The sequence below is a fragment of the Melanostigma gelatinosum genome, assembly GCF_949748355.1.
Source record: "Melanostigma gelatinosum genome assembly, chromosome: 10".
In the NCBI taxonomy this organism is placed as follows: Eukaryota; Metazoa; Chordata; class Actinopteri; order Perciformes; family Zoarcidae; genus Melanostigma; species Melanostigma gelatinosum.
Window position 1 is genome coordinate 13200461 of NC_136643.1, and position 258680 is coordinate 13459140.

The 258680-nt window shown below is 43.4% G+C and overlaps 5 protein-coding genes across 5 annotated transcripts; 2 read left to right on the forward strand and 3 right to left on the reverse strand.

The window, feature by feature from the left end:
* Positions 1-1765: 1765 nt before the first annotated feature.
* irs2b (insulin receptor substrate 2b) lies at positions 1766-14589 on the forward strand. Its single transcript, XM_079276956.1, has 2 exons — positions 1766-5241; positions 12155-14589. The coding sequence occupies exons 1-2, from the start codon at positions 1896-1898 to the stop codon at positions 12157-12159; spliced, it is 3351 nt and encodes a 1116-aa protein (XP_079133082.1). The 5' UTR covers positions 1766-1895; the 3' UTR covers positions 12160-14589.
* Positions 14590-47670: 33081 nt separating this feature from the next.
* myo16 (myosin XVI) lies at positions 47671-116120 on the reverse strand (the record flags this gene model as incomplete). The annotated part of the gene is made up of 35 exons (XM_079277471.1): positions 47671-47841; positions 55684-55763; positions 56245-56400; positions 58544-59800; positions 59900-60282; positions 62876-63149; positions 63247-63343; positions 64041-64143; positions 68461-68666; positions 70597-70677; positions 71085-71281; positions 72262-72337; positions 73073-73273; positions 73860-74012; positions 77046-77118; positions 77794-77935; positions 78270-78341; positions 79057-79174; positions 80725-80842; positions 81261-81408; positions 82063-82180; positions 83472-83577; positions 85117-85244; positions 86699-86764; positions 90414-90524; positions 91065-91215; positions 91363-91513; positions 93593-93668; positions 95729-95854; positions 96010-96134; positions 98192-98300; positions 103784-103930; positions 104663-104733; positions 112221-112490; positions 116093-116120. The coding sequence occupies 35 exons, from the start codon at positions 116118-116120 to the stop codon at positions 47671-47673; spliced, it is 5889 nt and encodes a 1962-aa protein (XP_079133597.1).
* An 18630-nt stretch (positions 116121-134750) lies between these two features.
* Positions 134751-137525, reverse strand: tnfsf13b (TNF superfamily member 13b). The gene is made up of 6 exons (XM_079277743.1): positions 137132-137525; positions 136911-137022; positions 136276-136332; positions 136044-136168; positions 135607-135757; positions 134751-135290 (listed from the first exon to the last, which is right to left on the reverse strand). The coding sequence occupies exons 1-6, from the start codon at positions 137351-137353 to the stop codon at positions 135178-135180; spliced, it is 780 nt and encodes a 259-aa protein (XP_079133869.1). The 5' UTR covers positions 137354-137525; the 3' UTR covers positions 134751-135177.
* Positions 137526-140824: 3299 nt separating this feature from the next.
* abhd13 (abhydrolase domain containing 13) lies at positions 140825-143399 on the reverse strand. Its single transcript, XM_079277361.1, has 2 exons — positions 143255-143399; positions 140825-141927 (listed from the first exon to the last, which is right to left on the reverse strand). Exon 2 carries the CDS (start codon positions 141891-141893, stop codon positions 140838-140840), a length of 1056 nt encoding a protein of 351 aa, XP_079133487.1. The 5' UTR covers positions 141894-141927; positions 143255-143399; the 3' UTR covers positions 140825-140837.
* Positions 143400-159613: 16214 nt separating this feature from the next.
* On the forward strand, positions 159614-230502 carry nalf1b (NALCN channel auxiliary factor 1b; the record flags this gene model as incomplete). The annotated part of the gene is made up of 3 exons (XM_079276526.1): positions 159614-160345; positions 227224-227395; positions 230201-230502. 3 exons carry the CDS (start codon positions 159614-159616, stop codon positions 230500-230502), a joined length of 1206 nt encoding a protein of 401 aa, XP_079132652.1.
* Between the last annotated feature and the right edge of the window lie 28178 nt (positions 230503-258680).

Genomic DNA, 258680 nt, shown 5'->3' on the forward strand with positions numbered 1-258680 from the left:
TAGGCAGAGGTATTGTAGATATTGACAAGAGGTCGTTGGCTGATTTGATTCTTTTCTCATGCTGGCAGAAGTCAAATCATCGCTTCAGGTGGCATAATTGACCTGCACGGGCCACGGTAATCGACCTTGCTGCTGAGAACAGGGTGGTGTGATGCTGAGCCAGCACTGTGGGATCTGAAGGGAAATGGGGATATAAAGTGGGGTGTGTGTGTGTGTGTGTGAGTTGGGGGTAGTTTTCAACATGTTATCATCGTGGGACATGCAACGATTAACAAGTGGCAGAGCAGTGATATGACTGATTATTGACAGATAATGTGCTTGGCAGTGGAGGTTAATCCCCAATTAATTACGATTCATGATTCAGTTTGATTTCAATGGCAGCCTCTACATTTACTGTCTACATGTCAGGACACACTGCTGCTGTGAAAATCCATCAACTTAACAACAACTGGAGAGAAGAGAAGAAGAACTATCACAAATATGCATGCCGAGAGTATGGGTAGAAAAGGCACATCATTTGAGAGGAAATGTTATCGATTTAAAACTTAATCATTTAAATATTTGAAAATTGTTTGCTTCATCCTGCTCATATTTAAGCGGACAGATTTTTTTTTTTAAATACTTAGAAAAAGCAAAATGGCAGGACTTCATGCCTTCAGTATTACTGCTAAAACAGCCGGTTTTCCCACCGTTAGGAAAGGAAGAGGCGACCTCATTTCCTCAGGAAGTAGAAGGCTGCCAGTTACTCTCATCACCGCTGCACCACGGTACCCAGCTGGCTCCAGCATTTCATCATTACGCACGTTGACGCAATCAAGATCAGGAGAATTATTTTGCATCATCATGGCTTTTTTTTTTTTTGACTGCATATTTGAGTCATTCCTCTGTTTCACTGACAGGTGGAGGTCTATTTATTGTAGATTGAGCGTTAACCTAGTGTAACCGTAAATATTTTGAGCACATGCTGTCATGCTGAATTATAGGTGTCGCACCGTCATCGGAAACGGACGGTAGCAGAGTTTCTTTCGAGCTCCAGGCAAACATGATTGAAGCAGTGGGTGACTGCAATAAATCACACTGCATTAGATCAGCTCTTCCCCGATTATTGTCCGTTTAACTGATGATATTCTCTACATAAATGTTAAATATGGTCCAAAGGTTGTGAAAAACATCGCTAGGAATACGAATAAACTACATGGGAATCAAATGTCTTGTCTTTTATTTTGGTGTCCAAATAAAAGACACGCTATTTGACACAGTAAGTTCAAAAGCACAATAAAAACTCAAAGTTTGAAAATAAAAGTATTCATTATTCGCTCATTTGCTCTGCGCATATACTCACATATGCAGGTTACTATTTATTCGAATGTGTTTTGTAATCCACCTCAAATCGGTGACGCGAAATAAAAGTACATTTCGTTTGGTATATTTAGATGAACACAAATCACAGCAGTCAAATGTTGGATCACAGGACCAGAGCTGCTATAAATAAAGTCCTGGCTGACTACGCTCACATGAGTCGGAAGAGGGCAGAGTGATAGTAGGAGGGCTTTCTCCGCCTCTCTCACGCCAGCATTCACCCTGTTTCCACCAATAAGCCCAATGAGCCGAGTGCGCACCGCCCACTGTCGATGTGTGTATTTTTTTTCCTCCTCCTTTCCGTTCTTCTTTTTCTTTTTTCTTTTTACAACAGGACTGGATGTGTAGAACGTCACATGTTGTTCCCCCTCCTCAGTCCGGACACGAGCAGACATGTGTTATTTATTGCTCAGCGGTGGGAGAAGACGAACGCTCGCACAACAGGCTCTGGAAAGAGAGGATTAAAAATAAAGCGCGTTTCTTCAGCAACTCGAGGAGAAGGAAGCATTGTGTCTGATATAGCGAAGGACACGAGAATGGCGAGTCCGCCAAACACGGGAGACCCGACGTCTTTGCCTAGTAATACGAACGCGAACAACAACATCAAGAAGTGCGGATATCTAAAGAAGCATAAACACGGACACAAGCGCTATTTCGTTTTAAAAGAGCCGAGCGAAGGTTCACCTGCCCGGCTGGAGTACTACGAGAGCGAGAAGAAATGGAAAAACAAATCGGCCGCGAAGAGGGTTATTCCTCTGGACTGCTGTCTCAACATCAACAAGAGAGCGGACGCAAAACACAAATATCTTATTGCTCTTTATACCAAGGACGAGTATTTTGCCGTGGCGGCAGAAAACGAGCAGGAGCAGCAGGGCTGGTACCGGGTACTGACGGATTTAATGGCAGAGGGGAAAGTATACGACGGCTCAGCGTCCAACTCCGCGTCCTCGCTGGTTGGCTTCGACGAGGAGAGCTACGGTGTAATAACGCCGGTTACCGCCGCCTACAAGGAGATATGGCAAGTGAATCTGAAATCCAAAGGCTTGGGACAAAGCAGACATTTGATCGGAGTGTACCGGCTCTGTCTCTCCAGCCGGACTATCAGCTTTGTCAAGCTGAACTCGGAGGTTGCCTCCGTCATTTTACAGCTGATGAATATCCGGAGGTGCGGCCATTCTGACAGCTTTTTCTTCATTGAGGTTGGCCGATCTGCAGCCACGGGGCCGGGGGAGTTTTGGATGCAGGCGGACGACTCTGTGGTGGCGCAAAATATCCACGAAACTATCTTGGAGGCGATGAAAGCCATGAAGGAGCTGTCTGAATTCCGTCCGCGCAGCAAAAGCCAGTCCTCTGGTACAAACCCCATATCTGTCCCCACACGGAGGCACCTGAACAATCTGCCCCCCAGCCAGACCGGGCTCCCCCGGCGGTCGCGCACTGACAGCATGGCCATGACCTCTCCTGTGAGCAAATTTTCCTCCTGTCGAATACGCACGGCCAGCGAGGGCGATGGCACCATGGCACGCCCCATGTCAGTGACTGGCAGCCCCCTAAGCCCAGGGGTCCACAGGACCCTCCTGACCAGATCTCACACCATTTCAATGCGCCCTTGTCGGACATTTGAATCTTCTTCCCTCCAGCACAGTAAGTCCATGTCTATGCCCCTGTCTCCGACCCCACCCCTAGCCACCCCTAGCCTGGGGAATCTGTCCTCCTACCCAGACACCAGTGCTCCTCGCCCCTCCAGCTGCAGTGCCTCCTTCTCAGGCTCCCCCAGTGATGCAGGCTTCATATCATGTGAGGAGTATGGCTCTAGCCCTGCAGACGCGCGGGACCCGAGATTGCTGCTCACCCTACGCAGCAACACACCCGAGTCTCTCAAAGCTGACACCCCCCCCTCCCGGGACGGCAGTGAGCTTGATGGCTACATGTTGATGGAGCGGCAGAATGGTTACCGCCGCTTAGCGGAGCTGGACAAGGCTTACCGAAAGCGAACGTACTCCCTCACTACCCCCCGCCAGCAGAGAGGTCCCCCCAAAGTATCTTCAGCCTCCCTGGATGAGTATACTCTTATGAGGGCCACTTACAATAGCGGGAGCCAGTCTTCTCGGAGGTGTCACACTGCCTCCCCTAAAGGCGTGCATCCTGAGGATTTCAGGGATGTTCAGATCAGCGTTAGCGGTCACCAAGGAGACAGTGGCTATATGCCCATGATGCCGGGTGTGACACCACAGACATCATGGTCCAAGCATGCCCTCTATATGCCCATGAGCCCCATGTGTGTTTCCGCACCAAAGCAGATCATCAACCCCCGTTCACACTCTTCAGCGGGGCTGGCCCCACACACGGACTCCCCTGGGAGTGTTTCTCTGGAGGACAGCGGCTACATGCGGATGTGGTGCGGAACCAAGATGTCGGTGGAGAGCACTGATGGAAAGCTCACCAACGGAGAGTACCTGAACATGTCTCCTGTTGACTCGCTGGTGTCTCCCACACCCTCAGACTACATCCTCAGTCCTCCAGGCGGAGATCCCCACCCCCAGCAACATCACAAACAGCCTTATTCTTACAGCTCTCTACCACGCTCACTAAAAGGCCAGTTGCAGCGCAATGGGTCCACAGACAAAGACCAGTATGTGGTGATGTGTTTACAAAGACAGCGGATAGAAGAGGAGTCCAACTACTGTCCTGTCACTCCAGGAGACTCTGTAGCCAGCAGCTCTCCGGGGGCACCAAGCACCCATTCATCTGCCCTATCTCCTCTCAGAGTGGCTCGGGTAGACGGAGGTCTGGGACACCGGAATCGGGTGTGTCGGCCCACCCGCCTGGCTCTGGAATCCCTCAGAACACTACCATGTATGAGCGAACACCCGCTTCCCTCAGAGCCACGCAGCCCTGGAGAGTACATAAAGATAGACTTCAGTTGTGCTACTCACAACCTGCTGGCGTCCACAGTGTCAGCGAGCTCCGAGTCTTCTGTGAGTTCAACGTGTGCAGAGAAGGGATCGCTTCCGCTCGCAGACTATGCTAATATTGACATCAGCTCCCCGGGTCACCTTGGCCCACACCAACCCAGGGGTTCCCCCACTGCAGGGTGCCTAAGCCAAACGCCTGAAGTCTTGACTTGCCCTAGTCTGGTGAATGCCCAAGAAGAAGAGAAAAAAAGCACAGAGAGACAAGCAGAGAAGAGGGGGATGGTAGAGGAATATCCTCTCCAACAGCAGGTGAGCCTGGTGTGTCAGCCTGCTCCAGTCAAGGACGACTACACTGAGATGACTTTCAGTCCACCTGCTCCTCTACCTGCTCTCTGCACCACTGATGATGTTCCCCTCCCCACCAGCCCCACTGCCTGTGTCCAGAGACTCAGCCTCGAGAGCAGCATTGTGAATGGGGTGCCCCCTGTGCAAGTGGACTCATTTCTCCTGGGGGGTCCTTTGTTATCTCTCCCCCTTGTGGATCCACACAGAGGGGCCAAAGTGATCCGGGCTGACCCTCAGGGGCGGCGGCGGCACAGCTCTGAGACCTTCTCCTCCACCACCACTGTCACACCAGTGTGCCCATCCTTTGCTCATGACACCAAACGGCACAGCTCTGCCTCTGTGGAGAACGTATCCCACACTGTTTGCAGCTCCGAGGGTTCTGACGAGGACTACGGCAGCAACAGCCCCATGTGCAGGGAGATGTCAGCTGGTTATCAAAATGGACTGAACTACATTGCCTTAAACTTGATGGAGGGAAACCTTGGCGGATGCAGGTTAGGGGGCTGCGATGGACTCCTGAGGTTCAAGACGACAGCCTGTGGCTGCAAGGGGGGCATGAATGGGTTCAACACCAGCCCCTACGCCAGCATGGGATTCAAGGAGACTGCCACTGCTGTGAAAGGTGAGTGTTTCCATATGTGCCAAACAAATTCATTCATTTAGCAGGCTTTCATTCATGAAGGGAGTGGTATCAGGGCTTAGGAGTAGGATAGAGAACCGCCTCAGGGCTTCTCTTCTCTGCAGAGATAGGCTGCCCGTTGCTAAGCAGCACTTCTGAGCTAATTTTCATTCAAAGTTGATAACAATGGTTCTTTTTTTTTGAAGAACATGCAGAGAAAAAACAGCTTTATATGCGTGTCTGCAGTTTAGTCCACGTGTTTAACACTGACTATGGATTGAACCCACTGACGACATACATACATTATTTGAACCGTACCCTTTTATATTAGACTTATTGTCACGCGGCTTACTGCTGTTCAAATCAGAGGGAAACTGGCCACAATTATATTTTGTAGTGTATAAGCTAATGAAATGACAGTTATGCCTGTTTTACATGTGTCAGAACAGCATAATTGGGTGTGAACGGCCACGGCAGCAGAGTGAAATAAAGTCGTTTTGAGCATTGCTGTTGGGTGGAGGCTGCGATGTTTAGACGGGGTTAGTCACCTACTCGTCACACCCAGGACACATTGACAAATCTCAAGGCTGGTCGACACTGTTTGCATGGTCTTTGATCCGTGTCAAACTGCATAGATATTAGAGATATTGGAGCAGAAAGCACCGGAGAACAAGGATGTGTCCTTCCAAATAAACGCTGATCTCCATTCCGGATTGGCTTTGGAATTGAATGGATTTTTATTTTGAAAGCTGTGGCCGGACTTGTTCTACTTTTATCCCGGCTCGCTTGATGCTGCTGTTGTGTGTTTTGTGTGAATGGTCTGCTCTGGTCTCCCCTCAGTGACGCAGTTTTATTCCACGTCAGTATTTCAAAAAACAACTTGTCTGATCCAGTGACGCATGCAGCACGACACATGATGCGCACATGAAAGTAGCTAAAACAGGCAGAGAATAGGCCACGTCTTTATTTTCCATTTCATAACCGTCGATTGCATCTTTTATAAGAAGACAAATGGAATCCTTGTGATGATGTGTCTTTGTGTGAAGGAGCAGTTACCGTCAAAACATTGCCATTTCCCATTATTTTGGTCACTGTTGCGTCAGTGGCTTTTCATGCATCTCTAGATGGTGGGGGTGATTTTCCGGGACATGTCAGACGTTGCTGTTCTTCGAACAGAAAATACACTGTGTCGGGATCACGGTGAGTCAGAAAGCCAGTGTTCCTGATGGTGAAATACAAGAGTTTAATTGGTGTTTGTGGTTTCACAACCACCTTTGTCTCTGTCTCTGTCGGCTCTCATGCCCTGAGTGCAGTCAGCGTGGGGCTTGGTGCAAGTCATCGTGTTCCCCAGAAAAACAAGTGAGTCAGTTGTTTATCAATTGTCAGGTACTGGGTTTCAGGACTGGAATGTGGGCAGTGTGCAAAGGTTGCTGGGAGAGGTGAATGCTCCCTTGTTTTTCTAACCTGGTGGGATGGACTCAGAGAGAGAGAGGGGGGGGGGGGGTTTAGAGGATTCTTTTTTTTTTTTTTTCTTTCTACTGTGAGCAACTTCACAAACACCCTGAAGAAAACGTTTTACACACAAAGGGGGCACTCACTAATGCTTCGTACAAACACATTTGACTTGTACTTGGCACACACACACGCATTTGTGAACCCTCACACTCATTGAGGTCCAGTTACCGGGCTGAAATATTGAATTTGTGTACCACAATGGAGACGTGTCTCCGAGGTTAACAAGAGCAGGGGAGGAGGAGAGAGGGAGCTGAGGAACAATGGTGAAAGATGCATGACTTGTGTTGTTTTTCATGTACAACAAAGTAGACAATTGAGCTGTCTGGAGGGGGAGAGAGTGAGGGGGGAGGGGTAAGAAGGAAAGGAAGAAAAGAAACGCAGAAAGAGATAAAGATCATTCCGGTGAGAGTTGGCCTTTGCTACTGTATTTCGGTTACATAAGCCCTTCCTCGCAAACAAATATCCTTGTACAGAATAGTGAATGACTCTGCTCTCTGATCGGGGATGTGACCAGTGTGGCATGTCATTGATACTCTCATCAAAACACAAATACACTTCTGTTGCTCGTGTGTGTGTGTGAGAGGAAAAAGAGGGCATGACTGTTTAGTACAAGATGGCAGGCTTTACCACATCCTCTTCTTCTCACTGACTGAACCATAGTTCCATGTAGTGCATCAGTTTGAAACGGGAACATTCGGAAGTCAAATCCCCTGTCCTTATTTGACATCTGACATTTTTGGGGAGAGACGGAGAAGAAAGGGAGACATCGCTCCATCCTGCCCGTCTGTTTGTGGAGGGTTTTTTTATGGCTCACCGAGGAGTAGTTGAGTCCGTTAGTTGAGAGGTTACACTGTTGTTGTTTGGGTTTTGGCCCTGACATGGTGGTCCGGGAGGGGGGGGGGGGGTGATGTGGCAGAGGAGGGGGGGCTGTTTAGCTTTCAGTGCACGCCTTCTGGCCCTGTCCACAATGTCAGTTACTTGACCTTTGAACTAGCGCTGTGCGTGTGAGAGACTCTGAGCGGGGGGGAGGATATTGTCATCGGGGCTTGTCCAGAAATCCACACACCGCCATCTCTGTGGCAAAAGCCAAACAGGGAGGCGTGTGTGCTATTTCTTTTTTTACGACTTCTTACTCCCATTCTCTGGCTGTCCTCATCGCACCGCTCCTTTTAGAGTAAATCTCTCAAGCCACTTCTCTCTTCTCCATTAAAGCCTCTTTATCATCATATCGCCTTCTTTTCCCACCCCGGTCCTCGTCTATCGAATGTATCTCTCTCTCAGGCTAAACGGTGCAGACAGGGGATGAGACTGACTCATACTCTTCATGCCTTTCATTTGTGGGCCCAGACTGCCTCTCCACCACCACCACCACCACCCAAACACACACTCATTCCCACTTTGTCTGTGTGTCTTCCTCTCCTGTGTGTGTGCACATATACGCAGCCATCAGCAGATGGCGGAGGGCCGGTGGGTGTAGGTGGGGTGGGGGGGGGGGGGGTCAGGGGGTTTTGCACCTGCCCTGCCAAGTAGTGCTCACTGGTTATCAGGCCCTTCAGAGGAGAGTGACAATACGCGAATGACTGGCCACCATCTGCCACAACAACAACAGGGAGAAGGTGGGGGTGTGGCAAGGCAGTTTCAAACCCCCCCCCCCCCCCCACACCCACACAGACACACCTTCTCCTTCTCACTTGTGTTTTTCCTGTTGTTAACTGACCTCAGTGGACATTGGCTTTTCACACAAGAGGCCATTAACTGTGCATTAAACAATTAGCAAATCATATCTGATCAGAGACACCAACGAGGCTCTCACTCCTCTTGCTGCTTGGTTTATCTCGCACTGCCAACAACAATAACACACAATTAACAGCCAACTGGTTGGAAGGATTGATTGGAAGTGTGAAGAGCTCATTGCTCCGATTGATGGAAAATCAGCAGCTTATTTTGATGACCGATTTATCGTTTTTCAAACAAAAATTCCAAACTTTCTCTGGTTCCAGCTTCACTAGTTTGAGGATATAGACTAAATCATTTGTCAAATGATGAATGGTAAATGAAAATAATAGCTATGGTTGCAGCCGTCGAAATGTCTTTTGTTGTGAATCAGGAGCTGTGAAACAATAAAACCTTTTTTTTTTAATGCAAGAGGGAACCGAAGAAACATGTTTGATCTTTGACAGAAAAGCTCCATATATACAGTATGTAGTGTAGAAAGTACTCTTCTCTAGTCAAATAATCGGGTTAGGTTTTATTTGTGCAGCCCATTAGCCTGCTGAGAACAATTACCTTGATGATTTGATTACATTTTCAGGAACATTCAGTCTTTGTCCTCACCTGATTTGTACACTCCTCCCTTACAGACACACAAACACACACACACACACACACACACACACACACACACACACACACACGCACACACAGCGCTCCTGGCTGTCTGATACATACCTCTTTGAGTAAAGTAGGGCGGGATGTTCCAGTCCTCGATAGGAAAAAAAAAAAAAGAGTCAACCATCCATATCCTCAATTTAGCTTTGAGTTCACAATGATTACATTCACTTCAGGATTAGACATTGTTGAGTGGCTTGTTTTGTCACTCAACATGTCACATGTCGTATAGTACTTGCACACAACAGGTCCACTGGCTTCAGGCCGATTGAGGTTTTTCATTCATGAATAGTCCAGCACATCATAAACTCTTTTCTATCTCTCTGGACCCTGATACTGTATTAATCCTTCTCCATAGAGGTGTATAATATAGTTAAGCATAGGATTAGCTCTCAACTGGGAGGATTTGCTGCTTTTCTTGGTCATGATGATCGTATATATTAAAAATCTTAGGGTTTTACCCTGTTGGTTAGACTAAACAATCACAATTATCTGACTTTTTACACACCAAATGCTTTTGGAATTAATCAGGAAAAAATGAAAATAACCAGTTGTCGGTTGCAACCTTTTGTTGTTTGTCATTTTATTCTGAGGGGAAAGCCCACGCTATCAGTGCAAACATGTTTAAAAATGAGATAAGATTGAAAGGATTATCTGGAATATGGATGAGTCGGCAGGATAGCCGAGTCAACAGTGGTTGTTGTTTTTGTTTTGCTGGTTCAGACAGAGGTGTGGGAGGTCAGAGGTGAAGAGTTAGTCAGTGTTGGGTCGTAGGAGCGCTGCTATAGATCAGGGAGGAGCCAGCAGGAATGTAAACAGAGCACATCTGAGCCTGCTGATCTGGAGGAGGAAACCTGCTCGCAACATCACTTTTGTTGCTGGCAGGAGCTCATTCTCTACCCGACGGCTGATGATCCTCCTCCTTTGTTGCTGCGCAGAAATACAGTTGGAGAAGTTTCCCCATAAGCTCATTCACTTACAAGGCGGAACTACTCGAGCAGGTGATAATGCATCAGCAGACATGGGGACGTGTTTACTCTGCCTCTGAAGCACCAGAGAGGCTGCGAATACATGCCTGTGTGTGCGCCCTAGTCCTCAATGGAGCATGGCTAAATTTAGCCTGAGATCTAAATAAATAATGAACAGAGCTTCAATGTGTGTGTGTGTGTGTGTGTGTGTGTGTTGGGACAGGGGGCCACAGACGTGGATTGCTGGGGGGAGGAGGGGGGGGGGGGGGCCGAGGGGTGTGTGCTCCAAAAAGAGGAGGGAGGGAGGAGGGGTGTGTGCATGTGCTCCAAAAAGAGGAGGGGGTAGGAGGCATTGGGTTCATTTCCCTGCTGGACCACTGCTCCCTTCTATAAACCCCCCCCCCCCCCCCAAATCTGTCTGCCCGCCCACTCTTTTCTCCGATCAGCATGTGTTTGAACAGCAGTGTGTGCGGTGAGTGCCCATACGGCACATTGTCTTGTTGCACTATTGCTTGTTCATACAATAATAATAATCATGTTTATATGTGCACCTGGTTGCTAGTCTAAGCCGTTGGTGATTCAGTTCTCCTTCCCGGCACGTTGCAGTCATTCTCACCCAAGTGTCTTCCTCTGCAGGCCAATGCCTGGCCCAGCCCCTCCAGAGACAGACACACACACACACACACAGATTGTTATGGACCGGCGGCCCCATGATCTCACTGCATTCCCAGTCCTCTCTGTCAGGTTGATTCTGTTACTGTGGTTTTTCCACCTCTAACAACCTCCAGTGTTTCTATTTTCTTCTGTCTCAATGCGAGACAGAGCTAAGCCAGCACAGGTGGCCTCAGGAGGAAAATCAACTGTTTTATCTTTCAAGTTAACGCTGTGGTTCCATATTTTTGCTTATCAGACATCCCTGAGGATCTGTGGAAATGCACCAGCCTATTTCCCCCCCCCCCCCCCCACACACACTGTGATGTTTTGGACATCAGTAAGTGTTGGGTCAAGTGTCCATAAAGCCCAAGTATTGACATCAGCCTCTGATTTTCCTTTACAGCATGTATGTATAGGCCAAAGACAGAGAACAGATGTGTGTGTGTGTGTGTGTGTGTGTGTGTGTGTGTTTATGGAGGGAGTAGTTGAGGAGGGCTCTGAATGAAAGGTTTGTTTTAGAGAATGACCATCACATCCAGCTTTGTGAAAACAGCTCTTGTTCGTGGCTGGGGAAGATGGAGAGGAGACGGCGAATGAGGGAAGAAATTCAGCCGAGTAGAGAGGCTTTGTGTGTGTGTGTGTGTGTGTGTGTGTGTGTGTGTGTGTGTGTGTGTGTGTGTGTGTGTGTGTGTGTGTGTGTGTGTGTGCGTCAGCCAAGGCTTCCGCTCTCATTTGATAGCTCTGCATGCAAATGAAACCTCACAAACAAGTACACCGGGGCAAGGGTCGGCACAACTTTCCACTGGGAGAAATGTGACACTCTGAAGACCCAGAGTTTATAGTGTGTGAAAACACACAGCTGGGCTGTGTGTGGGAGTGAGCCTGGCATTCTTTTGTTGATTTGACTTCAGTAGGTATGCAATCAACAATACCTGTGTGTGTGTGTGTGTGTTGCTGTGTGGGAGTGTTGTTGCTGTATCTTTTGCTGTCATTGGAGACTGCCCTGTGTCAGCTGCACGGTGCTAAATGCCACTCTGTTTTTCCCTTGCCGTGAAAGCACCTGCCACTTCAGTGTCTACCAGCTGAGGAATACACACACACACACACACACACACACACACACACACACACACACACACACACAAAGGCAAGCCGCTTGAAGAGCACTTTTTCCTTACTTGGTAACAGAGTGGGGGTATCCATTTGAAGTCCCCCCCACCCTCCTTCTCTACCGCTCCATAATAAATCACATCTACTGTATGTACACACACTTAAATCAAGTTTCTGAAGGTATTATTGACCAACAAATCTCATTCAGTTAGATTAAACTTCATGTCTGTAAATAACATGACAAGAAACTCATTGGTGTTTTTTCTTTCTTCTTCTTTCAGAATGAAGGCTCCTCCCTCTTCTTCCTGTGAACGTAGGATTTCACTGCAGCCGAGTGATGAGGTCGCCCCAGCGACAGCTGGACCACGCGCTGCAGTCGATGTCCTTTGACCTTTTTGCCGCCTTCGATGGTCACGGGGACGGCCATCGCCACGGCAACACGGACACTTGACCCTTGCCCCAAATCTTCCCTCCGCTTTTCTCGGCACCAAAACATTCAGCTGCTAATGCTGGTGTTGTACTAGATTACTTAACAAATAACAAGAACTTAAACTGACTATTAACTCTAACCATAGACGGGTTACTATTTATCTCTGTGCATAGGCCTGCAAAATTGTCCTGCAGTATAATGTTATTTTACTTCTTACTATTGTTATTATTACCATTCATATACTTTCAGCTGGTCTTTTGGCTTCAGCCGGTTGTCGCCAGATCCTCTCACCTGAAAACCTGTGAACCAAACCTGGAGAGCAAAGTGTGCACACACATACACGCAAAAAACCTTTTCATGCATACAGATTACATATATTTATTTATTTATTTGTCATGTAGGTATGCATTTAATGACGCGTGTGTGTGTGAATTTGTATACGGATTGTACTGCAAAAAGAACTGACATTTATGAACATATTTAAAAATCCAAGTTAACATTTTGCTAAAAACAACAACAACAACAAAAAAAGACCTACCTCATCAAAACCCAGGTTGGTACCAATTCACACAATAGAAATATATGTGAAATATTTATTTTCAGAGGTGAATGTTTTTTTTAAGTTTTTTTTTTTTTAAATCACCAATCCAAAGCCTTACTCAAGCCATCAGCCCCAATCTGATGGACCTTTTAAGTTTGGACCTATAAACACGCATTATATCAAAGATTGAACCGATCATCTTATAGAATGTTCATCAAAGCCGAAATGAGAGACGGCCTCTCTGAGATTAAGTTCTTTCCTCTCCCCATCTTACATTTATGACAGGATGATGTATTAAAGATCCAGAGTAATATATTTATTAATATGCCTGAAATGGAGGATTCACACGCTAACAGAATACCCAGAGGACTTCAAAGGAACACCTGACATTGCATTGCGTAACCCATGCATGCAGGTGTCGCACATCCAAACATCGCAGCATGAACCAGGTCCAACTGGACCTGACCACCAGATCTGTGGCCTGTCTGAGCCCAAGTCTCGGCACCTTTATACACTTTACCTACTCAGCCACGGTTCACCTGTGATATCCCGCACACCCACACACCCTGCAGGAAGTTATGACCTGTCAGGAAAAGGGACGGAGGACATGAATGTTTGAAGTTGTTTATACAAAGTAACTTGACTCAGCTCAGAATCTTAAGTTTTCTCACCTGATGCCTCTTTGCGGAGAGCTGTCGCACCACATTGGTCGGCTGGCAGGTGCAGGCAGCGCCGGGCAAATGTATGACGCAGTCAGACCGGCTGTTTAACGAGCCGCTCGATAGCTTGAAACCACTTTGAGCTGAGAGCGAGCCAGGCGGGACACGCCAGAGCTAATGCATGGTCTTGCACTTACAAACTTTCCAGATTGTAACACCAAGACACATTGAATGTAGTACATGCTGTGTTCCGGGCTTGAGAGCATACAACCCGACAAACACCCCAGCAACCGCAACAGCATCAACGAAACATGAATCGAAACTATGACGCAGATACAAGCCTCTCTTTATTGATCTGAATTCACTGGTACTTACCCGTTGCCTATAGACTGTAAATAGTGAAAGACAAATGACATTTTAGCAAACGCTGAAAAACCTTTGAGAGATGTTAAGTTAAATAACTTATGTTGTTTGTACTGTACATATTACGTGTTTGAGTGAACTTTCTGATACAACAAAAGCACTAATTAAGTTATAGGCTAACCAGTATGGCTTGGCTTAGATTTTTTTAAAAGCTGTCACGGGATAGTCTTGTTAAATGGATGGATGCCACTATGAGGACATTTTCCAATGCTGTAATTCTGACAAAAAAAGGATTTTAAGAGAAGTCATCAATACTTCACAAAATTAAGTCTTGTTACAACACAAATGGCATATATGCAATATTTACACTTTTGAAAATTAGTTTACAAGACGTACCAAATGTATAAATACTGTTAATAATGTTTGTTAATCCTTAAAATCTGATTTGTTTTTTTGCTGTTTGTGCATTTTTTCTCTCTCTCCAAATTTGAAATGAAAACTTCTTGTTTTTTGCTAATCAAGCCTCTTGGTGTTTTGAGCAGTGTTTTGCATTTGGATAATGTTTCAAGTTTTTATTCAGCATCTAAAGGTTACGATATGGGCTTCTCTTGCTGTGTCTTTCATTGTGAATGTTGCATATTGTGATGCTACTAAGAGATGATCATTTAAACTTAGTTCATTGCTTTAGATTGTGTTGATTCTTTATAGACACATGCAATAAATAATGATGTTATTTAAGAAAGCCACTCGCCTCTGTGTTTCCGTCCTCCGCTCCCTCTCTCCTCCGCATCACATCACAAACCAGCCCGAGCTTTTCATCTTTCATTTCAATAGGCACTCGCCGAGCAGATGTTTCAATTCAGTTTCCTGCCTCTTTCATTAAGAAATCCTTCATTCGGAAAGAGAGGACATATCTAGATTCACTTTCATTTCCCATGTCCCTCCTTGTTTTTAAAGCCCTGCTCCCTATTGAGCAAGAGTGCTTTAAGAATTGGGTGTGCTTTGTGCTTTGCTCCCAGTCCCCACCCCCAGCAATAGTAATTAGACCAGCGTGTTGAAACAGCCCCTGGAACTGGGAGGGAATACATAATATTGTGATAGGATTATGATTTGTGCACCCTGAGCCATATGCTGTCAGATTATTCATTCTCACAGCCCTGGTAATTAAAACGGTAATTAATGCTAAGAAATTGTTGTAATTGTCTACTATGGCTCGTGGTCTATGTTTGGATGGGGGGAGGGGCTGGCTTTTAGGATGCATGTGCTGGGTGAGGGACATGACTTGTTTCTACTTAAATCTTAAGTACGTGAGCAGCACAGATGGAGAGCAGTGAACGGTTAAAATGGAGGTTGTAGACAAATGTGCAGGTTGACTGCCAGAGGAAGGGCAGAATGGTAGCCTAAAGGTGGGCCCCTTCAATGAGACAGATTTGTCTCTGCAGCATTATGTAGAATCCAGGAGGCTAATGAGAGAGCAGAATTAGAGAGAGCAAAGTATGACATATTCTCTGGAAACCAAATCTCATCCATCACTGGTCTCTTCATTGCTCCTGTTCTCCGTCTTGCTGCTTAAGTTTAATTAAAGACTCATTAAATTGTAAAGAAGGGATCAAGAGTAAGCTGCAGGCCATTAGTCTCTCTGTCTGTCACCTCTATCCTTTACTGCTCACTGTCAAAGACCGGTCAGGAGGAAGGGCCAATGATAATACTTGCGTTACTATGTTGAAAGAGTGAAACAGAAGGTAACGCCTGATCATAGCCTCTATGCACCATGCAAATCGCTGTTACAGTGAGATAATGCAAACTCAATGAGCTAGCTTGCCCGTGAATATCGTATATCAAATATGTGCCAGCTAGTGTTTGAATGTGTGTGTGAGTGATTATATGTGCACGTGACAAAGTGTGTGTGTGTGTGTGTGTGTCTGGATAGGAAGGTCGGTCATGCAACAGTAGATAGGTCCATATGAGCAGTAAAGTAGCCAGTTGCCCCAGGGAGTCATCTGCCTTATGGACAGAGACCTGCAGCAGCACCACAGGAAATGGTATGTTTCCGGAAAGCTGTCTGGGACACGCCACTAATGTGTGTGTGTGTGTGTGTGTGTGTGTGTGCTTTTGAAAGGGTTTGTGCATGTCCCCTACAACAACAATAATCAGTCTTCAATTGGTTTGTGCAACATCTTTTCTAGAGTGCACTCGAGAGAGCGAGGTTACTTTGAACACAAACATATAACAGGCTGTAAACAAAACTGTAAAAAACTGTAAAAAAAACATTATCATTGTAATCTCCATGAAGGGAGACATTACACCCCTACATACTGCTTGATAACTGCAATGTTACAGGTTCATTGCATGCCACACTGCAAGATAAACTCTTGGTTGCAACCTAATGGTACAATAGATATTTAGATATTGTGAAACATGTCCGATGTTGTGACAAATGCTAAGAGTATTGCATTGCTACAATTTAAATTAGAAATAAGAAAATAAATAATTCAAGCAATGGGACGTCCTGAAAATGTGTTAATTATTTTCCAACTCTGTTTCAGTTGCCAAAGCTCTAAATTTAAACAAAAGTTTTAACCACATTTGCCTCATGATTGTTTGGTTGGACGGCCTAAACAAATCAAATGTTTAGAGGCGTTTGCCTTGGTAGCACGTCAGGTGGTGTTGACGATCTTCATGGATGTTCCCATCACGTTTCTCCAACAGAACCCTGTTGAAAGATACTTTGTTCATACTTATTTACCTAGCCTTTAAAAGTCATTCTTGACGACAACGTTGACGTGACAACATTAGTGTTCTTGTTCTGCTGGAACTGGAACTGGCACAGAAATCCACACAGGTGACGCCACAGAAAGTCCCTAAAGCAGAATGCTCTTCATCTGATCACAGGCCAAATATTTGGTTTTCCTCAGGCTTGCGGAAGCCTGTCTGCTGATGTGGTCAGGTGCCTCGCAGACTCATCTGTATTCAGGTTCCCGGCTATTTCCCCAGAAATGGAAGCTGGAGCTGGAACACGCTTGTGTCAACCTTATAGTGTTGCATAATGTAGTAGAACAAGTTCAGTAAACAAGAGTTAACTTCCTCTTTCCAGTGAATTGTGAGAATGCAGAAACAGTTTTTAGACATCTTACACCAGGGGTCTCAAACTCCCGGCTCGCGGGCCAAATCCGGCCCGCGACGTCATTTTATGTGGCCCGCGAATCCGCAAGCAACAAAATATATATATATATATATTTATTTTTTTTATAAAGTTAGACTTGATTATAAAAATATCCCCATAGTCGAAATTATGAGATAGAAAGTCGAAGTTATGAGATAGAAAGTCATAACTATGATAGGAAGTCGAAGTTATGAGATAGAAAGTCATAACTATGATAGGAAGTCATAATTCTGAGATAGAAAGTCAAAATGATGAGATACTTAAACACACAGGCACAGAAGCAGCTCTTTGGCTGGTTACTCGACACTTGACATGGAAATGTATTGTGAGTACATAGAAGACTACTTTAAACGTTGCTTTAAAAACACATGAAATACTTCATGATTGTGCAAATGCACCCTTGAAAGGATTTTAAGCTTTGAACAAAGTTATTGTAATAACTTGTGTTTGATATTTGTCTTTGATATTTTCAATAATAGTTTGATCTTTGATCCCTAAATTAAAAGGATTTAAGTTGTAACAACAGAAATGTGCTTAAATATATTTTTACATTTATATAACTACATGTACAATATTTTTACACTTGAATAAACAATAATCAAATGCAGAGACAGTTATTTACCAATATGTTAGGAGTAGTTACATTTACACAGTCTTACATTTACAACCGGCCCTTTGAGGCGACCGCGATGCTGATGTGGCCCCGGAGTGAAAATGAGTTTGAGACCCCTGTCTTACACACACATGAACGTACAGTCACACTAAGCAACACACCTTTTGCATACTGTTGTAAACCTCTGTCAATGTCCAAATAAATATATTGTACATACGTGAGCAAAGCCTGACAAACTAACTGAGAGAACAAAGTCTGTATTAAAAGAAGAAAATGCCTCAATATTTATTTGTTGATAAGATAGACAGGATGGAATGGTGGGGTTCAGGCTGACAATGTTCCACAACATCATGCTTAATTCGTGTTTTACATTTGATTCAAAGTTAAAAGCAGTAAGGGCAGCTCTTCCAGGCTTTTAGGATTTCAAACTCTTCTGTTTTCTACAAGAACCCTGAAACTATGATCCTTGAAAAAAAACGAGTCAGTATGAAAGTCCCACTTGGGTCTTTTACAGGAAAGTGTGGGAGTGCCTGTTGCTCACTTGCATGAATCAGTGTGTGTTTGCGTGAGTTGGTGGATGCATGTGTGTTTGGTCAGCCTGTTCAGCAGACATTCCCAGCTGTTTTCCAGGTACAGTGTTCTCACGCTTCTTGTGCATCTCCTGTTTCTCACGCTGGCTGCTTTGACTATAATCCCTTCCAACACGTGAACACACACACACACACACACACACACACACACACACACACACACACACACACACACACACACACAAACACTGCCCCACCTCTTTACCTGGCCACCAGGTAAACAGAAACCCACCTCACACACTCTCTCACACACCCCTTCCTGTTTCTGAGAGACAGCCACAACAAAGACAAGGACAAGGGAAAATAAGCACACTCCCAAACAAACACAAGAGGCAATGGGACAAGTACGAGGTGAAGAGGGAGGAAGAGGCAGGTAAGAGAGATGGAAAAACAAAGACAGAGGGAACGTGGGAGGTGGAGATGAGATGTGGGAATGTGCGGGAAACCGACACGATGAGCTCATGCTCTCTTTTGGCCCTGCCCACCGTTACGTGACTCACACTTAGCAGGTGCGTCTGCTTGTGTGTTTACAGCTGCGGGTCAACTTAGGGTGTGTCCTCATTACACTGCTGGGGGAACATGTTCCCTCAAGCACAGGGAGAGCTATTCATCACGCCAGTGCTTCAACGGCTTTGCTTCTTTATTACCCCGCTGCTTGGCCGACAGTCAAAGAGACTATGCGCAACAGAAAAAGAGGATTTTAAAATCAAACTTTCTGAAACTTAAATTGAGAAAAAACAGTAGCTCTACAGAGTGTATGATGTAAGGATTACACGTTTGGAAACTCTTGAGTATGCAGTCCCTTGAAAGTCCCTGAGAGGGAGGTTTTTCAGGAGTGGGCCCCTGGTACAGGTCTTCTGCTCCCCTCCCTGTTTTTTCCTAAAAGTGATGGATGTGGTTGTTGGAGACGGCACACGGCCTGCAGACGGCCACCAGCTCCTTACAAGGAAACACCATCTGCTTTTTTCATTCTTTCATTCAAACCTTTATTTCAGACTCTGGGATGAATTGAGGGAGACTCTCGTTTTCAATTATGCTGAGCATGAACAAAGACATTAAACATTCAGTCAGCAAACGATCAATAAGTCAACCCGTGAAAGTAGAAATACAATCACACACATCCCAACAAACACAACAAACAATATCAGTTGAAACAGACTGATGACAGACTGATAGCTGTTATTAATAAAAACCATTTGGCTGCTGAGTGTCAATGAGCTGCATGTGTGTATTTCATTTGGTGATCATGTGTGTTCTGCATTCAAGGAAAAGAGGGTTCTGATCTGGAGCATCTAATAAATAAAAAGAATCTGTCAAACTCAGTAAAACTCATGGTTAGTTTGTACCAATGTGTCAGTGTCTGTGTAAATGAGTGCATACACTAATGTCTGGAAGACTATGAGCACCAGCATCTGACTTGATGAATGTGTGGGTGTATGTCAAATATCCAAAAGGCAAAATCAGGGAACAAAATGTTTTCATTCAATGTCTTTATTGACAAGAAAATAACCCACAAGTCCTCAGGACATGTCTTTGGGATTCTCACCATTTTGTTTTCATTCTGTGATGAGACATGGGGACACCACGCATGCCTGTTCATGAGCATTGGCTTCCAGTTGAAATCAAGGTGAAGCTGGGAATTGTGCCTCCACTGCCTCCACTCGCTAACAATTCAGCATTAATCATTGGATACCTACAGCCAATTGTGATAGAGGATGTGATGATGAGTGATTTAAGTGACAATTCACATTTTAAAAAGGCATGTAGTGTTTAGGAATGAAACCTGCTGCTGTAATTGTTGCCGTTAAGTTGAACCCGTGTCTTTATAAATAACTAAAATGAGACTTTGCTGTGACAGTGGCCACTGTGACCACAAGTGGCAATTACAAGATGATGGCACATTGGATTTCCTTCATTTCGCCAGGATTCTCTTGAGTCTTGCTGTAAAGACACTGGGTAACATGACAGGGAGTTTAATTGTCATTTCAACAGATGACCACAAATGTTTCAGTTCCTCTCTCTATCTCCATTTTTCTTAATCTCCGATAATGTTCCAATAGCTCAGGGCTCATGTCTTATCTTGCCACTCTCGTATGACGCACAGCGCCGAGCAAGGACATGCCGGTTCGACACTACACTGACACAATGTCTTAGAATCGCTAATCTCAGAATGACTCCGTGCACTTTTCAAATGTTTCTATTTTTGAGAGCGATGGGTAGGAAGAGAGATAGAAGGTGAATGAGAGCCGAAGGAGGATGCCATCATTTTTTACAACACCTCTGGTCACAAAATACATACCGGTATTCAGCCTGTGCATTGACCCCTGCATGAGGTGAGAGAGCGAGTCCCCCACGAAAACACACAAGCGAGTGATAAACAGGATAGGTGGATGGCAGCAGAAAGCGGCGCTTGTGAAGATTGGGAGGAGAAGTGAGGGGGGATGGGCGCCTCATTTGGGAATTCCCACATTATTGTCTGAACGATGGAGGCGGGTAGTGGTGAAGGGAAGATAAATAAACAATCAGGGAAACACAGGGTTGAAGAACACAACGCTCCTTCATTTCCAAGGCAAAGTAAGATAAAACAGGGCAGAGAAAAACATTCATAACATTGAGGCATGGATTGATTTCCCCACCCGCCTATTCATTTCATTGACAACAGCAACAAAAATGGGATTGGAGATACAAAAGATGTTGTTGTTTGGCTTCTCCTGTATCAGTGTAACGAAAGCTGTTTTCCATCATTGAGATCACACAGCAGGTTTACTGAGCGCTCCAAAGACATTGACACTGTCTGGAAGTGGGCCATCAGTTTCCTTCAATCACGCTAATGTGGAGGGCTGTGAGGCTGACAGCCATCTATAGCCCAGTGATACCCCTCCCCCCAAACACACGGCCTCCCCCAGAGTCCCCCAGGTGGTCTCAGTCAACAGATTGAATGGAGCATCACTCAATGATGGATCAAAAGAAAGACTGTCCACCCATCGCTCATCTTCTCTCCCCCCCCCCGTCCTACCAGCTAACCTCTCCCTGCTCCTATTCTCTTACCCTCTCGTTGATCCACCTTGTCTCGTTCAGCTCCCTTCTCATTCATCTTGGGTGTTCCTGCCCTGCTCTGAGCACCAGACAAGCCGAGGGGCTTTAAGACCTCATCCCTCACTCGCCTTTACCTGCTGGGACAAATAGGTCCCTGAGCGCCGTGGTTACAGCCACTTCTTTATTTTTGGCTAATTTGTCTTTGCTCTCTCATGTAGTCACTCTCACGCTCAGATAACATCAAACTCAGTTCCCATATTCTGTACAAATGCATGAATGGGCTCCATTATTACGTTTTTGTTTTTTTTTGTCCTCTACACTTGTTTAATTTATATGGACCATACAATCTATGTCACATGGTAAGTAATGATTCAGTAAAGTTCAAATGATTTCAAACACAAAACCTATTTGCTGTTTACACACGGAACACACAATTTGAAATCACAATCTTGGAAAACACATTATTGTGGAATGACAAACGGAACTAAATTCGTCTGAGGTATCTTCGTCGCAGTGCGGCACCAGGCAGAATGCTCAATAAAGTCAGCATAAGTTCCTGTCTGCAGTCACATGCCCCTCTCAGTGCAACACCAGGGCTGTAACTGGGTTCAAAGAACATCACTTTACTCAGCTTTATGTCACCTCATGACCCCTGATGTTGCTCCATGAGGCTGATGATATTTTACATTTCTCTGATTCATTTAAAGACAAAAACGAACAATCTGTTTGACTCCCCTGGCCGGTCTCTGGAACTCTGTGGCCCCAATCCCATCATCTACAAAACGGACGAAATAACTAACTGCCTGCATACGTTCTACATGAGATAGAATAACCCAAGTCAGTATTTGTGCTAAAAAAACAAAACATAATGAAGAGGTGAACAAAACAAACAAGACAACCATTTTCACAGAGCTGTGGATTTCTTGACTCTGCGATGGCGTTTTCAGGCTGTGACTTCTGCTCATGACAAAGAGGCGGAGACAAAAACAGAATTTAAAAAATCACTAAATTGATAAATCAATGTTTCACAACAGATCAGCCATCCAACAACCTCTTTCTCACCACTTTTTCCGATTTGCTGAATCGGCAGCTAAAGAGGCCAGACAAGAGCCGACAGGACTGGACACCCCTCGTCTCACACCCAAGGAGTTGACTGGGAGGACTAGAACATGTCAGTATGCTTCAACCAAAGTGTTTGTCGTCTGACGCTCCCTCCCTCCAGACCTATCTCACTCCGGAATAGATCAATTCTGGCAGTTTTTCCGAAACTGACAAGCCAACGTTCACCCCCATTCCACACAGCGATTGACCAGGTGTGCAGAGGTAAGAAAGTGAGGAGGGTTTAAACTTCCTCCTCTTTATTACCTCTTTTCACACGTTTTTTTTTTGTATGTACAAGCCTTGAAGCAAAAACTGTCTGGAGGAGTCTCTCTGAAGTAGAAGAGCAGCAGAACTGTACACGACAAAAAGAGAGAGTAGACTGTCAGCGGCACAGTTTAGACTAGCAGGCCAATAACAGGCAAGTGTTATGCAAGTGTTGGCCTGAGCACAGAGCATCATAACAGCTGTAATGAAAACCAGAGACAGAGAGTAGGCCAGTAAAAAGCTCCCATCACAACTCCAACCACACCAGGGACAATCCCCCCCCCCCCCCCCGGTTTACACTTAACAGTAACAAGCTGTTTTTCTGCAACTACTTGTGGCCTGAGCCCCTTTCCTTTCTCTTTATATTTTCCCCAGTTCTTCACTTTAAATCCCTGCTACACTCTGCTCTCTCTCTCTCTCTCTCTCTCTCTCTCTCTCTCTCTCTCTCTCTCTCTCTCTCTCTCTCTCTCTCTCTCTCTCTCCCGTCTTTCTCTCTTCTTTTTCCTTGTGCATGAAAGCATGATAGGTTTTTCTCCCTCCGAGCGCTAGCAGAGCAACAACACATTCCTGTCCGCATTCCAGCCTCAGGAAAAACAGTCCGGAACATAATAAAAGGCCAAGCACGTCATTTGTTTTTAAATCCACTTGCTCGCTGGAACAAAGCTGTGCTGAGGGCACGACTGGGCAAATGTGTTTGTGCATAAGAGAAAGAGACAGTGAGAGGGGTTGTGTTTGTGTTTACATGAATCTGTGTGCATGTGTGCTTTTCTGTTTTTCTCTGCGGTAATGACAGCGTGACGAGCTTACCACGCCGCCACCAACAATAAACCGCACGGGCCTCCGCCCAAGCACACGACCTGAAATACATGTGTTGAGAAAAGCAAAGGCGGACACATTCACTGATCACATACACTGATCAGCTCACATCTCCAGTCGTTCAGCCTGTCAGCACACAAATATGTACTGTACATCCATTTTTCTCTTCTAGCTGTTGTTATTGGCATTTTGTCCAACTTGTCTCATTTCTCTTGTGCAACTCCGGGTCACAGGAAAATCCCCAGATCCACGTGACCTCGTTTGGGCTACCTGCACTCTCGGGTATCTGCTGTTCAAACACACGCACTGGACACACAAAGACGGAGAGACACGCGCACATATTTGGCTGTACGCACAATAATTATCATCGGACAGCTGATAAGAGGAGTGCTGGAGTCTCTCTGACAGAGGTGGCGGGTTGAAGGTCAGGCCAGTTTTAATGGAGTGTTTTGGCCATGGTGTACCCTTGGTCAGAGAGCCTCTTGACCTCCACATCCTGCCTGGAGCAATATCACTTTTGTTCCCCATCCTCTAAGCCAGCCATCACTCTCCAAGAATGACTGTGACTGATTGCGGTGCAAAAGCCTCCCAGTTGATATTTTCCATTATTCATTCCTATTTTTGTCTTTTAATCCCCCCCCAGTCCCCAGTATCAGTGGTAAGTGATACTGGGAGCTTCCGACCAGCCAATCCATAGTGATGCTGACCTCATCCTGTCCTCTCTGTCTGTCGCTCCCCCCGCCGCCGGTCCCATCAGCTCCTCAGGAAGCTAATAATCTCCTTCCTGTGTTAGACACAGAGCGTGGTGACCAGCGGAGCCCGTGTGTGTACGTACACTAGGCTGCAAAAACAAAACAAAACAAACAAACATGTTTTATTACTTGACTGCGCCTTATTTTTCCATCTTCACCTTATCATATCACCCTTGACTCGCTTCAGAAAACAGTCTCTCCAGCTAGTCTGACGTACCTTCTCACAGAACATTCTGTTCCTATGAACACCAGTTTAGTGTGGGGGACGGCATATGCATGGTTTTATATTGTCTCGACAGGAAATGACTTGGCCTTCATCAAAAAAAGAAAGAATGTACCTATATTTTAAAAGATTCTCCAGTAGGAACGTCGACTGACTTGCGTTGTCGGTTGACATTAAGCACAATAAAGAACAACACCAGCCTCATCTTTAATATCATCTGAAAGCAGTCGCGATACACATGAAAAGGTAACAGCACAAGTAGAGCCACTATCTTTGTCCAAACTGTGAGTGATCTCACACAGCAAACATCAAACAGACCAAAGTTTAACAAGCCAGCAATAAACCAGCAGTTCTTACAGCCCACTTTCATGTGACCCAATATCACAGTCCCACTCGGTTCGGACTTAAGGGACCAATAACTTGTGTCATTAATGACCACTGTTTCTCCTGCCTCTTGACCTGGACATCCCTCGTAAAAGAGGAAGAAAGACAGTGAGCCCGACCCATTTCCCCGTCTTTATCCACTGTGCAAGCCAACGACTCTACCAACCATCTTCTTTTGAAGCTTTACCACACAAACACACACACACACACACAGAAATTAGTTTACGGTCGGCTTCATGTTGCTAGGCAGCTTCATCGCTTCATTCTTATTGACAATGCCGTTTTCCTTGGTAAGAAATACTGCTATGAGTGACAAGGAGAACACAAAGCGTTGTGCAAAGGCAGAATCATTCTGTCTTGCTTTTCTTCTGTTTCAGTCTGCCGCTTTCACTCGCTCCTCAGTCTGTCTCACCCTGCTTCGTCTTTCCCCTGTAGTGGTCTCGGTGTTGTAATCCACACCTGGACAGGCGCCAAGCATGTCTGCAGACACCTGCGTCAGACTGACTGAGAACTGAGAAAAACAAGAGTCAGAAGAACAGAGCCCACCCCTTCATCCCCCTTCTCCCTCCCTCTCTCTCTGTGCCTTCTCCTGTGTTTGTCTGTGTCCCTCTACCCCACTAACCCTCCACCTTCTACTCTACGTGAGTTTGAATGGGTCATGTGACTTCCTTCCTGTTGTTTTGACCCTGGGGTAAACACAATCCTAAAATCTCAGTGTCTTTGGCTCCCCCCACTCTCTCACACACAACCACCCAGAACAGGGGAGAGAGGGAGAGTGGTGGGCCTCTGCTGAATGTGATTGAACTTTAGAGGAACTCAATGACCACGCTCTACTCCTCTTTATGGTGCGCTCCGGCTGACCTTTTTGTCTGTAGAGGACGGCAGACGGTGGGGGGTTGGGTGTTGGTCTCTTGTTATGGCTGACTCAAATAAAGAACAGACTTTTTCAGGTCCAAACACCGACTACTACTAGCATCTGTCTGCCACAGCAGGGATGCCACATTCTTCCCCGGCCGACAGCAGTTTATGATTGAATGTTCTGCCTGTTACTCTGTGTTTCATACGGGTCATCGTGTCACCATCAGTTGTCCAGGGCAACATTTTTTGGCTTTCAAATAAGCAGAAGGTGTTCAGGTCCATACAAACAACCCAATCCAACGTCACCGGAACATAAAGCGAGACCCAGGATCCCTCTGGATTTGAACATTATCAAAGGCCCTGCTATCTCACAGTTTCCCCACAGCAGCGGGCTTCTGTTCCTTCACGACACTTTGCCGATTCAGAACGGCCGTCAGGGGGCTCACAGTGGACTCGGTGCGTTGTCATGGTTACAGATACGGCTGTGTGTTATCACTCTCTTCAGCTATGGAGAGCACATGACTGTGAATTGTAGTACAATTGGTTTGTGTGATTATGGGTACTCATGCATGTGTGTGTACGCAGTGGCAGCGTCACAGGCTGCGTGAACAGAATTCTTGAAGAGGAAAAATAAAGGACATTCATGCGATGAGAACTACTCTCACTGAACGCATCACTGAGTTCATGGGCACCGCGACAAAGTACCCAGTGTGTAATAGAGTTATCTCTTTACTGATGAGCAGAAACTTTCCTGGCTATGATGAACTGCTATTTGCATGAGGAACACTCTGTCTTGTTTAATCTTTCTGTGTGTGTGTGTGTGTGTGTGTGTGTGTGTGTGTGTGTGTGTGTGTGTGTGTGTGTGTGTGTGTGTGTGTGTGTGTGTGTGTGTGTGTGTGTGTGTGTGTGTGTGTGTGTGTGTGCATGGCAAATGCTTCACTCCGTGTTCTTCAGCTGACTGAGAGAAGGGGGTGTTCTCCACACTGCTTCGACAGCCCGGGGGAACGCAGGGTGCTAAGCAGTCCAAATTGAACCCGCCTTCGGCTGTGTAATGTTCTGTTCCCAACACGGGAACGATGAGCCCCCTGGCGCACTGGCGAAGGGACGTTTGAGTGCTTCTCAACACCTTCTTCAAGCAGAGCAAGGTGACCTGCTATTGTCATGTCAGCCATTTGTGAAATCGGAGAGGATGACTTTCTCCTTGTGAATGCTGAGCGTGTGTGTGTGTGTTACCACTCATGTGAACGACACATACGGACAGAGTTAGAGAAAAAACAGATGGATGAGCCTTTTTCAGAAATGTGTGAGTCTGCTGGAGTTAGCTATCTGTAAAAAAGAATGGCTTATGGGCTTTCATATAGTGAATATTCTGCAATAGCTTTATGCAAACATGACAGGACATTGAGAGCTAAGAATAATGTTTGCTGTTGTCATACCAGCTTCCCAGCTAGCTTACTGAATAGGTAATAGTCCATCATAAGGCCACATAAAATATTTTGTTGATGATAAAATACAAACCGTGAAACCAGATAATCCACATCTGGTGAATACCTTCACAGTTGGTCAACAGCTGAATGGAAAACCCAGCGATCAAGACATCTGAGGAGCTGATTCAAGAGAAACAACCAAAAACAGACCGGACCAGACCGATTATGTACAATTGTCAGCATATTTGAGTAATGAAGTGTGTGTCTCAGAGTTGCTATAAACAGGGAGTACTGCATGCAAACAGAGCAAATATTTTAATGCTTTTAGGAATGTGGCTATGGGCCCAGAAACTATAGCCACAACGTTTCAACAGCGAATGGGAGTTCAGCCTATTATTGCCACACTGGCTATGCAGTCGAATGTGGAGGAGCTGCTGTATGAAGGTGGGGCTCCTCTTGGGTGAGAGCAAGCTTCTGTGTCACTGCGACCACACTTCAACGGGGGTCAGTCAGGAGCCGGCAAACCCTAACCTCCACACCACACTCTCTCTCTTCCTACTCACCTCCAAGCTTCTGGGGCAGGACGTGATATGTTTGCTCATTTTATGACCTCTGAGACTTCTCAATTCTGACTGACAGGTAAACTGGACAATATAACTGTACACCTCTGACGCAGGTGTTTGTTTGCTGTTGTAATGAATGCATAAACTATAGTCAGGGGAAAAAAGAAAAACAAAGAAAATGCAGCGATGTGGAGAATATCGGGTAAGTGTGTGTTTGAGAAAGAGAGCTTACCTCGCTTATTGGACAGAGATTACAAAAATACAAAATGGATTATAGCTTGGTCCTCAAACACACCGTAGACCACAAAATGATATCTCATCAACTTATAAAAAAGCTGGAAGGAAAACGCCAACAATGGAGAAAAATGGCAGATTGTACTCTGCAAGTCATTGGTCATTGTGCAGACACGAGTCAAATAAATGTGGGTACACTGACACTGACACAGGAGACTCTGTTTGTTTTCTGTTTCCAACCGACACGCAACATTGGTTGCCTTCAACCATGATAACTGTTTCATAACAAGGATGTTTTTGTGTAAGTTCAATATTGTTGCACAGTTTAAGTTCCCGAATGTACCATTATTTCTATACTTCCTTGTTCCTAGTAAACACTTCCCCAATAACATAACGGTGCTACCCTTCCCACTGAACACTTGACTCACATGGCAAACACGGCAAAGCACAAACATAGACAAGTCACGGTGGACCTCGATTGAACCCTGAATTATGAATTCACATCATTCATATTTGATATTCTGTCTTGTGTAGTGTGGAGCAGAAGTTGTCAAAATGTCTGGCTTGCAATATCCAGGAAAAAAGAGACAATAATGCTAATTTCCATCACACAATGACCAACTGTGATCTGCAACAATTATTTCATTGTCTCTTTCTAAACCATTTCACACACAAGCCTCAAAGCTGCAAATATTAAATATTTCGAAATTTACAGGAAGAAAAACTCTCAAATGTTTTAAAACGATTGAGCATTTACTGAAATGTGTTTTTCACATTTGTATTACTCTCCCAACGCCCCATCTGGTATCCCTACCGAATAAGTCACAACTTCCATGTGGAAGGCCAGTGCTGTAAAGTGCAACAGTTTAATTCAAGCACACTCATACATGCTCTGCACCGTTGGATCTCTTCCATCTTTGTGTTTTGTTTTGTAATCATTTTTATATGTAGATAATGCAGCAAATCCAAGTATTTAAACCAATACCATGAAGAGCAGGCATCACAATGAGACAGAAATTAGATGGCAGAGGATTTGATATAGCTTGAGTGTGCGTGTGTGTGTGTGTGTGTGTGTGTGTGTGTGTGTGTGTCTCTGCATGTGTCCCCTGCCCGTTTGTAACAGAAGAGCCTCGTGTTATGCGGGCTGTATACTAATACAAAGATCTAGTGGGGATATGCTGATTAGGATCAGACCACTCTGATAAGACGAGGAGATGAGAACCATCAACTGAGAGGACTTGAAGTGGAATGCAGCCAGTACTCATGCACACCACACACGGCAGTGAATGGAAGACTGATGACTACGTGGACAAAAATGACTTTTTAGCACGCCTGCTATGCTGTGTATTGTACGCAAAAATTGTGCCAATAAGTGTCGAGGGAGTTGAGAATGTGTAAAGGTGGTAAGCCATTAATGCGACTGTGTTCTCAGTCTTGTGAACACATCAAGATTCACATCTGCGTGTATAAAAGTATGTGCTGGTGGCCTTGCAGTTTAAGATGTATCTTCAACATCCCCAATTCAAATCCTGAGACGTTTGCTGCATGTCAACACCTTGTCTGTCTCTAATTACAATAATGTATTTGTAACAAATAAAAACAAACATCTGTCTCACTGCTAAAGTAGTTCTATCAAAGCTGTTAATTGCCTCTAAACAGTTCCACCTATTAATAACATTACATTAATAATATCCCTGATTTGAACAATGTCGCCCAAAATGTTCCGTATTTAGACTATATATTCAAATCGTGCACATGCACACACATATATATAGCGTCTCCCACTTCCATACACAACCAACAATACTGATTAGTGCATGTGTGGGTGTGTACACGTGTGTCTTTGTGTGCTTGTCAGGTCTTAACCCTTCATTTTCTTGACACACAATAAAGGCAGATGGACTGTGGAAGACTCGTAGGTAAATTAGGTTGGACCATGCGTCTCATTGTTACACCTCCTCTTTCACCCATATAGAGGAGCCAACCCATGCTAATTAAATGACTTATACCTCTTAAGTGGGGCAATTATGAGATTTAATTGGTTGGCGAGTGGTTGATTAGATAGTTAACCAATGCTTGATTAACAAAGTGCTACAGCACTATGCGGTGATGATTGTCATTCACTCTTGGAGGAGGGTCGGCATGAGGGCTATACTCAGCTCCATTTATACATGTAGGATCAAAAGAAACTGGTCGGGCGTTTTCCTCTCTCCATTTGTCACTGTGTCTCCCTCAGATGTTAAAGTGCATAAATTGTCTGGGGTTTTCTCTAATCTTTAATTTTACCGCTGACAGCGGAGACAAATGAAGGAAGAAAGCTGGGCCACCACACAAAGGCGAGGCCCACGAGACGAAGCCGAGAAACTGGAGCAGCATTGCAGCACAACGGTTACACTGCAGTGACAAGGCCTCCCGTTGACAAGGAAACGACACAGATGTTATTGACATCATTTTCAGAGAGTTCCCAGGAATCCTACATAATACATAATTCTATTCATTTCCTTTGATGCTTCACAGTGTCACAGTGACTAGCAGCAAAAGCACCTGACGCTACATCCATACCCTTTTAACAATAAATCAATAAATACGAACTGTGGATTGGTCGTAGAGGTCTGTTTTTGTTGCACTACAGTACACAATTACACCTAATTACTGCCCCCCCCCCATGAGTACACAAGCTCACAGTCATGTATGTGTATATATGTGCACGAGCACAAAATAATGTCTCGGCCCATCTGACCTTGTCAGCAATATAGAGCTTTGTTAATTGCCACGTTAATTAGCTTTATCATCAAAGACCGCCACAGTGCCTGCCAATCTGCTGACTGCCGGGTAAAACCGGAATGGAAAGAGGATGATTTTCCTGGCTTCCCTCTGGATTCAGGGAGGACGGAGCATAAAGGATTCATCTTCTGTTACTGATCTGCTGTCAATGATTTATCACTTTTTTGTTCTTTTCTGTTCTATAGAAGCATATGAGCACTGGTTCATTGTGGTTCTATATCAAGACACCGACAGCAAGAGAGTCTCCCGGTTGTTTATCAAGTTCAGATGGGGGAAGGAATTTCCACGTTGGGTATGTTGAGAGTGCATATGTTTGTGGAGGTATTGACACAACATATGCCTCAGCATGGGGGCCGACGAGAACCGTGTTTGTTGGGGGGCAGTCAGAGTGGAAAGTAGTAATGTATACTTACTCAAATACCACACACTGCAGAGGGAAATGCACTCATTTACACCTCCAATTATCTGTGAGTAATACGTCATTTGGCAGAGCAAGGATGTTTGTGTTTTGGCCACAGTGACACACAGCAGACCTGTTATCGCCTTATAACATTGATACGACAACAGCTTTTGCAAACAGTTGCCCCTTCACACATCCAACTGACACCAAGATACATAAGCGTCTATTTGGAGTTGTTTCTGGTCACCGTGGGAATCTAAGTCCAATATTTACTATCTCATATTCTATCATAGCTTTGTCTCCACTAAATTGGCTCTTTAGCAGCTAATTGTTTGGTGGTGGGCAGCGTCAGAGTTTTTCCACAGCTTTTTCGCCAAAAACGTCAACAAGCAAAACCAAAACGATGACAACGCTTACAGCTAAGAATGAATGCAGAGTCGGAAGATAATAATCTGTAACTGCTAGGGACCCTTTTCATAATACACATGTGTGTTGATCCATTGTTTTTCAAACATATTGTGCAGCTTTAAGAACACTATTGTAGCATTTTTCCCCCCACTGTGAGTGTTGTTGGTTTCGGCTGTGTGTGTGTGTGTGTGTGTGTGTGTGTGTGTGTGTGTGTGTGTGTGTGTGTGTGTGTGTGTGTGCAAGATTCATGGCTTGTGTGAGGTTTATGTCTAATCTGGTGCGTCGCAGGCTGATATGATGTGAGATGATGGATGTGTCTGGAGAGACGGCCCTCAAAGTCGTTAATTGAAAATTGAGACAGTGTTGAGATGATGTTATTGATTTCCACACTTTCAGCGAGCAGCATACGGAAGTCCGCGCCATTGCGAGAAATGGGTGAAGAGGTGATGAGGGAACAACAGTGGGGTCAAAGGAGCATAGAGAAAACGGGATGGGGGTGGAGGAGGAGGAGAGAAAGGGATCATGAGGTGAGGGTATGCTGTAAAGTGGGGTTGAAAGATGGACATTATGGGGCCTTTAAATGCTTGGAAAAGAGACACCATTTTTTGCAGCCTAATTTATGTTACGAGCATAACCCTAAACCTCTGGCCATCATCAAGCCAATGAAGGCTCACACAGCTAAGGGAACAACCTTCCTAACCTGTGCCCTTTCTTCGCAGCATCGATCAGACTGGAGCAAGCCAGTCCCCGGGCTGTTTATAGTCAACATAAACCCACAGACCCTACAACCAGCGCTCAAGTGATCAATAGAGGTGCGAATCGTGTTTACTCCTGTGTTTCATGGCCTTTGAAACGTCTCGGATGGAGGGGCTCCCACTGCTTTCATTTTCTTCCTCATGCTGTTCTCTCTTTGTCAAGCACAAACATAAACATGAAGACACAAAGACAAACATTACTGTATGTCAGTCTGTCGCTGGTGAGTCTGTAACGGTGGTTTGTAGGCCAAAAGCAAGCACATGTCATCAATATCTTGTGTTTTCCTTCTCATTGTGCTGTTCTCTGTTCTCTGTTAGCCAACTGTTCTGTGCTTCCTAGGAACAATAACAAGTTGGGCTTAATCTGGCATGAGATGATTCAAACCTATTGTGCAAATTGTCCACATTCTGTCTGAATAACAAGACTACATAATATGGTGAATGGGAACTTTGAGTTCAGTTCAGAACACAGACCCTGCAGGTAGAACCAAAACAATATATATATTATATACTGGCCAGCTTTCTTCTGGTGTTCAAATACAGCAGAGGACATGGTTCATTAAATGGCCATCTGCAGGCTGTGTAGCCATTCTCTGCTTGTGGTCATCTGCAAGTGGACAGAACAGCCAAGGCACAATCTCCACCATCTTTCATTGCTTCTTCTTGACCATTAAAACACTCAAAGACTATTTATGGACGCAGTGCACACCTGGGTACAAACTGCTCCTGAAGGTAGTAGCCCTGAGGGAGTGATGGAGACCACAGTTGGTGCTCTAAGTGGAAGGCTTGGAGGAAGGGGATGTGTGTTTGATTCAGGGCCTGTTGGTGTAGCATCGGTAGGCAGCTTGGTCCAAATGACCTCTTGGCCGTTTGCCCCCTCCCACTGTGGTTGAATGACAGAGTGGCCCTGTTGCCATGTCTAACGGTGGGGGGTGAAATAAGAAACAACCCTCCTACGGTGGGGGTGGCGGTTTGTCACTGTGTTAACACTTTAAAGGGCTTTTTGTAAAAGGAGAATAAAACCAGTTGTGTAAGTGGAAGCGTTGTGATCACAGTACAGTGCAGATGAGTAGTGGAAAGAAGACTCCTTCACCATCTTCTAGATTTGTTATTTTATTACAGCAACTGTTAAACTGTTTTCAATCTGAAATCTGCATCAAACTACACTCACTGATGGATATCTTCCTACTATTTTAAACAAGACCTAAATTCTGAGAAAATGGGGCCTTTTATAAAGGTACATTGTGGAAAATCTGAATTCAAGCAAACTCATGACAAGGAAAGAAAAGCCGGCTGTGCTGTTGTAGACATGTGTGGTTGTATGTGGTTATACATTATCATCTTGCTGCAGCTGCACAGCAGTTGTTTAAAGAACTTAGTAAAAGTAATTCAAAATGATCACAAAAAATACAAGTGCCAATGATTGCATTTTATTGCACAGGTTTATGCTCGAGGGAGATCTCGCAGGTGTCAACACATGAAACTAGCAAACCCCAAAGCTCTGATTGCAGACTCATGCCAACGCGATAACATCTTTCTTTAATCTAAAGAAGAACAAATGAATCCCTGGGAGGTGTAGTTTAAAAAACAACAACATGTAAATGGTGAGAAAAAGTAAGTTTGATATGGGTGTGGCCCATATAGAGCCAGGAAATTAAAGAAAAAGGAACAACTTCCAGAGAAGAAGTGGTGGGAGCAGTGTTTCTAGACCTAAAGAAAGCCTTCGATACAGTAAATCATTCCATATTAATTACAAAATTGGCCAAATTTAATTTTTCTCCTGACACCCTATGCTGGTTCAAATCCTACCTGGACAATAGAACGCAGTGTGTACAGATCAACGGTGTTTCATCCCCCATCCTCAATTACAGTGTCGGTGTTCCACAGGGCTCTGTGCTTGGTCCTCTTCTTTTCAGCATGTACATTAATGATCTGCCATCAGTATGTGCACGGGTGGATATACAGATGTACGCTGACGACACAGTCATTTTTGTACATGCACCCAACATCAAACAGGCAGCAGACAAACTCACTGAAGAAATGGTCCATGTCACTAAGTGGCTGTCAGACTCTTGCTTACATCTCAATGTGAAAAAAACAGTCTGCATGTTTTTCTCAAAGAGGGTGAATAATATTACAACAGAGCATCCTGTGTACATATCTGGTGAACAGCTTCAGGTGGTCCCTAACTACAAATATCTGGGGATCATTCTTGACTCCACACTCACATACAAAAAACAAGTGAAGCATGTAATGGCAAAAGTCAAGTTTAGTCTACATAATTTCAGATACATACGCAACAACCTCACAACTGAAGCTGCTAAACTGTACTTTCATGCAATGATCCTCCCTCATATCACTTACTGTCTAACCACCTGGTCACACACTCACAACACAACCCTGAAGCCCCTACAGTCCGTCTATAAGCAGGCTATCAAGGTACTTGACATCAAGCCCAGACACTACCACATTTGCAACATCTTGCCCAAATACCATCTTCTGTGTTGGGATAGTCTTGTCAAATTCCATAACAGCTGCTTAACCTTTAAAATTCTTAATGGCCTTGCACCTCCCCCGTTGAGCACTTTCATAACACAAAAGACCAATAGCAGACTAACCAGAGCAACAGCTCGCGGGGACCTAGTGGTCCCAGGCAGGAGAAGCAAGTTCAGCCAGCTATCATACTCTGTCACAGCTTCCGTCACCTGGAACACTCTCCCATCACACATAAGACAGAGCACCACATACAGGTTCTTCACACACAACCTCAAAGCCTGGCTCATTAACAACCAGGTGTGTCAGCACTAACAGTCTCATGCCTGCCATGTCCGTATGTAGCCTGCCTGTCTGCCTGTCTGCCTGTCTGCCTGTCTGCCTGTCTGTCTGTCTGTCTATCTGTCTGTCTGCCTGCCTGCTTGTCTGTCATGTTTGATCCTGTGTCTGCAGGATTGTATTGCACAGCTCTGTTTGCTTGTTTTTGTGTTGTTGTCTTTTTAAACAGTTTTTAAATGTTTAAATGTTTTTAGCGGCTTCTAACACCGTGCCCAGGGACAACGGTTGAAAATTAGCTTTTTTAGCTAACACTGTCACATTTACAGTCATGTTTTTATTAATGTGTGCTGTCGATTAATGTGAACTGTCCCTGTACAAATAAAATCTTAATAATAAAAACACATCACCTCAGTAATGGTGGTAAGATTGGATCAGATTTACTGCTCCCCAATCATCCATATACATCCACATATGTACATGCCAGCGTTCTCCTGGAGCTATGTTGAGTCAGCGGCTCCTCTGAGGGATCCTCATGAGTGTGCAATGTACCCTAAATATTTATTTTGTGATGTTCTTAAGCTTGTACAGAACGAATTGCAGCCAGTGAATCTCCCCTTTTGAAATAACCAACCAGTTTTTGCTGCATACAGCCTGCCGTTATTAGCGGTATAAATATTTACACTTGCTGAGCTCTTCGAGTACCTATAATCAGCGTGCAGACAGATAAGCTCACATTGTCAATTGTCTGTTTGTCTGTTACAGAGAAGAGCTACAGGTTGTTCATTGCTTTAAATATCTGGGTATCATCATGAATCATAAGGGTTTATTTAAAATTGAAGAGCTGGCCTCTGGAGCCACTGTATGTTTGTTGATACACTGGTAACAAGTTACACTCATGTTGTGTTTATTGTGGTATCCCAGGTTGTTTACATCTGATATGACACAGGAAGTAGTATTTATGGGAATTGAAGTTCAGCAATCTTTACATTTCTCCTTCTCTCTTTTCTTTTAATACAATATAAACATGTCAATCACTCTTGGTAACTTGATGACTTGACAAACTCTACACACCTGGGTGTGTATGAGTCAGCACCCTCTGGGAGAAGATGTTTACTGTGACACACACTGACAGATGAAGTTCAAACTCTCGTACTCTGAAGTGAAGCCTTCCAGTGACTACAGCTCAGGGGAAGCATTCCTTTGAGTTACTCTTGCAGACTATTAATGTGGGAAGACTCTGTTGTTCCAGCTGACGTGACTTGTGCTTGTCTTGACCTGATTCCAAGCAGAAACCACCGCAGGTAAGTAAATACCTGGAGAGCCAGGAGCCTCTTCATCACGGGATATGTCACTTCACACTGACTTTATTTTTGGGCCCTGCAAACATATTCAACTTATTAATGGGTCGGTGCATCTATAAGAGAAGCATATTTTCTCACTTTGTTCTTGTGATATCTAGCTATGCAGAAATGTAATATTATAGTAATAATATCCAAAGCCTGAAGAAATGAAAGCAGAACTATCTGTGTGGTTACCACAGAGATACTTGTGCTGCTGTGTTTCTTCTTGGTAATCCGCTTTTTACTCTGCTGTAAAACATTAATGACTATGACTGTCTGTTTTGCTGATTTAACTACACACATGACAATCTTTTTGTCAAATACAGTGTTTCAAAGTGATACACACACATCAAGCATCAAACATAGCATGTAACGTTACACCAGCTTGACATTAAAGCCAATACAAGGCACGAGATGCATACAAATCCATTATCTGCCATTCAGTGGCAATACAAACGCAAGCATTTTTGACCAGGCCAGAAGTATTCAACACGTTTAATAGCTTACTGCCATAGATGCCACCAGTGTTTCGGTTAAACGAGTGACCGAGTCAACTGGTGACTCTCGGCCGAATGCATCCGTGGTTGCTCGTAGTGATGAAAGCGCACAAAAAAAAAAAATCATGTAAGTGTCCTCGGAAAAGCCTTGAATCCATAATGACTTAATAATGTGTTTAATATGTACGGCAAACATTTACACAAGTTACAACAAGCAACCACAGATGCATTCTGCTGAAAGTCACCAGTCGACACGTAAACCTTTTAATTAAATGTTTAAAACTTGATAACTCGTCTTGATGGTTGGAGCAAAGCGTCACTTCCTTGCCAACATGTGCAGGCATATTTTGATGATGTCAGCTGTAAAAAGGTTAATTTGTAAGAAAAACAAAGTTTGTTGTTAAATATTGGTGAACATAAACTGTTCTGAAATTGGGGCGAACCAGGAAGCACAAACCAAAGCTATACCAGTTAGTAACTTAACTAAAACTATTGACTGTTCGAACTACAAATGGTTGGAAGAGGTAAACAAACACATTGTACAGCCTATATTTGAAGAGTTTTGAGGTACTTTACAAATTAAGTAATTAACATTTGCTACTTTGTATTTCTAATCCACTGTATATCCCAATTATGACAATTTAGGTTCACAGTATACTTTTTGGATTGAAAGAGTTCTCAAATGATTGAGCATTACACTCCAAAACATTGTCCGACTCACAACAGATCAGAATTAATGGAGAAGAGATATCTTTTTTTGAATTCCATGCATTCTTCCTCCTTGCCTACATTACCCACAATGCAACTCAAACAGTTTGGGTGTGTTATGCAAGTATCTGGCCTCGGCTCTAATGTAGCCTTGCGCTGCTTTCCTCAAGCAGAGATGAGGAGCACGCTGCAGAGGTCTGGTAAACTCTGTTCTAATATTTCTATGCTCCAAGTCTTGTAAGTTTGTGTGTGTGTCAAACTGAACTAATTAGCTCATCTCATGCTGCTTGTTCTATTTCATCCTTACTGACCGCCAGAGGCAGTGCTTAACACTGGATGTATCCCGTCTCGCGCATGCGCAGGTCGAATATTTATATCAACAAAGTCACGTGTGACCTCGGATGACCACCGTCATCTATAAGTTCCGGTGTCATCCTGAGCTCAGTCCTTTTTTCTTCTCGCGTCGCAGGTTAGCTACCATGGTAGCTTAAACAAGGATGTGTCTACGATCAAGACATATTAGAGCTCGTCGCTGTAGCCTTGTGACTACCGGTCGGAGTTGCGGTTCTCTCGCCCTCCAAAGGCTGCGACGAGCTGTCCCTCTTCGGAGGGAACGGTGTGTTCGCCGTTCGGACATCGAGCCCCGGACTGGTGGCCGCCCCTATCATCGGTCGTCACCAGTCTGATAAGGGTCAGCTAAGTCGTGATGACAGCAATCGGTAAGATCGATTAACATTGTTTTCTATAACAGTTGTTTGTTCCACGGTTGGCAGAGCGCTTCCGCTCTAGTAATCGAGTGGCGCGCTAACGAGAGCGTAGAATTACGCTGTCGGCCCGCCCTTCACAGTGTTACGGCTATCACAGTTAGCAGAGTGTTCCTGCTCTGGCAAACTTTGTGAGACACTAGTCCGCATTGGCGTTGTGTACATGGAGATTTAATCTTTACATCTGACGTAATTCGCAGTTAGCAGTGTCTTCACTCAGGCTAACTTGGATGCTAGCTGGCTAGCTAAACAAAGCTGATACTGGGGCTGTAGCCATCAACTTTGTATCCTTACAGCTGTCACAGTTAACAGAGCGTCCTCGCTCGGGTTAACTCAGTGGGAAACTAGCTAAAACAAAAGCTGATACTGGGACTGCGTCCATCAACTTTGTATCCTTACGGCTGTCACAGTTAACAGAGCTGTCACAGTTAACAGAGCGTCCTCGCTCAGGTTAACTCAGTGGGAAACTAGCTAAACAGAGCTGATACTGGGACTGCGTCCATCAACTTTGTATCCTTACGGCTGTCACAGTTAACAGAGCGTCCTCGCTCAGGTTAACTCAGTGGAAAACTAGCTAAACAAAGCTGATACTGGGGCTGTAGCCATCAACTTTGTATCCTTACAGCTGTCACAGTTAACAGAGCGTCCTCGCTCAGGTTAACTCAGTGGGAAACTAGCTAAACAAAAGCTGAGACTGGGACTGCGTCCAGCAACTTTGTATCCTTACGGCTGTCACAGTTAACAGAGCGTCCTCGCTCAGGTTAACTCAGTGGGAAACTAGATAAACAAAGCTGGTACTGGGGCTGTGGCCATCAACTTTGTAGCATTACAACGATCACAGTTAGCGGAATGTGCTCGCTCAGGCTAACTCGGTGAATGCTAGTTGTACTAAATCAGCATTGAGGTTGTGCCCATGGATGGTTTTGACGCATTACGGCTGTCGAGTTCGCTCCGGCTAACTAGAAGCTAATACTCGGTGTGTCCATTGATTGTTGTAAACATTATGGACATATCGGTAGCGGATATCAGTTAGCAGAGTGCCCTCGCTCAGGCTAACTGGTAGCACACCAAGAGTTACAGCGCCTGTCCAAGTGGAGAGTGTCCTCGCACTGTAAGGACTGTGGGTTTGTCCGTTTTCACAGTAGCAGAGTGCTCTCGCTCAAGCTAACTGGTGGGACACCAATATCTGCAGCAGCTGTCTTAGTGAAGAGTGTCCTCGCTCCCCTCTCACTGTAAGGACTGTGTTCTTTTTGTCCGTTTTTCACAGTAGCAGAGTGCTCTCGCTCAAGCTAACTGGTGGGACACCAATATCAGCAGCAACTAGTTTAGTGAAGAGTGTCCTCGCCCCTCTCACTATAAGGACTTTGCCTGACCTGTTTCCACAGTGGCAGAGTGCTCTCGCTCAAGCTAACTGGTGGGACACCAATATCGGCAGCAACTATCTTAGTGAAGAGTGTCCTCGCTCCCCTCTCACTGTACGGACTGTGGTCTGTTTTGTCCGTTTTTACGGTAGCAGAGTGCTCTCGCTCAAGCTAACTGGGGGGACACTAATATCTGCAGCAACTATCTTAGTGAAGAGAGTGGGCTTAGAGAGTGTCCTCGCCCCTCTCACTATAAGGACTTTGCCTGACCTGTTTCCGCAGTTGCAGAGTGCTCTCGCTCAGGCTAACTGGTGGGTCACCAATATCCGCAGCGGCTGGCTAAGGGAAGAGTGTCCGAAGGATCACTCGCCACTGACTGCCCCCTGCCTGTTCTCTCAACCTTCAGCAGAGCGCTCTCGCTCGGACTGATTGGGAATTCCGCATAAACTAGTGGGACAAGGGTTCCACCAGAATCGCGGCCATGTTCAACTCTCCCGGCTGTAGGACCTGTATAGCTCCTCTTCAGCCGGAGGACGGCCCTGACCTCTTGCCCTAGCAGGGAGAACCCAGGCAGGACCTGCGGCATCACGCCTTGAGCAGTAAGGTCTGCTAGGCTGGCCGAAGTGGAACACCTGATGCGGGAGGTCTACCTCCCCCTGTCAGGGCAGCTGAATCCAGACCAACCTACCCTGGTCATTGGTATGGCGCTTGCACGCCGGGCATACACAGCAGCTGGAGCATCCACCTGTGAGTGCCTTCTTCAGGCACCTTCCCGCCCTCACCACCTTTTCTGTTCCTCCCTCCGAGGAATATCTGAGGGAGTTGCGTGCATGGTGGAGACACCAGGGCTCTCTCCCGCCTTACATCAGACCATGCAGGAGGTGGCAAATCTGGCCTTGCACGTATGCCAGCCAGTTCGACGACTATGGCGTCCATCAGTTTCCCCTGAGGAGACTCTGAGGCCCGATGCCAGGTGCCCTCGACCCAATGTCGGGTCAAAGATGACCTGCTATCCAGGGCTCAGGACACAGCAGCGCTGTGCACCGTATCGACAACTCCCTCTCCCACCTCATGCTTTCCCTCGCAGATTCTCTGCAGCGGGCTACTTCGACGCTTCTGCTCAGTGATGCTTCATTGCAGGCGTTTGCGCTCATATCGAGGGAACGTGGATGGATGATGTCCACCCTGGTTCAGACTCGCCGCCAGGTTTGGCTGGCGCAGTCACCCCTATCTGAGACATGTAGGAGGACCCTCCATACTGTCCCAGTGGAGCCTGGTGAGCTGTTCGAGTCAGCTGCTGTACAGGCGCTTCAGCGGACTGTTAGAGCTAGCCAGACCTGGCAGCAGTTCTCTGGTCTTTGCAGGGACCTGCCTGCACCCCCAGACCTAGGGGTCCCATTTTTGGCCCACAAGGCCGTTTCTCAGCCTCCAGCTTACCCTAGTAGCGCAACAGGCCTCGGCGTCCTGCTGAGAGGCCGGACCGCTACCTATACAACCCTACTTACGTCCCCGTCCCCCCCGGCAGGGGTGCCAGGAGATGTCTCCAGGCCGGCTGTCAGGGTTCTTTCTCCCATCAGCGGATTTCCAAGGGAGAGTGGTGCACGTCTATCGACGCCTGTTCCCATGGTGCATCACCACAACTTTCAGTCCTGGGTGCTTCCATTCGGACTCTCCCATCTCCCCATGGGTGTCCACAGTGTGTTACTGCTGTCCTTTCCCCCTGCAATCGCAGGGCGTGAACATACTGCCGTACTTAGACGACTGGCTGACCTAGGCGCCGTCCCGGCTTCAGGCGCCACAGGACACTGCTCGCCTTCTCTCACGTGGCCCGGTAGGCCTCAAGGTGAACATGGAGAGGAGCTACCTGAGCCCTTCTCAGAGCATAACCTTCATTAGGGTGGCCCTATGAGGGCCTGTCTGTCGCCCCAGTGCGGATGGCTGAACAGCCTTCACTTGGATGCCAAGTGGCACAGATACAGGGCAATAATATTATCGAAACAGTGTCTATTCATCTATTCACTATCCCCATGGAGGGAGTGCATATCTGGCGAACAGTGTCCCAGGAACCGAGCCCCAGGGGCTCGGTTCCATTCCACCAGGAGATTGTCACAACAGTTACCTGCCTCTCAAGGCGGGTGCAGGGTGACAGAACGGGACAGCCTGGGGGCAGTTGTCTGCTGAAAGACCGCAGGTCCAGGTTCTAGAGCTAGCGCTCGAGCACTTTCTTCCATGTTGAAGGGAAAGCATGTGCTTGTCCGGTGGACAGCACCTCTGCTGTGATTTCCCATGAACTATCGATGGGGCACCAGATCTGCAGAAGTTGCTACGGGGATCACCGTGGCCTTCTGACTTGGGAGGCCCCTCGCCTGACCAGCCTGTGGGCAATGTACCCACCAGGAGAATGGAACAAGGTTGTGGTTTTCCTGTTCCGTTACAAGCCTCCACCGGGAGAGTGGCGGCTGCATCCAGACGTGTCGACCCACTGCCCCCACTGGGTCTCCCTGACGGAGAGGACCAGCCCTCTGGGTCAAGATGCCCTGGCTCACACGTGGCCAGAGGATCTTCTTTATGCCTTTCCACCAGTCCCTCTGCTTTTGCTATAAGCTTGTCAGAGTTCTTCCCCGACAGGAGGGATCTCCTGTCACAACTAGAGGGTCGGATTTGGCGTTCCAATCCCTGCCGCCTTCAATTAGGGGTCACGGGAGGGCCCGACCGGATGCTGAGTGGCTGCATAGAACCAGTCTGACGGACTATTCTGAATGCCAGTGCGCGGTCTACCTGCCTGCAGTACAAGAAACAGGTGGAAGCTGTTCTCCGACTAGTGTGCGGCTCAGAACAAGGTCCCAGTACAGCGCCCCGTGCCTGCTGTACTGAGTTTCTACAGTCTCTCCTGGATAAGGGCCGGTCTCCCCTGCATGGGACCTACCCTTGGTACTGGACAGCTTATGCTTGTCCTTTTGAACCCCTGGCACAGGCGGAGCCTAGATGGCTATCAGCAAGACGGTTTTCTCCTTGCTGTCAATTCAGCTCAATGTGGGGGCGAGCTGCATGCCCTATCAGTGGAAGAATCATGTCTGAGGTGGAACTCAGAGGGCTTGGGTGTCACTTTCTGGCCTAAGGCAGTGTTTCTCCCAAGGGGGTGGATACGTTCACATATAAACCGGCCTATCCAGCTGGCAAAGTTGACCCCCCCCTCCCCCATCGGGAGAGGAGAGGTCAAGGCTGCTGTGCCCAGTGTGGGCCCTCAGAGCTTATATGGAAGCCACCGCCTGCATAGTCAGTTATGGTGAGCCTAAGAAGGGCTGTGCTCCTTTTTAAGGAAAAACGGCACCTGTCCCACTGGATAGTGGAGGCCATTGCCGATACATACAAGGCGAGCGGCTGCGCTCGGCCATCCGGGGTGAAGGGTCACTACCAAGAGTGTCTCCACACCGAGGGCAAGCCTGAGTGGTGTACCTGTGGGGGATACATGTGCGGCGGCCTCATGGGCATCACCGAGCACATTCACCAAACACTACAGAGTTAACGTTGCCGACCCTCACCCACTGGGGAGGGTTCTTGGCCAATTTTCTCTGCCGGAGCTATAAGGGGTAGTTACTGTGCTTCCTCGTGACTCTTTTGGTATAAGTCATCCAGTGTTAAGCACTGCCTCTGGCGGTCAGTAAGGATGAAATAGAACGAAAGTTACGAACGTAACTACGGTTCTATGAATCCTGGATGACCGCCAGAGTTCTTGGTCACTCGGAATCCCGTGAACTCGCGAGAAGATTCCATAGGACTGAGCTCAGGATGACACCGGAACTTATAGATGACGGTGGTCATCCGAGGTCACACGTGACTTTGTTGATATAAATATTCGACCTGCGCATGCGCGAGACGGGATACATCCAGTGTTAAGCACTGCCTCTGGCGGTCATCCAGGATTCATAGAACCGTAGTTACGTTCGTAACTTTCGTTTTAATGTGTATGAAGAAGCAGTTGAAGGAGTATGAAGAGAAAGCGGAAAAATCTCCAAGTCTTGTATGTTTGTTTGTGAAACTGGACAAATTGAATCTTCTCAATCAGCTGTGTGTCTCCAGCTGCAATCAAAGGTTGCCATGGGGACTATTGAGCGACTGCCTTCCAGTCAAGAACCGTGAGTCCAATCACCCAAATGTTATCATCACGAGAGAGAACAGATTCAGCCGAACGCATTGATGTAGAATTTGTTTGTGGTGTCAAAAAATGTGAGAACCGGAGTGGGCTCGGTAAAACTGTCTCTGTCGGCTTTCCTCCAGATATTTCTGCTTTCAGTTTCTATGGGAGTCAATGCAAAAGCTCTCCATGAACGTACCATCCAATGCACACCAATGTAAAAATCGGAGGTCATCTTTTCCTAAGCTTCAAAGAAAGTTGAACATGACAAAAATTTCAATGAGATGGGGTTGAATGAAACCCAGAATGTATAAAATGTGAGAAACATTTTAAAATGACGTCATTAGCTGAAAGTATGAATGAGTACATAAGAGTGGGAAAGTGTTTTATGACTAAATTCTGAACATTCCATCCATTTATTTGAATGCTGACTTTTTCCAGTTAAATATGGAATATTTCCATGAAAGGTATGAATTATAAAAGTAATCGCAATAATGCACTAATTACGCTGAATGTTTAATTAAGTTTCTACTTTGAAATATTTGTGAGGAGCGGAATAAGAATAAAGATATAAACATAGCTTGTGACACCCAATGACAATGAAAGGATCTGAAAATACTCACAAAGCGTACAGACTCACACTTTAATGCATCCAAGTCCTGGAATTGATTTGCATTATTCTCATATGTGCACGCACAAACAGTAACACCGACATTGACACAATTGTGCTTTATTGCTGTACAGTACTTATAAAACATTGGGAACATAATGATGAAATATCACATACAATCTTTTTTCTTTCCACAAACACATATGTATGCCGGTTAAAATATACTGTATGTCATGTACAAAAGAAAGAAAACAACACTATGAAAGGCAGTGAGATAGCCCTGTTTAGGTGCTATAAGGGACAATAAGATGGCCAATCTGCACTGGCTGTAGCACCAGAGAGCTGATCTCAGAGCAGAGAGTTTTAGATTCCTGACTAACAGCGACTGGCAGTAATCTGGCTGCCAGAGTTAGGCAACGCTTACAACAGACTCAGCTACGTCAGGGGATTGTATATAACGGAGCCGACATGTGCCCGGATCGGTCCAGTAAAAGGTGGATGTGGATGGATAAATAGTGCATGGATGAGAGATGGGGGACAGTGCAATGATTCACAGTGCAGGGAGAAGCACTTCTTCACATTAGACAGCCTTTTTGTTGTTGTTGTATCTTTTCAGCATGAGCACATTATAAAGGGCCAGGCCCAACATGTGGTCATGCAAGGTAAAAAGCAACGATATGCTTTAAAAGACAATAAAAAACAATTCATCTCCTCATTTCATGATTTCAGTAAACTTGGTAATACACAAATCCATAATGCACACGACTAACCAGAACCCTGATCAGAATGAAGGACCAATCATTGGCAAGGTTGAGTAGCTTGATCATCGGTTCCTTTCTATTTTGCTTGACCATCGGTTCGAATCCTTGTGTGAATGAGCTGAACCACACTATGATGAAAATGTTTGACGTAGTTCTGCATTGCAGTACCGCGCACTGTTCATGCAACCCCAATCGCCGCATACAAGGTGTGAGTCGTGGAGCAAATCAATACTTTATCAAAAATGCCGCATCCTTATTAACTAGCTTTAAAAAACAACCCGAACAGCATACATAACTTCTGAAGACAATAATCACATTAAAAGGAGTCGGGTACACTGCTTAGATACAGGCGCATGTTCCAGTAATAAGTTACAGGGTTTCAGGCAGGGAAAGAAAACTTTGCATTTATACATTCAGCCAGTCAGTCAAAAAAAAAAACACAGCTCAGCTGATGTGCCATCTCTTGTGAATATCAGTGATCTTCTCCAATTCCTCTTGAATATTTTGTGCGCCGTGGCGCACTGACAGCAGCCGAGATCGATCCTGTGACGGGGCTGCTAATTCGTAAGGCTGAATCAATCAGACACATTGTGGGTGATCAGTGGGAATGAGAAATCAATTAGAGCTATCGATACTTCGTGGCTCCAACAATCCAAACCGATCTTGGCTTGTTGAGACCCAGCCAGTCAACACGACACCACAGAAACATTGTGCAATGAAACATCCATATACAATGAAAACATCTGCATTGCATCACAGGAACAGAACAACGGGGTCAACAGGGAACAAAACTAATACTAATAATGAATAGAGTATAAAGAATTTCATAGCCATAGACAATCATTCTGAGAAAAACAAAACAAAAAGATATTCACATTGTAAAATAAACCTCTTCTCTTTACCTTAGTCATTGCATCTAACCCAAGACATTCTTAAACCTCAGTTTCACCATCATAGACAGTATTATCTTATCTCTTCCTCATCTTTTGATTCAATCTCTGTGCTTTCCTGCGACAGTAAAAGCTAGAACGTACAACACCAGTCACTATTTACAAAGCAGTAACCATGGAAACACCCATAGAGCCGGTTTGATCCATTAGGAAAGTGGGTGGGGGGAATTAAACATTAAGGGAGGGAAAGCAGATGAAGGGAGGACTTGGAAGGCGATGTTCGTCTGTGCCGACCCGGCCAAGGTGGAGCAATCTGTACAATCGTCGAGTTCATCTGTGCGAGAGTTCCTGAGCTCGGCACAATCTTCTGAACAACACTGACCACATGAAACTGTTCAGGTCTCGATGAGACACGATGAGAGTCAAGTTGTCTTTCGAGTATAGACGGTTGTTGTTTTTTTCATGTCCTTCTGATCCATCTAGAAACAGAATCACCACTGAATCGCAGTGACAGCTATGATTTGGTCATTTATGTCCGTCTGCACATGTCAATATATGGGGACTACGTGTATATATATATGATTTTATAACTATACTTGTCAGTCTAGACATATCTTTCACAAGTTGTGTCACTTTGGCACAGAGTTTCATGTCCACAACATAAACTGTATACCCGCCAGCTGAAGCGTTATTTAGGCTTTACCTTTACACCTTAAGCAGGATTGTTGTTTTTTTTGGATCCCCGTTTCCTCGTAAAGGTTAGCGCAGTAGGTTGCATTTTAGCTGAATGTTTTTGTTCCTCAAAGGCTGGTGGTAACAATGGGGAAGAGAAGTGCACCATGGGATATTACTGAGGTTACCCTGACCCCTGGTTGCTCGTTGCCAGGGCCGCAGTAGCACTTAGTGCCCAAACATGAGAGGCTAAGTGAGAGCTGTGCCTGAAGAAGGTCCCATATCGAAGCCAGTCCACTGACGCTAAAAACTGGTGTACGAAGGCGTTGGTTGACATGTAAACTTCAGAGCGGTCTGAGACTTGGTGGCACGTGCACACACAAGCATTCAAGGGAGCATCACAGGACAGCACGTCAAGTATAATCAGCACCATATTCTGGGGTGGAACTCCTTAGTAGCAGAACAACATGATACAGACAGATTAAAAGGGCCATTTAATATCTGACTGCTATGAAAACACTGCTGGTCTGCTCTCTACATCAGCCTCCCATTGATGGACATCATACACGTGGTCTCAGAAGAACTGAAAATAAATAATATTCTGTCTCTTTTTGTTAGTAACATCTTTGATCACATAAATAGCACCTCATGGACCTCTACTGTGTCTGGATTTATTTTTTTCTTCCATGGACGACACTCGTCAGTGTTACAGAGTGCTGATCTTGTATCACAAAGGTTGGGGAATCCTCCACAGTCGAGGTCAAGAGGCGCGGAGGCAGGACCTTCAGCCCAGGGACGAGGCTCACACTTTGGGGCTTGGAGCTTTGACCTAGCCCCTGGGCATTGAGGTTACATGGTCCACATGAAAAAGGAGAAAAAAAAGGAGCAGGGCCAATACATGTGACTGCATCACACGGCCTCTGTCACGGAGAGGCCTTCCTATTGGTCCAGAGCAGCGTGGGGGGCAGGGCCGGGGACTGAGGTGGGCGGTGCTTCCAGTCACCCCGCCCCTCACACTGCGCTCGCCGCCATTGCAGGAGCTCCCCGAGAGTGGCACTCTCATCCCTGTTGGATAGACGCAACCGCTGGAACACCTGGAGCGCAGAGCAGAGGCGAGGAAAAACGACAGAGCATGTTTACAATTAAACCACACACTAAATAATGACTTTCTCCAGAATGGATTGACACGCAGATGACAGAAAGCTGAAATGACAAAGCTGTGATTGGAGGAAGTAGGGAGAGGGGAGTGTGAATGACAAGCAGCGGTTTTATATAAAGAAAAAAAACAATCTCATTGTCATTGCAAAAGCATCTTAAAGCAGAGGAAGAGTTTTAAAATACCATCATGTCTCAATCGGAGATGACCACCTACAGAGCTAGAGAAATAGGAGCGTTTTGTCTGATCCATCTTCTTGAAAGCAGCAGCGATCACCGGGCTGGCTTCTCCTCTCAAAGTAGGACAGGTTTTCTCATGAATCATTCTACTAACCAACACTGAGCTGAATCTGGTGTGGTCACCAAGCCATCTCACGAGACAGTTGATACAGAGGGAATCAGAGAGGGGGGGAGGGGGGATGCCTTCTCTGACTGACAGCTCTAACAGCGACTCATTTCCATATTCTGTCTTTGGACCGTCTATAAATCACCTCAAAGAAGGTCTTGTGAATTACACAAGGGACCTTTGTGCAGTGAGCAACTCAAGTGGCTCATGTTCTTTCTCAGAGACACTCGGGTCAAATGCCCAAAGGTGCACACGTGGTTATCATTCTGTGTAAACAACATCATCCGTCATCTGCCAGTCAACATCCATGTAAATCAATCAGACAGGAATTCCAATCTGCCTCGGTCTGTCATACCCACAACAGGGCCAAACCCTAACGACCAAGACCAGATCAGGAACCGGAGGTTGTAATGGGGGCTCGTTGATGGGCTGTGAAAGTGCAAATAACTGTCCCCTCATGCTGGGAGATAAGCTCTAAAGGATAAGGTTGGCATTACTATACTTTATATTATTCTTACTGTCAAGAAATTAAAAAAGCTAAATGCACAAATGTGTTGTTCTGTCTCACAATGCTTTTCTGACCTCCCTGTTCTGCCATAGCACTCAGCCCCGAGCCCATTGGTTCCTACTGAAGATGTAGATCTTGAAAAAACTGCTTATGAATATCTATTGTTTCATAAATAAAGGTTCAGTCATTTCCTAAAACACATGGGTACTGTGGTTTTCAATAAATGTGACGCAAACAGGAGTAACTAGCACATTTGTCACGGACTATTTTCAGCCGTGGATTAATACACATTTGTTGCACTGGTGAGTGATTACAGCTGAAGGTTGTAAACTACAGTGCCCATGTTCATCATGAAGGAACATGTCATCCAGTGCAATGTGTTTTTAAAAGTTTTTGGACAACAAGGACGCTCTATGACACAGAAGAATACGTTGTATTGTATCCTATACATGGTCAGTAGTGTAAAAGCAGTTTTAATTAAAGTCCTTTAACAGGATTTATTCTAGAAAATATATCACTATCTTTCAAAATTCTCATGAAACTGATTAAAACTCAACTCTAGGCTGTGATCTCAGCTTCCCTTATAATTAGTTTCTTGCCTCTACCCCCCTCCTCCACTTCGCATCTCTGCTGGAGTTGGAGCTGTAAGCTAAATCAAGTTTGCAGTGCATAAAATGCAACATTTTCTCTGCATATTGCAAAGCATACAGTGCAGTAGTGATGCATTTCACACGGTGTAACATTGCCACACATAGGCAGGGTCACATGCACATATCTGGACAACTGCATACCTGTGAGTGTCCATATGCATATGCACATGCACTCAAACACACACACATTGATTGCCTGCACAAGCGCCATACTCAGCGACCTAATCCATAATTTACACCTTCCTGCCAGGCTATTCTCTGCTCTGGCGCCAGCCAGGAACACCAGCTACTGGAACAGTAGACAAGTAGGAACACCCTGTCCTTCGTCAATGCATGACAGTACATAGACACACACACACACACACACACACACACACACACACACACACACACACACACACACACACACACACACACACACACACACACACACACACACACACACACACACACACACACACATACACACACACACACACACACAATGCTGCAACATCAGATACAATAGAATCCAATAATTCCGAGAGAAGAACATTTGAACAGATTTATAGTTTGCGGCCTTGATGCCTAAATATAGACATAATTTGAATACTCATCTTCAGAGTGTCTGCATTTAGAGATCACATTCACCCTCATGCTTAAACGGCTCTCTTATGGCAAGTATGTGGGCTCTCCAACTGCAACGTTATGTGTGGCTGTTGAAGTTGGCAAACCTCGGGCGATAATATGCTGCGATAACTTCTTGGAACCATTAAAGCTTTCGCCAAGGCCAGTCATATTCTTCCACACCAAATTGGGAAAACCATGTCTTAATGGACCTGGTTTCCTTTAGTGTTGCCTTAAAGAAGGGGATTCATTGTATGTGTATGCAGCATTGACATTTCTTTTAATTCATACTAAGGGGCCTAGCCCAAACTATACAGCAGTGTGCACATCACTTTGACGGTAGGGTCTGTGTTTCAAATAAAAGTAGAATTATCCGGCTAAACCCGGCTAAACTTTTTACGGGCCGCATTGTGACTTCAGTTAGCAAAGTGCTGTGTCGGCCAATCAAAAAGATGTACGTTCCTGGTAGATTATTTACGGTGTTTTGTTAAGTGTTTAAACTCATGAATCTGTTACTCAGACTGGACTTTGGATTTTATTCGTTTGTCCCACCGGTACCTGAAACATGCACCCCCACCAATTCAGCCCCTGGCATTTTAACTTGTACTCCCCAATGAGATCTCATCTACCAGAACTGATACGAGTGACTTAAAATATGAAATTGCTGGAACAATTTCATTAAGTAGCCAAAATAAGATTTTTCCACTGAAACGTCCTCATACGTCTGACATCTTAACCGTGCCCTTGCTCACAATAGCATGGGGGAGGGAGCTCATATCCAAACCAACACGTTAATGGGTTGGTAATGTTATGTTAATAATATGGTAATGTCGGAGGTCTAGTGGTCACTCCGAACTGTCACTCGCAGACGGAATGCCGTGTGACAATAACCTCTGAGCTTCTCCTCAGAAAAACCACTCATTCTACTGCTAAACACAGTACATGCTTGTATGTTTGATGATTGATCATTCATGCTGTGTGTTCATCACACATACGCGCTGCACTCTGCAGACAATTTAAATCATTTACAATATATTGGTGCCTCTAATAAACAGCTACACCTTTAAATCATTACAACATCAAGACAAGGGAAATCAATACCGATGCCAGATCTTTTTCAAAGACCTCACTAAATAGTGTGTATTTCTGGAAGCATTTTACCCAGACTGTTGATGGGAGAAGTAAAAAGCAAAAAAAGAGGGACTGCTAAGAGGGAGAGATGTCGATGACCCGTGTGTGAGCTCTTTCCTGGAAATTTCACGATGGGTTAGGTGACGTGGGGATTTCAGAGAAACGACTATGAAGCCTTTATTCACAAATATGCTTTAACCTTGCCAAACATGGGTGACTCATGCGGAGACACCAAAGCTCTCTTTGTCATCCTTACTGCTGTTATTCTGAACAGCAAACATGTGGCGCAGTCCTTCTCCCACTTTAAACATTACTTCTGCCTAGATTTTGTCGGAAGGGGGAAAAAAACCTACTAAGAATATTAATGTCTGTACAATCCAATCATTTAGTTGGAAGACAGTCCGCCTATTCTTTATACGATTAGTCTAGACTGCCGTTGACTCCCGACTACGGGAACCAAAACAAGCCAGTCCATTCATTCCGAATGGAGTTGTCCATCCCCCTCTTCTTCCTTCATCCTTTCCTTTTCATTTATCCCATTAGATCTGCTAATCCTGTATAAACACGGTCTGGAATGCAGCTAATTGAAAGGCATTCTGGGTCACAGACTTGTTCCCATCTTCTGAATGAACTCATGGTAACGGACCTGTTCCTGACAACACACCAGATTACTGAAGTAAGGAATCAAGATACAAGTTGCAATGACAACAGCAAGAAACCACTATTTTACAGACATGTTCTGACACAGAGATAATGTCAGACACACGAGGAAGTAGATCTGGAGTGACTTCTGAGGTTATACAACGCTTAGTAAGAAGTCACACCACACTGATCGCCTGTCGTATTTCCAATACACTGCATTTTCAAACTCTTATATCTCGCATTTTCTTCCTCAGGCACTTGCAACCTTAAAGTAAGATGCTGACTGTCATGTTGCAGCCTCAAATGCATATATTTCTAAAAAAAGAAATAAAGAACATGGGAGTAATTTGCTCCCTTTAACACTAAACAGAAGTTTATAGAAATCCACAGGAAAGGAGGCATCAACCGTATCTATTCACGCTGAAGAGTTATTGTCAGCGTTATAGTAGATTAGAGTTGAAATACACGAAACACTTAAGACTTTGTAATCACCAGATGAATCATCCACATATCCTATACCCGATATGTCTGGTGCAATTTTAATATCAGTGGCAATGTAATAATATCTCACAGAATTATACTGTTGTTTGGATATGCTGACTGATCAGGTGCACCCCATCCTCACACACAAGAGCCCTCTGCATCACTGCGTCGAGATAAACCGACGTAGAGATCTTTTTGAATTTAGCAGCTTACAAAGCATCTCACTGAACAATAAACAATATAGGTAGCCTTGAATGAAAAGAAGAATAATGATGAGCAGGCACACAGATGCAGAAGAGAGTCCAACAGCGGCAGTCTCCTTACAGAAATGAGGGATAAAAAAAGGGGGGGGGGGGGGGGAGCAGCAGCGTCACAGATTGTTGGATCAGACTTTTCACCCCACAGAAGAAAGGGCAGATAGCTGATCTGATTCCAGACCAGTGCTTAAAGGACAAACAGCACAGCAAACAAGGCGAGCTGGTGAAGCTACAAGAAGCAGTGGTTTTCAAGATTCCTCCTCCGAGGGCCCACATTTTCAGAAGATCTGAATCTTTGGATTAAAACCAGAAATTTTTTATCAAATAATTTCCCTGCCTTAAAAGGAGCAGTTCACCCCAAAATCAAAAATACACATTTTCCCCTCTTACCTGTATTGCTATTCATCAATCTAGATTGTTTTGGTGTGAGTTGCCATGTCGCCGTAGAGGCGTCCTTGTTGTGGGGACTTTCACGTGGGAACTATTTTCTTTCAACCATCGTTGAAACATGAAACTGCTCACAACGTCTGTAGAGTATCATGAGTAACTGGGTCATGATTTCTGGAAAGAGACATTGCTGTTGAGTCGTTCAAATGTATTTTTTTTTGGCACTTGTGCACAAGCCGAATGCCATATCGTCCCATTATATAAGAGAGAGGGCCGACATCTCTACAACTGCTATCTCCTCCACTAGACCACTCACACCAAAACAAGCTAGATCGATAAATAGCACTACAGGTAAGATGTGCATCTTTGATTTAGGGGTGAACTGTCCCTTTAAATATTGGTTATTATTGGAAACAATTGTAACTGCAATAATTGCAGGATGACCACAGTCTCCGTTGTCCATGAGGGACAAAACTAAACATTCTTTAAAGCCATTCTACAGGAGGGTAACTCCTTCATGCTGAAACTTCTGAGGCTCTTCTTTTGTGCATGATAAGGACCATTACTTTCATGATCCCGCACTGGGTCTATGAAAAACACTGCTGTTAAGGGTGGAGATCGGTGAGGAATGGCATACACTCACCACAGCCCTACATGTGAACAGGGCTTCCAGTGAACCCCCCTGCCCCCCCGCTCGCTGTTTTAGAGGGCTGCCCCCGCACCGAACGGAGAAAAGTTGAGATGACCTCTCTGGAAGATAAAGGAGGGAGTGAGAGTAACAGCCAAGCTCATTAGAATCAAACGGGAGAGAGAGAGAGGAAAGAAAGAAGAAGTCAGAGTCATTTCCATACAGCCCAATAGCTCACATATTCTGAGTAAAAACTTGGAAAACTAGACTTTTAAATTTGCAGCACGAATGTGCTTCAGACTTTCTTGGCACGGCTGAGTTCACCCGTAATGTTTAGGCAACCTGAGAATTGTGAAGTGGGTACATTGTGTGCCCTCCACATCGCTAGTGGCAGTGTCTTACGAACGTCCTCAGCTTCTGTGAAAGTGGGACACTATGTGCTTTGTTCCTTCCTGTGCTTCATGCACCACTGACGGTGATACTCAATCATTGACTGAAGCAGTCTGTGATGAATCTGAATCAGTTTTCATGCGGTGAAACTTTCTGGAACGGGATGAACCAGCTGCATTCTGGGATACAGGACGCAGCGGCGTAGAAAATATTGAGCAGAGCCTTTACATCGTGAACGCCGTTATGCGAGACATTTGAACTTGTATGTAACCTGCTGCAATAATTTGACTTCCAGATGAAACCAATGTACATGGTGGAGTAAAGGCTGCAATGGTAACATCTGTGGATCGATTGTTGTTATGACAGCCGGTGTCTTAAATAAATCAAATTTCCTGTTGGAGGTTCGCTGCGTAGCCTGTGGACATGATCTTATTAACAGCAGAGTGGAAGCTTGAGTACATGTTATGTCGCGTTGGCCGTGCTCAGCAGCCACATTTCTAAAATAGTTTGAAGTTGTCTCTCCCACATCTTTTATGTTTTAGAAGCATGAGAACACGTTTGCAGCGTATTCAGACGCATTGTGGCTGTACATGAATATAACAACCGCAGTTGCTTCCATTAATCCGTGTTTACTTTGTGATTATATTTGTTTTGGTGATTTTATCCACAGCTCAGCAGAAATGGTAATGACTGCTAGTCAACATAGTACTTATAAGCTGGAACCATACATACAAATACATCCAGCGTAAAGATAGTTCAGCTGACAAAAGAGACGGTGGACACGGACACGGACACACACACACACACACACACACACACACACACACAGGCTACAACGCCAGCAGTCTGTCTCCAGCAGCCGCGATGGAGCCGGATAGTGAAGCATTCAAGATCCAGTGTGCATTAGCCGTTCATCTGTAGAGATTGTGTTATTTGTAACCAGATCTCGTCTTTTCTCTCCCAATGAATACAAGTTGTAACAATTCAACTTCTATAGGCTGGCATTATCAAAAGTGGAAGTTATAAGAAGCTATAAATCCAATACAGAGTCATTTGCTCACCAAGCTAATTCTTCAGGGTGGGTGAAGAGGGATGAAGAGTGTTGTTGTAATATTGTGGCAACTCTTCTTTTCAGTTTGATGATGGATTAATAAGAAATAAGAAAGCACAAATCAAAAGAGAATATGAAGCTGGCCTTTGTTAAGAAAAGACAATCCTATTGAATGTCTGTTGTTATCTGAGGTGAAGGTACAGCGCAGGATAATCGTCACGAGAGCTTTGTGGCTCTGCGTTGTAACGCTGTCCCAGAAGAGCTATTGCAGGCGATGTTAGTCGTGTGAGTGGTAAGCCCCTCTATGTTTATATCTTTAAATGATTACGGCTTTCTAAAATACATGCATTTATCAGTTGGTGGTGTCTCAGTTTTCAGAAAGTTCTTTAACTCACGATGGTTTCTGCTTGGCCATCAAAGTTTTATCAATTGCATATATCAGAGGCTGTGTGTGTGTTTCTGCATGAGAGCGTGTGTGCAGGACATTTAACTCAATCCTGTAACCGTACACCCGTCTACAGAGCCAGAGGACGATCGCATGTCATGAGTGATGCATGTTGTGCAAAGGAGGCCACTTTCCCCGTCCACTCAAAATGTCGACCGACCCACAGCAGCAAAATACAGGCCTGATGTAGTTGTGTTGTCATTGTCTGTGTGTTCGTGTGCGTTTAGGCTGTTAAGTGCCGGCCTCTGTGTGTTTACCTGAGTATGATGGCTGTCCATGTGTCTGTGCAGAGAGGCGGTGGAGTTTAACTTGCTGTGACTCTCATCCTCCAGCGACCCTGAACACACAAAATCAAAAAGCACATTACATAGCAACAAAAATCTGACTGCGAGTCCTCCCACACACAGACTGACGGACATCTCACCCTTTAAACACAAAGAAAAAGGCTTTTCTCAAGAACTGTGATTTCCAATCTCTCGGAGCATTTAAAGAACACTGTGATCAAACTCGGGGTCCGCTGTTATGATACCAGTGGTCTTCTTTCCTTGTTCCTCAGATCGTTTCATTGTCTCATGTAATGCACCTCCTCCCCTTCTTCAGTGACCGTGCAGTGCTTTTATTTCAGGCATCTCTAAGATGAATTTCACTGCTTTTGTAATTATGTTGTGACATGGACAAAAAGGGCAAAAGGAGAGTGAACAGCTACTTTCTTCACTCCACAGGACAGTCACATATCTTTGTACAGCCATTCAACCTGGACCTGATCATTTCTTTCTTCTTGAATTATGCGTGTAAATGTGCAACACGCGGGCTGTTACCGTTGGAGACCTGGTTGCCGTTCTCTACGGGGGCGTGGCTTTGGGAGTGAGGATGCGTGTGGTTGTTGGCGTTCTTGTCCTGGAGCTGCAGAGACGGCGAGGTGGGGGCAGAGCCACAATCTTCCCTCCCGGGCAGATTGATATTAGAATTGAATCCTGGGAAGAATATAGCCAAAGGACAACACACTACATGTCAGTACATGTCATACACAGTAGACATCAGATACAGTTTGGATTAAATCTGTGGGGTATAACAAAATCCAAACCAGCACAGGGAGTCTGTTTTTAAATTGGTTTTATTGCAAACCATACACATTTTAGTATTATATTACAATTGCATAATTCAGCTAGTCATGTGTTGATCTCCAGTATCTTCTCACCACTTACTCCAACTCCTCCTATCCCATCGAGACATTTAAAAAATGATTCATCTGTTCTGTCTGGCAGGAAGGTGACTCCACGTGACCTGCTGCTGCTCCTCGGGGCTCACATGCTGTGACGCACCGAATGACCAGAAGACTGTGGGTACATATGTGCATGGTGGAGTGTGTGAATGGGAATTCGTCAGCTGCCGTCCCAAACCGAGAATGTGTGCCTCCTGGTCCCCCCCCCATGGTCACAAGATGCCTAAATATAAACTGAGCAAACTCTACTATAGGTCCCACGGGGCAGGTGTGTGTTTCTGAGGCACAGAAGGCCAGGTAGAGGGAGGGTTTCCATGTGAGCGTTGCATGCTTGTGAAGAGTCCAATGAGTATTTGGATTTGTACAGTAAAGACGATAATGAGGGAAAAGTTTGACTTTTATCGGATTTTGGCTAATTGGTGTGCTGCTGTCGAGGCATGGGGTGTCGACAGTAATTTCCTGAAGCCTTAAGACCACCTTCCCCTGGCATTCCTGTGGTTTACCCATTCCCTGAGGATGAGGAAGGGGAGGAAGAGGAGGAGGGAGAGGCAGCTGCTCTTCACATAGATGTCTGGGATAGCAACTGTAACCCCTGGCCACTCCCACAGCGTCAGGTATCACACTAACAGCCAACAGAAGTAGGCCGTCCCGCTAAGCCCGTCGGCATCCCTCTGCGCTCTGATCTAAGGGGACCGCCTTGCTTTGCCCACTCAAAATAACAGCAAGGTTGTGAACCCCAGTGCCAAGTTCACCTGTCACACACAGGAGTTCAGCTTCCTCCCCCTTGAACTTCTTACGGTAATAGACGTATGCCACACACAACTCTGTCTTCTAGAAAGTAAACAGATCCACGGTAATATGAGACTCAAGCAAGATGACTGATTGTTGTTGTTGGTGTCCTGTTTGCTGCTGCTGCTGGGCAGTGCCACTGCTTTCAGTAGAACATGAATGAGCTGTTAAATATTTGATACCCATCCTCGTCATTCTACTGCTCGTGCATTATTAACCCGGCCACAACAAATACACTTGGAGGAAACAAGACTCAGACAAAAACGCAGTGTGACAACACAGTTTGTATCTTCTCTCATATGCCTGTGCTTTCTCAAGCTGAAGTATCAATGGGAAATCATAAAGGCATCACAAAGTCATTTATCTGTTTGGGAACCTCTGGACCTGAGGATCCACCCTTGTCATTGACTAAGCGTGACACATGTTTGGCCTCTTTTTTTGCAAAGGTCAAAGCTGTGCATCAATGCCAGAGAGCCTGTATGTGCTCTGAATGTAAGCGCATCGAGCTACAACACACACACAAACCCAGCTCGATCATCCTTATAGTGCAGGAGGAGGCTAAATGGGCAACACCGGCTCGCTCATTCGGCAACATGTCAAAAGGCAGCTGGAGAGGCCAAAGGGCACTGCACTTGGAGACGGTAACAAATGGGTCGCCTCAAGTGGGCCAACGAGGGTGGCTGGCTACAACACCTGAATCAATGGAAGGAGTTTCTAAATGTAGAGAAGGGGGATTTATGAGAAAGGCTGCCGGGCGCTGCCTCCATCTCACCTCCTGACCACTCAAACACAGAGCATGTGTGTAAATCCGCAGACACACAGACTCACACAAAACAGGGGGATATTACTTACCTAAAGCCTCACCTACGAAAGAGCTAATCACCCAATAAATCATGTGGCACAGAGCAGGCTGAGACACTTGATCATGTACTCATCAGTAGATAGAACGCATAACCCACACACACACACACACACACACAGCCCAAGTTCTCCCGACAGCAAATGGACCATTGACCCATGCAGATGCATTTCCTCCGCTAGTGATTTAGATGTGTGTGAGAGTGTGAGAGTGTGGGCGTGCATGCGTGTGAACATTACTGACAAACCTCCATCTCGCATCTTGCGGCCAGAGGTGGACTTCCGCAGCAGGGTGCGTCCAGAGCTGAACAGAGTGTTGAGCTCATCCAGGGGGCTGGTCAGGGGTCTGCCATTGGCTGGGTTGAACAGCAGGGGAGAGGAGGAGCACGAGTGTGCTCTCCGGGGCTCAGGACGTGACATCTTCACCGGGGAGTAGGGAGGTGGCTTCCCAAGTGGTTCGCCACTCGTCCTATGAGAGGATGAGGTTTTTGGGGGGTCCGAGCTCCCTGTGACAGATGCCGTTCGGGCCAGAGACAGGAAGTTAGCCTCAGGCGGGAAGGGGAAGTACGAAGGAGGTCTGTAGGGAGGAGGTGGGGCATTGGGGGGAGGAGGTGGAGGCGGAGGGGTGAGAGGAGATGTGGACTTCTTCTCTGGCATGAGGACAGTGAGGCTAGGGGAGGAGTCAGCCCTCTGGCGGGCATACTGTGGGGACAAAGGGCTGTCTGGGCCGGTAGCATAGTTCAGGTTTGTCTCAAACACAGGCAGCTTCTTAACCTCTAGTGGGGTGAGGGGTGACTCGTCTGACGCGGGAGAGCAGGTGACGGGAGAGGGGGGAAACACCAGGAGAGGTGGACGGTGGGGAAGCAAGTTGGGGAAGGGAGCAGGGATGTCACAGCCGCCATCTTTGCCATGCTGAGTTTTGGGAACTCCGCTGTTGGACGTGCTCTGTGAGTAAGCGATGTCCATGGCAGCGGTCACCCCTGCTGCCAACCGTTTGGTGTCCCCGCTTTGAGCATGAGACGCCCCGAATCCTACCAGGCCCAAGCCTAGTGCCTCCAGTTTGGCTGCCTTGCTAGCCACAGTGGCGGGCGCGGCGCCATCCTCGTGAGGAAAATATTTCATCTCCTCATAGACGGCCTCTGAGTCAGCCAGCTCTGGACTATCAGGGGGCTCCTGGAGACTTCGGGCCCGTGGCTGGGAGCCCAACATCTCTATGTACACATCCTCGTCATATTGGCCCTGGTAAAGGCTCAGTCCTAACCCTTGTGGGGCATCCACAGAGGCTGCTTTCTGCAGCAAACCAGGAAACCCTCCAAATCCCCCGGCACGGGACAGCAAGGCTAGCTTTACGTCGGCAGGACGCAGCTGGTGAATGTAGGGGGCAACAGCGTTGATCTCCTCATACGAGCCTGTCAGCTTAGTGTTGGGACTGCGCTTCGGTTTGGGGGGTGGCACCTTCCTCATGGTTGTGTAGTCATCACTGTGGGGACGGGGTTTGGACAAGGCTGAGGAAATTATAAAGGAAGCAGTTAAATACAGAGAAAGTCAAGGCACGGAAAAGCCTCATCTGTTGCATGTTTTAAAGACCAGTCGAGGCGATTTACCTGCAGGGTCTGTTGGGGACAGCTGGGACTTAGGAGGGCTTCCAGCGGGCGAACCATACCCCTCTGGAGTGGGGCACTCTTTGGCTGCCATCGTCAACCCTGCACTAACGACTTCATAAGATGCACTCAGACGAGTGTTGGGGTCCCTCTTTGGTTTGGGCGGAGGTTGCTTCCGGGGAGAGGAAAGACCTCCCCCACCTGCTGCGTCCTCGGTGGTATGAGCTACCTGCTGCAGGGCTGGTTTGATGGATGGACTGGCAGAGGAATGGACCATGCTCTCCATGGCGAGGGGGATGGGTACTGAGCTGGACCGAAAGTGGCGAATAACTCGACTGCCCCCATTGACGGGACCGTCATAGACTTTTCCGCTTTTCTCCACAACCCTACAAATTGGAAGAATAACAGAATTTATATTCAAGTGGTCGAAAGAGAAGAATATTTGACCGTTTGTATCGCCATCACTTGTGCTGGCGATTCATGATTTTCTCAAAGGAAGCATAAAAGTTACAGGCACAACCTTCGTTTCCCATCCAATGGTTTTCTGATCCAGATTGAGTTAATGATGTCATTTAGATCATCAGTATGCTCAAACCCAAAGTAGACCTGCTTCAACTGCCATGCCACAAATATGAGCTAAGGAGGCCAATTGGAGGATAAAGACCAAAGAGATTATGCTTTAAATCTGATCTCCTGCCAGTGATACCATCAAGTTCAATATTTCGTTTGCTAATCTATGTGAGCCATCTGTTGGTTCCAGGATTGCAGGCAGGGGGGGGGGGGGGGGGCAGGGGGGGGGGGGGGCGAGCATGTGTGTAGATCAGGGGTGCCCACACTTTTTCGGCTTGCGAGCTACTTTTAAAATGACCAAGTCAAAATGATCTACCTACATTAAAAATGCTGAATATCTATTTATATATATATACATATATTCTGTATATTTTTGGTCGTTCCCTTACTCTGATGACTTGCACTGAATGGGATTGGCCAGAGTTGCATAGTCCTGACAGTAGCTGCTGGTATCCGCCTCAAGCAGACTTCAAATGATCATCAGTCATGGTGGAACGGTGTATGGACTTAATGTTCTTCATGTATGAAAAGGCTGACTCACATAAATGAGTAGAGCCGAATAATTCAGTCAAAAAGGTATCACATTTCCTCATGTTTGGGTACTTTTTCCTCTGTGAGAAAACTGTCCATGAGCCCTGGACTTCAGCTGCAGTGTCAGAATCTCATCCTCCACTCCAGACGAGTTCAGGTGAAACAATGTTGCAATTTTTGATGCGAGTGAATCAACCTCAATATCTTCCCGAAATGTGCAGCACATAAGTGTAGCAACTGGCTCGAGTAAAGCAAAGTCTGGAAAGCGTTTGTCAAACCCTGACAGACACTTGTCAATCTGCTCTGTGTAGCGCGCACTGTCAAGTTACGCACACGCCTTCCGTTGCGTCTCCAGTTCTGACGCAAGGTTTTGGACGTTTCCCAAATCATGGCGCTGCAGATTTAGCTTCTTTAGTGGAAATAAATTGGAAGGCTAACTAATTAGCTCGCCGGAGTTTTGCAGTAGCTCGCGCGGTTGACCGCGCATAGTGGTGACCCGTGTGTTAGAAAATCAAATGGCAAATGCCATGAGGACATCTCTTTTTTTTTTTTAATGGTATGCGATCTACTCGCACTACCTCCGTGATCGACCGGTCGATCGCGATCGACGTATTGGGCACCCCTGGTGTAGCTGATGGGGGAAGGCATTCTGAAAACCTGCAGAGAAATTAGGTGAGTTTGGGTCAATATTATCCCTATAGCCTCCCTGTGCTCCTGTCTATTGTCCCAGCAGCAGATGCGACACGCACAAGGACACAGAAATCATGTGTGTGTGTGTGTATGTTTCAACCTAAGAATTAAATTATATCAAAAGTATAAAAAAAATGTCAATACGGTGTAAATGATACACTATAGTGAGACGTTTACACTTTTCCAGGCACTTTAAAGTTGAAGTTAGCTCGAAGCAAAACACTTTTATGTGTCATTTTTTTAAATGTAGTGAACACATATTTTGTCATCTTGTCAAAACGTATTGAGACATTAACGATGGTAACCAATCATTGTCAGGCTGAGATGAAAGTCAGTATTATTAACAATGGTAATAATCGGCGCAAAAGGTAACGCTTCCTCTGCAGGGCAAGAAATATGCGATTGACATAACAAATGCATTAATTATGCATTGTGCCACCGAGCACATAACATATATCACATGTATGCAGGCTTATTAGGGCTGAAATGCACAAGTCATATTTCATATTTCAGGTATTACCATACAAAAGTCATTTTTCAAAGAATTAGAAAAGTGAGTTTTCAAAATGAAGCTTGCTCATTTAGCAGAAGAGTTTCTTATTACTTTTTTATTTCTAACCCTTTCTAACTCGACCCTCTAGTGTTATTCTATTTGCTCCAGGCATGGTATCTTATATTAGAATGAGGTGAGGTGGAGTTTAGCGTAACGCAATAAGTGCAACACAATACTAACACAATCTGACAACACTGCTCATTATCTGACTATCTATCACAAAACGTACAATTAAAAGCCTACAGCCCACAGGGCTACAATCATTAATAGAGACAATACGTGACGCGCAGATATCGGCACACACACAAACAAAGCAAATGATTCCTTCATATAATAAATCCTGGGAATGACAGTACCTGCAGATTGTTGACTGAATAAATTATACTGTAGTTAGTAATGAAAGCCCTATTTCAGTGAGAATAGAGTCTTGATGGGTTGCATTAGTGTGACGTAATCAGCAGAATAGTGGAAGTCTATCATCCAAACAACAGGTGAACTTTTGAAGCAAATTAATATTTTGCGAGAACGGGGACAAAAATGAATAACCGCTCATCGATATTGCTCGAATGCTCTCGCATCTTTACCTTCAGACCTGAATGAAGGCGTGTGAATTGAGAGGGTGTTTGCTAATTTACCTCCTGACAGGCCGATCCTCCTCCTTGCCCACCGGCTCGGGCCTCTCACCAAGAGGTGGGCTATTGCCAAGGGTGTTGAGAAGGCTGTTGCCGTGGCAGCGTAGGCGGTCGCTCTCTCGTGCGATGTCGGATGCATTCTGGATGACCAACTGGTCGTAGGTTCGCAGCCCCATGTCCTCTGCCCCCTGCAGGAAACGCTGCACACCGCACTCCTCTTTCTGCTGCGATGACAGCCTGTGACGGACGCGCTGGCGGGCCAGCCAGCCGCGCATCACTGAGACACGAGGAAGAGGAAGAGTAGAAGTCAGGAAGAAACACAGATGAACCTAAAAGAGCATCACGGGGTGTTGGTTCATTATTTTGGATATTACCTTTCTGGCAGGTGATGATCTTTTTATGAAGCTGGTAGCAGCGGTCGTTCAGCTGGTCTGCCTGCCAGTACCTCAGAAAAACTTTGCTGCTGCCGATCTACACACACAACGACACAAGTCATCGTTGTTGTACTCTACACTGCCATCATCATGAGCTTCTGGGAGTCCGGCTGTCTTCTGTTGGGAATCTGACACGAGTGTGACATGCCAGCTGAGAGATGGGAGAGCATTGATGTGGCAATGATGTATGACAATAGGTGGGTGTGGAGTGTGTGTGGGGGGGGGGGGGGGAGTAGGGAGTTTGCATTTTGACTGCATTCACTTCCTGGATTTAGATACCAGGTGCACAGAACTGTGGGGGTGACATACTTCAACAGACGCGATGCATTCCAACGCACGCTACTTGATGGAGCGGTTCGTTTGCGAGTGTGTGAAGCAGAAGTGCATGAAAAGATGTCTGCTGAGCATCGTGGAGGAGTGCGTATGAGTGTGTGAGGTGGGAGCTAATGTGACCTGTAGGGTCACACACTCAGCCACAACAGCAGTGTGGCAGACAGGACAGAGCAGGGGTGTGTGTGTGTGTGTGTGTGTGTGTGTGTGTGTGTGTGTGTGTGAGGAGAATGATGATGAGGTGGGACAGCTGGAGCGAGTTGTCAAAGATTCCATGGGATCTTTCAAGTAGAGGGTCAGGGATTAAGTTATTTGGCAAATCTTTTGTTATTGCTGGAGACAGAAAAAGAGGCAAGACATAGACAAACACACACACACACACACACACACACACACACACACACCTGCCATCCCTGGAGTTTGGACTGTTGCAGGACTGAGCGACATCTCTCTTCTGGTGACAATTTCTTCTTGTCTCCCAAAGTTGGGACCACGAGGTCTTTATATCTGAGACACACAGAGAAAAACGGAAAACATTAGAGCTGAAATGCTAAAATTTTAAACTGAGACGGGACGTAGCATCACCTCCTGTTTTCAGAAACAATGGGTTAAAAGGTCAGTGGGGTCATACGGCAGACCAGCCAAACAGCATCTGTTCCTATTGGTGTTGCCCCTAGGTACGCAACTGTTGCTATGAATGGTCAGCTGGATGGACACGGTTCATCGGGTTATGAAGAGAATTACCAAGTTGAATGCCTGGACCACAGATTTAAAAAAATGCATGAGCAGTTACTTCCTAAGCACCTCTTTGAGACCATTTTCACCTACTCCAGGAAGTGTCAGAGAGAAGAAGAAGAAGAAGAAGAAGAAGAAGAAGAAGAAGAAGAAGAAGAAGAAGAAGAAGAAGAAGAAGAAGAAGAAGAAGAAGAAGAAGAAGAAGAAGAAGAAGAAGAAGAAGAAGAAGAAGAAGAAGAAGAAGAAGAAGAAGAAGAAGAAGAAGAAGAAGAAGAAGAAGAAGAAGAAGAAGAAGAAGAAGAAGAAGAAGAAGAAGAAGAAGAAGAAGAAGAAGAAGAAGAAGAAGAAGAAGAAGAAGAAGAAGAAGAAGAAGAAGAAGAAGAGGAAGAAGAGGACTCCCTAATTTGAATGTCTTCCAGGCTCTTTTCTCACAAGATGAAAAGTTATTTCAATTAATCTATTTACTTGTTTTTGTCAAAACAGCTTAGATGTCAAAATGAAATATTTGATGAATAAATCTGTGTAATATGGTCTCTGCTTCCATTCCGCTGCTTTCATGCATTTTTATGTTCCATCTTTAATCCTTAATGTTTTCAATTCAATTCAATTTACTTTTGTACAGCCCAAAATCACAAATTCAGAGGGCTTTACAACATGTACACATTTGACATCCTCTTGTCCCGGAACCCTCACATCAGAACAGGAAAAACTCCCCAAAAACCCCTTTAACAGGGAGGAAAGAGGAAGAAACCTGTGGGAGAGCAATAGAGGAGGGATCCCTCTCACCGGATGGACAGAAGTGCAATGATGTCATGTGTATATATATATATACTGTGTACTGTAAGTCTGAAAAAATTACATTTTCTGAATGAAATAGGAATATCAGCTGAGTAAATAAAAAAAATAAAAAAAACTTCATGTCAGTTGGACCGTGCATTTTGTCAGTCAGCCCCTTCTGTTGTCAATGAGACGCAGAGCGAGCTGATGATGTCACACACATATATATATATAACCGCTTGTGTTGTCAATAGTGACTAAGTAAGTGCACGTGAATGTGGGATGCGTTTGATTTGCAGGAGTGGGGTCTGTCTGAACTCTCCCTAACCCTCTCCGTGTATGGTAATACCAGTCCTGCAGACGGCACACACTGTCCCCCATGGCCCATCAAATTACAAAGGAACTCTGTAAACCCATGACCTCCCCGATGAGGATATGAAAACCAGCGATGGTCTCTACTTTTACAAGACCCTAAGGGGCTTCATGTGGAACCAAAGAAGTGAAATAACCCCTTTGATAAGAGTTGAAATGGAAGGAGACGGGGCGTTAACGTGGTTGTCTGTGACCAACAGGCCATCAGATTACTGTTAGTGAGCATCACAAAGGTGGTAAAGGCCATGCAGCGCGATTTTAAACCACTTCCTCCCTGAAGCTGCTCCTTTCTGTCAGACATACGCGTTGCCACATTCTCATATTGGCTTTTGTTTATGGATTTTTATCTCAGTGTTCAGTCTGAAATCATGGAGGTAACTCAATAATCTACAAATGTGTATCCATCAGTAGGTAATGAAGACATGGCTAGAGAAATCATGACCTGTATGATTATGGAGCTGCATTTGTGACCTGCTCTGTGAATACCGATGCCTCTTTCTCATGTAAGATCTTAGGAAAGACACGAGGTTCAAGTGGTAGTATTTGACCTTACACATTGGCACGAAATAAATCCCGCCACAAAACACATAGTGTATCATAAAAGACAAATAAAAGCAACAGTAAAATAGATTCCCCCATAAATCACCCTGGTTACCAGAACAATAATGATGACTGAGTGAACTGGCCTGCATGGTTCTAGTGGGCAAGTGTGTGTTTGTGTGTACACATTGGTGTGTTTGTGTTCACGAGAACAACCTCAAGATTAACGGTTGAGTTAATGTCCTGTCAGTTTGATTAGTCAAGGGCCACGGCCTGTTTTCGAAAGAGTGACAAATGGAGATAAATCAGAAACAGGACAAGACTGCAACAGTGTGTGTGCACAGGAGAGAAAAAGGGTAGAGGGAAAGAAGGAAAGATGAAGACTGAAAGGACGAAAGAAGCAAAATAAAAAGTATGGGCCCGGGAAGATGAAAGAAAAAAGAAAAGTAAATGGCGGTTCAGCTTGTGGAGCTTGTGAGGAAAGGATAAGAAATTGAGTGAGAAAGAGCTCTGTGAAGACAGCAGTGAAGTCCGCCCACACTCAGCAGCAGCTCCCTCCGTGGCCGAGGCTGTGTTCATTCATCGGCCGTGTCTGCGTTGAACTCGGAGAGATATGAATGGCACTTGGGCTCAGCTGACTGGTGTCTTTGTGAGTGGCAGCCACTCAAATTAAGCATGGCATTAATGTATAAACAGCAGAACGGGGACACACGTCAGACAAAGGCACACTCAAAAGGTCCATTTGTATGAACACAAAACACTTGTACGCAACGCACACAAACCATTGCTGGGCAGCAACAAAGTGCTGAATTAAGTAGAAGAGCGATCTCTCTTTCAGTGACAGTAGGATTACAATTTGAAATTCAGTTTCTAATCCGAGGAAATGTTACTTAAAGATTTTGAGGATTCGGCTCGTTTGCCGTTTTACCAAAAGGTGGATTTTTCGAGTACCTCTCTTAGTAAGTTGAGTAAGTCTGTTAGAGCAGATCATATTAAGTGTCAGACAATGAATGCAGCACACTTCAACAACGCCTCACGGGTCATCATTTTCGCACATATTCTTCATGCTGTGAACAATTGCACATTTGTTTTGTATATTTTGCACATGTTCATTGTCTTTGTTCAACCACGGTGCAGCTCTTTGTATTTTAACACATTTTCAAGAATCTTAAATTGTAAATTTCTAGTCTATATTTTGATTCTTTACTCTTGCAGTTTGTTTATTTTGACTGTTACGCACCAAAATACCAAGACAAATTCCTCTATATGTGAAAACCTCCATGGCAATACATTTGTTCCTTATTCAGATTTTGCACAACACTCTACAGTGCCTAACCTTTCTTTTATTATGCTAAATGAACTCAAGATGAGGAATGTGACCAGAAACCTTTCTTAAGTCGTAAAATGCTTCAACGCCTTTGATGTATTTAAGGTTAAGACAGTGATCGTGATTCATCAATCATCTTTTAGGACGTGTGGGACACACAACTACATATTGTGTGTGTCAAGGTGTATGTGTGTGTGTGGAATGATGTGATGACGTATACAGCAGTGTAGTGGAAACTTTTTTGGAAGGGGGGGGGTCATGACCGGCTTTGTCCTCTCCTATTATCTGGCAGGAATGTTCATGCTGATCCCTTTATAATCAAAAAGAGTGAGAGACAGGCTGGGAGACGGTCTGTACGAGAGCAGAAGTTGATTTGTTAATCCCAGACTTCACAGCGCTAGATGAGAATGAAAAGCAACAGATTCTATTAGGGACACGCAGGAAAGAAAAGAGGCGAGTGAGATGGATCGGTGGAGCAGTTTAAGAGGTAAGAGGGGAAGAGGGATCTACCACTTTACAGGAAAGCCGTGAACATGGTGAAAGAGTTATGAAAAGAGGTGATGGGGAGAAATAATGACGGACATTCAAGTGTAGGGGCACGGAGACCTTACACACAACTGGCTGGTTAATGTGCGTGTGTCGGGCTGACATGGGAAACGTGATAGTGGCAGTCATCAGCTGCCATACGCTCTAAAAAAGCCATTAAAGGTCACGTCGTCCTTCTAACAGCAAGGGTTGCTGTGACTTGTAAATGTTAATGTAACCATCTGCATGTGAGCGCATGATCCTGTCCAGTAGATGCCCTTGCGCTTATTTGCAGATGTAGAGGAGGAATACGCTGCCAAGCTTTCGGCTTGCTTTGACCCGCTCGCCCAGTCACATATGAACTGACAGAGATCACGGTGACCTGCTGGGAGGGTAATGTACCAGGCAGCAGAGGAATCCGTCATCGTTAAGACCCGCCCCTTATAGACGAAGCTGAACGAGAAGAGGAGGCTGTGAAGGGAATGAATCGGCAAACGGAGCAATACGGTTACTGCACTCTTTATTAGGCAACATGCTCCGACACCGACCTGCTGAGGAAGCCTGGGAAGGCCAGGCGGACAGGGTATCCGTAACGGATCATGCGCACCATCTCCAGAACCCCGATGTACTGCAGCTGGGTCGACACATGGATGCTGCCAAAACTGTCTGGCTGACCACTGGCGTTGGGGCGGACACACTCCACAAAGTGAGGAGTGCAAGCCTGCAGCTTACTGATCACTTCTGACAGAGAGTTCTGAAAGAGGGGAAAAAGAGAGGAGATGCCGTTGAATGAAGTCATTTCACAATCATAACAGAATGAGCAATATGTAGTGCTTTGATAAACAACAAAGGAAGGGCTCTGGGGCTTCTTGCTTTTGATGTTGTAACTTGATTTCCAAGACGCACTGACTGGAGTGAGATCACGTAGTGTTTGAGATAAAGCGGTCCGATTTATTTTTTTTGGGGGGTGTTTTGCCTCCGGAGGAAGCAGAAACACAAAGAGCTCTTTTGAAGGGTGTGTGTGAGTTTTTTCTTCAAGCCCTGAATTCACAGATGCTGCATCCAAGGTCACACAGACGCACACATCCACGCAAACGCAAACATCTGTATCTCTGCTGCAAACTGACGTCAGTCTGTGCATACTCTTAGGTACAATGATCAATCAACACCTCACCCCTCCCCCTCATGTCTGAAAGTCACAACCAGCATTTACATTGCTGTCCTCCCTCCGAACACGCGCATGCACACACACACACGCGTGCGCACGGCACACAGTGGTAGTTGTTCATTGTTCATTCATTCATGTGGAGGGCTTCATGCTTGGCCTGGTACAGCATCATTCTTCAGCCCACTCTCTCCTTCCCTGAGGGACTTCGTCCACCACCGGCCCGCAACACACTGGCTTCATTCAAGCCAAAAGGTACTGCTTCTCTGAGCCACATTTCAGCCCCTTTTTGCGTCACCAGCAGACACTGAGCTACTTTCCTCTGACTGAATATTATTGTTGCTTTATATCGTTAGGAAATCACAGAACCCTGCAGCGGTTTTTTTGCGATCAGCACTCAATTCACACAAAACCTCAAGTTTCATGAACAAATCTTTCTACTCGTGTGAGATCTGAGCTGGATGCTTGTAGGTACTCGACGTAAGGAACAGGTATTCAGTAAAATAAAGACAAACTCAATTTGTATATTGACTTTTCTCAGACAGTTGAGGGTTGTATATTTACTGCAACACATGCTTGTTAAGATAATGACAAACATATTTATTTACTATTTGGCAGAAGGACTGACCGACTTCAATGAACTCCAAAATCCATGCATGCATTTCCACTGTGGGAGGAAACTAGTGTGGGAGAAAACCCATGCAGAGAAAAATTCAAACTTTACAAGTGCTCACTAATTAGTCAACATGCTCATTAATGGCTATTATGGGGAAAAAGCACCAAACATCATGGTTTACTACTCAGAGACCTAGCATTAGGCCTGATCCTGTCCAGAAGTGCAAATGTGTGTCGAGTGGTTCTGTAAGAAATTTGAGCATAGAACTGTGTGTTTTGTAGCTATAATAAAAGTGTTCAATGATTCATATTTAAGAATTCATAAGTAGTCATAATCATAAGGGTTTTGTAAATGCATAATTAAGATAAGCATAAAGTGTTTTAGGATTAGTAGCTAGAAGTAGAATTTGAGACATGAAGCTTTTGCCAAAAGTTGCAGAAGTTTAACGTTTATACTGAAGGATTATCATAGAGGGATTAAACCGTAACTGACAGTCATTGAATGTGTTCGTACACTCAGGGACAGAAAGGCAGACAGGCGAATACACTCCTGGAAGTTAGCCAATAGGAATCGGGATAAACAGAAGAGGTGTTTCGAACGGATGTGGGTGGTTTAATTTCAAGTCTTTTTCTCTCTCGCGTGATGGCTCTCAGAGGACGGACGGGTTTTATACCTGAGGAGCTGAGTTGAGCTTTTTGCAAACGGGGTTTTATTGATTTAATATTTCATGAAATAGTGTACTTCACTGTAAATACTGTACTTGCATCAGTGGGATTAAATTCCTTTTAATTGTAAACCAGTCTTGGTAGATTTCTTATTGCAGCGTGTCGACTGTAAAAAGCAGCCGGACGCGTGCTCTGGCCTCCTCGCTGTGGAACAGACTCAGACTTCCACAGTTCTTACCCTCAGCTGGACAGCCACTGTGATGGGCCCACAGCGCTCTAGCCTTTGGAGGAAGGAGCTCGAGCCTTTCTTCTTCAACATCTGGCCACAGACAGGGATAGTGAGAGAAAAACACACAAGATAGATCGCCATCTTATTTCAAGAAGCTACTGAGGAAGAAAGAATCAAAGAAAGATCAGAAGTGTGTGATCACGTCAATGTGTGTGCATGCTTGTGTAGTTTCTATCTGAAACAAATCCAATTTCCAGAGGTACCATGTTTGGAAGTATCTTAGATTAGATTGTTTGTTTTTTTCAAAATGACCACAGCTGTGTGTCCATTGATTGGCACAGCAGTCAGTAGCCCTGTTGGAACAAAGACCTTGTGACTTGTTCGTATTTGTTTAGCTCATAAATTCCTTCATTCCATTTACTAGTTTCAAAAGCTAGTATTAATCAAGGCCTTGAACATCATTTAATGCTCGGCACTCTGTGAAAAGTGTACTGTACCTTGGTACGGTCATAGCACCTCCGGGACTGTTGGGGGACGATGTTGGCAGTGACGAGGGAGGCTGATGGCCTCTTGTGGAGCAACAGGGCAGCTTTAGGCCCCCTCAGCCCGCCACGGCCATGGGCCGCTGGCACCAGAGAACCAGTCTGAGTCAGCTTGGACTGGAAGAGCTGCTGCAGTAAGACACTCTCACTGGCTGCCGGCCATAAATCACATACAGAGACAGAGAGGGGGGAAAAAATGATGAAAAGAAGCAACAGCATTGGTGGAAACAAGGGGGTGGAGGGGAGTAAGGAAAGGTGGAACGATGAAAAAGAAGGACAAGACAGAATGAATGAAGGAAAGACAGAAAGATATACAGAAAGAAGGGAAGGAGGGAAGAAAGAAGGGAGGAACAGTGGGAATGATGTAAACAAGGAGGGAGAGAAGAATAAGAGGAGAAGTGTGGGGAGGAGGTTTAAAGTTAGGCTTCATGTAAACAATCAGTCAGGCAACAAGAGGGGGTGGACCGACACGTGGCGCGGTCCACAACAACAATGAGCTCATTCAGTAGAGCCAAGCAACGTGGGCGTCTCTCTCTCTCTCTCTCTCTGCAAAGAAAAACAAACACGAGTCCTGGACTCATTTCACTACACACAGCTCCAAGGGTAATTGTCTTTTCACTTAAAGCAATCATTGCCACCACCTGAATATAGACTTGCATAGACCCCTCGCCTCTCCGATTAGCTTCAGGCTTAAACTTTAAGGCGATGACATCCGTTAGAGGAAACCACGGAGTGCGTATGTTAATGTGTGCGGCTGAATGGCAGCGACGCATCGTCTCGGTCAGATGGAGGGACAACAGCCAAGTGTGAGTTAAGGGCTAGCCTTTAGAAGATTAGCCTCATCATGGAAATTATAGCAATTAGGCTGCTGGATGCGAGGCTAGCCTGGCAGTCACACAATGAGTGCCTGTGTCCTGCTGAAGCACAACACCCCACATCTGGCACCTTCTATAGACAATATACACACAGACGGTGCTGTCTGCCACATATGGGATGAAACACACAAAAACAGCCACACTTAGACAAAGAGTGGTTCTGTGTGCTGTTAGTTTAGACAAGAGTGCATCTTTGTGATCAAGTTTGCTCCGACGCCACAATGTGGTCATACGCGTGTCATGTATTCGGTACTTACACTTCATCGTAAACAGGAGGTTCTGAGGAAGAGAGTCCTTGTTTCTTGCGAGTGATCCTGTGAGATCATATGAAATCTGGTGGAAAAACACAAAATCATACATTCACTTACACAGTGCATTGTTTTTCTTCTAAATGTTGGCTGTGGACAATTACCACCTCGTCCTCTACATCACAGTTTTCCATTGCATAGTGCTTGCTATGAATAGATAAATAAACTCCCGTTACATTTTTTCACGTGTAGCCTATAAATCTAATCTCACGAGGCAATTCTTTCAAAAATAAAGTTTACACAAACACGCACAACTCATTTCTTATCTGTAATATTAAGACAATACATAGACACAACAACAAGAGGATGACAAGAACAGTGGGATAAAAGCCAGCAAATATCATATAGTCTGTGTGTGTGTGTGCGTGTGTGTGTGTGTGTGTGTGTGAGAATGTCCTTGAGCCTTGTGAGATGGAGGGAAAACAATATATAAAAATAATAATAATAATTTCAAAACAAACACAACAAACCAAAAAAAAAAAATGAAAAACAGGTAAGTATGTGTGCATATGGATCTTCATGTATGCATGTACGTGAGTTTCAATTGGTTGTCCGGCAAGAAAAACAAAACAGAAATCAACAACAGTAAAAAATACACAACAATATATATATATACACACACACACCGGTATATATACTGTACATATTTCAATATTAATAGAATGGGTGGTGTCACGTGACACCACCCATTCTGTTACATGGAGTTTAGACACAACATTCAGTGCGTCTAAACTCTTTTTCTGTAATGTATATGACAGACCTGTCCGGCATAGTGGCTGACGGTGAATGCTGGGCCCTGGTCTTTGGGCGGTGGGTTTCCGTTGCCGTCCTTGGTTGTGAGAGAGAGACCGTGAGTGGGATTGGAGTCCAGCTGGGTCGACAGCCTCTTGTACAGGGTCTGCTCTGCCGGCCGCAGGCTCTGGCTCTCCTCGTCCAACACGCACAGGAATCCCTGAGGCTTCTGGAGGATGAACAAACAGAAGCTCAAGTTATTTATGTCAGTCATGTTGACAAAGAACCATTAATAAGAGTGATAAATTACTTTTATTACGACACTTTTATTGACCCCTACAGGGTGCAACTATCCCTCTGATTTCAAATAACTTTTTTGGGGGGCAATTAGTGATAGAGATTGTAGACAGACAGGAAACATGGGGTGAAAGGTTAACATGCAATACAAGTTGAACAAAGGGAAAGTTGCAATGACATTGTAAACATCTTAACCACCAGTCCTACCAGCAATAATCCAGTCTGAGTTTTATTTTTTACACAACCAGTCTTCATGTAGGTCACATTTGTGTTGTATGTATACCTTTAAATTAAACTTAAAGAAAGAAAAAAGAAGAATTAAAGAGCTATTAATTAGCTGAAACCGTTTCCAACTTTGAAAAACAGAAGAAAGAAAGAAAAAAGCGATGAAAGTGTGAATTTGATCCGTGTGATTTAAGAGCTTTCGTCAAAGCTCTGGGCGGGCTTGCAATGTTGCATGACATCACGAGACACCAAAGTGGATCAGTCCGGTCTGAACCAGTTCAGTGTACCAGTACCTGAAGAAAGAAGTCCAGAACGGCTGGCTGGTTGCCGGGGAAGCGAGGGGTCTCCATGGCGATGCCCTCCTGCAGACACTCAGACTGCTCCTGCTGGAATAGCACCTCGGAGACGTACTGCCTCAGCCGCTCATTGGTCATGTTCACGCACAGCTGGAATGCACACAAAACACACACATCAACCTGTAAACAAGTGCACATGGTGTGAAATCCCTCCTCAGAGACACAAAGCTGTACGTTCTAGTTCTAAAGCAAATAAATGCACAAATAGAATCTGGAACACAAACCTGCTCTGGCACCAAAAGGGAAGTCAATGGGGGCATAAATGAACCGACTACTCATATAAGCACATCACACCCCAGAGCGGTTTAAAGGGGACACCACGTGCATGCATAGTATACTAGTAATAGATGTCCCAATGTAGGGCCTTTACTCCATTCCATTATAATACGGACACAGTGTTCCTGCTGGGACACATGAACTCTTCCTAACCCAGCAGTCAACCAATCACAGCACAGGAGTCAATCAAGTGAGGTTTTATCTGGGGTGTGTGTGTGGAGCACTGGGGGGGGGGGGCTCAAGTATGACTTGTCACATTGATGTACAGAGAAGGAACACAGAATATGAAGTGGAACAACACAGGACAGCAGTCTGCAGCAGCAGGCCTGTTTAAACTTCTCCTGAACCCAAATGTGTCACAAAGTGAAACATAAGAAATGTGGTACATGGTTTTAGTCTAGGAATGAACTTGTCATTCTTGTACCTCCGTGAGCCCCTGTCCCTGTTTTCAACCAGAGATCTGGAGCATCTTCTCTGTCTAACGCCACCTGACACGACAACAGATGCCAGACCGATGCCACCATGTGATAAGAACATGAATCTTGTAGGTTAGGCTCACAAATAAAGCGAAAGTGAAAATAATCATGTTGTATTCAGTGCTCAAGTAAAGCCTTGCAGCTCTTAGCTTTGGGGTAATGTCTTTTTACGAGATTTCACAGAAACAAATTAATGTTTGGGGGGAAAGAATAAATAAACAGGCTTTAGTTTCTCTCTTTGGGCACCGTCATGCGTCTCAATCAGAACAATCACAACATGACCCACATTTTGTCTCGCGGCACGCTGATTGAGAAGTGCTGATCGAGAGGTGTGTTGTGCCGCGGGGGCCGTGGTCCTGTTTGCTTTCATCAGTGTTTGTCTATTCTTTGTCTTCAAGCTGGTCTAGTACATTAAAGGCTTAGTCCCAGCAGGTGGCTGATTGAGTTAGCTCATTAGCAAAGTGCTGAGCAGGTACAACACACCCCTGACAAACACAGCTCTAATTAACAAGCCCTAATGACCCCGATCATGCTGCACATGTGGAGCCTGCCCGTTACGAGTCTGCGTGTGTGTGTGTGTGTACAAACATGTCAGAGTGCGAGTGCCTGTTTGTCACTGAAGTGCCACATCTACTGTAAGAGATCATCGAGTTTGTTTATCCAGACCTCGCTTCCCCTCTGCTTCCTCTGGTGTGGGTGTGGCGGGTAATGTGTGTGATTTGAACAGGCTGATATTAAAAAAAGAAAAAAAATCAGCATTAAACAACGGAGAAGATGTCTGGGAGAAAGAGGCGGGCAATGCCACCGCCTGCCAGAGATAGTGTCTCTTTGTTTCTCCCGTCCTCGTTAGCCTCCTCCCCTCTCTTCCCTTCTGGCACTTGCACTCTCCGTGACACGAAGAGGATCGGTCACGCAATACCTCACTTCCACTTAGATTAGAGAATATATCCAAGGGAAGACTAAGACCACTGACATCTCAGTGACACACGCATACACACACGAAAACCAACACATGCATGTAGGCAAAGACAAACACACACTGGCCTTAATAAAGACTGGGAGGATATTGGGAGTTCCTGAGGGAAAGAACATCAGCTCTGAGTAGAAGGAATAAGCACTTAGTCTCTTGTGCCTTATGAACACCCGAAGACACGACAAACTGTGTGTGTGTGTGTGTGTGTGTGTGTGTGTGTGTGTGTGTGTGTGTGTGTGGTGATATACAGACTTGCCTGCTTGTCTCAGAATGGTCTAGTCTATTAACAGTGAGTGCTTGATGAGCACATGACAGATTTACAGCCCAGAACAGGTGAGCTGGACATGTTGTACTCCGTACACTATGTCATCACACACACACTGACACAACAACAACAACCAAGCATTGCAGACACGCCCATCCATTTGTGTAAAGGACAGAGAGAAAGAGAGAGAGAAAGAAAGAAAGAGAGCAAGAAAGTCGAGATTCCTATTCTTCATAAATCAAATTTAAAAAATGGAGTCCTGTTTGTTAAATGCAATTGCTTCTCCATCTCTAAATATACTACTTGGTGCAGCCACCAGTAGCTTCTCTGAGAAAAAGGAGCTTTTTTTCTTCTGCTATTCTCAGGCTCCCACTGTTGCACTGAGCTCTAATACAACATGAATTCACAGCCAGACTGCTGATCATCAAACATAACTGGCAAATTAGCTTTCTTTATGACCACAACACTTGACAAGGAATTTCTTGACTATGAAATCATTTCTGTAATTTTGGTTGTTGCTGGTACTTTTAAATTTTTTCAATGATGCGAACAATGCCGCCTAATGTGACAAATGTTTTTGTTTTCTTTGCAGAAAAACAGTTGGGACCAACTTCATTGGAACAAGATTTGGTTCTTAAAAAATAATCAACAATAATTTGCATCGTGACCCCAAAAATATACTAAATCATGTGTGTAAAAATAAGACACACACACACACACACACACACACACACACACACACACACACACAGGTTTGAAGCAGCCCATTACTCTGACATCACACACACACACAGAGCAGCCTTTGTGTCAGCCCTCAGTTCACTTAAGGACAGCTGGAAATCACGCCACAGACATTCAGTACAATTACAGACCAAAATGTCTAAAATAGATAACCGTCAAATATTTTCACAATTTGATTAAGATCTGTTTGAAACTACAAAACCACACACTATTCAAAGAGATTTCTTTAGCTCAGGGCGGCCTTCTAAGCCACTGATGTTAATCAGGGAATGTCATGAATGCATTTGAAGAACTTGATGAGGAGAAGAAATGTGTTGGCTTGAGGGGAAGAGGGACACAACATTGATGCCTATCTTTGGGGTTGACTGAAATCTAAGCAGACATTGTCCCACCTGCTCAAATCCATTCCTCTGAACTTCTTCAAACCCAAAGATGTCCAAGATCCCAATTTCCAAGGCAGGATCACTAGAAGAAATGAACAGATAAGAGAGCAAATGTATTACGTATGACCACTTCAACTCCAGCATCAATGTGAGGACTTGTTTGCGTCACTCTGACAGGAATTATCTGGTTTGTGTGTGTGTGTGTGTGTGTGCAATAACACATCTGAAGAGGGTGTGCCAGTAGTGAGTAGTGTGGTTGACACATGAATTATGTTGTGTGGTTGGTGTGTAAACAACGCAAAGCACAAACACATTCCAGAAGACGGAGCACCAGTTATCCGTGTGATAAGACCTCACAACATCAACACAACCAAGGATCCATTGGCCTCGATCTAAGAGAGTGTGTGTGTGTGTGTGTTTAAGTTGCTGTTTGCAAGACCTTCACAGAAACCTTGGGTGTGTCCTCCACCTTGTTGTTCAGTACTTTTCATTTCAGTGTGCATGCCTATCTGTGCAATGTAAACTATTACAAACCTTCACTCTAAACTCTGTGTCTGTCACAATAATCAGTGTTGTCACTCCAGAGGCCCTGAGTGAGAGACGGCGCTCGTGTGATTACAGATACTTTACATTGGTGCCGTTTGTTATCAACAGCCTGGGCGTGCAAAGAAATGATTTTGCCGGTAAACACTGGGGGGGGGAAAGAAAAAGCAACCTGTGAGCATAAACACAGACACACACACACACACAGCTATACCCAATGCTGTCGTCTTGTCCCTGTAGGTAGTCGTTGGTACTGTTGACCAGATAGCTGAAGAGACGTCCATAGATGGCCTTGGCAAGCTGGTCTCTGTACTGCTCCGACATCTCCACTGTGTGGCCCCTAGTGATCACGTCACCTGACACAAAAGGGACATGGCAACACAATTCCTTGATGATCATGTTGATAGCACAGTGATGGAACAAGATCTGTAAGGTTCATGTTGGGGTTTATGGCCCAATGTTTTGTTTTCTGCGGCAAGACGACACTGGTGAATGTGTTTTAAATGTAGATGTACGGTATTTATAACTTTAACAGTGCTGAGGTTATTCCAGTACAAGTCTCACACATGTCTTTGCCCTGAAGATCAATATAAAAGATGAATCCGATGATAATCATAGTGAGGGACTGTCACTGCTTATGCAAGTGGAAAAGGGAGGGCCAAGTGACGGCGAAGGCTGGCGAGTGGATACCTTTGAAGTACTGGACGTCGGAGGTGAGGGCGGTGCTTAAGTCATTGGAGCACACCTGCAACAATCCAGCAACTGTGCAGAGGAAGAGAGAGAAAGAAGCCGTCAGAATAACTGACAGTGACGTGACGACAGGATGAAAAACATCAAAACAGCATTAATCATTCAAAATGAGGACAGGTCAGAAAGGTAGCTCTGATAACTTCCCAGAAATGAATGTGCTCTTCCCTACTCTGATGACAACATCACGCTGCCAGCGCAACAAGCTGAGCCCCGCTTCACATCACTCCAACCGAATCGATCAGCAGAGCTGGCAGCAGTTAGTCACCAGTGGAATTCTGAGCAGAACCCATAAACAAGCAGCAGAAACAGGTGACAACAACCCGATGACATCACATCTCCCCGACAACGACCGGCTCTTTCCCGCTCAGGCGCTTACGTCATTTGTTTACCATCTCACTAAGGTCGGGGGTCACAGGAGCGAATATAGCGGTTGCATAATGAGGGCGATAGAAAGAGAGCGGGTTTAAGAGGGATCTCTCCTCACCGTGGTTACTGTTTACCAGATAATGCGGCTTAACAAGCAGGTGACTGTCTGGCATTTAGCTCGTGCTGGCAAGCTGCCAAGCAGAACTCCAAGAGACAAGAGAAAGGGAGGGGCGATGACGACGAGGTAAACACGATGTGTGATGCACCCCCTCCTTCCTGCCCCGCCCCACCGCCACACAGGGTGGAAATGTGACCCCCCCCCCCCCCCCCCCCCCCCGGTCATGTGACGGAGGGCACTGACCTCTCTCAAGCAGCTGGAGGTCAGAAGGGAAGGCTGTGTCGGCATCCGTCAACGCAGTGAAACGTAGGTCCCCAATATGGAGCACAGCAGATAGCAGCATAAACACTGAGTCAACCTCCTAACAGCGAGAGAGAGAGAGAGAGAGAGAGAGAGAGAGAGAGAGAGAGAAGAGAGTGGGGAGTTAGAGAGCAAACAGATACGAACTACTAGAAGTTCGAAAGTAGTAAAAACAATCAAAAACAGGAATTTCTCCTTTTCCACTGCTTAAGTCCAACATGCACTCCATGAAATGCTAAATTCAACCTTGGGACTGGCGATATACTACATTTATCTTAAAGTTTACAAATGCCTTGGAAAATAAAGAAACACAAAAATAGAAAACCCAAGGCTTTCTAACGGCGCATCGACCCTCCTCCTCCCTTCGGTCACGCACTTCTTTCGCTCCGTCCCACTCTCCCTCCCTCTCTGGCCTTGAGTAGAGGAGGCTTAATGGAATACCCCATTACCCACTGCTCTGAATCTCTGAGAGGGGGAAGCTCGAGTTTGAGGGTGTGCGCTTGTGTGTGTGTGTGTCTGCGTGTGCACTCTCTCAAGGCAGGATATTGGAGCTGATATCTGGGAGATAAACACAAGCATTAGTCTCTGTCTGACACTCTATACACAGACAGACTCCCCCTGCTTAGAAAGGGAGAAGAAAGGGAGCGAGGGCACAAGGGAGAGAAAAGGAGCGATGGGGAGCGTTAATGACGATTGACCTTTGGGGTCTGGACTGGGAGTCTTACGCTGATTAGACTTAGACAGAGACCAATGGGTGGTCTATCACTTCCAGTCTTACCCCCCCCGTCCCTTCTTTGGTCCCTTGGACTCTCTCTCTTATCCAGTAGACACTAGTGCCCTCTGATATGAGCCTATCTATCTCCCCCCCCGTCCTTAAGGCCATCCCTGCGTGTATTGACTGCTGCTGGATTAAAAGGTGAGATGGTGGTCACTCCTCACTGCTGACATGCTGACTGGGAATTTAAGAATAGAATCTGATAACGGGCTGGGAACACAGCTGGTGGTGCACAGGACGAGCTCTGTACCACACACTGTAGCACACTACGCGCACTCAGCAGGACTATATCAATGTCTTCATATGATCTTCAGACAGAAAATAGAATATGAGTCCCAATCCTAAGAGATCAAAACATCAAGGCCGAATATGTCGTTAGAAACAGATTATGACCGCCTCATTTCAAACACGTCTTGTGCCTGAAGGGGGAGGATATACCGTTGTGTCCTTTGCATCACTCAGTCTCCCGCAGTCCATTATGCAGTGGTCAATTGTTTAATGGAGCATGGACAATCCTCTTCGACTTGAAAATGACTTTTGACCGTGACAGTATTTACCAGGTATTACTGGGATGACATTCTGCTCATATATTTTGAAGTATTTGACTTTTGGGTCAGTAGTTCTGCCATCTTTGAGATTAGGGACGCATTCCTTTGGAGGATCCAGCCCCTGGACTCAAAGTCACAGACTCAAAACCTGGGGTGAAATGTCATTGATGACCTCATACGTGGCTACTTCAGGGTCTGTAACATCAACACTTTGAACGATCCCCGCCGTCGATAACCTTTGAATAAACAGGGAGAATAACAGAAGCCGTACGCAGTGCCGATCGATACCTGCTTGTTAAAGCCCAGGGCTCGCAGGGCTTGTTTGACTGCTGCGAGGCGTTCCCGGCTCTGGGCGGAGGCTGTAGCTACTGGAGGGTTCTCCCCTAGACGCCCTCCACTGAGATACCTGCAGTAAGGACATAAACATTGGACAATGTGGACTGATATATTTCAGACAACAAAAACAAAACGCTCACAAAGGACAAAGTGTGTCCCGTGGCCAGTGTGCAGGTGCATGGGTTCCAAACATGTGTGCATATCTGTGGATGACAGAGACCTAGATCCAAAAGATTTATGAGGTCGTTTTGTGCAGTGCTACATACAGTTCATGTCACTCTATGCAGAGAGCTCCGTTTGGAAGGGAGGAGAAATAGCAAACAGGGTTGTAAATCACCAATAGTGACGCAAGAGGGGCAAGCGTACCCGTCAGGCTCCACATCAGAGCGAATCAGGTCGGTAGTTATCACACTGGTGACATTCAGTGGATATATATAAACATTTATATTGTGGATATAATATAGATACGACAGCTGACAGACACTAACCTATGAGCCAGCACATTGTTGAGGTAAAGTGCGCTGTTCTCCTCAGGCGACAGGCCTTCAGCCATCAAATAGAAGATGTTGAAGCTGTGTTGGTGAGGAGGCAGGTGGACCAGGCGAGACTTCTCCAGCATGTGGGTGGACACGCGGGCTTAAAACATCAGATTTGTTTCATAATTCAATAACACGTGTGTACATTACATTTCATCAGATAGTAGTAGTGCTGAACATGCAGTGGATGCTCACTGATCAAATGAACTGGGGCAAAATAAGGTAAACAGGACATTAAATGAAGGAGCACACATTGAAAGGCAGTAAGAGCAGATGCATGGGCCTTTACTGCCCCCTGCTGGTGTTCACTATCGAGCACCTGATCCCACAGCAAGTATCACACAGTAGTTCTGTGTCATCACACAGTAGTTCTGTGTCATCACACAGTAGTTCTGTGTCATCACACAGTAGTTCTGTGTCATCACACAGTAGTTCTGTGCATCTTTTAGTGTATGCTATCATCTCTGTACTATCATCATAAAGTAGTGGTCCAGACTTTGAAAACAATGAGTATTTGCTCACTTATTTTGGCAATACATATTTGATTTTATTAAACAATAAATAATGATGTGTGGAATCATATAAGGAAACATGTTATGTCAAGTATAGCAAAATCAAACCAGAATATAGACATTTTGAAGAATTAAGTACAATGTTTTGACACTTATCAGCATTTCATTCTACTCCCGTCTCCAATGGGAACTACAGACAACAATACCATCAATCACTTTCCATTGAGAGAAATGTGTGTTACCTCTGAGCAGTGTCCTCCTCTTGTCACAGTATTGGATGGTCAACAACTTGATAAAGCGGCTTGAGTTGTTGTTCCTCAGAGTCTTTGCATGACCGAAGGCCTCCAGAATGCAGTTAACCTGCATATTTTGTTAAACCAGAGGAAATGTTAACAGTGAGTGTGAACATCCTCACTGCAGAGTATGTCTGCCTTTTTATTTTACACAAAGTATCTCTCTTGTATCTCAACACCTGAATCAAACAATTCCACTTCCCACCACGAGATGTCAATATGCACCCGTTAGACGGGAGCCAAGTGTTGTACGTGTCCTAGGACGATCAGAGGGAGAGCTGACCCAGATATCGACGACATAACGACGACTTCATCAGAAACACGTCACTTGCAATCCCTGGCTACACGCTGCTTTGTTGCCCGACTGATAGAGAGCAGAGCATGTCACAATCCAAACCACATCTACGCAACGGGGAATACACGAAGAGGCAGAAATGCAAGTTCTTTCTTTCTTGCTCATAAACAAGACAAGGGAGGATACTAAACTCTGACCTTAAATACCTTGTAAAAAATATTAATAACAATAATTTGTCAGTACATGTTTTTATATGATTGTAGCCTCTCTTGATTTACTGGAAGATGTGCCATGAAGCGGATATGGGTGTTTGGCATCCTATTGTACTCCATCATCTTTCTGAATCAATATTCCTTCATTAGGCTGTAAAGTTTAAGACAAATGGACTGCCCCCTCAGAATAACGGCCAAATGATTCTCTCCGCTGCCAATGGTTCTGTTCTTAAGCAACAGTATGGTGAGAGATAAAGTCATCTTAATGGAAATCTTGATGATGCAATCAAACACAGGGTCTGAATGCTCAGATGCTGTCTTTGACAGATGAACAGCTATCGAGCAGAGAAGAAAAGACAACCAGTAAAGCCCCTTACTGTGTCCACTAATCCATACGTCTATCCTCTCCTCCAGCACAGAGACAAGAAGACCAGCAGGATACATTTACACCGCTATGACCACTGTCTCGCTACAATGTGTGCCATCTGATTCTTTATCAGAGATGACGTGCGAGAGGGAACAATAAGCGCAGCAAAGACTTGCGCACAGGGTGAAAGGATGCACGATTCAGTCAGTGCCTCGCTTTGAAGAACACACGAATATCATGAGTTTCTCGATGAGGACCGATTGTGCAGAGAATTGAATTTGGAATGAAAAAGATGTCTACCATGATGTTATTTTTCTAGCCTTTTTGCAAATTAAAAGTAAAGACACAAGAGCATGAGAGCAAAAAAGGATTCAAGACTCATCCCCAGGACAGTGCGGTTACATATACTTCAGCCATTTAAGCCTCCAGGACACCCGGTGACTGTTTGAAGTGTAAAATAAAAGAGTATCAGGACCAGACTTACGTGTTTCATTCTGGGCTCCAGTGCAAAGCCTGTGGGGCTGGAGCGGGCTGTCAGGTGTCTCACTATGTGCTTACAGGCCTCTGTTTTCCCAGAACCACTTTCACCACTAGAGAGACAGACAAAAAGAAATGCTGATTTAATGTCCTTCAGTGATGCTGTTATTGTTATACTGGTTGTCGCGGTCTCCAATGTTTCATGTCTTAAGGTCATCATTTCTCAAGTCTGTTTTAAAACAATCGAACATTGACAGGTGTTGCTTGCTGTGATCATCCTTGTGTTCATGCTGGACATTAAGAGATGCTTCCTTATGTGCTTCCAACAGAAGTGATGGGGTAGGTAGTCATCGTGCAACACTTTGCGCCTTTATTGCCATTTGATATTCCCATCTTATAATTGCACTCTTTGCGGCAACATCTACAGAACGACTTCCATCTGGATAATGGGCGAGTAAAAAAAGAATGAAATTAAAAGCAAACATATCAGTACAAAAATCAAGCATCTGTGTGCGATACCATTCTCAGAAGAATAGACGTAAAGCATTAGTCATCAGGGTGTTTCCCCACATCTGTCACCTCGGTTCCATGTCCCCACCTCCTGACATCACCTCCTTCAGGAACCCCCACCCATCAAAATCACAATCTCTCCCTTCTGTCTGACTCAACTAACGTTGCTCCATTTGATCGCCACCTTCCACACGCCGTTACAGCCACAACTTATCTGGCAGTGGGCGCCTGTTTTTTAATCAAATTAATGAATTAATGGCGTTGAGTGGATATTAAATCTGACATATGGCACCTCTACAGTCTACAGAGAGTTGAGACAGGCACAGTAGCACCAAGCAGATGGCTTCAGAAGGTCAGAAGCCCTCACTAATGAGCACAGCGTGCTGTGCTGCGCTGTTTGTCTCTGTGTATGTATGTGTGTTACTAGATTTCCTACTTACAGTCCTGCTGAGTGCAAAGTCCAAAGCCCTTTCCCCTGTTTATTTCATTTAGCACTTTTTATTAGATTTCAAGGGCATTTTGTCAGAGCACTGGCCTCGGGGGATGATGGCCTCCGATTGCCTGTAAATGTGTATGTGTGTGTGTGTGTGTGAGGAAATAAAGAGGAATCGTGAACGAACAGGAAAGAGTAAATGCAAGAGAAACAAAAAAAAGGGAGGAATAAAGTGTAGCAGGGAAAGAATGAAGGGAAAATTAGAATGCATTGTACAATGTCCTAGCACGTGTGAGTGAGATGGATAGCCTGCGGCCAGGGCACATTCACTCTCTGCCAGATTGGTTACAACTCAGCGGGAATGTCACTGCAGAGCGGGATTTAATTGCAATCAGGGAGCTGCCTCCGTCCAGCAGAGGACGAAGAGCAAGACGCTACAACGCTCCCAGCAAACCTCCGTCTCTGCGTGAATATTGAACAGGTCCACAGCTCAGCTGAGGCCGAGCGATATTAATCCCTCAGGGAGTGTTTAACAGGTGTGTGGCAGTGAGGGGTGTGGACCAACCAGGTGGCCGGCTGAACGTCACTAGAATCTGCACAGTTATTTCGCTCTGTTGAGAGTTTTGTCTCATAATCCCGAGGCAGAGAGTTCAGTGTTTGTGAGAGTGAGTGTGTGAGTGTGTGTGTGTGTTGAGGGAGGCCCGTGTACCTCAAAATGAAACACTGCGGGCGTCTCTCCTGCAGCATCATGTGGTAAGCTCTCTCTGCTGAGGAGAAGATGTGAGGTGGCAGAGAGGAGCACAGGCGACCCGTGGAGCTCATGTACAGCTGACTCACCTGTGGGAGAAAGAGAGGTAGAGTCCGCCAACACATGAGATTACAACCTCATGTAACATGGACACGGTGAAACCACGCTGGGTGTAACCTCTCCATGCATAGAGTTTGAGTAAATAAGGAAGCCAGCAAATCATCAACCGTCTGGTTAAAATTTTAAAAAAATGAAATACCATTTCAGCTTATCGGAATACTGCGATTGTCTGAACAACTGTTGGTTTAAAAAGTTACACTCTGGAGACCCACACTTAGAATTAGACGTAACCATGGCTGGAAAATGTTGACACGGCTGTAATCCACTGAGGCGTTTGGAGAATGTTACTCCTGCTCTTCAGACTCTTTTAAGGAGGTTCTCTTCTGGTTTTAGTTTTACAAAAAAAGATATGCTTGTAAAACACTTGATTGAAAGTGATTAAGTGCAAACCTGACTTTTGCACTGAAACCTATAACAGCAACTATGGTTTAAATGTTGCACAATGTATGCCGAAGAAAGACAGCGGGTACCCTCCATTGTCTGTCACACTGAACGGTTATATGACTGTACCGTCACACCCTCTTTCTGTAACAAGTCCAGAAGATGTGTGCCAGCACTGCATTGGTGTCTGTGGAAAGGCGGATGGGCGGTGGACCACCAGACCGGAGGGGGTGACAGACGGCCAGCAGATCACACATATTGGGACATATGTCCTTCTCACACTGGCTCCTCCCTGCTCGTCCACACATCCTCTCAGTCGAGTGTGGACGCCTGGAGTGAATCCAGACACGGGCGGGAACGGGACAGCCAGAGGGGGCTTGGCTTCACTCTCTCATGGCAGGAGAAGACGTCTCCCCCTCCATCCAACCCCTCCTGGGTCCACATGGGCAAGCGCTAAGCTGCCGTTAATTCAGCTATTTCAAAACGAGTTATCCACTGCGATAAATAAGGTGACGCACACTGTTGTTGATTGATATCACGACGTCAAACTAATTATAATGCTGTTTAAAAACATCAAAGACTGTCAGTCCTTCGCTGAGTCTCCTTTAGCTGTTGCAAATGTTGCAAATACTGCTTTTCACCCCTAGAGGTAGTGTTTTTAAAAATGTATTCTTTAAAGCGGTGAGGTAGCATAATAAAGTCTGTGTGTGTGTGTGTGTGTGTGTGTGTGTGTGTGTGTGCGCTAGGTAAACTGGATACTTCTCTTCCCTTGCTGATGCAGAGTCAGCCTTGTGCTGTGTATCATTGACAGGAAGACTGCATTATTTATCAACCACAAGGCCCATTTCATCCGTTCACGTCCTGCTTATTATACGGCAAACATGCCTCCTTTATATTGTGCTTTTGCATGAGAAACGCACAGCCTTTCAAATGTAAAGCCACATGTTTAAAGCGTGGATCGTGGTACATAGATCTGCAAATGAAATATTAAGAGAGAAAGCGCGGCATATAATGGTGGAGGTCATTTAAAATAGCTGCTTACCAAAGTGGAGTAGATGGGCAGCTCTTTGTTTGGATTGACCAGCAGGAGGATGTGTCCAATGTAAGTCTACGAAAGAGAAGAAAGAAAACACACCCGACTGCTCGATTACTCGTGAATCTAACTGTAAGACAATTACTATTTGGGTGTGAGGTCGACCATTTCGACCTGCAAACAGGCTGAAGCTGGTTTATAATTCCTGAAGGTAACACTGAACTGAAAATAAAAGTGCTGTCCCAGTCTTCTTTTCACATCAGAATTCATGGCAGCGACAATCTCCGTTACCATAAGAATATGGTAATCTCAGGGCAGAGCAAGGCCAAGAAGGGACCTCCGACGATAACCTCAGCAATAACCTTTGCCCTCCCACGCCGCGGACACAAACCCTGAGGCCAATTAGATCAAATTAACCAACTCCTGATTCCTGACCCTTTCCACTAAACTGCCAGCCCTCCGTTCCTCACAAAGAGCCCCGGAGGATGTTTGAAAGCCAACGCCGTGTCCCCCCGAGAGAACGCAGACATTGCTAACATTCAGTAACATGCTGCTCTGTCCTTCGGCCCTGGCTCGAGGTTAATGACTTGAACAAATTCCCACAGCCTGCAGACACAGAGCAGAATTCACACTACCAGTCTAGCTTTTTTTTTTTTTCTACGGAGTAAAACGTCAATATTAACTGGGGAAGGCTGCATTTTTGACAGGGACGTCACAAGCTGAAACAACAGCGTCTTCAGTCATATCAAGACAATTACAAAATCAGCCTATTTTCCAGTCAGGCTTTCGACAGCACCACAGCACTGAAACTGCTCTTGTTAAGGTTTTCAACGACATCCACTTAAACATAGACAATGGCAGAAGTTCAGTCTTAGTGTTACTGGATCTCAGTGCTGCATTCGACACGGTCGACCATGCCATACTCCTAGAAAGACTAAACATCTGGGTGGGACTCTCTGGCACAGCACTTAACTGTTTTGAATCCTACTTGAAGGACCGAGAATACTTTGTGTCTGTAGCTGATTACACATCAGAGCTGACGAAAATGACATGTGGTGTTCCCCAAGGTTCAATACTGGGGCCTCTTCTGTTCAACATCTACATGCTTCCACTAGCTCAGATGATGGAAAGCAACAAAGTGTGTTATCATAATTATGCAGACGACACACAAATCTACATAACTATGTCACCAGGGGACTATAATCCCATACAAGGGCTGGGTAACTGCATTGAACAAACCAACAACTGGATGTGCCAGAATTTTCTTCAATTAAACAAAGATAAAACAGAAGTAATTGTTTTTGGTACCAAGGACGAACAATTGAAAATCACCGCTCAGTTTCAATCACTGATGTTAAAACCCACAAACCAAGCCAGAAATCTAGGTGTAGTTATGGATTCAGACCGCAACCTGAACAGCCATATCAAGACAATTACAAAATCAGCCTACTATCACCTGAAGAATATATCAAGGATTAGAGGATTTATGTCTCAACAGGATTTGGAAAAACTTGTCCATGCATTTATCTTCAGCAGACTGGACTACTGTAACGTGTGTTTACAGGTCTCTGTAAAAAGTCTGTCAGAAAGCTGCAGCTGATTCAGAACGCTGCAGCTCGAGTCCTCACTAAGACCAGGAGGGTGGATCATATCACCCCAGTTCTGAGGTCTTTGCACTGGCTTCCTGTCCAACAAAGAATTGACTTTAAAATCCTGCTGTTGGTTTACAAAGCACTGAATGGTTTAGGGCCAAAATACATCTCTGATCTGCTGCTACCTTATGAACCATCCCGACCCCTCAGGTCGTCTGGGACCGGTCTACTTTCTGTTCCCAGAGTCAGAACTAAACATGGAGAAGCAGCGTTCAGTTTTTCTGCTCCACATATCTGGAACAAAGTCCCAGAAAGCTGCAGGTCTGCTGAGACCCTCAGCTCATTTAAATCAAGATTGAAGACTTTTCTGTTTGCTGCTGCCTTTAATTGAACCACATTCAATTAATATATTAATCAATTTCCTGCATTTCTGCATTTTACTACTCTATTTTATTTCTTACACTGTTCTTAATTGCTGTTAAATCTCCTTTTCTTTTGCCTTATGTTTTGATGCTTTTAAAAGGACTGCACAATATATCGCCATTTCCTCCGGGACCGAGTTCGTGCAAGGCGTACACTATAAAATGCAGATCGGCAGAGATCTTTTCCAGACGTGGTTTGTGTGCGAGTAATTGCAGAATTGCGGCAGTGTATGGTTGATTGCGTGCAGCGTAATGTCTCAGGGAGACATCAATTATTGTTTCAATGTATGTTTTAAATCTCCTTTACTTTTGCCTTTATGCTTTTAATGGTTTCATGTGAAGCACTTTGAATTACCTTGTTGTTGAAATGTGCTATACAAATAAACTTGCCTTGCCTTGCCTTGCCTTGCCTATCCTTCCCCAGTTCCTTGCTGCTCTCCTCGGGGGTTTTAACGGCGCACCCGGTCCTTCTATATTGGCAGAAGGCAGCAGACCACTCCTTCAAAGCCCCATCTCTGACCACCCTGCTGGGAACATATGGAGCATTCACCGCCTTTGTCCTCTCCCTCTTTCTGTCCTTCATCACATCTCTGCTTTGTTCACCTCTTTCTTGAAATGCCCTCAATCATGTGCATAAGGTCACACCTTAAGTATAAAAAGAAGAAGGTGAAGGAGGGCAGAAAAGCAAAGAAATGTATTCATTTGGCAACACTAAAAGAGTACGTTGTTCATTTCCAAGCACTTTTAGAGAAGATGGATACTATGTTGAAAACTTCATCTTTACATATAAGGCTTTATTTTTGTATATTTTTGCCACAAACAGAATGGAGCATAACTCATGACTGTAGCATGTGCATCTCCATGGCAGAGTAGTTATACGCAATCAGATCAGCTGCTCCTACATCCCCATGATAGCCTCACTTTGTCCTTTCTTTGAACCTTTTCTTCTTCCAAATTCGCCCCTCATTATTCTGAATTCTTATCATTTCTCTCTTCTTCATCCACCACTCTGCTGCCTGTTATTGTCAACCCCTTATCGGTCGTCCCCTGCTGTGGCTAACCCTACTGTCTGTGCCCATCTGGGTTTCCATAATAACAGACTATTACTGCTTCTTCACAGAGAGGAGAGTGCACCGGATCGCTCCACATTGATCTGGTTCCAGTCTTTATAGAGCTCGGCCCCCATGGAGAAGTATGGGCCAGACTACGGTTAGAAGAGGAAGGAAGATGACAGGACTATAAAATGGAACAATTGTTTGAGATTAAGGCACTTTACTCCTGAATATAGTTTTGGATTTATCTTCCAATCGATCTAAATGGTATTGATTTTGCAATTGTCACCAGTGTAAGTACGTGTGCGCGTGTGTGTGTGTGTGTGTGCGCGTGTCAGAGGTCACAAATCCAAATGTGATCTGCACAATCGTGTTCAGGAGAGAAGGTACAGTTTATACTTCAGACACATATGCCGGTGCTCATCGGTATAAAGATGGTGTGATGTGATCCAAACATCACACTCTGAAACTCCCAGACCGTAAACAACACAACGCTCCACTAGCAATGAACAACTGAGTTATGGCCGAGAGCGAGAGAGTGTGCGTGTGTGTGTGTGTTTGTATTTATCTCTGTTTTGTGTGTGCTTTGTGTTTTCATGCATGTTTAATGCTGAGTAAGACTTCCTGGTTCAGTGGCACAATGACAGCGGGGTCTTACGTAGATTTGGTCGTTTCCGAAGCGCTTCTGCATCTCGTAGAGCAGGCTGCTGTCGGTCAGCTCACTGAGGGATGCCAGGTCGTCATTGGGAGCGGGAGGCATCAGCTTGACCTGAGGAAAGCGCAAGCTGAGAGTAAACACCAACAGGCTGCCACTACGTTGGAGTATTTTACATTTGTTGTACACATTTCAAGTCTGGGACAGTGGTCTCCAGTTAAGATCCTCTGAGGCCTAAAGACATTGCAGCACTTTGTTCCAATCAAGTTCATCACCAATTTATTTCCTCTATTTTCCAACATTACATCTGAGAAGTACTACAATGCACATTATTGTAGACATATAGCGCATATTGCTTAGCTAGCACATACTTGATTACTTCTCAATCATCATTGCTGAATTAAATTGATCGGATTCCCACCTCTTTGTCTATTCAGATACTTCTATGAAACACCAGAGTTATTCCAGACTGTGTGACGTCGCTCCAGATAACAAGAGAGCCTGATAAAGCAGACGTGAAACGCTATGCCTGACATTTTTACAAAAACAAGTTTAATTTGAAATAGATAAAAACTTGGGGTCATTTGGGATCATCTGTGTTCTCACTGCCTTACTGTGTTTTTATAGTGCGTGAGCTGTAGGACGACACGGTACCTGCTCCAGTTTGCTGGCTCCAGAGCTAAAGGGACCATCTAGGCCATTGTCCTGTGAGGGCTGTCGGCTCAGTGCTCCACCTGCATCTCTAAACATGGCGTACTTCTCCAGCAGACTGTCCCGCTTAGAGATGGAGAGACCCAGGGGGTTCCTGTGTGATAGGTGGACAGGCAAGGTGTTGGAAAAGACACAGAAGGTAAATGGATGGGAAGCAGATTTGAGAACAATTTAGGACAGTATTTACAATTTATGGAGTAACCATAACAGGACAATTGTGCTCATGAAACTGTTAACCCACAAGTTCTTGACAGGAGTGTTGAGGTCGTGAGAACCGCCATCATAGCGTTGGTCAGTGGCGGGTAGAGGAGCGGAGGGGTCCTTTAGTCTCTGCAGCCAGCTCTCCTCTGCGGTCAGCAGCATGTCCGCTATGGGCTCCGACGCGGAAATGTCTGGTGAAAGTAAAAATAGTTTTTTTTCACCATTCTGTGCCATCACAGGTAATATTGTAGCCAAAGCCCATAATACTCTACACTCTAAAACAACCAGGTACGCCTTTCTGTTCACTGGTCTCTCACCATGCCAACCCTCCTTCACAATCAGAGTGGATGAACCTGCACTGGTGCACAATGTGAACCCCACTGTGGATCACCCAACTGTGCTTAAGAGGAAGGGGGAGATAAGATAAGATAATCTGTAATGAGGTGTAACAGGGTACGAGGGAAGGGGAATGGCTTCATCCCGTCTTCATTTGTGTCTGACTGACGACTCCCATCTCTTGCTCCGGCTTTCTTTCGTCACGTGGCCGCTGAAGGAGGGATGTGGGGCTTCGAGTGAGAAAGAGGGGGATTGTCTCAGTCTCCGAGGGCTTGTCTCACATCTTTTACAAACCTGCATGCTAGAAGGAACTATTGATTGAGGCCCGAGTGAGGCAATCAAGAGTTGTGATGAAGCCATGGGAGTAAATGGTGAGAGGCAGCTATGGTATTCTATCCCACAATGGGGAGGAACCCGAAGCCCTTTCTATAGGCTTCACCTATAGGTTTCACCACCATCACGCTTCACAATGACTACACTGCATTCATCAGCAGCCCGGTTCAGTGAATGGTTTTACAACAGATCTGTTCAGCTTTAAGATGCGAAGAGTTCAACCCTTGCTGCGTCACGTGTGTGTGTGTGTGTGTGTGTGTGTAAGGGGAATTTAGAAGCTTTCACTCCAACACTGATATAATTTAGGTTTAAAGCCAATGTTTCTCTTCGAAATGCATTGTGTGCATCTTTGCCTTACGAATGTGCTGGATGCCTTTCCTTTCTCATTTGACATACACACCTGGCTAGCAAATTGTTGAGCTGTTTCCAGTCTGTTTAAAAGGCGTTTCATTCGTTTATCTTCTTCTTCTTCTTCATGTGTTATGGCCTGCATGTACAACAAGTTGCATTACCGCCCTCTGTAACTGGCAGCAATGTGAGCATATTCCTGCATCCTCGTGCAGCAGAACACGACATTAGGGCTGATGTAGGACTTATCTGCCTACACAAAACATTTAATTCTACCGTTTAACAGCCTACATGATTTCTACACAGCAAATGAAAGGATTTATATTCATAGTTCAGTCACATGAACCTAGCATATAGCTTAACGGCAAATTACACAGGACGGTTGTTGCCTGACTTCGCTAACATTCTACCCCGAAGCTGAGAGCGTTGGAGCAGCGAGCTGCGTCGAGCCACCCTCACTTTCTATTGTCATTCTCTTTGGCTTTGTAGTCAGAGCAAAACACTGCTCCACAGCATCAACGGTGCATTTCATTTCAGACTGTGTGATTTTACGGGGGTCTAGAATTAACAAGTTTGCAACAAGTTATTTAAATCAATAATCACCAATTAAGTCTTCTCTTAACTGTAGTGCCTACCAGTCAAAAGGGAATCCTCCCAGACCGACATCCACACAACTTGCCCCACATTGAATCAGTGCAAATAGTCTTTATTCAGATCTCCTCTGTTTATCTCGTAAGCTTCAATTAAGAAAACATTGAAAAAATGAGTAGATGCCTCTCGATAATGATATGATACCTTTATGCCCATTAGCAAATTAATCACTCAAGCCTCTTTTGATTACTGCTAACACCCCATTTTAATCAATGCATGTGTGTGTGTGTGTGTGTGTGTGTACGGGCAGGAGTAAGGTGTTCATGTTTTCTTTCATGAAAAAATTAGCTCTCTCTCACAGATGCACTCAGATGAGCACAGATAGGCTCAGCGGTGACTGAACCTCATTCACTGTGTACACCGAGTGTGTGTTCATGAGCCTGTGTTTTACATTATCACTGTGATTATTAATGCATTTGCAGCTGAACAAGTCAAAATCCATTTATCCGCTTCTCTGCCTCATCAACTCTTGATTTCTAAAAAACACGTTTGCACATTCCAGCAGCAGCGTTTGTGTGTGTGTGTGTGTGTGTGTGTGTGTGTGTGTGTGTGTGTGTGTGTGTGCACACGTGCGTAGTTGTGTGAATGCCTAAATGAGTTACCTGAGGGCTTGTCTTGGTTGCAGTTCAACAGAGTCGGGTTCGCTCTGTGCCTCAGGAGCTGGCTAACGATGCTCGTCTGTAAGAGACCGGGAGAAACACCCACATCCATTTTCATCAGATCCTCAGAAAAGAATCCAACATTTCTAGGGCACTATGAACTGCAGCAGCTTTCAAACCATCAGTGCAAGAACAAACAAACAATGTATGTATGTCACGCATGACAGATCGATGCAAGCGTTGCCCCTGACTGAGGAGATCCTTTGATAATAAGCGTATCGTCCATCACATGTCACAGTGGAAGAACCCCATAGTTGTCCACACTCACTTTCGCACACAGTGACATGTGATGGCTGTCGCCTCTGTCCTCTATTGTTCTGTGGAGGTTTCTCTTTTTGTCGAAGCAGTCGGGCTCTCGGTCCTTTCCCTCTTACTGCCCCTTTCATCTTCATTTTGCATTCTCGTTGTCAACACCCCTCTTCTACTCTGTGGACTATCAGCTGTAAAGAATCCAAGATGTGTGCTGCAGATCTTGGATGTGCAGCTGTGATCTGTGAATACTATGTGACTTGACCATCCGCCCATCCTCCTCCCTACGTCGACTTTAATTAAAAACATATTTGTGAAATCTAATTCAGGCCGCACTACCACATTTAGCTGCAATGCAACAAGCACAGTTTAAAGACTGAGCATGTCTGGAAGAGTGCCATTCAATTCAGGACACCTAAAACATATTTCTGCTATGTCTGCTATTCACTTGTGCATAGAGAATATTAAACAGCAATAAACCACATTATCATGCTTGGGCTAAGTTAACTCAGCTGGTAAAACTAACTGCAAACTATCGTTACTGATTCTCAACAGTTTAAGGAGCGTTCCAAAGCAGCAGAACTTCTTTGCACTAACGAGCTATGAGTCTATAGCATCTCTTCTGCCCACAAACCCTGTCAGCTGCACTCGCATCCTACAAATATGGACAACGCGTCAGTGGCACCACAAGATCTTAACTCTTTAAATCGGTCAGGGGGATCAGGAAAAGGTCAGCACATTGGGTTCCGCGGGGACAGAGCAACGTCATAGCTGATGCATATTCAGATAGACAAAAGGTTTTTGTAAAGGCTCAGATTTCCTTTTTAAATGACTTGTCAGGTCTAAAAAATGATCTTGAGATCATGAAACTTGTTCAGGTGGTTGCTATATTGCCACAGCTTTCATATCGACCTTCATTATAAAAAACTGAATGAATTAATCCGACCCCAGTAGGGCTCTACTTTAACGTCCTGCCATTTTTGTTTGAAAATCCACACACTATTAAAACTCCTTCCCTTAAGAGAACACATCTTGAAGAGCCTAGACTCAAATCAAGGACGCCAAGAGCCAGGGTCTAACTTATCACAAGACTGAGAGAGGGAGGCTTAATTAGCTGCAGTAATAGGGTCATGTATCTTCTTAAAGGGTCAGTGTAGCGGGTATGCCACGCTGCAGATGGGGGTCTTTGGGTTTAACGTTCCAGCTCGTGTTACAGTTACCGGCAAGTGTTTCCAGGCAACGGTTTGCTTCTGCCTCCTATCAGCGAAGCCTCTTCTCGGTGGAACCATGCAGTGATTTAGTCGGCTGTATATGCAGACACACATCTTGAACCCATCATATCCTGACTGCTGACATGTCACTGTCAGTAAAAAGGGAACGGTGTGTTCAGAAAGCCAGTTAGGTCAGCGAGATCTGAACGTGTTCACTTCCCTTCCTTCATAGTTGGATCCCTCCCAAACCGATCTCATCATCGCCCCAACAACTCTCCTCCGCCCCATCTGGAAATCAATCTCTTTTGCTCTAAGAGAGGCCATTAAACTGCTCATCTAAAATGCTGTAACAAATGCATGTGCAGTAGTGCTCTGTGGCAGCAGTTTGACTGTTCCTAATCAATAGGCCCGAAAGAAGAGCAGCTTATCAGAGTGTGTGCAGGGTAACTGGAGGCTACTTCCTCAGAGGAAGCACTCATCCATCAGTAACTTCCTCGTTATTTCATTCACTCAATTAATGACTGTAATCGCATCAGATCAATGCAGCTGGATGAGTAGAAATGAAGGGGACTACTTCATCAACGTCAATGTGACATTTTGTTGAGCAGCTGGGAGTTACCTGTCCATATTTAGCAGCCAGGTGGAGAGGGGTCCAGAAGTTGTTGTCAGCTGGATGAGGGTCCGCTCCACTCTCCAACAACACAGACACCACCTCTCTATAACAACTGGCACATGCTATGTGGAGCTTCAGAGAGAGAGAGAAAGAGATGCAGTTATGACAGCGAAGAAAGAGGAAGCTACAGCATCTAATAAAAACAGAGGTGAAGGAAGAGGACAAACCATGACCAGGGGGAAAAGAGAGGTCAACGCACACACACACACACATGTGAGCGTACTTACTAGTGTGACCCCGTCGTCATTGGGCTGGTTGAGGCTTCCCCCTGTGGCTACAAGCTGTCTGACATCAGAGAGCATGGTGCTACGTCTCTGCATCTTCATGGCGTGCATGGATGACACATCCACACCTAAAAACACACAAACACAATTGAGATATTACGCTAAGTATTTAGTTGTTATGCTTTAAGAAGCAGTTTGACATTTTGGAGATGTTCTATGGCACTTATGTATATCTGAGCGTTACAATTAAAGCTGGAGTCCCATGAAAAACAGATGAAACAGCTAGCTTGGCTCTGTCCAAAGGAAATTGGCCTACACCTCTAATTAACGCGTTATTTAATCTGAACAAAAACGAAAAAAGTATCACTTGCCGTTTTACGGGGCGTTACGTGCTGGACTATCTCTTGGCCGGGAGCAGTGACTTCCTGGTCTCAATCGTCTTATTTTAACTCTCAGCAAGTCGATTTGATCCTTTAAACCTTATACTTATGATTCAGTTGTTTGAAACAAACGAGTTGGTTTACAGAGTTCTCCAACATGTAGGGACGAGTTACATTCAAGTACACGTTTTGTATTTAAAGATTCCCCAGCTTTAGCAGAACTAAATACTCTCAACAGGATCTGGCGTGAGTTCAGCACGGTGCTCTCCGACAGTGGTTGTGCCACAACCACTGTATGCAATTGGGAGGCTGTGTGTGCGGCACTGGCAGGGGAAAAACCCTCAAACTGACAGCACACTAAAACCGAAGCCTGGCAAATCAAGTGATGACCAAAAGTGACCCTGATGTTGAAACTTCAATAAAAAAAAGTCAGAGGACATCCAACACTCGTAAAGAACAAGGCTACTGTAGCCGCCTCTTTGGCTGACACAGCCAAACAGCCGTCTGCAAGGGCATCTGTCCCAAACTATGAAGATCAATGCACGGCTCCACAATCACATACACAACAACAACACCTGACTTTGGCTGCCGCAATAGCGTGGATTGATTATCAATCGATCTATATTCCACTGGGATAAGCATTAGAGAACTAACTAATGAGACTTCTGCAGGTACACTGGTTGGATCAGCTCATCAATAAGTTTGTCTTTACAAACAAATGAGAGCCAAAGGGTGTGTAGCTTCTTGAGACATGCTCAGACGAACATTACCATAACAGAAGAGAATTAATATCCTCTACAGTGCCAATACTTGGAGGAATCCAGCAGAACATGAAAAATAAATGAGTCGGCTGTGACAGCGAGAAAAGAAAAACAACCTAAATTCCTATTTCTCTCTGATGTAGAGACACATGGACAGTCTGTCTGTTTCCCACAAACCTGATGGACATAGAGAGCGTACAGCCAAGTTGCTATAGCAACAGAGTGAGCCTGTGTGAGTAAGAGTGTGTTTCATGGCCCAGGGTGATGAGGGGGGGGGGGGGTATACAGGAGGGAGAGATCTCCACGGGGGGCTGGCAGACAGAAGCAGAGAAAAGTCTCAAAATATTCTGCGTCTGGGGAGTCAGAGAGTCAGCCTGCGTGTGTGTGTGTGTGTGTGTGAGATGAGTCTTGTCTTTGATGAGTTAGCTGTCTGCACTCAGAATCTTGAGTTTGTCATATGCACTCCAGGCCAATGGCAGACGGATGAGGGAAGACCCTCCGTCATTGTCTATATCTGTTTGTCTAGCTTTGTCAGCACGATTCCCGTTGCCCTTTCTCTGCGCGTCTCTCTGTATTTGCTCTGCCACTGTTCCCTGCCTCTCCCGCTGTCACTCAGTGTCTGCGCCTCCACCACGTTGGTCTCTGTGTGCCTCCAACTCTCTTGTGCCTTTATCTCTGTTATTCACATCCCCTGTGTTGACCTTCTCCCTTCTCTGTGGGAGACAAAATCGCAATCCACCATCATTAGGCCTGTGGGTGTACTCCCCCCCCACACACACACACACACTTTAACTGCTGGTATGACATATTAACCATTCACACTATCCCTATAATTCCTAAATGAAGAAAATGAAACATTTACCTCTTCTCCCTGTGCTTAATTGTTTTCTTTCTGAAGGTCTGTGACAACAGGGACTTGAGCCACTGTATTTATTTGAATCACAGCTTTAATGGAGCTCATGACAAATGAAATGTCAATGTTGCCTCCCTGTCTTTCTCTCACTGAGCAACGCAGAAACAAATGAGAGGTGCGCAGAGCTCTACCATTTTCCTCCAGGTGTTTTCGGAGGATACAGCTGGTCTCTGTCCCCTCGGCGGCGTAGTCCAGAGGAACGCTGCCGTTGACGTCCTGCAGCAGAACATTCACCCGAGTCTTCCACACGCAGAGCGGGAGAAAGCAGAGAAGATAGAAGAAAGAGAGTTTCAGCCGGGGCAATTCATCAGACTTGAAATCGACGATGAAGCGGGCACAATTATGGAGGCGTCCCTGAGGCGTATACCTGAGCAGAACCATGGAGACATTAACAGACAATACAGTGAATTAAAGAACTCATTAAATAACTGCCTGGGAGGGGGGGGGGGCAGTGAATAGCGAGGGTGTTGGTTACTGGTACCTGGGTTCATCGGGGTGAAGCGTGAAGCATGAGATAACATGGAAGGCCTTCCCTCTGGCTCCTTTCATGACCGTACTCGTTGGTCCCAATATGGCTACGATTGATTGCTCCTCTCTGGAGGAACTTATTATTCGTGGAAATGCTTCACCAGTAAAGCAGAAATGTGTGCAAGCCATACAAAATGTGCTCCGGTGGACTTTCCTTCTGTCCATTTCATTTTTTATTCTCCCCTCTTTGGGGTTGGGTACTAAAAGCAGCACACATCCTTTCAAGAGGAAATTGTCAGCATCCAGCCATAAATCGCGTCCCGTTGTTTGACTTAACCGTAAAAGACAAGCGGGTGTAACGATCGTAGCTGGGCCGGGTCTGATAACGGGGACAGGGGACTCTAAGTGAGGATCCTTATTGAATATTTACAGCAAATAGAATTCTAACGGCCGAGTTGAAGTGCGGCAAAGAGATTCACGACCCGGTCCTTCGGTAGACAGAGAGGGAAGGGGTGGGGAAAGAGAAAAATGGGAGGAAGAGGGCTGAAAATGCGAGGAGGGAGCCGGCTGACAGAGCTACACAACAACGGTTAACCTGAGCGCTCTGAAACCCGAGCAGCAAGACCACAAGGACACGGAGCCATCAGTGCAACCTTGCAGTTATTAATTGATTCATAAACAGACAAAGTCTTTTTTCTTTTTCAATCATTTTTCAACAATGAAAAACGTTTTGAAGACGTTCAAAGGAAACAATTTCATTCAAGAAAGGCGGAGTAATTACAGCGCGATGAAGGCAGCGCAACGCTGTCGACTCCGGTTATCAGAGGATCTGTTGTGGTGAGCGCTGCGGTTTCTCTGTGTGCGTCCATCTGTGTCGTCTGGTGGGAGCTGTTCTTATGAGGGTTAGTTAGGATTTAACAAAGGGAATTAATGAACATTAATAACCATCAGCTGCTGCTTGGTGACTATTCATGAGACAACAAGAAACCTTATCGCGACGTGAAGCACAGCTTGAAGAGCAAATGGTGAGATGAGTGAGTCAGAGAGAGTGCATATACTATTAGGCCCACCCCCCCCCCCCACACACACACACACACACTCCACCTCCCCCCCCATCCTTCCCTTACACTCTATTGTCAAACATGGCCTACACCATCAACATTCCTCCAATTTGTGCTTTGCTCCCAAACGGTAATCAACTTCCTCATAAACCAGACAGCTTCACTCAGGGTGCCTCTGTTAACATGCGAGTGTGTGTTATTGTGTGTGTGTGTGTGTGTGTGTGTGTGTGTGTGTGTGTGTGCTGCATAGTGGGGATTAAGGGGGGTGTTAACCCAGACAATTGACTTCAAGGTCCAGTAAAAGTCAATTGGGTCTGGCTGGATGAAGTTAGATATATCTTGCTCTGTCAGGAGGCCACTCTCACCACCGCCTGCCCCCCCCCCACAGATTCTGGTGAAGGACCATTAATCATGTGTCTGGGCTAACATGATCAGTGCCGACAGATATAAACGAGTGGGCGCTCGCCGGCAGCCTGCGCATGCTGCGAGGGTTTAACAAGTTGACTTCTGACCCCGACACGATCCCAAGACACCATATGATGAATCCACCTCGGACGTCCCGGAGATGGAACTCTGTTCTTACTACGCTGCGCGTGGGTTATAATGGCAGTTGTTACATGCAGTGACTGCCGCAGAATCAATAACAACTAGCAGACGTGCACTGAAAGCTTTCCCTGGGGGCGGTCACACTGCCCGTCACATTAGTCACAGCCAAAGCAAGGGGCCCCCGTACACTATTGTTTCTCTTTCAAAAGGTCCCATATCATGCTCATTTTGCAGGTTCATACTTTGATTTGTGTTTTGGGGTTTCTGCAAGAACATGTTTACAAAGTATTGAATGCATGACATCTCCAGACAAATCGGAATGGCTCGTTGAATCACAGGTTTTCTGATCCAGGCAGCCCACAGTGGGTTGGTTGGCACTCCAGACACCCAAATATCTCCTTCAAATCTATACCGTTGTGTTTGGAGATACATATTTGAATCTCCTATCTAGTCTAAGTCAGATGTGTACAATCTTTCACACATTTTTTTCTAATTTTTTTGTGGTTTTTCCCAAAAAATGCAATCCAGTAACAATGAACCTTCTCACTTGATTATCAAACTCTCGTCACAAAGCTGTCACGAGAGGCAACCGAGCAATGATTGTTCTCAACTGATCGCACACATCGGCTCAGCTGTGATCCGCCATGCTGCAGTGATGTGTTGTAAACAGCTGAGGCGGCTGTAAAATAACTGTAATCATCACACTTCTGAATCCTCGAAAGCATTTCTGTCTGTTCCTTTTGTTGACCATCATGCAGATACCAACGCTGTGGTGAGACAACGTACTGCATTGTTGACCACACTAAAACTAAACTCTTCATTACAGCATTAAATATTTACTCACATTAGCATCACGATCTATAAATAGTCGATTTTGTATTTTGTAGTTTGTTCACAAATCCTGCATTTGAATGAAAATATATGAAAATGTAAATTGTTCGTTAATTGAAGGTCTGGGGCTCAATTCAAGCAGATTGTAGAGCGGGCAACAGTTGCTTGATTCTGTTTAGAAGAGGGAGGTTTATATTATCAACAGAAAATCCACAAAAAAATGCAACTGGTGTGCAATGCAGCTGGGGGCTTGCCGTTTATCGCTCGACTTCAAAGGACTCAGAGTTCAGAAGTTTTGAATTCATCATTTACAAGCACCGAAAGTGGGTCACTTCTACATCTGTAACCCTGTTTTGAACTGCAAGATGAGAAATAACATTTTTGGGACAGAACCTGTCTCCCAGGGACCAAATGATTGCATTGCATCTTCCCCGGCGGAAGTTTAGACACAGAAAGCGAGTACTTCACAGAGAACTACGATATGGCAAAGGAGAAAAAGGAAGAAGAATTCAAAAAAAAAACATCCGTTGAAGTGCATCGGTGGTAAACAGTTTAAACAAACTCATTTTTTTATGTTCTTCAAGACACTGTGCACTTTCTCTCAAGGAGACACTGAAGCAGAATTGGGGAAAGTACGCATCACTTGTCTAATCACTGAGCAAATCTTTTCAGTTCAGAATTTCATAAGGAACCAAATTAGGAAGAGATAATTGAGCCACTATAAGAAGTTACATTTGATAAGTATGGGTTGTAGCTGAATCCCAAAGATGAGACAAGAAGTGTATGAGCCAAGGCTAACTACACTGGACTATGTTGACATCTATATAGGAGACAATCCACTGCGTCTCTAAACTGGCAGTTAATCCTGTCGGAGTCTCAGTGACCAACATTAACCACAGCTTGAGCTAGGAATAGCTTAGCAGCGTATCTGGGAATGGGTTGGGAATCAGCTTACTGCTTCTCCTGCTGTTTGGAGGCAGGAGATAAGAGCGCAAACATTACTGCCAATCCGGACACAGAGCTACAATGGTCCAACACACACACACACACACACAAGACCAGCATGGTAACATCTCTGTCAGCGAAACATTTCTGCTTCTCAATGAAGGAACTGGAGACAGGAAATCAAGGACGGAAGCAGAGGACGAGGGGAAGAGATGGAGGAGAAGGACACCATAGATTATATTAGCAGCCCCATTCCTTCCTGTGACAATCAAAGATAAAGCTGCCAGTCAAGACCGCTGTTCCACTTCTCATTAAAATGTAAACTCGTAATATTCGGAGGGGAAGGCTCCGATAAGGCTGCAGCTCGCAGCGGAGCGGAATGACTGGGCCCTGGCAGGGCCATGTGGTAGAGGAGACGGCTGTCAAAATGAATGAATAGAAGAAAGAGGGGAGGGGGGGTTGCATCTCTATCTGAAATGTGGCTTGACTGAAGCTTTTTTCACCCTTAGACAGGAAGAGCGTTGGGTTTTCCTGCTGATTACAGCAGGAAAACAAACCCTAGTGCTGATTTTACCCTAAGGAAAAAATGTTATTAATGTTATTACATTTCAAGTGTCCTCTCTGACTCGGCTAGTCTCCTCACAACCACATATTGTCACAATCACAAAAGCATCCACAGAGGCATATTCAGTGAAACAAATGAGTGCTTCTTATCAAAGGACTTTGAAGCTGTGAAAGCCGAAGACGTATTTTGGTGTAAACTGGAATCATTTGTAACTTCTCACAGCGTTGAGAGTGATTTTTGGAAATTCTTGGAAATGTTCTTCCTCTTTTGGTCTTTAACTCCGGCTCTCTTCAGTTCTGTGGAACTATGACCTCATTTAGTAGAAACTGGTTGCGTCTTGGTAGTGAATGGGAGACATTTAGTTACTGCCTTCCAGGGAGCAGTATTAAATCTCTCTCCCCCCTCTCATGGTATTGCCTATCATGAAAGCATAACTCACTGCATGAATTGCATTTGGCGTATCCATGTCGCACCATGCTCGACATACTAGGCAGCCGTCATGAATCTTTGCTTCGAGGTCATTTAAATGCATGCAAATATGCAAACACGCAACGTACACATGAACCACCAGTCACTACAGGCTGACAGGGCTTCTCGCTGCACATCCTTCGCCTGGCAGCTCTTCAAACGTATCCATTCCTCTCAGGAAACGTCTCTTTCCTGCCCCGCACGCAGACGGCAATCACTCAGGACCCAATAAGCAGAACCAGGCTGTACTGGATTCTATGGAGGCTCCAGACTTGCAACCGTTAAACCCTCCGTGGGTCCAATCAGCCCACTGAGCGACTGGACTGGATGCGCATGCCCTCCCCCTGCAGCTGGCCCCACGCTCTCGTTATGGACCTAATCAGTACAACCACAGCTCTCGTCGAGACCGACCAGACACGAGCGGGGGAAACATCCTCCACAGAGTGGGGCTCTCTCTTTGATATCATGCTAATGCTCAAATTCTAAATATCGTCATTTTCAGTGATTCAGCCGGGTTTCGTGAGAGAAATGGCAAGCTGTGTTTCAGACCCTCTTTAATCCAAAGCCCCCCCGTGAATGCAAAACGCTCCACTTGGACAGAAGATTCTGGATGACTAATGTGAACACAGCCACTGGTCCAAAGCTGATTTGAAACACGGAGTTCGTACGGCCGACCCATTCCAAAACACCAATCTAATTTGGAGCCGACACGCTTGGAATTGCAAGGATCAAGAAGAAAAATGATAAAATCACAAATTGTGTGAATGTGTGTATATTTGTGTCATTCCCCCCCCCCCCCAAATATACCGCAGGTTCATGTTTGCATGCGTGTTTCTTACCAGCAGCAGCAGCAGCAGCACCACGTCTGCATGGTCACACGCACACGCTACATGCAGGGCCGTCCACAGGTCTTCGTCCTGGAGGTTGACATTCAGGCCCCGTTCGATCAGAAGCTCCGCCGCGAACACATTGTCATGGCGCGCACACTGCAGAATGCAATCACAGTAGATGTCCTTATTAGAGGTTTTTCAGAAATGTGTATTTCCTGAAGCATCGCTAACTACAAACAGTACACATGAGTGGTTCAGGGCGTACTAATTAATATATGTGAAAAGGGTATTGTACAACAGTATTAACAATTACATAGGCCTACGTGTATAGCCACGGGGCCGAAAAGATGAAAAGGCATGGAGAACAGCAATCGGGACTGCATCATGTTAGTGGACATCTCCGGGTTTTTGCTGCAATATTTTCTTAATTGACTGTACTTTTTTATTTTTCCTACATAGTTAACTTAATACAATTCTATTCAGTGTCTATACTGTGCATTTGTATTACTTTGTTTTCTTAAATTGAATAAGTCCTGCTCTGTTATTTTATTATATTGTATATAGTGTGCATTTTCCATACCCAATATTTCATTTTATTGTGTAACCCTGTTTGCTGCTGCCACAGACAAATGTCCCCTTGGGGATGAATAAAGTACTTTTCTATTCTATTCTATTCTTGTATTAATCAAGCTGTGGGGACAAAAGCCATTCATAAAAAAAAAGAAGAAGATAACCATTTCAGTGACGGTTAAGATTGAATTTCTGGTTCCCATTCGGCTTGTATTTAGGTCAGGGCTAGGACTGGAGCCGGTATGGTTAAATTGAGGGGAATGAATGTAAGTCAGTTTAATGTATCTTATAATAGTTGCGCAACACTGTGTGTCTTACCAGGTGTAGCAAGGATCCCCCAGAAGAAGTGGGAGTGTTTCGGTCTGCTCCCTCCTTCAGGAGCCGCAGCACTGCAACACAACAAACATCCATAATGTTAACACTGGATGACAAGACAGTGAAGACGTAGAAACGCACACTGATCTGTGCCAGTCACTATCACAACCGATGCGCCGAGTGTCCTCGGACTGTCCTTGACGTGCCAGCGTGGATCTGTGTTAAGGTTGTGTGTGTGTGTGTGTGTGTGTGTATTGTAGCTCCTTGTTGCAGTAGCGGGTGAGAACGCCTCTGGGTTACACACATTCACGTCACACGCTGTGAGCTTCAGTGAGCCGCACAACCCACTCACACGCTGACACAGATCGACTGAAGACGACACGAACCACTACGAACAAGTTCACGCACTCAGCCATGAGAGGTCTGAAACCGGTCGCAGTGATTCTGCTCCATCACTCATATATTATTGATTCAACATGTACCAAAAATGAACGAGGCCCCGGCAGACGAGAGCGAGAGAGCGAGAGAGAGAGAGAGAGAGAGAGAGAGAGAGAGAGAGAGAGAGAGAGAGAGAGAGAGAGAGATGAATAGAGCAGGATGGACAAACAAGAGAGGGAGGCGGAGCGCTGGGGTTTGGACATATGTGATTTCACTGACACCGACAGCAATAGATGGGTACTGACTAAACCCTGGAATACCTTCTCCGAGCAAAGCAGCCACCAGTGTCACGCAATCCCACCACATATACCCACACACACACAGACACACACACACACACACAAGAGTGGAGTCTTTGAGCAAAGTAACCATGGTAATTACAGTGGTAATAATTCTAGCTAATTAAACCTGCTGATGACCCCCATGAGGTCCTTTCACTTAAAGGGTCATTATGACGACAGGCATGCTTAAATAACCTCATCCAACCCTGCACACACACACCCACACAAAAAGCATGTTTTAAAACCAGTAGATGCTGGTTAATAATCTAAACACACTCATAAATATGTTGATGATCACTCATCTGTATACAGAGGATAACAACAGCTCATATACAACAGTACACAATGCAATACAACAAAACCACAATATGGCCTCAAAAGAACAGCATATATTTCAACAAACACACACACACACACACACACTTTGAAACAGACTAAATAATTAAAATGTATGGCTCGTTAACCCGCATAAACAAGCTACAGCTGTTATACACTCGACAGCAAACGTCACTCTGATCCTTTGAATGTTTAATCACTGTTGCAAGCGTGAGCATAATACGGGTTATAGGTACATCTGGGTAAAGACTCTCACAGAAAGCAGCGCTGCAAGAAATCTTGGTTGTTTGTTATGCTTTTGTTGAAACTGTCTTTGGAAGGTGCTGTTTCAACATTATGATTCAACACCGTGAGCTGCAGCCTCTACAATGTATTTGTATACTGGTGTCCCTGCATCGTATGTATATTTCATGAACTCGGTTAACCGTGTTCAGTGTGCATACAGTCATCTATGCCCCCACATCTATGCACTTACAGTACATAATACTGTTAAGGCTGACTGTTTGTTTTCATTACATAATTATTTATTCATTATGTAAGTGAATTATTTATTCTTCTAAGAAATTTCAAAAATAACTCATCATCAACATGTGGCCAACAAATAGCTTATGTTGAGAGTTGAACCAATCAATTTATCTACAAATAAATGACTTGTTAATTAGGAGGACAAATATCTGCTGGTTTGAGTTTGTAGTCGGTTTGTGGTTTAAACATTTGGTCGGACAAAACAAGAAGATGTACATCATCATCTTTCACTAGTTTGTGACATTTTATCAGCTGAACAATGAAGTAATGACAACTGTTAATTTAAATCTATAATATAAATAATTGTGAGTGTGTTGCAATCCCATACATTTTGTCTGGACCAATTGTTTGAGAAATAACAAAAAATATGTAATTTGACAAATATAATGAAGGAAAGTGTCAAATTGTAACATTCAAGAAGCTGCAAGCAGCCAATGTTTGGCACTCTTAACTGAGAAATTCACATTTATCAACATTGTCATCAGTTCCTTCTCCGTCTGTTGACGAGTCAGAGTATTGACTAATCATTTGGAAAGCACATGCCGACATTCCAAACACTGTGCACAGACATTTCCCCACTCTTCTAACGGCGTTCAGTGCTTAACAGCCTTTAAATGGTTAATGAGAAACAAACTGGGCAACCTTTCAGTCAATCGGCACAATTACCTCCCGTCTCCTCAATATACTGTCGGGGCTCAGACTGTAAACCACCAATCATCTAGCACCGAAGTCTTTACCAGGGAAGAGATGATGATCTTTCCTTCCTGTCCATCCAACAGTACATCATAGGTCTGCTTATTTTTTTTAAGCGGGATCTCATAATTTGAATTTTCACAAAAATAAACTATGGATGAGTGCAAGTGGTCAGGAAAAGTCTCTTGACTGTAAAACTTCCCGTCTGTTAGAACCGGTTCATGTTGTTAGAGTTTACGTCCACTATGTCCGCTTGCCTTTTGCACGAGTCGGGAGTTTGCCAGCTATATGAGGTGAACATTTAAATTTTACTTTTAGGATTAGTGGAACTTCACATGTTTTTCAAGCGTGTATTAAAACAATATTCAGTATGAACATTGAAAGATATTCACACTGGCCATTGGAAGAGATGGGAGGAAAAAATCCACACTCCTGAGATTTTAACCAGGCCACATGTCAAGTAGCAGGTCAGTACCAAGATGATACAAATGACTCTCTTGTCTTCAAGCTCTGAAGTGGCTGAAAACGACACCCAATCTGACAAATACGTGGCATTTCTACAGTTAAAAATATGTTATCAGAACGTACAGTTTCATATCATTCAGTGATAAACTGGAAAGTTTAGTATTATCCAAGAACGTAGGTGAGGAATACTGTCTATAGGAGCAGCAGAGTGTATTCAGGATCTGTTTGCAGGTTTACAGTAAAGAACGTTCGTCTCTGTTGTATTGTAGTTGAAAAGGAACAGCGGCCGTCATCGAGATGCTTATCTTTAGAACAGCTACAGTGAGCATACAACAGTCATTTCCTCCCTATGCTAAATCTTTATCTGTCAATTAGTGTTTGATTGTGCACCGAGTTCAGGCTTTGGTCTTGGTAGTGTGTGTGTGTGTGTGTGTGTGTGTGTGTGTGTGTGTGTGTGTGTGTGTGTGTGTGTGTGTGTGTATTACCCTCAATCAGGAGGCTACTGATCGAGGAATGTGGAGTGGGCGCGAAGCAAAGTCGGCTGTCATTTTGTGGAAAATTGCAAAACAGCTGTTCGAGACGTATGTGGAGTTTCCATGGCAACCAGATAGGAACTGGTAGCAGAGTGGAAAAGAGAGAAGAAGAGAGGATGAGAGAGAGAAACCTAGAGAAGATATGGATCGATCGGCATGTGACATTATGCAGCAAAACTGCAGCTCAAAACTGAGAATTGGTAGTTTTACGATTCCTGACTGCTCACCTATCTATGCTGTCGTTGTGTGTTTGTGTGTTGTAATAATATCTGAATATAGCGATTATCTACAACTCAAAGAATTGCAAAGTAAGTACACTTTCAGGTTCAGTGAAACAAATACATTTGCACTTCTCCCCCGAAAAGGGTTCTGCTAAGAAACAATAGCACAAACCTCCACGTTAGCCATGACAACCATGTTATTGGTTGTTGAACTTGTTGAAGTAGATATTGTGCACATAACGAACGAGCATGCTCTGTAGACACAGTACAAGATTAAATGTACATCTCTTCAGCCTCTCTTTTGGATGCTTTGGTTTTTCTTCATTTTACTGGACGGTGATATTTAGTGGTGTAACGGCCCGTCGGCGACTATATTAACTAGTTGTTCAATCAATCAATAAATATAAGAGATGAATTCTGACCTGTTTAACTTCCGAACACTAACTCTAAGCAGCTTGTAACACATTACTAAAACTACTAATGACAAGATTTGTTTTAATCCATAAAAATACAATCATAAAAGATCATAATCTTTTGAATTGTGTGTTTTTATGAAGAAAACAACTATATAATAGTATAACAGAGTAAAAGGATAAGAATAGGATCGAATTTTACAACGACTTCAGAGCGGTTTAAATGATGTTTGGGACATTGGCAAAAAAAAAGAAGAAGAATAGTCTGGAGCCTTGTAGACCAGCCGTTATAATCGAACATCAAAGGGATCTATATCTGCCAACATGGATCATCAATCATCCGCAGTTAGTATCGGCGGCAAAACGTTTGTCCCCAGCTCATGTCTCACCTCGCTGCCCTATGTTTCTGAAATGAGCTTTGACATTTTTCCAAGGTTTCGGTGCTGATGAAAAAAGGCACCGGTACAGTTTTCCAATAAAGCTCAACTCTAAATGTAGATTATCGTATGGTGAGTTCTGTAAGACGGAACTCGTGCCCACCTGTTCAGAAATGAGACAATTGTATGGAATGCAGGTGCTAAAAGTCTGAAACAACGCCACATATTCAACAAATAAAACCCCAATTCTGAAAACCAGATATATGCGGTCAGGCGGTTCATTTTAGAAGCCGAGCTAAACAGCACTGCCAGTGAAAAGTTTCAATATGCTGCCTGATGACGCAGTCAACATTATCGGGACCCCTGCTGTATCAGAGAGAGTCTTATGGTTTAAATTGGGGATATCATGACATCTTGCTCTACCCCCTCTGTGGGCCGAGGCCCCGATCTGTCAAAAACACGACAGGTGTTTGGCATGCCTTTAATCCCAGCATGCTGTCACAGAGAAATATGAATGTATTCCTGTAACATCCATATTCACCTATTCCCCCCCCCCCCCCCCCCCCCCATCTCTCCTCTTCCCTGTCTGGCTACGGTGCCGTCCCGAGTATGTTTAGAGAATATCATTTCCTTTGATAGACACGCAACACAACAAAACATCCATCTCTGATCTTTTAAACATTGATCCTGGTTAACTACTGAGGACTAAGGACAAGTATGAGCACCAGTGTCGCAGAATTTCTCTGAATCAGGAAGTATTTAGGGGCTCAATTCAACGGGAAGAATCCCCGTTTGAACTAGCAGAAACCATGCTGCTCTGTTTGTTAAGAAGCTTTGCTGCACTGATCTGATCTGGAGGCAGAGAGCGATCCACACATATGGCTGAACATTGTACAACACCAGACATGGTGCAAATACTTTTCCTCTTTGTAGCAATGCAATAATTCAGGTTTATGAATTGTGTCTGAAGCAGTGCTCCAGAACAGACTGAAAGCTATTAGCTGTAAACTTTGACCTCCGCTTGTTTCACTTCCTCACTATGGAGAACTGATTGGAGTCTGTGAGTCCCTGCAAGATGGATCGATACACACACACCGATCAATAGTGGTAGTTCTGACGGATGCACTCGAGTGTGACACACATGCACACACCAAAATATCATATTTAACATCTATATTCTGTCGAAAGGGGAAGTGATAATAAAAATAGATTGTCGGTTTCGTGGCTATACAAAGCAACAGCTGCTGCCGTTCCACATGTGCCTTGTTTTGATGAAGTTTAGAGATTGCTTTGGGGAAAGCAATTTCACCAAATGTCAAAATGCAAGCGAGCCAGATGTTTGCATATGACAGATAGGAATGGAGAGGACATATAGTATGCTCCTATCTGATATATATGGCTGTGTGATCTTGGTAGTTTTTTCACCTTAAGCCTACAATATCTTCGCTAACCAATTTTTCATTTCCCCACCATGTTCAACTTGTCCTTTGTTCTCCACCCCGCTTCTCTTTACCTCATTCTCCATCTTATTTGCTGTACACTTCCTGGTATGGCTGTATATCTGTGATGTCTGATTACCTGGCTGCCTTGTCAGCAGACTGAGTCTATCTGTGAATCTAATTCTCAAGCTCACTCACTGAAAACGGGTTTTAATTAGGACATAACAAGGGTTCACTAATTCTATTTCCCTCTCGGCCTCTTTGTGCTCTTTTCTCTGGGTCTTATTTTGGTTCATCTTTTCTCTTTTGCACACTCATAAGTTCTTCAAAACAATGATGAGTCTCCCAAACGTCTTTCCGTCCATTTATTTCCATTGATCATCACCAACTGGGGGAAAACGGTTTTGAAGATTAAAAAACGAATCAAGTTGGCATGTGCACAGTTAGTTCATGATAACAGCAATGTGAAAGACATCGTTGTATCTCAGCTAACAGATACACATGTATGAGGAAACAACTTGCATCTATAAAGAGGGAATCAGCCCTCACATACGTTGTTTAATATTCCTGTTGCGGTCTGCTTTCCAGGCAACAGACTCATCGTCAATCAGTCAAATGCTAATTATTTTACTCTTTTACCCCGACCCACCTGATTAACCCCTGGGCTCTCATTGCAACGAGTGTGTGTACACAATCCATCCTTACTTAAAATACCTCTGTAGTAAGGGGAAAAGATCCAGCAATGCTCACACATTACATCTGGGGAAAGTCCAAGCCTGAGGCAAATCCTATCAGTCCGTACAGAAGGAAAAGAGAGCTCACTTAAGCAGCAACGGTGAGAAAACCTATAAGCACTCCGCCAACCAGGACCATTGAGGAAAGCTCGAGAACCTTTGTCAAGATAATTAAATGTTACGTCAAGGTTTGGACGGATCCAAGTTCACTGCCATGGCGGCGCCTGGTTGGTAGGTAGGCATTAGGCAGAATGGCAGATCTGATTCATGCCAAGCCAACGCACCCTGGTTTCAGTCTGGCTGTTGCAATGGCGCACCAGCTGCTCCCACAGACCCCAGCTGAAGCTCATAGGCAGCCAGAGAGCAGAGATTAACACACTGACCTGCAAAGGCTGCTGGTAGGAATGACACAGATACACCCGGACAGCTGGGTAAACAACTGGCAAATGACTGGCATAGCCAAAAAGAAAGACGGTGAGGTTGGATGAAAAAAATCGATGTGCTTTGGAGTAAAGTGTGAGGACCTTTTGAATCGTATGAGTTCATTGACTATTTGATCTTGCAAAAACAGCTGGAGTACTCCGGCGAGTCTTTACTGGGAGACAGTCTGCAGTCCTGCTTAGAGCCGAGGCCGAGGGGAGACAGGAATGACTGCGTACCCGAGGACAGCTCTCAAGACTTTTACAGGGTGAGTAAACGCATTTTGACTGTTCTGATCTTCAATGTCATCTGCATTTGTAAAAAACTAAATCATTCAAGTACACCCAGAATTGAAACAATGGCCAGTATGCATCGGCCCTGAGCTCATATTTTAACATGCTAATATTTGTTTTGAGACATTATCTTGTGTTACAAATCTGAAACCACAAACCAGCCAGGTCCAGAGAGTGGCTCTCAGCGGCTCTCTATGGAGATTATCATCTCCGCTGAGGTACTTCTGTCCTTGAGAGCAGTTAGTATCAGGATAAAAGCTTCACTGTGTTCTCCTCAGTCGAGTGGACAGCAGTCAGAAGCTCTGTGTGTCCACTTGTGTGTGTACTGCAAACGCGCACACACACACACAACTACCATTTCACTCACCCATACACCCTCGTTCGCGCACCCACCTTCTTTGTCGTCACGGCGAACGATGGCATCCTGTATGACGTCGGCGAGGCTGAAGCGAACGCGGTGCTTCTTGCGCTGGGTGGGCGGCGCTCGACCCTTGATCCCACCTTGCTGGCGCTGAAGGCTCTTTTCCCTCTCGTAGTACGCCCTTATTTGGTCACAGCGCATCCTCCTGACCAGCCGCTGGCGCTGGCCAATGGGGAGAGACTCCAGCAGACACTGGTCTATCTCCATGTTCTGGCGGAAGACATTACATAGCTGGAAACAACCTAAAGAGCAAAAGAGAAATCAGTGTAAACACGGCGGTCCAGGGCATTTACTCACTTTGATACTGAGCGAATGAGACGGCACCAAAGTGATGAAACACACCGACGCTGTCAGTTTCATCTCCAGGCACAGCTGCGTTTCACTGTTTTGTGTGCATGCACGTATGCTTGCATGTCTGTCTGCAGTTGTGTGTGGGCAGGCATTTAGTATATTGACTGTAAAACATGTAGGCTATCTGTTGAGCCTCGGGGGTGAGTTGAGAGAAGCGTCATAGCATATTTGTGTGTCGCCTCTCCTGTCGCAGTGATTCTCCTGACTCCGCATAATCTCTCTGCCTCTCGGTGGAACTTAGCCAAACAGATCTCATCCCAGGCAGCTGCTAAACCTATTATGGTCTGCTTGGATGACTGGGACGCACAGCGCTTGTGCAGTAGGTGGGCTCAGGAAGAGTTTCACCGAGGCTGCGTACCACTTTACTTTGTTTGTTCTTTTCCTTTTAGTAGGTACTGCAGCTGCACTAATGTAGCTAATATTTGTCATAGCATTGAGAATTGAAGTCTGACCCTCTTGCTTACACATCTGATGAAGGTGATATCTGTAAATGAGCTGTGCCCTCTCTGTGGCTCAGTTGCGGTGGGTCACAATAGCCCAAAAAACCATGCTGGCTTGCATACTGCACAATGCCACAGGATGCAGTAAGACATTCTAGTATTTTTTGGCGTACTGCCTTTGACATACTATATTGGGACATACTAAATGTTTAAGTCGTATGGTAACACGGGTATTTGATTCACTGTAAGGGTACTAAGCTAAAAATCAGGAGAGAAAGAATACAATACAAAGAAAAACATATTACATAAGGCAGGTTTTACGTAAAAATATGTGCATCAATCTGGCATTTAAAGCGCTGATGATTTGACAAATTCAGGTCACAGCCACCCCGGAGGACAAGCTAAATATGAGGAGGAGGATGTCTTTGCAGAGATATTGTGTTTTTCTCTCTGACTCACTGACTCATCCCTCTTTGGCCCGTGCTGTCTCGATATCTCATTTCCTTCTTTAATCAAGCTCAACTTCGTTGCTCGGCGTCTTTTGGGCCCATTGTGTTTTAAGTGTCCCCCTTGGAGCATCTTTGTCTCTCCATTGATCTCCAGAGGTTCTCTGTATCTCTATTTTGTCTCTGTAGGGTGACGGAGCACACATCAGTCTGCTCGTCAAGTGGAAAGTACTGTTAGTGGGACACCTTTGAAGTACTACATGTTGTCCCACAACCCCGTCCGTCCGTCTGTCTGCCGTTGGAGGACTGTTGCTGTGTTGTGTCTACTTTATACAATAAACTGGCATTTCTTCTCTTAAGGGGCTGAGGTGTGTTTGGACTCAATCTTTATCGGGCAGAGACAAAGCCGTGCAGGCAGACAAATGGAGGCACAGCCTGCCCCCTCCACTCTGGTTTGCCACACACACACACACACACACACACACACACACACACACACACACACACACACACACACACACACACACACACACACACACACACACACACACACACACACACACACACACACACACACACACACACACACACACACACACACACACACACACACACACACACACCATCTGCTCTGGTTAGACTTGCAAAAAAGGTTCTTTTGTGTTCAGGTTCCAGACAAGTGGGGGGTCATTAATGTACTGTTTATGCCAGGTGTCTGCTTCAACTGCTTTCTATTTTGGTGACTTGCCTTGCACATTGAGCAGACACACACACACACACACATACAAACAAACACAAAAAATACACTCAACCTACTGCCTTTTCCAATATCACACCACTCCATCTCTCCACAGTCCAGCTTGGTCAGTCATTGCCTCCTTTTCTCTCCCTCTGCTCACCCTTTCTACTTTGATAGGTGACTTGCAGCGGTAGCTGTGGTGTGTGTTCCACCCGTGTCCACAGCGCACACCTATAAAAATTGGGTGCACTGATATATGTTGCCCTGATCTATTGTATGCTGTCACATAGCTCATTGCGGGGCTACCGTACAGAGCAATGAGGGCTCCTGGAGGTTTAGGCTATATTTACGTGCATATGCATAAACCACACTAGCTCTGTTTGCTTTACACCAACACATTGTAGATATGGTGAACCGTATGTCTCCATCTCTGCCTTGACTTTGTGACTGTCATCGCTTCCTTGGCTTGGACATATCCTTCACACTCTTTGTCAACCTCATACATCATCGATTGTACAGGTATTCAAGGCTACAGTCACATCAAAGCCCCATAAACTCTCTGCACAAAACGTGGCACATAGATTCAGAGACTCAAGACTCACTCACGAGGCATATACATCGTGTAGTAGAGGGAAATAAATAAAAAAAACAGCTTAAGACAAACCTGAAACACAACATTTAGTCAGTAAATTAGTGATACAAATGCACTTGTCTTAATAAATAATGATGTATGCTCAGTGTGCTAGAAGGCCAGTACTGACAGCAAAGATCAATAATAATTTGCCCTCAGTCAACGAATACTTGAATTTCCATCTAATATCCCATCAACCGAAAAGACGAATCATTCCTACTTAATTTCAACATTTGAAAAAAACAACTGACATTTGAATAGACTTTGAATAGTCGTGTATGTGAATGAGAAAGGGAGAGAGCGAGAGAGCGAGAGAGAGAGAAAAAAAAAAGCAGAAGCTTTCTTCTCTTGCCATTCCATCACCGGGCCAACAGTTATTGATTCAACGTGGAACATCCCATGCAGGCTGCAGGAGCTTGTAAATCAGAAAACAGCATACACACATGTGGGCAAACACACACACACACAGGCTTCAAACTGCAGACACCATACATATGCAGGATATAGATATATGGAGAGATTTTGGGGGGGGAGAAAGCTAGGGTTCTCAGAGTCAAGGAGGGACTTTATGGCAGCATGCATCACCTCTATGATAGATTTCACTGTTTTCTCCTCTTTGATTTTCCCTCTTTCTCAGTCATCCCTCCCCGAGTCTGCTCATCATTCTTCGCGCCACTCGGCCACATTCTTCATATCTCATCCTCGCCTCCTTTCCATTTCCCAATCCTGCCTCCCGTCTCTGCAACACTCCTCTAAATCACCCTCAGTTTCTTCTCCATCTGTCCTCCTCTCTCTGCAATGACTCTCTCTCGCTCTGACAGTCTGTCGCTGTGTTATGAATATGCCAGACGCTCATGGGATCTGCATCTGTGGGACTCTATTTCATCGTTCTTTCCCTCTGCCGGTACCTGCCGCATTCACCGGTCAACTTCACACATCTGCAGCAGCTCTCTGCAGCAACCTTGCACACCCACATACTGCGTGCACACACACACACACACACACACACAAACACACACACACACACGGATACACATTTAAAGTTTTGATTGTGCTGCTGTGACAGCAGCTGGTGACCAGAATTCTTGGGCACATAAACTCACAGCATAGTCATGACACTGCCTATGTAGTGATGCTGACACACACCGATGGCCGAGGCGCACACACACGAGTACACCTGCGCGCACACACACACACACACCGACATGCACAGAAAGAGATGTGAATGGCTACTTACAGCATTTGATGAAATGGTAGTGAGACATTTTCTGAATAAGTCAGACAGTCCGCCAGTCAGGTAGAAATGCTGGCAGGCTGGCTGGCAGGCAGAAAGGTAGGCGGGAAGTCAGTAAGTCAAGCAGGCAGGCAGACAGTAGGCAGCTACAGGTTCCAGCAGAAAACTAATGCAGAGCTCGTAACCCGGCAGGATGCATTATTAATCTGGCTCCCTGCATGCTATCCAAACTCCGCTTCCCTGTCTGCATTATTCACCAGCAGCAGTGGTGGCGGCAGCAGCAGCAGCTCCGGTTGCAGTCCATGCAGCATCTACATGTGCACAGACCCAGACTCTCACACCACGCACGCACACACACACTCACTCACTCACTCACTCACACACCCATTCACTCCCTCGATCAACCCGTCGGCAAGGGGAGCTGCGGTGTTTCTCGCTCTCCTCGCCCACAGCCAGATAACCAGCGCACAGCGTCTTCCCAGCCATGGACCGACGCACGTGCTCCACTCGCGTCACTGACTGACAGACGGCTCAGTCCGCCTCCCTCTCAACACACCCCCAATGACGCAATGCTCTTCACCTCCTCACACACCCCCGTTCCAGCCTCCGTCTATCTCTCACACACAGACACACATGCAGTGACTCATAGGGATGCACAGCTCTTTGGAGTACCCTCTACCATCTCAGCCGAAAGGCAAGAAAAGGAGGGGGTGGGATTAATTGTGTCTTCCTATACTACAGTTAAAGAGAGAGGGATTAGGAGAGCGAGCAATGGAGGTCATTGGAGAAAACAGAAGGACAGCGATAAGATGGGAAATTGAGGGAATGCAGATGCAGCAGGGGGAGCAAGAGAAAGAAAAATAAGCAAAAGACGGGGAGAGAGAGGGAGTGTTGAATTAGATAGCAGGACAGCTAAAGAGAGAGCGAGAGAGAGAGAGAATTAGAAGCTGCTGCAGTGCGGCTTTTGGTGCGGTGACAGGTTAAGTGCTCATCAATGCCCTTAAATTGGCTACAAATTAACTACAGATAAGTACAGTTTACGAGAATGGTAGGGGCTGAGACCAGTACATTGACACACACTCTCCATCATGCGTTTATCATGCTCCGACACACACACACACACACACACATACACACACACACAGTTAAGTGACACACCATACATTATGTGCTCGCAGTGTCAGTAGGGCAATCTCTTCGGCTTTGTGCTTTAAGGCTGATTTGCATATATGAACACCAAAGCTTTGCATCGGAAAGAGGATTTGCACGAGGAGGGTGAGAAGGTGAGGATGAACGAGAGGAGGAGAGAGAAAAAAAGGCGGGAGCGAGAGAAGCGGGGAAGAACTGTGGACTAAAGAGAAAAAGATAAAGTGAGATCGCAAGAAAGACTGCACACACCCACACACAATGTAGAGGAGCGAAAAACAGCTTAATGAAGTGTGCAGTAAATGTCGCTAAAGCAAGATTGTGACACACATTTTAGAAACCTGTGCCACGGTTATAGGTTATATAGGTTATATCTCTGCAGGTTATATAGCATGCTGCACATTCTGAGGGGGGGGGGCTGAGCGTTTATCTCCCATTGCTGTCAAACACGGGCACGTGGAGACGGGATGAAAGGATGTGGGAAGCAGGTGAGGTTTGTGAACACTGCTGGAGCAACTTCTCCAACATCTACCTGAGTAAAGTGAGATGTGTGTGTGTGTGTGTGTGTGTGTGCATACCGAGCCTGAACACTTGCAAAAACTGTCCCATACAGACTACTTTATAAGTCATTTGACCCATCCCTGTATATAGGGAGCAGTGGGCTGCCAATGACAGGCGCCCAGGGAGCCAGGGGTTCAGTGTATTGCTCAGGTACACTTCGACACGTGACACGTCCCAGGATCGAACCGTTGACCTTCCAGTTGCCAGACAACCCTCTTAACCCAGTGAGCCAAGGTCGCCCCCAACACAGTGACCACCCCGCACCCACAGACAACATGCTGTATCAGAGGAGCGGCGACATGCTGGAGCCTTAGGACAGAAGGTAACACAAGGGGGGGGGCAGCGACAGGATAATGGGTTTTAGTCGAGTCCTAACAATTTCTACCTCTCTACAACTACATTTAGCTCAGGCACTTACACAGCGAGGTGCACAGAGAGTGCACGTACACTGAAGAAAATAGAGCGGAATAACAGCGAGAAGGGGTTCATTATATAGGCCATTTATGCAGCAATTACTGGTTAAAATAAAAAAAATTCTTCCACTATCTAAATGTGTGCCACGATATCGCCGCGTGTTTCTTTATCAGATGTGATGCTGTGATTGGTAGCTGGTGGATTGTGCCTCAAACATCTTTATAACAGCTTCTGTCCTGCAGGAGGTGACTAATTTCCTTCTGTTTGACACGTTCTGCCATCAACACCCTCGGGTGTCAGTCAATACTACGACTGTGTTACCACTGTGACTTCCTTGATTACCGTCCTAGTGTGTGTGTGTGTGTGTGTGTGTGTGTGTGTGTGTGTGTGTGTGTGTGTGTGCTAGCATAAGAGCACTGACGCTGATAAAGCGGGAGGCTTGATGCAGGAAATTTTCCCAATTATGGCAAAGCCAAAGGGCAATTAGAAAGTTTGGGGTGCGATGCATTATATATGAAAAGATCTCTTTTTGGATTAATTATTCGTCGAATGTGATATATTTACACAAATAAATATGTATCTATTGTACCAGACAAATTACTGGCTGGAAGTGGTGCATCTGCATCCAAACATAAACCGTGATGAAGCAAGTAAGCATACTGTCAAGCAACAGTCTTGTAGTTCATTGGGACTTCAAGGTTCTTATGTGATTGCAATATATATATGTGTTTGTTTTCTATGAACAATCACAATATGATGTTAACAAATAAATCAAACAATGCACAGGAGATTTATGCAGTGGTATTTACGCTATCTCCATCGCCTCCTTGTCTCTACCTTAACCCCTCTCCTCTGTACCCGCAAGCTCGAGGTCATTCGCTTGTCCTGCGGCTACCTCCAGCAGCATGAACACATAAATTGTTGATTTTAGGGGAACAATACCACCTTGTATTGTTTAATGTCGTCCCCCGCCTGGTTCTCCGTGCTGCGGTGGCGACAGCTTTTGTTTTTCTCACTACATTAGGTTTTATTGTGGCACTGCCAATAACACGGTTGTTGTTTGTGTTAATTATGCTGCTGACAAAGCACTCTGAAATGTTCCATTGTTTATTTCTGTGTGTGAGATTTTTTTTTTTTACTAATTGGAAATTGAACTGTAAAAGATATTATCAGGCAATGCACTGAATCATTACATGCCCGTAAGGTATGGTGTCAAACTCAATGTTGCAAATTATAATTCACACCCGAGTGTTTTCAGACTCGAGGTAAAAAGACTCGAGGTATTATTACTGTGGCCTCTCCCTCCACTTATCTTAAAACACAAAAGTATTGTTAGTATTTGTTTTACCACATCTTGAACACAGGATCAGTTACAACATATGTTAAAATATGTCGGTCGTCAATTCAACATATCCCTCAACCCTGCTTGGATGTTTAATCACATGAATCAAAAAATGACTAGAAAAGAAAAGAAAAAAACAACAAAACGCAGTTTTCATTAGTGCCCACTGAGACCTGTGTGTGAAATCTATTAATAATCTGCGTATCACCCTTTACAATGGATTATATTGTAATCCAACCATTTATTCATACAAAACAGCAGCTCAATCCAGGTTTAAAGGGAACAGCAGGGATCACTTAATATTCATAATACACGTTAATAGCCTAGCAGCTATATTGGAGAAGTCGAGGGTGGATCGTTGCCTGCAAGGGGAAGATTTAAATGCTTCTCTGCATGATGCTGCAGAGCACCGAGGAACTGCACAGAATCAAATAGAGGTTTATGGACCGAAGCTCCCAACGACAGACTACAGCGCCACTCGGCACAGAGGCGGCGTCCTCCTCCTCTCGCCTTGTTCTGTTCTCCGCTGACTCAGAGTGAAAGCCGTGACCACTGCCTGACGCGCACTGCATTAGTGACTCACGGCGAGCCAAGAGCGCACAGTTCGGGTCTAACTCCAAACCCACATCACCATTCCACTTATGTTATCATGCCATGCTCACAGCTGCTCAGATTCAAGTACCAATGCTCCCTTAAATACCTGCTGTGTATGTGAGCAAGTGTGCACAAACACACTGCACAATTATACTTAACCAGCTGTTTGCTCTTTTCTTGGCAAAGCCTCAGGTGCTTGCAGAAGCAACGATATAGAGTGACGCAAAAGGGTAGTAAGAGAAAGTCGACCCAATGATCAGTGTAATAAGAATACTTGGGTTTTAGTGCAATGATCTGACGAAAACAACTTTAAAGAAAAGAAAAAAGTATCAAAATGATTTTGATCAATATGGAAATCATGATTATTCATACATTTTAGGGACAAAATATTGCAGATTTAAAATAACAGAGCAGCTATTTTCACTTCCATGTTGTGCTACATTCCTGCTAATGTACAAATTAGTCGAAGAACTTATTTTTCTACTTTAGTGCAGAACTAAATGTACCGAACAATGTACTGAGGCAACCTCCAGCCCAACGGCTCCTGTCATGTCCTGATTATAAAAGTACTGGAGGAGGATGAACTGTTTCCGTGTCGAGAACTACAGCCAACGAACAAAAATGGAGTGAAGACTGAAAGGTAATTAAACGGACCATGCAGTTGCTGCACTTGTAGGACAGGACAGTGCATTCGAGCGCTTTCTTTGTTTGTCTCTGCTATGCATGCTGCTGTACTTGTCAACCCCCCAATTGTCACTGCTGCCACAGTCTGGTGAAGAGATGGCATTGTTCAGACAGATACGCAAGCACACACACATGCCAAATATAGGGCTGGGCGAGAATTGGATATGACGAGAGAGAGCGAGAGAGCGAGACATAGTGAGGAAGAGAGAGCGCTAGTCAGTTCATCTGAGGGCAATCACGATGCACCACGAAAACCTGTTACTTTACCCATCTGGTTTCCTTTCAACAAGTGCAGTAAAATGAATGATATAATAAAGTCTCTGTTTAACTCATGAGGTAGACCTACGTGCCAAAACCCTCCACACAGTCTGTGTACGTGGGCACGTTTAAATGTGGGAGGGTTTGTGTGACGGTCCAGTCACCTTATCGGACCGCACAAACAAAAACGCGCTGACTTTATCGTGTAAACACAACCCATCATGGCGCCCATCAACCTCGTTGAAACGCCTCCTCCACCTCTCCAGTAGTCGTGAACAGTGAGCGAGAGGCACAGAGTGAACTGAGGAGATGAAGAACAAAACTTAACGCTGCATAAGAAAGGATGTTGTATGAGAGGCTCAGAGTGGAGTGGCTTTGATACCACTTTAGATTATTTACTTTCAAAACTGAAAAAAAAAGAAAAAAAAAAAAAAAAGAAACCTGAGTTGAGTAGCGTTGTGCTCCGGGGTAGTTCTGTTCTCAGAGCGGAGACGAGCAGATACACTGCTGACCCACTTGTGCCCCCAACCGTGCAATCCAAAAAGCTGAGAGACTTACAGCCTTTCACTCAGCTCGCTGACTTAAAAGACATGCCAGCGTTGCTTTGTCTGTGCTGGAGCCCTTTAATGTTCTCCTCACAGGACATAAAACAAGCCAACTAGCTTGTGTGATGTGTACGGCGTGTATAAAAGGACTACACACACACACACACACACACAACAGCGACCAACGCCTACGGGGCAGTTTCCTACACCTGCGCAGGTTCAAATGAATCTGTCTGAAATGGCCTCATGTACATTCACCTGTTCATAAATGATGAGCTGAGCCTACCCTGTGCTGAAGCCGGACAGATTGACTTCCAGCATCTCAGTCCTTCTCAAAGACGCCTTCACAGCATCAACTGCTCCGCTGAACTACGTGAACTTAGCTTTGAAGCTAACTAAGTTGACCATCACTCCCCCTTTCACATAGCAACAACATTTACAATAACTTTCTGCCTTAAAGCCAACATTCATCATCCTTACATGCATCGTAATGGCTTTGAACTTTATAATTTGCGTACTCGACTGCTGTGATTTTCTGAACAACGTCTAGTTAGGAACGGCAGCTAAATGATGCAAATCCAAATGTAAATCTCTTCGCATATTCTCCCGTCAACCAAACAGACGCCACTGTTCAACTATACCTGCCGCAGAAGACCATGATACTAGATCGCCTGCAGTATTGTGTCCTCGGAGCTTGAATGCTCTGTTCAGCAGCAGCATGGCCTCGATGTTCAGCCATCAGCCAGCGAAACGATGTGAAGCCAACCATCCCAAATTCACCTCATTCCAAAAAGATCTGCAGATTGGAGTAGTGGAGCAGTTGTAGTAATGGATTACGTCCTAGCCTCCATGTTTGAGCCCTTGATACCCCATGTAATCTGCTCCCCCGATCCTGGATGCTGGCCTAAGTGAAGAGACACTGAGCTAAGCATTCTGATTGGCTTTGCTGTGACCTCTAGCACCCACCTTTCAACTCCGGCCGTTTGTCCCGCACGGGTCACCGCAGGTCAACTTTGTAATTCATCACGCAGCCAGATGAACGGTTGCGGGCTTTGCCCATGAACTCGCAGCAGGCTGGTGCCAATGCGACGTCAGACCGCCCCTTTAAATCAGAGGAGCCAGATTCACGCTCCAATGTCAGGAAAGGCAGCTTCCGACACTTCAGCGAGACTTTAGCAGCTCCAAGGCTGCTGTTCAACGACTGATCATGTGCTCTGATCTGTGGAGGGGGACATCAGCACTGCAAGTTGCTAGACAACAACGGCGCGACAAGATAGTACGTCTCTCTCCAACTAACACACACACACACAGTCACAACAGATTCACGATCATGTGCAGCTCTGAAGTGCGACAACCTCGACACAGATACTAATTCTCACTATCGTGAGGATCTCACCGCGCATTGAAATCATTCTCGCGCAATCAGCTGTTCATTCCCAGCCAGAAACACACACATTCTTCCACACTAAGCATCTCGTGGTGTGTGTGTGTGTGTGTGTATGTATATATACTGTATATATATATATACATACCAACGACAACTGCACGGCACATCTGCCTTTCCTTTCATTCCCAGTGGCACGACGGGAGCACCACATGTCATCCATGTGCATGTAACACACACACACACACGCACACACACACACACACGTCTTCCCTAAGTCCGCCTCACATGGGGTCAAGACAGTTATCAGGGTGAGAAAAAATAAATCACACCTACATTCATCCTCAAAATGTGCCTTCCCTCTGATGAGAAGAGAAACTGCCTTACCGGTGAGAGCTCGTCCACAGGAGACACCGGGGTACGGAGGAGAGAGAAATGTGTCTGCCCAACGGAAACCCAGCGAGAGCCGCCTCCCTGTTCGCCGCCACCAAATGAATTTCACACTCTCTCACCTCCCCGCCACTGTGATGTCATTCATTCATCCGTTTCCCCCGTAGCCATGGCAACTCTGCCGCTTGGAGCGGCTAATTCTTTTACATCCATCTCTCCCTGTCTCCCTGTCTCTCTCTGTGTGTGTGTCTCTTTCTCTCTCTCTCTCTCTCTCGACGTCCCTCCCCCTCTCCAGACCCCAGTGAACCCAGCCCACTTGCTCCATCTGAGGGGGTACAGTTACACCCCCATCTTCACGAGCGCTCCATTCTCTACCATCACAATGCTGGTGTAAAAAAAGAAAACGAGGAGGAGGGTACAAAACACAGAAAGAGGCGGCGCCTGGATTCACCTCATGTCGCGAACACGCCCTGAAGGGTTTGTGGTCAGACGGGTGTGCATTTGTCAAGGCAGCGCTGGCAGACAATGAGGACTGGACAACAACAAGGGAGACACAACGGAGCCTGGATAGCTGCGCCTGGAAACCTCTTGTTGAGACGCGAGCCAGCTGTGCCATTTGCACACGGACACGCAGCAAAACAACACAATGCTGACGCAGAGATGTGTACGTCTGTAACTCCCAAACACGCACAAGCGCAAAACACTCGGCCAAGCAGTGTGGTGTGAGGTGATGAATAGTTAATGACCAGGCACCGTAATTACTATGGTGCCTGTCGGCTAAGACTCCCCATGCTCACCTTGGAAAAGGGGGAGGAAAATGTGGTCACCGAGAGACAAACCAAACAGACACACACACCACAACCAGCCAGCCCTCTCTTCACAACCTCCACGGGCAACAGACGTTCATCGTCGCCTCACTTCAACCATTTCCCCCTTGCCCTCCCACCGATCGCCATCCTGCTGTTTTCCTATTTCAGATCTTCCATCTGCAGCTCCCCCTCCCACCTACTTTCATCTTCACCTGCAGGACTGCAAGAGCCTGCAGATCAAAAACGGGAACAGGAAGAAGCAAGAGGGGAACAACTTCAACACATCCACTCGTCAGACGGACGCTGAGGAGACTATGGTTCTTGAGTGGGACAAAGGACACAGAGGGAGAGGTTATAAACATAAACCAAGGAGCCTTAAGACAGAAAGAAAGAGAGGGGGGATCTCTTCACAGATCATCTGCTTTTTAATTAGCTTCTCATGCTTTCCTCCTGGAAAATCTCTCCATCTGTCTGCATCAAGCTCACGCACGTCATTCTTCATCCCTCTGTTGCTTCTCACACATTTCATCGTGGTTTTTACCCAAAAATGTGACAATGTGACTGTGTGCGACTGCTAATACTCAACATAAAGAAGTCTCTTATTGTTTTTTAATCTATAAAGAACTGCCCTGGCTGGTGCAAACACTAACATGAATGCCAAGAGTCAGACTGGTGACGCTTCACTCACAGACACGCGTACAAAGAACGAGGCAGTCTCTGGCCTCTCACGAAGCTCTAGCTGTGGTCCCATTCACTCCGAATAACCGCCTTACTCTTATCTCCTCATCAGCCGGTGTGTGTAAGGTGGTGGCTCTAGTTGAGCTTAAACCCCATCTACTCTGGAATAGGGTCAATTGGCAGATGTGCAGTGAGAAGCATGAACGGAGAGGGAAGACGGAGACAGTGTAATGACACAGAAAGAGAGGTGGGGAGGTTAGGGGGGGGCGTGTGGATCAAATCTCTGAATTGAGGTGCGTCAGGGGAATGAAATTACCAGACTAGTGGTTTCAAATCACACACACACACACACACACACACACACCTGAGGAGGGAACCTGTAATCCACAGCCGAAGCAATTCCCACCACAGTACGGTCTGAGCTGTTGCTTTCCCGAGACATTACACCTCTCTGCAGGACGCTTATCTGCTCTCACAGAAATGAGCAGAGAACAGGAAATGTACTGACAGACATTTCTTTATCGTCCCTTCCTCTTCCCCGCTCACCCTTCAACGAGATTCCTCTCCTTCTACCACCACTATGTTCCACCGTCAATCCAGCTACACTGGGTGTTCAGTCCTGTTCTCTACTATTTGCCTCACATTCTCTACTTCTTGCCTCACTCTTTCATCCACAATCTCTCTCCAACTCTCTCATCCCCCCCCCCCCCCCGAGTTGCAGACAACGGTCTGACAGGGATCCGTAGATTAGCATGCTAGTGGGTGGGAGTGTATCATAGCATTGTAAGTAGGGGGGCATCATGCCCCATTAAGTATTGACCTAATTTGATTTGGCTTGAACGTGAGCGATGACATGCTTGAAATGAAGCGCACACACACACACACACACACACACACACACACACACACACACACACATATCACAGGCAAACGTTATCTTTGATCTCAGCGTAAACTCCCCCCATGGCTTCTTGGCTAGATCAAAGCAGTGATTTTTTTTAAAGGGAATGCTGAACCAGATCTGTTGACATCATTTGCATGGCTCTGCAGCTGGGCTCATACTCGGCCCTCTAATACATGCCGTCTAGCTGCAGGCACGAGAGCCAGGTAGGTGGACAAGTTGTTGTGTTGCGACGGTAACAGTAAAGCGGTTACATCTCATGCACCCTTCCAGGGAGGGGGAGTGATCTACTCTCATCCCTCCCGCCTCTTCCTGAGAGAAACCTTTGCCATCTCCCCGTCACCGTTTCACACAATCTATTCGTTTCAACTTCCACTTCCCACGCTCGCAATTACCTTCACAACATTGAAGTAGCTACGGAGTGCTCGTTTTCTCTTTACGCGAGCACAAACTCCAGCACGGTTTGCTCTACTTCCAGCGTCACAGAACATACAGCTGTCCCATTCCAGTTCAACCACAAACAGGTGGGAAGCCATACATGTTCACATGTATGGCACACACACACACACACACACACACACACACACACACACACACACACACACACACACACAGCAGAAGCAAGTCCTGGCAAACCCAGCCATTGACCCTCATATTGATGTTTCTTATTGACAGGGTTTCCAATCATAGCCTTGGAAGGGAAACAAAGTCTGCAATGGCCACCAGTCACATGCCAGCGGCATGTGGCCTGCATTAACGTGAGGAAGCGTTCTATAGAAAGATGAGGGTCACATGGGGAGCAGCCTCCCTCTCCTCTGACAAGGACTCCCATCATATAGGGCTCGGTCGACCGGTGCAGCTCTTCAGTGTCTGATCCATGCGGACTGCTCTGCTTTGATGACATCGTTTCATCGGCGAATCTCAAGACCAAAGGTTTGGATTTCATGTTGGACTGCTGGAGGTGTTCCACGCCCAAATAACATGTTGCTGCTGCTGCTGCCAGCAGTGCTTCCCACCACCTGTCTCTGGCTTTAGCTGCTGTTTGAGGCTGCCAACTGCCCAGTCACATGGGCCTCACTGATAAGAATAGTCTGGGATTTCGTCTTCATCTCAGGATCATTCGGCTCAGAAGAAAACAGATGCCAATTATACATGAGGCCTTCTGTTTATTTTACTTCTTTGCATTACATTAACAGGCATCTAGATTATCTACAGCCGATTTCCAGCACACGATCGATTGAAAACTCTTAAGAAAATGAAAAAGTGTCTGAAATTGATGTGTCTGAACAGAAGATTAAATCGAGACTGATTATTGAAGTGATTTAAAATGTTCATGGTCTCTTAGAGGCACATGCGTGTTTACAAGTCTTGCTTCAGACGTCTGTCTCAAGTCCTAGTTTGCCTATTATAAATGGCACATTTGCGTGGATTACAATTTGCACTAATCAGATTTGAGGGTGAAACTAATCTAAGGCTTCCCCAGATGAACACTAACCCCCTTAATCCCCCCCCCCGTCTGCCTCGTCAGCTGTCTGCCTTCTGACATCAGATGCATCGATCCACTCAGTGTTTGTATGCATGCGCTGCTCTTTAGAAGGGAGGGAGGGGGCTAACCGGCCAGTCCCATCTAAGAATAGATGAGCTGGTGGACACACCAAGTGTTAGCTTCAGACCATCAGGCCCACAGTTGGAGGAGTTACAGCAGTCAGTGAATATCCCAGGTATACAGGTGGTGGCTGTCATTTCTAGTTTTTCCTCGTTGAATCGTATGCAGCTGTGACTTTCACGACCTCGCCACACGGCAAACTATTCCCCTCCTTAATCATGCATAAAAAGGTCTCATTTAAATCTTGCCAAAGCCACGGGGCCTCAGCATTGCAACACAGCCGGCGGGCTGCTTTACACATGTGAAAGCACGAGGGGGGGGGGGGGGGGGGGCTGTATATCCCTCTAACACCTCTGGAGGTCTGACAGCAGCAGATCCATCAAAACGCTTTCTTGCTGGGGAAAGTCTTCGTACAGCCATCCCATCCTCCTCCTCCTCCTCTCGGCCCCCTAATCATCGTCATCACCCTCTGTAGCTCATAAATCAACCCATAATTATCAGGGAGTGGTGGTGACTATGTCTTGAGACCATGTGGCTCAGCAGCTGACCACAGCGCAGGGGACTGGGCTGCGTCCCGACACAGACCGACAGGCTACAGCTTTGAGACATTAGCCTCTTGCCGGCTACACCCGAAGACGGTCTGACCGTGTTCCAAAGAAGAGAAATGTGAAAGACCAACGACAAGCTGGAAAAGGCAACAGCTGGAAAATGGCATGATGGAACCATGTGGCTGAGGTCATCTTTTCAGTTTGAAAAAGAGAGTAATACCTTCAAAAGGGCGGCTGTGACTGAAATGGCTGGTCCTCCTTGTGCATCAGTTTAACGTGATGGATTATATTTTGTTGTACACAGTGTTTAACAGTTACAGCTCTGCTTCCGAAGGGTTTAACCCCCCCCCCCAACAACTTTAACACACATGCTCACTCTCAGACACGCACATACGCACGGCCCTCAGCCGTCTGAATGAGCCCATCTGTGAGCTCCTGTGAAACAAAAGCAGAGTTTTGTGGGGTGACCCCAGGCGGAGTTATGTTCTCGTCCGTTACACCAAGCAGAAAAAAAGCTGTACAGGCCGTTTCTCCCTTCCGTCTCCTCACTGCTCTTTTCTGTCTGTCCGTTACAATGCTTCTGTGTCCCTGTATGCCTCTTATACCTTTTCTGTCTCTACCTCCCGTGCTTTTTTTTCACAGTACCGCTGGCAGACACTGCACACATCACACAGCCGCACGGCGTTCGGGCTAAAGCTGCCCAGGTCCTCAGAATCTAGAGCGATTCCCAACTGACATCCATTACCCCGGAGGCTTTTTGGAGGAGTGTGTGTGTGTGTGTGTGTGCGCAGTGTGTGCCAACAAACCCGTTTTCCTTTCTCTGTGCTGCCAGCCGGCACACATGCAACATCTCAGGGCAAACAACAGCACGCAAGAGGGGGGAAAAAACAGAAAAGAGAGCCGGAAACAAAAGGCCAGTCCACAAACAGACGGTGGGCATTAAAGAAGAAGAGATGGAAAACAAATAAAGCAGAATCAATGCAGACATTTTGTGAGATGTTTGTTCAGTTACAGAAATGCATGTAAAGAATGAAGCGTTCAAAAAAAAAAAGAAATCATGATGAGAAAAAACTGCCCAAACATTGTGCCATCAGGCCCTGTGTGAATGGTAAACAGAGAAACACACACACACACACACACACACACACACACACACACACACACACAGCCAAACAACACCCACCGTCAAACAGGAGGCAAGTGGCACCGCACCTCACTGCAACATTTCCCCCGGAGTTCTTGATGCTTTCTTTCCAGCCGGGAAAATAACATCCAGAGACAATCTGATCTCAGCTGCAGAGAGAGAGAGCGAGAGAGAGAGAGAGAGAGAGAGAGAGAGAGAGAGAGAGAGAGAGAGAGAGAGAGAGAGAGAGAGAGAGAGAGAGAGAGAGAGAGAGAGAGAGAGAGAGAGAGAGGGAAATCAACTCCCAGCTCTCTCTACACCATACCATAGGCTAGAATCCTCCACTGACATCCCATCAGAGAAAATAGGGAGGGGGGGGGGGGAGAGAGAGAAAGGAGAGTGTGCCAGTTTGGGTGAATGAGGGGGGAATTAGTTAAAAGGAGAGAGCATGAGTCAGTGAGAGAGAGAGCGAGAGAGAGAATTAGGAGTTTGTCAGTGAGTGAGCATGTGTGTTTGGGGGGGAACAAGAGTGAGATGAGAGTTTAAATCTCTAATTACAACTGCTTATCACAAGCCTGTAAGCAGGTGGTGGGAATGAGTGACATGACTTCATACACGCGTCCTGCACTCTGTTGTAGCTGCATCTCGTGTGCACGCTGTGCGAGTGGGAGGAGAACCAAACACACAACGAATGGACTGAAAGTGAAAGCGCACAGTGAAGACAGGAGGATAACAAAAGCAGAGCAGATGTGTCGAGCACGAGGATAGAACTCCGACCTACTTCATGCCTTCTCATCCCCTTAACTCCAAGGATGGAGAGAGTCGGCTACCAGAATTTAGTTTTGTTTTATAGCAAATTAAAATAACTTGTTCAACTGTATAATTTGCCGTCAACACTGTTTGCCCTGCAGAATGAAGGGCATTAGCATGCCATGCACACATTTATTTCACCTGCATCCACAGATTCGTTGTTTTAACGTCGTGCACCCGTCTGAAGGGGCACTGTGCGATGTGCTTCAGCTGCAACTTCTCCCACTGCGTTCCTCCAATTCAAAACGTGTGACAGCAGAAATGTCTCACACGACTCACTGATGGAGGATTCCACCATGAACGTGAGCGGAGAGAGCCAGCATGCACCTGTTGTGGGCGTGTTTGATTGTGCGTCTTTCGGCACGCTGGCCAGGTCGCGCGTAAAAGCGGTGATTAATTAAAGGGACGTTTTAGTGGCATCTAGTGGTTTGTGGCAGGTTGCTACCTATTAAAGAAATGGATGAGAAGGACAGCGTGGTTCTATTCTCGGTCCATACATTTGGTCCAGACCGATATTTCTCAACTGTTCGAAGAATTGCCAGGAAATGTTGAACCGATGCCATTCCCATCAACAGCTGCTATTTGTGGTTAGTGCTCATTAGCTAATGTTAGCATGCTTAAATCCGTGCTAAAGTGAGATGGTGAACTTGTAAACATTGTATGTGCTTAGCATCAGTATACGTTCAGTATATACAGGGTTCCCACACCTTCGTAAACATCAAATTCAAGGACTTCCCAGGCCCAATTCCCTCAAATTCAAGGACAGCACATCACAGTGTGAGACATCAAAAAAAGATCTATTATTGATGAAACACTGACAATTTTCATAATGAGAACTATAGCAGGCTTCACAGAAGCTTGAATATGTTGAACACTTCTCGGCTGTGTTACAGTCATGACAGGCCGTCTTCTCCTGTCTTCTCTAACACAGCAGAGGAAAAGACAATATACTGTGTAAGTTAAGTGACAATGTCTGTTATATTGTCTATTTGTCGATGTATATTTTCAACAGACCCCCCCCCCCCCCCCCTCAGACAAATGTTGTCCCTGTGTGCCTCTGTCAAAGCTCCATCTTGGAGCCATAAAGCAGAGTGTGGAAATCAGGAGATGGAGAGAGGAGGTGGGAGGAGGGGGGGGGGGGGGCAGAGTTGTGGCAAACCAAATATCCTTCCCTCCTCTCCTCTCCTCTCCACTTGATGTTTTTCCTCTCCTCTGTGATCGGCTGATGTCCTTGAGAAAAAGACCCACGATTGAAGGCAAGATTCATCGAGATGTGCTTGAATGGAGGCAACTTTTAAATCTGCTCTCACTTTTCTTGCACACATGCAGATTGCGAGCCTGTCAATTCATCCCAGTTTGATTCCAGGCAGAGGCAGAACCATATGAATTATAGATCAGCTCATATTCCAAAAGCTCCTATGTAGTCAGGGGAGAAGAAACTAAACCAGCTCTCACGTTAACGCAGTTAAAAACAAATGAAGCCACCCATTCTGCTGGGTCGGTCACCTTTTTCGGATCAAAAACAATTAGTGTGTCTTCTCTTCTCAAGCCGAATCGATTAAAAAAAATCGACAGCATGCGGCGGGCACAGAACATGGTGTTTAGACTTTGGAGGAGCGGATGGCACAATCCAGTTTGTTGGTAAACCAAATCTCTCACTTCAATGAGAAATCCGGTGCCAGTTCAGCTGCAGGGCTCTGGATCAGCCTGATCACTTTGGTCTGACTGCAGCAGATCAAAGTAATCCCCAAATACTAGAGAAGAACGTACACGGAGACAACCGTGTAGTACACCAAAGAGCAGTGCGACGATGTGAGTGCTGTGCATGTTGTCAGTATTGAGGCAGTGAAGATGCATGTGTCCATATGTGTGTGTGTGTGTGCGCGTGTCTATGTGCATGTGCAAATCGATGTCTACTTGCAAAAAGCTGCAGCGTGCGATGGTGTTGGCTTGCTGCAGAAACAGAGCATGCTGGGTTTCTATAATCAGGATTCACGGATCGCCTGTCAGACCTGTCCTAAAGCTCCCAAACAGGGAGAGAGGGGAGAGAAGGGAGAGAAGGGAGGGGGAAGGAAGAGGACATATGGGGACACGGAGACACTACGGTCCACGTTTTAACGCAAGGGATGCAGCCTGAAAAATGGGACGTTGATGGAGACGGGCTCTAAGGGACAGAGACTGATGATTCCACTGAATGTATCCCTCTCTCCGGCAAGCAAGTCAGAAAGAATCTGTATGAGAAATTGACTGATATTAAACCTACCATCCGACTGTACCTCCTGAGGGTACAGATGCTTTTTTTAAAGATTGATCTGATTCTAAAAAAAAAAGCAGTCTTTACACTTGACAGAGGTTCTTTTTTTATATTCGTGTGTCAACAACATTTTCGACCTGTTCTTGTTAGCTCCAACTAAAAATAGATTCAATAACATGTTAAATATTCAAACGTGTTCGCTCTGTGACTTGTGCACTCAATCACTGTAAATGTTAATATGTGTGATATTGTCTGTCTGCTTTCCCCCCCCCCGTGTGTAATAATAAGTGCACTCGCATCATGTGTGTGTGTGTGTGTGTGTGTGAACTACACACAGTGCCAGCATGTGTACACACAGCTGGTCCTCATTTCCTGATTCTCCGGTCAGATGCTGGTTTCTCTTTTGAGAGGCGAGGCCCCACAATGACATCAGCTTCCGCCAACACACCAGCCATCTCCATGGCACCGCACAAAGACACTTCTGGCCCAGAGGGAGGGGGAGCATCATGCTTGACACGTTTATAGGAGAGGTCTGTGCCTGTGCACCCCTCTTCTCTTTTACTCTCCGACCCCTCCTCTTCCTCCTCCTTCTTTTTCGTTCTCTCTGAACTGTGTTTCTACAGCCGCCTGCTCTGTTTACTAGATCCTCAAAGAGCTTCTCTGACTTCCATGGCCGTAGTCTGGCCTGCTCTCTCTCTTTCCGTTTTCGCCTCGCAGCCTTTCTCTTCTCTTCCACTAATGGCTAATGCTATCCATTAAGTCCAATTTGAAATCTTTCTTACTCGAGCCTTCTATTTTAGACTTTCCTTCCTCCCGCCCCCTCTTTCGGTCTCTCTTCTTGTCGAATGGAGCCATGACTCCCAAGGGCAGAATGCCTAGTGAAGAAGTGACCACCCAGTGGGCTTTGTCCAACTCTTTGCCCCAACGGACAGAAGGCCTGTGTGTGTGTGTGTGTGTGTGTGTGTGTGTGTGTGTGTGTGTGTGTGTGTGTGTGTGTGTGTGTGTGTGTTTGTGAGTTACACAGAGGTAAGAGAACCCCAAAGCAACAAATATTGATACATCAATGTCTTCAAAATATCTTCAAAAGTTGGAAAATATCCGGATTAAAAAACATCACAGAGCGCCATGTTGTGATGCCTCTCGTTCACTGAGTGAAATACCAAGTTCATTTGAAAAGGCTGATTTAATGTGGGTTAGCTTCCAATGGTTTAGGCCTGAACATTTTTTTGAATTATGACAGTATTACCTCAATTTTAAATAGAGGTCGATGACCAAATTATTGCTCCTTATTATTGTTTTTTTATCTGAGTATTAAATGTCGTTAGCAGTTTGGTTTGGATCTAAGCATATCAACATTATCTGAGAATGAGTCAATTTAATAATCACACAGGAAACATATTGTGATGGGGAGGATGTTCCTTTAAAGATTTTTGTCACAAACCCCTGGGGGTTAATAAATATCCGAAAATGTTACATTTAGCTTCAAACTAATGCAAATGCTTGAATCTCCTCGTTGGATGGCCACCGTGAATTTCCGTGTCTGTGTTTGATAAAAAAACACACAGATGCTTCCAGACCGACAAAGAATAATTAAGATCAGGTGAGTTCAAAATCTGATGCTGTGCCGAATTCCCAAACAAAAACAAAACAGATGAACCCGAACAAATGTGTGTATGTAGGCAAAAACATCGACTGAACTGACACTGGGCACAAGCTGAGTCACATGTGGGTGGGTGCCACCAACAACGAGCAGTGTGTTTGTTGTCTTAGCTGTTCCCTGTCAGCAGATAACAGCTGTATACAAATACAGATCAAACTTTATTTCCTGTCATTCATTTGTGTTTATGTAAGATGTATTGAGCGGCGGGTGATAAATATCACAGTATTTATTACTCTGTGTCAACCTGTAATAATTCATTTCATAGTTCAGTTTTTAATAACCATTTGCTCAGTTTCATTAATTTGTTCGGCAGAACTTTACAAAACAATAAGATGTGACTATGACAACACCATCGCACTGAAAATCCATTAAAAAAGTGACACATTATGGCCCAGTGCTACTGTACAATGTATTATTCTCACACCACATGTCATTTTCAGATTTTTCCAAATGTTTGGTTTTAGGAGAATTTGTATCAAGTCGTGGAAATCCGTTGGTCAAAATGTGTCTGTATCCCAGGTGTAACTCTCCCTCTCCCACTAGCGTTACATAAGGAACCATCCATTGAGGACATATCGCTGTTTCCTCCAGGCTCCTCAGGTATTCACATTCACTGAGCAGGAGCTCCTTTGAATGTGCAGACACCATCTGCCTGTACAGTTTCGCCTCACTCTAAAAATAGTCTCCTTCACCTGCGTTCCACTGTTCCTGCTCAGCCTTAGTTCCTTTCCCCCCTCCGCTGCCTAGCAGGATGTTCTGTCACACTGAAGTCTCTCCTTGTGGCCAACAACAGAAAAACAAAACAACCTCCACCCAGATTCCAGATGATATCATATATTGTTTTGCACAGAACTGTCACTTTATTGCATCTGAATTTTTAATCAGTGAATAAACTTGAATCAAAATGATGGCACTCAGAAGATACGTTTGTGTTTGAATGTCTAAAGTCACATACGAGAGCTATTTCAGGAACGCTACAGGAGGAAAGATTGTTGATCAAAAACAGTATGAGAATGACACACAAGTAACACATCTCTTACGAGCCAGACAAAGTCACGTCTCAGTCATTTGATTGTGACGGTTTGTACAATATCCTGTCATGATGTGTAGAGTAGAAATGAGCATAATACAGCTGTACCTACATGCACAAGGTGCATCTTTAACAGTAAAGACCATGCCATCAACTCATAGTCTCCTTCATGTCCCCTCAGGCGGAACAAGCTCGGAGTCACGCAGTCTGTCACTCAGCCGGCACAGAAATGGCTGCTTCCTGTTTTCTTCTCACCTCACACAAGGGCAGGCGTGGTCACCAGAACTGTGCTATGTTGCTCCCGTCACCACCACAACAGTGTCCCTCCAGTCTGAAATGAGGTGACACATTTCAAGCCAGTTTGACAGCACCCAGGAAGGTGGTGTCTCCATACAGGGACACGTTGGCCGTGGCACGAGGGATCAGCAGCTCCAAGTGGTCCCCGACCTCCAGCTTCACAATACCTAAGGAAGTCAAATGTACACTTCAGATGTTGAACTACCTTTTTTTCTTTTCTTTTCTTGCTACAAACAGCTATCCCCCTTACCAGACTACAGCCAATCCACACACACACACACACACACACACACACACACACACACACACACACACACACACACACACACACACACACACACACACACACACACACACACACACACACACACACACACACACACACACACACACATGCTTGAGAGCTTGACTAAAGAACACCGACTGACCTTCCGTAACAGCTGTTGTAACATAGCTTGACACAAACAACAGCTCAATACTCGCCTCCTGTGTAGCAGGTGTTGTAAGGGTGGACGGGGTTCATATTCTGGATGCAGCGGAACAAGATCACATACTGAGGCTCGTCTCCCACCACGTTCCTCTTCCTCCGGATCACCACGTGACCCATTGCAAAGGTGCTGTCCATGTAGTAGACCTGAGCACATCACAAACACTGGGCTCAGTCTATGCTGTGAGGCATGGGGGGGGGGTCAGGTAGGTGGTATATAATTTGCCACCTCATTTATTATGCATGCATCCTTTGCATTTCTTCTTCTTTATCTGACCTACTGCATGCTTGGATCGAGCACATTGTTTTTTCTTCTTCCTGCAATGTGTGGAGATGCATTCCCCTCCCATGTCAAAAAATCTGGTGATGGGCAAACGGAGTAGCAGCGCCTCCCTGTGGAGGAACTATGACACGACAACATGAACCGTCCTACCTGACTGTACACGAAGTAGAAGCCCTCCTCTGTGACGAGCATGCTGTCTCCGTCTGTCTCCAGGGCAGAGCCTCTCCTCAGCCCAGCCTGCCAGGGGATGCCGGTGTGCGGCTCAGAGTTATATTCTGTTCCCGAGGAAATACAAATGAGAAATCACGTCAAAGCACTGAGGAGCTAAATATGTATCGCAACAGTCTCCAAAGTGTCATCGTGCAGGTCAGGCATACTGTACCTTTCTGGAAGGTTTTCCTGCTATTGTTTGCCAACAACTGCAGGAAAGGCTGAGAAACTGTGACAAAACATACAACAATGTTAGACATGTTCATACTGGCCAGAGGCCTCCTCACAATCTGCACATTGCTTTCCTCATGGCTGTCTCTCTCTCTCTCTCTTTTTCCTTCTGCTCCTTCCCTTTTTGGTTTTTGGGAACAATTCCATTGCCAAAGTCAGCACTTAGCAACAGCTTACTGTAAATGTTGATGTCCTGTAAAAGCCCGGGGATTGTTCAATAGCTTGAGCTGATGGTTGCATTAGCTCACCACATCAGGCGTTTCAGTTTTGAAGTGATTATCACCAAAGCTGATGTGTCATCCACACTTGGCTATGTTGTTTCTTTAAACTTTTCTGAATCACAGGTCTCAGCATAAAAGGCATGTACAGATTGCGAAGCCCATTTGAGCTGTAGAAATAAACGAATGGAAAATGGCAGACTAAATATCACAACACTAAGGAATGGATTGAAGAACTTAATCCCCACCGTAAAACCCTGGAAATGAAATCGGTCACACCCTGTACGCTCCATGCAACCGTAAGAAACTGCTATCTGCATCATACATTCACAGTGAACTGTCAGACTCCGTGTCTTACCTGATGCCTCTGATCCGGAGACCAATCTTTTCTTTCGTATCGGGGGGAAAGCATGTGGAAAGCCAGGTGGGTGCAGGGACTCTTGGCTGCTCCTCCTACCGATGTTCTCAATCTGAAAAGACACGATGAAGTGTTCAGGAAAAAAAAAAAATACATCTTGGCAAAATGCCTTTCCAAATCTGTGCAGATGAAGATGTCCTCGTGGACTAGTAGTCTCTCACCTGGCCCGCATGCTTGGCCTCTCGTCCCTCTTCTCTCCTGCGACCGACCTCTGATTTGAGTCCCTCCACCTCGGCCCTGAGAGCCACCAGTTGGTACAGGGAGAAAGCTGAAAGAGAGGAGGAGGTGACCGCAGCGAGCGTCAGCAGGAAAACTGGCCAGGACAGCCTCCCTTCACCTGGCCTTTGTCCAGCATCAGGCTTCACACCTGCCAAAACTTCCATTGCGGGGCCCAAACAGTCTCCAGAGAGAGCTCACAACGGCAGCATGACCAGCCTCAGGCCTGAACTAAGCTGCCTCTCTGCTGACACGCTTGAGCAAGGAGTGGTGAGTGTTTGCTGCCGTCATCAACGGTGTCTTAAGCTTTACCTTAATGCCGGTTTAAAAGCACCACTGGCTTCCTTAAGTCTCGCTTTCTCCTTCGGTAGCTGGTTCCGGTTTAGTCTGTCTGAGGGACTATACGCAGAAGAAATACTGTACAAAGAAAGGGCACAACAGCTTCCCCTCTACTGTTCCGCTCTGCTAACCGCACTCACCGCTTCCTGCCTGACCAGCAGCCCTGACAAGTCCTCTTTTTCTTCATCTCGCTCTTTAAAAAGGATAAAACACATCCCAGCTTCTCCACATTCCAACAAACAAGCCATGTGATGGTGGAAACAGGAAGGACGGGTTGGCAGTGAGATGAGGGACAGTGTGGTAGGGAGAGAGAGGGGGAGAGAGAGCGAAAGAGGGAGAAATAAGACATAATTATCGGCACCGTCACATTTGAACTTTACAGTTCGAGGAGCCAACACGCACAGAAAGAAGGAAGTACAAAGATAACTTTCAACTTTGAATGGCAAAACAAACAAACTGCGATTCCCAGAATAAAAAAGTGAAGTGATGCCAGGTTAAATAAGTGAGTTTAGAACTGTTATTTTAAAAAATAAGCTTTTTTACAACAACAAAATCTAACGGGACAAGCAATTTCAATGTATCAATTTATTGCATGTGACAGTACAGAAAATAGAAAGTGAAAATGTGTGCTTACAAAAAGAAGTCGACATTGTTTTGAAATAGAAAAGAAAACATAAGTGAAATGGAAAAAAAATCCCTCAAACTGACAGCTTGGTGCTGAAGATGAATCATTCAGATGTCCCATCAATGGTTCATGTGTCGCTGTAAGTCATGGTAGATGTACACACATAAGAGTCAACACTGTGCGGGTCCGTTACAGGCTCAACGTTATCACATGCCGGCTTGCAAACACTTAACAGCATTCATTTCGTTATTAACAATCATAGGAACATATCTAATATGTTCCAGAGTGCATTTGCAGAACACCTGACAAATGATTTTCTTTATTCAAAACAAAAAAAGATGGAGACATTCAGTTTGATTCAACAGGGTGTTGTACAGTAACAATACATTTGGCTAGGATCAAAACCAAAATTCTAGTTATCATTAATTTAGCTTGAGGCCAGCCACCAAAAACAATACATCAAGTGACTGATGAGTTACATCTTCTCTTGAATGGAGACTAACAGCAGACGTGTGTAGAACAAGGCGTTGGGAACTAAACGAGTGCACAGTGTGCTCTAGCAACACATGGTGGGACAAATGGAACTCCGTTTATGGATTCGCTAAAATACAAACAAACGTCTTGAGTGTTCTGAGCCACTGGAGGCAAAACAAGACAACGAAAGGAAGAAAAGACCATTGATACGTTACTTCTTGTTAATTGAAGACCATAATTTACATTCATAGTAGCCTTGAGACCATTTTTAAGTCCACATTGAGACAAACAAATTAGGCCTTTTGATGTTTGTTAAATGTAGTTTAGCTTACTTTTTTTAGAAACAATATCAGACGTGTATTCAGAAGGCTGTGACACCGCTGCATGTTGCATTTGGACGGTAAGAGTAGGAGACCGGGTTTTAATCGTCGGGCTCTCCTCTCGTCCCCGGAAGACATACAGGAAAGGTTAGTCCGCTCATTAAAAGCCCTCCGAGTGAGGAAGGACATTTGGATAAATAATCACGGGGTGAGACGAGAACAGAGAATCTTCCAATTAACAATTATGATGCTGATAACGGCAAAGAAGTAATCACGTTTCATCAGAAATACTTACATTATTTCTCAGCTCTTATATATGTTCATATTTGTTTCAAGACTATCATAATACAATACTCGCATACATACATACATACGTGTGCACACACACACACGTGTATACGTGTGCGCGCGTGTGTGCGCACACACACACACACACACACGCACACACACACAGGTCGCTGTTATCGGTTGCAAAGGGTCGATACATTTCTGGTACTACGAGGTCTTATGGCACGTTTTGCGGAAGAGTATTTCCATTTAATTGAATTTTAAACATGCGGTGCTGAATATCACGTGTAGTTAATTTGACCAGAATCCCATTAAATAGGAATTAATGGATTTTTTCAGCATGTGATACGATACAAGGTTTGTTTTCAGCTGCATACGACAAGGTAAATGCAATATCGGAAAGAATATTAGCCATTTCATTCCAGATGATTCCCGTAAATTCCTGCCAATTGTCATGGGACGTTTCCCAGTATTTTGCAACCCTATTTCTGTTTATACTCTATATCCCGTGCTGGTTCTATTAGAGTGTACGACATGGGGAACAGAATCCACTCCTTTAATATGACGCTTCAGTCTGAGGAAGATCAAATGTTTCTTTCTACACAAAATCTCTTTTGGAATTTTCCAGACTGAGCCTCCTGTGATCTGGGGGAGGACCAGCAACACAAAGAGGACATAGGATTCACCTTGGAAAGTACCCACTTGATTCCTCTTACTGAGGCTGCTGAAGCCTCATTTTATCCTATGCTCAATATTGGATTTTACATTATAAACAATTCTTCCCGATCAGTAGGGATAGGAGGATTACAGCGACCGGCAACATGTCAGTGTACATACGGGCATGTGTTATAGAGTTGTACTGAGATAGACCTGAATAAATCTGCACCCATCATTTATGAACAACAAAACCACACACTGAGTAAACGCTCCTTACCAAACTACAGGAGCCAAAGTCACCAAATAGCAACTTAAGTCCATTCAACAGTAAGAACTATCCTGCGTGCTAGTTGTATTTTAACAGGACAGTAACAGGGAGAATATCTTGCAGCTTATCCATATATATATATATTAATCACTACAATGTCATGTCATGCCAAGCTGCTGCAATGATGATCCTCACCAGTTTCTGAGAGAAAACAAACATCCTAATGCTCCTCAAAGTATTGCTCAGATGATGTCAGCCTACTCTGGTAAATCGGAACACAAAAAGTGTTAACAAAGATATATACACAGTACAGGCCTGATAAGACCCATTACAGCTAGTCTTCTGCGGTTGTGACACGCCTTGCAGTTTGGGCGTGTGTGCTCTGGCTTCATTTGATTAAGGTCAGAAACGCATGCATTCATAGCTGCAACACAAAAGAAGCCATGAGGGAATTGTTTCCCTTGTTTAAAACCTTTGAAATAGTAAAATCATGTCAACAAATATTACATTTACATAAAGTGAAAAGGTAGAAAGAGTGCAATAGAATAGAAACCCAGACCAAAGCAGAAAAAAAAAAAAAAAGTACATTCTTTCCAGAAATCAATTAAGTCCATCCAATCAAGCCTTGGACAGCCGTCACTTCCTCCAGCTCACGACCAGTCAGTCCCCGGCTGTTTATTTCAGATGATGGTGACACTAGAGGACGGCTGAGCACTCTCCTCGTGGGCGTGGCTCTTCAGCAGGTCTTTCGTGAACTGCTCCAGAGCAGCAAAGTAGCCCTGACACTGCCAAGTGTCGTTGTGTGTGCCCTCCTGAAAGATGGCAAGACGTTTAGTCCGTGCAGGAGACAGCTCGTATAGCTGTTTCATCATGACGGGTGGGATGAGCTGGTCCGACAGACCGGAGACAAACAGCGAGGGCATGCGGCACAGCGCCACCTGTCGATAGGACAGGAACTGATTCCTATAGCACCACAAGGGCAGCAGGCGCATGGGCAGGAAGGAGAAGAGTGTAGCTGCCATGTGGGGGATGCTGAGGAAGGTGTTTTCAACAATAATGGCTGCCACGCGGTGAGGGTTGACCGACGCCAAGCGCACAGCCACGGCACCCCCCAACGAGCGGCCAAACAGTACCACCTTCGTCTTGTCCAGATCGGGACGGGTCATGACATAGTCCAGCGTGGCCTCGGCATCCAGGTGCAGCCCGTCCTCGCTGGGCTCGCCCTCACTCTTTCCATAGCCACGGTAGTCCACCAGCACCACGTTGGCTTTCAGATTGACCAGCATGAGCAGGGCGTTTGGCACCCTGTGACCAATGTTACCCGCATTACCGTGGAAGTAAAGGATCGTGGGTGGAGCAGAGGAGGTAGGGCTGCTTTGATTGCCGGGGCTGACTCCAGGAGGCGCGTCGCCTCCCGTGTAGCGAAGCAGGATGAGGTTGAGCTTCACGCCGTCCTTGGTGCGAATGTACACATTCTCATGAGGGATTCCTGTTGGCATGGGGACGTAAAGGCGAGAGGAGGGGGGCTGGTCTGGGAAGTAGAGGAGCACATCCTGGAATTTGTAGAGAATGCCCGCCACAGAGGCTAGGATCAGTGCGAGGAGAAAAAATCCCCCATACAGGTGGAAGGTGAGGATGAGGGCCAACAGGGAGACTCGACAAGCACCCCAGGACCAGGAGGCCAGAGTCAGGGTACAACGCTCTATTCCAGCCCACAGCCTCCAGGGCTTCTCCATAGCTAACCAAGAGCTGAGTCACACCACACACACTCTGCAAGTACAAAGAGAAGAGTAACGGGTTTAATGTAAATATACATAATCAAGAATCAAGTGAGTCGTCAGCGCATAAGAATGCACATAAGGCTAATTATCAATTCGTTTGTAATTATTTAATATCAAAAATGGTTACAATCTGCTACAGTGCAATTAAGGAAATACAAATTCTCACATTTGAGAATCTTTAATATTACCTAAATAACTCACTAATAAAATCTATAGCTGGTATATTTATGCCAAAAACGATATATTAACATGCAACTTATCTTTAGTATCACTAACATAATTAATGTAGAAGTACTTTAACGAATCACCTCTGTTCTGACAATGTTATGGATATCAATCCAAGTTATTAAGGAGAAGACAGCTACATGTTAAGGTTATTGTGTGGGGCTAACTTCACTGACTCTCAATGGGAAAATAAAGATAATCAAGCATTAAATGAGGCACTATGTAGGTGCATTTAATACTGAGGTCAAACATTATGTAAAACATGATCCCTTCCAGGCAGAGGACCTTACACAATGGCCATAAACTAAGATGGGAGGTTTGACCCTTAGCAGCCATGAATTAACCCCCTAATAACCAAAAGGCCTTCTTTGTGGTGCTAATTATGTCACTCAAACCATTTAGCTACTGCAATCAGTCCAAACGACCACCGTCTGTCAGGCTGTCATTGCAGTGATTGTTTATGAGTATCAGGTGTGTTCAGCGATTTTAAGGGCCGGTGGACAACAACTCTTGATGAAGTGAAACTCCTAAACTGAACCTCATCAGGTGTGGGCAGAGTAGAGCCAGATGTAACTAGTAAGTATGCATTGGTGGGGCTCTACGGGACCAGGAACGAGCACCAACGAAGAATTAATGTTGCTGGGTAGAAATGGTGAAAACATTTAGAAATATTACAAGACTGAAAAATGTCTCGACCCCACCCACACAAGGAAGACATGGTGACAGCTGCTGCCAGCCCGGTGAAAAGCACATTAACGTTTAACAGTAACTCTACTGACATCTATCAAATGTATTTGAGACGCATATGTCCGTGTCAGTATTACATAATGAATCACCACTAAGCACTTATGCGATATGTGAGAGACTGTCAAACCGAGCTGTTTCCCGAGACGGCGATAAGCAGACTGTTTAAGTGACTGGACATGAAACACCATCTACAGTGACGTTAGCTAGCTTAGCTGCGAGCTAGCACAGTGACAGGCACGCTAACTATCGGTCTGCCCTTCTTTACTCCTATCGCCGCATTGTTTGCCGTATAAATTAAGCCACCTATGTCTTCTATGGTTAGCCAGGTATAGCCACATACTCACCCTCCTCTCATTTTTAGCACCTCGGCTGCATGAATGTTTCACCAAACAGTAGCACGTAGACGGCGCCGTCACTGTCAAGCAGCTCTTTAGCGGTTCAATGAATTACAGTGACGGTAAACTGGTGAGAAACGCAAGGAGAACTATTGTTAGCAAGAACCGGCTACACCACTTGCTAGCATTAACGTTACTAGAGTGTGTACCCTTCGTGAAGTTCCGTGCATTTCTTAGCAGCAAAAGAAAGGTTCCTTCTTCTTCTTCTTTGACGTTTTACAGCAGCTGGCATCCTACATTTTGCATTACTGCCATCTTCTGGAGTTAAACAACTCCTACAGTGGCTGGTATGTCAAATTTTTCTAATCAGTCTTGTGTTGAAAGCTGATGACGATCTTCCGTTCTGTCTATAAAAACCGGCATACAGTCTGTATATTTACATTCCTGAAAACTATAAAAAACCCTATTATTTCTTGCCTTAATTTGAAGTTATTCCAGATCTACCAACATAATTTTAACTCATCTCTCTGGGATTAAAGGCCACATTATAGCTGGAAAAAACTAATTCATCCAATAGTTCAGTAGCTGTTTTCTGCATAGACACATTTCCGCCTGTCTCACCTTGCAGGGCAGACACGGGTAATGTTTTTACTGCTCCTATACATAATCTAAGAGCCCGAAACACATCTAATCAACCAATTACAGTTTCTCATGCAAATCCAAAAACCACACTGCCATAATTTAACCTTGATTCTATTACGCTATATGCAGGTATTTGAATGATTCAATATCGGCTACATCGGCCACATAGCCTACAATTTGTTTACACAGAAACAGGAGTCAAAATATACTCCAAGAACCAAAATGTCTAAACTGTCTCTAAATTATTTCCAGACAGTTTCACTGAACATATGGTGACCACCCATTCTGTTAAACAGTGTTGCAGCATGTTGAAATATTATAATAGAGAGAGCAGCAACCACTACTCCTGTCTCATACAAATCATATAACAGTAACACTGGGTGTTATTAACTCTGATCTCAAATTGTGTGCTATACGATCTTTGCCCACCAGATGCTGCTCTTGGAAAGATTAGAATCCTGAAAATTCACTAAATGTAGGTTCATTTTACATTTTACAAGTAAAATCCCTCAATAAAAGTTAGTGGGATGCTTCACGATAATCCTAAATGCTGTGTTAGGGAGCAGATTGACAGATCGACAGGGGACTGTTGCTATCATACATCCATGACATCAAACTGAGCCAGGAAGTTGGTACGTTTTGTTGATGTAGGCCCACAATAATCTGGCCACTAAATAGGTAGATTCCCCGGAAAACAGGGTTTCAAAGATAAAGACCTTTGTAATAAATTTGTAACTGCTCTGTTGACACGCTGAGTGAAGTGTCCCTTGATGAAAGGACATTGAGGACAGAAAGCATGTTTTAACCAATCATTTGAAGATTACAGCCTCCAACTCATCAGATATAAAACAAATACCCTAACATAGGGAATATGGAGTATAAAGCTCGTTAGATACACATTTGAAGATATGTTGATGTTTTGCCCTCTCTTCCCAGGTTGACTATTGGTATTGCCGTAACATCTAGCTCACACTCAGTGTGACCTTGGAGGAGACAGACAGATTATGTGCACACTAGCACAGCTGTTGCCCGTTCAGCTCTGCCCTTGAGGTTCGTTGATTTGATTCAGCGTCAAAACCTTAGACGGATCACCCCTCTATTCTGTTAGTTAAAAACTTCTCCGGCTACCAAAATAAAGTCACCAAAAATCAAGTCTGTGTGTGAAAACATAACAGTTGATTTAATTATCGTCGAGGCAGAAATGCTGACACCGGCAATAATGAGCCGCATAGCTGCAGCACAGAGGCAGGTGAGGAGCTTACTATCCACACGTAAACAATGATGATAACTTCAAGTCCAGCCATGTTCCGACTGTTACATTCACTCATGCAGCTGCAACTTTTCCGTTGCAATTTGTTACCTCAACAAAAATATGTGAAGATGTCGGGCAGACTGCAGGATTTGATATTGAGGCGTATTGTATTATGATATTTTCGCACAAGGAGAAAAGGTTTTGGCGTATATGCAAATTTTAAATTTGTGTCAGTAAAAAACTCACAGAGCTCAATTGTATGTAAGAGCTCACTTGGAAAATGGCCTTTAAATGGAAAAGGGTTTCGTTGAATTAAATGAGAAATGAGGATGAGGGACTTTTCAACAGATTGACTTTAAGATTATGTCCATGTTCAAACTCCATTATTTATTCACACTCTTTCGGAAAAAAGGGAAAAGCTAATGACACAAAATCATAGTGCTGCGGCCTTTTCACTGGCTGCAGCCCTGTAGAATGCAATGCAGACACACACACACACACCCACACCTACACACACACACACACACAAAGAGACACGCACACACTCGTCTCTTTAGGTTATAGGGAGTGCACTCTGATGGATTCAGCTATAAGAGACTGACAGCTGGCGAGTTTACTCTCTCTTATCTACGACTCAATTACCTTTGACATGCCAGTCAAAACATCTATTATACACACACACACACACACACACACACACTGAAACTCTCATACACACTTATATACGCACGCTCTGTGGCTCAACTATCGTATTCCACGACTCAATTACTTGAAATCTAGCACTCCAAACAGCTGGAGGGCTTGAGCTCAATAATACAAATTCAGAGCGGCTACAGGATGGGGGGAGACTGTGATGACCTTGCTGGGAATATCATATTATCAAGCCAAGGGACATGCTTGTCATTCACCTCATGCTGCGCAGCCAATAGCCAAGCGATTGATACACATTGATTTCTCTGTCAGTCAGCATCTTTCCTGACTGGTGCTGCGACTTTATATCTTCAAGTGTAAGAGTTGCTGTCTTTGCATTTTCTGCTGGGTTTGTGAAAGACACAGTTGAACTCATCTGACATCATCATGAATGATGACTCTTTGATTTGCAAGTCATTGAATGCCTTGCACGGGGTGATAGATGTGGTGTCCATGGCTACAGTAAATGTGTTGTCACCTTGGAGACAGAGCGTTGCTTTGAGTCAGAGAGGCCGGCTACATAATGGCGACTCCTCATTTCAAACGCATCTCAGAGGAGGGGGCAGATACAGCCAGGAGTTACATTTCACTGCAGTGCAACATTAAACTGCCTTTTGTTTCCCGTCATGCAGATTCATAATTAACAACATAAGAGCTGCTGTAGCTGCTGTGTCAGTCAACCAGGTTTAATGAGATTGCACATTGTACAGTGACGGCCTAATCAGCTAAGTGAAATAGGAAAGCCTACCTGGCATTGTGTGCGTGCAGCATAGAGTGTCCTGAACACATGCATGCTAAGAATAAATTGGGTGGAAATTGCTGTATGTCTCAGGCAGCAATTAGGCGGCCTCCTGTGGCGAAGAAGCAGAGATTTAATAAAGGCTATATTTCCCTCATTGCCCTTGCAAACACACCTTTTTTCACATCTATGATGATATCTATCAATCGAATTAACCTGCAGATATAGGTTTGTGCCTACTATTGTGTCTGTGTGTTCTCCTGTGTGGAATGTGGGACCTGTCTTGCTAAAGTGCAGGGAGTGGTGAGGATTTGGAGGGTAAGGATGAGCCATCCCAAACCAAAGCCATCCAGTGCCGTAATAAAGAAGTAAGGGTTAGTGCGATGTTTATACGACACAAATGTATGGATGTCACATCTTCCTACAGCTGAATCAAAATAAGACAGAGAACCTCATATTTGGGGCAAAGGCCCAGAGTCAGCAACTGTCACCCCTTCAGTCATTAGCCCTTAACACCAAGAACCAGGTCCAAAACCTTAGATTCTGACCTCAGCTTTTGAGAATCATCGATTAGGTTAGATCATTTCTCTTTTAGGCTGATACAGAAAAACTAATTCATGCTTTTATAACATCTAGGCGTGACTATTGCAATGCTCTCTTCTTTGGTTTACCTAAAAAAAGCTGTTGGCCATCAACAAATAACACAGGAGCCCTAGTACTGAGACATACATTGTATGACTCCTATTTTAAAGTTATTGCATTGGTTCAGTTTAAGAATTTAAGATTTTCTTCCTATTATTTGAAATACCGAATGTCCTGCCACCAGCCTATCTCTGAGACATGCTTTTTAGATATTTACCTACTTCTGCAGGTCCCTCAGATCTTTTGCTGGCCTCTCAGTTGTCCCAAGGATCTCAACAGAAGCGCGTGGGGAGCCAGTGTTTAATCACTGTGGCCCTCGTGTCTGGAACAGTCTGCCTGAGGATCCGAGGGACACTTTTAAAAGAAACCTTATTAACACATCTTTTTAGCCTGGCTTTTACTTAAGGTGCCTCGTCATTTATTGCCTTCGTTTTTATTTTATTTTTCGAATCATTGGTTTTCACTGCCTACTATTTCTGTCTCTTGTGTCTTTTTAATTCTAGTGACTGTTATTCATTTGAACATTTTACTCTTTGGGTAATTTTGGGTAATTTTTTTGTCTGTGCCGTGTCGATCACATTTGCAGGACTTGTAGCTCCCTCTGTTCACACCTCACGGTGTTAAATATTCTCAACGTGAAAAGTGGATTAAGGAAGAGTGGTCACCACGCTGCCTAAAATGCTATTATCACACCTGCAGCATCTTTAGAGTGTGAATGATCTTATCCTAAGCTGTCGTTCATCTCCCGGTCTTTGCCCAACCACCTCTGATGGTAGAGATAGATAATTAGCACATTCAACCACTGTGCCAAAAATAAAGATGACAAGATGACTTTCAGAAGCTGTCTTTGACTCTCCAGACACCTTGAACAGCCTCCACACTGGTAACATCAGTTGCCAGAGATGCTAAATAGAGCAGCCTTCAAGTGGTTTGTCAATGAAATTCATCTAAGTGTTTTTTTAGACAAGTATATGAATGCCAGCTTTTGTCAAGTCAAGTCAACTTTATTTATAGTAATCTAATATTACAAATCACTAATTTGCCTCAAAGGGCTTTACAATCCATGACACCTGCGATCGTTAGACCTTCGATTCTGTGCATTAAGTATGAAGGTAAAGCCAGGAGACAATTAGCCTAGCTTAGCTCAAAGACTGGAAGCAGGAGGCAACAGCTAGCTTGGCTCTTTCCAAAGTTCAGCAATATGCGCAGCACCTTTAAGGCTCAGCCAATAACAGGTTATGAACTTAAGAAGTGCTGGTAGCCTTATTTCTGATCTTTGGACAGAGGTGGGCTTGCTCTTTCCCCCTGCTTCCGATCTTCATGCGGAGTGAATCACCTGCTGATTCCAGCTATACAGACAAGAAAGTGCTATTGATCTTCTTGTCTTACTCTTAGCAGAAAAGCGAATAATCATATTTCATGAAATGTCAAACGATTCCCCTGAGGCAATAACCACCTCAGCTGCTACCACAATAATCCTGATGGTACGGATGATCCTCATCATCCTTACCATCATTATGAATCCGGGTTACAATAATGTATTGCGGTAACAGTTAACCTTTTGCCCAGAGCTCATCACGTCGGGAAATTCCTCAACACGGCTCTCTGTGAAGCAGATTCTCTTTTTAAAGGAGGTGCAACCATGAAATAGTGTCAGCAGCAAGCCCTATTTGAAAAAAAGTGCAATATCAAGGGCATGCTGTAATTACAATGTGTTCAATTTAGCCTGTGGAGACTTCAGTCTCTGCAGAAGAGAAGTAGAACCCGCTGCCCTTGAAAAATGCAGCCGCCTTTACACATCTAATGGAAGTCACAAGGTTTCTAAAGGTGGGTAAACTGTGGGAACGTGTGGGCAGAAAGGGGCCGTGTTGCTAACCTCGATCCACTTAAAGAGCGAATTCACTCAATTTAAAGAAAGCTCAGTCACTTTGTGAAGGTCAGTCAGACCGGTAGGCATAAGAAGTGATGATTGAGTTGTTTTGGGAGATCACTCCTGACTGAGCTGATACCAGAGGACATGTGGACTGTGGTCAGTAAAAAAAAGACAGAGTTGAGGTCCAGATGAAAGGTTACTGTTTTATCCTGTGGGGACGGAAAGGCCATCTTTCATTTCTAATTGAATAAGTGTCCGTGTGTGTGTGTCTGTGTGTGTGTGTGTGTGTGTGTGTGTGTGTGTGTGTGTGTGTGTGTCTGTGTGTGTGTGTGTGTTTGTGAGTGCATGTGAGTGTCGGTTGATCAGGTGAAAATAGGTTTGAAAGGAAAGAGTAGACAATGTTCCCCCAAATTTAGGTTTTTGACCTAGTAACCTGAAAATCTAGAAAACTCTGATGTTTTCATAATGCAAAATGGATCTTTATTTTTAAGTTAAAGATTCAATTGGACAATGACTTATTAAACTTAGTCACAGTGGAATAAAGCTTACACAATAATGTACATGCACTGCAATATGTGGGTTGTTATTGAGTAACGCACGTTGTCATTGCCTTGAAACTAATGATGTAAATTGGAAAGGGAAGTACTTATTCATTAGTGTGTGACAGCAGGTCATGCTCTAAAGAGTTGTAAATATAGACTAATAGCCCAGTTGGGGGCAAATAAATCCACTCACAGGCAGCACAGGCTTCACAGCTATCCATCCAATTAAGATGTTGTTGCATACACACTGGACTGACCGACCAATGCCATTTATACGACCATCAAGTACACAGCGTGTCACATCAGGTGGCTGCTATGAAATCAGAGTTAATGACTTGGGAGTAATCCAGCACAGCATGTGATTTTCAAATATGACATATTCGCCCATACAGTTCTCCATGTAGAAGGAGCTCCATAGAGGAGGTTGTGTGAAAAAGGGACAACAGTGAGAGAGAGAGAGGAGACAAGAATGATGAGGCCTCGTTTATCAATATCTTCGTTCTTTGGTGATTTGTTCTGAAGAAAAGTCGAAGTCAGATTCACGACGTGTTCCTAAACCGCAGAATTGTTTGGACATGTGTCCAATACAATGGTGAATCCCATTTTCATGCTACGGAAGAGAGCAATAGGGATTTTAAATTGATCGGATTACTACGAACCAACATGCTATCTGTTAACTTACATTTTGTGATCCAGTTGATCTTAAAACTGCACAGATAATATATGAAGTGCAAAATAATTTGCTTCCTAACTGTATTCAGGGCTTGTTAGTGAGAAAACCAGTGTAAATAAAACAGAATAGGTTTTAAACAAGGAATTCAAATTATGTATTTTACATTGCAAATCAAAAATGAAAAACGTTTAAAAAGAAGGTAAACACACGAAAATGAGGTATCCTTATCATTTAGGACAAGTTTAGAAGTTTTTGTTTCTGTTTTGTTTTTCTAAGCATAAGGGTTGCCTATTGTGTATAACATGCCTTTTGCATTATTTTGGAAAAACTGTCAAGAAGGATTTAAATGCTTTATTATCACTCCTACTACCACAACTCCAAAGAAAAAAAGAACTGCAGTAGTTCTGAAGTTGAGGTACTTGTGCTAATAAGCTGTCATATTTAGCTTAGTGGATACAAAATAACACAAAAGGTCCAAAGGATGCTATTACTCGTTCAGCATGGAATTGTTAGTGTCATATGTATTTATAAAGACCATAATGCTTTGTAAAATAACGAAATTATTTACAAAGAAATATTAAAACATTATAATATCAGAGTATTATTTTTATTTGACTCCTATGTTATACAGCAATTGTAAAAACATGCAATAACCCATTATTTTGCACAAACATGTCAACACTCAAATGTGAGTAAGTGTGCTTGAGTGTGTGTGGATTCCTTTCTCACCTGAGAACAAATCCCAAATAAATGAACATAAGTGATCGTCAGAGTCTTAGTGAAAACTGCGAAAGTGGGTTTTAAGAAGACATTTCAGCTGAAGAACAGCTGGTGAATGAGGCCCATTGAGAGGAAGGGCCAACGTACTAGTCCGTAGTGATATATGTGTCTGGCTTCCTATATCTCTCCCTTCCCAGTCAGATGACCCTGTAGTAAGTCAGCGTAGTAGCCATTGCTCACGGAGCCTCATGATTTAAAGACAAGAGTTTCTTGTTGAGAATCTGGACAATATATCACCCCCCCCTCCTCATGTTCCCTTCTTTATCTCCACAATTGGCTCTTAGTTGTTGTCTGTTTCAAGCTGTTTCTCTCTCTCTCTCTCTCTCTCTCTCTCTCTCTCTCTCGTCTGTGCTCTTTCTCTTTCTGTTGCCCTCTCCCACACACCCAGGGAGACACACTCTCCCAGACACCTCCCCGCCTCACCCCTGAGGCCCCACACAATACGAGCTTAATGGAAAGGTGCTTTACGCTGGCGGCTGTGCACTGGGGAGATATCTGTTAATGTCACTGTTCATGGGAGGAATTAGCAGAAAGCAGGGTGTTGTTATCTGTACGTGAACGTGTGCCTCCTGATGGCAGGGTATGATACCTGGATAACTGAGGTATAGCTTATTTGTGCCACAGTGTATGTGTGTGTGTGTGTGGTAGTTCACCACCCACCAGCACATAGTGGCAGTTCACGCCACTGATTTATGTTCCCCAGGTTGCGCTCTGCAGACCCTGGCTTGATTGCAGTGTATCGCTGCAGCTACAGCCATGACCCCACTGTGACCCCATAAATAAGCCCCACTGCATGATGGGAGATCGGAAAATCAGATGATGCCTATCTTCTGGAGCTGATTTATTTGATTTCTCTGTATTATTTATTCCTCCCTTGTCCCCTTCCTGTAAATTCAGGCATCTCAGCGGCGTAATACATCACAGCTGCAGCGAGCCTTGAGGAGCACGACAACAAGGATTGATGTTCTTCCATTGATCATTGCTTAGAGGCTCTGTTTAATGGTTAAAGCCACGATTTACATGCTTGATCAAGAAGGTGTAAGAAAAATTAAGGCAGATCATATGCTGTCTTCTCTCAGCTGATTAAACCATGTTACCTGAGATGGAACACTGGGGACTTTCTCAAGCTCTGGTTTTAAAATGATACACAATTCACAGTAGCACCGCAGAATTGATTTTTTGTTTCTTTAAAGTGTTTTTTTAAAGGAAGGAAGCAGGGTCACAAGTAGTGTGCGTCTGGGACTTAGTGCTGTAGCATCCTACAGCATCCTTCACATCAAAGCCGCTTTTAGGGAGCAATGAACAGAGCTTCAAATCGGCGGATAACACAATTAACAGAGACTATCTTTACATTCAACATGGCCCCAGGTTAACTGAGTTTACAGTGGAGCATCTAAAAAGCAACTTGTAAAGAGTTGCTAATGGATGGCACTCCTCCTTTGATTGTCTCACTTAGACGTCGATTTTAGATTGCCAGGAGAAGCACAGATGTGTGCTGTGATCAGAAGTAGAACAAGCAACCACAGGGAGAGGGGGAGAGGTTTGCACGTGACTGGTAGACTGCAGAGTGTGTCTGCAAAGTCATCTGAGGTCGACCAGTCTGTGTGATGAGATAGATGGTGCAGAGAAAGGGGCTTAGGCCGAGTACAGCAGAGTGCCACACGGGTCCGGGCATACTATGGTCTAAGGGCATACCTTGCATGGTAGTTTTGATAGCGATTGCAATTTGGCTTTATTTGCAAAGAAGAAAGCCACACAAAGAGTGTAACATGAGGTATCACGTTGCATGAGACCAAGCGTCTGCAGCCAATAGCGGCTCTGTGAGGGCGTGCTTTGGACACAGCTGTGCTTTGCGCTCAATTCATATGTCAACTAATGGCGATCCAGTTGATAGTTCTTGAGATATTTCAGTCTGGAGCAAAGTGGTGGAACTACTGACAGCATTGCATGGAAGACCGCACTGATATGGCAAAACATTATATAGCTGGTGAAACACCAAATGAGATGCAATAAGGCTCCCAAAAGGCAGCGATGGCACATTTATTGTAAAATAATTCACTTTTGATGATATATCTGATCAAAGAAATTTCCACTGCAGATCTTCTCTCTTTTTTTTGGATCAGTGTGAGCTGTGTCGTAACAGAGTGTCAGGGACTGCTGAGTGGTGCAGGACAACACTCTAAGCTGAGGAGAGGAGGAGAGGGAAGGAGAGAAGAGAGCAGAGCTACCCTGGCCTTTCTTGGTGGTATATATGTTTACACCACTTCTACAGGATGAGAGGTGACTGGATCTCAGCTCTGGAGGTTTCTCAGGTCCTATATTAGCCAGGATTGGACTTCACTCCCAGTTCTTCAAAGGCTTCAACATGCACCCCCCCCCCCCCCCCCCCACCCCTATTTTCCTGTTGGATCCAGGGGCAGACATTTCCCTTTCATCAGGAGGTGCTTTTCTCTGACAGCACAGATTACTGAAAAGGCAAATGCATTTATAAATGCCAGCCTCATTTTCCTTACTAACACACCGAGCCCTTACCATGCTTTGCATCAATAAATAGTTCCTCAAAGGTCTTCTATCTGTTTGATCTCTATTTATTCAGTAAATATAATTCAATGTAAAGACAGAGACTATAGGAGAGGAGGATGGAGAGACAGATGGGGAAGGTACTGTGGGTTAAACTCAGGTTGGTGTTGACAGCAGGGGTGCTTGGTGACAAAAACACTTTTGGTTCTCTCTGCTGGAGTGTGGAGCCTCAGTCTCAGCCCTGGAGTTCCTGTAAATCCTGCCTTCTGCTGTTTACACTAGGACTGAAGCTAATGTTACAGGGACCCGCTCCTTCCATCTGGAGGAAGCAGGCCATCAAGACACTCTTTGAATTCTAGATCTCCTCAGAAAGAAATGTGTCCATGTCTGTGATTTGATTGAACATAATGTAGCAAATGAAATCACTTTGCTTAATCACTTTCCCTAAAGCCACTCTATGTAGAATGTGAATTTCTGGTGTTCCATGTTGTAAAATTAACCAAACGAGAGTGTTCAAATCCTAATAAGTTGATGTAAATCAGTTATAATGTTTACACTATGTTCAACATTTTAGTTCAGCATGTTAGCATGCAAAGCTTTGCCAATTAAGTATAAACCATAGTACAGCTGAGGCGGATGGCAAAGCCATTGGTGTTTCTTGGTCATGAATCAAAGTATTGGACAGATTGGAATTTTTTACCTGATGTTAACTGAAAGGTCAGGGGATCACGAAGTGATACAATTTATCTTTGATTTTGTGTATCAATCTATTTTACAGTTGTTGCGATATTTCACTCAAACCACAAATGTCATCCGCCTGGTGGCGCTTGAGGAAAAGTCAGAAGATCCAGAACAAATATTGAGATTATTATCTCAGAATTCTGAGAAAAGTTTTCATGGAAAAATAATTCTGCTCTGTTTTTCTGAATCAACAAATTCCGTGAGAAGCTCTCATCTATGGAATGCCATGTAACACAATTTTAAAATTACATAAATAAATAAAAATGCCTATATAAATCCTGAAATACATAAAACACATAAAATACATAAATATATAGATACATATAAATATGAAAATGTTTCCATCGTTCAATAAATCAAAAACTACTTTTATTTATTTTAGGGGACTTTTAATTATTAACTCCACATTCATTTCCCAGCACTTTTTATGTCCATCGGTTATATTCAAATGAATGCGGCGTGTTTATCTCACACTGGATTTTACGAATTTACTATTCTTTTCTCATTTGGTAAATTAATAAAATCCAGAGATGGCCTTTTGGACGTTAGCAGCTGTAGCAACTCGAATCGTGCGCTGCTAGCTAATTCTTGTGCTGTTGCTTCATTCTAAATCTATGAGGTAACCACGCCCGATTCATGTAAATATAACAGAAGAATTAAAAAGAGCTGGGAAATAAATGTGGCATTCTGAAATCAAAGTCCTCATAAATATATATTCCTGTCGTGTTAATTCCGCAAAAAAAGAGCAGATTTTCTTCCATGAAACTTAATCATCTCGTTAACTCAGAGAACCATGCAGGGCAAACATTTTTTCTCTCAAGAGAATGCATTACGCCGCTAGCATGGCTAAAGATTAAGACATTCTCTGCACACCAACAACATTATGAGGACACAATAAATGATGCGCCTCATCAATTCATTATAACCGTCATAATCCTAAAAAAGTCATTTTTAGTTGAAAGATAACAATTCTTAAAAAGCATACTTGTTGCATAAAGACAAAAAAGTCTGTTCTGTTGTTAGAACTTGAGTAAAAATAGTTGAACACGCTGTGTGATTGTCATTTCTACAGCCTTCTGGTCCTTTCCAGAGAGAGCAATCCCCGTGTGAGAGGTTGTGTAGAGACTGTGAGCGCATGTAGTCTCAGGACATCAGTGATCAGGGTAAGAGAGGACGACGTCTAACAAACACAAATACATTTAATTGTGCACATATTCAACAGTGTTTCATCTGACTATTGTTATAGTGATACAGCCGATGTTTACAACAGGAATGTATTAGATGTTGTGGTTAGTATATATCATAACACAGTAATATTTAAAATCAGATGTTGACCAGTAGAGCATAAAAAGGGTAAACATAAGCTGTCTACGTTGCTAGTCAAAAAATGCTAATAATACACATACCACAAGTGCCTTGACATCAGTCGATTTTATTCCAGCACAAACTTGTCTCCTCTGCTATGTATTTGTACTCTGCCTTCCCTGACAGGCACATTTCCTTTGAAGTTGGATGCCGGTGAACGCAGAGATCCAGGCTGCACGTGGGAATATGGGCCAGGAATCCAGGATCATGGATATGGGATGAGGCAGCGTCCTTGGGAAAGTGAGCTGTGTTGATAAGCCTCTGAGGGATTCCTGGAATGGAAATGGGGTGAGCCAATCGATCAGGAGAGTAAAAAACCCTGAGGGGGAGCAGGGGTAGTGGTGGGTGGGGTGGTAGGTTGATTTGCATGATTATTATCTCAATCATCAGCCTAATCCAATTCCTGTGACCAATTCAAAAGTCTGAACAATGTACATTTCTTTTATCACATACATGCAAAGACCATACGTCTGCATATGTTATTCCATTCATGGCAATCATGTATAATTCACATCACTGCTGAGTATTTGGCAAACCTGAGGCGTTTCATGTTTTGTTTTTTTACCTTCCAGGCAGCCATTGCTTTCCATATGTCTCTCCATGGTTGGAAATCTATTGTTGGACTTCCTTTGTCATCCATTATACAACAACTATGTATTTGTTATTTGTCAAAGTTATGAAGCAGCGCAGTGCACAATTTTTTATAAATGAAATAAAACACCAGTCAAGACAATTTCAAGAATATTTTAATTGTTTTTCATATCATAAAAGAATAAATGGAAATCAATGGTTGTCAGACATTACATACATGATGACATACATTGACATTCACACATTTTTTTTAATGTAAAAATTGTAAGCAGTTCATTTTATACTACATAGTTTGAAGAAGAGCTCAAATTAAAAAGTGAAAAAGTATGTTTTTTTTGATATACAGTAAATATTAAATTAATATTACATTAATGACTACTTGTTATCACATGACCAAAGTTCCACAGGTTATGATGATAGAGCAAACTCAATTGACTGATGGAGAATGTGAGATGCGGTTGACGTTGCCCTCGAGTTCATTTTCATCAAAATATGACTCCTAAGGTCAAGAGTGAACTTTTGCATTCAAATGATAATGATATCAACACAGTGGGACACACTCAGAGCAGCAGCATGCATAGACACAATATACATGAACACAAACACAAGCATGTATGCACACACAAATGAACACAAACATACCTTTGCAGGTTAATACGCCATTGTTCTTGAGTGGGATGATCCATTCACCGTAAATCACACATCTCTTGACGATTCGTAACATCCAGTCAGGACAGTAAGCCAGGGCGGAGGGTGTTGTCTTCTCTGACCAATCAAGAGAGGCTGAGCCAGTCTCTTTCTCCTCTCTGACGTCAGGCAGACGAAAGAGAGGGAGACCAGGAGAAAGTGGAAGGCAGGGTGATGGTGAGCGAGAGGAGGAGTCGCATCAGAACAGTCGAATAGGGTCAGCTGAACGGGAGAAGAAAGAAGAAAAAGATGGAGAGAAATGGTGGCAGTAAGAGAGAGCAACAGAATGCTGTCAGACCATTACAAAGGAGGAAAAGTGAATACAGAAGAGGAGAGATAGAGAATACAGTGCATCAATCTTGAACCCAGAAGTAAAGAGAGATAGCGACAGATTCACTTAAATAGGTTCACGCTGGTAGTGGATTTATTGTCACCTGTCTCTTTTCTTTCACCCCGTTCTCCTCTCCTCCTCTGACTGTCGTCAGGTCCAGTCCAGTCCTCTCCACCTCTTTCGTCATCCCCGTTTCCCTCCATCGGGAATGCCAAAGGCACAGAGTAAAGGAATGTTTTATTGATCCCTGAGAGTAAATTCAACTTCTTTACTCTGTTATTTGTTACACACTATATGCACAAACAGGACCTGTGCACATGGAAGGATGTCAGAGTGAGGGGGCTGCCCATGGGGCAGGCGCCCTGAGCAGTTGAGGGTTCGGCACCACGAGCAAGTGCACCTTGGAAGTGCCCAAGAGGCCATCAGTCCACTCTCACTTGTTAACCCTCCTGTTCTCAAGCCAAGTCCCAAATGGACCAGGCTACTGCTGTCAGCACGCCTTAAAAAGCTTCAGAGTAGTGCAAATGCAATTTTTTATTTGTTTATTAAACGTTTTAAAATAGATATTCATAAATAGATTGGCTGAGCTTTGACAAGCCAGGCAGATCAATGATGTAAAAATAGATATAACAGGCATTTTGATGTTGAATATGCAAATGCATATTGATATTTCATCTGTTTTGATTCCCTACATACTTTAAAATGAATAGAGGTAAGTGCGCAAATTACCTTTGATTAGGAAAGAGCGATTGTATCATCACAATGAAAAAACACAACCAATTCTACACACGTATGTACACTTCAGGGAGGACACACACACGTTGCCCGATGGCGAGTCATGTCTGCCAGCCCTCACTGTTACCGTGATAGCTCCAGATTTAAGGGAAAGGCTATCTGCACTCATGTCACAGACAAACGCTTTCTCTCCCGTGTCTCATTCTTGCCCTCAGGCTCCCCCACACACACAACGACACACACACACACACACACACACACACACACACACACACACACACACACACACACACACACACACACACACACACACACACACACACACACACACACACTCCAGGGACATTACATACAGGGCCATAGTGTAATTCATGTGTTTGTTTTAAACCCACTGACCAAACATAACACAACTGATAAGATAGGACCCCTGCAGGGAACAGGTACATGATATTGTTAAACCTACAAGCTCAAACCTTGCTTGTTCAGCTGCTTTCCACTTGCCTATAGGCTCAAGCCTGACTAGTTTTCAGTGGTGTTGTCAAAGCCCTGATTTTCTTGATGTCTATTTCAGCTGCGTTCCCTCTGAGCAACAAAAGGAGCAATGCGATGTGAGGATTTGAGATATGTGCAGCCTATACGTTGCGTGTATGAAATGGGCCAGATCGATACATCTTCATGACTATATCGAAACAGTCAGAGTGATGTCTTACCTGCATTGTTGTTCTCGTGAAAGGACTCGCGTCTATCCTGCACCAAAAGCAAGATGTCGCCAAAAGTGTGTGTTTGTGCCCTGCCAAGACAATATTTGGGGACTGTTACTCAGAGCAGAGAGGATATACCTAAACACCCCACCTTTCTGTGTGTCTGTTCTCACTCTCTCCCTCTTCCTTCCCCCCTCCCTCCCTCCCTCCCTGTGTGTGTGTTTGTGTGTGTGTGCATATAGGTAATAAGCTGCTCCGCCACTGCGCAACGATGGAGCTATCGCAACGATGGAGATGACGCAAACCGACCCAGCTCTCCGAAAAAGTGTTTCAAGACGAACATGGCGGCAACTTAATCGCGGTTCAAGATGACAATGGCCAACGGGAGAACGGATTCTAGGCTTTCCACCCAGGTACCGGATAGTGTGCGTGCATCGAAAGGGCTCGTTGCTCTCCTTTAAGTGAATCCTCCAACCGAACGGGCGGTAGCATAGACGCGCAGCATCAGTACCGAGAGGCTCCCAACAGCTGGTCTCCCTGCGCCCCCGACGACAGAACAAACCCCGGGGAGGGACGGTCGGGAGAGGGGGGGCATGCGGTCAAAGAGGACGCCGTTTCCCCCCGAAGAGCCATGGGGAACCAGGATGCGGCAGCGCGAAGCTTAATCTGTGCGGGCGCGCTAATTGGATCGGAATAGCACCGATCGCTGCGGGCGCGATAGAGGAGCGCCCTGGACCGGCGGAGGCACGGCACCCCACCGTTACAGAGGAGAATAAACCGGAGTCCGTCTCCCCCCAAGTCCATGAGTATTGTGGCAAAGCAGCCCCCGCGGTGGAGTCGGCCAGGGCAGCACTTTCCTAAAATATGACCAGGGGTGCTTGGATGCGTCGGCAGCATGATGAGGGCTTAAAATACTGGTTTGCACCCCGAGAGAACGAGAAGCCATTTACCGAGTCGGAGCGGGCCCAGAGATGGCGACTGTCGCTGGCCTCTCTGCTGTTCATCACCGTCCTGCTCTCTGATCACTTGTGGTTCTGCGCCGAGGCGAAACTGACGCGAACCCGAGACAAGCGGTCGGAAAAGGGGCTTGCTTTTACGGACACGGGCGAGTACCCAAACTCCCTCCACCGACAGCATATCCCACCATCACCCGACCCCAACCGTCTCGCCAGAAAGCAAGATGTTATTTTTCTAGGGAATTCTACCAAACCTCTGTGGCGAATGGACACCTGTCATCCAGACAGCCTGTCCAAAGACTGCTTTACTTTCACGGACGCGAGGACCGTGTGCCTGGCCCTCTCCGGTGGAGGGGAGAGAGGGACACCGCTGGCGTACGTGAATCTGAGCGATTTGTACCTTTCTTTTTGTAATTCCTACTCACTTTTGGATTTGTTTTACGGGTTTACGAGTCCGGACGATTTGAATTGCACCCTGGATATGGCCATGGGGGTGGATCTGCTGGGATGCAGCAAGTGTGTTCGGGCTTATCAGCTTCTCGACCAGCGTGCGGAGGACAACTACCGGGAGTTTGAACTGCTGGTTCAGAAATACGAGACGGATGCGTACTCGGTTAGGACGTGCATGGAGGAATGCAAGGTAGGACTAGCGAGGCTGGGTCGCGCGCGCGCACACACGCGCACCTACAAAGTGCATTTAAGGCGTCATGCCATGACAGTCGTCATGGCAACCCTTGGGCATATTTGCCAGTGTACTGGTATTTATTTTTTGTCGCTCTCAGGCTACCAGTAGCCTTCATTTGGCCTGCCAGGGTTTGCACAAACACACAGTTGCACCACATGGCATGGGGGACAAGAGGACAGGTCAGCAGGCTCCCACAGCTCCTCATCATTTTCCCTCCCTCTCTTTCTTCCTCGTTTCTCTCTCCAAACCTAATCTTTTAACATGGACTACTTTGTGACCTGTGGCTGTGGAAGTGACGTTTGACATTTGGAGCAAGGGCCAGGCTTGCACCGCTGCAGCTCTATGAGATGAGGGGAGAGGAGGGCTGCTGAGCGGTGCTCATTTCAATATCGTTAATAGCACGCCAGTGATTTCTGCACCTAATCCAGGCTTTGTGTTGTTCCCAGTTTGCTTGTTGTTTCCATAACACGGTAGCTGTAGACAGCACATACCTCAGGCTGTGGAGTACATGCTGCGCAGGTGAACAACGTGGCATACCTCCATGGTCCACACACGCAGACAAACACACTTTGTCTTGTGTTACTTTAGGCATCAAAGCCCACCCGCCTGTGTTAAGCAAAATACACGTACCTGTAAATCGTAACATGGTGGGGATACACTGGTTGAATTACACTTCAATCTGGTTCATTTGTTGTGCACTGGACTGTTGCAGAGGCGTTTTTCTCCCCCAGACAGCTGTGCATCCTCCTGTGCTCACTGTCCATCGTGCTGTAAGAAGGCCCTGCGAAAGGCCTTTCCGGAAGACATGTTTGTTTCTTCAGCTGTGTACTTACATTGCGAATTATTTTAATTAATCCGGCACAAAGACCATGACCAACCTCATTTCTTGAACAAAGCGAACAGCTACACTGCATCTTACCCACCTCCACCCATATACCCGATTAGCTAAATCAGGTGGGTTCAAGAGTTCCTGTTCGGCTGAACACACCCGATGGATGGGAAATATGCAGTGTGGGGGCATTCTGTTGTATTCACAGAGCTTTATACTTGGCAGATGAACTTTTCTCCCGTGCTGCAACATGTTCTTGTGTTCGATGCACCGTGGCATAACCAATTTCCTTGTCCTGAATATTGAGATTGTGAGGAATTACCGTGACAGTTGTTATAAATATGTGTCCAAAGTCAGGTGAGCTGCAGCAGCACCAGGTCAGGGAATGGACCTTGGAAAGCAGGAAATCTTCCCTTAAAACTTCCCTAATAATGATCCGGCAAGCCAAACCCATTTTATACAAGATGGATGTTGTACAAGGGCAGATGGTCAGGAGGCTGGGCTGTGAGTGCTGATAATCCATGTGTGTGTGACTGAGGAAGGCCAGTTAGTGGGAGGGTATACTGAGGTTTTATTGTGAGCCATAGTTTACACGGCCTGTTTGTCAGAGCAGGTAATGTATGTGTATTTATGTTCATGAACCTGTTTCATAAAACATCTCATAGCTGCTTCCTTCTCATGCCATCTAATCGCTGTGGTGCATTTGCACTCCTACTCTTTGCTAATGTAATCAGACTCAGGCAGGGCTACAGCAGCCTTTTAGCCCCTTTAGCCCAATCTGAATTGCTAATCTGCTCCAGTGTTCGTGTGACCTTTGTGAAAGCACAGCACCCCGGGCCTGCATCACAAACCACCGCTCCTTGAAGAAACACTCTACTGGACAATAAAAAGACAGTAGACAGCTCGAAACAATACTTATTGCTGTTTCTCTCATCTCAGACCTCTTTTTTTACTTCCTCGTCCACATTTTAAAACAAACTCCTCAAGGCTCCATTTCAAAATGGTTTGAATGAATTGCAACTGTAACATCACGTGGTGTCTCTGTATACCGTGGACGTAAGTTGTCGGTGTTGTATAAATTAAGGGGATGACAGAACGGATAAGCAGTGAGATGAGCAGGAAGGTGAAAGCATAGGGGAACACGTGAGGAAAGGTTCAGAGGTGAATGTGACAGTAAGAACAACTTTGCATTGAAGATTGGAAACTCTCACAAAGAGGTGATAATATCGACGCGTATAAACAGTAGACACATAATAGGACGTAGTCGAAGTAATCTTCATGGACAGATCATTTAAACTAGCTAGCTGTCATCAAGCTGGTGTCTGTCACTGGGCCTGCCTTGTTTACAGATGTGTTGCTACAGTGTACTAGCAAGTGTTAGCTGTGTAGCTAAATACCCACAGAGCTTGTTCATCTGTGTCATAGATCTCCATTGTTGCCCCAAAAGCTTTTAAAAACAAACCAGTGAGCCACGCTGTTGCATTTGGTGACATGGTTCTTCATTTCCATGAAAATAGGCACCGCAGGTTATTTAGAGTCGATCCACACACCCTGTCCTGCTGTCGTGAATACTTATCAGTGCTCTGAATGTGTATTCACCCGTGTCTGAAAATAGTCCCCAACAAATGCACTATTTACTTCTGTTCGAGTTACTCGACAAAAAGAAATAAACTATAGATGTGTGACCCGCTTTTTTAAAATATACAACTTCAGAAGGAACAAATGGGCTTGCGGCTGAATGCCAGACGCTGCCTTTGACTGAGGTTGGTCTTTATTTGTTCTGACTTGTGGCTGTCACACTCCACTTCCTGAAAGTGTGTGCACAGATCGGGCCACCTTTGCTAAATCATCGGTCCCTCATCATAGCCACTTCAGTTTTTAACTTACACTAAACCGAAACAAGATCGGATTGGTAGGCCTTTATCTCCAAAGATATTTTGACATAGGAAAAGCTGAGGTGTATATATAAGATTCCATGCTCCGGTTTCAGTGTCCTGTTATGGGAATAAATCCCCCATCGTTTATGTTAATAACACCTGTGCTTCTCCGACTATGACAAGTCAAAATGTCCTCTGTGAAGCCCTCTGTAGATTATGTTATATACCTTATTTTTTCTTTTCTTTTCTGTTCTTTTCAATTCAATACAATTAAATTTGTACAGTCCAATATCACAAATCAGAAATTTGCCTCAGAGGGCTTTACAATCTATACAATATACGACATTCTCTGTTCTTGGACCGTCACATCGCATAATGAAAAACTCCCCCAAAAATACCCTTTAACAGGAAAAAAAAAGAGAAAGAAACCCTCTCCCAGGATTGGCAGAAGTGATGTAATGTCTAATTTCTTTATTATTTCTTCTTGTGTTATTTACACCTTTTGATCAGTCTATGTACCTGTCTATGTCACACACATGCATGTGTTCCTACACACACACTCACACAAAGAGCCCCATGTGCAGTGTTTCCTGCAGATCCAGACCTGACTGTCCCTTCCGGTGTAATTTAATTTGCACTCTGCTTCTCTGGCGGCTGTGTCTCCAGGGCTCTGCCTCAACTTGTTGATCTCCTTCCTCTATCTGTTATTGTCTCTCTCTTACTTTCACATCCTTTCCCTCTTTGTCTTCCTCCCATCTGTGTCAGAGCTCTGAGGAACCAACATCACATGTACAGATGTGTCCAATATCCGTATCTACATCGCCTCCACCCCTCTCTCCCTCCTCCTCATAGACTTACTTCCCATCAGGGACCTCGGTTTCTCTCTCCCTCTCCCTTCCTACAAATATGTGGGTGTTGAGCTCTCTTCTCCTGCTGGAGTGATAGATACTGATCTAGGTTAAGGTCCTTTCCTTCCCTTGAATTACAGGCCTGTCCACACAAATCCCAATGTGTGCTCCCTCACACAGCCTCTGCTTATTCAATCACCGTGTCTCCTCTATCACTCTCTATTTCTACAAGACTATTCAGTTAAGCCCCTATTTAGTTCAGCTGTTTATGTTTTAACTCTACAGCGAGGATAGGATGATTGGGTTTCCCATTAAATAAAACAGAATTACAAAAAGTCCCTGCTGGAGAAAAGAAAAGAGCATTTTATTGACACACAGGAAGGAAATTTTGCTATCAGCACAGACAGCATGTCCTTACTGCAAGTTTTCTCTCGCCCTCAAATTCAATTAGGGCTCTGTTGCTTCTCTACGCAGCTCAAATAGATCCAGGGAAACTCCCCTTCATATGTGGTGCCAGTGTTTGTTTCTCCCCAGGCAGGAGATAAGGGAATGCGTCTGTTTCGAGAAGAACGCAGCAGCACTCCCATGGAAACGCCTCCTCGTCCTCCTCTATTCCCCGTCGACGCAGCAAAATGATACCGTACATCTCCCTCCCTCGCTTCAGCTTCGGCCTCAGCTTCGATCGACACATCCCATTTCCTTCTCTCTACATATTTTCCTCCCTCTTTCCTGCAGTCCAGTTCTCTGAAAAAAGTCCTGTCCCTCATTCAGTCGATGTGTGGAAGAGTGCTGTCCTGTTAGCTTGGTGCATGGGTAAAAAAAAAAAAAACAGTATGTGCTCCATGCGTCCGAGACTGTGTGCAACAGCCAGCTGCATGTATCCAGCCAGTCACTGTAGGCCATACATCAGCTCTACTCAATGACATGAACGCTGCAATGAGTCCTCTGAAGGCATCAAATTCAATCAGATCTGTGGCGTAAACAAATTATGACTTTTTACAAATGCACACTTGCTGTCTGTCTCTTCTCTCCTCTGCCTCACTGGTGTGCTTAGTTGAATGATTTGATGAGTGGGTGATGTGTTGTTTTTGATTTTCTGTGACAAAGTGAAGAGAGAGAAGGGGCTAGAGAGAGCGGAAATGGCTGCTGTTGATAACTGACTCCATCCAAAATGCATTAAACTCTCAGATAAAATCGATTAAACAGGCATTTATTTGTTTAGGCTTTTGATGATATTAGGTGTTTACAGCCCACATCGATATAAAATAGTCAGCATCTTCACGACTAAAGGAGAAAAAAACAATATGCATCTTCACAACAGATGTTGCTCTGGAGCCCGGGATGCGGCTGATATCTCCCACTTCAGATTCATCCAGTGTTAGTTGGTGGCGAACACAATAAGATGTCAATTGGATTAACATAATCTCACAATAATTAGAGGAGCCTAGTGCTACCATGACAGTCATTCATATTTCTGGTCTCATTTGTGTTGAGATGCAAATGTTAATTGTGTTCTTGTGCGTAAGCATGACATCGATCTGTGGACTGAAAAGTTTCTTTGAAAGGAAGAGAAAGTGCCTTTCAGTGGAATTAGTCATTGCATTGCATTTTTAAAGCAGAGAGTGCAAATACGTGCCATTTACACAATATTATTACACTAATGTCAAGTGTGCTGTTTGATGGGGTCATTCATATTGGATGAGAAACTGAATGGAACAGCACATCACATTTCATTTACAATCTCTCCGAGAGGGAAAGGCATCTGAATTCTGAACGAATTTGAGGCAAACAGGGTCTTTACATGGCACTTCTCAATAAAATAATTGAATGAACTAGGTGTGTGTGTTTACTGGTCTTGGGAAATACTACTGCATGTGTGAAAAAATGGATAAAGCCTTTTGTGGCTCCAGAGGGAGCTGCCAAATCTCGTTCTGGGGGATGTGTACTTAAAGAAATGACCTTACCAGCCACCGCAGTTGCCCGCTCCTCACCTCTGCTTGAAGCTGGTGGCTTGACATCAGCGGCTACTAGCAAAACACCTAAATCTCCAACCGAACTGTCGGCAGTTAGAGCTGCAATGTTCAACAATGTGCAATGCTGAATTGGTGCTTGTTCAATACCTTGTGGTATCAACACAGACTCACGGCATTTTGTGAAATAGTCACATTTTAATCTAGTGATTCTTGTGGACATCCATTTTTTTTTTGTGTTTCTCTCCGGGACTTTCAAACTAATGTTTTCAATTGGAAGTATCTTTTGTCCCTTCACCATGACATTGTGCAACAAAACTAACCTTAGGTGTATGCAACAAACTTGGACCCTTAGAAACAAGCCCGTCACTTCACTGTCCAACATAACACATTGAGTCTCAAACACCGATCTCGTGGTTGAAAGTCCTGTGTTTGTTGGACCCACCCACCACAGATAGTCTTTCTCAATATCTAATACTACGTCACTATCATTCCATTGCCACTATTTTCATACGGAGCACAAAATCAAAATGTGTGTCCATGTACACGAATCATTCGATTTCCATTTCATGACTATTTCACAAACTGCCAAGAGACTCGGCTGGTGGTGTTTGAGCAAAAGCTGGATAGGTTAGGCTGACAAATGTTTTTCTTTTTCAATCAGGATCTGATAAATGTGTATGTGACTTCCTGATCTGTTGATGCTCCCTCCGGCTGCAGGCCACCGGGCGAAAAGGGATTCATCTTAAACAAGCCTATTTTATCAAATCCCAAACCACTTCCTGCTTTCAATTGGAAGGGTATTTTTTTCTGGCGGGCTTTACATCTGAGGCAGCACTTCCTGTTAGTCTGTTTACATATCCTGTGTCCTCTGCATTTACCCTAAATCATCTCAACCCTGACCTTAACCATCTTGAAGCTAAACCTGTAAGCATGTGATGGAAGTAGTTGAAGATGGGTCGTTTTTTTTATTTTTATGCATTTTTACAGAAAATACTGGTCACAGTTTATAACAAACAGCTTGACTGGGAGCAAGTAGGGGAATTATAAAAATAGTAAAAGCTGAGCTGAACACATAACCACTTCATGCATCTCTGATGAATCAGATACCAGAAAATAAAAAATGCAACCAAAACCATTAAAAACATCATTCTGACATTGAAACAGTATTAATGTATCAATAACTATGAGACATAATCACAATCTTTTGTCCTCCAAGTGTAACTACGTCAGTGAGCTGAACGTAGCTCCTCACAGGGCTCTTTCCTTTGCGATAGTGGCGGCTGAAGTGACACTGAAATTACATGGAAATCAGCCACAATTGTTCCTGCCGAGTTATAAGCATCAGAAAGAAAGCAGGACAGCGTTTCCAACACTGAAGGTCATGCAGAAGTCATAATGTGCTTTTGTGTCACTTATCTGATCCCTGATCAGTGTAACTACTGAATGATCTGTGATTGTGAAAGAGCATTGATCTGTTGTCTGCGAGGAAGTGTGAGTGAGAGCCCGTAATGACGAGATTAAAACGTTTGTGTTTATGGATAGTTGTTAGCTACCTAGCTGAGCTGCTAATGTTGTGAATACATTACGAGCGAAGTACACACGTTATTGTTCTTCTTGTGTTTTTTAGAAGTTTCAGGTGTGTTGACACCCGCCACCCAGTGGAGCAAAGTATAGTGCTGACTCTGATTTGCAAAGCCGGGGAAAACCTGGGATTGCAATCTGGCGGAGACTCATATAAATGTCTACATGTCAACAAAACGTATTGAAATGGGAAAAAAACACCAAGTTTATAAAGAAACTGATAGCAATAGTGAAGGGTGCTGAGAAAGCTACATTCTGAGCATCACTGGCAGAGCGACAGAAACCAGTCACCAGTTCCCAGACTCTGGTGGTGACATTCTCACATCACTGAGTCATCATCATCGTCAGCCGCTCACAGCTCGTCCTGATTCAGGGAGAGAACAGCAGAGGAGTGAGAGAAGATAGACACACGAATATGCAGTTTTTATGGTATGAACTCACATACTGTACATGCAGTTCAAGGCATGAGCAGACACATACTTTACAGCATAGCCAACAACACCGCACACATGGGAGAGAGGCAGAAGCAAACAGAAGAGGGGTGGAGAGGGACTGACAAGTGAATGGTTAAATCGGGAATACCCAGTGACGTGTGCAGCATGATGGGCTCAGATCCCCTGACATACTGTATTTTCTCTGGGTGTTGTACAAACAATTCATCTGAGCACCTGGTCCTACCTAATCCTTTCAATTTTAATCAGGCTAGTGTTTCTGTCAATGGATGAGCGTGAGTGGATTTGTTGAGTGAGGGCGGCGCATGTTTGCATGCTTGAGTGCATGGCGTAGGCAGGGGGATGTTGTAGTTGCTTCCATCAGCTTTTGTCATTCATTTAGTATGAAGATTGAAAGCATGTCTCAAAGGAAGAGTTTTGAGAAGATTCACTCATTCGCTTTCTTGCTGAGAATTACAGTAATACAGTAACACGTTACTGTTAGGATTTTGGTAATATTACATTTATGATCTCAAATAATGCGTTACCACCCACAATTTAGTGTTTATTGTTTCCCCACCGTTGGTTAAATAAGCTACAGCTAGGAGACGGTCAGCTTAGCCTAGTAAACAAACGCTCGGGGAAACAGTTTTCACGTTTCGATTTCTTTTAACAAGCAAGACATACGATGTTAATAAGTGAGCTTTAGACGTGTTGGTAGATTCATTTTGGTACCTCAGGACAGATTCAGGCTAGCTGTTTTAACCAACTATGCTTGGCTAACTAGCTGCTAACATTCATATTCAACATACAGACACAGTGTTTTAGATCTTCTCATCCAACCAGGGGCGGACTGGCCATCGGGGATACCGGGGGAATCCCCGGTAGGCCGACGGGGTTTGGGCCGGTCTCTGACATCGCCGGCCCCGACTATATTATATGCTTCACAGAACACGTTCAATTTACTCTGATACCGAAAGTCAATAATCAGTGAAAACTGTTTCAACAGTATAAACTGACATTATACTGCTCCTCGCGATCCGAGGACGCCATAGCACGGCTGGACACTACGGTGCTTTTAAAAACTTTTCTCCATAACCGCGGTCTGCGCCGTGCGGTCGTGCCGGGCGCCGGTCGGGGCGGGGCCGGCGGAGGTGCGAATGGCCGCCGTAGACCGGCGAAATACATGCCATGTATTGAATGAAAGAATGAATTTCTATAGCGCTTTTCACAGACAGTAGTATCACAAAGTGCTTAACAGAGCAGACATTTAAAAGCATAAAAAACACAATGTGACCCAAGGGTCAATAAATTATCTACACAGAGAAAATAAAAAAATTAAAAGAGAAAATAAAAAATAATAAAAACTAAAATAAAAACGTAAAACATATTTTAAGAGCAGGTCTAGGACATGGGTTTACTTTTACACAAAACCCTCAGGAGAGCGGTTTCAGTAGAGTGTTGCTTACGAAACCCAGACTGGAACTTGTCATACATGTTGTGCCTCTCCAGTGCAGCAGTCAGTTGTTTGGCCACCACTTTCTCTAAAATTTTGGACAAGAAAGGCAGTTTTGATATGGGCCTGTAGTTCATGGGAAAAGCTGGATCTAAGTTTTCTTTAATATGGGCTGGATAGTGGCATGTTTTGAAATAGGAAGGGACAATTCCTGTAGACAATTAGGAATTGACAATAGATGTTACTGCAGGGCCAATAGTTAGCAGACCTTTCTTAAATAGAGAGGATGGAATTATATCCAGAGGGCAAGATGATGGCTTTGTTTTGTTAATTAAGTCCATCAGGTCTTGAAGGCTGATAGGCTGGAAAGAGTCCAGAACAGCAGGAGATTGCGAGGAGCTACAAGTAGATGAACAGATCCCAGGCCGAATGCCAGACCTAATACCTGTTACCTTATCAATAAAATAGATAAGGAATTTGTTGCAATCGTCAACAGAATAGCATGGTACAGTGGAGACAGACGGTGAAACAATTCTCTTAATTGTGTCAAACAGAATCTTGGGATTTCTCTTTGAAGAAGAGATTAGGTTGGCAAAATAAGCAGTTATAGCTTCCTTTAATCCAGTATTAAAAGAAACTCTGAGGTCTTTGAGATATAAACTATATCTAATAGATATAGACTATTGAGTGGGCAGCGCGCCGTGTATTGAGTGGGCCGGTCTGACAGTAACTCCCGGGCCACTTTTTTCCCCCAGTCCGCCCCTGCATCCAACTCTCTGCAAGAAAGCAAATAAGGATATTTCCCAAAATGCTGAACTATTCCTTTTTATGTTATGTAACTTTACACTGGAAATATTTTCATTTTTATAGATTGCAACTAACAATCATTTTCATTCTAATAATCTGCTGGTTATTTTTTAATGAACCAATTCATTTTTATTTCCATAAAATGTCATAAAATAATGAAAAATGTCCATTATAATTACCCTGAGCCTGGGGTGACATCTAATTTGCTTGTTTTATTCAACTATAAATCCAAGCATAAAGATATTCAATTTACCATCATAAATGATAAAGAACAGCAGCACTCGGGGAGCTGGAACCAGAGAATGTTTAGCATTTTTCGACAAATTAATGAATCAATTGTTGTTTCAGCTCTATAGCTGCAATATCCTGATATTCAGTCGACCAGTGGTGACATTCAGAAGTGAAACACAGTTGATGCAGTTGTTCTTGTTTCTGGGTTAACAAGTGTGAAAACAATGTGACTTTGCTTTTGACGCTCTAAATGTTTTCAGTCATGATGGATATTTTTATCCCTGTTTGGTCATAATAGAGGTCAAGACAACCATATTGCATTGTTTCATGGCTGTTTCCAGGGCAGCATGATGGCAGATTGCACTCAGGGTAACAACCAAGCGTGACACAGACTTTTTAAAACACATTTATTCTTCAGTCATTGCCCTTTGTGTCCCCTAAAAAGCTTTTTCCAAGTGGGGTGAAAAAAATGCTAAAATAGCGTTTCGGCAATATTACATTTAATGCCTCCATTCAAATGGCTGCAAATGAGTTTGTGTTGTCCTCCGCACAGCCCTCATTATAGAGCCAAAGAGGCTGATTATTATTCACATCATTATCCCAGTGGTACCTAGCAACCACCAAACCTGGGGATCCTTTTCTTGTGCAGGATGCAGGCTTAACGTATGTGAGACCTACAGTGTTTGGTGGTCCGATTTTGTGAGTGGGCTGAAGCTATAAGCATGTAGTCTCCTCACCCCCACACCTCCTCCAGTCTGACCCAGTCATTTGATTGTGGATGGAGCGTGGAGGTGCAGAGAAAGAGAGAGGTTGTTGATGGGAACAGATAGAACATGGGGAAGGAACAAAGCAAGACAGAAGAGGAGTTGAGGAGAACTTGACCTGATGATGAGGGTCTTATCTGCACCTCTTCGCAGTGTTTTTTTGCCTGCCATGCGTGTGTATGTGTGTGTGTGAAGTGGATGGATGGCGGAGGGGTTAGTGCTTTTCCACCTGCTGAAGTTTCCCTCTTTGTCTGGGACCCTTTTGTCTATTTGCCCCTCCATCTGCCATTCATCAACTGCAGCTTTCTCACTCATTTGTCATCCTTTTACTCCATTTTCCCCCATCATTCTTCATTTTATTATTTGTATTACCTGTAAATTATTCATCCGTCATTGACTTTTCAAAAGCACAGAGGAGGAACTAGAACACTTCTATCCCTTGCTCCCACACCCTTGTGACACTGCTGTACCTTGCTTTTTTTTAATGCAAATACGCTGTCAACCTCTTCATTCCCTCTTTCCAGCATATTTCAACAAACGTCACAGGCACACAACAGTAAATAAAAAAGTACTCGCCACACAAACATTCCTTCTCGAGGCTGACGCTTTGTACTCTACTCAATCTTTGCAGATATTGGAATGTCATGGAAACATATACACTCCTGGGCTACGACACAATTTAAGTTGCTGACTTTTCCGCCAGGTACAGAGACCATTTGATCAGAAGTGGCCATTATGTGTCATTATGTGTGCTTGATGTATCGTACACATACAGTATGTCAAAATTCATGTTACACACACAAAATTCTCTTCTGTGTTTCAGTACCACATACCCATGTGCCCAGACTCCCACAACTGAGACAGCAGCCATTGACTATTGAGACAGTAGGGATGAGCTTTACATAAAATTTGGCTTTTTTTTTTGGTGTCCAGACTGCCACTGTACGTGTGTGTTTGCACTGCTCTTACCTGGAGGGCATGAATGTGTTTTGGTGTAGATATAATATCCCCACTGTAATCCTCGTACCATTCCTCTTTCCGTTTTTATCAAGGTGGTTACACGTCACACAATCGCTGCCCCTGTTCGTCACCTCCTCCTCCTCTCCCTATCTTGCTCCCTTGGCCCTAATCCTCCTGTGCAGGCTCTTAGCTGGATAAAGCTGTCTCCATCCTTTCTCTTCATGGCAGGATTTACAGCAGTACCCCTTCATATCCCCCTTTTAGCACTCTTACGGTAGCTTCCACAGGGCAGTGCTCTTTGGAGAGCATACGGTTCGGTTAGGCAAGGAAATCCCTGTGAAGACCTAAAAGGTGTCCAAACAAAACACCAACTAAACACAACATGAAATGGTTAAATTCAATTGAAACGATTGTAGATCATTCATGCATTACTTAAAAAAAAGTCTTATGGAGACAACGTTGACCCTTCACTGGCTTTAGGACACACTGTTGCACATGTTTTAACTCGGTGTCAAGTTAAGACCTCTCTATTTCATACTGTGATGGTCTATGAAACATTTTGCGGCACTTAATCTTTGGGCTTCCCCAGTATTTGGGACTGTCTCTCCCTTGGTGTGGGAGACATTCCCAGCTGATTTCCATTGAAAGGTTCTGGGGAACCAGACGAACGTTTGCTAAACCGACCAGTTATTCTTCCGTGAGTCTTGTAAAAATAGAGTTTGAAAGCATCTGAGATGAAGTAGAAATCTCTCCTTTGTGTCACTTGTTGAAGGTTGTTTTCCAATAAGGCGAAGAAGACGCTATAATCGTAGCGGTGAGACCACACAAAAGGTGAAAGCTATATTTAATTGGAAGAGTTTTCAAACAATATTTTTTCGTTTTAAGAGAAAAATAACTTTAAGGATGTGGACTTAGTAGATCGGTCGACGATTGTAAATCTGGCTAACCGCCGCGCTTCTGTTAAATTGCAGCGCACAGCTTCCCTGAGCCATGGGAACCGAGGGCGAGGGGCTTCCCATTCATTTTCATTGGCCACATTATAAAATGTGGTTGTCCTCACTTTAATTTCTCCTCAGTGTCCTCTTGCCTGTGGTGTCAGTTTGTTGTGGTATACATTGCAGTACTTAAACATAATGTGCCGTCATTGCTACAGTCTTCCCGCAGTGCAGTGTCTTTGAATAGGACAGGATGGAAAGGAAATGTGACATTTCGTCAGAGAGATTTTCCGAATTTCTAACATTCAGGATTTAACGATTTGTAGCATTGTTGGTGGGATGTGAGGAAAGGCGTATAAGTGACTGTGCTTGTGCGTCTGTGTGTGTCTGTGTGAGTGAGAAGGTGAAAAGGGTGAGTAAGAGAGAGTAAGGGCGACTTTCACAAACGGACTCGTTGATTTCCCATTTAAAAGCAGGGGTGATGTTTTGGATGGGATCGATTGAGAGGTGGAGTCGTCAGGAGAAAGGAAGACATGAGGTGGAAAGAAAAGGCATAAACAGAGGGGGTGGGTCTCGAGATTGACAACAAAATAATACTGATGATGCTCGGAGAGGGAGTGAGCTGGACACACATGTAGAATTAGAGTGGACACACTGCTGGTGATGGGGAGTATATCGCTTAATCTTACAACCCCACGTCCTCATCCAAGATTAATGTATTTCAGTCAAGGAACACAGATGGTAGCACAACTCTGGCATAGGAAATGATGGTGTTTGATTGATAGGGGAGGATGAGGGTCATATCCCGAACAGAGGGCAGCAGGACTGTTACTGACAGAATTACTTGGGCTCTCTCTTTCATCTCTTCCTCTGTCTCCATCAGTCCTTTATTCACCTCCCACAACTGAGGCTAACGCTACATGTCCTGGGTGTAAAGTCTGCATCCCCAGCAGCTGATGCCCTTAGAAGACATGGAAATAAATCAGCAGCTTTGTTTATGTTCTGCAGGGTGGATACGTACGCTTGTATGTTATAGAACAGTTTTATTGTTTCAGTAAAATTGTAAATAAAATGCTGTTGGTTCGTAACCCTTGGATGGTTTGAATGCTTACTATCGAAAAAACATCCGCGGCCATGCAACACAGGACAGCAGTAAGATTTATGCTTTTGTGCTCCTATGTTCAAACAGTGTGCTTTATTTTTGGAAGAGAAAATGATTTGAGATTGAGAAATAACTTCATATTGAGTAACACTATCAATCACAAGTTTGACTGTGAGTTCATGAAGCGTAGAAATCCCCAAACCAGACAAGGACAGAACTGCTCGCGCTTCTCTAAACTCTGATACACTAGCACCGTGACTCCCACACAGCGGATGTTCAGGTCCCAAACAGGTGTTTTTGTCACGTAAACTGTAACACATAATAATAGTTTTGTTTGCTTTGGTAATAACACGTGGTTACTACTGGAGGTAGTAAGCCAGTTGATGTACTGTTCCTTTGCAGCAGCAGATACAAACACACACTCTTTAATCCATTCCTCACACCTTCGTGTTTTGGGTTTTGAAAAGGTCACTTCCAAAATTACCTTCAAGTTCTTGTCTGACACACACAGAGTTTGTGCGGTAGAGTAGCTGCCGTGAACAGATACAGACCTGGCAATCAGCGCTGAGCTGCTGTGAGCAGTGGGGATCAGAGCTGGTGCTGCGCTCAATGTATTCTGTGTCCACACAGAAAAGGCTTCCCTCAGACTAATTACATAATTACAGCTTCTGCATCTCTTCACCAAACCACTTTGGTGAGTGTGGCTCTGTTTTTTTCCTTCTTTTTCACCAGACCAAAACTAGAATGTTAAAAAATGTAGCTCCTCCAGTAATACTTTTCAGTTTCTTAAAGTTTTTTTGTTGAAGGAGCTGTTCAGAGCAATACTATAGCAGCAAACAACTATTTGATATGTAAAGATATAGTGGAGTAATGTCTACCTGAGCAGAGAATTATGTTGCTCTGTGTGTGTTGTAATCCAAGCTTCTTTTGCACACACGAACGTGCTTTTCGTGGATGTTAGTGCATGTGAGCGTGCCCCGCTGGTTAGCTCCCATACGGCAGTTACAGCTGATAATATGGTCCCGACCGACAGCTTTGTTGTGGAAGCGTAGCACCCACCCACTGGTTCCCCCTCAGTTAGAAACTGTAAGCTCTGTCAGCACTTTCTTCGTAGCTTGCAATGTTTGCACTGTTAGCACCGTTAGCTTTAAGCTGCCGGCTCCCCATCGACATGTTGAGAGACGTTGAGAGGCAATTGAAATGCTCCGAATCTCAGATATCGCACCTTAATAAGATGTAAACATCAGCCCTTGTTTTCAGAGTTGTTTTCCTTCATCAAGTCAAGTATTAAGTCCACATACATATTCTGAGCCCATAATTCCAGGTGTTGCCTTTTATTGTTACAAATATTCATTCATTCCATCTTCCATCAAAATATGAAATAGCAACAATTAGTTTTATATGATATGATTTTATTGGGAACTAAAATATTGTGACATGATTATGGTTTTATTACTCGTAACTATATTGTCGACATATGTATTTAGGCATGTTTATACATGAGTTTATGTACGATCTCTGTTTTATGTGTGCATGTGGATTGTGACGCTGGCAGGTGTATTGTGTGATGCAGCGGCTTGAAGCCCAAGACAAATTTCCTGACAATAAAGTGTATCTTATTTTAACTTATCATGCACATTTTCAAAGTTAATATCTTAATACACCATTAGAAAAAACTATATTGACTAAATCTTTGGTAATGTTGGGATTTGGCAGGACCAGGTTTAGTTATTAGCAAGTATGAGAATTAAATGATTGATATCAATAAAATGATCAAATATGATTATTAACATATATTTATAATAATGGGGCACCACCCTGGGATCAGGGACCTACAACCAAACTGTGGATTAAGTCAAAAAAATTGTCAAAATATCAATAGTCAGGTACTATTCCACATTCAGAGTGAAGGGTTGAATCTGACCACCGACTATAACGACCAGCTATCACAGCATATATGCACAAAATAACCAGAGAAAACTGCTCTTCAAAACTATAACAGAGTTTATTGATCTCTAACAATACTGATCAAATATCTACATTATTATAAATCATGAAACATTTATTATACAATTACATGCATACTACCTAAAAGCAACAAGCAATCACGTGGTGAAGGGAGTGTGTGTGTGTGTGTGTGTGAGTGTAGGTGTGTAGTGTGCGTCCACACCGACCACTGCCTTCACATTGAAATGCATTTAGAGTAGCACATTTAGGAAGTGGAAGCCTTGTGTATGTTAGCCTACCACTCTTAACACATCATGTGGAACAGAGAACTGTTCTTTATGAGGATCGCTGATGTTTGGCCAATACCCGATCTGCTTAATGAGATCAGTAGTGTCATTGCCGAAAACAGTCGGAACCTTCAAATTGTCATATGCCAACTCTTTTCCACTGCCTGCCTGGGTTTATCCGTCTCTCTCTCTCTCTCTTTGGATGTGTCTCTCACTCTTGAAGCTGCGCTAACTGCACAGTGCAACAGTATGAAGGAGGAGACCGCAGGTGGAGCACTGGATGCCTTTACAAGTCTTCGCTTGTGAAACTTCAACCCCATTTATGTTACTTTGTCGACATGTGTGAGTGTAATCTGGGCATTGCGTGGTGTGTAATGTGTGTCTCTCTCTGTGTGTATGTGTGTGTGTGTATTCTTTGGGCTCAGTGTAATCACAGCTCTAATCTGTCTGCCAGGAGTCTGTGTGTGGGTGACATTAAAGTTCTCATTAGCACTGTAACTCAGCACCAATGTCACTGTGAAGACACCAACGACACATCCACTGCAGTAAAATCTACCCACCACGTCTGCGTGTGTGTACGTCTATATATATGTGTGTGTGTGTGTGTGTGCATGTGAGAGAGAAAGTAAAAGCTTCTTAAGTTAATATTTCGGAGGATTTCTTGCACCCACTCTCCTCATTCTCTTGTCTTTGTTGCTGCTAATGTGCTGTTGATTTCATGAAATTGATGTAAACAAGTGCTTCCTTTATTAGCATGCACTATTAAAAAGTTGGCGAATAACACTGTAAGTGATGTGATGTGATTTAGTGGAGGAGATGAATCATTTCTTTCTGCACCATCTTCTTATTAAATAACTTTAACAGTTCTCCTTATAGACAACATTTGATGTAGCGTATGCTGAAGTAAGACAAGATGAATGAGAAAGAAGAGGTGGAAAGAAGGAATAGTTGGGAAGAAGGAAGAGATAGGTTGCCATGGTAACAGGAAACGGGCTGGATTTGAGTGAAAGATGTGGTCTAGCGGTGTTCACTGAGCAGATACCACAACACTACGAGGTCTACCACTGCTATCGTAACCTCAGACGCCGGCTGTGCAGCTTTGTGCATTTATTTTCTCTCGTCATCACCCAGGTACCTGTTTCCACACTCATTCCTTGACCCGACTCTGAATGCTGTTTGAGTAAGCATGGCTGTGAGCGCTCTGCGCCAAGTCAGTCTGAGTTGTTTGCAGCAAGCATATTAAGTAAAAGAACCAGAGTGAGAGAGAGAGAGAGAGAGAGCGAGAGCGAGAGCGAGAGAGAGAGAGAGAGAGAGAGAGAGAGGTGGGTCAGGGGAGGATATGGGCGTCTGCACTCAGGCCGGTTCTTACACATCGCAGCTAATCAGCCTCTAACACGAAGCATCCTCGCTTTCTCTACAATGCAAATGCACAAGCAAGCTGGAGAGGCTAATGCTAGCATGCTAACAGGTAATCATTTTTGTTATGAATTCTCTGAATTCATGTTTTTTTTCATGCAAAAGGCTGGTATAGTAAAAAAAAAAAAAGGCTGCAAAAAGTCAACGCAAAAAGGAGTGTAGAGGGTGATAGCAGATCCATCAGACTTGTCTCTGGTGTCCTTGGTGACGCAGATCTGCAGTTTTTCTGCAGTAGGAACAACAGAGAGGAGTAGAGAGAGAGAGAGAGAGAGAGAGAGAGAGAGAGAGTGAGAGTACATTTCGAGGGTCAGGGGCTGAGACAAACACTGAAGCTCAGGGAGCGAACATTCGGCACCTGCAGTGGGACTTGGCTGACACAGCAGTTCATTTTTGTTCTGGAGGAAACGGGGTCTTTGCTTTGCTGCAAAATACAAAGTTGACAAATATCAGCTTTAGCATGTGCTTGACTTGGTGTTGAACCGAATAGATTACTTATTTGGCCTTTGGGCTGAAGCCATGCCATATTTGTTGTGGGGGGGGGGGGGGGGGGGAGATAAATTTGAGAGTTTTGGCAGAGATTAAAGCATGGATGCAGAAAGTTGTGGTAAGTTGATAGTGTCGGAAATGTGAGGTGAAGTGCTGTGCTGCACTTCAAGTTTTCTTAACAGATAGATCTCCTAATATTTTGGGCTGCAGACTCAACTGCCCCTCTATGAAACAAAAACAGCTTTATCCAGTCATCAAACGGAAAGGGTTCTTATTTACAGCCAGCTTATTAATGATATGAAATGATTGTATTCTCCCGCTTTAGAGGTAAATACCAGGTTCACTTAGTCATGCGGAGTTAGCTTGATGACAGCCGAAGTGTTTTTTTTTACTATGCTCACCTGCTGAGTGGTGCTCTTGTTACAGCACTATATTGCCACTACAGCTATACAGTTTTACTTAAGCATGCAGGAGCTCATTTTTTACTGCTAACACTGTTTGTTCCCACTTCTCATTTAATTAAATTTACCACTTTTACAACACAAAGGAAAACAGTAGCTAAAATAAACAGGATCTCTTCATTATAATGCGTAATTGTATTTGGGGTGGACGACACAACAACATTTAATTTTCATCCGATACCAGGGCCATGATCACCGATTATGATACTGTTATTGTAAAAAGTTGCTAATGTGCTATCATGTAAGAGAGAGAGAAATATGTCATCATTTAATAGGTTAATGCATTATTGATAGGCTCCTTCTCAATATACTTTAATTACTTTAGACTATTATTATACTATTATTCTTATTCATCACTTAGTCACATGCACATTTAAAGACACATTTCACTGGAAAATAACAAACACTCATTGTGTGAATTCTCTGCGTTAAAGCGGTGATCACTGTGCTTCTGCACACAACAGCAGCAGAGATGCACATATTGCATGAAAAAAGAAGCATGCTCATGTACCCAGAATGTGATCTCACCGGTGGTGTGTCCATTTTCTTTTTTCATGGATCCCAATGGCGCTAGCATAGATAATGCAAACATTGTATCGAACTAAATTGTATCACTTACTTAATATTGCTTGTTTAGTAAAACTGTAATTTTATTTAACTCATGTGGTATTCTTCTAGTGACCGTTTTCTTCATGGTTTTGAAATGGTAGGCATCTGTTTATATCATATATATATACATATATTTTGCCACCCTTTAAATATTTTACCTTCTACATGACATCTTCTAACAATACACAGCTGATTGAGGTGCTTTTAAGAACAAGGACAGCAAACATCATGGGGGGCAGTGAGTAGAAACAGGGTTTGGATTCGTGAGACTTGAGACAAATGGGAGAGAAAGAGGTTTGACACATCAATAGACATAGAAAAATTGTAATGACAGAAAGGCAAGATCTTTGTTTCTGAAGTTATAATACTGCAAGTGAAAGTATAAGCATGAAGCAAGATGTGTTGTCACCATACAAAGTAAGATGTTGGACCGAGTTCATTAAACGTATGCTTTCTCACTGCCTGTTTAAAATTGTAACCAGCCAACTTTAAGCTAATCCATTCAGAGTGGTTCTATAAATGGACGACTGCAAACCTTTGCTTAATTAATAAAGGTTAATGCATTCAAGATGGAACACTTAATCCTGCAATACAAGGGCATTTGGTTGAACATTCGCTTTCAGTGTGTTTAATATCGGTTTCGACAAAATTGAATGTAGAAAAATGGTCTTTCCAGTCCTTTCCCAAACATATACTTCAAGGGAATAAAGCATGTTGTACTTCTTCCTCCAATACTTTAATAGCTCAAGCATACACATAGAGAACATGTGAACAGTGTTAACTCTGTAGAGTCTGAATTTCTTCACGAGTATAAACTCAGGTGACTTTATGTTCAGTAGTAGCAAACATTTCTCCAGTGGCCTGAGCGGCCTGTGTTTGTGAGCGGGAAAACATCCCAATAATATCGTTGAAAACATGGCTCTTGAGCTGCAGGAACCAATGATTTGACTGTGAGGTCTACGCAATAAAAATCGTCAAATAGTCGCAGTTCAATACTTTTGGAAACAATGTTTCAATGAGTGTATTAGGAATTCATACCACTAGAAAACCATACCAAATGAAATGATCCATTGCCCCCTACGGCATTTTGTGTGCAAAATAATTCATCACATTCAACAACTTCCGGCTGATACTTTTTTGTGAGTGATTGTCACTGCTTCCATGACTCCCTTATGCACCTTACCTATGCACCTAATTAACACACGCACTGAATGTAGCTTTTAGTAGAAGTTCAGGAAGGAAGATAATTATCATTCCAATTTCCTCATCGCACCGGATATCAGCTTCTCATTAATTAAAAAACTCACTGAGCATATGTTCAAGGGCTTTCCTACATATCAACCAATGACCATCCAGGCTGAAGGGTATTCAAACTACAGCACAAGTCATGTCTTTTTACCATTGCTGCCTTTTGTTTTTGGTGGATAATGTTCATATTTTACATAACTGAATTTTTTCCAAGTCTTCCTGCACTCCTCCATTATGTACTGCATGCTTGTGTTTGTAAATTCAGTTTAACAGATAGCACTCAATTTACATTATTAGAGGGATTAGACACCGGGTGGCTGATAGAAACTTGAAGAGCACTTGTCAACCAGACAATTTTAGTGTGTCTGACTGAAAATACATGTGTGTGTGGGCCTTTTCTCCTCATATATGTGATGTGACATACGGTAGATATATGCACCTGACACAGGAGTCAAGAACCCAAACTATTCCACATTGTGACTTTTATCTATGAGATAAAAGCTCTGTTACATTACAGATGTTTCGAAATGGTAGAACAGATCGAGTTTTTGTCACTGCATCAAGTGGCAGGTAGTGCGAACGAAACTCATTCAACTAGCATCTTATTGCTAGTGACAGCATTTCTGTAAACCTTCAAACACCGTGATTGACACTCGAGACTTGCTGTCTGAGCATTAATTCCAACGATTCCTTTTTCAGCACAAATTTGACTGCTGACCTTTTTTTGTCAAGTCAGATGTTTTTCTTCTTCAGTAATAGTAAAGGTTCGTTTATAGAAGACAGTTAACCAGCTAATAAGAAACATTTTGGGAGTGCACTGTGTCTTTGTGTGTGTGATACAGCTCTGGCTAAGACATACAGTATTTTAACATTTTACAATGACAATTCTTTCTATTGTATTCCTCCAAATCCTCTCCTTTATAGTCTCGACTTATTGGGGCCTAGACTAACAAAGCTTTTTATACATCTTAAATTTGGTTTTAATGTACGTAAACCTGACTGAGAATATTTCAGAGCAACCACAAATACTGTAACGTTATTGTTAGACGAAAGGTTATACTGTTATACAGTGTATGCCGAGATTTCTGTTGAAGATGATATGAGAGCAGCTGCTGTAAGGTTTCCCCCTCAGCAGTCAGAGGTTTGCCCATGTGCCTGAGTGTGTGTGCTTGTGTGTGCTTTTGTTTGTTGCCTTGCACACTCACAGACAGAGAGAGAGAGAGAGAGAGAGAGAGAGTCAATATCAGGTGTGCACCTGTTTAGTCCCGTGTCAGCGTGGCCTCTCTGAAGCCTGATGTTATCAACCTCTGCTGATGAAAGGTAAATTGTGTCCTTCCCAGGTGTCCCTGGTAGAGGAAGAGAGGAGGAGAGAGAGTCCTCCATGGGCTTTGCTGAACATTCACCATTGACTTAGTATTAAGCTATTTCATGCTAATCTGAGTTGAGTTTCAAGTGTAGGCAAGTGTCTGAATCAAATCTTGAATCCCTTTGGATTTATGATCATCTTTTTAATCTCTCAGGACCAAGTGCCCTGAACAGTCATAATGAAGCACCTTGTGGCTGAAGACTGAGTAATGTACCGGTCGTCTTAACTGGCTGAATTGCATTTCTTTCAACCTTTTGAAATACAATGACTGGCTAATAAGACACTTTATGGTGGGACATGTGGAACATGCACTCGGTTGCCAATTTATTAGGTACACAAAGCTAAACAATTGGTGTTTTGGGTTTTTTGAGGTTTTCAGGTTATTCAATTATAGTCCGTTTGTTCATTCTTTGCTGTAGTTTTTGATGGATGAAAGGTGATTTATAAGATTTACCCCAGGGGGCCAGGTTTGGGCCACATGCGATTTTAGCTGTACCAAAAACTATTAAGCAAAACCATTACATCCCTCAGGAGGTAAAGTGGTCGTCCACTAATCGGAGGACCAGTGGATAAATCCTTGGCCCTTGCATGTCAAAGAGTCCTTGGGCAAGACACTAAAGAGTATACTTTGAGAGTGCGTGTGAATGTTTATCGCTCCTGATGAACACCTTGTATGGTAACCTCTGCCTTCCAGTGGATGAATGTGTATGTGAATGGGTGAATGCTGGTTTGTGTTGTAAAGCGCTTTGAGTGGTCGTTAAGACTAGAAGCGCTTTATAAATGCAGTCCATTTACACCCCCATTGTTTTCCTTAAGACTAATGATCCACATATAACAATACTAACATATATTTTATCACTGCTGTGAAAGAAAATAAGCCCTCTCGAGATAAATGTCAGGGGAAAATATTAGAAGAACAACAACCATCCCTGGAGATGAGGCGAGGACATGGCGAGCACTGACAAAGTTCTTGACGGAGGGTCTCCATCAGGGTCTCCATCCAAGGAGACGAGCAGTCAGTCGGCAAACCGCCGTGCACTAAGAGAGAAAGGACAGCGAACAGCGGCGTGTGCTGTCTTATATACTGTGGGTCCGCACGTATTTGTGTAGGTGTGTCGTAATTGGCCGGCGAGGCTTAATAAGCACCTTTTCAGTGTGTGAATGCATGCTTGTGATTGGAGGAAAGTATTACCCATAGAATCCAGTAGAGGACGGAGCCTGCGTGAGTTAAAACCACAGTTCAACTTTTACAAACTGTGGGCACAAGTTAACAGCATCAGTACAGGTACAGAAATGGATTTGCGTGGCAATTAAGAGGTGAAAAGCATGTAAATGCTCCTGATTGATTTGTCGACACACTCGTGCTCACCGAAGTGCGGTTTAAAGACAGCAAGCACTCCCTGAGCAGGTAAACCGTCATAAATACAATTGGTGTATCTGTTTTCTGTTAAAGAACTTAGTCAATAATAACTTGCAACCGCGATCTGATTTCCCGATGCACCCAGCCCGAATAGTTTCCCACACAACAGCAGGACACAGTAAAGTTGGTGACCTTGCTGGGTGGTTGGAGTAGTGCAGCCTGTCTCCTGCTACTCTTAATCTAACGGCTAGAAAACCCCCGCTGACCAAGAAATCATCTTGTTTTGTAAAGAAACTTTCGACGGCGGACTTAGTAAGTTCAAAGAGGGCGGCACCAAACGTATTCTCCTTAACCTCAAATAATTCATCCTCTTTAACATCTTCCTTTCCCTTTTTATCCCGAGAAGACCTACGTGTTTTTGTGTTCCTTCCACATCTTGCTGCGTCTACGTTGAGTTAGCATGACGTATGTGGCCCCGGGTGGGAGCAACATAATACACAGGCACTCTGCTACCTTTCAGGACACTGAGTATATTAGGTGACGAAACCTCTGCTGAATATTTCAGTGATACTCCCTTGTTACTGGGGAGGATATGATGTACAAGCTGTAAGGCAGAAAAGGACCATATGGCACTGTGTAGTACTGGAAACCTGCTGTTTGTCAATAAACATTGGTCCTTTTTTCAGGTCAAAAGATGTGTCACTGTTTGCCTTCTCCTTTTCATTTTTTATTGAGTAAGCTCGTGGGTTGAAATATTTATTTGCAGTTCACTACTGTATGAAACCTTCTGAAGCTTGGCGTGAATTTTGGTTAAATACTCTATTGAGATCCATGAAAAATGGATTACAGGTCTTAAAAAGCACCAACCAAAACTTTAGATAGTAGAGTGAGTAAAGACAGTTTGAGCCTGATATAAAGATAATGAAATCAGTGAAATGTAATTCAAACAGTGTTTTTCTTTTGAGTCCCTGTACAAACTGCTCCATAATGGGACTCAAGATGCAGGTAGCCATTTATATTTTTAGGCTGCTCGTGCCATGCAAGCTAGCAGAGCTAAGAAAGCTGATGGACAGGGTTGGACAGTTTTTTCTTTATATATGCACTGTATCTAACATTAATTACATCAGTAGAACAACATCTTGCCATACTCACCAATCTGCTGGTGTGGGTCTTTCTGTTTAACAATCTCTTTGCCATTCTTTCACTTAATGTTAAGCTACTGTCAGTGAAACCCAACACTTCCTGCAGATGCTTCACATGAAAAGCCTGCTAGGAAAATGCGTGTTTAACCACTATGGAGCCGCTGAAAGGCTTTAAATGTGAAACATCCGCACTGGAAGTGTTCAACAACAAATGAAGAAGAAGAGCCAACTCTGATGTATAAAAAAAACAAAAAATGAACAAACAGAGGACATGAAGACCCTTCTCTTCTATAAACCTGTTTGAAATATATAACTTGTTCTCTCATGTTAGGAGAGAGAAACTGAAGTTGCGTCACCGAGTATAAACTCACTGTCAGGCAGAGAGCCTGTGTACTGTGTCGTTCCCTGTGTACTGTGTTGTTCCCTGTGTACTGTGTTGTTCCCTGTGTATTGTTTTGTTCCCTGTGTATTGTGTCGTTCCCTGTGTACTGTGTTGTTCCCTGTGTACTGTGTTGTTCCCTGCGTACTGTGTTGTTTTCTGTGTGTTGTGTTGTTCCCTGTGTATTGTGTTGTTCCCTGTGTACTGTGTTGTTCCCTGTGTACTGTGTCGTTCCCTGTGTACTGTGTTGTTCCCTGTGTACTGTGTTGTTCCCTGTGTATTGTGTGGTTCCCTATGTACTGTGTTGTTCCCTGTGTGTTGTGTTGTTCCCTGTGTACTGTGTTGTTTTCTGTGTATTGTGTCGTTCCCTGTGTACTGTGTTGTTTTCTGTGTGTTGTATTGTTCCCTGTGTATCGTGTTGTTCCCTGTGTATCGTGATTTCCCTGTGTATCGTGTTGTTCCCTGTGTATCGTGTTCCCTGTGTATTGTGTTGTTTCCTGTGTATTGTGTTGTTCCCTGTGTATCGTGTTGTTCCCTGTGTACTGTGTTGTTCCCTGTGTATCGTGTTGTTCCCTGTGTACTGTGTTGTTCCCTGTGTACTGTGTTGTTTTCTGTGTGTTGTATTGTTCCCTGTGTACTGTGTTGTTCTCTGTGTGTTGTGTTGTTCCCTGTGTACTGTATTGTTTTCTGTGTATTGTGTTGTTCCCTGTGTATCGTGTTGTTCCCTGTATTGTGTTGTTCCCTGTGTACTGTGTTGTTCCCTGTGGACTGTGTTGTTCCCTGTATTGTGTTGTTCCATGTGTACTGTGTTGTTCCCTGTGTACTGTATTGTTCCCTGTGTATTGTGTTGCTCCCTGTGGACTGTGTTGTTCCCTGTGTACTGTATTGTTCCCTGTGTACTGTATTGTTCCCTGTGTACTGTATTGTTCCCTGTGTATTGTGTTGCTCCCTGTGGACTGTGTTGCTCCCTGTGTATTGTGTTGCTCCCCGTGGACTGTGTTGTTCCCTGTGGACTGTATTGTTCCCTGTGTATTGTGTTGTTCCATGTGTACTGTGTTCCCTGTGTACTGTATTGTTCCCTGTGTATTGTGTTGCTCCCTGTGGACTGTGTTGTTCCCTGTGGACTGTGTTGTTCAATGTCACAATGTAGATGTACTACAATGTGGAAAGAACACACAAATAGGCAGGTTGTCTCAGGAGGAAAGGGCAGAGAGATAAACATGCAAGAAAAATAATTTTGATACAACAGAAAAAACGTGTTTATCAGAATCAGAATCACAAGATTACCGTTTAGCTAATAAACATCAGTACATGCAGAAACAAATTTGAATAACAATCTGGTAATGGTTGCACTCCTCTCTCAAACCACTGTCACAAGAAGTACAATTTCTGGACTGTTTGTGTTAAGCTGCTCGCTCTTTTGTATCTGTGTGGCTAATAAGTGCTTTTCTTTGAGAGAGTCATGGCAGGAGGTAGCCAACTACTGTACTGTTCAGGCTGCCCCCCCCCCTCCCCTCGCTGTGCACCCCCTGCCGGCTCAGCTGGTCTGGAAACCCACCTTAATATAGATCAGGCACCTGGGAGAACAGTGTGAGGTCCTGGCCCTCTGGCCTGTTCCAGAGCTTTATTGATAGGCACCGAGCCGAGCTGCCAATATCACAGCAGCACTTGGACCTAGTGGCTGTTGTTTAGTGTTTGTGTGTTTGTGTGTCTCTATATTGTGTCACTTTTACTTTCTTCTTATTATGTTTTTGTTTTCCATCTTTGTTGGAAAGTCCTTTCATGGCATTGTAAGTAAAATGCTTTTTTAACATCCAGACAGCCATGCAGCATTCACATACTTCCCTACAGACCAAACACACACACACAAACACACGCACACACACACACACACACACGCACACACACACACACACACACACACACACTGACTTCTACAATGAGCCCAACATGTGATCGGTCGGTATTGGAAAGTAGTTGTTGAGTATATTGTAGAGAAAGAGTGTGTCAGTCATTAGTTTCTTCTTCATACTGCTGCCTCTCATTATTAAATGTCATGATTTATTCCATCTAAAGAATGAAATTGTGATATTAAATCAATATCATGGAAAATTGGAACCCGGCAGACACATGAACATCTTATAACTCTACCCCATTTTACAGAGGTTTGACCTCATCTAATCAGTATATAAGAACATGAAACATCCGTGAAAAATGGGGGAAGGAGGATGGGTAATGAGAAGCATGGAACGAAAAGTGTGGAAGGGAGCAGACAGAATAGAAGGAGAATGAAGAGGTGCTTAATATTTCATTAGTTAATTAGAGACTGTGCTACGTTGTGAGCGAGTGTGCTGTAGCTCTAGGCTCCTGGGTGTCATTGTGGCCGGCACAGTCATCACTTACTGTACCAGCCTATTTCAGATGGCCTCCACTTCAAAACAAATACAGGACCGTGAGTAGAGTAGTTATTTTGCCATCGAGGATTCAAAAAAGTTAAATGTTTTTGGACTCAAGGTGCAGTTTAACACGCAGCATACAATCAGGCAAATGTGTAAGAGTGGTGATTTGGTATGTTTGCAGCTAGCGGTGTCCCGTGCATCCAGGTAAACATGGACGCATCGGAATATGATGTAATCCTTCAACAATCCTTAAACATTTGTCAGGAGATGTGCAAGAGGGCGGTTACAGTCGGGTATCAGTCACACCATCTCCTTAAAAGCAGTGTCCCACCATGAGGGCGTATTCAATGAGTTCTGGGGATATATCCCACAGTACATGTCTGATAAGTAACTCGAAGTAAACTGGAAGGCTATTAAGGTATATACAAATGTAGCTCAAGCGCAAGTTCAGTCAGGAAGTCACTCACTAGTAATCTCTGTCTTTCCTCTCCTTGTAATTACTCTATCAGCTGATTGGGGGCGTGCACTTTTAAGTAACCAACCAGATTCGGCACACCGGTTCCTCAAGCCAATCATATCGTTGCTGTCAATCTTTAAATAGTGTTCTCCTCTCTGCTGCTGTCAGTTGTCATTTCAGCGAAGCAGATGCAACCATCCTCCACCCCAGTCGCCTCCAGTCAGCATCACAGTCAGGCTCCTGATTCATCATCAGATTGCAGCAACTCCTTTCATCACCACCACCAGTGTCTGGACTCCAAGGGCCGATTAGGCCTGTTGGACCTCAGTATCCCTACCCTCTGTGATAGTACTTCAGGATGGAGTCCAATCGCCAAAGACTTTGCACTTTTCATATTTGACGCTTGTATAATAAATCATTGTTAACTTATGAAACAAGTCTCTCCTGATTGAAATACTTTCATGTGCACAAGAGTATACATGTGTGCACATTACTTTGCAGTAATCTGGTGCAGTAAACGTAAGATGTAATCATCCATCTTCCATTTACTCTACTCTACACCGCTGGCCTTATTACCATACAGTAATTGGATTTACTTTTCATTTCCTCTTTACATCTGATATGTGTTTACTGATTTATAGTCAGAGTGAAACAAAAATGCATAACATACATACATATCGGTGTTCCTCCACCTTAATGTGTCATCTCCTAGCATTAGTGTGGCGCACAATTCAAATAGCAGTCATAGCTTAAATCAGTTATGCACGATAAAGAAAAAGTTAAGCTGTACGTTTTCTGCATCTGCCCAAAATATGGCGTGGAGGCCCAAGGAGGGGGAATGTGAGGACATGAGATAAGGACAATCAAGGACACTAGGGCAGCATTTAGGAAAGGGCACTGGTTTCCTCAGAGAGAAACCATAGCGCTGCCTCAGAGTTCCCTCAGGCTTCTGGGGAGCAGCACTGCGAGAGAGAGAAGAGAGTTCAAGTGTGTGTAAGCGAGAGACAGACAGAGGGGAACATTTGGAGAGATAGATTTAGCTTTTGACACATGGGTTGCTAAAAAAGACTTTTCTGTTGAACAATTGCCAATTCCTAATTAAGTTGTGTTGCTATTTCAGGCATAGATGTTAAAACGGAGGTGAGAACCTGTCTTCTCTTTTTAACAAGCATGTTGTGATGATGAGTATATCACTGTGGGTCCACAAAAGATACAGATGTCTCATTGATGAGTCATAGTTATCACAATGGAGTGTCTGTGTGTGTGTGTGTGTTGTTGGAATAAGGAGCTCTTGGTGTGTGTGAGCAGGTTGACAGAGACAGAAAATCCTGACCAGGTCTCCCTACAGGTGGTGAGGGCTTTTATTGGCCTATTTGGCTGCAAAACGTTCTGGAAACTGATAATTACACACACACAAACACACACACACACACACACACACACACACACACAAGTGCACATACACACGAATATAGTAACACGGATGCAAAGCTTTGTCTTGTCTTGCGAGTACCCCTGTGCTATGACGTCTTGCAGAGCAGAGAGAGACTGATACTCATGAGCTGTGATTGACGGTTTATTGAGTTTATCAACCCAGAGGGCAACAGAAAATCTGATTCTCCAACTCTTCTCTTTCATAGCAAGACCAGAAGAAAAGAAAAACAAAGAGAGTACGGACCAAGGTCTTCATGTTAATTACAAGATATATATTTAAACCCAAGTGCATCGTGGGTATGTGTCTGTACTCAATAATTACCACAAAAACTAGAGTATTAGAGGTTTGAAGCACAATAAAGTCAATGGCCTCCTCAGAAAAAGGACTCACATGTTGCAGCTTTAAAAGAATCACAGATTATGCGTCATCATTTTATAGTTACAACCAGGGGGTTCTGTCGATAAAACCTTACTGTGGTTTGAGATTTATTTTGGTGAATAAAAAAGTTTCATAAACAACCCCCTCTGATTTTTAAAATCTTTTTTGTGTGCAAATCATACATTAGTTCCAACATTTTTGAAAGTAGTTTGCTTGTTTGATACTAATTAACAGTGTCATAATAAAGAAAGCACATTATGGGATGCTTATAAAATGGAAATATAATTCTATCATATATCTCATCTTAATTGTGCTGTAAGTTTATGTATTTTACAGACCTGTATAATCCAAAATACTGTTAATAATGTGCCACAGTTACATTTTTTCATACTAGAAGAAATAGAATATTCAACTTCGGAATATTTTTGCAAGTTTGAAATTTAAAAACACTGTGGATGGTTCGTGAAATACATTTTTGAAAGACTTCCTAGTTTATTTGTTGTCCGAGCTGTGACTGTGTCATCACTGCTGCTCATTTCTCCGCACTGCAACGCATTGCATTGTGGGACAATAGTTTCTATTGACATCATGCTCTAAAATAGGGACATTTTGCATGCTGGTATCTTAAAATGCATCCAACATAACCCAACAGTGTACATGGTTAGATTGTGTGAATGACTTTATATAACCTTACTTGGCTTGCGTGTATGAGTAAGCGTAAGACTGGCCTCCAGGCATTTTCTCATTTTGTGAATTCCCATGCATTGGTTGTGAGCCTGAAGCGTAGCTGCAGTCAAAGAAAATGCATGGCATCTGTGAGAAGTTTGAGGGCATTATGCAACCAGGCCACCGTACTGTTACAGTATCATCACACCTTCAGCATTTCAAACGGCTGCAACAGCATGAGCTTGAGCCCCCTTACCCACTTCAAATAAATACCCACTCAGATCTAGGCTCGCAAGTTTGCAGTCTCTATACCTGCAATGTTTCACTGAGCAGAAACAATTCCACGTTGGTACATTAGCATTCTACAGTAGCTTTCACCCTCAGATCAGGGTGTTGTTGCTGCTGTTTTTAGCAGCTTTCACTCCTACACTCCTGGTTCTAGCCAGTTATGACTCAGGAGTACTAATTGTCTTCATGGCATGAAGGAAGCCTCGGGGGTATCAGAAAATAACCCTGAGTGATAACTCACGTTGATACTTTTTTTTTTTTTTTTGAGATCAGTCCGTTGCTTCCAGGTACAACATATGATCTACTGTAGGTGTGTGTGTGTATGCATCTGTGCAAATATGCTTGCATACATGTTGTACATGTTGTGCATACCTTCCTACCTGTGCGTGTGTGTATGTGTGTGTGTGTGTGTGTGTGGGGGGGGATCGGTGGTTACAGCAACTGGGATTATTTCTGCTCTTGGAGTCGATAATGATGACCTGGCAGTAGTGTTATTTGGCTTAGAAAGACTCTGGCTCTCTCCAAACCTCTGTTGTACTGATTATTGACTCCTGGCACACACACACCGCAGCTATAGGCCAGGGCAGCTCCACCCCATAATCACTATTGATTACTGATAATCCAGTTAGGAGGAGGAAAACTGCCTATGTTTTGGCAATGGAGAGAAGATGGCATGAGTTAGATGAGCTACTGCTGAGGCAGGAAGGATAGAAAGCATACTGTATTCTAAAACCCCTTTCAGATATGAACCTTGCCACAAATATGTAATGGCTGTTTTATGTCAGTCTCATGTTTGAATAAGCGTAAGTGTCTCTCCACATAAGTTGTGACGGAGGTTTTTCTGGATCAGACCTGGTAACATTTCTGTAAAACCTACAACATGTCAAGTCTGTTCAGGTTAAATAAACAGGGAGTGAGATTGAACATAAGCCCTTTCTTCCTTCTAAGATCACTGTAGTCATTTTGTCATTCAATTCTCATTGATAATAATATTGGTTGAATATACCACACAATCGTGTGAATGAGTCGAGGTACATTTGTAGAGGTGATTCTTCTTCAGTCCATACAGTTGTGTTTTTATAAATTGTCCTCTTTGTGGTGCAGATTGAAAGAGAAACCAAACCTTCAGAAAACACCAGTAATTATCAGACAATCAGTCCAACTTTTATCTTTCATGAAAGATAAAAGTTATACTTACAGTTGCCTGAGTCTAGCAGAATGCTACGTACATCATATGAGCAAATATCGTCACTGTCTAGTTCGTGACTCGAATCATACATTGTCTTTGGAGGAGTCAGCAGCCATCTTCGTCACGTTTGACAGACTTTTACCGGTGGGAGTTTGGGCTGTTTGTGGCCACCTGGTGGCGGTATTGTGGCACTGACACGAATACGCGTCGTATTATTCTATTCAGGTAGCTGAGCCAATTCTGTGGATACCTCATGAAAACCCTTGTATACGGCATTAATCTACCTGTACAGCATGGAGCTCTTCAGTCATATGGGAACATTGTTAAATATTTATTTTGTGTAGTAATATTTCAATGTTTTGGGGAGATTCATGTAATTTGTATATGAATATTAATAGTTTGTAAGTAAAACTCCCAGTAAACTGTCAACATGGCCAAAATATGGAGACCACTTGAGATCATCTCTTTTTATATTCTATCATAAATGTTGTAGTTTAGTGTATTTTCATCCAACAGTCACAGTTGTAGTAAGGTAGATCAGGACATTCAGCATACTTGTCTTGCTTGTGAAGGTGATTTTGACTTTGAAATTTAAATGATATACTCGGCGAGGATACAAATCTTATTTTTTCTTTATTACATCTTCACTTACGCTGGAATAGTCAAATAAATGGGTTGATTGACAATAGATTCATATTCCTTAGCTTCTTATCTGTTAAAGGAGACCCGAGTCATGAATATAAGCTTCATGGTGGAGGAGCTTTTTTTTCCCTCGGGCTAAGGCTTAATATAGCCACAGTTATTTTTAACCTGACAAGCTGGCTTGAAATAATAATGCATGACAGCATTTATATGCTGAAAGTTTTTTTTTATAGGGAAGTACATTTTTATTGTGATTTGTATCTGAGATTTTGAGAGAGCAGAGAAGGAGAACAGAAACAGGAAGGAGGCTAAGGACAGAGGATTCATAGGTTAAGAAAAACAGCCTCAGTTAATCTGCAGAGTGGGAGATGAAGAGAGACGTAGAGATGCACTGGAGGTGTGAGGATACACTGAGTAAGCATTAACAGACAGATGTTTTTGCCCCAAATATTTAAGCATCATATACTGCAGGTTAGTTTGAAGATGAAATATTTACTTATTGTACTGTACTGTCTATATTGCTATACTACTCATACTGTTATTTTTCTTTTCATTATTTATCTGTCATCTATACTGTTAGTTATCTAGCACGCTGCACTGCACCGTCCTGCTTCTTTTTGCACTTCTGGTCAGACGCTAAAACTGCATTTCGTTGTACTAGTACTTGTACTCTGTGCAATGGCAATAAAGTTGAATCTGAATCTGAATTAAGCAGAGCGATGTAAAAAAACAGACGACTTTAGGATTATATATATCAAACATTACATTCAAAAGAAATCAACTTCAGAAAAAAAAACTTATAGTAAAACAAAATAGGGTAAAAAGAATCCTTCATAAATAAATGCCCATAAACAATCTCAAATTTAAAATAAATAAATATTATTCAAAGAATGTACATTTTGCTTGATACTGTATAGATTCTTTGAGATGCATTCTCCATAATGATTACATGTGAGGATGCAGGCATGTACTCCTACACTCTCTGCATCTCCACAGCATGGAGCATCTACTGTCTGTCAACACTCTAATTGGAGGCAAACCAAACAGCACAGAGGGAAGGGAACACGAATGTACACAAACGACACAGTGTTTGTCAATAGATATTGGACCAATGTTCAACAGATTGGAGAAATGTGAGTTACGCTGATAATGGATCCCGTTTCAGACGATCTGCGTCGGACAGCTGGAGTGGACTTTTCCTCGTGTCACATTTTCAGCATTATTGCTCCAGTGTGAAGAGGCTGAACTGTATCAATCGTAATGTGATTATAAATGCTGCAGCTTGGTCACAGGAGGAGGGCGGGATTTAGAGGGCCATTACAGCAGAAACTGTTGAAAACAGTGAATGAACCTCATGAACAAAACCAAATAGCATGATGATTTGTGAGCTGCATGGTGACATATTGATGAAAAAAATGGAGCTTCATCGCCAGTTTTCCTACCCTTGTCACAGTCCAGTAGATTTAATAGTGCCTGCATACAACTGAGGGGTGATTAAGGGACTGCATACAATGTAATTGTATTTACTGCAATGCACACATGGGGTCAATAATAGGATTGAATAATATTGCATAGTGCAGTTAGCGGTGTACAGTGCTGCAGGGCCGGGTCATGTCCTTCGTGTTCTCTGAATACGGGGTCCCATTGGAGTCTGAAGGCAGAGATGGCAACTAAGTGGGCTGTGGATTGATGTTCTCCAAAGCAAAGCACTGCAGAGGCCTTCCTCTCACCCCCCTCTACCCCCCTGCGAAACCTCTTCTTCACTCACCTGCATTGCACCAGTTATTTCTCACCTCCAACTTAACATCTACTCCTGTCCTACAGATTCAGTGCTCTGGAGTCCTCCCGCCTCCCTCCCTCTACACCCCCCCCCCCCCCCCCCCTCTCACTGCAGGGCTTCATTCACATGTGCTCAGGTGTGGGCTGACTTCAGGGAAAATGAAGGCTGAAATTCCTCCTGTTAGCAACGACTCTACAGACACCTACCGTGCGGGAAATGATAATAAATAATTGTTTCACTGCAGGCACTTAACCACCCGAAACACGAAGCTTCCCAAATGCTTTTATGAGCCTGTAAGGTTGTGGCTCATCCCAGTGAGCATTTTTGGTTCAAAAGACGTTTAAAAGACGTCTATGCCCGACGTTGAAAAGACGTTCAGAATTGGTTCAAAAGTGAAACTTTTTTCGCCGACTATTTGTAGATGTTGAAAAGACGTTCACGCTGAGACCAGATTTAAACGTGATTTGCAATACTATCATTTTTCATCCTCTACATTGTGCTAATACTAATATATCATGATTTAGAGGCTTACTAAGAAACCACATCCACATTTATCAGTTGAAAGCCAGTATTGGACATCACGTAGACATCTGGTCTAAACGTGAGCATTGAATCAACGTCTACAAATAGTCGGCTAAAAACCTTTCACTTTTCACCGTGTATTAACCGAGTATTCAACCTCACCGTGTTTTAACCGTGTATTCAACCTCACCGTGTTTTAACCGTGTATTCAACCTCACCGTGTTTTAACCGTGTATTCAACCTCACCGTGTTTTAACCGTGTATTCAACCTCACCGTGTTTTAACCGTGTATTCAACCTCACCGTGTTTTAACCGTGTATTCAACGCCGAAATGCTTACAGTGCTTCTGGGTATATAACACATCAACAGTTTACACTTACAGGACAAAAGACCACGTGACACAGCAACAGTTCATTTGTATTTATTAAAGCACAATATAAATATAACAATGTTCTTTATATAAAAACATAATCTCCTTTTCCTTCTTTAAATGTCGTTTTCAAAGCCACACAGGAGCCTGTTTCAGGAGACCTGCCATATTTTCAAGCTGGACATCTGTAAATAAAACAAGTATTAGAAAAACATATTGACTTAGACCAGTTTTGAACCTCTTCACCGGAGACCATAGACGTGTCTTCAACGGAACGATGCTGACCTGGATGTGACACAATATTGTTTATATTGTTTGTATATTGCCATAACCCAAACAACAATGTTTTGACCATGATCGTATTAGTACAGCACATTATCTAACACACATGTCTACTGTTTACTGTTCGTAACATGCTGACGCTACATGCTAACAAGCTAGCAGCCTCGCCCGCATGATGAGCACAACATGATAGTAACCAAAATTGCGTCTCTTTCAACCTACAACTGAACAAACCATCAATATTTTAAAAGAAATTGGTGTTTTGTGACACGTTGATATTGTAACCGTAATTTAGCCGGTTCAAAAGACGGTTAAAATACGTCTTAGACGTTCAGACCCCATATCAACGCTTTGTCAACCAGAAATCAACGTTGAAATCTGGGTTAGTGCTCACTGGGATGGCTCTTGTGTTTCCACGTGTGAAATGTTTGAGAGAAACAACATTGAAAGGGTGACACCTCTTTGGACAGGCTGTAAAAGTTAGTGCGTTGGGGCAGGTTGGCTGCTCTGTGCTTTAAAACGTGCTCCTGAATCAGAAGACATTGAAAGAGTGGATTAAGAATCTGGTGGAGGACAGATGCAGCACGTTATTCCTCACTACTAGAAAAAAAAATAGCTCGCTAATGGAGACGTTATATGATTTTTGAAAAGAACTATGACAGTGGCTGCTGTCGTAGTGTAAAAGACCCAAAAAATAAAGTAAGTGCACCACCATCCTTTGTTAAACACGACAAATTGCCAACATGGCCTAGACCCTTGCAGCACGACCAAGGCCCTGAAATATACAATTTTGTTCAGCCTCCTATGTAAAACAAGGTTTTGGCCTTCTCCTGGAGCCTGAGTAGTTGCTGGGTGTGCTCTCCTGAGCTACTTAACCGTGACGGACGACCGAGCGCTGTTCAGGAGCTCTGCCGGTGAACAGCGCCCAGCTTCACACCATCATCACCGACATTAATTGGCTAAAGGGAGGAAAAGCAGGATTTGTGTCTTTGTGCATGTGTGTGACAATAGTGTGCGTGTGACTGATCATGATAGCAGGATGTGTTTACAGCAGTTGGTGTGGCCGCTGTAAATGAGGCTCCTTCTCTTCCCCGTCACTATGGCGATGACTTCCTGATCTACTCGGGGCTGATTTAATAGTCCTGGGGGACCTCTAAACCAAGCCATGGATGCTCTCTGGGCTCCACTCACCAGGCTTAGACTGCTGTAAATTCAATTAGTTACCGGTTAGAGCACCTGTGTGCACTCGGATGAGTGTGTGTTTGTCTGTGCACCTTATCTGAGTTTGTGTGTTTTTGCTCCAAACTAAGTCAAAAAGGGACAAAGCAGCGCTAAGTTATTGATAACTTACAGAAATATGAATTGCTGTCCGCAACTATAATGCACAAAGTTGGCAGTTTGCGGTCGGGTTTGTGTTTGGGTGGTTGCTGAACGCACGCACGCTTCACTACTGTTGTGATAGTTTGGACTTTGGGTACATGTTTGCTCGAATATTTGCCAGAAGACGTCAATTCTGCAATAGCTACTGAATTAATTGTTACTCTTAATTACTTTGGATTCGTGTGTCTGGCCACCTGGTGAATAAATGAAAGCCCAATTGTCACTTGCCTTCACCAAACCCTGAGAAAATAATCTGGCTCTTTAGCAGCCAAATACTCCATTATATTCACCAGCTAGTCCAGAACGGTGTCTGTCTGTCGTTTGGTGTTGTGCACAGCAGGTTTTTTAGAGCTTTTAAACTGAAAACAGCTGCCATGTTGTGGCCAAAAAACGAAACTAGTGAGAATGAGCCAAAAGTTGAGAGGTGTGATGAGTCTCTTTAGCGATGAAATGGATCTGCAGAGCTGGGTGATAATTCTCTCTGGGTTCATCACTACCAGCGACCCCTTTCACAGTACACATCATCTGATCCAATGGCATTATTAACATATTGATTACAGTTGCTTTAATGACTTGATGTGGTGCTTTGACTATTCTCTGAGTAGGTGTTTCTTTAAATCAAATATGACCACCATTTAAATCAATGAATATCATAATTATAGGTTTAGGTATAAGTTGTCTGTACCGACTTTTAGAAAACCATTGAACTCACTGTGGTCTAACCAGTGCTGATCTAGGTTTATGTGACAAGAAAACGTTTTATTTATCCTGCTAAAGACCATTCCTGTGGGCTTTAAGTATTTATATGCAGCAAGCTGGTGGATGGGTGGTTGCCTATCACATACTGTACATGTTGTAAGTTAAATTTTGGCCAGGGACCTTGTCTGTACCCCCATCTAGCTCTTTCTCTCTCTTTCTGTTCTTGTTTTGTCTCTCTCTATATGGTCTATGGTCAAAGACAGTAAAAATGCTGTTATTGCAATAGGTGTTAGGTGCAATGTGTAATGCCAAGCCACATGCTCCAAAGCAATAGGGGGAAGCATTTCACCTCTACTACTGAGTCCCTATCGTATAAATGTACAGTCTTCAGTTAATAAAATAAAAGCAACTACGAACTAACAAGAGCGCACGAATACGCAAAATTCAACCATACTGCTGAAACTGCTGGTTCCAAAAACACTGCTATTGTATAATCTTCATGTGGCGTTGGCCTATAATTTACATTAGCAATCTGTGTGTTTGTGCCACTAACTGGGAACTGTGCGGTCTTTTTACGGTTTGTTTGACTGGTGGTACAGGACGGGACGGGCCGGGGCTAGGTGCTTAGCATGCTCATTAGTAACCATCTCTGCAACACGATACAATACTTTGACATGACGTCACCACTGTAATCTCCTCATGTTTTAATGGTAATGTTAGTTTATCTTTTGAATCTCACACATTGCACTTTTAATCTGAAACAAAGTAATTACCTAATAAACCTTTACATGAATTTGACAACATGGTCACTGCATACATTTTGAATAACGGCAAGTAAACTGAAAAAAGTAAAATATGGCATTTAATATTGGGGCCCAAACCCGGACCCAGAAAAAAGAGATAAATCCACAAGACTCTTAATATCTGCAGCAATAGAAATATGGTGTGAAAACATATTTTTTTATGTCGGCACACAAGCATGGTTCTCTTTTTCGCTCTCACTATCTCCGTCTCAGTCTCTCTCTCTCTCTCTCTTCCCCCTGAAGACACACACACACACACACACACACACACACACACACACACACACACACACACACACACACACACACACACACACATTAGCGAGGGGAATGAGATAATGCTATGGTGCATTTGTTTGGGCTCAGTTTGACTGGTATTAAACAAGACTGCAGCAGAGGAATCAAGACTGATCTAAGAGGAGATTGCTGGAAAGGACATGACCAGCATTGTGTATCCGTGTCTGTGTGTACTTGTGTTTCAGAGGAAGCATGTTATCAGATAAGCATAATACGCTGATTGATTACATGTTCATAAATAGCCCTCTGCTTATTTGTCAGTGAGAGCTACTGTACAGGCACACGTGATCCTGTGTACGGTGTAAGTGTTGAATCATTCAATATGATGTAATTCCATTTATTTTAACTTGAGCACTGCACTCTATAAAGTGCTCATCCTGAAGCCAGATTGCAGCTTTTAAAAATGTATTTTACAGTGTTTATTGTTGGTAGTTAAGATCCTAACATGTATAAAACAAATATATTTTCCGAAGAATCTTAACATAATTGAAGAAACTCATATGAGCTGCAGTTAAAGCATGACTTTACATTTGCATTTTAGTGCCAGTTAAAAAAACAACACAACAACAAAACAGTTTAAATGCGTAAAACAGAGAAGAGCAGACTGCTGGTGCTTGAATGGCTTTTTTCATTTTTAATATTTAATGGCAAATGGGCCTCATTTACTTTTCCTGTATTGCTATTTAACAATATCACCGGTGCCTGGTATTGGTCTGTTCTTCCTGGATGCAGAGTCTGTTTTATTGCTCATCAGATCTTGACTTGCACCTTTTTCTGTTTGTGCTGCTGTGTTGTTTTGGGGATTTTAATAATTGTTCCATTAAAGGTACACTGTGGAGTTTTCTGCAGATATTGTGTGTATCTTTTAGGCCTAACAACCATTCCCAGACCTGCATTGTTCAGCTTTACTGCCACCACCACTTGATCAGTGACATAGTTGTATCACATTGTTGGTAAAATCACTTGCTGAGGTGGAATGGAAAACTGCAGACGTGTGTCTCAACAGCACAAGTTGGAATCAGTTCTGTATTCTGTGAATCTGTTCGAAAATCTGTAATTTAATTGTTTGATTTTAGGATTGGGCAAAGTTAAACTCGTCTTTACTTCATCCTCTCCAAACTTCACTCAGATTGCAGGAAGATCCATTTGTGTGGCTGCCATTGAGGGTTTGCACACACATTTACTTTCTGGATAATCAAATGTTCTGTATTTAATTGTGTTTACAATATGCAGGATAAGCCCATATTTCAAATTGTAACTGCAGAGTCTGGTGATGATTCTCGGTACAGTGAGAGACTCCTTCACATTTTTGTTTGGTAGGTAATATAAAAAACATTGATTATAGCTGCTTTACCAAATGATCTAATCCATGCTTTACAACACACGTATTAATAGTGCAATATGACCCTATCAAAGCTGTGTAACCTTGTTATAACACACTCAAGACCTTCATGGTCTTAACATTTAATATTGAACTACTTTTGAAAACAACACACCATCCTAAATGAGAATCATCGCCTAAAGCTTCATCTCGTTGCATTTTGTACCGTTGATTGCAAAGTTCAAAGAGCATTACAATGGAACTGAACAGATCTATGTGCTCTATTCATGTCTATATTTAGTCTCCATAGATACTCTGATCCAGTCCTTCACAGTGAAGTGTAAAGTCATACTTTTCATACTCTAACAAGTGCTGATGGTGGAACTAGGTCTGCTGGTTGTCATGGAAACCTCTCTATTCATGCTGGGTGATGTACAACTGCTTCCTGTTTGCTCTCCCCGTTGGACCTTTCGGCGTAATCGCGTGGAAACAGGCCAAATGTAAAAAGTATGAAGCATGTTCGCCAGCATGCACTAACTTTAAAACAGCAACACGTGTAATGCATACACGCAACGTAAATCCTCTCTCTTGGCTCCAGCTGAGTCCCTTTCCTCTAGGAGACGAATGTCTTCAGTGCTCACAGTAGCTGACCAGCAGCTGTCAGCTCTTAGCTCTGAGGTTGAGAATCTGTCTGTCCCTAGACATATTTGACACATATACTCACACACATTCACAAGCAGACACACTTGCCTCATGCTGCTGGTGCATCAATCCTACTCTTCAAGGGATATGCAAGACAGTTCCAAGCAATAGCCTCCGGGCATTACAAGGTGGCTAGAAACACCTTTCAGCATTCTTTAAGCTCCTCCATAGCCAACATGCCAGTCTGGCTCCATCAGCTAACATAAAAAGAATAAGACACCAAAAGAATACTTTAGCCATAACATTGTAAAACTGTTTAACAAACAGCCAATGGTCAAGTTCTTATGCTCTGTTCACTGGATTCTCACACATAACTGGCAAAATGTAGATGACACAACAGTTTTTTGACTTGATTTTCAACTGGTGACGCAACAACATAAAACGGTGTAGTGGCATAACAAAGTAGGATAGTGATTTGAAAAGAGACGTTCAAAACGTTTGGAAAACTGTAGGATTGGACCAAATAGGGGACAGACAAAACTAAAAACTTCACACTGGGATTTTTAGCTGTTTTTGGTTCAGAGAATACTGTCGCTACACATGCCAAACCATGTCACAGGTCTGATCAGGTCCACATCCGAGCAATAAGGCTACTGTGTTGTCTTTGATGTCGTGACTGCTTCATGAGTTAAGAAGTCAACACAATAATGCAGTGGGTTGCAGATAATGGCTACTGTAATCTATGTGAACACGTTGCTTATGTTGTACATATTGCCCATGAACTCTGATGTAATTTACATTACATTCATTTGGCAAAGGCTTTTGTTCAAAGTGACTTATGAGAGATGCCTTTAAACTCAGGGTACAAACTCAGGAACAAGAGTTGAGTTACATCAAAAGCTGGAAGACAGAAAGTACAACTTAAAGCTAAGATTGGTAATCGTGCGAAAATAGCAAAAATAATGTTATATTTTTAGAATTATCCAATCCGAAAAACCCATTCTAGTATTGCCAAGACTTTTCCAATTAAAGTAGTTTCTGACAGCCAGTCGCTTCAGCCTCCTTCCTAAGCCACTCCCCCAAAACTATCATAATGAACGTGAACTACGAACATGACTATTGTTAGAACTCACAGCTGTCAAGCACAGTCAAATGTATAGACAATTAAAACACAGAACAACAGAAACAACAACACAAGTCCATGATCATGACCCATCAACAAATTAGACGTGTTTTGCACTTCCCTATGTATTGCACGGCACCCAGTCTATGAGTTAACATAACATTCCCCTGACCCTGTGTTGCACGTCGCCCTAACCACAGCTTGTTAAGTTGGTATCTTGCCATAGCAATAAATGACATGTTGGTTCTGCTCATAGGATATCTGTATCTGCATCAAGGTCCCATAGGGACAAAGCTATCATAAAACAGGAAGTCATTCTAATCTCTCCGCTGACAGCTGCCTCAGAGAACTCAGGTTAATCTAAATAATGAATACCTTGTAAACATATAAAACCATTGTACATTTACTGTACACAAACTGTACAATCAGACAATAGCAAGTGTGTGACATCACGCTAATGGCACCAAGTCACATGCAGCAAAGTGGGACAAGTTTGCCCATTCTCTTTAGGTTACTGAAAGTCACTGTGGGAAATGGAAGAAATGAAAGTACAGCATGGGAACAACTTCAGGCAGGCAAAGAAATAGATTAGACCACTTGATTTGAAAATAACTTCTGGCCTGAACATGAACATCACTAATTGATGCTATTTGTAATCGTCCGCTGTGATGTGTCTCTAGTGGTCACCCTCTCTTGCTCTGACATCTGACCTTTTCCCATGAGGCTGCACTCCAATCACAGAAAAACAGGAAGAACATTGCCTCTGACAGCAGGCGTTACGAGTGGTCTCATGGGAAATGTAGTGCTGGCAATCTGAAGTGGGGTATGAGTCACCATCTGTCTCCCTCACTCAGTCATTGCACAAGTACTTGTGTGTTTTGGTGTATGTGTCAGTGTATTGATTGTATTTACTGGTTATTTGTCCTACTGCTGTCTTGCAGTTTGAATCTATTACCTTTTTGATGACAAGGAAATTGTGAGTTGACCTTGCAAGCTGCTGGGAGAGTGTTGGCTGTCACTCCGTAGTCTTGTGTGTCTGGAAAGCGCCGTCAGTGCTGGTAGCTGTTGACACTCACACAGAGCCAATACGCTGCTTCAATACAGACACACACACACACACACACACACACCTACACACACTCACACACACACACACACCTAGAGGCTGAGACTGTCCTACTGTGTCTCCACTTGCCACCACGTTTAGGTATTCCAGGCAAAGCTCTTAGGGTATGTTGACATTCTTGTCTCATCGCTTGCTTGTTCTGCGAGAGCTAACCCGCCATCTCTCTCTCTCTCTCTCTCTCTCTCTCTCGCTCTCTCTCTCTCTCTCTCTCTCTCTCACTCTACAAAGCATCAGACAAATTACCCTCACTCATACGCAGCTTTGGAACACAGCAAGTAAACGCATACATCAAAACAGGCACACATCTATACAGACACGAGCACAAACAGTGATTATTGTACGCAGATATTGTTTTAATGATGCATTGATGTGCTGACCCTATTTATGTGACCAGTTTACTGATTTGTTAGTACGTCAGTTAATCACAATGACAGTCTCTCCTTCAACAAAGCTGAAGGCAGGGCTTGGTGTCAGTACCTTTGAGTATACATATATACTATTGAAGACTAAGAATCTACAGCATTGCTAGCGGCACTGTGAGGGCATGTTCCCTTTCTTAGTTTAGCACGTAAGCGCGCTAATATTTGATAATTGGCACTACAAGCACAGCTTATTTGGCGGTAAACCAAAGTTTAGGACATTTTGACCTGGTGGTGGTGCTTCATGAAACATCAGGTGTAACACATGAGTGATGCAAATTGATTCCTGATGCTGTTTTTACACTACAAGCAACAAAAGTAACAAGAGGGCCAAGCTACCAGAGACATTGTCGGCAAGTTGCCTTTGAGGCGTTTGTTGACGTAGTTTTGTCGTTTCGTAGCATTGAGATCTGACCAACGGCATTTGTTTTAGAGGAACGGAACAGGATGAAACAAAAATGTTTGGACATATTCTCATAATGGTTTTGCTTCTGCAAAGTTCTTGTATGTGTGTCATTCAACCACTTGAGAGGTTTGGCTGATACTTTCCTTACACATGGGACGTACAGTGAAATCCAGAAAAGACTCAGTTGCTGGTTGTTTTCCTCACATAAAGGAAGGGAACATCACAATAATGTCTATCTTGCTCTGTGATTTAGTTCCATATTGAAGTAGCAGTTGTATTAATGTCTGTATGTAGTCAACAACTGACTGTCAAATCAAATAAAGAAAGTTCAATTGAATAATATCTCAACAATATTTATTATTACAGATTTCAAATTGAACTGGAATAATAAATACATGTTATTCTCTCAATTAAAGTAAAATTAGGGCTGGATAAAAACAAACAATACATAACAGAAAGCTTTTGAAGTACTTATTTAAAAAAATAAATGATGTACCTGAATTGTCCCGCAGCTTTAAATTCAGTTTATTCCGGTGTGAAGTGATGTCAATCAAACGAGCCACGAAATTATACTCTTATCTTCTAAAAAGAGAAATCTGTATGCAGAGACTTTATCTGTGGTTATTAAAACCACTTGTTTCAGCTCTATTCCTCTCTGTTAACATCGTTGTCGGGCAGTGAATTCATGTGTTAGGATTCTCATCATGTTGGGCTCTTCGGTTTATTTTTTCTGTGCCTAATTTCGGCTTTGAGTGAGCACGTTTGCTCAAAAGATTTGTTCTTTGTCTCGTAGTGGCGCTTCACATTGCCTCTTTTAACAATCGTCACGGTCTCTGAACATACTGGTTTTGAACTCGTGGGAATAATGAACATTTAATAGTCCGTCCATTCTTGGTTAAATGCTCTGGTTAAGCCATGTACATTTATCTTTTCCGAGCACACCACGTGAAATAACTTATCTGGCTCACGTACCTCTTCAATTGTTGGGTCTCCCTCCCCATCTCTCCTGTGTGTGTGAATATTGCACTTGAGTCGAGGGCAGCACTCATCAGAATACCTATATTTGATTGGCTGAGCAGCATCAAGTGAAATGGTTTACAACGCATATAATTGGTCGGTGTGTTTCCTGGGCCGCTGAACGAGTGCCGTAAAGGCTAGAAAAGCGGCGCCAGTTAAAATAGAAGTGCTCCATGAAAATGTGATAATTCTCAATTGTCTAATCAGACCAGAGTCCAGATACAACGATGTCTGGGTCCGGACTCGGACTGCGGTCCGCCTATTAGTGACCCCTGATGTATAGTATTACTATGATATCCTATATACTGTTTACAGTTACCACAGTACCCTGATCCACCTTTTCATACCCAAGACAAGCAGCATCAGTGCTGCACAATCCTGATTTAGAGGGCTTGAAACTTGGTCATATAGTTGCTTCATACCCTCTAACATCAAACACTATCTTTTCTAGCTTCATTTAAATGGGATAAAAAAGACATTTTTAAGAGGAAACTGGCATTTGTTTTGGAAGATTCTTGCCATAATCAAGAAAAACAAGGATATCCTTTAGATCTCAGGATCTCAGACCTCAGGAGCTGATGTAGTAAACAAATACTTTACCAACCAATTCACAGTGACACTGGCACACTCGTAGTCGTTTTGTAGCTGTGCCCTACAATGAAACAAGGGCAGTGGGACACAAAGCACAAAACAACAGACAAACACACTTGATTACATAACGGCCGAGGATCTATGATCTCTGTGTGTTGTCTTTACCTCAGCTGCTGCTTGTTTATCTCAGTGCTGCAGGTGTCGTACGAGAAGACACGCAGGTAAACATGTGACTGAATTATTCTTACAACACAGGCGATATCATTTTAGACGTTTCCTTTGTTTGTGTATTTTGTCCCCAGGAAACAATATGTGAAATAATGAAGAGGGTAATAAGGAGAAACAAAACTGAAAAATATAAAAAAATAAATGAATTGAAAAGATGAATTGGAATGGTCTGAAATAGAAAGTAGGACTCATAAGCATCACACACACACTATCATATAAACAGACCTAGTTTGAGCACATAAACACATACACACACATACAAAAATACACCAATACAAAAATACACCAATTTACACTGGGAGCAATGTAGCTTACGCTAGCCTGTGATGTTGGTTTGTTTGTGTGTGCCAAGGGAGTGATAACCTGCTGTAGCTAACATTTCCAAACAGCTCCAGCAGCAGATCACACTTAGAAAATGAATGGGCAGATTGCATCTGTGTTGGGATGTTTGGCGGAAAGATGGCTTATAGGCAGGTGGTCTCTTTGTCAGCAAAAAACACCCATGGGTTTATTGATGTTGAGCATGCTGCATTCTTATCCTCTTCTTATCCACATCACATCTCTCAATAGCAGTCAAAAGTTGGTATCTCCGCTATTGTTGAGGAGACATGGATGCTTGATTTGAGTTACTTTCATTTATTGTTATAGTACCTCAGGACAGCCCTCCTTTGCTACTTACTTACTACATACTTGTTTGAATAGTACTGTGAGAACTAAAGTGACAATTGAGCAGTTACTATTTGAAGTGTGATCCTGATAGCAAAACAAGGACATTTTACCATCACATTTTGTCAAATTTCCAAACTGAATAATATAGACCCCAGGTGTGACTTTTTTATTTTTACTTAGTGCGTCCATCCAAAGAAAGCCAAAAGAGAGGGCCAGGTGAAAAATAATAACAATGATGGGAGCCATCAAGACATTTGGAAGGGAAGACACAAGATTTCACCTCACTTCTGACCACATCCAAAAAATAGTTCAAATTAAATATACTGAGTCTGAGATATTAGAATCAGTGTATAAAAATACTACTAAAAATATTAGTACACCCAGGCTGCTACAACCCCCAAAACCTACGCAAAACATGACCTCAGGTCACAAGATGCGTTAAGCCCTCATCTGTAATGTAAAGAAATCTGAAAAAGGCTTTTTAGTTTACACATGTTAGCATGCACACGAACACACACACACACACACACACACACACACACACACACATGTACGCACGCATTAAGCGATTCAGCACTCCAGAGAGTGGACCTCTTAACTCTTTTATTAATAATTGATACAGGCCACAAGGGCACTGGGGTGCTCATCTTTACTCAGCATATTAAGGCTGGACCCTTTTCCCTTCAAGGCTTAGAGGCAGAAGCCACTTACTGGAGGTTTGTGGCTACCACATTCGCATGCTGATGACGTTTAGCTGAGCGGTGTCTCAGGGGACCTTATTTAGATGATGGAGACATTAAGACATGGCTGTAAACTGGCAGACCAAAGTCATAATATTGTAGCGACCCTGTAAAGTGGGTTTGCCGGTTCTGTGTCGGGAGCTAGTGATTGTGGGGTGAGACCGGAACCGGAAGGAGAGTTGTTGTTGTTGTGTAACACACTGTAGTAGTTCGACGACTAATGTTCGCTAGAGACTCGGAAATAAGAGTGACGGTTGTGATGAATAAACCCATTGAAAGGACCCTGTCTCCGACTCTGTAAGTGGAACATTACAATATCAAACCCAATAATGTGGATTGGAGTGAATCCACAAGAGACATCCTTGTTTTCTCTGTTGTCATACATATTTGTCATCGCTGCATCTTTTACGGAAGAAGTCCCAGGAAAAGGCTTGAGTGAAGAGGAAAATAACTCTGTACTGTATCTGCTGTGTATTATTCTTTTTTTTAATATAAAAATCCTGCTCGTTATTGAAAACATGACTTCTCTGTGTTGTTCTGTCACAAAGGTAAAGCTGAACATAGAGCGAGAGAGTTGGCAGATACCTTTAATGAACTAAGCTGACACTTGTAAGAAATTTGAGTGTAGAACTGTGTGTTTGGTAGTTATAATAAAAGTGTTTAATGATTCATATTTGAGAATTCATAATTCGTCATAATCATAAGTGTTTTGGAAATGCATAATTAAGATAAGCATAAAGTGTTTTAGGATTAGTAGCTAACAGAGGAACTAAAGACATGAAGCTTATGCCAAAGTTGCAAAGTCTTATCTATTGTATGGAATGTGTATCATTGAGGGATTAAACAATAACTGACAGTGATTGAATGTGTTAGTGAACTCAGGGACAGAGAGACAGACAGGAGAATACACTCCTGGAAGTTAGCCAATAGGAATTGGGATATACGGAAGGGGAGGAGTTTCAAACGGATATGAGGGCGGGGATAGGAAGCGTTTTTCTCTGCCTCTCTTAGCGTGTGGTTCCCAGGCATGGATGTGTCCCCCGGGACCAGAGGTAGTTTTTTCCAAATGTGGGTTAAATCGTGTAATATTTCATGGGAGTATGTACTACACTGTAATCGTACTTGCATCAGTGGGATTAAATTCCTTTTAATTGTAAACCAGTTTTGGTAGATTTATTATCGCAGCGTGTCCACTGAACAGCAGCCGGACATGTGCTCTGGCCTCCTCTCTGTGGAGCAGACACAAGCTTCCACACACTGGCAAAGATCAGCAACGACGGCAGGCAATACACATCCTGGCAATTCCGTGTTATGTAACTGCTTGAATACTGTGGAACATTTAAGGCCCCGGTGCACCTGAGGCTTTCACACTAAAAAAAACCCGAAATGTTTTTGGTGTCCCGATGAGCAGTGAAGGTTGAAGTCATGTGTCATGAAAGCGTGGCGTGGTTGCTCCTAGCCTGATTCAGCACCATATAATATGTACCACAGTCCTGCATGATTGTCCCCCAGATATCAGACATTTCAGTCACAGATCCACACATTTTTAGACTGAAATGTCAAAAATCCAAACGGACCAAAGCAGCCCTTGACTTAAGAGTCACCAATATGGTCGAGAGATTTTAAATTTAGTGTGAGCACTAATTTAGTAGGTATTATGCACTTGCTGAAATACAATATCATGCTCAAATGTAGCAAAGCCTGCGAGCTAACTCAGGCAGCCAAACTAGATTTGGCCGCTGCGCACATATATCCGAAGCACACTTTTGATAATGCCAGTGTCCTCAACCCAGAGCTCTGCTCAGTCTTAGGCTGCAAGCCTGCTGCTATATGTGGTGGAAAAAAAAAATCTTTTTAACTTCCCTGTGAGAAATAACCGAGATGAGAAAACTCTTAAAATATAGAAAAAACATATTTATTGAACAGACACTAATAATAATTCAGCTGAATGGATAGAGCTCTTTCCCCACAGATGGTTTGGATGTCTAACAACAAGGAATAGTATAACAAAGTATTATATGCACTTTATCTCTTTGCAGATGTCCTTCTCCTCCTCTGCCTGCCGATGCATCCACCAAGGCCAGGTTCCCGGCCTTGGTATTGTTTTCGCGGGAAGAGGGTTAGACATGAAAATACATTCGATATGATAACATTTATTGTTTGGGTTTAAATGGGTCCGGATGGTCTGCATATATGCAGGTTCAAGAGATGCAAGTTATAACTAAAAGAACAATATGATAAATTCCCACAGCACCATACAGCCACTGCTACTGTTCATACAGCATTGACGAGAAAAGGTTACAGAACAGACCAATGAAATTCATTGGTGACACTGCTGACACTTCAACTCTCCTGTCTGCAGTGCACCATATTCAAAATGACACATTCAAAAAAGTATTGCTTCCAGTCTATCTTAGAATCCTATTTTGTTTCATGTAACCCTCAGAGGGCTTTACAATCAGTAAACAGGTGTCAGGCAAAAAGAAGAGCAAACTGCTTCTAAAACAGTTTAGATGAGGATACAGATATGTTTCAGCACATTTTAAAAATGAAGTAGCTTGGTAATCTCCGCTCTGTGATTGAATCTAATCAAAATCGTCTCAGTGTGGTAGAAAGGGACTCCCTACATTTTGCTAATTGTGTCTTCCTAAGCATTATTTCTCTGGTAGATGGTACGCAGCAGACAAAGTGTGTCCTCAGAGCACAGCCAATGCCCACATAACAGACTCATCACCAAGAAGGCAAAGAGCTCACAGCAGTGCAGGAGTCATTGTGCACCCCCTTATGACAACACAAATCCTCTTACATCCTCCTCTGACGCCGACATGGCTCGCGTGTTTGTGAGCGTGTTCAGTCTTGTTATTCATGTATGTACATGAGGGCACTTGTATGTACACCCTTTTGTGCATAGTATGTGGGGGAGGAAGAGGAGGTGTCAAGCACACAGTGCTATCCAGGAAAAGATTGTTCTGTTCTTGTCGAAATGTGTGGGAGGACACTGTGGAGTGGGGTCATCTGGGACCTTGGATTCTCAGGGAATTAAGGAATTACTTACCCTGACTTCAATTTAAATGCAAATGTTGGGAATGTGAGCTCCTAGAATAGTCCAAAGACACCAGGAATGGACAGGAAAGTGGGCTTTGTATGCTTGTAGAGGGATGTTTAGAGTATATTACCCATGATTGGTTGTTGTCAGTAAAGATTTCCAAGGGCAAGACCTGGTGGGATCATTGCAGCTGCCAGAGAACAACCTGGAGAAGGTCAGCACACTCTTTGTGCCAACAACAGCAAGTGCAGCTTTGTTATTTTCAAAAGCTGTTGATTACTCTGTCTGCTATAAATCTGGCCTTTGCAGCCAGTTTAGTAGTCTCGTTGGAGATGGTGACTCGTCAGAAACATGCTCCAAATTTCTAATTTCATAAAACACATTGTCATGGCTCAGCAAACTGTCTCCATGCTCAGTATCAGAATCAGAATCAGAACCGTTTATTGCCAAGGAAGTTTGCACCTAGAAGGAATTTGTCATGGCGGGTGGTGCATAAACAATCAACAACAATCACCACAGTGCAAGAAATGGCAACATATTACAATTTACAATGGAATATAAAAGAATATAAAATATAGTGCACGACAAACAGATAACAGGACTGTAAACAAGTGAAATGTTAAACGTGTCGAGTGTGTTTAAATAAAGAAACAGGGATGTGCAGGGGTGTGATCGGTAGGAAATTGTCCTGGGGATGACAGAGTCAGTGGGGGTCCCGGGCTTTGTTGATGAGCCCAACTGACGATGGGAAGAAACTGTTCATTTGGCGTGAGGTCTTGGTCCTGATGGACCTCAGCCTCCTGCCAGATGGAAAGGGCACGAACAGTTTTTGTCCAGGGTGAGAGGGGTCGCCGACAATCTTTCTTGCTCGATTCAGGGTCCTTGAAGTCCTGGAGGGACGGCAGATTGCAGTCAATCACCCTCTCGGCAGAGCGAATGACGCGCTGCAGCCTGACCTCGTCCTTGGCAGTGGCTGCAGCGTACCAGACTGTGATGGAGGAGCATAGGTTGGACTCAATGATGGCAGTGTAGAAATGCACCATCATAGTCTTTGGCAGGTTTAAATTTCTTCAGCTGCCTCAGGAAGTACATCCTCTGCTGAGCCTTCTTGGTGATGGAGCTGATGTTAAGCTCCTTGAGGTCCTGGGTTATGATGGAGCCCAGGACTCCACAGCGTCAAGATACTACTCTGTAGCACCACATCATTGATTATTGGTATGCCCCCCCCCCCCTCGTTGTTTGTAGGATTGTACTGAGTAGCAAATTAGAGGGAGTAAATGAGTAAAACCACTTGTGCGAACATGAAAGAGATGGCAAATGGTGAAAACAAATTGAAAACTGAAACTGTCAAAAGAGGGCTGAATAATAGCCGAGGTCAGAAAGAAAGAAAAAGAAAAGCAGTGGGTGGGTGCAACACTAGAAGATCGCTGGAATAAGAAAGATTTATAATTGATGTCAAATGTACAGTCCATTACCAACAGATGGTTCATCTTACTGAGATTATTTGGAGCCGTGCAGTGAAGTGTCATAGCCTTATAGGTAGCACATGATTGTAGCAAAACTTTGTGGGGAATTTCGACAAAGAACATGAACGATCTTAATAATTTGTTTATAGTATAAGCCTTTACATGAATATTTGATCAAATCGCAGTCATTTCTTAAAGGCTACACTTATTCATTGGAAACATATTAACCAGACTAGATCAAGATGACACATATACAGACACAATTATATGCAGGTGTCTTACTCACATGGATTTTTCTGCACGGCTTTGGAATAATTTTCCACACATTTGGTCCAAATCTAGCCTGACGGGTTTCTTTGGAAATTTAGGGTGCTTGACTTCAGTTTGTTTATTTGAACAAATCTTGTCCAATCAAATGCTTGCTGGGATCGACCCATCAGCGGGGTATTTTGCCCTGTAGCTGAAAATAGTCCCCAACATATGCATTATTTACTCTTGTTTGGGTAACATTTGTTGAGAACTACAGTCCAGAACTACAGAACTACAGAGATGAATGGGCTTGAGTAAGAGCCACAGACACAGTGAGTCAGAAAGCATTGAGAGACGGATAAGGCATTTATGGTTTTGGTCTCAAATGGGATTCGTAACAATAATAGAAATAGAGAATATTACAGCTAATTCTGAAGTCACATGAACTGACTTGTGATCCTTCTTCAGCTCGGCACAAGCCCCTATTCTTGGAAGATTTATGTGAGAGGGCCCTGAGCTCTAATGTCCAGCTGAGCAGACCTTGAACTGCGGAGGGATATGGCCTATCAATTATTGAAGCGAGAAATGGGTTATCTATTATTGCTGTGCACAGAAAAGAGTGTTGCACTTGTATCACCGCAGACAGTTGGAGAATATTCCTCATTAAGCAAGCCCTCTGTGAGTGGGTGACAGTGATTAGTGGTGGAGAGGACACATAATACTTGATGAGGCTGAAGTGCAGTATCAGCCTTTGTTACATGGAGCTTGTGTTTGGAAGCGGATCAGAGTGCACCAAGAGTTCCTATGTTCTCTCCTCCTCACAATAGAGGCAGCAGAGTGGAAAATCTCTGGATTATGAAGAGCCTGACTGAGGCAAATGCACACACACACACACACACATGCTCTACTCACCCCATTTATGTAGAACTCTGTGCACCTGCACTGTACACACAACACAGTGATCATGGGTATTGCAGGCATTGCAGTGTTACTATTATGGGAAACTGCTGCTGCCCCTAAGCTCCTCTCCTCCCGTCTGCTCCCTTCTCATCCTCTCATCCTCTCATACATCAACTCCCCTAAGCAGCGGTGAGCTGGGCCCCCAGGCTCGCTTTTTCTCCCAGCCAATGACGCTATTAGGTAGTTCATTTTGTTATCACAGCCCAATGGAATTACAGCCATGCTCTTGTCCCAGATAAATATTGGATGTGACGAAGAAGGCCTTGAAACACCACAGTGCACATTTCTCTTCCACCCTCGCCCATTATCTCTGTTTTACCCTGAATCTGAGTGTAAAATATGTATTCTGTTACAAGCCATGGTGTAGATAGACGATATGAGATGACAGGACAGGTGGTTTGAGTGGGCCCTTGAATTGTAATGAGCCAGCAGGTATTGGGACACAGCCATGTTGCTACACAGTCACTTGTAATGGGACATATAAACTTAGATTGATGGACCTGTCATTGCTTGGTCTGAACATATGGTCCCCATTCACTTGAGACATTCTGTGCAATCTCTGTGCATATACAGTTCAAATCTATTTCTAAGCAGATCAAAAAAAAACTGCATCAGTCAGATATTTTTGTTTTTTGTTTCATAACTTCCTGCTGATCTGCAGAGACAGTTAATCAACACGTGTGGTTGATTTTATGTTGATTTTATCCTGACTGCTGTTTTGGGAAAATACCATCTTGTCCTGCTTCTCTTCCCCTGTTTTTATTTCTATTTTTTACCATGAAATAAGACATGTGCCGTAGAGCCCCGCCCCCTTAACTTACTGTTGGCAAGACTGCAGTTTACAACGATACCGGTTGTAAATTTAGCAGTCAAAATTTAGTAGTAAGCTATTTTAAAATGTTTGCAATAATATTTCCTTGATCAAAGAACAGAAGTAGACAAAGGAAGGGTTTTACATTTAGACTGTTGATTTTGCCAGTTGTGATGACAACTGCAGTCATGCTAGCATTGCACCAAAACACTAACTAGCTTGACAAATAACACTCCTCCAGTCAGTTGAAAACTCTCTCTAGGTGAATTGTACATTGTTCTAGCTGAACATGAGAAGCATGAAAAAGGGCATGAAAAGTCTGCATTTGCCATGTTAACTCAGTGATGTGTAATGATGCAAAAAAGACAAAAAACGAAAGCTTAACTGTCTCATGTCAAAATTCTCTTCGGGTGATAAATCATGTGTAAAACACAGAGGTGAAGGAGCAGCTTGTTAGCCCGGCTAGCTGCAATATAAAGTAAACATATGTTGTTCACAAATACCTAATTACTTGTTCAAGCAACACAAAGATAAGATTTATGCTTGCAACTATATGTTCATTAGCATGAGAAAAGGCTTCCTGCTGATCTGCAGAGACAGTTAATCAACACGTGTTGTTGATTTTATGTTGATTTTATCCTGACTGCTGTTTTGGGAAAATACCATCTTGTCCTGCTTCTCTTCCCCTGAGAAAAGGCTTTGAGGACTAACTACATGAATCCGTCATTTTCACCCAGGGTGAACCTCCCCACATCTAACACAGCGCAGGACGGCAGCTGTGGCTCAGTGGGTTTTAACCAGAGGGTTCACGGATCGATCCCTGGCTCCTACTGACTGCATGTCAAAGCGTCCTTGAGTGAGACACTGAACACAGTTGGTCCCCGGCCGCTTTACAGCAGCCTACTGCTCCTAAAATGCGTATAGGTTAACTGTGTGTACCTGTATGTATATGACGATTGTAATCATGTTTAAGTCTTTAAGGACAGAGCTGATAACTTCATCCTGATGTCTTTAAAAACCCAAAGCTTGGCAGCTCTACCGTGCCTAGTTACTGTTGCTCAGCTATAATTGGACAAGGGTTGTTTGGTGGGAGGGCTTTAGCAAACGGTCTGTTACTTTGTGTGATTGTAAAACGTTGGCTTTTCATTCATAGCTGTTTGTGCTTTCAGTGTTTTCTTGTTACAGCAGTGCTGTTCTCTACCTGGTGTGTGGTGGTCATGGATACACGCTGCGTCTGCATTTAGGTGCATGAGGCCTTAACTGCTTAACTCGATCATGATAATATTCTCCAAGCCATCATTATATTTCATTGTAAATGTGATGCTGTCTCCTGCAGTAGGCCTTCCAGCAGTGTGGGGGCTGCTCTGCTCTGCTGTTCTGTGCTTCTCCCCATCACACAGAGCTGCAGCTTATTCTGGCAATCAGATTAATAAATAAACAAGATAGCAATTGTCCACAATGAAATATTCAAATGATACAGCTGTTTACTAAAAGGACACTCATCCTGGAATTTCAAGCAGTAATCACCCATGATGACATGTCACAAACAACAACAACCTCGCTCTGTGTTCCGCCTTCTCTCTTACCTCGATCCACCCTCTGCATATGATTGCCGTCCGTGTATCTTGTACTTTGCCTTCAGTTGTGTTGTGTTCAAGAATAATGTACAGCAGAATTCCAACTGATATATGACTCAGTACTGATTTACCAAGTGTGCTTTGCAAAATATAGTGTCATCTCTGGTTCCACTGAAACATACATTTACATATGTGCCACATGCATTAGCTCTCTGTTATAATCCTTTCATCTTGCACTGTGTGTGTGTGTGTGTGTGTGCCTCTGTGATCTTGCTTTCTGTCTAAGCACAGCATTGCAGAGCACAAGCTGCATACTAACCCAATCATTAAGACATAAATGAGAACATCAGAATCTATCTGCAGTCTTGCACACAGCAGTCCCGAGATAGAGAGGCAGAGGGAGGGAGAGGGGTGGGGGAAGGGCTGACCAATTTATCTTCAGTCTCTCCTTCCTCCTCTTCTAATGTCTGCATCTCTCCATTTCTCTCTTGCTCTCCCACTTCCTTACTTGCTCTGACAGAAGCACAGGGCCGGGATGTGACCTGGTTGAATATATCAGACTCAGACTTCTTTGCCTGTAGTTTTTAGTCTAATTGGGGGCAGCAAAGCAGCTAAGTCTCAGACTTGGCCCAGACAATGTGGCCCCATCGGGTTCTACCGTTCCTTTCTAATTTTGTCCCGCATTTCAAAAAATTGGCCAATCCTGTCCCACTTTCCCGTCAGCATGTGAGATAAAAAGAAAACATCAGAGAGAACATGAAAAGGTGGAAAGCTTTGACAGAGAGTAAAAAAAAATGAGGTAAAAAATGGCAGAGAAGAGAGGGATCTGTGTGCTGTAGTGTTGTTGCTAGAAAGAGTCAAACATGTAGTCTCAGTGTCAGAAAATGATCTTCGCAGGAGGAGGAATGTGTAAAGAGAAGAGATCAGTGATATTTTAGCAGATGCCACGCTCTAGCCAGAGAAACCAGTGAAGATGGGAGTGAGAGGGAAGGTATAGAGTGACAAGCGAAGGCGTGCTGAGGGATTTGGGGGCTGCGACTCAGGTTATTGAATCCTTGAGGTCAAAACAGGCACTACTGACCTTTCTGGCTCTCTTGGGAATGATTCCCATAGGGACCATCACATCTTCCTCTGTGGCAATGGAAAGCTTACTTTGATCAGTGCAATGCTTTGTAAGTTTCAGGTTGTATGATGATTCAAGCTGCAGTAGAGACCTCGAGTTCCACATATTGTGCATGCCTGTGTGTGCCCCTACTGTGCATAGATGAGCATGTGCTTACATAAACACACGCATAAACAGAACATGGAGCATTGTCCTTGAGTCTGCTCCTTCTTTGTGGGATAATGCTATTAGAAATTGATCTTCTCAGAAGCATTGCTGACGAAGCACATTTTGTCTGACCTGAGCTGTTCCAAAAATACCCCAAATAAACACATCATTTTCCTGTCACTTATGATGTGTTTGAGGGCTGTAATTCCTGGTCCTGTTTTGCATTCTACAACATCAGCATGTCGTGAAATCTTGGTTAGAAGAGCAGCTTCCCAGGCATGAGCTGGCAGCTTAACCTTTTTATCAGGAAATGACTGTCCTGGCTTGATGTTCAATTCGTAGACCAAAAAATGCTCGATATTGTTCTACACAGCCAGTAGGCATAACCACTGTACTGTGCACCATGGGGGCCTAATCTGACGTAAAGTGTGAAATCGAAAGCTAATGACATTGTGCATTCGTGGTTAATTCTATTTTTTATTATGACTACCACCCTGCTTTTAGGTGATGCTGAAATCAACTTGTTTGAAATTCATGTTGATAAATAAATGTCAGGCTGATCAAATATAATCATAAAATGATTTGTTGGCAATTTCATTTAATCACCGTGAACTCATGCGATTTTGGTAATTGGCTGTAACACTTGAGTATTTAATTTAATTGCGTTCAACCTTGAATGTGAAAAAATGACATTCAATTCTCTGAGAGTTTTGGAGTTATTAAGGTTCAGAATCAAATCTATTGTCAGTAGAGCTGGTCTCTACACAGGGTATGTGGTGTGTGTGTGTGTGTGTGTGTGTGTGTGTGATGTACTCTAGCAGCTAGTATTGGGTTCACAGACAGCTTGCTGCTGGACCTGCCCAGACAAGACCTCCATTATCAATACCTCCTCACCTCTGGTAGCTGCACATCTGATAATTAAACAGTTAGTGCCCATTTTCTGCTGTGTTACAAGAGACTGTGCACGTATGTGGGTGTGTGTGTGTGTGTGTGTGTGTGTGTGTGTGTGTGTGCATGTTTGGTTGTAGTTCTATGTGCAGTAAGGACGTTCATAGAGGTATTTGCTTTTGAATCTCGCATCATCCAGGCCTCATGCTGACAGAGCTTTATACAGTATGCATTTATATGAAACTGAATTTAATCCAGATAGAGTACTCACACTCAGGGCATAATACAATTCATATCATTATAAAACGAGTGATTTGGGACACTAGGTGAGAGGGTGACAGCGGGTGACTTTTAATAAGTGGGAATAAAGACAATAAGGATAAAAACTGTTTCCTGGAAAGAAGAAAACCATATTTAATCTTTGTTAGCCACACTTAATGCAGTTATTACGATATCTTTAAATGGCAAAATGTTTTCAGAATTGCTATTTTTCTGAAACTTTTTATAAGTAATAGTAGGGCTGGGCGATAAATCGATTTAATCGATTAATTCGAATGTGTGCTTTAAGGCGATGTGTTTTATTGAAAATCGAGAAAATCGCCCCCACCCCTCCCCCCCGTTGGGTTCCCGTAGTAGAGTGCGCGCGCATTGTTTACAAACTAAAACAATGGCGGCCAGCAGTGAAGCTGCTGGCCGCCAGAGTGCCCGGTGGAAAGCCATCACGGATGCAGTCGCGATGTATATCGCAAAAGATATGGTGCCCATATACACCGTGGAAAAGCCGGGGTTTATTCACCGTCTCAAAGCTTTGGACCCCAGGTACGTGCTACCAAGCCGTAAACATTTTTCTGACGTTGCCTTGCCTCGGCTGTACAATAGTACACGCCAAAGGATCTCTGCGGAGCTGGAGGGGATGTCATTCTACTCCGCAACAACTGACCTGTGGTCCAGCAGGTTGACCCAGACACCGATCCACTTGACTGGTGGAAGCGTCACCAACTTAACTTTCCAAGGCTAAGTACTTTAGCAAAGAAATACCTCTCTGTGCCAGCTACAAGTGCCCCCTCTGAGAGGCTTTTCAGTGTGTGGGGGGGGCATTGTTACATGCCACCGTGCATGCCTGAAGCCAGAGGTAGTAGACAGGCTTGTCTTCCTGGCAAAAAATATTTAGAAAAAACATGCACTACTGTTTAATACTGTTGGTTATGTTGTGAATGCACTTGATTTTGTTTACATGCACTTATTTACTGTGCAAAATATGTTATGTTGATGTTAGATCAGATGTTGCACTTTTGAAAATGTGAATGTTAAAGGGTCATATACATTTTATTTCATGCTGTGTTTGTATCAGTGTATTCAGTTAGAAAAGCTTACTGTAAAAAGTTACATTTGCACAGTTGTTTACAATGGAAGGCTACTATTTAATGCCATTTAATGTTATGTTTAATTTAATTTTATATTTAAATGATTCAGGCAAACAAAAGAGTGACCAAATACTTTTTGTATACTACAGGCACCTTTCTACAATGTTCAGGTTTTGTTTGCACTTTATTTTTATCAACCTACTTGGGAAAATCATCACAAAATAAAAGAAAAAATTGTTTTCAACAGCTTCTGTCATCTGCAAAAAATTTTGGGGGAAAAAAATCGATTTAAATCGTGAATCGGATTTTTTGTAAAAAAATCGGAGATTTTTTTTTTAGGCCATATCGCCCAGCCCTAAGTAATAGTATGATGTAATCTTAAAAATGCAGAGCTTGAGCACAGTGGCAGCAGCGTGGAGGATTTGCTGACTGTAACACAACTAGGACACTGACCTTGGAATCATTGGGTTCTCTACAGAAAGCAACGAGTTGACTGTTACCTCTTAAACTGCTCACAAAATCAAAGTATCAATTACTGAAGCAGAGATAAACTTCATCAACACACTTTGAGGATTCCTCCCTCTTTTCTTTCTGACTTTATCTTTCATACCAGATAAATATGGATGGAATAGTTTTCTTTTTATGAAGAAGTGATTGGTAATTTGAGGGGAGCCACTAAAATAAGTGTTTGTGGATGAACACAAATACATATGGTGGTGCTGTGCCCATTTGATTTAGGTACCTTTTAGACAAAAAGGTAATTAACTGATGAAATTGGCACACTCAATTTTGAGTGATCCGATCCCCACGGCCTGACATGGCTGGCCTTGCTGAGTCAGTGGAACCTGTGGGAGGAAAGCCCTCTGATAACAAGCTGACAACTATAGAGTATCAATACTGTAAAGACCTTTAAAGACACCACCGTCATCTCTCTCTCACTCTTTTCTAAATGCCTGCGTGTGCTTGCTTGACCTGTAAAAGAGATAGAAACACAGCAAGCAGACGTAGCACAGCCAAGCTAGAAGGAGAGCACACAGCACAGTGTGTTTCTGATGGTGAGCTGTTATGTTTTCTGCTGGCAACCTTGTGTAGGCCCCCCTTCCAGGCCATTTTTCATCCAACTGCTGCAGTACACACTGCAGAGGGAGACAAGGGGGAGTGGGTGGGATGGGGTGGTGGGAGTCATTTATAACAGCAGGAGAGACAACAGTTCCACGAAGCGAAAGGGGTTTTCCTGTGAAATTGTGCAGTTACGGTGAACAATTGTCTGTCGCTTTGATGACTTACAGTATTAAACGGGTCCGCATGGCTGTGATGCAGGAACGGGACCCCACGGAGGCAGAAAGAGTTGATAACTGAGCTGCAGGTGCACGCACATGCATACAAGCGTGGCCCAGTAAAGCTAACAGCAGGCTGTACGACTGCAGTGGGTGTTGATTCACCACTCTCACTCACAGTAGGTCCATCTTGCTGATAATTATCTTTGTCAAATGAATTATCAGTGTGACAGAGCCGATGAATTACACCCAGATAACCTCGATTCATCAACAAAATGAGTTTAAGGGCAAATGTTTTGTTCATATGGATGTGCTCCCTGTAGCGAATGTCTTCTTAACTTTGATTGTAAAGTTACCAAATTCGCTAACTCTTTGTAGTTTTAGTTGACCCGTATGTGAAATATCTCGCATCTACTCTATACTGACTTGTGCAAAGTGATGCCAGCCTCCCTGGTCTCTTTGGTCCTTTTGCTACAGCAATTGAAAGCTGTCAACCAGTTGCAGCTGGTGCTTGTAAACAATATCCAGGTAAAATGGCGGACGGTTATCCCATAAAATATGAGGTAATGTTGTATCCACTCTTTTATATCTATGGTTTTCTTCACGTTCACACCGAGCTCGTTGTTTTCTGAACGTTTTGCGGGGGATGTTTATTTCTTAACTTTCACGAGATGTTCTTTCAGAACGTCATTCTCCTAACAGAACATTCACAGAGCGTTCACAAAGTAGAGTAAGAGCAACGTTATACATATCAGTCCTCCATGAAGTCCATGTACCATTTGATCGTGTGGTTAGTTGACGAATGTATGTAAACTTGCTATTGAACTGTGGTTACATGAGCTTCAAAATGAGCCACAACTTGACCGTGTGCATGCGTCTTGCGTGTGCTTTGGTACCCCAGTAGTCAGCTGTTTGACCGGTAGCCAGTGCTTATGAAAAGCCAATCAAAAAAGTGACACTGCGTCTTCATGTTTTATAGGTCCAAATCAACCAATCAAATATTAGTAAAACATGTTTGCTGTCTGAAGTCTGAGGTTATTCTGTTTTTTTGCACACGTCCCCACCTGTCCCTCTATTTGTTTGGCTATATTCTCCTTTTAATAACTTAACTCAATTTAAGAATGTAAGTCCTTGGTGTATGGCAATTACATTCACATGCCTTTTGTTTGCCAAATGAGCAGCCCATATTAAAAGATATGAAGTGGTCTTTAGCCGTTTGTGGTCTCATGTGTGTGTGTGTGTGTGTGTGTGTTTGCTATATGCGTGAATGTTTCTGTTGTGCTACAAACAGCAGGTGGGTCATAATTTGAAACCAGGCCTCATGTGTCCACACAGTCATTCAAATATAACCTGAATGTAATTGAATAGGCGCCTCTCAGGAGTTGCATGAGTGCTTTCTGCACCACTTCTCTTCCAATCAATGTATTGTTTTGGGCCTTCGGTCTGCCGGCAGCCTTGCCTGTGCTTTTGTTTGACTATTACTTTCTCATTGGCTCCTCTAACCACCTTGGCTAAACCTGCCTGTTTGTTTGTCGGTCTCGTTGCTTAGATCATTAGCTACGTTATATTTTCTCTTTATAACTGCAGTTGACACTGTTTTTATGCTCGCCAGGTGCTGGTGCCCCAAGCTAATCAACACACACACACGGAATTGCACATACGAATATCACAGCCAATGAAATGGCATCTCCTAAGTCAGCAAGGTAGTTCTGCAATGATATTGAATTTATTATACATGCACTTTCCTTGCAACGAGCCATGGTTTGTTCTTTTTCCTTCTGTTTGAGTTCACGCTTGATTACATTCATCGACTTACCGGCGTGTTTAGTTATGCACACTCGTTTGTTTACATGTGTGAATGTGGATGCTGGTTTTTTTTCGATTACATTTGGTGTGCAACCTTTGCAATTTGACCCTTCAGCCCCCATCTTGTACTGGAACTCCCATGGGGCATTGCAGCTACTGCTGCCGTAGGAATTAAAGTGATAGTTTACATGCTGGCTCCTACTAAAGTCGGACCCCTATTTCACCCCTCACATGTTGGACTGCCTTTCTGTGACTGCTTGAATGGACTGCTCATTTCATCCAACACCGTGAAGAGCTTGCAGACTGATAATCTGTGCTTCTGGGGAAATTGCATTTTCTTCAGTAGACAGTATACAGTGCATAGGGTCCATTGATTTATTTCAACAATACAAAATTACATTTTGAAATGCCTCTCCTGAGAATATTTAAACATTTGTTAAAATCACAATTCCAAAAATATTCTCTCTATTTTTACTTCCATAACACAGTCAGAGTAAATACAATATATTTGCATTTTCTGTCTCCAAAGATATTCTTTACTGTGCTTGTTGACTGTAAATTACTTTTTGCAGCAGGACATCTAACATCATTAAGTGCTCTGAGACAAAATTCGTGTGAAAATAGTTAAAAAGCGGAGACAATGAGGCTTAACCTGAATTCACATATTTGTCATCATTTCCCTCTGTTGTTTTTCCTCCATGCCCCAGTCTGACACAACTTAAAAAGTATGCTAATACCAGGCTATTGTGCTGTACACTTGTCTTGGTTCATAATTCAAGCCGAGGATCATTTAAATAAAAAGAGCAGAAAAGAGGATAAAAAAATAGCGGATGGCCTCAACGCAGCGAAGCAGTGAATGGCTGTGTTCATTGTAATTGACAAGGCGGCTCATGAGACTCCGCATGCGTTTGTGTGTGTGTGCCTCTCTGTAGCGCTACTGTACTGTACTGCATGTTGAAGAGGAAAGAGTTGCAGTAATCTGGTGTGTTGCTACCAGCTCCCTCAGCTTCTGTCAGCAGTTTAGCCACAACCACAACATTAAAGATGAGGCTCTGACAAGGCAGGGCCATCCGGGGCCACTTAAAACCAATACCACAGAGCAGGATAGGGCCTTCCATCAATTACAACCTTATTAGCCTAATCGTTATGAAATAATCCAATCCAGAGGACAGCTGAGACTCAACTCTGCAGATAAACAACAGGCAAGCAAACCAGTGGAGAGCAGGGAGGGGAGGGGGATGTTATAAAATATTGAGGCATTCTTTTTTGTGAGAGAAAAATGATATCCATTGTAGAGCTGCAGATTGGATTGTGATGCAACCTAAATATTTTCAATTGTCTCGTTTTAAAATTTCAAAAGCAAACTTTCTGCTTGCTTTGACCGCAGGAGTGTTTTTAGTCTTTCAGCCACAAGCAATGAACAAGTTTCCCGACTGACGTTTGCTGTTACAACAAGCACCAACTCTGTTGTGCTGAGCAGACAGATTTATCTCCTGATATCTCTCTTTATACAACTCAGACCACCACAAATATTCACTCAAGTTGTTGTTGTCACTTTCAACTTTAGACTTCTGTTCTGAACATCTGCATCTGTTGATCTCCACTGTCTTCTTTGCATTCATGCTGCCTCTAGATATCTCTGCATTGTGCAAAGAGATTGCAACTGAACTGAAGCATTTGCCGTTGTTTCTGAACAACTATGGCACGACGAATGTTCAACCTACATCCCAAGCAAGTTAATACATTTGTTCTTTATCTCCATGAGGATATTCTTTTACTTTATATCTATTCATTGACATGCATTACTACTAGAATGTAGTGATACTAGTGATGCTAGTAGTGATGTAAATAACGAGTGATTTGACAACACTAGTTCTGTTAAAAAGAGAAACTCTGAGCAACAGAGCAGTGAGTATAACGCAACTATGTTGATGCACTGATGTGCTGTGTCCTAAATTTAAAGAATGGTGAACATGACTGTTGTTGTGATGATGGAGTCAGCGCGCCTCGGGAGTGCAGATGACGAGATCTTTCCGTAGAGTCGGCACGTCATTTTAACATATTACGTGCCACCACAAGACTATGCGCTGTTAAGAGGTTGTGATCATATGTAATTCTGTGAGATCAGGTTGATCATTTGCCATACATATTTACATTGCACTGATGTAAATTATTGAGGGCAACCCTTGATGAATAAATACTGAAGTAATGAATTATAAATACATATATAAATAAATACAATATAAATACATCTTGTAGGTTTTTCATGTCTAAAATCACCACAGCTAATCAATCCATGAGGTCTGTATTGTGAGAGTGTGTCAACTTCGCATCCTTATTGGGAAAGATGATGCAATGACAGGAGTTCAGCCAGCAAAAGCGAATGGGAAGTGCACAAGGAGGCGATAGTTGACAGAAAAAGGAGAATTAAAATCCGAGAGCCAGCTGGCTGACCTCTTACTTACTGAGTCGGTGATTGAGGAGAAAGCAGTATTTTACTCTCATTGTATAAATGAGAGAAAGAGTCCATCCTACGACTATCTCTATCATGACACTCCTCTCCCTATCTCTCCCACTTGCTGTCTCTCTCTCTCTCCCACTCTGAGATGTGACAGCAGGATGACAAATTACTCGTCACGGGTCTACAGTAGACTGATGGTTGTGAGGTCTCGTATGCAGCAGCAGCAGTGGGCTTCACTAACTGGACTCAGCGCAAAAGGACATGATTGTGTGGCAAATGGCCAAAAAGAGACACGGCATCTACACCACATCTGTTCACTTTTCGCACAGAAGTTCTGCTGACTGGCAGGCTCAGGACACGCCTGCCCTGTTTTGTTCTTGTCACATGGTCTAGGCGTCACCTTGATTTAACCCACTGTAGTTCTTTTTCCTTGTAAATAAGCATTAAGCAACACTGACTTGAATTCTGATGGAAGGAAATGTGACACCTTATCTGCTACGGAGGCAAAGCTAAGGGGGCGCTGTGTAAACACAATCTCTTCAGTTGTGATGTTGTTGATTATTCAGCTTTAGATTTTTTCATCATTTTTGTCTGGGCCTCAGTGCAAATGATTGACTTTAACATTGTTTTCTGCGATTCTGCTGAGTAAGGGGAAATGTGTGATAAATGCCAAAAACAGACACGACTTGACACTCATTGGCAGTGACATTGTTCGTGTAATGTGATACGTTGCTGAATTTCACCCGGTTTGTCTTCGTGTCCCCTTGGCTGACAGTCACATGATGAGAAGTTGTCCAAACACCGGGATCAGGAGGACATGAGGTGGAAAATGTGTTGCACAAGCAAAATGCAAAAGACAACCGTGTACTCTCACACATACATCGACTCACGAGTAATTTAGAAATATTTATCAAATGCTGTATGTACAAGATGTGACATTAGGTAATGCGGACACATTTTCATTTGTCACATTTATGCAGCATTAGATTAGAGAGAAGGGCTGTGTGTGTGTGTGTGTGTGTGTGTGTGTGTGTAGGTGTGTGTGTGTGTGTGTGTGTGTGCGGTGGAACCAACCAGGAACCAACCTTATCTTCGACAGGAAATCCAATACAGCAATTTACTGTACAGTATGTGTGCAGAATGTCAGTATGTGCATGTGTTTCGTAATGCACGTATGTCTACAAATGACAGATGATTCAGCCCAGCAGTTACTATGTTCAAGCTATATTTACATCGTGATTTAATTGTGTGATCCATTTCTGAAGCTACAAAATGACATCTGATTGTGTCCATTAGTAGCACAGAGAATATTTCGGTAAATTATTGTCACAATAATGCAAATTGTTTAACTTTTCTTTGTTATTCGTGTCATTTTAACTTACAGTAATATGCCCCGACTCATCGAAGAGCACTTCTAAGAAAAGTTTCCAAATACATTGTATTTCTTTTTTCTTGTTTGAATCACTGCCTTTGAAATGTTCCTATTTACATGCAGAAATATTTGTAAAATGACACGAAATGAGATTACTAATGCAATATTACTGAGCAGTCAAGTGTGTGAGAGGGCTTTAACTGTGCCACATTATGCAAAAGGAAATGTGAGCACCTGTTTTAATATTAAGCCCACAAATGAAGTTTGATGAAGTCCACCATCAACACTAGCTCTGACATCCCAAAGCATAGCCTGCCATGTCTGTTATTCACCCTTTAGGATTGAATTTATTCATTCTGTACCATCAATACTTTTTCTCAAACTCTCCTCTCTATTACATTACGTACATCTTGCTCGGATTGAAAAACATCTACGTGCTATACTGCCCATCCATTAAGTCTTTTTTTTGTCACTTGTCTACTTACATGTTTGATTAGTATGTTTTTGCCAAAAATAATTACACGTTGTTGCCCATGTGTATATTTCCTCTTTAACATGTTCAGGGATTTTTTTGTAAATATGTGTGTCATCCAGATGAGCCCTACATTGCTATTATACAAATATCAACATACACATTCGATCTTGCTCTCTTCTTTTCTTTCTGGCGCACAACCACAACCTGCACATTAAGTATCTACGGAGGAATGACATGATATATGGTCCGGTGCACTGTTTTAAGGCGCGATGGTTAGCTCATAGCAGGTGCTAGTTTGCCTCACAGTCTCTGGAGTTTTTCACAGGAAATACCAGCAAATTACTGCAGGAGATTATACCGCATGAGCCAACGAGCTTATTAAATGAGAGGAGACAAATTAAGTGCTAATTAAATGATTTGTCCCCACTTGTGCACTTGTAGAGTTGAGAAAATGGGTGAGAAAATTTAAACAAACAAACTCCAACATTACATGATGAAGGCCCTGTTTTAACCATGAGCTGTACATTTGAGCTGATCTGACATACACAATAAGCCAATTGTTGTAACACAACACCAGTGTTTGTGTTATTCAATGTTAGTGAACTGATGATAATTCGAAATAAAAGCTATATATATATATATATATATATATCCTGCTGTGTTTGCATCAGATACCGGTAATAACTTAGATTGTTGTCTACTTTTGCTATTGCATTAAAAGAGCTGTCTATTTGGTAGCGATAGGTCATCCAATTCCGTGTTTAGATCCTTGAAGGCCCACCTACGACGAGCTTCTTTCGAATCTTTCATCCACAACGAATCTCATGGTCTCTTTCAGTGAAGTTCGCTCAGTTTTCATGTGGACAACTTTTGTTTGGTTTTCATTTTACACAAACAAATCCTGAATAGTTTCAGCAAAACAGTTTAGCAACAGTAAACTATTATTGTCTAATGATAGTCCCTGCATTGATCTGAGAGTGATAACAGTAGTGAGGGTACTAATATGTTTACTTTAGAATTACAGTATACATTGTGATTTGACTTGCAGGTCCTCTGGTGCATTACATTTCAATCAGGAATTATTTCATGAAACATCTGTGTATCTGAGGTCATCCTTCTGAAAACTGAGCAATGCATCCGCAGTAGGCTACACACTGACGCTCAGTTGTTCTTAAGAGGAGGTTGGGTAATACTGTATGTTGACTGACAAAGTGATGACTGCCCAGCAGCAGCCACATTCATTAAACAGTGGATATCAGGATCACCAGGATATCTGCTCAGTGTGAATCAGAGGTCGTCGATGATGCGCGTTCATGTGCGAGTCTGCATGTGTGTATGCGTTTCATCCAGTGCAACCCTCCCTAACTCATTGATTTCCTCTCTCTGCACCCCCTCCACCCGTCTTCTCTCCCTCCCCTGCCCTCACCTCTCTGTCTCTCTGTCCTAGATGGTTTATAAGCCCTGGCTGTGTTCTCAGTACTTCCAGACCACCCAAATGCACTGCAGTAAGCGAATCCCCTGTGGTCAGTACTGCCTGGAGGTGCAGCAGCGGTGCCCCTTCGTCCTGCCCGACAATGATGATCTCATTCATGGAGGCAGCCCCAGTTTTATATGTACAGGTACAAACAAAAAAAAACATCCTACAGTTCGTGCCTTTTTCTGTTTGTTTTTAGCCCCTGTGCTTGTTTTCTTTGAACCTTATTTTAAAGATTGGCATCAGTAATGTGCATACAGCTGCCCAGTGTACCAAACAACTCAACCGAGCAGCTGGAGAAAAGTACTTTGTTGACTACGGTATTTGAGGGATGAAAGAACAGTAGTTCCCCAAATCTGGGATTGGCAGCTATGAGTAACAAGTTGCTTTCACCGGGTGCACAGTACATCATGCTTTTGGCCTGAGTGTCTCATTGTACAAGAGTAAATAGCGAGGACACAGCAAGCGTAGTGTCCTGTTCAATGCAACTCTGATGGTCACACACTTGACTTTACAGCTGCAGGATCTTCTTTTTAATCACCAGACTAACAGGGTGATACACCATAACAACAAATTCTGCCAATTACTCACAGCACCAAGAGGCATCCGTACAATGGTGGACTGTGGCAATAAGTCTGCATGCTCTGTCTGTACTGAACAGCTAATAGCACTCTGTGGGTCAGCGTTAGTGAATGTGCTTATCTCCAGCCATAAAAACACACACACACACACACACGCACACACACACACACACACACACACACACACACACACACACACACACGCACACATCAGAATTCTAATTCATGCTTAACCTTGTCAAGACCAGGTTTTTGTCTCCACATACATGGAAGATGAGTGAGTGGGTGCGCAGTGTTACTCTGTGTGCAGATTTCTGTCCCCTCAACATGATGAATAGAAAGGCACACACTGACATCACATGTTGATGCTGCCCTCTGGTGCTCATGTCGAACATCAGGTTACGTTCATGTACAGTAGGGCGGATGGAATAAAAGTAGTGCATGTGTTTCTTATTTGTGTACCCTTTTCTTTTGATCATTTAAACTGATTCATTTGTTTATGAAGAATAACAAACAAGACTGAATTTGTGACTCTTTGAAATTGAAGGATAAGGCTATATATATAAAAAATCTATATTTGTGTTCTTATTAACTACAAGAAACCCAAATCAACATTGTGTTGGTCCATCTCTAAAGAGTGTCTGATGTCGCCAGCCTGTCTGTGGCTCTCAGCTCAAAGCCCATTCCTGTCATCAGACGGAATCTTAAAAAGTGGGTCATGCTGTACATTATTCAAGATAAAAAGAAGAAAAGGCTCATTTTACTCAAACTGGAGGTATTAGTACATTTGTCTGGGACTATTTTCAGCTGTAGATAAATACAAATCTGCTGTGTAGTGAAATGTATAGCAAGAAGGTAGTGTGTGTGGGATTGAGTCAAAATAAACTACAGTGCTGACGTTCATCGTACGGTGTGACTTTAAAAAAAATAGTTTTAGGACAATCATGGAGATCTATAGCTCATAAGAATAAGCTATCAGTCTTTGACTGACTTCAGATAATATTTAGTTCGTTGGATCAATTTACCTTTTCATGGGGTTTGCTGACAAAACAGAAAATGTAGAATATCACCAAACCTTTAATGCAGTAGTAAGCTCTTACCATGTGGCATCTCCATGTTCATTATGCCGTGATGCACTGGGTGAGACTAATCGAGTATTTGGGTAAAAAATAAATAAGTGAGATGAAAAGAGCACTTGCAGGTTGTGTCTTTCACCTCTGCATCTGTGTATGTGCGTATATAGTCGAAAACCCTGCAAACACAGTCGCTCTAAATGCAGATGATTGTCACAATCTTGCTGTAATTACATGGTTCCTCTTGTCACGGTTAAGCTGTTGCTAGTCAAACTGTGCTGAGTGGGCACACACTTATTCAAAGTTCACTCTTCACAGCGTGCACACAGGCTGTGACAAACACCCTTTGCTTATAGCGTCAGTAAAGCACAAAATACGGTATATTTTTTGACAATCTTAATGCAAAATTCAAACATCAAAAATACTTCTATCGTGTACCTGTAGGCCTAGTTGTAAAGGTAAGACTACAGTAATGACAATAATGTTCCTGAGCAGAATAGAAAATAGACTTTAGGGGTGCAGCAGCATGTAGAATAGAGAAATCACACATTCAATACAACCTGGTTGTGAGATGGATCACTGCACTGCAGCTTAAGACCACACATGAAATGAACGAAACGCAAACAAGAAAACATTTGATCACCATTTCAAAATAATCTCATATCGCATATTTAAAAACTTTAGAGCATCGCAAAAGGCCTGTATCTAACAATTATTGTCAATAAAGACGAATCAATGAATCATTTTGTCTTTAACATGTCAGAATATTTGAATCATTTCCAAAGCCCAAGATGACGGATATTCACATGGCTTGTTTTAGCTGTCACTATAAAGTGATGATTGATTAACAATCGATTCTATTCTATTCATTTTCTGTCAGTTAATTACTCGAATCATTGTTTCAGCTTGCAACTGCAAATATCTAAAACACAAGCAAATTAAGAAGCACTGACAATCAAACAGAACCAAACAGAACTGAGTTAAAACAAAATAAGTTTCTAAGAGACGCTACAGACGGATGTGCAGAGCAAAGATTTCCATTTGCTTGTGTTTCCTAGTTCACAGGAATGTATTCTTACTGAGGTCCATTGTTGTTATTGTCTTTAATGTCTTTTGGTTCTCAAAGCAGTGCTTGTGGGGAACATTGGAGAAGCAGCAATGCTCTTTTTGTGACAGAAAGCAAGTACAGGATTTATGAAACCTGCTACATGGCAGCATCTTTAAGACAACGTGTCAGCTGACTGTTTTTATCTGTTTTTATCTCTACCACCACCCTTCCCCCGAAACAACCCCCAGGGCTGCTGGAGGACTATCCATCAGGTGTTGACCCAGATGCAGAGTGCTGTGACGTGCGGTGGGACTTGAAAGTGGACAACCGTTCCCGGGGGACCCTGAAAAGAACTCACCCGCCGTGCCAGCACCGTACCTCCCTCAGCTCCTCGGCAGCCTGCAGACTGTGTAACAGCCGGCTCAAACTCTGCCTGCTGGTCCTCGTCCTCCTACACACTGTTGCCAGCCTCACTGCATCCCACAATGCAACAGGACTGGGCCTCCCCTCCATCACGCCTCTGGAGGAGAGCCCTGCCAGCGAGGAGTGACCGAGCTGCCAGGAGGAGGTGAGGTTGTTGGGGCGGGGGATTCCCTCACCATGGCAACCGATGTGGAATAATACAGCCGCAGTTTTTGCGAACGGCGGGAGGAGCCGTGTGCCTGTGGACATTCTGCTGCGCATACATGGAAAATGTGGGACGCTTTGAGACGAAAGACACAGAAATCAATCAAAACGAATAAATAAGTGAACAGACATACTAAGGGCCTCAACCAGTCGCTTAGATAGAAAGGGGACAATGCCACGGCCTTTGTTGAGTGGGAAGGTCGGCTTCCCCATGGCTGATTTTCTCTCACTACGCTTTTTTACAGTGTTCCAATTAATGGTTTCTGTTGCACTGGCTGACTATGGAATCACACAATCATATTCTCTTTCTAATGTTCATCCTTTGTGTTTGTTTCTGGTTCTCTCATACAGGAAGAAAATGTGTTCTCTGAATAAGACGGATAATGTGTAAAAACAATTAGCTGCAAGTCTGTGTGTGTGCGTGTGTGTGTGCGATGGTTTGTGTTTCTAGATCTACTGTATGTGTGCGAGAATGCGTGGGTGTGTGCTTGTATGCGTGTCTTTACACACATGTGTGTGTGTGTGTGAGAGGATGAGTGTCTGTCGCTGACACATACGCTAACAGTCTAGCTAACCGGCAGGTGGAGCAATGACGTTTTTATGGACCCCCCCCCCCCCCCCCCCAGATGTCACTTAGCTCTGCCATGTTGTCCACACTCCTGTTAAAACTCCACTGGGTTTTAAATGTGGTTCTGATATCCGTAACAAGCACTGTGTTTAACACAGGATTATGGTTTTTCCAACACCTTGTTTTGTGAGATAATCTATTAACACTGTTTTAAAAGGATCAAAACTTTTCTGGAATTAGCATCAATAACAAGCTTACAGCTAAACTGTGAAACACAATAGGAACAAACAGGAAGCATTCCTCCGATATCACCAACACTGGTATCTCAATTTTATTTCAACTTAGGACCTCTTTTCATAGTTTTGACCCTGATTCCTATCAAGGCACTGCACTCACCAGTTTAAACTTATATAGCAGATACAATAACGGCTGATAGTTTTCCTGTGCAATGAAGGATTATTATAAACATTTTGGGTATACTCACTTTCAGTTTTAACACCGAACACAATGATTTAGATAACCTGGATGGCTAAAATGAAAGTTAGTTTATAAAACATATTTAATATATGTCATCTAACCGCTTGATTTGTTTTGCCATTGGATTTCATTGTAGCGAAGTTGACATGTTGCCTGATCTCAGCAGCTACTTTGAGTAAAATGTTATTCAATTCAATTCAATTCAATTTATTTTTCTATAGCCCAAAATTACAAATTACAAATTTGCCTCAGAGGGCTTTACAATATGTACACATGTGACATCCTCTTGTCCCGGGACCCTCACATCAGAACAGGAAAAACTCCCCAAAAAAACCCCTTTAACGGGGAGGAAAGAGGAAGAAACCTGTGGGAGAGCAATAGAGGAGGGATCCCTCTCCCAGGATGGACAGATGTGCAATGATGTCATGTGTAGAACAGGACAGTGAATTACAACACATTCAATGTAATTACAGCACATGCAATGTATGACACAACCACGACAGGAGGCAACACCTGGTCCAGGTAAACCCGGATACACAGGAACCTGTGAGGCGAGAAAGCACAGAGACTCTGGTGAAGAAGCAGGTCAATAATGTGCATTGATGATATCGGTAATATGAAATAGGAATGTGAGTAATAATAAAAGTGATATTAGCAGTTGGAGTCAGCAGGGCCATGGCAGGAGGAAGGACCAGGGTCCAGATGAAACCATCTTATCATAATCAATAAAACTGATGGCCAAAACTATAAAAGTAAGACCTAAGCGGTATTAAACCAGAATGACAATTTTAGTTTCAGACAAACCCTACCTTAGGGCTGAGCCAAATGAACAACATCTTATCAAAAATAATTATACATAATATATTATAATAACAATGATTAAAAAGTTTAAGATACAAATAATTCGACCTGCCATCTGGATTGACTGACAAGGCTGCATATCATGTGTGAACTGTTGTGCTTCATAGATGCTAAACTCAAGCATCAGGTTTTGAAAGGGTCAGCAAATCTTTTGTTGGTGCTGGTAATTTTTGGTTAATTGCCTTTTAATAACTATTACACCTGGAATCAGCTTTAAAAAGCCAGGCAGTAGCATGAACATTTTGCAATAGGTCTTCTGTTGCTCAGTTCTTAAAGAGTTCGTCAGATATTAGCAACTTTGTTGATCACTGCACAGGAAGTTACAGAAAGCACAGATAGGATTATTTTATCTCATAGAACAAAACATGAAACCGTGTTAAGCTTGTCTTAACCAAAGATGATATTTCAGGCATTTTACCGAAACCCTATTCCGAGTGTGTTCACATTTTAGCAACAATGCTCAGCAAAGTTAACTGACATCAGGATTATTGCACTGGATCAATATATGTTATTTTTGTTCCAGATGAATACGATTTTGTTCTTTTAGATTTTAAAGGTACTATCCAGTCAAAATAATGTCCGCAAGGTTCCTTAGTCTCCTCTGCCTCAAGGACCTTAGTTATGAATCATTTAATCCGTCATTACTTCTTGAAAAAAAAAAGAATTACAGTTAGCGCCTCAACCAATACTGACGTCTTTATCAGTCGAGTCATTTAAACCTCAGGCCTTTTTATCCACAGGAAACATGATGACTGGATGTTACCTTTAAGGACTTTTAAGGACTTTAAGTATCACTAGGTAAGTTAGCGTGCTACTTGCAGTAGCGTGAAGGAAAATCCCCTGTCCACCAATCGGTATATTACGCCGTTACCCTGCTCCCTGGCCGTACAGTACGCATAGAATGACACTCTACATATCACCAACACAGAGGCAATTTGTTCAATTTTGTTTCTGTTGAATCAAAACGTGTAATCAATTTTCATGAACTGCATGTGGAGGCCTTCTGCAAGGTTATGACCGCCTCTTTTGTTAATTGTCCCACTCCGCACTCCACTTCTGATCCCAAATCAGCTCCTGTAGCATGCCCCCCTGTCTTGCACTTTTCTCCTCAAAACATCAAACTAATGTCTCATTAAGTAAAGGGCTTATTAAGATATACAGTACAAACATTATCATCAACACAGTCAGACACACTTAACAACATGCACATCCAAATTGTTAGCCGACAATTAAGGGTAAAAACATGGCTCATTTCCTGTTTCTTTTCTAAACTCAGACACCTGCAGTACGGAGGCATTCCACCGGCAGTTGCTGGAGAGCAGTAACAGAAACACATCCAGAGAGAGGAGCATGTCACTGTTTGTGTAAGCACTAACGGCATAACCTGATAATCGTCCAAGTCAGCTGACACTTATGTTTATTCTATACATGTTGACCAGCGTGTGAACAGAAAGGAATGGTGTGACCTTAAGGGCTGACTTCTTCTTTGGTTTCTTCGTTGTCTTTTGTCTATTCGATGAACACGGCTGTGAGATCAGGTATTCGAAGATGAACAGATGTTGTTGAATGCATTTTTTTTTTCCCACTCTCAAGTATGTTGATTACTTAAATGAGATGTCCAATAAGATATCTGATGTCAAGAATTTTATTATACAGCTTATATGAGGATTTAAAATTCATCTTTATTCACACCATGTCTATATAACCAGTATATTGGCTTATTTTTACACATATTCTGTTTGGTACCTGCCCCACTCTAGACATGACCATCCCTGCTTGCATGAAATACATAACTACTCATTGTCATTCAGCACAGTATACCCATGCCCATCTTGGATGACCGCAGTCAGTGATAGAAAAATGCTGCTATTCTATTGGCCGCCAGTAGATGGAGATATTTATATTCTTTTATATTGCGACTGCTGCTGAAGACCTATCACACAAGGACTGTCATATACAGATGAGTCAGGAAGGCTGAACTCTGGAGGAGAAAGTGATGGGCCTGTGAGTAAAAGTGTGCAGATGAGTACGCGTGTGTGTGTGTGTGCGTGTGTGTGTGTCTGTTGCTAACTGCTGTGTTCTCTGGAGAGCTCATTAGCGTTGCTACGACCTTGGGGCCTGCAGGACAGGTGTGGCAAACCACTGTTTTTAGACCCACAGGGACCTGCTACATTAGTTTTCTCATTATTCACTGCAGCCCTAACGCTGCATGGACTGTAGAATGAAACCATTGTACTGTACAATGTGTAATAACTGTCATTGCCCCAAGACCCAAAAACAGACTCGGGTAGGGGTAGAGCTATTTTTTTTCTGGCACATGCCTGATAGAATATTCCCTCAAGCCTTGTCTAAGAATGAGATGGTGCACAGACGGTCAGGGAGAATGAAGTGGACAACGACCCGGAACTGGTGCCAAAGCATACCTTGTATTGAGTAAAATAAACCCAATAAAAATCTGATATGACACGCTGCTTCTCATGAGATTTCAGACGTAATGGGCAACAGGAGGAAAACAGGGTCTGTCAGTGTCGGAGAAATGTGCAAAGTCAGCAACATACAGGTTCCATCCCATAAGCCTCACACAGCCCTCACCATGAACACACGTTGGCCTCGGGGATCTCTTCAAGTCATACATGTGATTTCATTTTGCCTACCATGTCAGCAATTCATGCTGTGATGTAACAGCCATCACAAACCAACTGTTCGACATGCACAAAAGAAAAAAACATGTCTGCTCCACATGCAGACATGCATCCTCACTGTGGTTGCATGGGTGCGAATGCTGTGCATATGTGTCGTCCTTCATGCCGCTGCAGACATGTTAAGACCAAGAATGCACCTCGTGTGCCAGGTTTCTCTTCCAGAATATAACAGAATTAGATTGGACCGATGTAAATCTCTGATTTGACTTTTGTTGGTAATGCAGGCATGCACACAACAGGTTACGGTACTCTGCTTTGATAATTCCATTTTTTAAGTGTTTTGGTGTGTCACTTTATACTGCATCATACTGAGAATAAATTGTGTAGGGTCCTATAGATTCAGGCTAGACCCCCTACAGTGGTCTGTCACATTCAATAACACACCAACAGCTAATTTAATGTTTTTTCCCCCTGCACTTATAGACTATATATGCCTCTTGCCCCTCACCCCCAGTGCACCCACCACCAAATGGTATGCACACAGATAGTTCCCTCTTTCACTCCCTCTCAGCCTCTCTCTGTTGTCACAATAGTTCCGTTCTCTATCCTGTGGATCTATGCAGAAGCCCATTCCTTTTTTTGGTTGTAAATACGTTAGTATGCTGAACAATGTATGTCTTTGCGTCCAGGTTTCCTTGTGTATTTTAAGTTGATGTCATGCTGTTACTTTCTTCTTCTTCTTCTTCTAATTATTTTAATTTTATTTTCGAGCGCCTGAAATCATTGATGTTAAAAGAGAATGTGGTGAGGTTTAACCAATAGACTCGTCCTCAGCTTCGCAACTTTATTGTGAAAGGTTGAGGTTCTGTGTGTGTGACAGAGAAAGATTTATGATTATAGAAATGAAAAAGGTTCAAAGTCATATAGAAGTATCATTGCGATTATGATTATTATGATTACTATTATACTACCAGTATATTGTAATATTATAGATGCTTTAGTTCAAGTAACTTCTTTCATTTTTTTACAAACAACTTTGATGAAATGATTTATAAAACAGTCTCACAAGTCATGATCTTTTTGAAAAGTATGAAAACTAATGCTACAATGATTAAAATTGTGTTCTGATGAAAATAAATACAGACATATAATCTGTTCCTCTGTTGTGTTTTTGTATAATGTGAAATGTTTTTGTATTTTTATGTAACAGGCTTTCATAAACTAATAATGGAAGGGTGGACTTTTTTACCTTGAAGATGTGTGTGTGTGTGTGTGTGTGTGTGTGTGTGTGTGTGTGTGTGTGTGTGTGCGTGTGTGTGTGTGTATGAGAGGATGAGTGTCTGTTGCTGACACCTACCCTAGCTAACTGGCAGGTGTCAGCAATGACGCTATCGTGCCCCCCCCCCCTCACAACTTAGGACCTCTAGTTTTTTTTGCCATTGGATTTCATTGTAGCGATGTTGACATGTTGCCTGATCTCAGCAGCTACTTTGTTGAGTAAAATTTTATCATAATCAATAAAACTGATGGCCAAAACTATAAAAGTAAGTAAAAGTAAGCTTTATTAAACCAGAATGACATATTATAATACACATTTAACGGTGACCATACAGGGCCAATCATTTACAAGATCAACACAAAACATATTAACAAAGGCACAATATACAGTAAAATACACAGTAAAAACATAGATAGAAATGCAGACCTGGAGCAATGATTTTACACAAGCCTCACAATGTTGGTTAACATATAAAAGAGTGTCTGAATCAGCAATTTCCACAACCTCTGAACAACCTGTGATGATGACACAGAGAGCAATCTTATGACATTGTCTACAGCTAATGATCCCGAACAATGCTCTCTGCTGGTGCAACAGTGATGTCATGTTCAACAAGGTGATTGTCAGCTGCCCAGGGACAAAAAGTTCAGAAAAAAATTAAAAATTAAATATTTTATAAAAACCACCCACCTGTCAGTATTTAACTCTGACATTAGGAAAAAAACATGTTTCACTGTTGAATAATTAAACCATTTAAATTCAAGTCAAATTAAAGGTATGATATGAATAACATTTCATTTCATTTTTGACATCACAATTTGGTTTTAGTCTTGGTGGTAAAATTGGTGTTTCAGAGGCTGTAATATCTTGACTTTAATAATAGTTCAAATACTACTACTACTAATAATAATAATAATAATGAGAGCACTTTTTAAAACTTAAGTGACAAAGTGATTCACACAACGCAGCTTTTAAAACCAATAAATTATTTAATCTAAATTGTAAAAATTCTAATTCAAATGAAAAAATTGAATAAACGCTAGTCTTTTTCAAACTTCAAAAACCCTGGCTGGATGCTGTATAATGCACCTCTATAGCATTTCCTCTTTGGACACACAATGTCTGGTAAGTGTCCATGTCAGTTCCGGTCAGACTCCATGAACTCTGTTTCTAATGCAGGCTTTCTGTCATAAATGTGAAGTCTCAAAGCACAAGCTGAGGTAACAGTGATGACATAACTATGATATTTTCACAGACTTTAGAAACATCCCTCCACAGCAGACATTGAAAGAAATCCCACTTAGAAGGCCAAACAAAACTCCCAATCACTCAATGATCATATTTTAAGCTTCTGTTCATTGTAATGTTCCATAAGCTCCTTAACAAATCCCCCACATTCTACATCTCTTGTATCCATAAGAGAAAGGCTGTAGTGCAAACACAGCATGCAGTTCCAATTGAAACCACGACATGGCGGTGTCAGCATATTAGAAGGCATGTGAGTACAAAAATAGACCATGAAAAAAAATGTAGACAGCGTAACCACAGGGATCATGAATGAATATGCTATATGGGCATTTATTGACTCAATTTTGTGCTAAACTCGGTGCATCAGCAGAGGGATTCGTTTATACAATATCCAGTGGGCAACTATTACTACATTAAATATTCACCACACTCTTTATTTATTTACGCATCATTCATTCAGCTGTTTATCGAGCATCGCTGGTATTACGGAGTGAGTCACTGAGTTTGCATGATAATGTTTCAAGCCAGACTTTGTTTTGTTGACCCATTAACTGTGTGACCCTGTAAGGATTAAACTATTGTGGGTCAGTGAGATGCTGCCTGAGCTTTATTTGTCATTTGGAATAGGCTCAAAACTCAGTGCTATTGTAATGGTGGATTATAAAACAGGGGAACAATACCAAATTGCATATATTCCACTCTGTGCAGTAGCCCTTCCACTTCGGATTACAGCCCTCATTTCTATTTCAGCTTGTTTTGGGGGATGAGCTCATCTGTCTAATCCTCAACTAGCCCGCCAATCAGACCACATACTGTGAGTGTGCGAATGAAAGGCTGTTTTACAAGCATATTGGCATGCAGTACTGATAGACTAGTAACAGTAGAATAAGGGGTTATAGGTCGGATGCTGATTTTGAAATTAACAGCGATCCTATTAGATATTTATACTTTAAAAATGGGTTGATTTCATGTCAGAAGAACTTGAATGCAGTTGGTCAACTCTGTGCTGGCATATACCCACCAACAGAGGTCAGCATGCAAGCATTAAAGTATATGTAACATCCCTCAGAGATTTAGATTGGTCGCAGTTATTAAAGTGGTGAATGTCTTTTACTGTCAACATGGCCCTATAAAACCAAAAAAAGGTTATGCGGAATGAAATCCTATATATATACACATATATATGTACACATATATATACACATATATATATATATATATATATATATATATATATATATATATATATATATATATATATATATATATATATATATATATATATATATATATATATATGTGGGTGTGTGTTTTTAGGATTTGAATCCCAAACAATCCTTAAATCAAAGCTGAGCTGAGCTTGGCTGAACTGTTATGTTTTTTCCCCCCTTTTTCCACGAACCTTCGTGCTGCCGATTGGTTGTCAGCTAATCCTTCGGAACAGCAATTTGTCAGTTCTGCTGGGCGCTTTGTAAATGTGAGGGAAAAACAGGAATTTATAAATATTTTTACACAAGCTTCAAATCACTCTTTCACTCGTTTTACTTTGTCTCTCGTGGAGGTGTTGCTATATGTTTGTTGTGTAGGCTTGTGAGAAGAGTTGAGAAGAGCCTGGTTTAATAATACAACAAAGTCAAAGCTTCTGAAGTCCTTATGTAACGGTCCCTCGTAACAGTTTTTATGCCAAGTCTCTGGCGCATCCTCCTGCTTTTTTTCCACTTGTATTTGCAGCAGAGTGTGTATAATGTGTGTGTTCAGGTTTTATAACAAGAGGGAGGGGAGGAAAGCAACATTAGGACTACGGGGATTTAAGAAGATGATCTGCCTCAGTGGAAATTCAAGCACATCTGACACAGCAGTGTCACTCACATCATTGCTGACATGGGGAAAGAAAATGAGGCGATTGATTGTTCTCCACTGTTTCTGACCCACCACCATCCGCTTCGGTCACTGTGAAGAACTTAATGGATGAGGCATAAATAAACAGATGCTTAGTTGATTAGATGAGCAGAGTTGCTGCTTACGACAGTATGATTGGCATTGTGGCAAGTGTCAGTCGCAGCCAGACAAGCCCAATTGCGCACGGTTACTGATGAGGTGCATCATCTGTAGGTCTCCCTGGATTTGACGAAAGCAGGAGAGGGAAACCAACACTGGCAGCTAAATGTATAAACCTCTCCAGTCCATTGTTTCTATGTATTACATAATAAAGTAAGATGACAGATATGCATTTAGATGATTCTCAGTCCCACACATGGAGTTTAAACTTGTTCTTTGATCTTATGTGTCTTCTTCTCGACCCTACGGTCACATCGAAACGTTTACGGTGCCTCCAAATTCATGGTACTAGTGGCAAAGAAATAAGGAGAGACCAAGTCCACACGGCATTTTTTGGCTCAGTCAGAAATAAATCATGTGGTAAACAGCAAGGACAGGAAAGACATTTATAGAACAAATCCACTCATAGTTCTTTTTTAGCATAATTACTGTTGCTGTGTGACAAATATTATGACGCACAACATTATATTGGTAAATATGCTTATTTACCCATCTTACTGATCAATTGTACGTCCGTGCATTACAGAGATCCAGGATGTGCAAACAAAGCTTGGCAAAAAATTGGAAAGCAAAAGGTGCCTTGCATTGTATCTGTTGCATTTGTGCCTATGTGCAAATTCTCCTTCTTCTCACATCTGCCACATCTGGAAAACCCCATCATAAAGAGCCTACAGTCCTGTCCTATTTATCATCAGGCAACAACTGGTCTAAGGGCTGGAAATATGTTTCATAACTGAGTCCGTTCAGTTAATATGATGGGATTATCAAAGGATTGCATAAAGTCAATGATAGTCAGTGGCATGATTAATAAGGCAACATGTCATTTGAGGAATCTGATGAATAGCTAGGACATTCATCCTACATGTGGGTGTAGTGTAACTCAGGGGTACGGACGCAGTATGTGTGTGCCTTCTCTCAACACACATTTTCCTGTAAATATCAAAATGAGGGTTGTGCACCAACTTGCACAAATGAAATGTCTCCCTGTAACCCACATATTTACGAAATGACATGCAAATCATCATATGTTTATCTCACCCTGTTTCTATGCGCTGCAACTGTGAAGTAAGATTAGGTCTCAGAAATGGATGAGCGATCGGATGGATGGATGGACAGCGACAGATATTTAATACATCTGAGAATGAACAGTTTCAGTTTCAACCAATAGTACAGACATTGCACTCATAAGACTGTGTGCCTCCTGAGATTTAGGATCCTCAAAGCTCCGTCCAATTGCTGAGATGTTATAGCTCCACCTAAATCTCTCGCTGTCTTACTTTGTTCTTACAAATGCATCAACATGTGAAAAAACCATCAAATGAAACAATCGTCCTGAAAATAATGGCTGCTCAGTCATATACGTTTATCATTCATTTGTCTATGACTTCCTTTCAGCATAACCATCCATCCCAAAAAACCTTCACACACACAGTAAACATAAACACTTTATTTGACACACGGTTGACAACAGGGCCATATGAACCCACAGAGCAAGACCACTGAATCACATTCTGTGGTGCTCTTTGAAGTGTCTCTTTACTTTTCCTTGCTAAAGTGCTCATCAATGAACAAGACGTTTTAACATTGACATACAGCTGCAGTTAATTTTGTAATTAAGTGTTAGAGCTAAGCCAGTGTGCACGCCTTGCACAGTCACCGACGAGGTCACGGGCCACACAGATGGGACGGACAAAAGATTTACAAGTTAGTGGGTAATGGGGTAAAGCATTGTCGTCTGTCTAGCTCTCTACTGCTGGATGGCTAGTTTTATTGTCTAATCCCATACACACGCACACACACACACACATGCATGTGAGCAGACACACATCGCCATGCCAAAGTAATAAGCAGTTTTTAGTTGTCTTAATTGGAGTCGAGGGATTAAATTCACTGACACACATACTCAACTGTTTCTATCTCTCCTACACGCACACATGTATGCGCGCATTACCGCATGCACATGCATACGCAGGTCACATAGAGCATCAGTTATTAGACCCACTGATAGCATCTGTTTCTAATGCCATCTGCCACAGACATCAGCTGACTGTCTGATGATGGGCTGACTAGGTCTCCAATAAATAGGCTAGAGGCTATTACGGTGAGCCTTGCGTAATGTTGTGTCCGCCGTGCAGAATAATATGAATGCACATTTGTTATTTTTTGTTTGTTTAAATCAAGATACAACACTGCTAACGGTTGTGATCTTGACAACTTGTAAGCTGGTTCCTAAAGGCCCAGCCCCCAATATATGGATGGGTATCCAAGCGACATTGTCTTTGGAAAACGTTTGCCATGTCGGCAGGAAACGTGCAGCTGTTAATAATAAAATGAATGATGGATGAATTCCATGAAACTGCTTCAGTTTAATTGAAAAATTGTTTCGAAAACAGGGCCATATGATTAGCTATTCACAACTAGCAATCATATAAGAGCTCTGAAAAACGTCCGGATGGGAAATTATTCCGAGGCTCTGGTAATTGAAGTTTGAATACCTTGACGTCAAGAGCAAAATGTCGCAACCATTTCAGTTATTGAAATGGAGGGGAAAAAAGGATGATCGTTGCTGTAATAATGCTCCAGAGCGGTAAATCATATATAATCAACTGTGCTGCAGTCACTGCAGTGTCTTTTTGCGTCCAACGCTTCCAACCATGCTTGACTTCCTAGTTTGTATTTAATTCTCGAACTACCTAATAATAATAAGTAAGAAACTTGATGTTAAGCATCTTTTATCATACGCAGTAGATGTGATTCTGAATAGCAGAGAGCTCTAAATATATGCAGGTGTTCATTAGGCGTGCAGGCTATACAGTGTGTCTGCCCAGCGACACACCAAAGGGACGGCTGGCTCAGAAGTAATCAGTGACTGTGGCCTCAGTGGAAATGGTTCAAACAATGAAACGCATATTGTAAATAACACACCAAGAGCGTTGGTAACCATCAAATGAAACAATCGTCCTGAAAGTAATGGCTGCTCAGTCATATACGTTTATCATTCATTTGTCTATGACTTCCTTTCAGCATAACCATCCACCCCAAAAAACCTTCAGACACACAGTAAACATAAACACTTTATTTGACACACGGTTGACAAGAGGATATCAACCAAATCACAAGGGGTGACACGTCTGATCCTGATAAACTCATCAGCAAAGGTTGAACCTTCACCTTAAGTTGAGTCATGAAAGGCATGCAGGAAAGTGTGAGTGTGACTTAGAATAATAGACACATTATGTAGAGCAAAGAAAACCTAAAAATTCCCTTCTGTACATCTAAAGTTCTTGATATTTCCATGTATCTCCTCATGATGTATCCTCCGGTAGGGTGTCACCCATGAATATTTCACATGATTATGGAGCTTGAAAAATATTGCATATTGATAAATAGGTACTGTTCCTAAGAGGATAGAAATGTGTTGCTTTTGTCAACATTTTGTGTTCCATCCATTACCCATTTGTTTTTCCATTACCAACTGCTGCTCAGTCAATCAATATCAGTGGACATGAGGAAGCATCATTTGTAATCATCACCAACATTTTTCCTGCATGGCAATACAATTAACAAGGAGAATAAAAGATTGCTGGTGTGATGCATAATGCTGAAAACAAATATGAAGAGTATTGAATCATACACAACAGTTTTAATGATATTCTAAATTATAAAAATGACGAATTCAGAAACCGTTCAAACCAACTGTCTAAGTTATATTGTATCTTATGCTCTAGTATACGCAGATGCTATTCGCGCCCATAGAAGCCAACATAACTATTTGATCCTGGGCGGAATAGGCAATGTGGCTATTTCCACATGGCAGAGACAAGCACCCAGGAATCTGTATAGCTAGCAATGCTGTTTGCACACATTAGATAATGAATGTGTCAATGTAGGCAACAGCAGGCTATTTTCATGATAGCGTTTCTCAAAATACAACCGTTACAAATTAGTCACAAACTATTTCATACACACAAATATAAATTCAATTTTTAGAGGTTGGATAAAAGATAATATTATTGTTATCAATATCTGCCTGCATCTGATAAGATGGAGGATGTAGCAATACTTCACTTCTCCGCATTCCAAATATAGTAACTTCCGTTTATTGGTTCCGAAAAACAACAACATGGAGACGGCCATAATTCAAGATGGCGACAGTAAAATTGCTGAACTCAAGGCTTTAAAACAGCAGTCCACAAACCGATGGGTTACGTCACGATGACTATGTCCACTTCTTCTATACGGTCTATGGTAACAACAGAATGTTCAACTGAAAAAACTAAAATGAAATGAAATCAAACACAGCGATGGATACCGTAAACCTGGTTATTCAGAACAGAATCAGAATCATTCTGCTTCACTAAAGTCAAGTGGAATGGCAGTGAAGCATTAGTGCATATACTTATAGCATATACTTTGATACTGTCAATGCATTTTTACATATTTTACATATTAAACTTTAAAGGAATGCCTTGAACATGTAGTTATATTGGGATATGCACCATTGTTCAGCAATAGCATTTTGCAGCACTCATACACGGTTATTACACAGAAACTAGTGTTGCAGTTAACATTTCACACATCATTTGTAAGGTATTACCTTCAAACAAAAGGGCACATAAGGGAGGATGAATTTCAGCATTACAATATGGCAAATACCAATTTTCACTTTCAAAAATGTCCATGTGATTTTGAAGGTAATACGCTGATAGCAGCCTATATTGTGAAAATATCAACCCATATTACCTCATTATTATTAGGTTATTAGGTTAGCCATATCATGTCTAAAATATTACTTTTCTATTATGCTATGAATGGACTTGTAGTTGTTCATTCACACCCATTCATACACCGCAGGCATAGCCTGCAGGAGCTCGAGGAGATCGAACAGCCAATCCTCTGATTGAACAGCCTCCCCAAACTGTTACTAAACAGTTACTAAACACAGCCTCCCCAAACTGTTACTAAACAGTTACTAAACACAGCCTCCCCAAACTGTTACAAAACTGTTACTAAACACAGCCTCCCCAAACTGTTACTAAACAGTTACTAAACACAGCCTCCCCAAACTGTTACAAAACTGTTACTAAACACAGCCTCCCCAAACTGTTACTAAACAGTTACTAAACACAGCCTCCCCAAACTGTTACTAAACAGTTACTAAACACAGCCCCCCCAAACTGTTACTAAACTGTTACTAAACACAGCCCCCCCAAACTGTTACTAAACTGTTACTAAACACAGCCTCCCCAAACTGTTACTAAACAGTTACTAAACACAGCCTCCCCAAACTGTTACTAAACAGTTACTAAACACAGCCCCCCCAAACTGTTACTAAACTGTTACTAAACACAGCCCCCCCAAACTGTTACTAAACTGTTACTAAACACAGCCTCCCCAAACTGTTACTAAACAGTTACTAAACACAGCCTCCCCAAACTGTTACTAAACAGTTACTAAACACAGCCCCCCCAAACTGTTACTAAACTGTTACTAAACACAGCCTCCCCAAACTGTTACTAAACAGTTACTAAACACAGCCTCCCCAAACTGTTACTAAACAGTTACTAAACACAGCCTCCCCAAACTGTTACTAAACAGTTTTGCCTTGTTGCTATATTCGAACGTGTCTTCCCATTATTATCCTTTGTTTTTGGCCACTTATTAATCTGTTCCATAAATCTCAGTCCAATATTACCCAGATATAGACATTAATAATAACCTATTTCCTGGTTATTACTTGTTATTATTATCACCATGTTATTTCTGAGTGTTACTGTCTTTTCTGCGAAGAGAGCCCAAAAGAGAGCACAGGAAGAATCTGAATGATTTCTATTACTGCACATTAACCGTACCAATTGCTTGATTTGCCAGTCAGTTGAAAGTGAAGGTGTTGAGGTCAAGACGACCTGTCGACATCTCTGGCTGATGAATTTCTCTTCAGCTTCTGAGAATCTCAATTATCTTTTCTTATAATAAGACAAATAACAGTCTCTCTTGCTCTCTTGTACTCACTCTTTTGTGTAATATTATGAGATGTCAGTCTCATTCTGTTCATTTGTGGACTTCCACTTTTTGTGCATACGAGCACAGAAAGTGTGATGTGTGTGATGGTGACTGTTATCCAAAGGACACAGTGGGTAAAACCTCCTGGACGTGTTCCTACTTCTTCTGCTCGCTGTATTGAGCCACCAGTTAAGCCCTCCCAGATCAGTGCGTCAACAAGGGATTCAAGTCAGATAAGCTGCTGTGGGTGGACGCTTACCCCTCAAGGCTGAGCGTTGTCTATGTCACACACTTTTCCACTGAAAATGATGAAACTTTAGTACTTGTCCAGTTCCTATCATACACAGTCTGTCACACACTGTGACCATCAGTGTTTTCCATCAGAGAGGCAGATGAGAGGTCCCAAGGCCAGGCTACTGTTATGTGATGGGTGGTCAACAGAAGGCACAGACTGTGTTACAGTAAGTCTCCATGGCATGTGTCGAGATCACCTGGGAAACTACAAATATTGATGTCCTTGTAAACTCAATATACCATTTTTTTTAAAGCAAACCAAAATGTTTAAACCCAACAGATTCAACAAGGACACCAGTCAGTAGCAAATAGAGGATTTCCTCCCAAGAATACAACATTAGCAGGAACACAGAAAACACAGAACATAGAACACAGGAACACAGAAAACAATCTGAATCGATTAATACTTTCATCACATGGCGAAAATAACTGCTGTTTGTGAAACCACTATCACATACACTATACAGTACAGTAAAGATGTGAAATAGAACTGATATTATTTGATATTTGATATTGATTCACAAGGCGTCCTTTAGTATCTGTATGAGACATACCGGGATTTCCTTAAACCCATCTGCAGCAATATTAGGTGCTGATTTGAGATTTTACAACAAGAGACACAGTCCACGTAAAGTTAAGAAGGGGTGTATGAATGGGTCAAACACACACATGACTTTCTTAACCATAATTTAGACAAAGCAACTTAAAACAAAGCAAATTCAAGCACAGCATTGAGCACACATTCCACCACAGTAGCTGAGCATCAGCTGGAGTCTGATGTGAGGACCTACTAGTGTCTTCCTCTCTAAATGTGTGAATAATCTTAGATTTGAAACATGGCCTGCTTTCTTTGATTAAGACAATGTAACATGGCTAGATGCATAAATAAGAGACTCGAGCGACCGCTACATTATGCAAAGCGAGGGTCATATGACAGACGGTCATATGACAAACTTTAATTTGAGCACCAAACAAACCAAACAGGAGTCCTGAGCTCTGTCCTGCGGTTTGCCCGTCAAGTTCAGCTTGATCCGGGATGTCATGATGGAGATCTCGATTATCTAAACCAAATTTCATTGCAATGCATGAAAACAGTTCAAGATATTGCAAACACATTTTCAACCTCATGGTAGTGCTATACGATTAGTCTGGAGATCAACAGAGTATGTAGTGTGTTGGTGTGGTATGATCAGATTTGATTGACAGTGCCCAGGAAACATCGGCAAAACACCCCCACATTGTTCATCATATTTTAATTCAAATATTGCCAAAACCAGATTGGTTACCAGAAAGGCATTATGTCATCTTTTCCCAACTGAGTCCTTCATACTCAACCAGTGAGAAAAACACAAACAACACAAAAAATACAGAAAAACTTGAATGTGAAATGCAAGACCTTTGGTAGAAATGTGTCTGTACATGTTGAACGCCATCATTAATAAGAGACTGATTGAGAAGATGTGTTTTCATTGCCTTTAAAGTGTCCTTCATTTAGATTCCAATACTGTCTGTATTGATAGTAGAGTGAAGCTTCAGCCTGATAATAAAATCAAGTGAATAGTCAGACAGGCTAAAGAATAGAAGCAGGAAGTGAGGTCAAATGGGTCAGAATGGAAATTGCTCTAAAAGAAACAAAGAGGAGATAGAAAGATGACAGTCAAAGACACTTTCTTCATCTTCACTGGGGGCATCGTTCTTGCTGCTTTTTCATGAGCGCTCTGTCTAGCACTGATGCTACTTCCAGCGAGAGGCACTGAGAGGAAGCCATGCAATTAGCGCGGATAGATTTGATTACCTGAGTTGTCATCCTGACTGTAAAAAGCAGCCTAGTCGTCCACACCTCTCAGACCATGAGGAAAGAGGTCGAGGAGATGAGGAGCGGTAAGGCTAATTGAAGGTCGATGAGATCATTCACGAGGCAGAAAGCACATATTAATGTTTTAATAAAACAGGATACCGTGACTCTGCCCTCATGCCTGTGACATTCATGGCTGGTAGTTGCTGTTACAGACTGATTTCATTTATCAGGCGAGTTCGTAAAGCATTATGAGCCGCTTATTTTTGCATTTAAACAACCTTTACTCATTTTCTGAATCATATATTTGGAACTGCAAAGTTTTTATGGTGAGTTTGGATCATTTTTCTGACACCAGGTACTGTAATAGAAACATCTAAGAGTGTTTGCAGATGTTCTCTGTTTGTATAAATGCGTTCCAGAGCGCTCGCTTGTGTATTACCTGAGTTTATTGTATCGCATTTGTTTGCTCAGTGCTGAATTAACTACTGATTTCCCGATGGTAGAAACGGTCACACTCTTTGATTAACATGTTAGAATTCAGCTCTGTCGTTGCCATTTACCAGCATCCCTGGCTGACGGAGAAGATCCTGAACACAATTCTCATTTCTCCCTCTGCCTTTCCGTTCTAACTTCAGACTACACCAGTCATCATTAGGGAACGAAGTACAGGTGACATCAGTAATTACCTTGAACTATTTTGATGAGATGAATTTCCTACTAAAATTAGGATTCCTGTGTCTGCAATTTGCTATTCAGCTATTTTGGTGTGTGCGCCTTTCTGGGCAGTAATTAATTACCTGTCAGGTTATTAACTGGCTGGTATTCGCTATATCAAATTATCTAGAAGAAGAGTCAAAGTTCAATTTATCATCTTTTAACCTTAAAGTTTGGCTTATTTAATAAGGAGCTTGACCCCGTCTTAAGTGGTCTAACACAGACACCGGAAATTAAATAACAAATGAATCTGCTCAGCCCAATATTGTTTGAGCTATGAAGATCCAAAGCAAAGTTGATATGCCTTATTCCACATAGTAGGGAATGTTTGCCTTTTACAGTATCCCCTCAACATGATCCATTTCATCTGAAGTTTAGAAAAAAATGACAAAGCCGCTGCTTAGAGTGTGAATGCACAACCCACCTAATTACAGACACAATTCACAAAGGTCCAGTCTAATGGTCTGAATGTATTTTGATGGGCGTGTGAGGATATAAGGGACTTCAATGCATTGAAAGCATATGTGAATGGACAAAAACATCTTCACCACCAGCAAATACAAGACAAAACACGTGTAAATACAGAAATCAAACAAAAAACAGAACAGTTCCAACACAAAAGAAGCTGCTTCTTATATCTGTGTATTTGGTGCAGCTGAAAGAAAATCAACTATGAAACCATCTGTAAATGAAACGGAAACCACCTGAAACTGATAAATATCATTGTTTCCCAAGAACAGATCATGTAATTCATTGTAATTCAACATAAGGCTACACACGTTATAATTGACATATACAGTAAACCATACACACAAAGGTTGGACAGGATAAACGGACACAATCATTTTCCAGTTGTAATTTGCTTGAACAAATGAGGGAATTCATTTCTCTCTCATGGCTACTGAACATAATTCCTGTTGGTCCTAATAAATGCAGCATTACCATTTAAATGATGAATTAAAATAAATTCAAATTGAAGATATGGATTTTATGAATTGAAATGCAAATTAAACAGACTACAAAATTATTTCTTTGATTGGTAATTTATTATTTACTCACAGTAACACCGTTGAGAGTTGCAGTGTCACCATCCATTTGCCTGGTGACCTCAACGTGGCCAGTAAACCTATTGAATGTCCCAATAATCAGCCTTTCCATCACATCACGTCTCTAATCTAATGCTCTTTACGCTTTCCCCTGTGGAGATATCCTGTTAGCATGTTGAAACAACCTAAAGGTCATCCGTCTGTCTCACTGGCAGGTCTAAAGCCCTCCCTTCCCTGAACCACCTTACGATCCGCTGCCTTAATAAGCCTCAGATGCCACTCCTAAAATCAGGCGACAGCACATATTTCAGAGTAAGATTTGAGTATTGTTGATCCAAATTGCACCTCTCTGGCTCAATAAGTTCTGATATTCCTCATGTGGTATGTCTGTTTCTTCAAGACTATAGACCACATTTGTAATTCATTTATTTTCTAGAGCTTAGTAATTAAAATCATAATACAAGAGTCAGCTTGAGTTGTGATTGTAATAACATTGCGTTACAGCGTCACTTTGCATTTGTTCCAGAATTAATTTTAGAAGAGAAATTGTCAAATTCCTCAAACAGCCTGAATTTGTAAATTAACATAATTGGAGTATATCCATGTTCTACACAGGAAATGGCAATGGTTCCATAATGGATTTTAAAGTAGTAGGTTTGGAAAGTAAGATAGCTTGGTCTTCTCCTATCGGCTTTTAGCCATGTGGAAGTAATATCCACGCTGAGCTCCATCAAGTCGATGGAATTGCTGTACGCTGCATTAAAACTCACTCTTGTCTGCATTTACACGGCTCTTTGAAGTGCTCTTTCCATTTTTCCATCCTGTCTTTCAATGTGACAATTAGGTAAGAGGAGATGGAGTCACGAAACAATACCCCCTTTATGCCCCTGTTTTCATTTACACCTCATGCAGTCAGCTTCCCCTCCCTGACTTCCTCTCTGTTCTTCTCACCTGAAGTTAATAAGTATGACGGACATGTTAGTTCATTTGTCACACGCCTGAGTATAGATGAAAACTAAATGGAGACAAAAACATGCACGCATCAAAGTCACTTCCAACTGAAGTCATATCGTTTCGCAATGTAAATTGTCATACTTTCAGTCTTACCATTTCTTAATTAACCTCCTTGGACAAGTTATTTTCTGCCCCATGTCTGCAGTGGCTAGTCGGAGCAAACATTAAAGCAGTGGATGGAGCTCAAATAGATTATTATCATAATAACAGGGGCTGAAAAGGAATTTGAAAGGAATAGCAGATATTAATAGACGTGCTATTATTTGTACCAAATCAGTTTTTTTTACATCTGATAAGAAACTTGCATCCCAGTGAAAAATATCTCTTTTCTCTCTTTTGATCACAGAGTTAGTTGCTAAGTTACTGAAATTGACTGATGAAATGTTCCAATCAAAAGCAAGTCGACTGAAAGAGAGACTCCCCAAAATGCTTTGTGTTTGTCTTTTTATTATTTATTCTCTTGTAATCCTTTGTCTAAACTGTTGGCTGCTGTGTTGCAGTGATGCGAGTCATTGTGTTGCTCTGCATGTCTGTCTTTCTGCATGGCGGCCTGACCGCATGCTACATCAGCGTGACTATAATGCCTGTTTGCCTGCTTGTATATCAGATATAACCAACCTGTCGTTCAAACTCTCGTGGTCAATTTCAACACTAATTTCAACACTTCTTGGTTACAAACACAAAAGTGAATGCGCAAACATTCCTGGATCTGATGGCACTGCTTTTTCAAGGAATTATTATAAAGGTCAGATTGTATCTCACTATTAACCTTTAATACACCATACATCATATTATATTACATTGTATTTTATATAATGTATCATTCCCTTGCATTCGTTCCTGATCTAAAATGTCACTTCACAGCAACAACATGCAAAACGCTCTCTGTCCGATCAGGCCTTCAATGTGCACTCGCATTCTCATGTCCAAACAGAAAAGGGCCCTCGACTGTTGCAACAAAGATTGAAGCACACTATTGTATAAATAGGCTTTGTGCGCTGTAATGTGTACATTCCCCATGACCAGAACTAGGATGCAGGGGTGTCCACATAGTTGCCTTACATTTCTTTAGCCATATAAACACCGATGTAGAATTATGACATTGTGTTTGTGAAAACATACATAGTGCGATGAGAACATTTTATGTGCCATGCATCAACAGTATTCATCTGCTCATACTCTATTCAGTTGCATTCAGGTCTTAGAAATTAACCCTCACCTACAGAAAATCAGAACATCACAGACCTGTACAGTCTGAGGCCCTCAGACAGAAACCTGTTGAATGTTCCCAGGTCAAGGTGTACTGTATGAACCAAACTTTGCTTTGCTTGGCACCTCGACTCAGGAACAATTTGCCAGATTAAATCAAATTTTCTAAATCAGTATCCTTTTTTTAAATTGTTTCTGAACATGTATTTTTACGTTTTCATGTTGTGTCATGTTCATGTTGGTATTGCTGTGCATGTAGGCCAGGGGTCACTAATAGGCAGACCACGGTCCTGAGTCCGTTTTTTAAACCGAAATTTTGACGGAGCGCTTCTATTTTAACCGGCGCAGCTTTTTCAGCCTTTATGGCACTCGTTCAACGGTCCAGGAAACACAACGACCAATTACATGCGTTACGAATCGCATCACGTGATGCTGATCAGCCAATCAAATACGTGTATTCCGATAAGCTTCCCGACTCGAGTGAGATATACAAACACAGGGGAGACGGGGCGAGAGACCGAATAGTCGGAGAATAATACGTGAGTCAGAAGTTATTTCACATGACGTTCTCCAAAATCAGAAATGTGGTCAGCGAGACCAAAGCCAAGAATGGACAGACTCTTAAATGTTAATTCTTCCCACGGGCAGTTTAAAACATGTCTGTCTCATATGTTCAGAGACCGTGGCGATTATATAAAACGGTAATATAAAGCACCACAAAGAGACAAAGCACACATCTACTTGATAATGTATCAAATCTGAACTGAAGGCACAAAAATAAAGCTAAGAGCCCAAAATGATTGATCAATTAGAATGCTAACACATGAATTCACTGCCCAACAATGATAAACAGAGAGGAGAATGAGGCTGAAACAAGTGGCACACAATTTTCTCTTTTTAGAAGATGACAAGATGGCTGTATTGATTTTGTAATTTATTCTTAATTGCATCCCTTATTTTACTTGAAAACGAGAGAATAACATTTGTTATTATTAGATCATGTGTTATTTATAATTCATCCAGTTCAATTTGAAAACCAATAATAAATATTGTCGAGATATTATTCAATTGAACTTTCTTTATTTAATTTGACAGTCAGTTGTTGACTACATACAGACATTAATACAACTGTATGGAACTAAATCATGGACCTCGTTGGATTTTAATTGAATTCTCCTGATGTAGGTTGTTATATGTATGTTTATGTACTGATGTAACATGTATATTTGTATGACTTGATCTACATTTTGTGTGACCCATCAAATATGATTGACTGATCTCCCTTTGTGCATTTGTTTCTGTTTTCCTTGCACTTTGTAACACCTCATACAAGTGCTATATAAATAAACGTTGATATTACATCAATATAATGTATGTCCCTGTGCATTCACAGAGACAAACACCTCCAACTCCCAAAAGGCGAGCGTTCAGGCACTCTGTAACCTTCCATTGTTGGGCTGAGGTGATGACTGGAGGATGTGAAGCAGGAAATTGCCATCATTGGTAATTGCTCCCGGAAATCTACTGGCTTTAGGTAATTGATGACATCGGTAGTTAATGGTCCAAGGAGAGGTAGATACATTTTTTTTCGTGTCTCTTTTAGTTGAGGAAAGTAGCTGCTGCGTAGGAAGCCAGCTATAAAAAAAAATACAACACTTTACCTTTTTGAGTCTAAGTGTTTTATTTTTGTACAAGTCAAACTGTCTCAGTGAGAGCAGCAGGCAAGCTAAATGTAATTCTATTCTCTAGGGGCTGAAAGGATTTGTGTCATTATTGACAGGTGATGAAATCCTTTTAAGTCCACATTGATTTCTGGGCCAGATGCTCGTCCATACATGAATTAGCAGGCAGTGCTTCTCCTTGTCAGAGTCGCTGTATTGATGGCGAGTACATCCTTCATCAATAGTCCTCCATTAAACACCTCATTGATTTATTTTCGTTTCCAGTGAGCACCTTTTCCCGCACACACTGTTATCCATTACAATTAAACAGCTGCCAACTCGACAGCAATCGTGTTATCACGGTCAAGCTAATCAGCGCATGCTGAGCTCTCATGCATGAAGTCTTTCATTACTGCGTGTGATGGAATGCTCTTGTTACAGCTTTGTGTATGTTTTACTGTACATTAAGGCCAAGTGGTTATTTTAGGAGTGAAGGATAAAGATTTATTTAGAATTTAAGTGCTGTTGGTGTTTTGAGAGACAATACAGGAGCTATGTAAAGAGTAACTAAGCCAACATTAAATTTATTTTTGATTCCATTAAGACCACTAGCAAGCAACACTGCCAACTAAGCAAGAGAATGAGTTTGTGGCATCGCCTGTGCACTTTGCCTTCTAGAGTTTCAGCATGGCCTTAAGGCTGTAAGTGCTCACAGGAGCTGAAACGGAGAGATGATGCCTGATAACTGTGTTGCTCTTCTGTTTCCACTGAAATGGTCAGTGAAGAAGATTCAAATTCATGAAAAGCACCCGAAGAAAAGTGACTTATATTTGCAGTAGAGTGTCAAAGAATACACAAGGAGAGGTATAATTTGACTTTATTAGAATTACATAACATTACACACAAAAGCAAAGTACAGCCAGCTCTTTTGTCACATACACATTTATAACTGTGTGTGTGAGAGAGAGACAGAGGAAGAAAGCAAAACACACAAAATGTGTATATGTTAGACATGAGGAAAACCAACTTCGTAAGCCTTAAATCTTAAAGATCACACCAGACAAATGGTGCACGATCTGCCTCCACTTTATAAATATGGCTTCTTCTCTGACACACACACACACACACACACACACACACTTTCCATACTTAAAATACACAAACGTTATCCAGATGATCCTCATGCTGACAGATAGCACATCCCTCCGGTCTGCTACGTCAGGAACAACGAATAGTGGCTGTAATGACAATCATAATAGCAATGAATCTGCCGTGTCATAAGGGAGGTAGACCTGTTGAAGCTCCTCCATGAGCATAAAACAGAACGGAACACTTCACATTCCAAACCACAAGTCAACATCTAAGGCCTTATAGCGTCACAGCAGCACAAACATACCGGTACTTGTTAGGATAACAGTGTGGACAGCAGCCAAGAAGACCACATCAACTATTTTTCACATTGTTTTCTCAAAGTTGTCACTGTTGTCACAGAAAGAACAATATATAGTCACAGAAAGCTCTGTCCATGTCTTCACCATGGATGGGGAAACAAGGCTGCCATAATGCTTTCATCTCCAGCTCTTGTTTTACCTCAAACAAAAAGTGGATCATGTCGTAAATGCATGAGGGACACACACATGCACACACCTACATACAGAAACTGTACACTCAAAACACACTTAAGGCAATGGTGGCCTGGCAACCATTCGAGTGGATCTAAATGTGGCCCTGTATGCTTCCCTAACCCTTCAACCCTGTTCATCACATATATGAGCCCGCGGCCTGTACAAGCTGCTAGGAAACACGGAGCACTACTACAAATCACTGAAACACAAGATCAGCTCTTTCCTTGACAGAACATCACGATATACGAGAGAATACTTCACATTAATATGTCATACAATTGATATATTTGCATGTTGCTAAAGAAGGCTTGTGTATCCACATACTGTATCGTCGCTGACGTTCACAGGAAGATGGCTGCACTAATCCAAAATCCGCCCCAGAGACAGTAAACATTAACAATAATGAAACAATACCCAGACGACACGGTCTTTAACCCTCGTCATTACGTTCCACATTATTATTCCTACACTCACTCTGCATGGATCATATTGATATGATGGCTGAAATAACCACTACATCTTCATTATAATACAACACTGAAGAATATATTAAAACATAACATAGCAAGTTACCGCGTGCAGGAGATCGGTTATCACATAAACTCGACAACAAAGATTTTTGTTGACAGCCTTCAAAAAAAGGCTGCATTGTGGTGCTCCCAAGGGACAATTACACCTTTGTTCTGTTAGAAATGAGCTTCTCATTTGATCAGTAAATGTGTACAGTCTGGATTACCAGCCAGACAAAACTGGAAACTATCCTGGGACTCCAGAAATCTAGGGGCCCCCAAAAGCCCTAAATACACCGTGTAGCTTGATTCATTGCAAATTTGTGAGTGAATTTGCGCCACAAAAATACAATATCAATGAAGGTAGGACTTGCATTATTAGCTAATAGTGTGGCCATCTTGTAGAAAGGCCCATGTGCCAAAATCTAACTTAAGTGCTGTCTTATTTCAGTTTAAAATGTGCTGACATGATCCATCTCATTAAATTGTATTAAATCAAATGACCATACGCACACACTATTTTAAGGATTGATTCTAGCACTGGACATAACAGGAACTTCATGACATATAACACAACATATGTTGGGGTCAGTAGGGGCCCCACAGGGAATGATTTTGCACATGAGTGCCCCAAAACAACATATATTTATGTTCTTGTGACAAAATCCACTAGCGTTCATTGTAGTAACCTTAACCATGTTCCCTCTAACATAAATAAAATATTTAACCCAAACTAAGAAGCTTCCATCAACAAATCCTAAACAGCCCTTACCCATCGCATGGTTGCATCATTAGACAGATTTATACATGGTGTCCTGTAGAGAAGATCAGTTTGTCATTCCTGATTTGGACATTTATTTTGGAGGATTTGTTGGAAATTCCACCAAACAGGTTCATTCAACCATTTACAGTAAAAGGGACAGCGTAGGACTATAATTAATACCTCAAGATAATAATACATCTCTTACTTTAAAAGTAATTAATTATCAACTACCTTCTCCGAAATGGCAAGCTGAAATTCATACGAACCATTGCAACACCACAGTTCAATTACATTGCTAGGGCATTGTGGAAAGGAGTTGTGTTTGCAAATCAGATAACCAAGACTCTTTTTATATTGGATTTGTCATTAATCCAACTGGCTTTGTAGCCCAGTCAGGCAATTTTGCTCCACAAACAATTACGACCCTGCCAACACCTGAGCCCCAGAGGCTCCCCCCTGCTGCACATGTGGACAGTGTCCTTATCATTCACGAGCAGCACTCACCCTGAGCACAGCCGCACTGTTCATCAGGGACACTTGTGTCAAATAATCTAAGAACATTTCAATGTAACAAATGGTTACACTTTTATTTCAGGGAACGTACTCTGGTCATGAGGAGGCTTTGCAATCCCAGCAGCGGTGAGAGATTTAGCTGAGAATACAATAAAGCCCCCAAGAGCCCAACAGACAAAATGCTAAAGGTGCGAGATGCCATCATCAAACATGGTAATAGGAAGCTAAACACGGTGGAGACCATGGTGGTGGAATGGAAAAATCAATCAACGCTGCTGGTAACAGCTTTGTGTCGTCTTTGTGGCGAGGAGAGAGCAGCAGAGGCATAGTAATCACAAGAATGAGTGAGGACTTGTCAGTCTGCAAAGGCCACTTCGTTGTCTTGACTGAACATGATTGATTAAGGATAGTAATCAGTGAACACTTTCATCCCTCTAACAATGTGTTTTATGTTTACACACCAAAGTAGGAATTGTAATAGCAGACATTTATAACAGCGTGTTCTCTGACCTGAACTTAGAATGTCTCATTTATCAACCAACTATGAAAAAAACACCCATTTTCTTAATAACACCTTTCTTTCTGCAGATAGATTCATTTGTCCAGCGTTTGAGATCGCTCAGATGCTGTATTTCAACACTAAAGCTGCAGTAGATGACTTGTTTATACCTCTTGGGTTCAGTGGAACAAGCTTGACATATTATCCTGTGTTGTTATTGCAAACAGATGCCTATTTATACATCCGGGAAAATACATTAATTCAGAGTTATTTTTGCGTTCACCCAATCAATGTAAGTCTAATCTTCACTGTCCTTTTAACTCTGTTTTGGCCTCCACCAACCCCTGAAAAAGATCTTGATCTTAAGCAGCTAGATATTCCTCTATGTTCACTAAATAGTCAATACATTAGTCCGTGTGCTGTTTGGTGCTGAGCACATACTCTATAGTGTACAGCTGGATTATTTGCTGAAAACAGCTGCCTGCTGCAGCTGGAGGATGAGAGCTGGAAAACCAAAAATATGATCCAAAATAAATAAAAACACTGTAGCTGAGGGTATAGCTGCAGTGATGGATGACCCATTACACACATACACACACATGATAAATATATGATAACCTACGTGATTTTTAAACAAAGGACTGAAGGCGGTGTTTACAGTAACCTGTAGTACTTCTGTTCACAAAGAAGAGTATTTATACATAAGTGGAAGATGTCAATTAAGGATCCAACCACTACCCACTGCATACTTGTCATCGCAGATATTTTATATACTGAGAGTTAATATTGTAAAGGAGGAAAGGAACTAATCATTACCACCTGTCTGCAATTGTTTGTGCGTAAAATAAATATATAACCATTTGAAGCTGAGAACTCTGTGTATGTGTGTTTGTGGCGACTGGGTGGCCTGGTGTGGATTGGGCATCAAATCAGAACGTCATATGGCAATCAGCCTCTCACCGAGAAAAAAAACCCACATTCCAAGTGCCACTCATGAACAACAACACAGACATAAATACCTCCTGTCTGCTGTTTACATGCAACATATCTTATTCACTTTAAGAGATGTGGTAATCGGCACAGGGCCACCAAGGCCAGAGACAAACTCAGCAACTAGATGAATGCACGCCTCTTGTGTTTCAAAGATGACGGGGCCTGTCTGTACAGTGAGACAAGGGGACGGTCAGTGTGATGGCTGTCACGTTGTCTTGCTCTCTGCACTAGACATGAACTGGACACGCAAAGATAAGGTTGTAGGAGATACTAATTGATTAGCATGTAAGTGTACAATTTTGTTGACCTCGAAAAAAGACAGAAAAA

Coding starts and splice junctions, on each gene's coding strand:
- tnfsf13b (XM_079277743.1), bottom strand. CDS start 137,353: ATGGAAGTTTTGGCAGGTGTGAAGCCTGATGCTGGACAAAGGCCAGGT. Junction 137,023..137,131: donor AGGCCAAGCATGCGGGCCAG/GTGAGAGACTAC, acceptor GTGTCTTTTCAG/ATTGAGAACATCGGTAGGAG. Junction 135,291..135,606: donor CAACACCTGCTACACAGGAG/GCGAGTATTGAG, acceptor TGACTTCCTTAG/GTATTGTGAAGCTGGAGGTC.
- abhd13 (XM_079277361.1), bottom strand. CDS start 141,893: ATGGAGAAGCCCTGGAGGCTGTGGGCTGGAATAGAGCGTTGTACCCTG.
- irs2b (XM_079276956.1), top strand. CDS start 1,896: ATGGCGAGTCCGCCAAACACGGGAGACCCGACGTCTTTGCCTAGTAAT.